Raw genomic sequence first — 243,793 nt, forward strand, 5'->3', positions numbered from 1 at the left:
CTGAATGTCGGACCTCCAGGACTGAAGGTATAAAGCTCTGTGGGTTTAAGCCACAGGTTTCAGGTAATTTCTACAGCAGCCACAGGAAGCCATTAGAGGGGTCCAGATGCATTTCCCCACAGTATTCTATCCAGCTGACCCAGCGCCATTTCCTGAAAAGATCGTCCCTCAGCCTGTTTGTCTGCTCTCGTACCAAGGCCACACTGTTCAACTTCCTGTTCCTACAATAGTTCTTGATGTCTGGTACAGTAAGTTCTGTGGTTTTGTTCTTTATTCTTTCTTTTTGTATCAGTGGCTTTTCCTTTGCATCGCCATACACATTTTAGAATCAATTTGTTAACTTCAGGGGAAAAACTTCTGGGATTTTTGAATTGGGCTTGTGTTAAATCTGGCAGTTAATTTGAGAAGAATTGAAATGTTTATAATATTGAGGCTTCTAGTCCATGAAAATGAGATAGCTCTCGGTTTATTTAGATTGTATTTAATTCCAAATAATGATGTTAATAAAAAATAAAAAATTGAGATATAATTCACATACCAAAAAATTCATTCATTTAAAATAGGGTGGGACTTCCCTGGTGGTCCAGTGGTTACAAGTCTGCCTTCTGTTGCAAGGGACATGGGTTCAATCCCTGGTCAGGGAATTAAGATCCCACATGCAATGAAGAGCCCACATGTTGCAACAAAGACCTAGTGTGGCCAAAAAAAAAAGTTGTACAAGGCATTCCCTGTTGGTCCTGTGGTTGGGATCCTGCACTGTACCTGCTGAGGGCTTGGATTCAAGTCCCTGGTTGGAGAACTAGAATCCCATGAGCCATGTAGCGTGGCAAGTGAAAACGTGTACAACTCAGTGGGTGTTTTTTAAAGTATATTTACAAAATTGTGCAATCATCACCACTGTCTAATTCCAGAATATTTTTTATCACTCCCCAAAGAAACTCCATCCCCACTGGCAGCCATTCTCTACATGCCCCTTTCTTCAACTCGGCAACTGCTAATTTCTTTTTGTCTCTATGCTGCTGCTAAGTCGCTTCAGTCGTGTCCGACTCTGTGCAACCCCATAGACGGCAGCCCACCAGGCTCCCCCGTCCTTGGGACTCTCCAGGCAAGAACACTGGAGTGGGTTGCCATTTCCTTCTCCAATGCATGAAAGTGAAAAGTGAAAGTGAAGTCGCTCAGTCATGTCCTACTCTAGCGACGCCATGGACTGCAGCCTACCAGGCTCCCCCGTCCATGGGATTTTCCAGGCAAGAGCACTGGAGTGGGGTGTCATCGCCTTCTCCTGGATGTGCCTATTCTGGACTTTAAATATATAGAACTGGAATCATGAAACATATGACCTTTTGTGTATAGCTTCTTTCACTTCACATCATGTTTTCCAGGTTCATCCATGTTGAAGCATGTATCAGCACTTTCTCTCTTTCATGGCTGAATAATATTCCATTATTCAGGCAATACCAAAGACAATGCCAAAGAATATTCAATCTACTGCACAATTGCATTCATTTCACATGCTAGCAAAGTAATACTCAAAATTCTCCAAGCCAGGCTTCAACAGTATGTGAACCATAAACTTCCAGATGTTCAAGCTGGATTTAGAAAAGGCAGGGGAACCAGAGACCATGTTGCCAACATCCGTTGAATCGTTAAAAAAGCAGAGTTCCAGAAAAACATCTACTCCTTTACTGACTATGCCAAAGCCTTTGACTGTGTGGATCACAACAAACTGTGGAAAATTCTTAAAGAGATGGGATCCAGACCACCTGATCTGCCTCCTGAGAAATCTGTATGCAGGTCAAGAAGCAACAGTTAGAACCGGACATGGAACAACAGACCGGTTCCAAATCGGGAAAGGAGTACGTCAAGGCTGTATATTGTCACCCTGCTTATTTAACTTATATGCAGAGTACATCATTCGAAGTGCCGGACTAGATGAAGCACAAGCTGGAATCAAGATTGCTGGGAGAAATATCAATAACCTAAGATATGCAGATGACATCACCCTTATGGCAGAAAGAGAAGAAGAACTAAAGAGCCTCTTGATGAAAGCGAAAGAGGAGAGAGAAAAAGTTGGCTTAAAACTCAACATTCAAAAAACTAAGATCATGGCATCCGGTCCCATCACTTCATGGCAAATAAACGGGGAAACAATGGAAACAGTGAGAGACTTTATTTTGGGGGCTCCAAAATCACTGCAGATGGTGACTGTAGCCATGAAATTAAAAGATGCTTGCTCTTTGGAAGAAAAGCTACAACAGACCTAGACAGCATATTAAAAAGCAGAGACATTACTTTGCTGACAAAGGTCCATCTAGTCAAACCTATGATTTTTCCAGTGGTCATGTATGGATGTGAGAGTTGGACTATAAAGAAAGCTGAGCACCAAAGAATTGATGCTTTTGAACTTTGTTGTTGGAGAAGACTCCTGAGAGTCCCCTGGACTGTAAGGAGATCAAACCAGTCAATTCTAAAGGAAATCAGTCCTGAATATTAATTGGAAGGACTGATGCTGAAGCTGAAACTCCAGTACTTTGGCCACCTGATGCGAAGAACTGACTCATTGAAAAAGACTCTGATGGTCAGAAAGATTGAAGGCAGGAGAAGGGGATGACAGAGGATGAGATGGGTGGATGGCATCACCGACTCGATGGACATGAGTTTGGGTAAACTCCGGGAGTTGGTGATGGACGGAGAGGCCTGGCATGCTGCAGTCCATGGGGTCACAAAGAGTCAGACATGACTGAGCGACTGAATTGAATATTCCATTGTCTAGATATACAGTTTATTTATCCATCCATCAGTTGATGGATACTTGGGTTATTTCCACTTTGGGGCTATTATCAATATGAGTAATGCTGCTGTGAATATCATATATACATTTTTGTGTAGGCATATATTTTCAATTCTCTTGGGTATTGTGTATCTAGGAGTGAAATTGCTGGGTCGTAGGGCACCTCTATTTAACTTTTTGAGGAGCTGCTAAACTGTTTTCCAAAACAGCTGCACCGTTTCATAGTCCCGCCAGGATTGTGACAGGGCTCTAGTCGCCCACATCCTGGCCAATACTTGCCACTGTTTGCCATTTTGATTATAGTCATCCTGCTGGGTGTGAAATAGGGCCTCACGGTGGTCTCTATTTTGTTTTCCTAATGACTCACACACAGTGATACTTTGTCATTTTCCGTGTAGCAGTCTTGCACACCTTTTGTTTGATTTCTTCCTAGGAAGTTGACATTTTTGATGCTCTTATAGATGGCTTTGTTTTCTAAAAGTAGAGTTTTATTATTTTCCAGCAGTTTTAGGTTCACAGCAAAATTGAGAGGAAAGTACTGAGAATTCTCACCTATTCCTTGCCTTCACATGTATAGCTTCCCCACTATCAACATCTCATTGCTTTAATTAGTGAAACTATGATACATCATCACCCCAAATCTGTATTTTACATAAGGGTTCACTCTTGACGTTGTATGTTCTATGGGTTTTGACAAATGAATAATGACATCCATCCATTATTACAGTGCCATGTGGAACAATCTCACTGCCCTAGAAATCCTCTGTGCTCCACCCACCATGCTTCCTTCCCCTGAACCACTAATCATTTTGCTATCTCCGTAGTCCTGCCTTTTCTAGAATGTCATATAGTTGGAATCACACAGTATGTAGCCTTTCCAGATTGGTTTCTTTCACTTAGTAATACGCTTTTAACTTTCCTCCATATCTTTTCATGGCTTGAGAGCTCGTTTCTTGTTGGCACTGAATAAGGTACCCTCGTCTGGATGCATGGCAGTGTATCTAAGTGTTCGCCTACTGAAGGACTTCTTGGTTGCTTCCAAATTTTGGCAGCTATGAATAAAGCTGCCATAAACATCCAGGTGCGAGTGTTTGTTGGCACTTAAATTTTCAACACTTTTGGGTAAATATTAAGAAGTAAAGGATTGCTGAATCACATGGTATAAGAGTATGTTTAATTTATAAGAAACTGTTTTATAAAAAACCATCTCCCAAAGTGACCGTGCCCTTTGGCATCCTCACCAACCATGAACAAGAATTCTTGTTACTCCGCATCCTCTCCAGCGTTTGATGTTTTCAGCGTTTTGGATTTTGGCCGTTTTAATAGATGGATAGTAGCATTTCATTGTTGTTTCAATTCGTAATTCCCTACTGACACATGGTGTTGAGCATCTTTATATATACTTGTTTGCCATCTGTGCATCTTTCCTGGAGGTGTCTGTTCAGATGGTTTGCTTCGTCTTTTTTTTTTAGTTAGGTTGTTCATCTTATTTTTTGTGTTTTAAGAGTTTTGTATATTTTGGGTAACAGTCCTTTATCAAATATGTCTTTTAGCATATTTTCTCCCAGTCCATGGCTTGTCTTCTCATTCTCTTAACAGTGTTTTTTTACAAGTTTTCAATTTTAATGAAGTCCAGCTTATCAATGATTTCATCATTCACGTCTTTGATGTTGTATCAAAAAATTCATCACCTAACTCAAGGTCATCTAAATTTTCTCTTACATTATCTTTTAGGACTTCAATAGTTTCAGTTTTTAAATGTTTTATAATTGTGGCCAGTGGAGAGAAATATAGTTGATTTTGACCCTATTTCTAGTTTTGCTAAATTCACACAAATTGTTGAGATGTGTGTTACAGTCTCCTACCATGATTACAGACGTGTCTCTTCCTCCTATTAGTTCCATTAAGTTTTGCTTGTATTTTTTTTAACCACATACTCTTTTTTAAAAAAAATTAACTATTTGGCTGTACTGGGTCTTTGTTGCAGCATGCGGGATCTTTAGTTGTGGCATACAAACTTTTAGTTGCAATACGTGGGATCTGGTTCCCTGACCAGGGATCGAACCCCTGGTGCCCTGAATTGGGAGCACAGAGTCTTAGCCCCGGGACCACCAGGCAAATCCCAAGCTCCTTTGTTCAGCGTTGCCTCTTAGCTACTTGCCCGCCAGCAGCAAGGGCTTCATAGATTTTTTGCAAGGGCACATAAATGCTTTAAGTTTAAATTTAACAATACGTAATCACCTCTAAAAGTATAAAAAAGCAAAACCAAGTAAAACAATAGCAAGATATCCCAGTAGACTCCCCCTTGTACATAGCATTGGCTCCCACTGTGTCTTGCCTTTGATCTGTCTTAGAAACGATGGCTTGTACTGAGATTTCATTCAGAAAACTGGCTTCCACTTCACCTCCGATAGGCTGAGTAAAATGAAACTGCCTACATCAAGTGTGGGGCAGCACGTGGGCCTCTCACATGCCACCAGTGGGAGTGGAAAACGGTCAAGCACGTGGCAGGGCTGCTTGGCAGATCTACTGAGGCTGTACATATGCCAACCCCATGACCAAGCAAGCCGACTCTTGGCTACAAATCCAACAGACATGCATAAACATGCTTATTAGAAGGGCGCATGAATATTCATAGCAGCAGTATCTGTAATAGCTCCCAAACAGGAACTACCCAGATGCCCATTACACAGTATATTTACAAAAGAGAACGCTATTTAATGACGAGACTGGATAATCTACAAATACACGACACTCTACAAATATACGTACCTACTACAAATATGGTGTTGTACCTATCACCTACTACAACTATATGTACCTACTATAGTTGGGTAGGTACTCCAATTGTGGTGGAGTACTCCAACTGTGGTGTTGGAGAAGACTTTTGAGAGTCCCTTGGACTGCAAGGAGATCAAGCCAGTCCATCCTAAAGGAAATCAGTCCTGAATATTCATTGGAAGTACTGATGCTGAAGCTGAACCTCCAATACTTTGACCACCTGATGTGAAGAGCCGACTTATTAGAAAAGACCCTGATGCTGGGGAAGACTGAAGGCAAAAGGAGAAGAGGGCAGAGGATGAGATGGTTAGATAGTGTCACCAACTCAACGCACATGAATTTGAGCAAACTGGGAGATAGTGAAAGACAGGGAAGCCTGGCATGCTGCCGTCCATGGGCTCACAAAGAGTTGGACACAACTTAGGAAACTTCCTTCTCTGTGCCACTTTGTCTCTGCTAGCTCATTGTAAGGCACTCTGTGAGTCAGAAATTCTGTGCCCCATTTTACAGATAGGTAAACTGAGGCCAGAGGCACTTCCCCTCTTTCTAAGCCTCCCTCCAGATAGAAGTACTTCTCTATGTAGGCTGCGTTCCTGTTCCTGGCTCCAGTCCGGATATAAGGATCCAAACCAGTTTTTCAGATTCTCCAGGCAAGAATACTGAAGTGGGTTACCATTTCCTCCTCCAGGGGATCTTCTTAACCCAGCGGTCTCTTGCATCTCCTGCACTGACAGGCGGATTCTTTACCACTAGTGCCACCTGGGAAGCCCTATGTGCAGAGTTCAGTTCAGTTCAGTCGTTCAGTCATATCTGACTCTTTGTGACCCCATGGACTGCAGCACGCCAGGCTTCCCTGTCCATCACCAACTCCTAGAGCTTGCTCAAACTCATGTCCATCGTGTCAGTGATGCCATCCAACCATCTCATCCTCTGTTGTCCCCTTCTCTTCCTGCCTTCAATCCTTCCCAGCAGCAGGGTCTTGTGCAGAGTAATTTATTAATTCATAAAGACTCTGACACCATCCTCATGGGTAAGTAAAGGATCTCACAGGTGAGGAAATTGGCCCAGAGAGGTGAAGTGACCTACTTGAGGTCCCACAGCACCTTTCTGCAGGGTAATTGATCAATTGATTCTCACCAGGCCATTTCCCCTGCCAGGCCTGCAGGGGTTAACAGGGCTGGAGCGCAGCAGGAGGGAGGGTCTCCCGGACAGTGAGGGGTGGGAGTGGGCCGCCCCCTCCAGGACCCTGACTCCACCTCGGTGGGCAGCTTGAGCCCCTGCCAGCCTCTTGTTGACTCAGCCGGCCTCTCTCCTGCCAAGGCCTGCTGACCAGAGCTCCCACGGGGAGGGTCAGGCTGCATTCTTCTTGGGCTAGAGCCTGGGTAGGGGGGTGGCTGGCACCTCCTGGTGGAGGCTGTGTGCTGGTCTGTGGGTGCTGGGCCAGATGCTGGGGTGAGGCCGGAGTATGGACCAGCCCGAGAACCAGCTCCTTGAGCGTGTGTGTGGTTTAGCTCACCGTGCCTGAGGGGGGTGACCTCAGCAAGCCACTGCCACCATCCCGTGTGCATCCCTGCCCCAGTTTCCCTGTCCACCGAATGGACGCAACGACGATAAGCCTGGCCAGCCTACCACACGGCTACTGGGAGGGTCAAAGAAACAAACGAGTCTGGCCGGAGTGAACACCCTTTGCGGCCCAAGGACCTGGGCATGTTGGCTGGCCAGCCGGCCAGGCATTCTTGAGGTGGAGTGCATGAACAGGAAGCGATGCAGGGCAGCTCTCAGCTGGGGCCTGTCTGCCTGACATCCCTGTCTCCTCCCCAGCCCTGACATAATGACAGTCACAGGAGTGACCCCTCCTCCCAAGCGCACAGCCCTTCAGAGTGTACCAAGTTCTTCCATCCCCTTCCCTCAGGTCCCCACCCTCCCGCCTCAGGGCCTTTGCACTGCTGTGCCTTCTGCCCGGAACACTCTTCCCAGATGAGTGAAAGGCTGCCTCCCTCTCAGCTGCAATGTCACCTCTGCAGGAGTCAATCAAACACTCATTTAAATTAACTTCTCCCTGACCCACTTGGGCTTCCCAGGTGGCACTCAGTTCAGTTCAGTTCAGTTCAGTCGCTCAGTCGTGTCCGACTCTTTGTGACCCCATGGACTGCAGCTCTCCAGGCCTCCCAGTCCATCACCAACTCCTGGAGTTTACCCAAACTCAAGTCCATTGAGTTGGTGATGCCATCCAGCCATCTCATCCTCTGTCGCCCCCTTCTCCTCCTGTCCTCAATCTTTCCCAGCATCAGGGTCTTTTCAAATGACCAGGTGGCACTAGTGGTAAAGAACACGCCTGCCAATGCAGGAGACATGGGTTCCAGCCCTGGGTCGGGAAGATCCCTTGGGGAAGGAAATGGCAACCCACTCCAGTATTCTTGCCTGGAAAATCCCATGGGTAGAGGAGACTGGTGGGCTACAGTCCACAGGGTCGCACAGTTAAACACGACTGAAGCGACTTAGCACGTACCGACCCCTCACCCCACCAGCACCCTCCCTTCCCCTCTGTCTTTCACAACCGCCCCTAAATGCTGGCCTTGGGGATCTCTTCCTGTCTCCCTGATTAGGTCACAGTCACACACATGAGGTTCATCTGAAACTCATGGGTAGGTCCCTCCCCTCCATCAGTAGAAAACGCCTTCCTGAGATGGGCCATTGCTCCTGACCTGGGTCTCTGCAGCCCCCCAGGAACTGACGCGGGATGACCTCAGGCAAGGGGGTCTGGACGCAAGCAGACCTGGCCTCCTCAGCCCACGGCCTCCGTCACAGAGGAGCACCGCCACGGTGGTCTCTCTGAAACAGTCCTCGATGAGTGGGGAGCCTGATCTTCCTTTCCTTGGGACATTTCATTCTATTTTTCTTGGGGCTTCCAAGGGATACAGAATAGAGACAAGCAAGAAAAGTGCGCAGTCACTGAGCTGTACGTTTCATGCATCAGGACCTGCTGTGGGCCCGACCCTGGGGGTCTCATCACGAGTTTAATCAGGGCGGCTTATGATTTTCCCCCCAATCCTACTGGAGCTGCCAGCTTTAGGGAAAGACGCATTAACTTGTCCTCTCTTTTGTAATAAGTGGACTTTGCTTCTCCCCACCCTTCATCTCATGAGGCGGCTATTGGAACAGGACACGAATCCCAAGGGTGGAGACGGGTGGAGCACCCAGAGAAGACAGTGGTCGCACCTCCGGCTCCGCTCTCCCACCTCCAGCACATACACTCTCTGCACCTCAGTGTCTTCATGCATAAAACAAGAGGAGGAGCCCTTGAGACTGCTGGGGGTGAGAGATAAGGGATGTGTGCACAGGAGACATTCTGCATAAAGCCTTCCAAATGCTGCTCAGTTAGAGGAAACTGACCTCCTCACCTCCTCTCTAGGAGCGGCCCAAATGGCCCCTGACCTGGCGTCACATCCTCCCCTCGATCCTCTGGGTGCCCTGGCCTCTCTCCTGCTCTTCACACATCCTACCGGTGTCCTCTGACCCCAGAACCTCAGTGTGGCTACGGGCTGCACCTGGGTCTCCACGAGGTCATTTCTGACTCCCCACCCAAACTGCACAGTTCGGTCATAGCACCGAACTGCCTGCGGTGACCCCGCTGCTGTTCTGTGTGTTACAGGGGCAGAAACGCACTCCTGCTTCTCCTCAAGCCCTGACCACAGAGCCACTCCTTTTCCAGAGCCCTCCCAAAGCCCAGGTCTCAACTGCCTGCTTCCCAGCCAGGAGGCTGTGTCTGCGGTGGGGCCAGCAGCATCTAGAATCTTAAATCCTGCCTCGGCCTCCCACCCTGACCCAGAGACAGTGACTCTGGTCTCCTCTGGGGACACAAAGCCGCCATCCCCTTATGAGGGTCTGGCAGAGCTCAGCGTCTGTGTGGGCTCATCACCCACGGGCCCTGGTGTCAGGATCCAGGCTGGGTTAACGTGCTTGGAGGGGTAGCAGGAATAAAGAGACACAGGCAGGAGGAACATCTGTATTTAAAATTCCTCCCCTTCATTCTCTTCTTCAAATGAATCAGTCCCCACTTCCTCATAATCCTTCTCCAGGGCAGCCAGGTCCTCCCGGGCCTCGGAAAACTCGCCTTCTTCCATCCCCTCGCCGACGTACCAGTGCACGAAGGCGCGCTTGGCGTACATGAGGTCGAACTTGTGGTCCAGGCGGGCCCAGGCCTCGGCGATGGCCGTGGTGTTGCTCAGCATGCACACGGCCCGCTGCACCTTGGCCAGGTCTCCTCCGGGGACCACCGTGGGGGGCTGGTAGTTGATGCCCACCTGGGAACAGAGGACCGAAACGCGGTGGTCAGCGGATAACTCAAGCTGGGGCACCCTGGTCATGTAGTGGGGAGGGTACGGGGCAGCAGGCCTGGATGTGATGAGACAGGATCACATCCCCTCTCTGCCCCCACATCACATCACATGTGAAGGTGGGGGGCAGGCAGGTAGAAGTGCATGTGGAAGAGAAAGCAGAAGTAAGGGGACTGGGTGGGGAAATTCGAGGGGGAAGAGCTGACAGAAATGCTCCTAGTGAGAGGGTAACAGGCAGGAAGGCCAGGGGTCTCCAAACAGAGGAAATAGCCTGCAAGTGTCAGACATTTTCGGAGAAGGCAATGGCACCCCACTCCAGTACTCTTGCCTGGAAAATCCCATGGACAGAGGAGCCTGGTGGGCTGCAGTCCATGGGGTCGCGAAGAGTCGGATACGACTGAGTGACTTCACTTTCACTTTTCATTTTCATGGATTGGAGAAGGAAATGGCAACCCACTCCAGTGTTCTTGCCTGGAGAATCCCAGGGACGGGGGAGCCTGGTGGGCTGCCATCTATGGGGTCGCATAGAGTCGGACACGACTGAAGCGACTTAGCAGCAGCAGCAGCAGCAGTCAGACATTTTTATCTCTCAAGCGGCAGGAGGAAACAAACTAGCGATATTTTTTCCCTCTCTATACAAATTTATTAAAAGGAGGTTTCTCTTAAAATACTGTGTTGCCATAATGACACCTGGTTTCGCCTGAAGTTAACTATTCTGAAACCTAGAGATAACCAATGCCTTTTTCTCATGGAAATGTTTGTCTTAAGCTATGCTAATGTGCTATACATTTACCCCAGACTCTGTCTTCAAGTCGGTTCCGCCTCTTGGCTCAGAACCTACTTGACAAACCAGTATGTTATACTCAGATATTGTTCCCCTAATCTATGTAAATGAAACTATTTGTATGGTGGTCTGCCCTTCTTCAAGATTCAAGTTAATCATTTTATGGCCCAGGATAAACCATTTGGTGCCAAGATTATCCCAAAATGCATCTTATGGGTGAGGGGCCTGGTGGCATTCTGAATTTTAAGACATTCGTTTCTTTCATTAACAGACTGCTAGTGACTATATAACATCCAGCTGAAGACTAGCAGGGGGGTACTCTTTCTGCTCCCTTCTGATGCCTATGTCAGAAGCTTTCTCTATCTCCTTTATACTTTAGTAAAACTTTATTACACAAAAGCTCTGAGTGATCAAGCCTCGTCTCTGGCCCCGGATTGAATTCTTCTCCTCCAGGGGCCAAGAATCCCGGCGTCTTTGCGCGATTCAACAACGACCTTCCACTAGGAGACATAAGCAGACAAGTGAGGGTCCGGAATGGGGTCAGGCAGGGGATTGCGCAGTGCCCGGAGATGGAAGTTATTGTGAATTCACTCCTTCCAGGGGAATTTCAGGTTTTCTCTTAGTTATGCTGTCAATAGATTTAGGGCAATTTCTCTGCCAAGGGTGAATTTTGCGTGCGTGAGTGCAGCTCAGTCCTGTTAACTCTTTGTGATACCACGGACTGTAGCCTGGCAGGCTCCTCTGTCCATGGGATTCTCCAGGCAAGAATATTAGAGTGGGTAGCCATTTCCTCCTCCAGGGGATCTCCCTAACCCAGATATCGAATCTGGGTCTCCTGCATTGGTAGGCGGATTCTTTATCACTGAGCCCCTTGGGAAGCCCCACCAAGGGTGAAGGGTGGTGTTTAAAAGATCACAGAGACATCCTCAAGCAATAAATAAGGAGGTGCAAAAGCTTCTGGGGATGGTGTCTGCATCTACCAGGCCCTCTGCCTCTGGGGTGTGAGGCTTCTTGAAGGAAAAGCATGGAAATCTAAGATCTCCCTGGTGGTCCAGGGGTGAAGAATCCACCTGCCAATGCAGAGGACACGGGACGACTCCACATGCCTCGGGGCAACCGACCCGGTGCGCCACGACTGCTGAGGCTGCGCTACAGGCCCCATGCTCTGCAGCAGGAGAAGGCGCTGCAATGAGAAGCCCAGGCACCACAGCTGGAGAGCAGCCCTGGGCCCTCCAAGCTGGTCTGGCCCAGCTGAAGGGGGGCTACCATCCTGGAAATCTCCCTTCTCCCACACACACTCCAAACCAAGAACTCTGGGGACCTGGGAGGGGCCTCAGGTGACCACTGTGACGACACCCACGGGACACTGAGAACCGGGAGCTGCTCCCCAAATGCCTCTCCTGCCTAGGCCACTGGATCTGCACTGCCAATCTCTTAAACTCACAGCTTTAAAATACAAGTCCTCTTGAGAGGCAGAGGTGGGAGTGGCACCAGGCTACAGAGCCAAGGCGGGTGACCCAGAATGGTCTACGGTTCCTCTTAGACGAAAGCGGCATGGTGGGGGTGGAAGTGATGCTACAAGGCGGGTGACCCAGAATGGTCTACCGTTCCTCTTAGACGAAAGCGGCATCGTGGGGGTGGAAGTGACACTGAGACGGGGGCAGAGGATCAAAGTGAGGGGGGAAGGCAGTGCCACATCACGTGCCCGCTGGACCAGCCAGCTGTGCTCCCTCTTCAACAGCAGCAGCCCTGGACCCCTGTCAGTGGGGACAGACATCCTGGGGAGTATGCTACCGCGTGAACTCCAACACCATCCACCCCCATGGCGTGTGCTTTTCTGAAAAGCAGCCAAAGGTTCCAGCACTGCCTTATCCTTCTGGTCATAACCCCGAACTTCAGCTAGAAGTGGAGGGCCGAGGGGACTTTCCTGGTCCAGTGGTTACGACTTCGCCTTCCAATGCAGGGGGTGCCAGTTCGACTCTTGGTTGGGGAGCTAAGATCACACATGGCTCGTGGTCAAAAAACCAGAAATGTAAAACGGAAGCAGTATTGTGACAAATTCAATAAAGACTTTAAAAAATAAATAAAAGGATGAGAGTATGGGGGCATCGCTTTTTTGTTAATTTCTCGACCACCCTTTTTTTGCCTATTTATTTTACTACCAGCTTGTTTTGCTGTTTCTGTTTGAAAGAGAAAATAACAACAACTCAGGGTAAGATCGTGAATGTTTTCACAAGAGTGACCAGAACTGCCACGTTAGGACAGGTGCAGTGCAGAGGAGAGGGTTCCGGCCGAGGGTGGGAGCAGAGCCATGCGGAGGCCACTCGCCCATCAGCGGCTCAGCCAAGAGCCTGGCACGCGGTGCCTCGTTTGCGAAAGTCCCACCAGGGAAAACTGAGACGATGAGCTCATCTCTGTCTCCAGCAACTGGCACAGCCTCCCCTGGTGTTCGGTAAACCCCTGAATTATTAAAGGCCTGCTGGAGGGGACTAGCTAACGTGAACAGTGGCAGTTGCTCTGATGGTGAACTCTGATGAGAGACCCTGGGCAGAGGCAGTTGCCTGTCCAGCCAGGGCAACTCAGAGGGGCAGCTCCCAAGAGCATCCTTGGTCCTGAGAGCTGGGGTCTTCTATCCCCCCAGTGACCCACAGAACGCAGACCTACAACCGGCTCCCAGCTCACTCCTGCTTAGTGGAAACGTCAGGGCTTCATAATGTAAGCGAATCACAGCCATATAATAACCATAAAATTTCTTATCCTTACTCTAAATTGATGAAAACATACAAGGTGAACAATTTTTCAAAACAAACTGGGGAGAAGGACACATGCTTTGTTAGAGGAGGGAACTGCACCTCTTCTCTGGCAACTTGAATAATCCGGTCACTGCATTCTCTGATCTGGGGTCAGATCAGGGCCACCCCCACCCGCTCGGCCCGGTTAGCCCACTTGCACACACTGGCCTCAGTTCTCTCCTGCCAGACCTCTGAGATGCTTACAGACCATCCTGTGGGAGCGGTGGGCCCTCCCCCTTTGCAATACTGCCCCTCCCCTCTTCCAGTAACCGCCCCCCTCCCAGGCTCTCCAGGCCTAAAACAAGCACCTGAACGAATGAATGAATGAATGAAATTAGCATTACACTGGCCTACGCCCCTCTCCCCGTGTTGTCCCAAAGCTCCCTGGAACGCGTGTCAGCCCAGGACCCCAGTCTCCACCCGTTCCTCCCCATCCTTGGTTTCCCTCTGCTTCTCTAGCTGTCTGTCTCCATCGTGTCCCCTGCTCTCACCTTGAAGCCCGTGGGACACCAGTCCACAAACTGGATAGTCCTCTTGGTCTTGATGGCGGCAATGGCGACGTTCACGTCCTTGGGCACCACGTCCCCCCGGTAGAGCATGCAGCAGGCCATGTACTTGCCGTGGCGAGGGTCGCACTTCACCATCTGGCTGTTGGGCTCAAAGCAGGAGCTGGTGATCTCGGCCACGGACAGCTGCTCGTGGTAGGCCTTCTCGGCTGAGATGATGGGCGCGTAGGTGACCAGTGGGAAGTGGATGCGGGGATAGGGCACCAGGTTGGTCTGGAACTCGGTCAGGTCCACGTTGAGGGCGCCGTCAAAGCGCAGGGAGGCCGTGATGGAGGACACGATCTGGCTGATGAGCCGGTTGAGGTTGGTGTACGTGGGCCGCTCGATGTCCAGGTTGCGCCGGCAGATGTCGTAGATGGCTTCGTTGTCCACCATGAAGGCGCAGTCCGAGTGCTCCAGGGTCGTGTGCGTGGTCAGGATGGAGTTGTAAGGCTCTACCACGGCTGTGGAGACCTGGGGGGCCGGGTAGATGGCAAACTCCAGCTTGGACTTCTTGCCGTAGTCCAGGGAAAGCCGCTCCATGAGCAGAGACGTGAAGCCCGAGCCGGTGCCGCCCCCGAAGCTGTGGAAGATGAGGAAGCCCTGCAGGCCCGAGCAGGCATCTGTCTGGGAGAGGAGGACATGGACAAAGCTCTGAGGACACCCTTGCGTGGGCACCGGCAGACGGCCTTCACTGTCCGCCTGCTCCATCCCACAACATTTGCAAGTGGGTGAAATCAAACCGTCCTTGCGGAAGTCAGAAAACACACAGGAGCTGCAGCACTCTTGGGAGGAACGGCTGAAATATGGGGCAGCAAACACGCTCTCGCCTCCAGGTCCACGAAGCTTCCAGCCCAGTGGCCTGTTTGCACCAGGAATGAGGTTCCGAAACCATGGTGGTTAAGGACTTTGCCCCGTGTGGACCCCAGCTCCTTGCCCCTTTCCCTGACCCTGTCCTTTGATTCTGTGGAAACTGCAGGCTTATACAGCCCAGCCCAACCATGCAAGGTGGCTCAGGGTACCAATTTCAGAGGGATAAATGGGTCAGAGACCCTGAGATTTAACATCACCTTTGCCATTTCCCAGCTGTAAATATTCGAGCAAGTTACTGAACCCTCCAGACTCACGTTTCTTCTTAAAGTGCGGACAATAAACACATTCCTCTCATAAATAAGGTTACTGTAATCGTTCAGTGAGAAGTCCTACTGTGATCAGCAAGGACAGTGAGCTCTCACTAGATCTAAGAGAGTTCGCAAGTCATGGAACTTCCCCGCTGGACGTGATCTATGACTGTGTTCAGTTGGATGTTCTGAACTTTGGGGATCGCAAATGACTTTGCGACTGATGACCCCCATGAACTCTGCTCTAAACAGGAAAGGTGAACACGCGAAAACTCGGCACCCTTAGCTCCCAAGTCAAGAGCCCCTGATCAAGCTTGCCTCTCCACTGTACAGATTAGGAATGAGGCTCAAGTAGACAAGTGACTCCCTGAGCTTCCCAGTCAAACCAACCCAGCTCAGATCTTGACTCAGCCACTTTCTAGCTGGGGGACCCAGACCAAGTCACTGAATCACTCAGGCTCTCTATTTCCCCAACTGTAGAGTCCAGGCACAAGATTGCCTTTGTATGGTTGTTTAGGGGATTAAACAAAGGAACGTATGTGACATTTGTAATAGCATCTGTAAAGTGCTGAAATAGATCAACAGTCTTCCTCTTCTCCTCCAAGTTAAATGCCTTGTTAAGTGAAATAAATTCACCTTTTCAACCTGCTCAAAATAAAACAAAAAAATGCTTTGAAACCTGTTGCTGCCATCCAGCAAAGAGTTCCACCTTCCTCACCCCTGGGATTTCTCCCCATCACCACCGCAGAGCATCCATACGTGCTACCAGGCACCAGCCTGGAGGGCAGCCCACATGGCCCAGGAGGAGGAAGGGGCGCCAACCCAGCACATGCCTCTTACAGAACACAAGCAGAAATTCCCAAGTCTCAGGTGTTTATCCTGCAGCCGGGGGCCACGTCCTCCCGCCGGCCTGTCGACCTTGGCGGGCTCTCCAGCTCCCCGCCCTTGCACACACGTACCAGCTTGCGGATGCGGTCCAGCACCAGGTCGATGCTCTCCTTGCCCACCGTGTAGTGGCCCCGGGCATAGTTGTTAGCTGCATCCTCTTTTCCCGTGATCAGCTGCTCCGGATGGAAGAGGTGGCGGTACGTTCCGGCCCGAACCTCATCTACAGAGAGAGGGCGACCATCAGTCTTACCCCTGGTTCCCAGAGGAGACACCCCCTCCCACGAGAACACACGACACCCCTATCTACTAAATTCCACTGAGGTGGAACAGATAACCCCAGAATACATTTGCGAGGCTAAGGGAATTCCAGGGTAACACAGGCTCCAATAGAGCAGTAGCCTGGGACTCAAGCAGCAGTGAGAAACCAGCTGCTCTGCTGGCAGGACCTTAGGGAGCCTTGGGTTTGTTTACAAAGCTGGGCAGATACCAAGTCTGACTGCCCGGACCCCCAAGGCTTCCCTCCAGTTTTTCCTTCATGCTGCAAAATTTACCCCAGAATATAACCACCTTCACTTGCCTCCAGATGCTTCAGGGACACAGGGAAAGATTCAGAATGACCTGCTCCCAGGCTTCCCTGGGATTGTCCCAGCCCTAACTTCCATCTCCAGAGGCAACAATACACATCAGGCATTAGAGATATTTCAGAACAACTTGGAAGCAAAGCTGTGTTCCAGGTTCCAGAAGAGCCAGAGCCCGAGAGTGGTTCCAGTGGCATGGGGGCTCTGCTCACCTCTTAGGCCCACCAAAGTGGACACCCAGCGGACCAGGGTGCCTTAGGCCCCACCGCCATCCCCTCTCCTCTACAGCACCCCTCTGCTCCTCCAGGGAAAGCACCCATCTGTGCAGTGGCCCAGGAAGGTCATCTGTCCTTTCTATATTGGTACAAGTGTCCAAAAGGTGGAGGGCCTGGTGTCTGTGGCTCCAGAAACAGTGCTCAGGCCCTAAAGGCAGTGCCCAGACATCCCTGGGGACTCATCCGTCTTTGCTGGTGAGCAGGCTTTGAAGCTGAGGAAATGCTGATGAAGAGTGTGGACTGAACCAGGGGCGCTGTGGGCTTGGCGGCAGGGAGAACAAGAATCCTGCCTTGACACAAGTCAGTACTCCTGTTTCCCTAAGATCCAGACGAGGTTCACTCTAACCTCCATCAACCTCGGGCTGTAAGAGAAAGTGCCTGCTGCTATTTCGTCTCGTGTGTGAGAGGCTGCAAAGTTACACCAGGCCCACCAGGACAGACTGCAATCAGTGCAGAATTGGAAACATACACTTTGGGAAACTGACTATGTGAGGGCTTCTTATAATTTCTGAAATTACTGGTATTTTTGATTCTTAGTATTTAGTGAACAATCTTGGCAATTTTGGTCTGCCTAAGCAGTTTTGGGGGGAGAGCACCAGGCTGGAGCTTTAATGGAGGAGCAGAGACCTCTGATCCCCACTTGAGACCCCGAGACTGGGGAGGGCTCCAGGAACCAAGAGTCACATAGGGAGGGTGGGGGTCTGGAGGGTCACCCTTCCATGGGGAGGTCAGCCTCCCAAGCCTCCCCAGACACCACGGTGGACCACAGCACCATGGTGGACCACGGCCTCTGCAGCCTGGTGCTGCTCCTGGGCAGGACCCTGGCCCACACTCACCCACCACTGTGGGCTCCAGGTCGACCATGACGGCCCGGGGCACGTGCTTCCCATTGCCGGTCTCGCTGAAGAACGTGGTGAAGGAGTCATCGTCATGGATCTTGCTGGCCTGCGCACCAAAGGTGCCATCGGCCTGGATGCCATGCTCCAGGCAGAAGAGCTCCCAGCAGGCATTGCCGATCTGGACCCCAGCCTGGCCCACGTGGACGGATATGCATTCCCGCTGCAGGCAGAGAGCAGGCCAGTCAGAGCCCCAGCCGGTCTCTGCCCAGGCCCCCAGGCCCAGCCTCTGAGGGCGTGTCCCTCCCTAGCACTTGGCAGGCAGGACACCCTGCCCCTGCCCAGCAGGTGGGCTCTGGGCCCCATGGCATGTGGATCAAGACTCGGTTCCAAGGAAGAACCCCAGCTCCATGGTTTGCTGTGAGGGTGGCTTTCCACGGTTAATCCTTTGTGTCAAGAAAAGGAAAGAGAGGGCCAGCCGCACAGATGAAACAGATGAAATTCCCAACCACAGGTGGACTCCTGCACCGGTGAAGCCGGTCCAAGAAGAACCAGTGAGAACAGCAGAATCCATCCTCGAATCCACCGCTGTGCCTGGTGCACTGATCATGTTCCTCCCTCAGCCAGAGTCTCCCAGACGCTATCTCTCACACACACACGCACACATGCACACGCACACACTTCACATCTCCCCATCACCGAGCAGAGAAACACTCACGGGAAGACTGTGTCTTGGAGTCTGTATCATGGGTGTCATTACTGTTTCATATACAAATGTAGGAATAAGAAAGGGTCAGTACAGGAGCTTCCCTGTGGGTCCCAGCAGTTAAGACTCTGCCCTCCCAATGCAGGGGGCCTGGATTCAATCCCTTGTCAGGGAATTAGATCCCACATGTTGCAACTCACAGCTGGTACAGCCAAATAAATAAATAAATATTTAAAATAAACATTTATTTTTTAAAAAACAGGATCAGCACATCAGCAGAGAAGGGCTGGGAGGGGACAGGCAAGCTAAGTCTCGTCTGTGGCCACCATAACCTATTCCCTCACCCATCAGGCCAAGAGCCAAATAAAGCTGACCTTCAGAGGGTCCTTCTCCGTGTTGTGGTGTGAAGCCACAATTACATGATTGGTTCTGGTACTAACAGCTTAGGATGGGGAGGGGTGCGTGTGTCTCAATGTGTGAAATGATAAATGTGTGGGTGTATGTTTGTAAGAGTGTGATTGTGAGTGTGTTCGAGAGTGGCAGTGTGTATGTGTGTGCAGACGTGAGTGTGTGTGAGTGTGTTATGGTTCTGCTGGGATGGTGTGCCCATCACCCCCCACGCCCCTCCAGGGAAGCTCTGGCCTCACAAGGAGCCTCTGTGCCTGGGACAGAGCTGGGCCGGGAACCATGTGCCTGGTGTGTGGCCTTCTATTCTTATCCATGACCCGAGCTGGCATTTTCCAGCTCCAGGGAAACCAAGCGTGGTGTACAGCCTCCAGAGACCAGGGCTGGGCAAGGGGTGTGGGACTCCTGGGACCCTGGGGCTCTCCCAGTGTGGGTGTGGGGTGGTCAGAGGCATCAGGACCCAGTGCCCTAACGCTGCTGTGCAATGTGCACGCCGGTCTCTGTGTTGTTTGGCCTCCGGGTGTCACAGAGGCCTGGCCAGGAATACAACCGGCCACGTTTCCGTGAGCCTGTTGGACAAGAAAGGGCTTTGCTCACGAATCTTGCCTCTCAAGTTACGAGCTGTGCTGTGTGGGCTGGGCTGAGGTACATAACCTCCCTGCGTGTGAAAAGCACAAGTCACCACAATCACTTCTGCTATGGTCAGCCTTGTCTTCAGCATCATCATCATGCATTTTCATCCCTGTAGCCTTACTCTCCCCCTGGAAGATGCACCCATGGGAAGCCGGAGACCTCAGGCTGCCCCTCCTCCTACAATGAAAGGGCTTCGTCCTAGGGCTCGATTCAGGCCTGAGGAAGCAGGATCCTTCCCCAAGAACCCCCGAATCCAGCAGCTACCAACTGGACCACACTTTCACAGGAAGCCATGGCCTCCTCGGGGGTGGGGCATGTGAGCGAGGGGACCTGGAGAGGCCTGAAAGGAGCTGGTCCCACATGCTGTCCTGTGGCTCCACCCCCAACCATCTCCAGGCGCCCCCCTCCCCTTCCTGGGTGCTCTGGGACTTTCTGGAAGGACGCGGGGGTATTTCAGGAAGATCAAAGGTGAGAGGAGAAGACAGAAGGATCTGAAGTCCTGAAGACCACCAACGTGGGGACGCAGATGTTCACACATCGCTTTAACCTCATGCGAGTCAATACGCCACTCTCTATAGCGGAAATCAGCCTCACACATGGGCACACAACATTCAGGAGGAGGGAGCTGGTTTCCTTGTCAAACTAATTCACAAGAGTAACTGGAGGCATGAGATAGACTCAGAAATAACTGATGGGCCCATAGATGCCTCCAGGGCGGCCTCTCAGCGCCAGTCTCCACCAGCAGAAAGCAGGACTCCCTGGGATGGGGGCGTCCAGGTCTGGGGCAAGGAACACACAAGACGATCCCCTGTGAGGACCTTCTGTAACACCATGGGGAGCCCAAGAGCACAGACCCAGAAAGGGCTCAGAAACCACAAGAGGCTCCCTAGGCCAAAGGTGAAACAACCCGAGGGTCAGAAAGAGGAACAGCAGTAGTCAACGGAAACGGGATGGACACACAAAAATCCACAAGCCCTTCATGTTGTTAAGAAAAAAAGCCCACAGGAGAGAAACGCATCTACCTATCCAAACAGCCCTGTTGATGAGGGAGAGCATTTCTTTTAACAGAAGACAGTGAGCTAGTCAGGGTGGAAGGAATAATACACTAAGAAATATTGCATACAATAGTTTCTAATTATATAGTTGATTTGGACAAGGACTGAAGGGGAACTAGATGTTCACAGAGTGCCAAAGAATCACTGTTACTTACAGGTCACAAGGGGAAGTTAACTTCAATGGTTACCGGCCTCTGACCCTGGGATGGATTGTAACCTCTGACCCTGGGACGGCAGCGAGAAAACCGATAATGCAGTAGGACACGCACACCTCCCAGGAAAGCTTCTTGTCAGCCTTAACAATACTGTATATTAACACATACATATGGAACATAGAAAAATGGTACAGAGGAACCTGTTTGCAGGGCAGGAATAGAGACCCAGATGTAGAGAATGGACGTGTAGACACAAAGGGGGATGGGAGGATGGGACAGATTGAGAGAGCAGCGTTGACACATACACCCTGCCGCGTGTAAAACAGGCAGCAACGGAAAGCTGTCGTACAACCCAGGGCGCTCAGCTAAGGGCCCTGTGATGACCTAGAGGCTGGAACGGGGGATGGGCTGGGAGGGAGGCTCAGGAAGGAGGGGACATATGTGCACATGTAGCTGATTCACTTTGCTGTACAGCAGAAACTAACACAACACGGTAAAGCAATTACACTCCAATAAAAAAATAAAATTTGTTAAAACTTAAATACTCAGCCTTAATGTATTAAACCCTTTATAAGTAGCTCCCACTTTATAGAAAACACAGGGATCCAGGGATAAGAGACACTACGAGCATGAATCCACAAGCTGGTAAGTTCCGCAGGGCAACTGACCCGATCTTCTCAACTCATGAAAATCAAAGGTGAGGGAGGAACGGACCCACATCAAGGGGAACTTAAGAAACATAACATACACACAGCGTGTGTGAATGTTAACTCAATTCTGGTTTGAACAAATCAAAATATTTGAGGGGATAAATAGAGAAACGGATTGATTTTGTTAAGCATGATAATGAAAGTGTAGTTAAGTATCGAAAAGCTCTTATTTTTAGAGTCACTTCTGAAGCATTTAGGGTAAAATGTCATGACATCTACATTTGACTTGACTTCAACAAGCACAGCAGATAAACATGGCAGAAAAATAGCAATGATTAAATCTGGACGACGGGTATGCAGGCGACACGCTGCCATGCTTCTCTGAAGGGTTGACAGCTCTCATGCTGACAACCCAACATTAAAGACAGGAGACAGCGAGGTCCAGGTGAGGCCCGATCGACAAGGGCCATCGACAAGGGTGCGTTGACATAGCAACCCATCGACAAGGGCCAGGCCTGTCCTGTCCCTTTCCACTTCGCCATTCATTCAGCTGGCAATTACCAAGAGCCCAGTTTGTCGGGCAAACAAGGGCTGTAAAGTTACACACGGGAGACTTCCTTGGCAGCCCAGTGGTTAGGACTCAGGTGCTGTCACTGCTGGGGACAAGGGTCCAATTACCGGTTGGGCAACTAAGATCCCGCAAACCACACAGCACAGCCAAAATAAATAAATAAATAAAATAAAGTTACACAAGGAAATCACCAGTGAAATGAAGTTAGGCGAGGCCCCCAGTGCTAACATCTGTGCCCCGTTTGCACCTGCCCTGAGGGGACAAGGATCCCACCCGCTTCTCCAGCGACTCTTACTTGTCACCACCTCCCATTCCTGCCTGGAGGTTCTACACAGAAAAGCCAGGAGCATGTCCAGTGCTGACAGCCTTGGGGGCGGCTCTCATGCCCAAGACAGGTAATCGGGGAGTTTTGTGAGCTCAGAGCCTTCAGAAGCTCGAGCCAGGCCAGCCTCACAGGTCATCTAATACGATTCCCACCCCTTGTTTTACAGATGAAGAGGCTGAGGCTCAGACAGGTAAAGGACAGACTGGGAATTTCACAGCTCTGTAAGGAAAGAGGCTGGGCTGAAATCCAGACCTTCTGACCTCTGCAGAGTCCTCTCCTGGACACCACCCTGGACCCTTGCCTCGTTCTCACTCTTGAGCCCCCAGGGCCCAGGGGCCACACCCCCACACCATCATCAGCCCCCCACGCCCTCATCAGCCCCCCACGCCTACATTGGCCCCCCATGCCCACAGCGGTCCACCATGCCCACAGCAGCCCCCACGCTCACTGCAGCCCAAGCCTGACAGCTGGAGCCCAGGAAAGCTTGTACAACAACACTCCAGACCAGAAAAAGCTCCACTGCAGAGAGAACAGAAGAGAACGGCTTGGTGTGGGCGCCTCAGAAAATAGGCCACCCTTCCTGGAAGGACCTAGCCTGTGCTCAGGGCCTGGTGTTGGGGGGTTGGGGAGAGGCTGGTGTGTGCTGAGGAGGGTGCTGGTGTGTGCTGGGGGGGATGGGGGCTGGTGTGTGTTGAGGCGTGGGGGCAGGCCTAGTGTGTACTGAAGGAGAGGGGGGTGGAGAGAGGTGGGGCAGGGCTGGTGTGCACTGAGAGGGAGAGGGGTGTGCTGACCCAGCAGACGGTATTTACATCAAGTGTTTGCTCCAAACTCATGGTTGGTTCAGATTCCCTCTCTGGCCGGCAGAGCTCAAGCTTTCTTTCTCACACTGTTCCTCCCCCAGTTCTATCCTGACTCTGGGCTCGTAGAGCTGACTCCAGCTCTCTGCTCTTGGGACCCTGTGAGAGGAATGGGGTCCCCTCTCGGCCCAGCAACCCAGGGGGTGAAGGTGAGGGAGATGGAGGGTCTTAACACAGGAGCTCCCTTCCCCAAGCAAAGTATGACACCCCTACCCAGACCTAGTGTTGGGTGACGACAGAAGTGCCCTGCTCTATCCACTCCTGCAGCAGATCTACAGCCAAGTGCACAAGAGGGCATCGAGAGGGGCTGGGCCAACTCCTGCTCACCCTTCAGCATGCTCACTCATCGCCCTCTCCTGTTGGAGGTCTGGAAGCCCCCACACCAGCATGGGCCACCTCCCCTTCAGCACTGTATCGCATGCTCCTAGCTAACGGTTCGCTGTTCGACTTTCCTGGTGGACAGCAAGGAGCCCCTGTTTTCTTGCCAGATTCCCAGCATCGAGTACAGGGCTTGAATGCAGCAGGTGCTCAATAAATTCAGGGGTGACTGGAATGAAAACCCTGCTTAACAAGGAGCGGGTGGCCAGGGCCTGCAAGGCAGTGGATGCTAAAGGAAGAAAAAACAGCTTCTGGCTTGGTTTCCTGGGGGGAGGACTATTTGCAGGCTGCGTGGAAAATTCAGACAGGCTGGTAGGATCTGGGTCATTTCAGCTGGATTTGGAGCAGGAGAATCTAGGGCAGCTCCCACGGACTGCTTAGGCTGTCCGAAGTCTAGGCTGGTGGAGGCCGTGTGCCCATGACCATCCTCCATGGAGAGGGTGCCCAGCTCTGCAGAACAGTAGGAAAAATGTGCTCCAGACTTGACAGTGCTGGTCTAACTCCACGGCCAGAAATCTCTCCTGGTGTCAACCTTACATGATTTCTATTTTAATATTAATTGTTTCCTTTTCATTTGTTCTCAGAGAACTCAGACACGTTAATTGCAGTCCTCTGCAGAAGGAGGCTCTGGAGCTTTAAAAATGGTTTTGAAGTATCACAAGCCAGCAAAACGGGCATATTATCTTGGAAGGGAACTGACAGGCCAGCAGTGAGGGCCAGTGAAAACCCGGGACCAGGCCACATACCCCGACCACCTGTGTGTCAACCCACACGGTTGCCCTCAGGAAGCTTACTCCTAGGCCCACGTACTTCCAGCTGTCAGGCTGGGATGATGAATCATGCCAGGATCCAGGTCAGAGACAACGAGTGAAAAGCAGAGCCAGGGTTCCCGAGGGATGATTAAAGCAAGAACAACATGATTCCTGGGAGGCTGCGTTATCTCTTCTCAAAATCCTTCAATTAGATCATATTTGGACTCAGAGAACAGATAGCAAGCTGGCGACAGCAGGAACAGAGTCGACCTCAGTTAACATCAGGTGAGGACTCAGATGGCCGGCGTCGCAGCCGGGCAGCAACAAGGTACCACAGGCGGCCTGGGGAGCGGCCGGGCCGGTCACAGACTCCCAGACTCTTTAGACACTATGAGGCCAAAGGCCCTTGAGCTTCAGCCGACACTCAGGTCAGGCACAGGAGAGAGCAAGCAAGCTTTAATCAGCCACACGTGGTGCCCACTGTCCTCCCGGTCTCTTCCACACGCAGCTCATCACAGAGAAATTCTAACAGGAAGACGCCAAAGGGGGACGTTGGCCTCAAAGACCACGGAGAGCACTGTGGGTCCCTGGTGGCCAAAGGCAAAAGCAGTGTCCACCCCATCCCAGAGCGCCACATCCTCCCACCCACCCCATCACTAGCCCTGTACATGCCAGCTCTTTCCTTCTCAAAACCTATTTTAACTTCCCCTCTTCCTTTCAAGGTCACTGAGACATCCCTCAGAGAGGACAGAGCGTCACCCCTGGGCTCTGCGTGGGCCCAACCGAAGCCTGGATGCTTCCTATGGACACACTGCCGACGTGCCTAGGGACCTCAGGGGACCCGTACTTAGTGATGGGAAGGGAGAACAGTGCAGTGGCCGCAGCCCCCGCAGGTGCCGAGCTGGAAGACACGCCTGGACTCTGCAGCGCTCAGCCACAACACCTGCACAAGGGAGCCCGCAGAGGCCTGCGGACGCAGAAGCAGTGTCCATCTCACCCCGAACACTCTGCCCTCTAGCCTCTCAGCTCTGCAGGAAGACAGGCTCTTTGTTGCCATCTGATGTCAGTTCCCCCCCAGAATGCACAGGCATGCTGCTAACCCAGGAGGAGAGCAGTGAGCAGGCTGTGCCCTCATCCCCTGTGAGCCACAGACACTTTCTCTGAGGCCTGGAGTCACTGACACCGAGACAGGTGTCACAGCCTTGGCTCCCAGGAGAACTGCTTGCCAGACGGACCCTGGGAGCAGACTGGGATGCTCAGTTACAGGGTTAGTTATAAAATCCTCACTTAGAACCTAAGAAATGCCGAGCCCATCCTCAACATGGGCAGCCTTCCCAGCCCTCCAGAGGGGAGTCCAGACACTGCGGAAGGAAAGTCCTTCTGCACGGGTGGGACTTTGGGGCCGGGTGTGCCCCAAAGTCATCCTAGGGTTTTAGGAACAAGTCAAGGGGTTTTTAAAAAGAGAGCCTGAAACTGGGTCATTTGTAGTGATGTGGATGAACCTAGAGTCTGTCATAGAGTGAAGTCAGTCAGAAAAACAAATATCATATATTAATGCATACATATGGAATCTAGAAAAATGGTACAGATGAACCTATTTGCAGGGCAAGGATAGAGATGCAGACATAGAGGACAGACATGTGGGCATGGGGGTGGAGGGAGGATGGGACAAACTGAGAGTGGAGTACTGACATACGTACACCGCCATACGCAAAACAGACAGCTAGCGGGAAGCTGTGTGCAGCACAGGGAGCTCAGCTCGGCGATGACCTAGAGGGTGGGATGGAAGACGATGGGGGCGGGGAGGCTCAAGAAGGGGGAGATGCATGTATGCATATAGCTGATTCATGTTGTTGTACAGCAGAAACTAACACAACACTGACAAGCAATTACACTCCAAAAAAAGGAAAAAAAGAGGTTCTGTAAGTGTGAAACAGTCAACCAAAAAAATGTCTTCCCATCAAGACAGTGCTGCCCATGTATATAAATGCTCCATATAGAACCTGTTACATAAAATTCAGTGTTTCAAAACAAAGAGTCTCTTTCCAAAACATTCAGCCATAGATTTTCAGTTAAATATCTTTCAGATTCTGTAGCACATTTAAAACAAGGTTTTTACTTTACATTTTTTTATTTGCTAGATATTTTCAGAAACCTGCCTATTGAGTGCACGTTGATGTCTGTTTAGAGAGCTGGATTTGGGTCCTGGGATCCCCTCACTGCAGCTTTTAGGTGAGAATTGGAACACGTAAGAGGCAGCACTCTGAAAATTACACAGCACTAGCTATGTGCTGGATATTATAAATATTAAATATCAGATCTTGAGTGAGCTGCCTGGGATGTGGTTCAGAATAACGGGGGAGGCGGGGGTGGCGGTGGAGTGAATGAAGTAAGACTCATCATTAAGTAGATAATTGTTGAAACTGGTTGAGGCATATACAGGGGTTCATTATAATGCTCTCATTTTGTATATGCTTGGATTTCTCTGCAATGAAAAGGTTAAAATAGTAAAGCTAGGTGGAGCTTTGAAAATTTGAACCATAACCCCTCTTCATTTTGGAGATGAGAAAAACTACTTCAGAGAGATTAAGTGACTTGAAGTCACATAGCTAGCTGCAAAGCCAGGAGCCCAAAACTCCAGAAACCCCTGGCTCTGGGCTCCCTCTATGACCCCTGGCCTCAGGCAGGGGTGGACTCCTCTGGCCACTGTCCCAGTATTCCCTAGGAGCCTGCTCTGGGGAGCAGGCCTGGAGCTCGGATGGGCAGAGCTGGGGCCAGAGCCAGGGGCCCTGGGCACTTTCCAGAATGAGGAGGAGGGAGGTTCTCACCTGTCCTGCTGGCCACTGACACTGGAGGAGGAGTGCCAGGACAGCCTGACCTTGGCCTGCCAGTCAAGCTGACGCCGCCCCCTCCCCCAGTCAATCTTGCCACCCTCCCTGAGCCCCAGACAGCGGGGCCTCCAGCCCACGAGATTTCTGGGTTCTTTGTGTTTTGAGGCATCAGGGTGAAGTGGACTGGCAGCAAATTTTACCCACCCCAGGACTCAGGGGGCGAGGGGAGGGCCTCGGGCTGGTGGGACCTCTCCAGCAAGTGAGATCCCAGTCCCAGAGGAGAGGGAGACAGACAGATGGTGGGGGCACCGCAGCCAGGGTAGGAAAGGAAAGAAGTGGTCTGAAACCCTGTGTGCCAAAGTCCTCTGGCTTTGACCCGCTTGAAAAACTGGGGAGCTGGAAGCAAGTGCCAGGGCCTGGGAAGCTGAGCTGTAGGTGGAAGTGTCCCAGACCCAAGCCAGATGGCCCCGGGGTGGGAAAGAAGGAAGCCCCCAGCGTGGGGCTCTGTCACACTTGGTTGGTGGGACCTGACCCAGTGCCTGGCCCAGCCCCCACCCCCAAGTCGGGAATCCCGGACTGCCTGCCCAACCCCACCCCGCCGGCCCGTCTCCCCCACCGGGCCCCTGAGTTGCCCCACGGTGATGTCTCCGAACCTAACCTCCCCTGGTCCCCTTCTCCTCACCTGCTTGCACAAATCTCCCTTTAGGCGCAACTCGCCCCAGACTCTACTTTCTCTCTAGGAAAAGGCCACTGGCACCAGGTGGGTGTCCCCCCCACCCCCACCCCGGGCGAGGGTATGAACCCCTCGACCTTGAACTGACACCCCTAGAAGACTTCGAGCTCCGCGGACCCAAAGCGCTAGCTGTCAGCCGCGGAGGAGAGCGGCTCTGGGGTGGGCGCCCCCACTCTCTTCCCTCCCCATCCCCGGCCCAGCGTCCCCCGCGCCCCGGCCCCGCAGGCTCACCATCGTGGCCGCTCCAGTAGCCCGTTCGCTCCCGCCTGGGCCTGCCCACCCCAACTGCTCCAGATACAGCCGCCTCCGCTGTTGTGACACCGGGAGGGAGGGTGCCGGGGACAGGCATACTGGGCCAGCAGCTGCCCCGCAGCATCACAGAGCCGGGAGGGAGGGACCGGACAGGTCACAATCGCTCCGCCCCACCGGCCCGCCGGCGGCTCCGACTCCGCCCGCGGAGCAGCGCGCAGGGGTAGGGTGGGGGGCCGGTTCCTGCACTGCGCTCGGCTCGATCATACTTTGTGACCCCAGCTGCCCAGGAAGGAAATGCAAAGTGCTGTTTGAGTTAAGTGTTCACGCTCCCAAACTTTAATCCTCTTCCTGCGGCAGGAAAGGCAGCTGGTTGGGGTTGGGTGCGCGCAGACACCCCCAACCCAGGAGGGGGCGGCAGGTTGGGAGCAGGGCTCTCGGTGGGAGGGACGGGCTCCAAGCTCAGCTCTGGAGCTGCTCATCACCTCGGCTCTGAAGCCCTTGCACCTGCCCCTAGGCTGGCCTGGCTGTTGGGGAATTCACTGAGATAAAGGTGAGACTCTCTCCGACCCACCGCCGCAGGAGGTAACTCTCAGTGCGTCTCTGTTCCCGCTTCTACTCCTCTGTCCCTGGACATCACCCCTCCACCATTATTTTCAAGTCTCTTTCTCCATCCGTTTATCATCTCTCGCTCTTCCTACTTTAAAGTCCAGAATGTGCAGAACAACCTCAGGATTTCAGCAGCCTCTTTTTTCTGCCTCTTTGCTAAGACCTTCTCTTGGGGGCAGCAAGTGATGTGGAAGGGCCAAGGGCCTTGCCCCACTCCCCTGGCTTGGGGGTGGTGGGGTGGGGACAATGGGTCTGGCCCTCTCTTCACACTTAAGATTTGGCCATGGGATTGATTACAGTTCCCTCACTTCCCCTCCTCCCCTCCCCAGTTTAGCTGTAAGCATTGCAAACTTCCCCACCAGTCCAAACTGAGCTGAGACAGTAAGGCACTCCAGTCTCTTCTCCCGCTCTCTTCAGGCCCCGCCCACCAAACCCTGAGAGACTCCAGGCAAATACACAGCTTTTCTGCAAGGTGCCACCACACACAGCTGCTCTGGCAGGATTCGATGACTCGCCAAGTGTCCCAGCACACAGATCCACCTTCCCTTCCTGGCTGTCTATCTCCGGCTGGTGGAGAATGAGAACATGATTTTGTAGCAATTTGTTCTGCTGAGCGTCCATTCCTGTGTTGTCTGATCTGTACTGTGAGTTTCTAGAGGACAGAGGACGGGACACGCGTCTTATTGAATATTTATTTATTTGGCTGAACTGGGTCTTAGTTGTGACATGTGGACCCAGTTCCCTGACTGGGGATCGAGCTTGGGCCCTGAGCATTGGGAGCTCGGAGTGTTAGCCACTGGACCACCAGGAAGTCCTCTGGGGCACATGTCTTAATCATCTTTGTACTTTAGAGCATCTCAGACACCATGCTTTACACACTGATACATACAGTGCTTAATAAATTATGAATTGAATTGTCTATAAAGATCCTAAAAATTGAGAAACATAATTAAACTAACTGCCAAGCACATGGTAAATGCTCAATAAAGGATGATGACTATCATTAACTATGTATTTATTTCTCTTTGAAACTCCCATAGCATACAGTGATCACTTTATCACTTCCATGACATCTACCATGCTTCACTTTGGAATCTTTTTTTCTTTTTAATATTATTTGGATCTTCATTGCAGCATGTGGGATCTAGTTCCTTGACTAGGGATCAAACCTGGGCCCCCTTGCATTGGTAGCATAGTGTTTTAGCCACTGGACCACCAGGGAGTCCCTACTTTGGAATCTTGGTATGTGTATATGTGCATGTGTTTATTTCTACAAAACTGGATGGAACACCTTGAAGTCTGGGGTGTTGGTGCTCTCTCTCAAAAGTAGCTAGTCAAGTGCATCGAAGATGCACAATAAACATTGCTGAGTAAATTGATTTTTTGAGTTCTCTTTGAAATTACCAAATAAATTCTTCATGTCATTAAGAACAGGTTCTTAATATCTTGGGGGTAAAAATGATAATGACAATACTGGTGATTATGATGGCATTCAGCAGCCTTCGTCATGATGATTCCTTGACCCTTATCATCTTTCACCTTTATGAGGTTAAGGGTTGGCAGGAGCCATGTCTATGCCATAAATGCTGAACATGGCATCTTTTGGTTCCAGGGAGATAAAAAGAAGGGTAGCTGGCATACACTGAATTGTGTCCCCTCTCCCACACAAATGATTTGTTGAAGCCTTAACCCTCAATGTGACTCTATTTGGAGATGGGTCCTTGGGGCCTTTAGGGAGGTAATTAAGGTTAAATGAAGTCATAAGAGTGGTGCCCTGATCCAGTAGGATTCATGTTCTTATAAGAGGAAGAGACACCAGAAGTGTATGCACAGAGGGAGGCCGACCAAGAAGGTGGCCATTGGCAAGCCAGGAGCAGAGGCCTCACCAGAAATGGACTATGAGTTTGGACTTCCAGTCTCCAGAGCTGTGCGATAATTCATTTCTGTTGTTTAAGCCCCTCTTGTGTGGCATCTTAGAAGACTAACATAGTAGTCTGAGTCTTAAAAGTAAAAAACAGTGACTTCTTTTTGGTTTTTAAGTCCTCTGTTTCACAATTATTTGGTCTGGGGCAACCTGGATCCCACCTCCATTCTATGTCGTTCTCCCTGAGTAGAAGTTTGGAATGAAAGCAGGCAGTCCCTGTGATGGTTAATTTTATGTGTCAACTTGACTGGGCCATGGGACACCCAGACATTCAGACATTATTCTGGGTGTGTTTGTGAAGGCGTTTCTGAATGAGATGAACATCTGAATCCGTAAGCTGAGTAAAGCAGATTGTCCTCCCCATTGGATGAGGTGGTGCCAGGAGGGAGCTCCGCCCATGACAAAGGTCATGAGGAAGGAGGCTCGGCATACGCAAAGGCAGGATCAAGCCTCAGGAGTCCCCCTGGAAATTCTCGAGCATCTACCCCCAAAACCAGAGTCTGCCTATTTTCTGCTTTGTGCTCTCACCTACACCTCTGACTTTACGGGGGGCTGTCCCCCACCACCTCTCGCTGAAAAGTTAATTTACAGCTCCAGTTAAAGTTCCTGGGCGTGACAAGAGTGTTTCAACCTACAAACTCCTTTGGAAGTCCTCTAGCCTGCCTGAATAGGTTCTTCCGGCCACATGTGATTGTTCAGAGCCTCCCAACTGTGAGAGGCATGAGATGTTCTAAACTAATTACAGATTCCTTTGAGCAGTTAAAAGATTGATTAGAAATTGTACTGGTGAAGGGTTTTTCACTTTTTGGGCCAATGTTTGCTGCTAAGTTTCCATATCCCTTACCTACTGTGTCCCTGGCAGTGTATTGATTAATATAATTGGTATATAGGAATGTAAATAGTAGCTTTAATGTTTGTAACCTTGGACCCTTGAGTTAATTCTTTTCTTGTTATAGCCCACCACACCTTTGCTCTATAGGAATGCAACCTTATCTAATGCTTTTGGAGGGTGGCGCCTGACTTTAGAATAATCACCTTTAGAGAAAAATAAGTTTTCTGAAGAAAGGATCTTAAAATGTTAACAGGCCTCCTGGCCAGAAGATGATGTAAATCACCTAAACTTTTGCATATGATAAGTTTGAAAGCCTGGCTTCGATTAGGATCAAGGACTGCTGTCCTTGGATGACTCTACCCCTTCCCCCATTATCCCCTATGCACAACTTAAGGTATAAAAACTACTTTGGAAAATAAAGTGCGGGCTTTGTTCACTGAAACTTGGTCTCCCCATGTCATTCTTTCTCTCACCTTCTGGCTGAATTCCCATCTGGGGTGGGAAGGCTCGTCAAGCCTACTAATTTTGCCTGGGCTTCTAAGATCTGACCGGGGAGGCCTTAGTGTCTCCTCTCCTTCGGGAGAATGGGAGGACGCCTGCGGCCTACGTAGGTGACGCAAATTCCTTATTTTGGAACTTTATTAGCTTTCCACATAAACCAAGTTATTCAGCCTCTTTTCTCCACTGAATTTCCTCACTGAGCTATCCTTATTTAACCACTCTTTATATCCTTAATTAACATTTAATTAAGCAATTGTTTCCTGATCCTCGCCGACGCCGTCCCCACTTTGAATTCCCTGGATCCACCAGGGCTGGACCCCGGCAAGTGGGCCTCATCCAGTAAGCTGAAGATTTGAATTAAATGAAAGGGCTGAGTAAGAGGGACCAGCTGCCTGCCTGGCTGCTGAGCTGAGACCCTGGTCTTCTCCTGCCTTGATCTGGAGCTTACACCAGCAGCTCTCCTGGATCCAACTTGAAGACTATGTCTTAGGCTCCATGATCATGCAAGCCAGCTCCTTATTTTCTCTCTCTCTGTGTATGTGTGTCTCCTATGGGTTCTGTTTCTCTGGAGAACCCTAATACAGTCCCCCTTTTTGCAGGTGGAAAAACTGAAGTCAGATACAGGCTGTTCACAGAGAAGAGCAATGTTGCTCTTGACAGTTCAGAACTTCCCTGCTTCCCATAGAGATTTTTAAAAATCAGCCTCAAAAGCAGGTGATTTGGACCCAACTAGGATACAGCGTTTCGTTCTTGTAAAAAGAGTGAAGTAGGGACTTCCCTGGTGGTCCAGGGATTAAGAATCTGCCTTGAGCTGCAGAGGATGTCGGTTTGACCCATGGTTGGGGAACTAAGATCCCACATGCCACGGGGCTTAGAACTAAACCCAGTACGCCACGACTAGAGAGACGTCTGCGTGCCACAGTGAAAGATTCCGCGTGTGGCAACTAGGACCGGGTGCAGCCAAGAATAGTGAATAGGAAAAAAGAAAAGATGGAGTTTACTTTGCCGAGGGGAGACTGGAGCCTGGAGGAAGACCTGGTACCTTCCAGGTACCCACACTGCTAGGGGAAGCTCGAGATTCCCGGAGGAAACTGTATTTGATAATAGAATTATCTAGATTTAGGCACTTGCCAAATGGATTTAACTCTGGTGATGGGTGATTGCCTGCCTTAAGACCGCTTGCATTTGAATGCTGGGCTCCCTGCTTGTATCCCAGCCCTGCAGGTGCTGAAAGGGAGGGGGCGCTGATGGCCACAGAATCGCAGGTGCACTGGTTCGCCTCTGAGGGCTGACCACTGCACGAAGGTGGAGGCACACAGCCCAGGAGGCCCTGCTCCCAGGCAAGTCCCCTCCTAAACCCACCATGGAGGAGGGTCTGGGTGGCCTTGTTTCAAGCAGGGGACAGCAGCGTTTTCCTGACGGTTCTGATTCCTCCTCTGCTCCCTGCCTGCCAGCTGGCTGACGTCAGAAGTGGGAGCTTTCAACGCATCCACTCCCATGGTGTTGCCTTTGATCCTGGCTAAGCTCAGCTTCCTGGGTGGGAGCCGGGGGTGGGGGCAGCCCTTTAGGCCCTCACCTGCCAGTCACAGAAAAATGAGATGGAGGGGACAGGAGGCAGTGGGCACTTAGAGCTGGGGGTCAAAGACTGACAGGTGACATGCAGAGAACACTGAGCTCAGGGAACGAAGAAAAACTCGCCTCCTTCACAAATGGGGGCAAGCTGGTCAGAGGCCAGTGGAAGCCCTGCCCTCACCCACACCTAAGGCTCTGTTACTGATCCTGTGACCACCTTCTGCAGCTGCCAGCCCTATTAAAGGCACCAAACAAGCAGCACCACAGGAAAGATAAGGCCGTCAGGTCAGTATCTCCCCTCAGGCCTTGGTGTTCTGCATACAGTTGACTCTTCACTTTCAGAAGGACTTCTGGGTTCTCTTGTTTTCCAGAAATTTCACAGAATGCTACGGGTATCACAGAGATCCAGGCTTTCTCCACCATACCCTGGCCGTGTGTTAAAAGAGTTGGAAAACAGCTTTCACCATCGACGTCATAAATCCACTTTAGAAAACTATCCCAGGAAAAATAACCGTGTCGTTTCATGGCCTTTGCACATACAGCCTGCTCAGAGCTGTTGTTTATACTAGCAAAAAGTCGGAAAGAACTAGAAGGCCCAGCACACCAGCAGGAAGGATTATGTGGCTGCTAAAAGGAGAGCTTGGAACCTCGACCGTCACCTCGTTTGGAATAAGGGTCTTTGTAGGTGTCACTAAGATCTCAAGAGGAGAGCACCTGGATTAGGGTGCTTCCTAAATCCAGCAACATTAAGCGAGAGAGAAAAGGACAAGACATAGAAACACACAATGTGGTAAGGCAGGGGTGGGAGATATTCGGCCACAAGCCCAGGGACACCTGGAAGATCCTCCGGGGCCTCTGGAGAGAGATGCCCTGACTGCGGACTTCCAGCCTCCAGAGCTATGAGAGAGTAAGCTTCTATGGTCTGAAGCCCCCCGGCTTCTGGTCATTTGCTTCAGCAACCCCAGGAGACAAATGTGTATAGTAGAGAAGCAGTAATGCTGAAAACTGAATAGATAATATTAAGAACATAGAAAGCACTAGATACATGTTTATGCAAACAATATGCACGTGTATGGAAGAGGTGAGATGATGTTGCTTTTATGCATTTTTTTTTAAAGTAAGGTTATTTGAATGAACATATTTCATGTCTTACAAATATAATGACTAATGTGGCCTGTTCACAACCCTGAAAATACAAGTCTGGCCACCCCATGTGGCAGGACAGCCACCCCAGGACCATGCTGTTTTTCACTCTGGTCAAGTGGACATTGGAGTCTTGACCCCAGCAGCACCACCTCACAGATCCACCATTAAAATCTGAGTGTCCACCCACACCTGCTTCCCTGTCTGAGACAGAGTAACTCCCTCTCAGGCCACAGTCCCCTGCCTCTATCTTTACCAAATACTCTCTCACAAACCCCATCACCTCCCCACTCTCCAGCCTCACCTTCCACAAGCCCGAAGAAAAAGGTGAGGCAAACAGCATGTCATTTCTTGACCTAGTCCTGATTAAACAGCCCCAAGAAAGTGTTAACTTGCATTTGCCTATGTAACAAGACACAGATCCCTCAGGGACCATTAATCTTATTTAATCCAACTAAATGTGCTATATGCAAAGTCCGTGTCTATTTAACCTATTTCATGCACCTATTTCAAATATTTTAAGTGGATTTTATCAAAAAGACTTAACCATCCTATTTTATAATAATAAATATTTTGTAGTATTTTAAATACTCCATTCCCTGTATCATTTAACACCTTCCAGTCTTTATAGTAGACGTTTGCTCACATGACACAAAAGTATCATAAAGAAAATAAGGCAGAAAAATTTTATCCCCATCTTTAAGGTACGAAAATAGAGACCTATTCCCCTTATATGTGGAACCTAAGAAGAAATGACACAAACTTACTTACAAAACAGGAAGAGACTTAGAAAACAAACTTATGGTTGCTGAGGGGGAAGGGACAGTTTGGAACTTTGGGGAGGTCATGTACACACTGTTGTATTTAAAATGGATAACCAATAAAGACTTACTGTATAGCACATGGAACTCTGCTCAATGTTACATGCCAGCCTGGATGGGAAGGGGGTTTGGGCAAGAATAGATACATGTATGCAGAAGGCAATGGCACCCCACTCCAGTACTCTTGCCTGGAAAATCCCATGGGTGGAGGAACCTGGTGGGCTGCAGTCCATGGGGTCGTTAAGAGTCAGACACGACTGAGCGACTTCCCTTTCACTTTTCACTTTCATGCATTGGAGAAGGAAATGGCAACCCACTCCAGTGTTCTTGCCTGGAGAGTCCCAGGGATGGGGGAGCCTGGTGGGCTGCTGTCTATGGGGTTGCACAGAGTCAGACACGACTGAAGCAACTTAGCAGATACATGTATATGTATGGCTGAATCCCTTCACTATTCACCTAAAACTTCCACAATATTGTTAATCAGCTATACCCCAATACAAAATGTTTTTGGCACTACAAAAATAAAAAGAAAGAAAGAAAGAAAATAGAGACCTAAAGATTAGACGACTTTTGCAAAGTTACAGAGCAATTCAGCAGCAGAGCCAGCATCTCTCTATAGGGAGAGATTTGCTTAGCTTTTCTGCCATCAATCAACGTTGATGCTACTGTTAATGTGACTTTTCTCTAAAAGGATTTCTGCAAAAATCCTTTGGTTTTTCAACCAAGTCTCCAAATATTACCTGATGCTTGTCAGTCCCCATCTCAGATGGTAGAAAAGGTGACAAGGGTATGTGAAAAGTTTCTGAGGTGCTTGAAAAAGAGGAGCTTGTCAACAGTGTGAAATGAGAGCTGGGGGTCAGTGTTAAAATTAGAAGTGGGTCATAAAACCCAGCCCTGCCAGGTCATCTGGGGAGGGACAGCGGCTCTGGTGGCCCCCACCCCTCTTCTACCTCAGCCTTTCTGCCAGCCTACCCACCCGCCCACTGGCTGCAAGGCCCTTCTGCCGGCCTGCAGTTCAGCCAGCTAACACTCTCCTGAACAAACCCCGTCTGCAGCCACTTTTTCACAGGTTCTCAAGTACTGGGGTTACCAAGAGGGCTGGATGTTTGAAAGATAAAACAGAAAAAAAAAAAAAAAAAACAAAAACAAAAACCCACCATTACAGTAGTTATCTCAGAGGCATGGGATCACAAGTCCCAAATTTGCTTTTATACAATTTTTTAAATTTCTAAAATATATCAGTCAGTCCAGTTCAGTTCAGTTGCTCAGTCGTGTCCAACTCTTTGCGACCCCATGAATTGCAGCATGCCAGGCCTCCCTGTCCATCACCAACTCCCGGAGTTCACCCAAACTCATGTGCATCGAGTCGGTGATGCCATCCAGCCATCTCATCCTCTGTCGTCCCCTTCTCCTCCTGCCCACAATCCCTCCCAGCATCAGTCTTTTCCAATGAGTCAACTCTTCGCATGAGGTGGCCAAAGTATTGGAGTTCAGCCTCAGCATCAGTCCTTCCAATGAACATCTAGGACTGGTCTCCTTTAGGATGGACTGGTTGGATCTCCTTGCAGTCCAAGGGACTCTCAAGAGTCTTCTCCAACACCACAGTTCAAAAGCATCAATTCTTCGGCGCTCAGCTTTCTTCACAGTCCAACTCTCACATCCATACATGACCATTGCTTAAAAAAATTTTTTTTTAATGTTTTTATCAAGTGGCCTGGAGGCTGGCCAAAAATATCTGGATCCCACTTTAACCCTGGAGGAATGGCACACATGGGGGTTTCAGTAGGGCCCTGTGTCCACTGCTTTTTTCTGAGTATAGTTGGTTTACCACGTTGTTAGTTTCAAGTACACAACAAAGTGAATCAGTTATACATACAGCCGGTTTTTAAGGTTTTTTCCCACATAGGCCATTACAGAGTACTGAGTAGACTTCCCTGTGCTGTACAGTAGGCCCTTACTATTTTTAAAAATGCGGAATGCTTCACGAATTCATGTCATCCTTGCACAGAGGTCATGCTATCTCTGTATTCCAATTTTAGCATACGTGCTTCTGAAGCGAGTACCATGTCCGTTGCTCTTAATTCAGCTCCTTGTCACCCAAGAACCAAGATCTCCAGGGGTAGAGAAGCAACCTCCTCATTAACAATTGCTATGTCAAGTTCCAAAGCACCGGGCTGGCAGGTGGTGAGGGAAGCCTAGGGAGGGGAGCTTGCCTGAGAGAGCACACGAGAGAATGACAACCCACAGCCCCTCCCAGGTGCAGACGCAGCAGCCCACCAGCCCGGGGCCGCTCCAGCCGGGGAGCAGAGGGGAGAGGCGGACAGACGCCCTCTCCACAGTTCACATCAGGCCTCTCTGCCATTTCCTGTGGCTGGCTTAGTGGTTGGCAGAGACAGTGCCACCCCAGACTTAGAAGTGGAGCGTCTGGGAGTGTGAAAGGCTGGCTCTCAGCTTTTCACCAGGTACCAGGCAGGCTGGACAGAGGGCTACATTTGCCAGGAAGTGGCAGCAGAGGTGTGATGCCCATCTGTTCCTCTCAGACTCGGGCTCAGAAGACGGTGGAGCGGCTCCATGGCATTACAGGGAAAGGTGTGGGGCTTATACTGCGAGGCCGTCACAGAAGGGAGCACGGGGCAGCTGAACAGAGTGAGGCAGCTCTGCAAGAGCGGATGCGGACAAACACCCAAGACTGGGTTTAAAAGCATGGCACACGTGTGCAGCATGCCATCATCTGTGGAGAAAGAGGAGCTTAGCATCAGAGGTTACGTGGAAGGATCCAGGTGGCAATGGTGGTGGGCAGGGGGCCAGGGGTGCGGAGCAGGAGGGAAAGACACCCTCTGTGCCTTCTCAGTTTTAGACACATAAAACATCGTTTTTAAAAGAGCATGAACACGTGAGCAAACACATCCATGGTGTCACCTGCCACGTGTCACAAAGCCACGAGATACGCCCTCAGCCCCTCTCTAGAGGCAGCACTGTGTCCTCCCCTCCACTGCCCACCCCACCCATGACGGCCCGTGCAGCCCAGCTGCCCCTTACCTCACCATCTCCCCAGCTGCCCCTCAGCCCCGAGAACCGTCATCTCAGAACCAGTGGAAGCGACCCACTCGCTGGGGCCGAGGTGGCACGTGTGAGGATGGTAAGCTCCAGTGGCTGGTTTTTGGGTACACGAGGGGCACCGTGAGCAGTGAGCGACGTGGATTGTGGAGGGGACTCCTGTCTTATGCAAGCTGAAGCCTGGGGGTCACTTCACCCTGGGATCTCCATTTCCTTAACACACAAAGCAGGGGTTGCAATGGGGGAGTCTGTCTAGATCACACGCCGGCAGCCCACCTCATGGCCACTTCTCCGGATCTGTTGTGTACTGGGTGCTTTGAGCACAGGCCCACAGAAACACGAAGCAAGCTCTCCGTGCACGCTGAAACATTCTGGGAGCCCCACAAAAAAATGGAACAAACAGGTAATAACAGATTTTATTTAGTCCAATATATGCAGATTATCATTTCAATATGCCATCAATATAAAAATTACCAAGTCTCTACTCTTTTTAGCTCTGTGTTTGCAATCAGTGTGTATATTTACACAGCATCTTGATTTACAATACGCGATCAATATAAAAATTACCGAGTTTCCACTCTTTTTAGCTCTGTGTTTGCAATCAGTGTATATTTTATATTTACACATCTTGATTTGGCCCAGCCACACCTCAAGGGTTGAAAGGCGGCTGAAGCTAGTGGGGACCTCCCTGGTCAGCACCGGTGCTGGAGTGACCAGGTGGCCTGCCCTTCGCTTCAGATGTCATCAGGCTTCGCGCTGAGGCCGGCCGGAGCAGCAGCTGCATCCCCAGACAAGGCCCAGCCACTCGAGCAGTGGGTCCAGCTCCTTGCCAGATGAGGGGAGCTGGGGCTGGATGCCAGACAAGACTGCAGAGCAACTGGCGAACAGGAAGCCAAGATGCCCAAGGCCTGGAGTAGGGTCACACGGGCTTCGGGGCGACAGAAGTCAGGGTTTCCACAACACAACCCCCCTCCCCCACACTGAAGCAGAGGCTGCTGTCAGTTACATCCACTCATTCTCCGACATGCCTCTGAACACCGTCTAACCCCTGGCCCTCAGCCGGGCAGTGAGGACACAGCCACCCCTCATGGGGCTCCTACCCGAAGCAGGAACCTGCTAACACTGCCCTGGAGGCTCATTTACTCACCCAACTCACCCAAAAATTCCTGTGAGAGGACAATCACCTTAGAGATGAGGTTAAATCACTTCCCAACAGCATCACACCAACAGGTGGGAGGGCAGCCTCCCACCACTTCAACATTGCAGTCACACACCCCAGCTTCAAAGAGGCCCCAGAATCCCACAGTTGCAAGGCATGGGGCCACCACTGCAGAAACCATATGAAACAGGGGCCAGGAGAAGATTCCCAGGGGCAACCCACCATACGAGAGGGGAGCTGGGCCTCCAGAGGATCAGCAGGCGCAGAAGGTAAGAGGTGTGAGGGGTGCAGGGCTCAGAAAACCGTGACTGCCAGCAGCTGGATCAGGCCCCATGTGAGGTGGGGGTGTCGGCCAAAACCAGTGCCCAAGGTCCCTACACTCCATAAGAACTGGGGTTTTACCCTCAGGCCAGGGGAAGCTACTCAAGAGTTCTATCCGTGGCACGAACAGGACCAGGTTTTAAAAATCACTGTAAAGGAGAAATCCCCGAGCCTGATCAGCTCCCTTTCTCTCAGCATGTTTTACGACACCCTAGGACTTAACCTCCCAGGGCCTGAAGCTTACTCACTCCATCATTTTATGAAAGCGATGCCGCTGACCTGGAGCTCCTGAGGGTCTTAATGCAAAGCTGATAAGTCCCTGGTTTTCCTGGCCTGCTAGGCGCCTCCATCCCCCAGCCCCACAGCAATGGCCTCCATGTCCCCGCAGAGACAGGGAGGATTCTTGCGGCCACTGACAGAAAGCACTGAAACATTTCAGCTGCACAACCGCAGGGCCCTACTGCCTCCCACCCCCAGACAAGGAGCAACATCGTTCACTGCCTCCCAAGCCTCCCCCCTGCCCAACCCCCTCCACACATCCTTCCAGCTCCCCTGATTATCTGCTCCATTTTCAGTGCATCAGCTTTTGAGGCTGGCCTACTTTCCAAGGATGCAGGAGCAGAAACACTTGTGTGTTATACGAACAGCAGAACATAACTGGAACAGGACACAGAAAGGGGGGAGCCAGCAACAGGGTGTGCCAAGGATGCAGCAGAAGCTAGTGAAAGAACGAGCAAGGCAGAGCGCAAACCATCACCTTGAGGGGGGTGGGGGGCAGCAGGAAGGAAGGGGCAACAGGAGGGAGAAGGCAGAGAGACCTCCTCACACAGCCCCGCTTGGCCACTGACAGCTGGAACAGAGCTTAGTCCAGGAGGCAGCTGCCCAGATCCCCTTACCCAGTTAGAAGAGGACTTGAGGCTCAGGAAGCCATGCTCAGTGTGAGCAGAGGGCAGCCCACGGCACATCTCCGGGCTTGGGGAGGAATGGGGAGTGATAAGCCAGACCAGACTATGGAGCCTGTCCCGGGGACAACCTTCAGAGGTAAGTGTTCCATGCAAGTGCAAGGCCAAGGTCCCCCAGCCAGGACCTTGCTCTGAATTTCCAGCTGCATGAACCTGTGGCCTGAAAGACCAACCCCTGCTTCTGCAGGAAGACGGATCGTGTCAAGGAATGTCAAGGAGGAAGCACTCCCTTCCCACAACCCCTCCTCTGCAGAGCTGTGCCTCTTGTCTCCATAAAACCTGCCAGGCCCGCCAGCACGGGGCGCAAAGGGGAGGATGCTGAGGCAGCCTGACACAGTGCCCCAGCCAGGTCAGCTTCCCCTGGAATTAGGCTGGCTGCGCTGGCAGGGCCCATCGGCTGCAGGAAGCAGGCTGCCAAGGATGAGTGACTCTGCTCCTCCGGCAGGCTTGGGGCACAGGGGGTTGAGGCGAGCAGGGACGACCACTCAATGCTGGATGGGAAGCTGGCAGAGAGGAGGAGACATGGCCTCGCGGATCCGCTGGAAGATCTGAGCCAGCTTGTAGAGGAAGGGCAGGGAGCGGGGAGATGCTGCAGGGAGAGGCCAGTCAGTACCCGCCCTACCCCTCCCGCCCCCCACTCGGCCACTCCTCCCCCAAAACTCTCCCACCTGGGGAGTGACCATGCCAGTGCCCCTCATCCCCTCCCAACGGGAGAGAATTTCCCTTTCTCCAGAATATAATCTCTGGGTTGTATTTTCTTTATGTGGATGAGAGAAAACTTCAGTTTGCTGAGAAAAAGATCCAAATTTATTATGTTTTAATCTAACTTTTTAATACTAAAAAGTTGGTAATGATGGCTGCCTCTGTGTAGATGAATTTGGGAAGAGACTTTTCACTACATTCCTCTTTGTGCCTTTAAGTTTGAAGCCAAGCCATAATACTACCTCTTTTTATCATGTTAATTATATTAACAATAAAAGTAAAATTAGCCTCTTTTGAATGAGAGCTGAGCTGGCTGCTTTGGTTTGTTTTTCCTTATTTGAATTACTGATTTTTTAATAGACTTTCTTCCTTCTTAAAAAAAATATGTTACTTTTAAGAAAGTGATTTCAGTCCACCCTCTTCATGTCCTCCTGGCCGGGTTCTAACTGCAGCCCAGCCCTGGGCTCTCACCAACCTGCACTGACTGTCCTGGGCGCTCCTGGAACAGCCCCTTGCCATCCCCACTCAGAAGTTCTGAGACGCCAGACCCCAGGGTTCTGAGACTGAAGGACTCCTAAGAACCACAAAATTCTTTCTAATTTTTACTTTTAAGTCTCTGGAATAAAGTAAAAGGTCAGAGGGTGGACAGGACTGAATACAAACTCCTAAGCTTTCCGAAGGGCTAACCAGTGACTCTCCTCAAGCAAACAGGGCTGTTCAGAGGGATCTCCTGCTCAGTACCAGCCATGGGGTCAAATGGACAAGCTGAACTGTGCAGAAGCAGCTCCCAGACAAGAAAGAGGCAAGTGGGGACACAGAAGGGTTTGGGGTTAAATGAAGAGCAGCAGAAAGAATGTCTGTGTGACCCTGGAGCAGTCACTTCTCTCTGGTTCTTAGGTTTCCCAACCGAAAAAGAAAATGAAAGTGAAGGGATTGAAATTAGGGGTTTCCAGTTTTCCTTTCAGTTTTGAAAGTTATACAACCCTAAGTCTAAATTCATGAGAAGAGGTTAGGTTGTAATTCACACAAAGTCACACACAGAAAAGTTCACGAGTGAGCTCCTAACCTCTGGCCCGGTGCTCACAAGGTGAATTCACCCTCGGGAAAGAGTACAGCAGAAAACAGCAAGAAATCATCAAAGTGTTCGGAGGTACCACCTCATACTGGTCAGAATGGCCACCATCAAAAGTGAAAGTGAAATCGCTCAGTTGTGTCCAACTCTTTACGACCCCATGGACTGTAGCCTGCCAGGCTCCTCTGTGCATGGGATTTTCCAGGCAATAATACTAGAGCGGGCTGCCATTTCCTTCTCCAGGGGATCTTTCCAACCCAGGGATTGAACCAGGGTCTCCAGTATTGTAGGCGGACGCTTTTACCGTCTGAGCCACCAGGGAAGTCCCCTGCCCCCGTCCCCCCCACCAAAAAAAAAAAAAAAAAAATGCTGGAGAGGGTGTGGAGAAAAGGGAACCCTCCCACACTGTGGGTGGGAATGTAAATTGGTGAAGCCATTATAGAGAACAGTATCAAGGTTCCTTAAAAACTAAATACAGCTTCCGTGTGACCCAGCAATCCCACTATTGGGCATATATCCAGAAATAAACATAATTCAAAATACACGTGCACCTCACTGTTCACAGCAGCACTATTTACAACAGCTAGGACATGGAAGCAACCTAAACATCCTTTAAGGGAGGAATGGACAAAGATGCAGTACACACACACAGTGGAATATTACTCAGTCATAAAAAGGGACAAACGAAATGTGTAGAGACATGGATGAACTGAGAGGGTGTCATAGAGTGAAGTTAAGTCAGAAAAACAAGTATCGTATATTAACACATATGTTGTGCAATCTAGAAAAATGGTATAGATGACCTTATCTGCAAAGCAGAAATAGAGACACAAACGCAGGAAACAAATGTATGGATACCAAGGTGGGAGGAAACTGGGAGAATGAGACTGACATACATATACATATGATTGATATACATATCAATACTATGTACAAGATCGAAGCTGATGGGAACATAGTGCACAGCACAGGGAGCTCTACTCAGCGCTCTGCAGTGACCTGAATGGGAAGGGAGTCCAAAAGGGAAGGGTATATATATACATACAGCTGACTCATTGTGCTGTACATTGGAAGCTAACACAGCACTGTAAAGCAACTATGCTATGATAAAAACTACACAAGTAAATAAAGAGGAATCACTGAAATGTTCAAAAACAGGGCACTGTAAAATCAATTATGGAAGTTACTGAAAACTGGAATATTATTTAGTTGTGTAAAGTTTTAAAGCCATTGTTTTTTTTTTTTTTTGGTGGGGAGGGCCACAACTCATGGCTTACAGAATCTTATTTCCTTGACCAGGAATCGAACCCAGGCCTTCAGCAGTGAAAGCATGGGGTCCTAACAACTAGATCGCCTGGGAATTCCCTAAAGCCATGTTTTAAAGAATACTTATAGGGGGATGAGGAACTGGAAGAAGGCTGTCAAAAAGTCCTTTTAGTTATAAGATAAATAAGTATCAGGAATGTAATGTACAACATGATGACTATAATTAACACTGCTGTATGTTACATACCAAAGTTAAGAAAGTCCTAAGAGTTTCTCATCACAAGGAAAAAAATTTTTTTTCTATTTTTAAAATTTTTTATCTATATGAGAGGATAAATGTTCACTGTACATACTGTGGGAATCATTTCATGATGTATGTAAGTCAAATCATTATGCTCTACACCTTAAACTTATACAGTGCTGAATGTCAATTACATATCAACAAAACTAGAAGAAAAAAAAAGAATACTTAACGACAAGCAAAACTGCATCCACATCCAGAAAGACTAATGATTACAGTAGCTGACTGCAGGCTGATTTGTTTTCTCCGTCATACTTTCCTGTTTTCCATATTCTCTAATATATATTTTTCCTATTGTAATTGTATTTCTACAACAAAACATGTTTTAATCTAATGTTATTTTTTTACACATTATGATGAAGGTTTTTCTTTTTCAATTCTGAGGGGACTTCTTGGTGGTCCAGTGGTTGAGAATCTGCCTGCTCGTGTTTGATCTCTTCTCTGGGAAGATCCCACATGCTACAGAGCAGCTAAGCCCATACACTGCACCTACTGGAGCCCAAACGCTCTACAGCCTGGGTGGCAACCACTAAGCCTAAGCCCCACAACTACTGAACAGCCCCTACTTGCCACAACTAGAGAAAGCCTGCGTGCAGCAACAAAGACCCAGCACAGCCAAAAGAAAATAAATAAGCCCTGAGGCTCTACTCAGAGTTCACCCCTGGACGTCCAGAGTTGACAAGGCAGAATGGACTCTCTCCAGGACTGGTCTCTCCTTCAAGGTGGGCTGGCTCCAGTTCAGGTCCACCAGCTCCTCCGTGCAGATGAGACCACAGAAAACCCCCAGGAGGGCTCCCAGGCCCAGCCCTGGTCAACCGCCCTATCCTGGGAGGGTGGGTGGGGAGGCAGGTGTCCTCACTCACCTGGATCAAACCTCAACACCAGGAGGCAGAGGAGCAAGGCGGCCAGCAGGCTCTTACTGAAGGGCAGAGAAAAGAAGTGGCTGACTGCAGAGTCCCAGAGATGGCGCAGCAACGTCAGTAGAGACAGGAACTTGTGGGAGGAGGAGCCTGGCGGGGTGACAGAGTAGAACTTCAGTAAAGAAGCAGCTTCCCGACTCCAAGCTTTGAGTCTAAGTCGAGCCAAGACTGGTTTCCTCATGCAGTCCACAAAATGGTTCAAAGGGAGCTCCCAGGCATCCAGAGATGCCTTCAGCACTGATTATATCAGAACACCAGCTCCATCCAAGAGGACTGTGACGACACCAGACACCAGCTCCACAGGAGAGGACTCTGGCATCACCAGCATCAGCTCCAGAGGAGAGGACTCTGATGCCACCAGATACCAGCTCCAGAGGAGCGGGCTCCGACATCACCAGACGCCAGCTCCACAGGAGAGGGCTCCGACGTCACCAGACGCCAGCTCCACAGGAGAGGGCTCTGACGTCACCAGACACCAGCTCCATCCGAGAGGACTGTGACATCACCAGACACAACCTCCGTAGGAGAGGATTCTGACATCACCGACACCAGCTCCAGAGGGGAGGGCTGTGACGTCACCAGACACCACCTCTGTAGAAGAGGACTCTGACCTCACCACATACCAGCTCCACAGGAGAGGGCTCTGACGTCACCAGACACTCGCTCCACAGGGGAGGACTCTGATGTCACCAGACACCAGCTCCACAGGAGAGGACTCTGACATCACCAGACACCACCTCTGTAGAAGAGAACTCTGACATCACCACACCAGCTCTGTAGGACAGGACTTCAACAGAAATGTCAACTTAGCTGGGGAACCTGGTACATCTGGTGTTTCTTTAACAGCTTCACAGTATTCTTCATATTCTGGCCTAAGACATATGCACAGTTACATAGCAATAATTCTTGATGATCAGTAAAGGCAGAAAACAAAGGGCACCTCACAGGCACAGTGAAGAATCCCGTCTTGGACTGAGCACAAACATGAACATCACCTTCAAGCCCTGAAGACACCCTGGACTCGCCATCCGAGCGCCTCCTCCCCAGGCACTGGACAGGCAGAGGGTTTGTGGAGTTACATGGAGTCCCTGAAGCCAACAACCTGCTGCAAAGAAGTGACCCTGCCTCAGCAGGTCCCTGCTCTTAGGTACACAAAGAAAACACCTCAGAGACAGGATTAGTCTCCTGAGGGCTGAAGGTCCTCCGTGTATGCCTATTCTATGTGTCACGAACAGAGAAAACAAAGATCAGGGGGTTAAAAACCACGAGGAGGAAAACTTCAACTCAGCATCAGGAAGAACTTCCCTGCACAGCCCTCCACAGCTGAAAGGCGCTGCTTCAGGAGATGGTGAAGTAACATCCTGGCCAGGCCAGCACAGAGGAGACAGATCTACTGACAAGGGCCCATGGAGGAGATGACTTTCAGGAGACAAAAGTAAGGCTCTGAGACCTGCACCACCTGCCTCCCAAAGCCAACCGCAGAGGGGCTGGGCTTTCGAAGCACCTCAACAGATTTCTTATCCTGCAATCTGGAAGTTACTCATACAAAGCATTGTTCCCAAGGCCCAGGAAGGTCATGATGGACCCCACGTCCAGGAGGAAGCCCTCAGCTTCTGCACAGAGGGCTGCAGAAGGATGATGTCCCACCTTCCTGGTTTAGTGTCCGCGTCTCCTCGGAGCCAGAGTGCCCATGTGTCTGCTGCTGCCTCGCTGCACTAACGGCCTGAAGTGCATCCAGCCGCTGTTTCTCGCTGAAGGCTGCAGAGCCCACCACCAGCTCTTCAGCCTCTGACAGGAGGCCCAGAGGAAGTAGCACTCGCTGCAGGTGAAGTTCTGCTAAGGATCTATACTCTGGAAGGCCCTGGTTGTCAGGGTCTTGAAGCCAAGCACGGACTCCATCCAGCACAGCTCCAGGCTCTTGCATTTTACTGTATAAAAGAACACTGCAGCCCCAAATAATCCAATCCCAGAAAAAGAGTGGTCAATGCTTCACGGTTTGTTAATTTCTCTTAACCACTAAACTCCTCCTACCCAGCCCCTCCTTTGTGCCCTCAAGTCCTTCCCTAAGGGACACTGACAAGTTAAGAATCAGGAGCTCTTAGAAGCAGCAAGCAACTCTCAGCTCTGGCACCCCCCCCCCCGTTCTGTCACCCCACTTCACGTCTCCCATCCCTTCCTCTTTTCCCTATCACACTCCTAAATTCCTTCTTCCTCATCTTTTCATGCATATGTTTTGAGTCTGGAGGGCGCCAGGGGGACAGGGGGCGGGGGACAGGGAAAGAATTAGATTTAAAGGGAAATGGTATAGAAAGAAAAAGATGAGATATGAGAACTGAAGGGGTGTGATGTGCTTAGTCGCTCAGCCATGTCAGATTCTGTGTGACCCCAGGGACTGTAGCCCGCCAGGCTCCTCTGTCCATGGGGGTTCTCCAGGCAAGAACACTGGAGTGGTTTGCCATGCCCTCCTCCAGGGGATCTTCCCAACTCAGGGATCAAACCCAGGTCTCGCACATTGCAGGCAGATTCTTTACTGTCTGAGCCACCAGGGGAGCCCAAGAATACTGGAGTGGGTAGCCTATCCCTTCTCCAGAGCATCTTCCCGACCCAGGGGAAAACCCTCTTGCTCCTGCGCTGACTCAGTGGGGAAGCAGTAAGGACCTAAGGACCTACCACAGTTCCAGGACTTTGGGGGGCAGCTTCTCAGGAGCCTGGTAATATTGAAGAACCCAGGACAGGACTTCCCGCCACCGATCCATTTCTGCCAGGGCCTGGATGCCCACAACACACAGAGAGCATTTCACCTCCAAGGAGCTGTCCGCAAAAAAGCCAATTTGGGAGTTCAGAAGTGGTTCCCCTGCACTGCCATGCCCACCTTCAGCTTGGGACTGTTCTTTACCAGCTCCCAAGTCAGTAGCAATTACCTCTCACCTCCCCCCATCCCCAGTATTCAAGAGGGCCTCACAATTATGACCCGTCTCATGAGCCCCAGCAAGAGAAAACTGCCCTTTGCCCAGGAGCTAAACGTTTTTATAAATCTAAAGGCCAATCAGCTGTTGACCAGCACACGTCTCTGTATCCAGGTAAAGTCAGGGTTAACCGACAGGAAGCGTTTATTTACTCCCAAGGGGAAAAGAACAGCTGCAGCACAGATGTGGGTGCAAAGAGGACCAGCCCTAAGAGTTTGCTTAGTGAAGAAAGGGCAGAAGCAGTCTCCGCCCGAGCGCAGCATCAGAATCACACCCTCAGCCTTTACAGCACCCAGTCTTCACCGACCCCCAAACACTCAGGAAAGCCCCCAGTTCATCCTTCTCTGGGGCCAGCTTTGACCAGTCTACCCACGCCCTCCCTAGTATGACCTAATCCAACGAGCAATGCAGGACCAAAATTTCAATTCTTTGATCCAATCTTACAAGAGGACCAGAACACGACTCCTGCTCTGAACCCCAACCCGAGGAGTGAGGGGGGCTTCTTCGGGGAGGGGTGGAAGGAGAGGACTTCCGGCACCAGCTTACTGCAGTAATTTAACAAATCAATTCTATCTTCCCATTAGACCATTCTACCCTGATATAGGGAGAAAGAATTGATTGTGGGGTCCCACTAAACCCCGTTTACGTCTCGACCGTTTCCTCCGCGGAAACCGACACAAGGTGAGTCCCTGCTTCGCGGAGAAGCACCGCGAGGAAAACAAAGAATAAGGGTCGCACAAGCAACCAGACTGCAAGAGTGCTGGCGTCTGGAGGCCTCCCACCGTCCCCGGAGGCGAACCGAGCCCCGGACGTACGCGCCCGCCGGCTCCTCCGCCAGGCCCTGCCAGGCGCGTTCGCAGGTGCGCAGCGCCGCGCCGAAGTCCAGGTTCACCACTAACAGGTCGGCCGCCTCCTCCAGCAGAAGCGCGGCCGCCGACGGGGCCGGGACGGCACGCACGGGCTCGCTGCTCCGCAGGGCTCCCCCGAGCGCCCTCAGCGGGGCTGCGAAGGTTGCGGGGTCACTCTTCATAAGTGCGCGCCAGGACGCAGCCCTCTAGGGGCGCGGGTGTGCGGTGCAGTCTGGGGAGGAGGAAGGGGTGGTCTTCACAGGCTCTGGCGCGGGACAGCCTGGCGCCCTCGGATTTGTGCAGCACTGAGTCCCTGGGCACCCGGTCCCACGACAAGGACTGGGACCCCGGCTGGTGTATGGCCGCCCGTGGTCTTTTCAGTTGCAGGGCCGCAGCCGCGGGCTCGGGAACACGGGGGCCGACATCTTGCCTGCGCGCGCAGACCCGGACGACGCTCTGCCCCCGGCGGCGCGGGGCATTCTGGGAGGTGTAGTTCCGCTCTTGGAGCGGTCGTCCTCCAAGGCAGGCGAGGGACTTCGGACTACAAGCCCCGGCAGCCCGCGCCCCGGAAGTTGTCGCGGCGAGAGGAAGCCTGCCGACGGAAGGCGCGGAAGGGGGTATGGGTGGAGGCGTGGGCCTCCGGCACCTGCGCCCCAGGTCTCCGGGATGCAGCCCCGGCAGCGGGCGGTAAAGGCAGTCCGTGTGCCGCCTCCGCCGGTCCCCCGTCAAGCTCACGGTCAGTCCACAGTGGGACTCCGAACCTCGTGCCAAATAGAGATCTCGTGAAAAACAGAGCCGTTCGGTGTGTGATGCAGTTTGCAATAAAGCCCTGAGACAGAGCACGTATTCCTTACGTTATGGCTGTAATAGTAATTATTAAGTGGTTGTACGCAGACACAAGTTACATTTATTACTGCGCTTCACTCAGGTTTTTCGGGGCCTCTCAAGTTTGTACTAAACCCTAGGTTTTCCAGTTCCTACCCTGAGGTCTCCTGAAGGGACTCCTCTTTGATTACATGAGACGGGCCAGGCCAGGAGCAAAGTCAGCACCTGATCGCGTCAGCGTCCCCTTCTCTGGTCACCAGCCTGGGCCCTCATCTCTACATAAAGTCCTCCCAGAAGGCTGAGGCAGAAGCATCAGATCCTTCAGACTCTGCGGATGAGGAGTATGGAGCCATAACCATATAAGGCCATAAAGCCGGGACTTCACTCACTCCGCATATACCTAGCACCCTCTAAGTGCCAGGCCTTCTTCTAAAGGCTGAAGACAGAACGTGAACACAGGAGACAAATATCTGCCTCTGTGGAGCTTCCATATAGTGAAAGGACGCAAAATTAAAAATAAGTAGTATGTCAGATGGTGATAAATGCTAAGGACAAATAAAATAGGAGAACTTGAGAGTGACAAGACTGATGACACCTAACCTTGTTTCTAATAGTAAATCCGGGGCAGGAGAAGAGCAGAGAGACAACCTGTGCTCAGACTGGCCCCTGTTGGTGGGGTCACTGCCCTTGGGACCAACATGTACTCAGTGTCTGCCCTAAATCCCTCTTCATCTCCAGGCAGTATTCATTCCCACGTGGTAAAATCCAGAGGCAAACAGGCCTCTGGGAAGTGTGGATCGGTTCAAGGCTGAAGTTACCAGGATGTGTTATCAGTTATGCCTGAGGTCTCACAGCAGATAATGAAGATCAGTAGAAATAACATAATTATTGGACTTCAAACAACCAAACAAAAAAACCTGTTTCTCAGAGCTGGTTTTAGACGTCGTCTTCAGGGAAGCAGTAGTAGCATCAAGAAACAGATGTGATCAGGCCTGGGCTAGTTGCGACTAGCACAATCAAACCTTGGCTTCAGGAGTGCCACCTGAAAAAGGCCCTTTTCTTAATCCCTAAGGAGAAGGCTCTTGCTATGCCCAGGCCTCTCCAGAAGACGGCAGCACAGCCTTAAAAGAAGCTGACCTGCCAGTAGGTAGGTCTGTGGCTGCCAGAATGAGGTCAACGTATTTAAGGAAGTGGAAGCTTGCAAAAAATAATTTAAAAATAGGATTGTGTTCTATTTCTGTGTTTCATCCAATCTCTGACTGTGCAGGGCCACACAGTGGTCTGTCATCACATACCTTTAGCACTGCTGTGCCCACCAACTGATCCCTGAACACCAGCTCTGTGATACTCCCTAGCTCCATCTGAATGTATCCAGAACTTCTCAAGCTAAGATACAGCAATCCTAATTTATTCCACCTGAAGTAGGGTGAACAGATGTCTTAACGACTTGGGGCTCATGAGTCAAGAGCTTTGAAACCACCTCGGGACTTCACTGGTGGCCCAGTGGTTAAGAATCCACCTGTCAGTGTAGGAGATGTGGGTTCAGTTCCCGGTCTGGGAAGATTCCATACACTGTGGAGCAGCTAAGCCCAGTGGCCCAGTCACAATTACTGAGCCCACGTGCTGCAGCTACTGAAGCCTATACACCCTAGGCCCAGTGCTCTGCAACAAACACCCAGGGCAGCCATAAAGAAGTAAGTAAATGTATTTAAAAATAAATAAACCACCTAGCCTCCCCTTGGGATAAATGAGTAGAAACAAGGCAGTTCTCTCAATCTGTAAGGCCTGAGCCGTGTCAGTGTTTGTATTGGTGGAATCCTTTTGGGAAAACTAGTAGAGTAAATGAGACAGAAAAACCCACACGATAGCCATCCCCCAGCCCACCCAAGCTCTGGGACCTGCTGCTCTCCCTTCTGCTTGTAGAGTGCTCAGTGTATCTTGCCTGAGCAGGGTCCTGAGGGTGTCGATTTGCTCTTTGCTCATCTGCTCTGAGCAGGTGATGAGTCCGTGTTTCTGTAGCAGAAAGGGCTCTGGTCTAGGAGTTGAGCTATGCCATCTAGAATCCTGGGGACCTCTGCAAAGTCAGATGAGTCCTCTGACCTTCAGTTTTCTCATTTGAGGACATTGACACCAACACCTGCCATGTGGGGTGGTTGTGAGGATCAGAAGAGGTCATATGACAGCCCCAGGAATGCTTTAAATCACTGGAATAGTTCAGGCCAAACAAGGTGAGATGATACACTGGGAGGTGGGTAAGGAGGAGAAAGAATCCAATTCCTTCTTAGAGTTCTGTAATCTTAACTTTCTGACACGGAATCTGACTCTTGACTCTTCCTTACAAAGGTCAGTTGCCAACCTCTGGAGCCAGCCCAGCCTGTCTGCCCTTTCCAAGCTGGCTCTTTTGTGACAAGAGACAGCATCCACACAGCTGCCCCTCTGGGCTTATCTCCTCCAGTCAGAGCCCCTCAGTACAGGGACGTCAGTGGTAAGGCTCTGCAAGCAGTAGAATCACGCCTGGTGTGGACTTTGGCCAGAAGCAAGCTGAAGAGATAAATATTGGCAGGGCGGAGGTGATGTTTTTCCAGGGTGGTCAAGGGCTCCAGACCTTCGTCAGTGAGATGGCATTTTTATGGCTCCTTTTTTAAAGCCTGGACTTGGAGTTCAGGGCAGAACTGAACTGGGCTGGCTCCTCCCCTCCATGTAGACGCAGCAGAGCCCTCACTCTGCCTCTGCGTCCAAGGCCTGCTCCTTGTCCTCCTCCTTGTCCTGTGCAGCACCTTACAACATAGTGACAATGGCTGCTACGAGTACTGTGCATCCACCTCCTCTTAATCACCAGCAACCCTGGGACCAGAGTCCTGCTGTCACCCCCACGTTGCAGATGAAGAGGCCAAGGCAACAGGTAGTCACACAGGAGTGCAGAGCGGGGCTGGGACTTCAACAGGGCAGTGTGGCTCAAGCCTTTCTTGTAAGCTGATACATGATTCTGGTTCTGCAAGGCGCTCTCACTCATCCTGTGCGAGCTTGACGGCAAAACTGTGAGCAAAACAACACAGATATATTAGTGTTCCTAATGCTACGTGGGAAAGTAAAGCTCAGAAACTGTCTGAGTTCAGAATTCATGGTTTCAGCGACAAAGCTGGGGTAGTCACTGGAGATTTATCACCAGAGCCTGTGCCAGGACATTCTCCAGATGGCCAGAAACTTCTCCTCCTCTGCTCTCAAGGGGACCGGTACTATCCCCAGCCTCTGCCCCGGGCAGACCTGCCATCCAATTTCCACATGTTCCCACCCACCCTAGGAGCCAGAGGGTACACCTGAGCAAATCCTCATGATGCCAGACCAGGTGTGATGTGAAGTGAGTAACGGATGCTCCCTGGGTACTGGTCAGCCCTGTTCTGTCATGAAGGCGGAAAGACACTGGGCCCTTCGGAATTTGTCCTGCTTCCATGCAATTCAAGCTGATCGCTCCTCTCTTAAAACTCCCCACTGTGCTTTGCTCTTTTCATGCCTCTCTTGTGGGTCCTTCCCAACATCCATGTTTTCTTGTAGTTATTTGTGTCATTCCCCTACTCAACCATGCCCTTCCTGAGGACAGGACAGGGCCCCCCATCTCAGGATCCCTGGGCATCCGGCGTGGTGCAAAGTGCTAGGTGTGGGCTGCTCCAAGGGACCCATCTGCCCTGAGCTGTTCTGCATCATTTGGTCTTGATTTCCAGGTATGCCCGCTGGTGAACACTGTGAAAGATTGGAAGCTGAGGAGATCGTGTGCCAATGCAGCCCCCCAGAAAGGAGAGACGCATAGTATTTCCAGATCCTGGGGCCCCCACCTGCCTTCTTGTCTGTGCTTTCTTCCTTGTTTCCTAGGAAATAATCTAATAAACTCAGTCACCCCAAGTGATAGAATTTCAGGATTGAACAGGGCCTTGTACTGGAGCTGAACTGAGGCTGGGGAGGGGAGGCGACAGCCACTGTCCCCCACCTGAAGGCCACAGAACCCCTGCCCCATTCCATGCCAGAGAGGAAGGACCTCGCCCTGCCTTAAAACGTTTCCTCACCAGCCCAGCTATTCCCAAGCTTTGGGGTAGGTCGCAGCATCCAGAGCTGCTATTCATGCCCAGATCCTGGCTAAGAAGAGCCACCCCTGTCCCAGGGCTCCCTTCCTCCCCTCCCGGAACAGCTCTGGTTCCCAAAAACCTATGGTTTCCTGTACCGGGCCGACCCTGGGAGGGGAAAACTGATGCAAGGGCTCTCAACATAGTTTAATATTCTAGGAAGTTGTGTATTTATCTGAGATAATGATACAATTGTTACCGATCAATAGATTTTATTTACTAGAGAAATATTCCAAAACAGGATTGATGCAGGGGCAATTAAAGTAGTCTTTGGGGACTTCCCAGGCGGTGCAGTGGATAAGAATCTGCCTGCCAACACAGAGCATACAGGTTCAATCCTGGGTCTGGGAAGATCCCACATGCCACAGAGCAGTTAAGCCCATGAGCCGCAACTACTGAAGCCCACTCGCCCAGAGCCTGTGCTTTCAACAACAGAAACCATTGCACGGCAAACCCACAACAAAGAGCAGCCCTTGCTCTCCACAACTTGAGAAAGCCCTTGCAAAGCAATAAAGACCCAGAAAGTGGTGTCTTGTATTTAAAAGCCTAGGAACCACTGACAGAATCTGTATGTCCCAAGTTATTTCGGGAAGTTATTTCCCTAAATGAAACTTGATGTCAGCAAGTCCTGATTCAGGTATATGGGTAGTGGGGGAGGATGTCCAGAAATCATCATTTCACACCTGGCCCAGGTGAGGGCAGTAGAACCGAGAGGGAAGTTGAGAAGCTCGAAGAAGCAGAGAACAGCCCTCTGAGCCCTGGCAACCTCAGTCAGTCCTAAAATTGGGTTTCTTACTCAGCCAACCACAGCAAGTAAAACAAACATTTGCCCATGGGTCTAGGGCCTAAAAGTAATAACTAGAAAATAAACAAGGGGAACTACAGTTGCCCTTTGCATCGGCTTAATTATTCTATTTTTTTGGGCTCCAAAATCACTGCAGATGGTGACTGCAGCCATGAAATTAAAAGACGCTTGTTGCTTGGAAGAAAAGTTATGACCAACCTGCTGCTGCTGCTGCTAAGTCGCTTTAGTCGTATCCGACTGTGCGACCCCATAGACGGCAGCCCACCAGGCTCCCCCATCCCTGGGATTCTCCAGGCAAGAACACTGGAGTGGGTTGCCATTTCCTTCTCCAGTGCATGAAAGTGAAAAGTGAAAGTGAAGTCGCTCAGTCGTGTCTGACTCTTGAGACCCCATGGACTGCAACCTACCAGGCTCCTCCATCCATGGGATTTTCTAGGCAAGAGTACTGGAGTGGGGTGCCATCGCCTTCTCCGATGACCAAGCTACACAGCATATTAAAAAGAAGAGACATTACTTTGCCAACAAAGGTCTGTCTAGGCAAAGCTTTGGTTTTTCCAGTAGTCATGTATGGATGTGAGAGTTGGACTATAAAGCTGAGCTCTGAAGTACTGATGCTTTTGAACTGTGGTGTTGAGTAAGACTCTTGAGAGTCCCTTGGACAACAAGAAGATCAAACCAGTCAATCCTAAAGGAAATCAGTCCTGAATATTCATTGGAAGAACTGATGCTGAAGCTGAAACTCCAATACTTTGGCCATGTGATGGGAAGAGCTGACTCATTAGAAAAGACCCTGATGCTGAGAAAGATTGAAGGCAGGAGGAGAAGGGGACAACAGAGGATGAGATGATTGGATGGCATCACTGAATCAATGGACATGAGTTTGAGCAAGCTCTAGGAGTTGGTCGTGGACAGGGAAGCCTGGCATTCTGCCATGGGGTGGCAAAGAGCTGGATACAACTGAGCGATTGAACTGAACGGAACTCAAGCTGATTGTTCTATATCTGCTCTTTCAACTGCTTTTGTTAAAACGATGCACACACAGGGGGCTTCCCAGGTGGCCCAGTGGTAAAGACTCTACCTGCCAATGCAGGAGACATGGGTTCAGTCCCTGATCTGGGATGATCCAACAGGCTGCGGAGTCACCTGGGCATGTCCAACTCTTTGTAACCCCACGTGTTACTGAGTCCAAGCTCGCTGAGCTTGCTACATGACAGGCCATTGAATCTGAGAGACAAGGTGTTGAGGCAAGGAAAGGACTTTAGTTGGAAAGCCAGCTGACTGAGAAGACGGTAGGGTAGTGCCTCAAAATAGCCATCTTGTCAGGATCTGGTTGCCAAGTTCTTTTGTAGAGTCAGAGGGAAAGAAACAATGAGGAGCTAGAGTCAGAAGGCAGCATAGAGAGGGAGAGGCGGTGGGAGCGTAAAGAGAAAGGGTATTCAGTCTTGCAAAACATTTCCAAGGGAAGGGTCAGCCTTTGGAAAGGAGTGTTCATCCCTTCTGTTCACAGGTGGGCAGGGACAAACTCTCTCTTTTTGAGCTGAACAAAGGTACTTTAGTTTACAGTCAAGCAGAGAGGCATGGTCCTCTGAGGCAAGCTATTAAGTATGATTATAATAACAAAAACAACAAAAAGCAAGTCAAAGAGTTTCCAACATGGAGTCAGAGTTGGCTTCATCTCTGTAACATATGGACTGTAGCCCTCCAGGCTCCCCTGTCCAAGGGATTATCTTGGCAAGAATTCTGGAGTGGGTTGTCATTTCCTCCTCCAGGGGATCGTCCCCACCCAGGGAATGAACCCTCATCTCCTGCGGCTCCTGCATTCAGGCGGATTCTTTACCACTGAGCCATCTGGGAAGCCCAACTAAGCCCAGGTGGAGTAGCGTCCACTTGCCACAACTAGAGAAAAACCCATGCAGCAACAAAGACCCAGTACCACCCAAAACAAATAGTTATTTTTAAAAGTGATACATACACAGAGTAAAAATAATCCAAACAAGACTAAAAAGTATGAGAATCATCTGAAATCCCACCACCTGTAAGTGAAAACTTCCAACTCTTTGATGACCACCCTCCATAAACACACACATGTGTTCATGTATGGTTAGATGTGATCGTGCCGCCCCATGAGCTAGCGTGCTGTGTGTTACAGGAGTCCTTGTTACTCTTCGAGAGGACATTGTTACTACTCACATGTAAAACAAGAAATAAATAATCCTGCTGACAGTTTACACGCTTGCACTTCTTTGTACTAGAAAGCAATTGTACCTCCTTGATGCCACGGAAACTTGAGGCTGGGAGGAGACCTCCGAGGAGTCCAGAGCCCTTCTCTGGACTAATCACTCCTCGTCATTAAGCTGTAAAGTGTAGTACTATACAGCTTGGTAAGCACCTTTACGTTACTTTGTTATCACAAAATGAGGTGATGAGAAGTGAGACCGGTAATCACAGTGCGATGAGAGTGTGTTAAGAGTCAGGACTCTGTGTATGCAAGGCACTAACAACAGTCACAGCGGTGTTTACTGAGAAGCTCTGTGCCAGGCTCTGTGCAAGGTCCTCACATGGTCTCATTATCCCCATCTAGAGAGAATTCGCCTGAGGATCAGAGAAGTCACATGTCCACAGCAGACCCTGGCGGGATTCTAGTCCAGACGTGCCTGGCTCGAGCCTCCCCTTGGGCAGCGTTTGACAAAACTCTGACCTCGGTGTCATCTCCTCTTCACGAAGGAGGGAACCAAGGCTGGGGTGAGCCACTTGCCTCAAATCCCAGGGCCAGGATTCTAGCCATTTGCTCTAAGCTGCTGCCTCCCTGATGGGATCAGTCCCTTTCCTGGGCAGAAGAGGTCTTCTCTCAAGTCTCTGGAGAAGGGGTTCTTATCAAGATCTTTCGGGGACTTCCCTGGTGGTCCAGTGGTTAGGGCTCTGCAGTGGTCGGGGAACTAAGATTCTACAATCCAAGTGGTACAACCAAAAAAAACACAAAAAACCTTTAAAAACTCCTTACTGATGCATTGAAACCTCTGTCCCTTCTTCAGAGGGAGCAAAGGTCGGCCTCGTGCAGAGAGGCAGGGAGACTGGACTCGCCACCACGCTCAGGCAGCAGTCTTGATCAGAGAGCAGGCCCAACCCATCCCTCTGTGGTGACTTTCCTGTGCTTTCAGAGCAGGGCACAGCTGTCTATCTCCTCCGCTCCTTTCAGAGAGGAGAGAGAGCGAGAGCATTTATTCTCGGGGATATGAAACTACAAATGATGAGACAAAGTGTATTGAGATGCAGGGCTGGGCGGGTGGAAGGCTCATACAAGGAATTAAACTGCATCTTTTTGGCGTGTAGGCAAAGGGTTGGTTTGTGGAGGGAATTGGGCAATCAAAATTAGTGTTTTCGTCTTTAAAGACAACAATTTTTATTTATAAAGCATTCCTTGCTGGCATGAGCTCAAAGCACTTACTGAATGCTGGCTAATTACCCCTCCCAACAAACAATCTGGCAGTTAGGGAAAGAGATAATTATCTGAGTTTACAGGTGGGGAGATGGAACCACAACAGAAACCATCCCCAGAGACCTGAGACCAGAAGGTGAGCCTCCGCATGGCACCTTGCTGAGAAGGGACAGCCCACTCCCTGGCCAGCACTCGTGTGGAAACTACAGCTCCCGGCAGACACCGAGAGGGGACGGCCGTGCCCCTGGTGCCCGTTCCAGATCCCCAAATATGGAGAAGGACTGGGTTGGGGAGGAGGAACCAAATGTTCCCCTTTGAGAGAGGGAGAGAGGGGGAGGATGAGGTAACTTTGGAATATTTAACTCCATCACCTAATCGTCTGCCTGGGCTTGAAACACAGCAGGCAAAGCCATGGCCTCGGTAAATCCCTCCAGATCTCCCCATAGCTCAGCAGAGTCCTGTTTCCTCCTACGATTAGGTGCGCGCTGTTCTAGGAGGTCAGAACCCCTTCTCTGAGTCCAGTCAGCTTGGGAGGCGATGCTGGCAGCACTGGGAAAGGAATCTGAGTGGAGGAAGCTCTGTTGCCCCGGAGTGACATTCCAGGGACTGGGCTGACCGCCTGAGTCCAAGATGAGCCGGGAGGAGGAGGGTTACTCCTTTCCTGCCCCAGAGGCAGTCGAGCCTGCCTGGTGGGAAAGGCATGAAAGGACTCTTTCCCGTTCTGTCCACAAACATTTCTAAAAGCAAGCCCGCAGGAGGACTTGGGCTGGACACTGGGCAGGATGCTACGATGGGGGAGGGCAGCCACACGAGGGGATGGTGCCGTATTATTTACTGCTGGGTTACATCCAGTACTGTCACCCACCACCCGCCACGTGCCAGGCACTCGGAATCTGATGGGGAGGACCTCAAAAGCAAAGCCTCTGCTCTTGCAGATTTACGTTCTGGGAGCTCTGGTTGTCTGGGGGACAAGTCCTCTGAGCAGAGGGAACAGCAGGTGCAGGGTCTTGAGATGGACTTGGTGAGGCTGAAAGGGACCAGGTGAAGGCAAGAGCAGGAAGAAACAAGTCCAAGAACCAGGCCAGGTCGAGTCACGCCTGAAGAGCTAAGGATGAGAAGCATGCACTTCATTCCAGTCCTAACAGAGCTGTTGTTTTTGAGCAGTGGTTTGATGTCATGTGATGTAAAGAGCCAGATGAGGGAACAGACTTCCAAAAGAGTTTGGGGAGGCGAGGAGAGGTGTCCCTGAGTTGGGTGACAGGGAAGGATTCCGGGCAGAGGAGGGAGCTGAGTGTCAGTGGGCAAACGGGAGAACTCTCAGTTGCTGGCAAACTGATGTGCTTGGATCATCACCCTGTCACAGGTATGGTCGTGGTGAGGTTGTAGGGAAGGAGACTTCCGGTCTCCATGTCCCAAGGTTCTGGAGCTCAGTGATGTGGAGTCTATCCACAAGGTTTGAAACTGTGTAACCCACAGTTACGGGGGACTTGAACCCAGGATCTTTTAACTGAGGTTGCACCTGGTCTTGGGACTTAAGGAAGCTCAGGTTCTTGATGTCTTACCATGGAAAGAATTCAGTAAAAGACAAGCTGCTAGGTAAGAAGTGGATTATTTAGAGAGAAACACACTCCACAGAGTGTGGGCCATCTCAGAAAGCAAGAGCAGCGCCCGGGTACATAGGTTTCATAAAAGTGAAGTGAAGTGAAATCGCTTAGTCGTGTCCGACTCTTTGAGACCCCATGGACAGTAGCCTGCACCAGGCTCCTCCATCCATAGGATTTTCTAGGCAAGAGTACTGAAGTGGGTTGCCATTTCCTTCTCCACAGGTTTCATAGGGCTGGGTAATTTCATATGCTAATGGGTGGGAGGGGTATTCAGCTCTTTTGGGCAAGGGGAGGGGATTTCCAGGAATTGGGCCATGGGCCCACTTGCTGACGTTTTACGGTTGGTCTGGGAACTGTCATGGCGCCCCTTGCTGATATATTAAGATGAACTTACTCTGAGGCTCAAGGTCTAGTGGAATTCTCATCCAGCATCTTGGGCCTCATTGGTTCTGTCCATTTCCGTCATGTCCTGTGGCTGTGTCATTCTTCCAAAGCTTGTTCCCTGACCGTTTTCCTCCCGTGTCAGCTTCAGAGTCCAGTCCAGGACATGGTCTCCTCCAGGGACCAGCATCTTCCTCTAAAAGGCTCTTTGCTTTGAAGGCTTTTGAGTCCCACATTGAAACTGAGGTGACTCCCGAGAGCACTCTTTACACCTGAAAGGCACCCCCATTGAATGACACAAACCGCAGGGGGACGGTGCCCTCAGGGCCGTGCCCAGCAGAGGGGCTGGTCCAAGTTCCGGAGGAGAGAGCGTGGGAAAGTCAATACATGGTGCTTAGGGGCTTCTTGTACCTCTAACACCACAGCCTGTGAGCAGCTGCAGAGAAAGCAGAGGAAAGGGTGTGCAGGATGTGAGAGAGGTGGGGCGGAGGATGGAAGAGAGAGGGGCTGAAAGAGGAGGCCAGAGAGAAGCGTGAGAAGGGAGGAGAGCACGAGAGTGGGGAGCGGGGGTGGGGGTCTGCTGTGGTCCCAGGAGCTGGGACCGCCCTCCTCCTTATGGACCTGGTGCAGCATTGCAGGTCTATGGGCCTCAGGATGGCAGCTGGCTGTGAGCCACACTCTGCCCCAGGGGGCTCATGAAGACCCTGCCCCCAGGACAGTCAGTCGGCCCAACCACCAGTTTCTGGAAAGCAGGACAAGCTGTACACCTACAGTGAGCACCTCAGAGGAGACTCATCCCAACCGTTCCCTTTCTACTGGAGTCTGAGGGAACCCTGGTAGATCAGGATGTGCTCAAAGCACGTGGCAGTCCCAGCCAGCCCGTGGCAGCAGGCAGCAGGGCGCCTGTCCGATCAGGGGCAGCAGGATGTCCAGCAGCTTCCCTAGGGAGGAATGTCGGATCATTTTATTCAAAGATAGGATGAAGCGGTCACACAGAAGTTGCTCACCTGCTGGGATGTGGGAGACCCGGCAGGTCCATCGTGAGCCTGGATCCCAGCCACATCTCCTCCAGCCTGTCCCCTGCCTCCCAGCCACATGGTCATTGTGCGTGGATCAGGGCTGCCCCTTATTTCCTGCCCTGAGTGCAGCCTGCATCCAGGTTGAGCCAATCTGCAGGCCCTGCCCCGCCCAGCGGATGCCAACTGTCAAGAAGAGTGAAGAAATCCTGACTTCAGTGTGGTGGTCTCAGTATATGGTAAGAAGCCTTGACCTTCTCCAGGGGACCCCAACCTCTGGAATCTAATGCCTGACGATCTGAGGTGAAGCTTGTGTAATAATAGTAGAAATAAAGTGCACAATACATGTAATGCACTTAAACCTTCCCCCGTCCCCCCACCTCCACTCTGTTCAGGGAAAAATTGTCTTCCAGGAAACCAGTGCTTGGTGTCAGAAAGGTTGAGGACCTCTGCGTCCAAGCTGTCTGAGTGGAGAAGCTCTGCCCTCTGCCGCACGATGGCCCAGCTGCCTCTGAACTGGAGCTCTGGGACCAGGTGCAGCAATGTTGGGGCCTTCGGTCCCTGGACACACGGACCTCACTGGAGACTCCTGACTGCCAGGTGGGTTCATCCCCTCTGCCGGAAGCAGCCTGCCACCACCTGTGGGACCCTGCCCTGCCCACCTCCCCAGCCTCAGCTCTCACAGCCAGCTCCAAGACGGCTTCCTGAACAACCCTGCTCTCACCAACCTGGGCCTTGAGCAGCTATCCCCTCTTCTTGCGGGCCCTTTCTTTCTCCTGGACAGGCTCACCCCCGGGGTTCAGCACAGTTGTCACCTCCTCGGGGAAGAGTTCCCTGAATCCCTCTACCTCCCCAACCCCAGCCTCACGTAGATTCAGCAGACTTGCCTGTACTGTATTGGACTGACTTGCCTGTACTGTATCAGACTGACAAGCCATCTGTTCACTTCTGTGAGTCCCCCACAGAAACAATTAACTCCAGGGTAGAGAGCCAGGTTGGTTTTTTCCTTTCTGTATTTCCAACTCCAAAGCCAGTGAGGTGGTCGTGTTTGTTAAATGAATTAGTGGCCGTGGTCCATTGGCCTAATGAGTGAGGTCAAATAAAGAACTAAGGAAGAGGACTTCCGCGGTGGTCCAGTGGCTGGGATTCTGCTCCCAATGCGGGGCCCGGGTTCGATCTCTGGTCAGGGAACCGGAAAAGATACCACATGCCGCCATTAAGACCTGGCACAGCCAAATAAGTATTTTTTAAAAAAGAAGTAAGGCAGGATCTCCGTTTTCTAGGCCAACTAACACTTCACCTTCTGGAAACTTGACTTCACCCACACTCTCAGGGCTCCCTCTGCCTTCCCCGGCCCCACCCAGTCATCACCCCCACGTCTTGCCACTCTCTACCCTGAGGCTCCCCTTCCGGGCCTGTTTGGCTGAGAAAATACTAGTGACCTTCCAGATTACCAAAAAGAGGGCACCTGTGTCCATGGATGTTGGCCTTCCTTTTCCCTTCTCCTGGGTGAGGAGAGTGTTGACGGCTGGCACCACATGTTTGTTGGACATGGCAAATCATGTCCGTTGGGCCTTGTCCGTGTCCACCCCAGATCCCCCTGAACCAAGGAGGGGCTACAAAACCTCAGAGATGGTCTAGGGGTGAGAAATAAACCCTGTTTGAGAAATAAGATTTGTGCAAGCAAAGCACAGAGGTTGAGAAGATCAGCGTTTAGAGGGAGAGGGGGAACTCAGGCCAGTCCTGCCCTGAAGAGCTCTTGCAGGCAGGGTGGGGGGTGGTCAAAGAAGTTAGCTTCCACACAAGCGCCTCCTTGATGTGCTCAAGGTTTTCATAGACTTTCACAGCAGGAGTGTCTGTGTGGGGTCAGGGTTAGGGGTGAGTGCAAGACCCTGGGAAGCCCTTCCTGCCCTGGAATTCCACCCTCAGGGCTGGCTGTGGGCTTCCTGGGATCCAAGTTCCATTCATTGGAGCTATTTTTGGTCTGTGCGGTCAGTTGGCCAGTCTGAGGAGGCTGGGACAGCTCCCTCTGAAGGAGGTGAGTCACTGGGACAGGATGCCCTGAGGCATACTGCAAGCCCCTAGGATCCCAGAACAAGGGCCCCCAGTGTTCTGGCTGCCCTGGGTTCAGAGGTAACCTCTGCAGGGCCTTCAGCAGAGAGCGGGCAGGGAGGACCCACAGATGAAACGGCAGAGGCTATGAACTCCTTCTCCCCTTCCTGAGGCCAGACCATGACCCAAGCTTAACCGCGTCAGCCATCCTACTGATTGCTTATTGGTGTCCCATTTGACTGAGGCCCAGAAAGTTTAAGAAACTTGCCTGAGGTTGCCAGATAGCATGTGCCAGAGTCAAAATTCAAACTGTAAACATTGACACCAAAGCTTCTGCACCACACACTCCATGTCTGGGAGCCCCTCCCAGAGGGACGGAGCCAGTGACCCCGGGGAAGGCAGGGGACGGATGGGGGAGGACCGAGGTCTCAGTGCCCAGCAGTCACACTGTGTGGCATCCAGAGGCCTCTGAGCACCCTCACACAAAGCCCAGTTGTCCTTTCTTCCAACCCCATCCCAGGGTCGGGTCATCTATAGGTCATCCCACAGGGCCAGCACTCAGAAGCCTGGCAAGAGGAGAGTCTGGACTGGAGAGGTGACCCAAGGTGGTGGACAGAGCCCCAGTCTGGGTCAGGGTGTTCAGATTCTTCCTCTGGTTGATGTAGGACAAGTCACTCACCCTCTGATCTTCAGCTCCTTTATCAAGGAAAGGGACTGGGGTGGGAGAGAGGAATTAGGATAAGTGAATGCCCACTGGGCTGACCTCACTAAGTTACAAAGAGGAAACGGAATCACTGATGTAATAGAACCTTGAATAAATAAGGCACCATATATAGTCATGTTATAAAAGTCCCAAGTTCTTATCTAGTTGACTCTCCAGCTCAGAGTGTTTTGTAGCTATTTTTTGGTGCTCAACGGTTCAGCCCAAGTCCTGAGGCGTCCTGGTTTCTCTGTGACTCTCACTGGCCCAATCACCCAAGATCATCAAACCCTTGACTGGTTCTATACTGACATGGACAACCTCAGTTCCACTTCCTGAAAAGTGAAAGAGCCCAGCTTTTCCTCATCGCCAGACCTTTGCAGAGTCCATGTCCTCAACTTGGAGTCTTTGGTCTGGTCACACCGCCTCCCCACCCCGCCCCCGCCGCACATCCTCAGGGCACACTCAGAGGCAACTGCGTCTTGTTCACATGGCATCTTCATAGCTGATGGCACACAGTGGTGCTCAGTGAACCTCAGGGATACATGAACTTCCCTCTGATTTCTCTCCCATCCCATTGACGTTTTCATTGCTATGGAGACGGCGATCTTTCTGATCTCATCCTTTGGGAACTTAATAGAGATTAGCTAATTAATAAGGCGGGAGGGGTGAAGCTCTCCTGGCACTTAGTGTAGAACAGGAATGGCGGGGAGACTGGGGTGGAACCCGGGGGCCTTCTCTGAGCATCGCTATAGCCAGCTGCCGCAGCCCTACCCAAATATACCATGGAAGGCCTGACCTTTGATGTCCGTTGCTCTGGGACACTCCTCTCTTCTCTTGGCAGGCACTCCCCGGCATCCATCCTGGAGGCTGACCCCTGTCTCCCCTGGAGATGCTCCCTCAGGGGACCCTTCCTGCAGCTGTGCAACAGCTGCACCTCTGGAAGCCCTGCAGGGCCCAGAGGCCACAGTCACCTGCTGCCAAAGTCCCGCCTTCCCGATCCCAGATGAGATGGGCGGGGTGGGGTGTGAAGAGGGGCAGTTTACTCCACCAGCACCCTCTCCCAGGGGATAGAAAAGTGGAGTGGAATGGCCACTGGCTGTGAATAAACCAGAGCAAAAACCCATGCCAGCTGGCAACCATTGGAAGAAAAGCAGCAAATTCATGAATTACCCTATTTACACCAGAAATAAACTAATAGTTGGGACTTTTGCTGGATGGATTGTGCCGGAAATAAAGGCCAATCATGAAGACAAATGGGTGAAGCTGGTTTCCTCCTGGCCTCCGGCGTTGGCGGCTCTGGCACTGAGCTCCTAGTGCTCCCTCCACGGAGCCGTGCTGGCGTCAGCATCAGACAGACCAACTGTTCACAGACCCGGGATCACAGCCGGTTAGCGTGTCACGAGACTGACTTGGAGCATTGTGACTAGAATCTTTATATTTAAGAAACAGAATAGAAACAAAATATCAGTATTTCACATGTAGGAAGGGTAGTTTGGGGGTAAAATGTTTATTAGTCTGTGTATTATTATAAATGATATATGCTAAAAATATAACATTTCAGTAACATAATACACACGTGTTCTAGGTCATGACACCAAATAAACTTTTTATTATGGACCATGGGGACTTCCCTGGTGGCCCAGTGGTTAAGACTTTACCTTTCAGCGCAGATGGTATGGGTTCAACCCTTGGTCAGGAACTAAGATTCCACATGATACACAGTGAAAAAAAACCCAACAAAACAACCATAACATAAAACAGAAGCAATATTGCATTATGGATCATGATTGAAAATTTCCAAGAGATAAGAGTATATTCAAAGGAATGCTATTCAGCCTTAAAAGGAAAGGAAAGTGCGAGGCAGGCTACAGCGTGGATGGACTTTGAGGACATTGTGCTCAGTGAAATGAGCCAGTGACAAAGGGCAGACACCGTGCGACTCCACTTATGTGAGGAGCTGAAATGGTCACATTCAGACAGGCTGAATGCAGAGAGGTGGTCACCAGGGTCCCTGTGGGGGCGGGGGGTGGGGAGTCTGTGTTCAGTGGGGACACAGTTTCAGTTCTGAAGATGAGGCATCCCGTCGACAGCCACGGCCACGAGGGCAACAGCATACTCAGGGTTCTCAGTACACCTCCAATGACAACGCGGGTAGATATTAGGTTTTGTGTGTTTCGTCTTTTTTAAGATGCTGTAGGGGAAAAGCCCCTGATGCTGGGTAAGATTGCAGGCAGGAGGAAAAGGGAACGACGGAGGATGAGATGGTTGGATGGCATCACTGACTCAATGGAGATGAGTTTGAGTAAGCTCCATGAGTTGGTGATAGACAGGGAGGCTTGGCGTGCTGTGGTCCATGGGGTCGCGAAGAGTTGGACACGACCAAGCGACTGAACTGAACTGAATCAAGGGGAAGCCTCCTGGGTTGTCGCTGTTGGAGGCTGTCACCCCACTCTCTTTCAGCTCCCTTTCTCAAGGGCCATCCCCAGGAACTGGTCACCACTGTTGCGCCTCCGCCTCTGGCTTTCTGTTCTCTGATTCCTGCTGCGCCGACGCCCCCACCTCTTCGCATTGCCCCTGGCCCCCAGCTCTTTCCTTCTGCGCGGCTGCACCACCTCTGTCCTGGGAGCCCTGCCCCCTCCACACTCCCCTCGGCTGCACCTGGAGTGAAGTGTCCGCGTTTCTTTTGAAGCCCCCAGTGGCCTCTGTTCCTCTAGAGGGGAAGCCCTTAGCCAGGCAGACTAGCCCGCTGGACGTGGCTTGTGGCTACCTTCACCCCCTGCAACTGTCCTTTAAGTGTACTTGCAGTTCCCCAAATTCACCCAGCTTTCATCTGCTCTGAGTCTTGGCCTGGGTCTCCCCCTCCTCACTCTTGTATGTGGGCCTAACTCCTATTGCCCAAGCCTGGACTGGCACCCAGCCCCTCTGGGACGTGTCCCTCCCTCTGCCCTCTGGGGAGATCCTGGGCACCGCTGGCCTGATGAGAGCTCTCGCCATGCTGCACCCCCACTCCACCTCCTGCCTGTACCCTGTTGTGTCCCATCACTAACTGCCCCCCAGCAGGCACTCTTTGAGCTGAGGGGTGATGGGGTAGACAGATAGGAGGACGTTCGAATGGATGGATTTCACAGGTTTTGAGATTCAAACCTGGAAATCAGTATCAGTCAACACTGACAGCTGGAAATACCTTTGATCAAGGCCTGATGAACAGTTTATCCAAATTAATAACAGTTGCTATATTTGTGTAGCATTGAACATTCTTTAGAACACTGTCATTTTTTCTCTTGACACTCTTAACAACTTAAGTAAGAAGGAAGGCCTTTGTCATCACATGTGACCCTGTGAGGAGGCTGTGGGTTGTCTGAGGTCAGCAGGTCAGTAAACGACAGAGTCTAGGACAGGACTCACATTCCTCCCACTCATTCATCAGGATGCCTTAACCATCAGAAATGAAAATAGTCAGAGTAACTGGCCCTAAAATCAGGACATTTCAGAAAACAGGGAGGGTACATTTTCTGGCTTCCACAGGATCTTACTAAGGTCCTAATCCACATGTACTTAGTAATCACAGTCCAGCTCCACTCTCGAAACCATTCCTGCTGTGTCTTGCCTTTCCTACATTTACAGAAAAAGAAACAAAACCAAGCCCTCTAAGGACCAATGTCTAACGATGTACGTGGCTTTTCCCCTTGTATTCACTCTACATCTCTGCTTTGCGAAATCAAGCCTGGTTTCTTATATTTGATCCTCAGCAGTGAGAATGTTATTTATACCCCATCTATATCCAAAACCTTGTCCAAGGTAAGGAGCAATGGCTACGCTTTGCTGGAGCAGCCGTGAAGAGATACCCAAGGCCCAAGGTAAGAGAAACCCAAGTAAGACGGTAGGTGTTGCAAGAGAGCATCAGAGGGCAAACACACTGAAACCATACTCACAGAAAACTAGTCAATCTAATCACACTAGGACCACAGCCTTGTCTAACTCAATGAAACTAAGCCATGCCCGTGGGGCAACCCAAGACGGGCAGGTCATGGTGAAGAGATTTGACAGAATGTGGTCCACTGGAGAAGGGAATGGCAAACCACTTCAGTAGTCTTGCCTTGAGAACCCCATGAACAGTATGAACAGGCGAAATGATAGGATACTGAAAGAAAAACTCCCCAGGTCAGTAGGTGCCCAATATGCTACTGGAGATCAGTGGAGAAATAACTCCAGAAAGAATGAAGGGATGGAGCCAAAGCAAAAATAATACCCAGCTGTGGATGTGACTGGTGATAGAAGCAAGGTCCGATGCTGTAAAGAGCAATATTTCATAGGAACCTGGAATGTCAGGTCCATGAATCAAGGCAAATTGGAAGTGGTCAAACAAGAGATGGCAAGAGTGAATGTCGACATTCTAGGAATCAGCGAACTGAAATGGACTGGAATGGGTGAATTTAACTCAGATGACCATTATATCTACTACTGCGGGCAGGAATCCCTCAAAAGAAATGGAGTGGCCATCATGGTCAACAAAAGAGTCCGAAATGCAGTACTTGGATGCAATCTCAAAAACGACAGAATGATCTCTGTTCGTTTCCAAGGCAAACCATTCAATATCACAGTAATCCAAGTCTATGCCCCAACCAGTAACGCTGAAGAAGCTGAAGTTGAACTGTTCTATGAAGACCTACAAGACCTTTTCGAACTAACACCCAAAAAAGATGTCCTTTTCATTATAGGGGACTGGGATGCAAAAGTAGGAAGTCAAGAAACTCCTGGAGTAACAGGCAAATTTGGCCTCGGAATACAGAATGAAGCAGGGCAAAGACTAATAGAGTTTTGCCAAGAAAATGTACTGGTCATAACAAACACCCTCTTCCAACAACACAAGAGAAGACTCTATACATGGACATCACCAGATGGTCAACACCAAAATCAGATTGATTATATTCTTTGCAGCCAAAGATGGAGAAGCTCTATACAGTCAGCAAAAACAAGACCAGGAGCTGACTGTGGCTCAGACCATGAACTCCTTATTGCCAAATTCAGACTTAAATTGAAGAAAGTAGGGAAAACCACTAGACCATTCAGGTATGACCTAAATCAAACCCCTTATGATTATACAGTGGAAGTGAGAAATAGATTTAAGGGCCTAGATCTGATAGATAGAGTGCCTGATGAACTATGGAATGAGGTTTGAGACATTGTACAGGAGACAGGGATCAAGACCATTCCCATAGAAAAGAAATGCAAAAAAGCAAAATGGCTGTCTGGGGAGGGCTTACAAATAGCTGTGAAAAGAAGAGAAGCGAAAAGCAAAGGAGTAAAGGAAAGATACAAACATCTGAATGCAGAGTTCCAAAGAATAGCAAGAAGAGATAAGAAAGCCTTCTTCAGCAATCAATGCAAAGAAATAGAGGAAAACAACAGAATGGGAAAGACTAGGGATCTCTTCAAGAAAATCAGAGATACCAAAGGAACATTTCATGCAAAGATGAGCTTGATAAAGGACAGAAATGGTATGGACCTAACGGAAGCAGAAGATATTAAGAAGAGATGACAAGAATACACAGAAGAACTGTACAAAAAAGATCTTCATGACCCAGATAATCACGATGGTGTGACCACTGACCTAGAGCCAGACATCCTGGAATGTGAAGTCAAGTGGGCCTTAGGAAGCATCACTACGAACAAAGCTAGTGGAGGTGATGGAATTCCAGTTGAGCTATTCCAAATCCTGAAAGATGATGCTGTGAAAGTGCTGCACTCAATATGCCAGCAAATTTGGAAAACTCAGCAGTGGCCACAGGACTGGAAAAGGTCAGTTTTCATTCCAATCCCAAAGAAAGGCAATGCCAAAGAATGCTCAAACTACCACACAATTGCACTCATCTCACACGCTAGTAAAGTAATGCTCAAAATTCTCCAAGCCAGGTTTCAGCAATATGTGAACCGTGAACTTCCTGATGTTCAAGCTGGTTTTAGAAAAGGCAGAGGAACCAGAGATCAAATTGCCAACATCTGCTGGATCATTGAAAAAGCAAGAGAGTTCCAGAAAAACATCTATTTCTGCTTTATTGACTATGCCAAAGCCTTTGACTGTGTGGATCACAATAAACTGTGGAAAATTCTTCAAGAGATGGGAATACCAGACCACCTGATCTGCCTCTTGAGAAATTTGTATGCAGGTCAGGAAGCAACAGTTAGAAGTGGACATGGAACAACAGACTGGTTCCAAATAGGAAAAGGAGTTCGTCAAGGCTGTATATTGTCACCCTGTTTATTTAACTTCTATGCAGAGTACATCATGAGAAACGCTGGACTGGAAGAAACACAAGCTGGAATCAAGATTGCGGGGAAATATCAATAACCTCAGATATGCAGATGACACCACCCTTATGGCTGAAAGTGAAGAGGAACTAAAAAGCCTCTTGATGAAAGTGAAAGTGGAGAGTGAAAAAGTTGGCTTAAAGCTCAACATTCAGAAAACAAAGATCATGGCATCCGGTCCCACCACTTCATGGGAAATAGATGGGGAAACAGTGGAAACAGTGTCAGACTTTATTTTTCTGGGCTCCAAAATCACTACAGATGGTGACTGCAGCCATGAAATTAAAAGACACTTACTCCTTGGAAGGAAAGTTATGACCAACCTAGATAGCATATTGAAAAGCAGAGCCATTACTTTGCCAACAAAGGTTCGTCTAGTCAAGGCTATGGTTTTTCCTGTGGTCATGTATGGATGTGAGAGTTGGACTGTGAAGAAGGCTGAGCGCCGAAGAATTGATGCTTTTGAACTGTGGTGTTGGAGAAGACTCTTGAGAGTCCCTTGGACTGCAAGGAGATTCAACCAGTCCATTCTGAAGGAGATCAGCCCTGGGATTTCTTTGGAAGGAATGATGCTAAAGCTGAAACTCCAGTACTTTGGCCACCTCATGTGAAGAGTTGACTCATTGGAAAAGACTCTGATGCTGGGAGGGATTGGGGGCAGAGGAGAAGGGGACGACAGAGGATGAGATGGCTGGCTGGCATCACTGACTCGATGGATGTGAGTCTGAGTGAACTCCGGGAGTTGCTGATGGACAGGGAGGCCTGGCGTGCTGCGATTCATGGGGTCGCAAAGAGTCGGACACGACTGAGTGACTGATCTGATCTGATCTCCAAAAAGGTAGACAAAAGAGAAGAGTTAATTACTTGTCCCCACAAAATAACCTCTTTCTCTGCCCTTCCTAGTCCAAGGTTAACAGTTCTAACTGCATTCTGCAAAGGATCTGTTTTCCAGTCATTTTATTTGTTCTTATGCAGACCCTATCTAATTGTTCCCAGTCTCTTTCTTACTTTTAAAGCCAACACTTGACATAGGTCACTAGTAAGATTCTAGTTAAAGCCAAGAACTGCGGGAGGGTGACTTTGAGGAAGTCGGGCTAATTCAGGGAATCTCAGGGACATAAATCCAGCTATCGTGCACATGTGGCAAGGTCTGCACAGGGTGAAAGAAAGAGGCTGCGAAAAGCCCTGCCTCTTGCTGCACACGCACCGCCACCCTCCCCTTCCCACGCACACAAGCACCGCCGCTGCCCTCCCATCTAACCCGGTTAGTTAAGTCTTGCAAAATAAAAGTGACCAAATCCAGAAGCTCTGATTTTAGGGACACTGAGAAGGCCTCGATCTAGGTGATCACAAGCTCTGGAATTTTCAGAATTTTCTTGACTTCATAAAGACCATTAAAAGATCCTAGAAGTTGCACCATTTCTTTATTTCTTTTTTTTTTTTTTTTGAACTGGCTATATTTTATTTATTATTTTTTAATTGGCATGTAATCGCTTTACAATGTCGTGCTGTACAACTCGAATCAACTGTATGCGTACACATATCATATCCCTCTTGAGCCTCCCTCCTGGGCAACCCATCTGCCTGTAGGTCATCACAGAGCACCAGGCTGAGCTCCGTGTGCTCTACAGCAGCTTCCCCCCAGCTATGGTACACGTGGTTATGTACACACGCCAATGCTACTTTCTCAACTCGTCCCACCCCCTCCTTCCCCAGCTGTGTCCACAAGTCCATTCTCCACATCTGGTCTCTTCCTGCCCTGCAAACAGGTTCGTCAGTACCATTGTTCTAGATTTCATACATATGCATTAATATACACTCTATGTTTTTCTCTTTCTGACATTTCACTCCGTATGCCAGACTCTAGGTTCATCCCGTTCACTACAAATGACCCAGTTTTGTTCCTTTTTATGGCTGAAGCTATGTTTCTATTTCTAAAGCGTACCCAAGAAGAAGCTTCCTACATATAAAATTGATTATAAACAAGATCTTTTGGCAGGCAGTTTGTCCAAATTTTTTTTTAACTTAAAAAGCTAGTCAATAAATAAATCCAAGTTTCTCAGAAAGCAGCCTCCTCCTTCTTGGCCCAGGCTACAATTCCATGACTAGATCTTCATGGCTTTTTATCGGAAGTCATTGTTGGGGCTATTAGTAAGCAAATATCCCTATGAGCAGAGAAGGCAATGGCACCCCACTCCAGTACTCCTGCCTGGAAAATCCCATGGACAGAGGACCCTGGTAGGCTGCAGTCCGTGGGGTGGCTAAGAGTTGGACACGACTGAGCAACTTCACTTTCACTTTTCACTTTCATGCACTGGAGAAGGAAATGGCAACCCACTCCAGTGTTCTTGCCTGGAGAACCCCAGGGACGGGTGGGCTGCCGTCTCTGGGGTCGCACAGAGTCAGGCACGACTGAAGTGACTTAGCAGCAGCAGCAGCAGCAGCATCCCTATGAGAGATGCTGTTTTAAACTTTTATCAGACATAAATTAGAGAGAATGTGTTTTAGATTCTTTGCTGAAAGACAAGTTTTGATCATGAGAGGGGAAGGCAAGAGCTAAGAGTGAGATGATGTTGTTCAACCTCTGTGTCTTTAAACACTTAAAAGTGAAGTGAAGTAAGTCGCTCAGTCGTGTCCGACTCTTTGCGACCCCGTGGACTGTAGCCCACCAGGCTCCTCCGTCCATGGGATTCTCCAGGCAAGAATACTGGAGTGAGTTGCCATTTCCTTCTCCAGGGGATCTTCCTGACCCAGGGATTGAACTTAGGTCTCCTGCATTGCAGGCAGACGCTTTAACCTCTGAGCCACCAGGGAAGCAAAGAGTGTTTTTAAATACCTTTTTCCTGATCATCACTCCCCCGAAGAAAAGTGCCATAGATACACTGGATACCTGTTTGCATGCCGTATGATCATCAGGGTTCTATACGTAAAAATAGTGAGGTCTTGGGATTTCCCTGGTGGGCTAGCGGTTAAGAATTTGCCTTCCAGTGCAGGGGACACAGGTTCAATCCCTGATTGGGGAACTAAAAAATCCCACAAATCAGATCCTAACCGGAGAAGCAGTCCCACTTCTTAAAGGCAACATGGCCTGCGAGCGGGGACATGGGGAAGGCACCATTCCGCCCAACAGGACTAACACACCTTTAGCTAAGAAGTTGTGGAACCAGAGTTAAGCTCTGAGGGCAGATCTGTTGGCCGAACTGTCTGCCCTCTGCATCCCTGTCAGTAGGGCAGGCTCCAGGCTGCACAGGAGTCCCCTAACCCCCCACCCTCTCCGCTCCCAGGGTCTTGTCTCGTTCTCCTGGCCCTGACAGGACCCAGGGTAAATGGGCCCCTGAGCAAGCCAGAACGTTGCTGGCACGTAGATCTCCAAGCGGCAGAGGGTGCGTGTCCACAGGGCTGCAGGGGCGGGCTGCGCTTCCCACCCAGTGGGGCTGAAGGGAGGCCCGTCGCCAGGAAACATGTGACTGGCAGAACCGGGAAAGGAGAACCAAGTTTTCCTCCCGAAGGCACTGAGATAACTGCTAGGAGAAACCATCGCCAAGTGCTCATCCATAGCCAATGGTGTCTATTTTTTTTTTAAATTAATTCTAGTTACTGTCTTGGTAACTGGAAATTCCAAACTGTTTGATTTTAAAAGAGACCCACAGATGAAAGCTGAGAAGCAAAACAGAGGAATTAGAAATCCAAGGCAGCAAAGAGCAGCAGATAAAAAGCCGCCCCCCACAGATACAGATCTGGATGGAAAGAAAGCGAACAAGATAATGCCAGCTAGGGTTGTCCAAGGAAACAAGGAAAGGTTCTATAAATACAACCAGAAAAAAATATTTGTCTTAGCTGATGAGATCATCATCACACATGGCTCATGATAGAGATCTTTTGTTGCTCCCTTAATTGAAGCTTGGAGGAGAACAAAAATGAGGCAGAAATCAGACTACTGGCCACAGGGTCTGGGTTCCAGTGAGCCAGCCCACTTTTAATGAAACGCAGCTGGAGTCATGAAGCTGTGATGCTGTGGAGCTGGGCTGTGGCCTGTGTTTTCTCTGAAGTGCTAGCCCCTACTCTTGGCACCCACCCTCGTCCCCAGCCATAAGGGGGCTGGTGGCTTAACCACACCCAGCAAATGGGGTCCACACAGGAGGAAGCAGGAGGCCATGGAAGCAGGCCTAGCGGCGAGAAGGACTTCCCAGGGACCCCCTTCCTCTCTGGAGGGATCATCGTGGGGGCAGGAATGGGAAGGGGGCTGGAGTCCTCCCCCGATGTCTGCCCCTACTAGGGGCCAAGCCACATTCCAGGCTGGGGACCGCAGTGAACGGACAGGTCCCTTCCTGGAGGAACTTCTGTTTGGAGTGGTGGTGGGAGATGGGGCAGCTGGAGACAGACAAAGAACGAATATGCCAGAGGATTTCACGTGCTCATAAGTGCTCTGAGTCACACATAAAACCAGGCAGAGTGACTGGAGGGGCTGGTTGGCTCAGCACGTCTGAGGAGGTGTTGGAGGAGATGTTGCCACCCGGAGACTGAGGAGGCACAGAGCCCCGGGAGGAGCGTGTTCAGGAAGGGAAAGTACTGAGCACGTTGAGAGGAAGGCCAGTAGGTGGGCGGGACCCTGTGGACCACAGGAGAGTGGGAGATGCCCAGGGAGTAGACGGGCCAGTTAAGCAGGGCTTGGCAGGATGCAGACAGATATAGATCTGGAGTCTGGAGACATCTTTAAGGGGAAGAGCGACATGATGCAGTATCTGTTTTAGAAAGAGCACTCAGGCTTCCATGGAGGACGGAGCAGGCCAAAGGGGCCGAGGTTGGAGACAGGAAGAGAGGCAGGGGTTGTGGTCTGAGGCAGAGAGAGGATGGTGGTTTAGATCTGGTGGAGGCGGTGCACTAGTTAGCTGTGGTCCATTGTGAAATGCATTTTGAAGGTGAAATGGAGAATAGGATTCACAGAGAAAGCAGAATTAAGGATAACTCTTCGCTTTTGTCCTGAGTGACTTGGTAAATAGTGGTTTTCCTTCAGTGATTTGAATAAGACAAGGAAATCAATTGCTTTGGAGTGGGAAGCAATCCAGTGCATTAAGTCTGAGATGCCTGCTCTTTTTTTTTTTTTTTTTTTAATTTGTTTATTTTACCATGCCAGGTGTTAGTTGCCGCATGTGGGATCTAGTTCCCGGACCAGGGATCGAACCCAGGCTCCCTGCATTGGGAGTTTGGAGTTTTAGCCACTGGACGACCAGGGAAGTCCCCGGACTTCTGGATTTTTGTTAGGTTTTTTTTGGAGGGGGGTGGGGTGGAGTGAATGTGTCTTCTGAAACAAGAAGTTTCCTTCCATCTTAATTGGCTTCAGTCTTCCTAATACCATGTGGGATAGCACATTGAGAGAGATTCTGGTGGGAAGATAACCAGGAAGGTCACGCTGAAAGGCAGCCACAGCTTCCTCCCTAGCGGTGGGGCCACATTCTTCCTGCTCTTGTGCCAGGGAACAGTCTGTCTTGTTATCAATAATTGTTAGCCTTGTCCAACTCTGAGGCCAGACTTTCACCGAGGCCCTTGGGACCTTCCCCAGCTAAAGGGTTCCACGAGCCTCTGCTGTCTCCAGTAACCAGCAGACTAAGGAGGGGCCAGAGAGACTTGTGGCTGAACCCCAAAGACATGTTCCTCGTCGTAGTTCCAGGCAGAAGGAGCCAAGACTTGATCTGCGCTGGCAAAGTTATTTTTTAAACTGGAATTGCTGGTAAGGCTGCTTCCCTAAAAGGCAGCCCCAGTCCTGGCTCCTGCTGCCCTTCCTGGAGCCGTGGCTCTCTGCCATCGCGTGCTGTCATGGTTTCTCCAGACTCCCCTTCCGGTCCACTCCCCCGTCTCAGTCCCTTACCTCCCAACTCGGCTACCCGCAGCCCCTCCAGAAGAAAACGGAATGTTTGGGAGGTTTCCCCAGTGATGCTCAGCTACACACGGTACAGCCCACAACCCACATCTCCAGACCCCAGGCTGGTACAGGGTTTCCTGGACTCACTTCCCAAAAGGCCGCCTCAGTACCTGCCACCCTGCGGTCCAGCCTTATCTCGGCTCCTTGTCACTGCTCTGTCTGATCTGTTGAAAGTCAGACCAATGTGGCTGCCCTGTGCGTGTCCTCTTAGTGTTTGTGACCCACTCAAAGTACAGATGTTTGTCACAGCCTACAAGAAAGACAGGTTCACGGGGACCCAGGTCTCATTTGCCCAGATTTGTGAACTGGAAGGAGAGAGGCCCGTGAGGGTTCCGTAGGTCTGCATGTGGGGTCCCACCTGTGCAGCCATACCTGGCCACTGGCCTCACTCGAGACACCGCCTCCCTCGCGTTCTCTGTCGGCACCCTTGAGGTGATGGCCCAAGACAAGGGGTGGCAGTGAAAAAGAAGAGTGGATTTAAAAACCCTAGAAAACATGAAGCAATGAAATGCCTGGAATATGAAGGAGGATAGGAAGGGGTTCCATTAAAGGCGTAATAAGATGGACCCGGTGGGAAGGTTGAGAAAGCAGGTGAGTGGGAGGAGATGGGGGGATGTTGCGGGGGCGGGGGATGAGCAGGTGGGAGCAGCCTGATCTGAGACATATGGTGACCACCTGGCTCGTGAATGGAGGAGGGCCTAGAGCCCATCTGTTTGCCTTGGACAGAAGCAGCGAATCTCCTTAGGAAAAGAATGGGTTCTAGGAGGGTCAAGGGACATGACTAGAGACTAACAATTTATCACCTCCCTTTTGATCAGGAGGATTAAACATCAGGTTTGTGCTCTTATGCGTGTGTGTGGGCTCAGCTGTGTCCGATTCTTTGCAACCCCATGTGCTGTAGCCTGCCAGGCTCCTCCGTCCATGGGATTCTTCAGGCAAGAGTACTGGAGTGGGTTGCCATTTCCTTCTCCAGGGGATCTTTCTGACCCAGGGATTGAACCCACATCTCTTGAATCTCCTCCATTGGCAGGCGGGTTCTTTACCATGGAGCCACCTGGAAGCCCTGTGCTCTTTGTATTACTTAACGCTGAAATCAGTGTTCTCTGCTGGAAAGCACTGTCAGGGTTAATCAAGACATTTTGGGAAGACCGCGGGGTCTCCTGAGCACCTCTGTGAGGGCCCAGCAGAGTGACTAATCTCCTGAAAAAGAGTCTCCATCTTAAAAAAAAATCATTTTTAGTGTATTTGTTGGCTGTGCTAGTCTCTGTTCCTGTGCACAAGCTTTCTCTAGCTGCAGCAAGCAGGAATTACTCTTTGCTGCGCTGCACAAGCTTCTCTTGCTGGGGAGCACAGGCTCTAGGTGTTCAGGCTTCAGTAGCTGCAGCACTCGGGCTCAGTAGTTACGGCTCTCGGGCTCTAGAGCTCAGGCTAAGTAGTTATGGTGCACAGGCTTAGTTTCTCTGTGGCATGTGGAATCTTCCTGGACCAGGACCTGTGTTCCCTACCCTGGCAGGAGGATTCCTGTCCACTGCACCACCAGGGAAGTCCCCATTAGTTACTTTTTAAACCCCATTTTATCCTTGAGAGAGAGAGAAGGTAGGAGTTTTTTTTTGTTTTTTGTTTTTTTAAATCAAGGCTCAGGAAAGTTAAAACGTCTGTTTAAGGTAATATGTGAATTGTGTGTAGTGGGTCTGAAGTCATCGAAGCAGAGGTCTTGGTGTAGGACCTGAGGCAGAAAGGAGGGACAGGTGGAGGGCTGATCTGGAGAAGCGAGGAGAGGGAGGAGATGGGTCTACTTTCTCCTGGAGTCCTGCTGGCAGAACCCAGCCCACGGGCAGGAGTGGCATCGCACAGAGGAGGGGCACGAGCTGTGCTGGCAGCCTGGTCTGAGCTGTGCTGAGCTGGCCCTGCGCTCTGTCATCGGAGCTCCCTAAACATCCACCTCCCCACCCCAGCTCCCCAGGAATCCCCCCTGCCCAGCTAGAGCAGCCCTTGGACCTTCCAGGGAGAGACAGAGGAGCGGCCTGTTTCCCGGGACTGGCGCTTCAGTCCCGGGGTGGGGGCTGGGCGGTCCCCGGTGGAGAGTGACATTGGATGCAGTCTCACGACTGTTCATGTGTCGCCGTGGGGACTGGGGCTCCTGGCAGCTGGCGTGGCTGTGCCTGTGGCCTTTGTTTCCCTGCCCTCCTCCTGGTGCCGTCAGAAGCTGCAGTGCTGTGCTTGCAGGGTCACGTGCTGGTCTTTGCACAGCTGTTGGGAGGAGAGTGCGGGAGAGACTGAGAGAGGGCCTGTTCTGTTCCTGCGTCTGCAAGCTTAAGAGAGTCTACCCGCTCCGCTCACTCTTCTGAGCAATCTCTTTCTGACCCTTCCCCTGGTTAAGCAGCTAAACCCTTCTCACTCCAATTCTGGACTCTTCACACTCAAGCCAGCCTCTGCCCTTTGCACAGGGGCTTCCAACCACATCCTTGAGCATGCACACACACACACACACACACACACACGTGTACGTGTACACGCGCACGCACACACACACACACACACGCACGCACACACACTCACCCCTGGCCTTTTCTGCACCATTGTAAAGTTTCAGCGCCATTGTGCATACTGCCCTTTCTTCAGTGTGAGTTCATGCGCTCCGTTCTCCTCTTATTCACTAAGGCTGCACTTTCTCCTCTGCAGAGTTACCTGCTGCCATCAGACGTAACACAATTTTTTTCTTTTTTTTAAAGATTTATTTATTTATTTGGCTGTACTGGTCTTAGTTGTGGCATGGGTGATCTATGGAGCCCGGCTCCTTGCATGGGGAGCATGGAGTCTTAGCGACTGAACCACCAGCGGAGTCCCCTTATAACAAGCTGTTTTTCTTTTGCTGCTTTTAAAATTCTCTCCTTTTAATTTTGATAACCTAGCAATGCATGCATTCCTTGTTCTATTGTGCTCCACTTAATTGTACTTCACAGATACTGTGGTTTTTACAGATTGATGATGTGTGTGGCAACTCTGCCCTGAGCAAGTCCGTTGGCAGTTTTCCCAACAGCACTTTCTCACTTGGTGTCTCTGTTACATTTTGGCAATTCTCACAATAATTTAAACTTTTTAATTATATTTGTTATGGTGACCTAGGGTACTATTGTAACTGTTTGGGGCACCCGTGTAAGACTACGAACTTGATCAATAAATGCTGTGGGTGTTCTGACTGCTCCACTAACTGCTCCTCTCCCTTCCTCTCCTCGGTCTTCCTGTTCCCTGAACAGAACAGTATTGAGTGTAGGCTAATTAATAACCCTATAAAGGCCTATGAGTGTTCAAGTGAAAGGAAAGGTCACTCGTCTCACTTTAACTCAAAAGTTAAAAATGATTAAGCTTAGTGAGGAAGGCATGCCGAAAGCTGAGATGGGGGTACTTGCCTGGTGGTCCAATAGTTAAGATTCCACACTTCCATTGCAGGGGGCGTGGGTTCAACCCCTGGTGGGGCACCACAATCCCACATGCCATGTAGCATGAACAAAACGAAAAAAAAAGAAAGCAAGAAAACTGAGACACGATACGCTGAGAGCTGGGCCCCTTGCACCAGGTAGCCAAGTTGTTTTCTTGTTTGCTTTGTTTGCTCTGGGTCTCTGTTGCTGTGTGCAAGCGTTCTCTAGTTGCAGCAAGCAGGGGCTACTCTTTCTCGTGGTGCTTGGGCTTCTCACTGTGGTGGCTTCTATGGTTTCACAGCACAGGCTCTAGGGTTTGGGCTTCAGTGGTTGCTGCATGCAGGCTCAGTAGTTGTGATTCGTGAGCTATAGAGCACAGGCTCAGTAGCTGGGGTGCACGGACTTAGTTGCTCCGAGGCACATGGAATCTTCCTGGACCAGGGATCCAACCTGTGTCCCCTGCATTGACAGCAAATTCTTATCCCCTGCACTACCAGGGAAGTCCTAGCCAAGTTGTGAATGCAAAGAAGTTCTTAGAGGAAATTGAAAGTGCAAGTCCAGTGAACACACAAATGATAAGTAAGGAAAACACTTGATATGATATCTGCTTATATGGAGAAAGTCTGAGTGGTCTGGATAGAAGATGAAAGCAGCCACAACATTCCCTTAATAAAACTCTAATCCACAGAAAAGCTTTAACACTCTGAATGGTGAGAGAGATGAGGAAGCTGCGGAAGAAAAGTTTGAAGCTGGCAGAGGTTGGTCCGTGAGGCTTAAGGAAAGAAGCCATTTCCATAACATAAAAGTGCAGCGTGAAGCAGCAAGTGCTAATGTAGAAGCTGCAGCAACTTAGCCAGAAGATCCAGCTTAGATCATTCATGAAAGTGGTTACACTAAACAGCAGATTTTCAGTGTAGATGAGATAGCCTCTACTGGGAGAAAATGCCATCTGGGACTTTCATAGCAAGCAAGAAGTCAGTGCCTGGCTTCAAAGCCTCAAGGACAGGCTGATTCTCTCTCTCTCTTTTTTTTCAGACTGATTCTCTTCTTGGGGCTGTCGTGGCTGGTGACTTGAAGCCAACGCTCATTTACAATCCAAAAATCCTAGGGCCCCTAAGAGCGCATACTCTGCCTGTGCTCTACAAATGAACAACTAAGCCTGGCTGACAGCACTTCTGTTTACTGCATGGTTCAACTAATACTTTAAATCCTCTGCGGAGACCTACTGCTCAGAAAAAGAGATTCCTTCCAAAAATATTACTGCTCAGTGACAAGGAACCTGGTCACCAGGAGCTCTGATGGAGATAGATGTACAATGAGGTGAATGCTGTTTTCCTGCCTGCTAACACAATATCCGTCCTACAGCCCATGGATCAAGGTGTAATCTTGACTTTCAAGTCTCATTATTTAAGAAATACATTTCAGCACTTTCCTGTAGTCCAGTGGCTAAGACTCCACACTCCCAATGCAGGGACAGGGAACTAGGTCCCACATGCCTCAACTAAAAGATCCTGCATGCCACAATGAAAATTGAAGACCCTGCATGCCATAACTAAGATCTGGAGCAGCCAAATACATATAAATAAATACTTAAAAAAGAAAACCCAAAACCTTCCCCCCCAAAATCATAGAGAAGTTCGGTGTTTTTGAACATAAGCCATCTGTTCTCCATGTTGGGCTCTGCAATAAACATCCCTCTGCTTCAAACTCCGATCTTTCTATTTGCCCTCACTGTGCACATGAACTTTGTTTGGTAACAGCAACAGCAGCATCCTTACTGCTGGAACTCTTGTCCCGGACACAAAGGCACTGGGATGCATAAAGGATGAAGTTTCTGATACCTAAAATGTAGGCTTCTTTTCTGTGAGCCAGTGTTGCCTGCTTGGGAGTCTGAATGGAAACACGGGGGCTGTGGATACTGAAGAGATCCCAAGTCCACCAGTGAGCTGCTTCCAAGGTCCTTGCAGTCAAGGTCCAGAGTAGAGGTGACCAGGGTTTTCTGAGCAGCCCAGGGCAGGAGCCCAGTGGGTAGGGAGGCTTGTCAGCGGGTCAGCATCCACTGTGCTTCTCGCTGGGTGATGGTCAGCTCTGTGGGGGGCTGGCCCCCTCCAGCCCACCCTAAAGTCTGTCAGGATCCAGCCCCTGACCACGACGAGTACACAGGTACGTGTTTCTTTCCTACCTGTTGTGTGCCCTGCAGGTCTGCGCTGTGCCACCCGCCCCCCCACCCCGACCCTCAGTGCCTGCTGCTCCTGCCTGCCTGGGGCAGAACGTGGACTAGAAAGTGAGAGAAAATCAAAGCTCACCGTTGTTTACTGTTCACACTGTTCTGGTCAAAACTTGAGTAGAGGAACAAACTACTTAAACTATCATTTTTAACTGCAATAAACAGCATTTTATATGACCCTTGACAGTTCCAGAGATTACAGTTTACAAAATGTTTTCATGTGTGCTGTTACTTGATCCTCACGTGCTCCTGTGTGAAGGAAATATGTTTCCATTCCCATTCGACAGATAACGAAATTTGTGCTTTGGAGAAACTCATTGATTTGCTCAGGGCCATGCAGTTAATAGGTAATCTGGCTGGAACTCAAATCCAGACCTTCTCAGTTTAGGTCTAAAGACATTTTTGAAGTAACCTGGGTGAAGTAACCTGTTCAATGCGGCTTCTCTGGTAAAGAGAAGTTTAGATGGTAAAGAATCTTCCCGCAATGCAGGAGACCCAGGTTCAATCCCTGGGCCGGGAAAATTCCCCTGGAGAAAAGGAATGGCTACCCACTCCAGTACTCTTGCCTGGAGAATCCCATGGACAGAGGAAGCCATGGGTCCTTGCACTTCCTGCCACCCTGTAACAGAGCAGATGCTCTCTGCGTGACCCCTGAAGTCCAGCCTCCATCTGGCCTTTGTCTCAGCAGATTTGACAGAGTCCACGGGGGAGCCTGGCTGCTCCCAGGCCCGCAGGCCCATGGTGTCCAGGTGGGAAGAGTATTGACTTGCTTGCTTGTTGCTTCAAGCCTGGGAGCCTCCTACAGAGAACATTCACGGGCATGAGATTCATATGACTCCAGACAGTGTGCTTGGTGCCAGTGACTCGGCTGGGCTGAGTGGAAGAAAGGGCTGACTCTTGGCTGTGTGGGAAACTTCACAGGAGGGCGTGCCTCCTGTGGGCACGCCCTCGGTGTCTTCTTGCCCTTGGGCTTAGCTGAGTCTACCAGGAGCAGAAGCAGGAGATGCCCAGCACAGACCTGCTCCTGCCGACCCAGGCCTGGAAGCCACACCCAGGGCTTGATCTGGCCCTGTTCCACTGGACCTGAGACAGTCTGAGACAGTGGGATCAGGAGGTTCCTATTAAGTGTCTACCTACAGGTCACAGGTGGAGAGCGACCCAGGCCTTCAGGGTCTGCAGTACCTGCCCAGGTGGTTGTAATGATCCCAGGACAGTGGGAGAGATGGAGGTGAAGGGACGAGTTGTGCTGACAATCACCCAAAGAAAAGTCTATGAAAAAGTCTATTTACTCTTTCTTTTTTTTTTTTTCTTTTAGCTTCACTGGGTCTTCATTGCTGTGTCTGGGGGATTCTCTAGTTGTGGTACATGGGCTTAGCTACCCTGCGGCATGTAGGATGTAGGATCAAACCCACATCTCCTGCATTGGAAGGCAGATTCTCAACCACTGGACCACCAGGGAAGTCCCCCTGCTGATTTTAAAATAAAATATAGACCATCTGGCATTTTTAGGAAAAATGGAGAAGGAATGGCTAAGTGGCATGAAAGCCCTCCAAGCAGAGGTGAGTAATCCCTCCAAGCAGAGGTGAGTCACTCCTAGGAGCTCAGTCTTGTGTCTTTCATTCCAAAGCCCTGAGCCAAGCAGAGCTGGGGGCAGGCTGGAGAGCAGCCCTCCCAGGAAGCTGGGTGGGGAGGGAAACACAGGGCCACCTCAGCGCCTGTCTCCAGGGAAGAGAGGAGCCTGGAAAGAGGAGGGCAGAGAACACAGCACCAGCAGTCTTTTCACCAAGAAAACCTCACTTTGGATCTTGGTCCCAGGGTGACTTGATTAAGGACATACAGATACCTGCCGAGGGGCAGGGGGTATGTGGTTGGGAGCACAGACCTAGAGCCAGAATGCTAAGGTCGCCGTGGGGCTTATGACCTTGAGCAGGTCCCTGAGCCTGTGTGCCTCCATTTCCTCACCTGGAAAAAGAGCTGAGAAGTAAGTAACTGCTTAACAGCAGTGGCAGGATGAGCACCTAACAGGGTACTTGTGTTCTAAGCAGGAGAAATAGCGGTGTTGGTTCTTGTTACTACTGGGCATGACCACAGCTCCAGAGGGAAGCAGGCCTGTGTGTGGAGCAGCTGTGCTCTGCAGCACAGACACACTGAGGATGGAAACCTGCTCAGAAGACATGAGCAGGGACCAGTGGGCGCCACCACGGCAGCCTGGGGCCCACTATAGCCAGGTCCAGCCTCCCTTCCACCCTCCCCGGAGAAGTATCATGTGAGTTCAGAGCCACGGCTGAGAGCCTGACCAGGACACTGCTTCTACCAGGCCCCAGGGAGAAAGCATCATAGTCCATCTTTAAGAAAAGTGAAAAACAGGGGCTTCCCCAATGGCTCAGTGGTAAAGAATCCACCTACTAATGTAGGAGACATGGGTTTGATCCTTGGTCTGGGAAGATCGCACGCGCCATAGAGCAACTAGGCCCGAGCGCCCTAGAGCCCATGTAGCACATCAACAAGAGAAGCCACCGAAATGAGAAGCCTGAGAACTGCAAGGACAGAGCAGCCTCAGGTTGCCGCGACTACAGAAAAACCCCTTGCAGCATTGAAGACCCATCACAGCCAATAAATAAATAATTTTGAAAAAAAGAAAATAAAACAAACAAACAAAAAAAGGGATTTCCCTGGTGGCCTAGTGGTTAGGATTCTGGGCTTTCACTGCTGTGACCCAGGTTCAATCCCTGGCTAGGGAACTGAAATTTCACAAGCCTCACGGTGTGGTGAAAAAAAGTAAGTCAAGTCAATTAGAACACACTAAGCACCAACTCTGTATAAAATGTTCCCATGCATGTTATTGAAGGGGAGGGCATAAAGGCAGGGAGGGGCCTTCCCTGGGGGTGGCTAAGACTACGAGCTCCCAATGCAGGGGCCCAGGGTTCAATCCTGGGTCAGGGGACTAGATCCCACGTCACAAGTATGAGATCCTGCATGCTACAACGAAGACCCAGTGCAGCTGAATAAATAAAAGTAAATGTTAAAAAGTTTTAATAAAAGTTAAATAAAATGAAGGGAAGAACTTGTTCCTGTCGTTCAGGGCTTCTTAGTCCCAGTGGGAAGTTGAGGCCAGTGGAGTGTGGGCATCCCCTTCCTGAACAGTGAGAACCAATAACATCACACTTGCCTCTATTTGCCCAGACTAGGAGCAAACATGGGCTTTCCCGGTAGCTCAGCTGGTAAAGAATCTGCCTGCGATGCAGGAGACTTGGGTTTGAACCCTGTGTTGGGAAGATCCCCTAGAGAAGGGAACGGCTACCTACACCAGTATTCTGGCCTGGAGAATTTCATGGACTGTATAGTCCAGGGGTTGCAAAGAGTCTGACATGACTGAGCAACTTTCACTGGAACAAATTTTGCTTTTCATTTAGTGCCTGAATTCTGTAGCAACTCACTTTTTCCTAGAGATCCTCCTGGATTCAATTTTTTCATTAAAATTTTTGTTTTTTTAAAAAAATATGCATTCTAATAGTACAAACCATTCTGAATTGTTTTGGGAGTCAAAGAGTCAAAAGCACTAAAAACATTATCTACTGGAGTGAAATAGCAGTACAAGAAAAACAGACACTGACAGGTCACAGAATCTTTGATTTGAAAGGGAACTGGAAGTCACAGAGTCAACGTTTCCCAAAGCAGGTGTCTGGTGCCACCCACATCAATTTGGGCCATACATGTGGAGGATGGCCTTGGAGAATGAAGGGTATCCTCCTCCAAGCTCTTGGCTGCACGGACCCTGCATTTTCCTGAGCTCACTTGCGGATCACCCTGTTGTGAGCCAGCAGTGATGGGAAATCCTCAGACTGAGCAGAGAGCTGGCTCCACTGACCTGCGTCTCTAGTGGCCCTGCTCCTGCCCTATGGAGGGCCACATACCTCTCCTTCCTGGGACAGTCCATCAGAGATTTGACAGCAGAGGTCTCCAAGCTAAACTGGCACAGCTGCTGGGCCCCTCATCCCTGGGAGCAGAGCTCAGGCCCTCTCCATCTTCCGGTGGATGGACTCCAGTGTCCACGGTGTACCACATGGATGGCCCCAGTTGTGTGGGCAGCACCAGGAACCGCAGATGGGTCCCTATCTCTCTGCTCCTGTGGCTCCTGAGGCTGCAGAGCTGTTGGAGCAGCTGTTGCCTAGCCGGGGGCCTTTACTTTCATAAATAAGTGAATGAAAGGTGGGATTCTAGATATTCTAGGAAGTTTTCCCCAACTTGGGCCAACCCCAGATGGCCTCCTGCCTTCAACTGTGTGTCAGTTGTGTGTGTCAGAGAGGACTGGGTGGGAATTCCAGCTTTACCTTGATCTGCCTGTGTAGGTTACACAAGTAAGTAAATTCTTTGTGTTCTTATGTTCTTAGCTCATAAAACAGTGATGTAAAATCTCACAGGCTGACCCAAGGATTAAACGAAATAACCCACGAATAGCCTAGGCACAATGTCAGAGCTCCATAAAAGTGTGTTTCCTTCCCTTATTTTGGAACTGGAGCAAAACACCTGCAGATTGAGGTAGAGCAGACACGGAGGCAGAGTGCTGAGACGAAGAAAGGACTCTGGGTGCTAAGTTGGAACACCTCTGAGCCACACAGGGATCCTGGAGCTCAGGCAACTCACATTAATGGTTGTGGACAACAGAAGAGCCAAGGTGGCAGGGAGGGAGACTGCACCCACGGTCCAGTGGTCGAGAATCCGCCCTCCAAAGCAGGTGACACAGGTTCCATCCCTGGTTGGGGAACAAAGATCCCACAGGCTGAGGGGCAACTAAGCCAGGGCTGGCAGTTCCGAAGACCCAGTGAAGCCAAAAGATAAAATAAATATTAAATAGGACACTTGTGCCCCAGAATACTATGCAGACCTTAAAAGGCCTGAGGTGTTAACATAATCTGATAGAAGGTGGTATTACCAAAAAAAAAGGAAAAAGAGGTAGGGACGGCGAGATTATCAGGCAGCAACAGAGACACTCAGGAGCCGCGGGGCTCTTGGAGGCACCAGCCCTGTCCTGAGGGTGCTGCTGGAGTCGCTCTGCTCTCCGCCACTCAGCTTGATGTATGTCTTACTGAAGCCAACGATCCTTGAAGACGCGATCATCGCTAAGGCTTCTTTCTGCTCCGATTATAATAGGCAAATGCTGAGGAATTTATTCCGAGCTCTCCAGCCTTCCATCTGCCTTCCTTAGGGCTTGGCAGATTGCTTTCCAGTCCGCGGGCCGCTGCAGTCCAGTGCTCGTGCAGAGTGAGGCCGGGTCCGGACCCCAGCAGAGGCGCAGGTCGCTGAGCAGCCCAGCGTCCGGGGTCTCCGACTGGAAGAGCCGGAGAAGAGCCAGCATTTCCACGGAACCGAGAGGACTGAGGTGGGGCTGGGGAGGGGGCGAGGGAGGAGGCCAGGAGGACGGGGAAGGGAGGGTCTGTTTGCGGGTGGAGGGGACGTTCTGAGGGTGCGGCCCGGGAAGCCCCACCACCGCAGACCTGGCCCGGCCCCGCAGAGGCCGGGAGGGCCCGGGGCGCCTCTCTGTGTCACCTTTCGGGCTGCGCCTGGTTTCCATAGCGACCGCGGAGCCGGGCGCAGAGGAGGCTGCGGCAGGACCGGGCCTCCTCCTCGCGCCGCGCGAGTCGCGCTCTCCGGCCGCCGGAGCCGGGCGTGGACTGGGCCTGGGGCCGGCGGGGCGCGCTCAGCACGCGAGCGGCCGGAGCACCTGCGCGCGCCGAGGACCGCCGGCCCGAGGGCCCGCGGGTGAGTGCCGCCTCGTCCTCTCCTGGGCGGGTCTCCGCACCACACGGTCAAGCGCTGTTTGGACTGCTGCTGCGTTCAAAAGTCACACCTTTAAATCGCTTGTGGCTGGGAAGGCTTTTCGTTTCTGACATCTTGGTATTATTATTTCGTCTCCTAAACGCGCCCTTAGCGCAGCTGCGCCGTCTCGGAGCCTCCATTACCGATAGCGCCCCACCGCGCGGGTCCCCGCAAACGCCCCCCCACCGCAACCTACACGAGAGCCGGCGGGGCTAGGGCTCCCAGCCGCCTCCGCGCAAACAGCGGCTGCCGGATGCCCTTGCCGGCGCTGGGGGTAGCGCGTCCATCACCTCCGCAGCGAGGCCGTGCCCCCTCCCCAGACCGCGGAGTCTCCTTCGGGCCAGCGGAGGCCGCGCGCTCAAGCCCGGAGCCCCGGGCTGGACCCGGCGCGCGTGACCGCACCGGGGGCCGCGGTGGCTGCCGCGCAGGTGTTTCTCTCGGATAGCTCTGACAAAGGGTGTGAAGTTCAGCTGCTCCGGAAGCGAGGCAGGGGCCGAATGCCTTCCTGGAGACTGGCTTTGTTTAGAATCCAAGGATTGTGATTCCATGGTAAAATACCCTCTGGATGTAAAGCCCTCTCCTTGTCTGCTCATCCAGCTCCATCATCCCATCCCCCCACCCCCAAAGTTCTTCTAATTGGTCTGTTACTGTGATCAACGGTTTAGAGGTTTCGCTGTTATAAAGGTTCCTTTCGAGAGAAGGGTGAAGTCTTGCTAAATGAGAGATCAACAGAAGGCTGCACCGTTGGGAGCGGTTCTCAACCCGGCCTGCATGTTGGAACACCTGGGGAGCTTTAAAAGGTACTGATGCCTGGCTGTGGTCATTTTGTAATATATAGAGATACCGAATCACTATGTGGTGCACCAGGAGCTAAGATAGTGCTGTAGGTCAATTATACTTCAATTTGTTTTTTTTAAAATATATATATATTTTCAATTTTATGTGTTTATTTTTAGCTGTGCTGGGTCTTCGTTGCTGCATGGGCTTTTTTCTAGTTGGGAAGAGCCGGGTACTCTCTAGCCGTGGGGCGCAGGCTTCTCATTGCAGTGGCTTCTCTTGTTGCAGAGCTCAGGCCCTAGGGCGTATGGGCTTCAGTAGTTGCAGATCCCCTGTTCTAGAGCACAGGCTCAATAGCTGTGGCACACGGCCTTAGTTAATCTTTTGCATGTGGGATCTTCCTGGGTCAAGGATCCAAACGCTGTCTCCTGCATTGACAGGCGGGTTCTCTACCACTGAGCCACCAGGGAAGCCCAGGAATATTTTTTATATATTGATTTATTGCTGAGTGGTGCAGCTGAGAGACATGGTGTTAGTTCCCCAACCAGAGATCGAATCTGTGCCCCCTGCGTTGGGAGCACAGCATCTAAACCACTGCACTGCCAGGGAATTCCCAGTAAAATAAAATAAAATACTGATGCCTGGGTCCCATCTCCAGAGATTTTGGCTTAATTGGTCTGAGACACAGCCAATTTTTGTAAGCTCCAGGGTGATTCTAACGAGCTAAGTTTGCAGCCCACCATTCTGCTCAATCGGGATGGTGTTTTCCCAGGTGAGCTTGGTTATGGCTTTCTCTCTCCTGTGAGCAGCTGTCTAGGGCAGGTGTGTGACTGCTGCGCCTGTCCACATGCTCAAGCCCCTCAGAGAGGCTCAGGGTGAAGGTGCTGTTTCAGAGGAAGGAGGAAGCATCTCTCTGAGAACAGGTCTCCTCACTAAATGAAATGCTCTGATTTGTATTCCAGGGAAAGCGGGGGAAGAGAAGCATGCTTTTGCAAGTCCGCAGGCTGAGAGCTGTGTCCTCTTGTAGGTGATGGACTTCCTGTTAGTAGTTGTCAGGGTCACGTGTAGATCTCCCCCCTGCTGCGAGGAGGCTGGACACTTAGAAGGATGGACACCACAATTAGGAATGTGGTAGCCACTCTGAAGAAGGGAGAAGCAACTTAAGAACACCTAAGAGTTAGAAATTCTTATCTTTCTCAGGCCTGAAACCCTTCAGCATAGCTTGAACTCCTCCTGAATTTGAGGGATTTCCCTGAATATCTAAGGGCCAGGGTCACCTCTTCTCTGCAGTTACTACTGCCCACAGGAGAGCCCACCTGTTGGAACAGGTTTTTCCAGTGCTTTCGGTCTAAGGACACCTCATGAATATTCATAAGTGCTATGAAGGGGGTGGAAGGCAAGTTTGAGTTTGCAATGCCTAAGGTGCTCAAGGAAATTAGGTAAGGCCGGAAGGTTCTGAACATGAGACATTAAAAATGTAGACACACTAGAAAGCATAATTTACTGACCTGGAGCCAGAACTCCACCAGTCAACAGCTTCTCAAGGTGCTTGCTGTAATTTTGGCTGATAGAGATTGGTTATGGTCTCCCTGATGGCTTGGCATAAAAGTACTATCTCTTCTGAGACCCCTGGCAAGGCTTGGTCATTCCCCTCATCCATAGGCAAGAGAATTAGGACCTGTCTAAAGGTCATACAGCCACCTGATGTGGATCACTGTGGGAGTGGCTCGGAGACGGGTGTCCCCAGGATGACCTCAGCTCTCCCACATTCCTGCCTGGACTCACCCTCCAGCATCCCTGGGTGCTGACCTGGAGGGGCCTCTTCCCAGTGCCTGCCTGGTCCACGAAGCACTCTCATGTCTCTTCCTGGAGTGATCTGACCTCCTGAGACAATGCCTTTGCTTACCCAGCCTGGGCCTCCTTCTGGTTCCCCCGTAATCACTTGGCACGGCCAGGGTGTGGGCATAATTCACCCGCTGCTCTAGCCTCTTGGTTGGACTGGAGATGCTCTGGGCTAGTCCACATGAAGGATGGCCCCCAGGGGCTTCTGTGACCTCAGGCCCAAATGCCCTTTCCCAACATGACACCACAGAGCTGCCACATCTCAGGGACAGGCCAGGCAAACCCTGGGAAGGCAGCTAGCCCCCGGATGGCCACTTGCGACAGCGACAGCACGTCTTAGTCCTCACAGCCACCTGCTTGTCCATGACCACCAATATCTAGTCTCTGAAAATGGGCGATTTATTTCACAGGCCGCTGGGGGCAGGTGTCCAGTTGATTTGGCTTAATCCATGTGTATCAGTTCATTGGAGGGGATAACAGAGACTGCAGTGTGAAATGAAACCCTGTTTTACATTTTTTTCAGACTGTGGATTATGACTCATTAGTGGGTCATGAAATCAGTTTGGTGGTTCGTGGCCAGCATTTTAGAAAGAAATAACGAGGGACTTCCCTGATGGTCTGGTAGCTAAGAGTCCACGCTCCCAGTGCAGGGGGCCTGGGTTTAATCCCTGGTCAGGGAGCTAGATCCCATATGCCACAACTAAGAGTTCTCACACTGCAACTAAAGATTCAGCATGCTGCAACTAAGACCTGGTGCAGCCAAGTAAATAAGTAAATAATGATTTTTTTAAAAGAAAGAAATAAGAAATGTATTCAGACGAGTAAATGAATAAGAAAAAATACACAGATAATGTTCCTCACTGACAGTAATCAAAAGTGAAGATCATAGCAACTCTGCTTTACTTCTTGCTGATAGAAGTAACAATTAAAAACATAGCCTCTAATGCTACTAAGGGTGCTGTAAAATTGTGCTTTTTACTGTGGGTTGCATGTAAATTGGTAAAATTTGGGAGGAATGCAACATGATACTAGGAAAAGCTATAAAAGTACTATACCCAGGAATTTTTCCCAAGGAAGTTATTTAATAAAGATTTTAAAAATTCTAAATACATTAAAGATATCCTTGACTGTGTTAGTTATAATAGAAAAAAAATAGAAATAACTAAAATGTTCCCACATTAGAGGAACAGTTTAAAAATTTTGTGGTGTATCCGTATAATGGAATATTTTGTGTTTCAGTGAACGCTTACATCCAGACACATACAGAGAGAAATAGGGAAAGACTTATAAAATGAAAAAGAATATAAACTAGCAAGCACACCATGTTTGTAACTTTAAATAATCTGTGTGTCTGTGGAAGACAAATGCCTATGTGCAAGTTGCTAAAGTGATGGGTCATAGTTTTAAAAATTCATTTGCTGTTGGGTATAAACCTTTCAAGACTGGAAGGAATCAATGTAAAGGAGAAGAAAAGAAATCCCAGAAATTATCTGGGTATTTGTTTTCTTGGCCCTAGAAACCAGAAAAATCACAAGAATCAAAATTACGTTGAATAACTTCATGCTGTGTGGATTTTTTTTACTCGTTGTAAGCTGGTGTCAATTTTGGTGAATTCCTTGCTTATGGCGGATAGTTTGTGAATAGCTGTTGACTGATCTTTACACATATGTGTGTGTGTATATATATATATTTATAATTTAATTATTTATTTGGCTGCGCTGGGTCTTCGTTGCTTCTTGGGGCTACTCTCTGGTTGCGGTGTACAGGCTTCTCCTTGCAGCGGCTTCTCTCGTTGTGGAGCACAGACTCTAGGGTGAGTGGGTTTCAATAGTTGTGGCTCCCACGCTCTGGAGCACTGGCTCAATAGCTGTGGCACGTGGGCTTAGTTGCTTTATGATCTTCCGAGATCAGGGATCGAACCCTTGTTTCCTGCATTGGCAGATGGATTCTTTACCACTGAGCCACCAGGGAAACTCTGGTTGATCTTTTAGTTATATGTGCTATTTATAATCACAGTCCTGGGAAAACTTTAATTTGTCTCTAAAGAAGCATCAGAAATCTTAGTGGAAATAGCACTCTGTCTTTAACTGTATTTTCTAAGGGAACTTTAATTTTTCCAGCGTAGGGAATACAACTTTGGGAACTTTCCCCCCATTCAAACAGTTGTAAGAACAGTTTAAGTAAGTCACAGCCCTGAAGGGAGAGGTAAGATGTGTGATGGACAGAGGTCTGGGGAAACTTTGTTAGAAATCTGCCCAACGTGGACGTGTAAACGATTTATTTGAATTGGGACAGAGAGTAGGGAAAGAGGGGAAGCAGGGATCAGGCGGGTTCCAAACCAGAAACTTGGGACACCTGTTCTGTGGAATTTTCAGACCAGCTGGCCTGGGGTCACCTTGCCTCGGAGTTTGCGGTGTAACCTCAATGTAAACATTTAGTGTCTCTGTGTTTCCATCATCCTCAAGAGGAATGAAAACTCTTGCTCTCTTCTTTCCAAAGGCATATTCGGTGGAAGGTTTAGGTTTTATGCATATTTATGTGCCCCTTGCACTCCTTCCTGGAGGGTGTCTGCGTTTTCTTTTCTTTTTCCTGCATTCTCTGATAGGCCTTTCAGGAACAGAACACCAGGACATGGGAGGGGGATAGAGATGTAGGGGAGAGCCCCAAAGGGCAAGAGAAGAGAGAGACACAGAGAACATTGTACTTGGGTAGACTCAGAAGGCCAATATCAACTCTCAATAACTCTGTGAAGTATTACTTTCTCCATTTTTCTGATTTGGAGAGGATTCCTGCTATTCAGAGACACTGATGTGATCAGAATTTTTCTGCAGAGACCAGGGAAGTGGGCTCGTTTTAGTCTCATGATGAAACCCGCACTCCTGTCGTGCCTCTGAGTCAGATCACTTGGGTTCACGTTCGAGTGCGGCACTCGTGAGCTCTGGGTCCCTGGGCAAGTCTTTTAACTTCTGTGAAGCTCAACTACCTTACATTAAAATAGGGATAATAATGACAAATGAGGTTGTTATGAGGGTTAGAACTTATACCTTTTGGGGGTTTTTGGTTTCCAGTAATGAAAGTAGGCTTTAGGGCTAACTTTGGGGAAGGGTGAGGACATTTACTGGAAGAGTAGGAATTAGTTCACACAATGGAATGAAAAGTAAACAGGCAGGCCTCGGGAAGGATGAGAACCCAGGCAGCTAAGGGGCCCGAGAAAGCAGACAGACACTGGTTTCCTTCTTTAGTGACTCGCGACTGGATGAATCAGCTTCGGTTATTTTCAGTGTGTGTGTCTCTGCTCAACACTCAAATTCCAGGGGGAGAAGTCAGCCTGCCTGGCCTGGGCTGCCTCCAGAGCAGGGCACCTGATCACATGGCCACCCACAAAAGAGGTTGTAGGTGCCGTTACCCCACAAGAGGGCCTGGACGCTGGGCTGGCAAGAGCCACAGACGTCCACCCGGAGCCCTCCTGTGGGACGGCAGGCCCGGACCTGCGCACCATGGGGCCTCAGTGCTTTCCACGCACATTAGGCTGGGACACCCTGGAAGGCGGTATCGAACAGCACCCTGGGTGGACCCTCAAGTGCTCTTGCAGGAGGTTGGCCCACCACCCGGTAGAGCTGAGGCATTAACCCCCGGGGCAGCTCTGCCCCGCCCGGTCCCAGCTCAAGGTCCAGGCAGGTGGGCAGGGGAGTGGTCAGGTGTCAGCTGTCCCTACTCTTTCCTCAGGGCTTTCATGGTCAGGAAGTAAACATCTCCAGGAAATCAGGGTAACTTCTCCTCTAAATAAGGTTAGGGGTGTCTGGCCCAAGTGGCCCAAACTATTTACAGGCTTCTCCTCGGCAGTTCTGCTGTAACAATCTCCGAGGGCACCATGCTGACATGTCTAGGCTGGGCTTCAGAGCAGGTGAGCTTTGGCTAAAGACCTGTGCTTGTGGGGGGATCAGGACCCAGAGACCATAAGTCTAGAGGAAATATGGGGCGATATGGATGCTTTCAGAGAAGGCAATGGCACCCCACTCCAGGACTCTTGCCTGGAAAATCCCATGGACGGAGGAGCCTGGTAGGCTGCAGTCCATGGGGTGGCTAAGAGTCGGACACGATTAAAGCGACTTAGCAGCAGCATGGATGCTTTTCTCATTAACTTTCCCTTTTTTGGGGGAGACTATTATGTTAAAATACAAAAGGAGGTTCCATAGTCTATTTTCTCCCAAAATGAAAGAGCACAAATAAGCCAAAGAAGGTAATTTCAAAGACTCCCCATCCCATCCCTCTCTTCACTGAGATGTTAGCATGTTCGTCTTTTCCCTCTTGAATTCCCTTTCTTCCTAACCCACCAACCTGCCTCCCCCTGGGGCAGTGAGATGGTCCTTGGGGAGGAACTCTGCGTGTTCTTTGCACGTGGGAACCAAGACAAGTTAAAAAGTTTCAACTCTTAAAACACTTCTCTCTCTCTCTCTCTCTCTCTGAGGGGCCACTCAGCCCCTTCTCCACAAAACCTCCCCTGACGTCTTGAATGGGCCCCTTCTCAGTCTCACAAGATAATACTTCCTACCTGGCAATGATCCTTTCCTATCTGAACCCAATTGTCAGCTCCTTGAGGGCAGATCCTATGTCCTGTTTTTTTTTTTTTTAAACATTTATTTATTTATTCGGTTGTGCTGGGTCTTGGTTGAAGTGTGTGGGATCTAGTTACCTGACCAGGGGTTGAACCCAGGCCTTCTGCATTGGGAGCACAGAGTCTTAGCCCCTGGACCGCCAAGGAAGTCCTAAGACTGGCTTGTTTTCAAATCAGTCTTCAGTGTAGAAGAGAAGCAGGACATCAAGCTTTTCAGACCCTCTTGTCTTCAGTAGGTCCACATGACAGCGGAGGTTGCCCAGGAATCAAATTGTACCACACCCTCCTGTTCTTCCCCCTTGACTCTCATCCTACAGGTAGATGGCGGGCTTCTGAGTCCATCCAAGGCAACCTGGAATCCTCAGGCTCCACGTAGCTTGGTTTTTCCTTGATGGTCCTTGCATTAGAACACTCTTGGGGTCATGATGAACTGAACTAGTGGCAGTGACGTTGAGAACAATTGAATCGAATGGACTGAGTTCCTACGGCACCACAGAATCCATCCACAGGCAGTGTTTCGGTCAGCATTCTTGGCTCGTGACAGAAAGCTGGCCAAAACTGGTTTAAGTTTTGTAAAGAAAGAGGGAAGGTATTGTTTTATACACAGGCTTCCCAAGAGACTTGAATCAGGGCTCACAGATTTGACCTGACGTAGCTCCCCACTCCGGAGAAGGCAATGGCACCCCACTCCAGTGTTCTTGCCTGGAGAATCCCAGGGATGGAGGAGCCGTCTATGGGGTCGCTCAGAGTCGGACACGACTGAAGCGACTTAGCAGCAGCAGCTCCCCTCTCACTTTTTCAACTACTCTCCTTCTGGTGCAGGTTCAACCTCATGGCTCAGGATGGCTGCTAGCAGCTCCCAGAGCTTCTTGCATCCCACATCAAGTCCAGAGCGGGGTTGGACTCAATCCTGACCAAACACAGCTGGGAGTTGGGGAGGGATAAGTTCTTCAGTGGGAAATTAGGATACTGACAGCTGGAGGGGAGAAGAGGCTGTGGAGAAAGCCACAAGACAAAAACAAAGCCAAGGGACCAGAAAGTTAGGCAGGAATTGAGAGTCATATTGGGTGGCTTGGCCACTCGATATGGAGGATGGCTCGTTGTGGACTCGCCCCATCACAGAACTGGGTGTTGTTGAAGAAATGCAAATGATTTTCGTATTAGCCAGTACTAAATATAACTCAGAGGACTCATCTCCTTTTATAGCTAAAAAAGTTTCTATGTAAGGACTTGTTACCCTTTTCAAAATTGTAATTTAGGGCATATGTGCTCTATTGAGCCATCTGTTCCACTACCTTCTTTACTGGTTCAGGTGCCATGGCCCTGAGCTTGTCTCATCATTTGAACAGATTTTACTCTTGATTTCTCTATCTGTTCTCAGGGATTCTGGCGAAGAGTGGTTGAATGGAGAGAAAAGGAATCACTCATTTCACTATTCAATTCAGGGGACTTGGAAGGAAGGATACATATTTATTACCTTGATGGGTTAAACATACACCATAATAATCAAAACAACAAGATATTGTTTTTCATCTGTCAAATGGCAAGGATTACAAAAGAGATGTCCAGGATTGGCGAGGGTTCAGAGAAATAGCCACATCTTAGATGGCTGGTGAGGATAGAACTGCTGTAAACTTTCTGAAAGGCCACTGGCAATATGTGTGAGACATTTAAAAAATGTACATACGTTTTGACCAAGCAATTCCATTTCTAGAAATATATGCAGGACAGTGAGGGAGACACAGATGTAAGGAACAGACGTTTGGACTCCGTGGGAGAGGACGAGGGTGGGATGATTTGGGAGAGTGCCATTGAAACATGTATATTACCATAAAATGGATGACCAGTGCAGGTTGCATGCATGAGGTGGGACACGCAAAGTGGGGGATCTGGGGTAGCCCAGGGGATGGGGTGGGGAGTGAGGTGGGAGTGGGGTTCAGGACGGGGGAGACGTGTGCACCTGTGGCTGATTTGTGTTGATGTGTGGCAGGGACTATTGCAATATTGTAAAGTGATTAGCCTCTATTTAAAATAAATTAAAAAAGAAAGAAAAAAAAAGTGCATAAATTTTGACCAAACAATTCTATTTCTAGAAATATTAGGAAATAATCGTAAAAATATATAAACATTTACATATATGGATAATCCTTGAAGTTACATATAATAATGAAGAATTGAAAATAATCTTAATGCCTAAAAATAGAATTAAATAACTTACGGTATAGCCATATGATGCAACCATTTAAAATCATCTTTTAGAATAATCTACATGGCATGGGAAAATTCCTGGTCTTGTTAAGGAGAAAGTATTAATAGATTACAAAGCAGTTTGATCAATTTTTATTTAAAAAAAGATATACGCAGGGGGCCTTCCCTGGCAGTCCAGTGGTTAAGACTGCAGGGGGCATGGGTTGGATCCCTGGTTGGGGGCAGGGGAGATATATACAAAAAAGAAAATACACATGTACACACAAAAAAAGTATAGGAAAAAACATATATCAAAATTGTAACACTGATATGCTGGTAAGAGGAATGGCTAGATTTTATTATTTTTGTAATTTTCCCTATTAAACATTTTAAAATGATGGACATGTATTACTTTGGAAATTAGGAATTTTCCTTTTCTTAAAAGTGAGACAGACCACACACAATTCTTTCAATGGCCACAGTATGGATGGACATCATCCTGCCTTCTGTTTGGTTCACGTACAGGTATTCCTGGGTGCCTTCAATCTCTCCACCTTCCTCCCCAACACAGGCCCTGTCCCCAAACCCCACCCCATGCTCCTCCTGCCCTGGGGCAGGAGCCATCTAATGCCAGCTTGTATGTTTAGCTGGGGATAGAGTCCTGGCACCTGCTGATCTGATCCATTCCTCACCAAGGGGGTCTGATGTTTTTCACACTCATCTAATCAGTAGGTGCAGGCTTCCTGGACGATCCATCAGGATTACCTCAAACAGGTGCCCAAGAAATACCTGGATGCATAAATAAAACACCCAGATAAGCAGAGACGTTTTAGAGCTCTCTGGGGATGGGACAAGACAGAGGCACTATGGGAGTGAAAATTAACTGGATGGGTAAGGGCTGGATCAGGCAGACAGCAACTTGGAAATACTGACTCCAGGGTGGCCATGCTCAGCCTTCTCAATTGATATCTAAAGTTTACTGGTTTCCATGCCATTTTGCTGGCCTGCCCATCCCTGTGACGGTTTCAGCAGTTTAAAAAGAATGAAATCATTAGCCCAGCTTATTTTTTCAAGCTGTGGCACCACTGTCAGTGGAGCAGGATAGTTCACTCAATGGCAAATCAGGAAGTTCCCCGAATTAGAGTCAGCAACCCCACACAGGGAAGCCCCTTTGTCACGGGCATGGGTTGATTCTGTCTCCAGGCACCATAGGGAGTGGGGCGCAGTTTTTGTTGCCCTTTTCTGTGGAATTTGCCAGATGTGTCAAAGACATAATCTCATTGACAACATATGAACAATAAGCCAGTAAAGTGAAGTAGAAGGTGTTTCTCCCAGTTTACATAAGTCCACTGAGAGCACTTGCTGTACCAGGCTTCTCTGTTCCATGGTGTGGGTTTTTTGTTGTTGTTGTTGTTGCTATTTTGTATTTCTTCCCCTATTGCTTATAAGGTTCTCTACTTGCTACATATGAAAAGTCTGTGTTCACTTAGGGAGCAGGGGTTGCAGGGGCCAGTCCACAACTTGGAAAACTAAATGCCTTATTCAACAGCGTTGTTACAGGAGGCAAGTGCATCAGTTCGCTTGCAGCTTTGCCTGTAACAAACTGCTCCTAACCTTCCTGACGTGACTGAGGCTGAAATATTACAGGTCCAGGGATCAATGTAAAACACGATACAGGTGCATCACATTCTCTTTCGTATGGAATGCAGTTGGTTCTGAAGAAACAGGAGATAGCCTTGCGTTGTGGGGGATGCGAAGGTAGGCACCGTAGTTAGACCTCCACTGTGTGTGCCTTGCGCAAGTCAACTTCTCTAAGCCTGTCTGAGGCTGAAATGAGGTGATACATGCAAAGCACTTCCAAACAGTACCCAGCGTATTGGAAGCATTTATTAATGCTAAATGTAAGCAGAAGGAGCTGCTGCTGTAAATGAAGGAGAGAGGTAAATATGTCAATAAAAATTGCATAGTATAGGGCAGAAAATCAGGGTTTGCGGAACACAGAGTAGAAGTAGGAACTCTATAAGCCAGAATCTTCTGTTCATCAGACTGGGAAGGCTTCATGGAGGAACTGGACTTTCTTGAACTCTGCCTAATAGTTGGAAGATGAGTTGTCTGGGTGGGGAGTGGAGCTACTAAGGGTACCCCAGACACCTGATACAACTTGGAAGAGGGTTGAGGGGTGTAGGGAGGTTGAAAAGTTTTGGGACTTCCCTGGTGGTCCAGTGGTTAAGGCTTCAGGCTCCCAATGCAAGGGGCCTGGGTTCTATCCTAGCCAGGGAGCTAGACTCCATGTGCAGCAACTTAAGAAAGATCCCTGGTGCTGCAGCTAAGACCTGGCACAGTCAAATTAAAGAGTTCTGAAAAAAGAAAGTGGACTTGTCAGGAGGGTTGTTACCAAAGTGCAGGCCTGCTGCCCGTGTAAACCTCTAAAACAGAGTAGGTGGGACCCTTTCAGGATGCTTTCAAGTCTTGAATTTGACAGGCAGGGAGACTGAGAGCTCACTGTCCTTGTAGAGTTAAATGGCTGCCACAGACTTGAGGTAGTGACCAGCATTTTGGCAATTCTGATGAGGCCTGACCAGCAAGACCTGTTGCTGAAGCCAGGGGCTCTGGACAGTTCAACACGCAAATGAATTATTAACTGAGGTGTTGTCTGATTATGTGGAGGAAGAGAGAAGATGAGGAGGTGACTCTCAGTAGAGTCAAATTAGAGTAGAAATTATTGGGCAAAGTGTGGCCCTCCACATATGAAAAGAACGCTCTGCTTTCAGAGAGGGAGTCAGAAAGGATATTGACTTTGTCTTCACAAAAGCTGGGGTTAATACTGTCTGAACAAAGGAACTGGTGTCAACTTTCAATCAAAGTTCTTTAGCTGATGTCCCAAATTGAAGAACATATGTAAATATTGCTAATCACAAGCCAAGGATTATAGACTTGCAAAGTTTGAGAAGGACTACGAGAGATCAATTCTACTCCAATATCCTTATTGGATTAGATGAGACAACTGACAACCGGACGGCGGAAAGGCACACGCAGATATCTTCTTCAGTTCTCTCCATATTTTCTTTTCGTTCTCTTAACTCCAAAATTTGAGAATCCCCAATCTCTTTGTTTCCTGTCTGGATTGGATCAGATAGAAAATTCCAGTTGTGTTGTGCGGCGGCTACAGAGCGCAACAAATAACGTGCCCTTTAATCGCATCCTCTGTCCTCCCTTTCTGGCCGGCTTTGATGTGCCCACCATGCTTTTCCATTGGTCATTTCGTGCGGTTCCTCGCCCCCGTCCAAGGTTCTCAACCAATCAGCTTCTCCCTGGTCCCTCGGGGCGGGCTTTGAGGAATATACCACTGAACCTGCGGGGGGAGTGGAGAGAAGGAAGGGTGTGGAGGCGGCCCTCTCTTTTACCTTCTGCATAGAACCATGAGCTTCTGGCAAAGTCTGAGCCAGCGGGTCGCGCCGGCGGCCCTGGGGACGGGCGGCAGAGCGGGTTCCGGAGGCGCGCTGAGGTCAGCGCCCCGAGGCCGGGGTCCGGTGGTCGCGCCCCAGGGGCCACAGCCCCGCCCTCCCATGTGCCCGCCCCACCCGGCGGCAGCGCCGCTACCACAGCAGCAGCCGCGGTGCTGCTCGCGCGGGACGCCGACTGCTGAGGGGGCGGCTGCGGGGCTGAGGCGCCGGCCCGAGTGGGAGTCGCCACGGGGCTAGGCCGCCGGACGCCACGGCCGAGGGTCTGGACTGTGGGCTGCGGCCGGGACGCTGGCGCAGCGCGGCATGAGGCGGAGGTGAGACGGGCTCCGGACCTGGCCCGGGACCCGCGCGGGCCGGGCGCCTCCCTCTGGCCGCCGCTGCAGCCCCGGAGCGGACGGCAGGCCCGGGTCTGGGGCCGCGGGCGGCGGGCGGGAGGCTGGACGTGCTTGCCAGGAGCGCCGCCGAGGCCGGGCACGAGGGGACCCGCGAGCGGACGCGCAGCTGAGGAGCCGCGCCGGAGAAGGAGGGCGCGGCGGGACCTCGACTCCCTCATTCCTGCGGTGGCCCTCCGTCCCCTCAGGTCCCCATGTGTCTCCCCTTCCCCCGTGTCCCGCATCTCCCCTCTCCCCCCATGTTCTTTGTCCCCTTGTCTCCTTGTGCTCCCATTCCCCCGTGTCCCCCCCCCCCAACTCCCCCGTGTCCCCCAACCCCCGGGTGCCCCCATCCCCCATGTGCCCCCTGTCCCCGTGTCCCCCGTCCCCTGAGGCTCACGGACCGCCCTAGTCTTCCGACTCCCCGCAGACTCACTTGAAGGAAGGCGTCTGCAGCCCCGCACACAGCCTGTGAGCTCTAAGGTGGCGGCTGTTTACCGCAGGCATCGGTTACGGTGACATCAGTGCTTAGTGCTGAGAAATGCAAGCCAGTTGTGAGCAGTGTTTTCCTCGAGGCTTACACCTTCTCATTTTCTGGGACGTGGATGGGGAGATGGCGTTTAAACTTGGCGAGTCCCATCTGACAGTCTGCCTGGGAGACAGACGTTTGGATCGTACCCCGGGGGTGCGGGTGAGGTGCGATGGGTTTTGCAGTGAGCACAACCTTCCGCGTCTGCGCTGGGCTGGCGGGGAGGCCCTGCCCTCCTTACCTGGCCACGCAGATGGCAGCTCCTGGTGCTGGCTCTCCTCCGAGCACCTCTGTAAAGGGCCCTCCAGAGGCTTGTATACATGTCTTACTTCATTGTCAAGTGGACTTGGTCAGAAACTTGGCTCAGGTTGTTGTGGCCCTAGAGTGAATTCTCCTTGTGTTCTAGGATTTTAAATTGTTTTTACTTTTTGGATAGGATACTAAACACCATGGCTTAATTCCAGAATTATAGGGAAAACAGGGTTTAGATGGTCCTCTTGCAAAGAATCTTCGGGAACTTAGACCTGGTTCCTAGCTAAGTTGCCTTTTTGTGTTCACGATGCTAGCCTTTGAAATGTCTAGAACTTGACTGCTAGATTTCGAGGTTCCCCCACCCCATACCTTATGGTTCAGGTGATCATGGTGTTTCTAGGTGTGGGGCAGAAAATGGGCTCTAGAGTAATGTGTACCAAATATTCTGTGCAAGTATACCTAGCACATAGTAAGTGTTTAATAACCATAAGTAATTTTTTTTTCTTTCCTGTTTGAGTTTGGGAGACCTGTGGATGATGAAATTGGATACAGCTTTGTTTGCATGCTCCCTTTTTAAGTTAAGACTAACCCTCCAATCCCCCGATTCTTCTTCCCATCCCAACCTCTAGCTCTCACACCAAAATTTTTATGGTCCGTTAAAAATGAAACTCAGACCTCTGAACCTTGAAGTAAATATCAAACAAGAAACAATTGAGCTCTTCCTTCCAGCTCACATGTGCTTTTTTTTTTTTTTCAGAAAGGATGGTACGTACCATAGATGAGATCTTACTCACTCAGCACAGGAGAATAAAGGGTCAGAGTGGACCCTTTCTTGGGTCTGTTGAAAATTCCTGTGGGTAAGGATTTTGGTTGCTGTTGGTTTAACCTGTCCAGGTGGAACCATAAGCCTTTCCTAATTTCTGCTGGCACTGGCATCTAAGAAATGGCCTGGGTGGATGACACCTGACCAGCAAACAGGGCACACTCCTAGATTTGATGGGCTGTACCTCTGAACTGGGCTTTGCAGGGAGCAGCCATGTACCCCCCTCCTACTGTACCAGGCTCATTATGACCAGATTAAAAGGCTATCAGAACTAGTGTTCTTGAAAGCCTGAGTAACATCAGTGGTTTATGTATGTCCTGTTATACTGGATGTGACGTTTCAGTAATAATCATACTCTGGATTTCCTTACTGCTTTTCTTTGAGGAAGTGAAAGCTTTTTTATCGCCTGTTATCTCACTGATTCTTTTTTGTCTGAGGTCATCAGGTTTAGTGCAGTATATTATTTCCCACTTTATGGATAAAGAAATGGGGGGGACATTATTTGTTCTAAGTTGTGAGTTGATGGCTAAGTTGGACTTCGATTTTTCCTTCCTATAGAATTTCACTAATACTTTCATAAGGGAAAAAACCCTCTTTTTTTGAAACATGGAAGACTTAAAGATACCAAACCATTATGCTTTTCAGATTACTAGACAGCTGAGAATAGTTGACATTTGTTGGGTGCTTATGTGTGCCAGGCGCTTCACGTACATCACCTCATTTGTTTCCCATGACAGTCTGTAAGGTAGGACATGTTATTTTCCCTGGTTTTACAGTTGATGAACTAGGGTTTGGTGAGATGGAGGTCAAGGCAGTGACAAGGCAGGTCAGGCCTCAAAGCTGGGCTGATTCTGAAGTGTGTGCTTCTAACCTCCCTGGGTGTTAGTGGAGACGGGGAGCAGACAGCAGAGCCCCTGACACCTGTTGTCGCTGCTTGCCTGGCTCTGATGGGCTGTGCTTGTACAGGGGTTTCATTTTTCATTGAAGTAGAATAGTGGAAAAGATTCTGGACTATTCCTGGGCCAGAAGCATTCTTTAGCCAGGTCATTACTTAAGAAAAAAATAAGAGTTGAAAAAATATCTGTATTTGGAGAGTGTGAAATGTTTTATGAGGCCAGATGGGGAACATAGAGAGGGAGACAATTGAAATGGTTTGTGGACGAAAGAAATGTGTGATATTCTAACCCAGGTAACTCCTTTAGTACCCAGGCTTTTAAACTTAAGCTGCAGGTTGAAATTGTAAACCTGGAGGCCTGGCACTTGGGCTAAAATCTGTGCAGTAAATAGACTCTCAGTTTCTACTTTAGGTGGCAGAGCTGAAAATCTGACTCCTTTTTGGTTTCTAACTTCTACAAATAATGTGGTACACTGGGAGTGTGGGGATATCGTTCAGAAATTTACCCAAACTCTCTCTGGGCTTTCCCTTGCCTCCACGCACTCTTCTGTCACCTTTGGTTCCACTCTTCAGAATTCAGCTCTGATTCTGTGGGGTGGCTGGTGGAGGGGACAGAACAACATCTCTTCCCTCTGGGGCTCAGCTGCACATGACTTGCTGTTTTCTTGGTGTGGGCTTTAACTGTCTTCTGGTGTTAAGGCTTATTATGATAATCAAGAAACTGGGGAGGGAGGACAGGGAAACTGTTGCCCTAAAAACTCTGCAGTTCATTCACTTTTTGTCAATGTCAGTCTTCACAGAGAAGAAAAAAATCACCACAATTAAAAAAAAAAAGGAATAAAGTGGTAATAATCAGATTAAAGAAGGGAGAAGTAGGATTGTTGGTTTGAACACTGGAGGAAGGTGGAAGAGGAAAGGCAGGCGTGTCTGCTAAGTGGTCAGTCCTCAGAGGTGCCTCCTCACTGTGGAGAGGAGGAAAGAGCAGGCGTGTGTGTGTGTGTGTGTGTGTTTGGCTGAAGGCCAGGAGGGGGTCTTCTTGTGTTAGGCCGGTCTACAGAGGTCTGTTTAACCGTGTATCTAGGGATGGATCTGGTCTGGTGGACTCTGGAAGGAGGGGAGCAGCATTCTGTCAGGCGGTTGACTAGTAGCTTTTATTGATTTTTCCTTACTATCTTGAAACAGCTAACTACACAAAAGGCAGCGTGGAACTTTGGTTGGTCTGGCTTCGTCCTGTCTCTTCCCCTGCCTCTTTTCTGTTGCTACACGTCAGCATTGGAGCTTGAAGACGGGCAGAGCAGCCCAGAGGTAGGACCAGGGTGGACGATACTTCTCTAACCTGTCACCCCCTGGGTTATGACAACACACCGCCGCAGGCTGTCCCGGCCTACAAAATGCCCACTTATGAAGGCCCCAGCGACACCCCTCCCTGCCTTCCCTCACTTTACCCCCTCCAGCTGCCTTGTGATTGAGTCGTTGGGGTTTGTGAGTGGGAGAGGAGAAGTGGGTAAGCAGTGTCTCGATGGTGGTCTCTGCAGGAGCGCATGGAGGAGGGTGGCTGTCTGCTGGGCCTGTTCTGAGCGGCTGCTCGGTGGGGGCGGCACACTCAGTCCTCATGGCACCCCTGTCTCCTGCACGAGGGCCCTGAGGCGGACAGCTCAGTGATGGCCCCGTTGGGAACAGTGGGCTCAGCTTCAAACTCAGGCGTTCAGGTCCAGAGCTGTGCTGTCACTGACCAGTCAAAGGCGACTGACTGGGGTGGACTCACCTCCGTTCTGGTGGCCACCCTTTCTCTCTTCCAACCATCCCTGCACTGTTTCACATTGTCCTTCTCTTCACTTTTGCATTATCTGCTTGAAGTGGTCTATGAGAGGTGCATTTAGATTAAACTGACGTATTCCATCAAAACGGGCAGAGTTGGAGGAGATAACTTTGAAGCATCCAGAGGGGAACACCTGTGGGTGCCCCAGAAGGTGCACTTAGCACAGTGTAGGGTCTTCAGGCACCTCGGGCTGGGCCATGGGATCTGGAAAGAGTGTTGATTACAAGTCTGCTCCCTGAAAAGCTCAGGAAACCTGTCCCCTTCCCTCCTGTACTTTTTTGCCTAGCGTGGGTTTCTGATTCCTAAAACCAAGAACTCACGCAAACCCTATCATTGTCCCAGCTCAACTACTTTATGGATGATTTTTATTTTATTCTGTTTTTAAATGAACTAGTGTGGGATCCTAACCACTGTTTGGAACAGAACCTTTTACCCAGTTTGGTCATGCCTGGTCAGAGTCATTTGTTTCCCTATGAAAAACGAATAGGAAGTATTTGAACTCGTGACATGGACCTGTTTCAGTTTGTTTCCAAAGCAGAGAGGCTCGTCTCAAAACCAGACTTGCATAGGTAGGGGAAAAAACAACCTTCTGCCTTTGGCATTTTAAGCACCTTTCAGTTCAGTTCAGTTCAGTCGCTCAGTCGTGTCCGACTCTTTGCGACCCCACGAATTGCAGCACGCCAGGCTTCCCTGTCCATCACCAACTCCCAGAGTTCACTCAGACTCACGTCCATCGAGTCAGTGATGCCATCCATACCATAGGCAATTATATAGGATCAGCTATCACTCAGTGAGTCTTACTGTGGGCCAGACACTGCCGAGCACCTGTGAGCACACACCACTTCTAGTCTCCTGCTTCCCATTCGGGAAACTTCCAGAGAGGCTGAGGTCCAGAACCATAGATACTCTGCGGAGGCTGGATGACTGCAGATCCTGTGCATTTAATCACCTTGCTGTGAGGTGATGTGTGAGGGAGCAAAAAGAAGAGGAAGCAAGGAAGAAAAGGACAGTAAAGGGCAGGGGAGAGAGATTGGTGAGATGGCAGCATGTCTGGGCCTCCAGGGCTCACTGGACTCTGTGTGCCTCAGTGGGCTGAGCATACCCAGAGATGCTGCTGCCTGGACCACCCTCAGGGAGCCTGGGGACAGACGACCCAGAATCTGAGAGCTTTGAATTCATGCTGGGGCTTCTTCTTAGCATGTGATTATGGAGCAACTACTATATGTAAGGTGAGTGCTGGACAATAAGATGCTGTTTGCCTGCAAGCAGCCTGGGGCGGGGGTGGGGGTGAGGGTGGAGGTGGGGGTGGGGAGAGTAGGCACAGATGCAGAAAACTATAACGTGTTGTGATTCGCAACTCCACTGGCCAGAGAGCCCTGAACATGGAGTGGTAAGAAAATTTATATTATCAGGCAAAGTATTTTTTTCTCCATTTGGTTTTGTTAATTTTGTGCAGGTAAGATTGAGAATTTCTAGAATTTACCCCCATGGCTATTGTTTCAGTAATGTTTGTATATTTGCAAACAGAGGATCTCTTTGCTGCTGCTCTCTGAGGTCCAACTAGGCAGCTTGGTTGCAGGAAAGGCCGGGCCCACCTCCTCTTCCTGCCAGCTGCCCTTCAGCTCAATGCCACTGCCATTTGTGGCCTGTGCTGCTTGCCTTGGAGGTACCAGGCTCCAGGCTGCCATTTCCCTGGTGCTCTGATGGGTGGGAGCAAACCTGAGCAGGAGGCGCTTAACCAATGCTTTGGGAATTAGATCAGGCCACGTTATCGAACCTCGGAACTCCGTGATTACCTTGTGCTGGTACCCGCCAGCTCTCCCACTCCTTTCTTGAGTATCTCTGTCATATGCTGTATTTGGAAGCTGATCTATCATGGAAAAGGCCTGTTAGGACTTCTTGCTGGATATGCTCAGTGAGATAGGGTTTTTGCTTATGTTTAATCTTTTATTTAATAAGACCTTTGGATCATGTATCAGAAATGTATCAGATAGAAATTGCTACCTCTCCTGGAAATGGTTAAGCATCTTCCCCTTTGCTCCCTGCTATGTTACTTGAGTTGGCTCCATTTGGTAATAACATTTAGGACTCTTTCACATGTTGCTAACGAAACTCCCTGTGTCCAGGACCAGTGACCTCAGAGAAGGGTCCATTAGCTTAAAAATATCCTTGCTTCAAGCAAAGTTGGTGTATGAAAATGTGGAGTGACCTCCAAAGTATAATTGTGTGTGTCTGTATTTCTTGAATTCTCCATAGGATAGGAGTTCTGCAACCGAATCCCTTCTTGGGGAACTCAGAACTTTGCTTTTCTGTATCAGCTTCTCCTGTGAGTCTCGTCTTCCACTCTTGGTGGGAGTGGCTCCCCGTCATCTTTACCTGCCTTGCCCTCTCCATGCCCCACATAGGTGCAGCCTTAGAGCTGTACTCGGTCCTGGGCCCTGCCTCTGCGGGCCTCCAGGCGCTGTCCTGGCTGTGGTCAGGGCGTGTCCTGGCGGCGCCTGGCCAGCCAGCCTCTCCCCGTGCAGTATTCATTGGCACCCCGGGGCCATGGACCGTCTGCCCCTGTGCTACCTCCCTTGCTCTGGATGCAGTTGCTCTCCTGTGCTTGTTTCCAGGCTGCTTCTGCAGGCTTTTATGAAGCCCAGATGCGTGGGCATAGGTACCAGCCAGGCAGGAAAACCCAGGGTAGGGTAGAGGTTATTCCCTGGTAGGACATAAAGGAGGGTAAGGGGTTTGGCTTAAAACCTTGCTTGTGTTGAGCTATGGAAAAGGTGGGAAGGGAACTAATTTATCAGGAGCGTGCTTTACCAGTACACTGTATGATAAGACGTCCTTTAGGCCTTACAAGAGTCTTTCATATATGATGCCCACCCAACTAACTGGTTAGGAGCCATGAGGCTCAGTGAGGTTAGTTGGCTTGCCTGAGATCTCTTAGCTGGTGAAGGGTGGTGCCAGATTAGATTAAAACTCAGAATGTGGGATTGAGTCTCTCTTTTTTTGGTTCGTGCCTGTGCTTCATGATCTTCTAGCTCCGCTTCATTACACCTAGGTTTCAGGGATTGCCTGAATAATCTTACCTGAGAAAGAAATCCAAAGGAAGAGGAAAAGAAAGGAGTGACATTTTCCTGGATTCCATGTCTCTGTAAAGGAAAAAATGTTGCCACCATTCCAGTTCTACAAGGATCAAGGCATTAGTCACTGCAGTTGCCCCCTGACAGTGCAGCCTGAGAGGAATTCACAGTGGAGAAAAACCAGCATTCTGTGCTTCGGGCATGCTGGGCCCTGGATAGAGAAGATAGCTTGGATACTGAGGGAGAATTTCAGTGAGCCCAGATTCCTGCATCCTCTTGTACGTAGAAAAGCACTAAAATCATTAACTTGAGATGTCTGTTCTTTGTGAGTAGTAGTAATCTTTTTATGCTTGACTACATGTTTTTCTCAGCAAAAACGTTCATACATATCCTGGCTCCTTCCTTTCTCCTTTGGAGCAGTCCCTCTGAGCTATCTGAGAGGCTGTCCCCCGGGCTACAGTCCTCAGAAAGGTTCCCAGGTGACTGTGACACACACCCTCTCTCTCACAAACACACTCTCTCTCACACACATGCCTTCTCTCTCCACATACACTCTCTTGCACACATACTTGCACACACATATCTTCTCTCTCACACACACAGATACACATTCTCTCTCATACACACACACACACACACACACCCTTTTCTGTCACATACACCCTCTCTCTCTCTCACATACTCTCACACACACTATACCTCACACACATACCTTCTCTTTCCATACACACATATACACTCTCATACACACACCCCTTTTTCTCTCATATACACCCTTTCTCACACACACTCTCACACACATACCTTCTCTCTCACACACACTTGTACACATACCCTCTCTCACATATATCTTCTCTCTCACACACACACACCTTTCTCTTACACACACACTCCCTTTCTGTCTCATTACATCCTTTCACGCACATACTATCACACACATACCTTCTCTTTCACACAAACTCTCGTGCACACACACAACCCTTTCTCTTACATACTCTCTCTCACACACACACACACACCCTTTCTGTCTCATTACACCCTCTCACACACTGTCTCTCACACACATACCTTATCTCTCACACAAACTCGCACACATACTCTCTCTCGCACACACACACACCTCTTTCTTCCTTATATACACCTTGTCTCTCACGCACAATCTGTCATACTCATACCTACTCTCTCTCTCACACACATACACCCTCTCTCACACATCCCCTCTCTCTGCCACACACTATCTCTCTCATTCACACTCACACACACCCTCTCAGAGACACACCCCCCAAATCACACACACACCCTCTTTCTCTCTCTGTCTCTCACACACACACCCCCCAAAATGTATAGCAGTAAGGAACTTGAACTCTGGAACTCCTTGTGCATCATGTACTAGGGTATGTGACCTTGTATGTGTATTTTAACCCCCGTGGGCCTCAGTGTCTCCGTCTGTGCGATGACATGACAGTCGTCTGTGCTTGGTGCGGCTGTGAGCACTGAGAATCCTGCCGACACTTGGTAAGCCACCGTGAACGCCACGCGTGGAGCTGGTGCTGCGGCTGACTGAAGGGGCTGTCTCGGGTGAAGTTGGCTGGCCCCACGCTTACCTGTGTGAAGCGCCCGATGCAGCCCAGCCGTACTCTCAGTCTCAGTGTCCCCTGCTGCATCCTTGGCTCTGCCTTGCTTTTCCTGTTAGCACCTCTTTGGACTTCCTGGTAATTTGTTCATGACTTTGTCATCTGCTGGGCCCCTTCTCTGCATGTTGTCCTGCACTGGGTACCAGGCAGGGCCCAAGTTCCAGGGGCATTCGACGTCCCTGCTTCAGAAGAGACGGCTGGGTGAAGGGAGAAGAACAGCAGTGAGGTGCCAGTTGGCACAGGCAGATTCCTCCAGCCTTTGGGGAGGACGAGCGCAGGCACTTGCCATTGAGCTCTTATGCGCGCAGCGCTGGTGTAGATGCTTCGCATGCCTCCTCAGCCGTTCACTCCAGATGCTGCTCTCGCCCCTGCTCCTCAGATGAAAACAGACACCCAGGTATCTTGGCCAAGGGCACACAAGTGAGAGGAGGCTGGCATTTGGACCCTCGTCTGCTGACGCGTGGGCCTGTGTGGGCTGCGTCTCAGGCCCCGTGCGGTGCAGGGGTGCCTGGAGAGAGAGAGAATGCAGTGCGCCAGGTGCTCGGCAGCGAGGAGGCCCGCCTGGCAGAGTCGGAGCTGAGCTGAATGTGTATGGGCCTTGGGGCCCCGTTTGGTTTGGGTGTTGGGAGATGAGTGAGACGTGTTCCTCGGCCTCTGGAATCTTCTGTAGCTGTGGAGACAGACACACAAATAGATGCTTGCAGTGTAGTGTGGTGGGAACTGTGATGAGGGTAAGTATAGGGTGCTGGGGAGCAGAGGAGAGGAAACTGGGAGACGCTCTTTCCCAGGGTCTTAAGAGGCAAGTTAACGGTGAGTGTGCCATTGAAGGCAATAAGAATTTTCTTTTGTTTGTTCCTTTTTTAAAAAATTTTTGTTGGCATATAGTTGACTTACGATGTTGTGTTAGTTTCTGCTGTACAGCAAAGTGAGTCAGTTACACACATATCTATATCCACTTTTTTATTTTAGATTGTTTTCCCATTAGGCCATTACAGAGTACTGAGTAGAGTTTCCTGTGCTATACATAGTAAGTCCTTATTTAGTTATCTATTTTATATATATTAGCGTGTGTATGTCAATCCTGATCTCCCATTTATCCCTCCATACCTTCCCCCTGGTAACCATAAGATTGTTTTCTACATCTTTAACTCTGTTTCTTTTTTGTGAATAAGTTCATTTGTACCTGGATTTTTAGATTCCACGTATAAGCAATATCAGATGATATTTGTCTTCCTGCATCTGACTTTACTCAGTATGACAAAGAGGAGTTTTCTGAAAGGCAGAGGACAGTGTGAGCAAAAAGGCATGGCACTGTGGGCTCTTCTTATTCAAAGCAGGTTTGTTCACCTGGTCTGATGAACGCCAGGAAGCGCTGGTGTTTATGATCAGTTAGTTCATCAGAGGCTTGTGGACACAGAGAAGCAGCACAGAAGCTGTGTTTTGTGTTGATTAACCTGATGGAGTGGGGCAAGGTGAAAGTTGGCCAAGACCAGCTACTGGAGAAGTTGGCAGGTTTTTCTCTGTAAGGGCCAGAAAGTAAATATTTTCTGTGTCACTGGGCCATAGGATAGCTGATGCACCATGCGGCTGCTGTTATAGGTAGGAAAGCAGATAATTGGTAAATGAATGGGTGTGGCTGTGTGCCAGTAAAGCTTTTATGCCCCACCCCCCAAGTTTGAGTTCACATGTCACAAAATAGTTATCTGTCGATTTTTTTCTCCAACCATTAAAAAAATGTAAAAGTCCTTCACTTGTAGGTTGGATTTGGCCCACAGGTCATGGTAATAATTCAGGTGTGAATGACCAACTAGAACAGGATGTTGGCGATGGAGATAGGCAGGGACTTGATGTCAGAGACATTTTGGGAAGGAGACCCTGATTAGAGGGAGGAGATGAGGAGAGGGGAGACACCCAGGTAGCACGGTAGTGTCAGGTTTCATGTCTTCCCAGCCCCTCTTCTGGTGAAGCTGGTCTTACTTTCCACGCACCCTGGTGGCTTCCCTGGTGGCTCAGATGGTAAAGCATCTGCCTGTAATGCAGGTTCCATCCCTGGGTCGGGAAGATCCCCTGGAGAAGAAAATGGCAACCCACTCCAGCATTCTTGCCTGGAGAATCCCATGGTCGGAGGAGCCTGACAGGTTACAATCCACGGGGTCGCAAAGAGTCAGACGCAACTAAGCGACTTCACTTTTTCCATGCGCCAAAAGTACGGCTTGATTCTGGAGAAAAACCCCAGAGACAGCGAGCCCTCGTGCTGTCAGCACCGAGTTGCTCTAACGCCTCCACGTGAAGTCACTGTGCCGCACAGCTGTGCTGCCTGGGCCTCCAGGGGCCTCACTGGGTCAGTGTGCCCACCTGTTTGTCGGGGCACAGGAAAAGTTTAGCTTTTGGATAACGTGATGTAATTTCAGACTTACAGAGAAATGGTAAGAGCAGTACTGGCAGCTGCTTTGTATCTGTTCCCTAATCTGTTTGTTAATGAGATTTTATTACTTAGCCTTTGTCCCGTTTGCTGTGTCATTCTCCCTCTGCTGACCCGGGTTCCCATCCCACTCTGCCGTTAGTGGCTGTGGCGTCCTGGGCCTGTGTCTTCGTCCTCTAGGCCTCAGACTGTCCTCCCTAGCAGAGCCCTCAGTAGGACTGGGTGAATAATACACACTGAGTGCCAAACGCGCTGTCGCCCGGCTGGCAGCAGATGGTCGGGAGTGTTAGTTCCTTTCCTTCCTCAGTCCCCCTGGAAGCAGTGAGTCAGTGAAGGAAGCAGTCGGCAGGGAGGAGCAGGGGAAATCCTGAGTCCAGGTGTAGAGAGGGACAAAAACAAGACATCAGAGATGTGACCGTGAGAAGGAGCTCTTATTATCAAACTTTGACACTAAGATGAGGGTTTAGGGTTTTTTTTTTTTTTTGTAATCTTATGTTGATATAATTTCAGAAAAGGCAAGAATGGTACAAGGAGCTCTTGTTCCAGAAGTACCCATTGTCTTTTGTCCCATTTACTTTTTCATATTTTTTCCTTCTCTTTTTATAAACTAGGGACATCAAGCCCTAAATACTTGAGTGTTTGTTTCGTAGGAACAGAGATACTCTCTCAAATTGTGATAGGGAGCCTGAGGTTCTGAAATAGGGATGTGGCATGGTGTGAAGATACTTGGGGAGGATGGGCTGAAGGCCAGGGCCCTGTGGGTATGCAGTTTGGAATAATTTTCGCTGCAGGGTGATGAGAGCAAACTGACCAGAAATGGGAGGGATGCAGACCCAGGAGACTTAGGACAAGGGAGAGGGTGGGGGGAACCGTGCTGCTTTCTGGGGAGGAGAGCAGCACGCATAGCTGAAAAAGTACATTTAGCTTTAGTTTATACTTGGGAAAATGAAATGGCTCTCTCCCCTTTTATTCACAGTACAGTCTGTGGAAGGCAGAGGCCCACCAGCTGCTGGCCAGTGGGGCTGGAGTCTGTCTGCTGCATCTTTGGAGCAACAGTTCTTCAGGCTTTGTCACGAAGCTGGTCGGTAGAGAGGAGGGTTCAGGTTAGGGTGTGGGTGAGGTCTGATGGAGACCAAGGAGTCCTTAGTGACAGGCAGATGGTGGTAAGCGGGGAGGATGGGGGGCCAAAACCACTCTTGGGAAGGCAGCTGGGCAGGACCCACAGGGAACCGGGCAGAGACATGCAGACCAGAGACAGTTGAGAGGGAGGGAGAGGACCAAACTGAGCTCCAGGAACCTGGATCAGTGAGTGCTTGTTTGGCTCAGTTTTTTCCAGTGTGAGAGCCAGAACTTTAAGAGAGCTTTAAGGAATGCCCTGTGAACAGTGCCACCCAGGATGCTAAACCAGGTCAGACTGAGGGGTTTAAAATTAGCCTCCCACTGCTGAGTGTGTTCTGAAAGAAATACCTCAGGGAGAATAAATGTATCGAAAAAGGTGTCATAGATTTGAGCTTATGTGAAAAAGTGTACTCATTCAGTCACGTCTGACCTTTTGCGACTCCACGGACTGCAGCCCACGAGTCTCCTCTGTCCATGGAGTTCTCCAGCAAGAATATTGGAGTGGGTAGCCATTCCCTTCTCCAGGGGATCTTTCTGACTCAGGGATCGAACCCTTATAATAAGGATTAAAAGATCCGCCCCCTGCCCTTTGTGAAAGTGTGTTAGAGGGAAGATTGTGCTGGTCTCTCTGGCTTTCAAAATTCCCAGCTCTGGGAAAACCTTGTCATAGGAAAGTCTTGATTCTCTCTGGAGTCTTAGGGGTGAAGTCACCGCAGGATTATACTTTGTTTCCACAGACATGCATGAGCATCTTTTGTGTACTAAACACCGGGAGTGTAGGAGTGAACCATGGCCTGCCAGAGCTTGCTCATACCTTGTGGTTAAATTTTCAGAAATTTTGCAAGTTGGTTGTTAAATACAGCTGTTGTTAAAAATTAATTTTATAAGCTTAAAGTTAAATAAATTGTATTGGAAACAAGGGTAATATATTCTCAAGGTTCATTCCTTCCTCATTATTTTAGCGTCAACTATGCTCTCAGGACTCTTGCCCACATATGGTGGAAATACTGTATAATTACAAACTATGGTACATCTCCTCCCAGCTCTGTATTCAGAGATGTCAAGTCCAGAGCTTGAACTTGGCCATGGTGGGTGTATTTATACCATAGAAACCAACAGACTCTACACATTGGGGCTTGATTTGTTGTTTTGTTCATTGTCTAAGAAAGTGATGGAAAAATGTTAATATTTTGCATTTTTAAACTTAAAACTGTTTTGTGTCCATATCCAGTATATTGTGAATAGCACAAAAAAATTGAGGAAATAATTCTTTTAGTATTTGAAAAGCTAGGGTCCAGTTCAGAGAGAAGTTGCTTATGTCATGTTTGATACAGCTTTTTTTTTGCTATTAAGTGCAGCACATAGGAGCCTAGTTCCCCAACCAGGGCGAAATTGCCCTCCCGCAGAGGAAGCATGAAGTCTTCACCACTGGACTGCCAGGGGAGTCCTGATATATATCTTTCTTGTCCCGTTTTGTTTTACTCCTTAAGGTAAATGATGATAACCAACAATGACTTATCTATCAGTTGAATCTATGGATTGGCTGTCAGTTCACTTCAGTTCAGTTCAGTCACTCAGTTGCGTCTGACTCTTTGCAACCCCATGGGCTGCAGCATGCCAGGCTTCCCTGTCTATCACCAACTCCTGGAGCCTGCTCAAACTCTTGGCCTTTGAGTCGGTGATGCCTTCCAACCATCTTATCTCTATTGTCCCCTTCTCCTGCCTTCAATCTTGGCAGCATCAGGGTCTTTTCCAATGAGTCAGTTCTTTGCATCAGGTGGCCAAAGTACTGGAGCTTCAGCGTCAGTTCTTCCAATGAATATTCAGGATTGACTTTAGGATTGACTGGTTTGATCTCCTTGCAGTCCAAGGGACTCTCAAGAGTCTTTTCCAACACCATAGTTCAAAAGCATCAGTTCTTCAGTGCTCAGCTTTCTTTATGGTCCAACTCTCACATCCATACATGATTATTGGAAAAACCATAGCTTTGACTAGATGGACCTTTGTTGGTAAACTAATGTTTCTGCTTTTTAATATGCTGTGTAGGTTGGTCATAGCTTTTCTTCCAAGGAGCAAGTGTCCTTTAATTTCATGGCTGCAATCACCATATGCAGTGATTTTGGAGCCCAATAAAATAAAGTCTGTCACTGTTTCCCTTGTTTCCCCATCTATTTTCCATGAATTGATGGGACTGGATGCCATGATCTTTGTTTTTTGAATGTTGCGTTTTAAGCCAGCTTTTTCACTCTCCTCTTTCACTTTCATCAAGAGGCTGTTTAGTTCCTTTTCACTTTCTGCCATAAGGACCTTTCTGTGGATTGGCCATAGATATGAATTAAACAAACAAACAAAAACTTTGAGAATCAGTTGACTATATGGACTAAAGAGCATTATGTATTTTATACTTTATTACTTATTACTATGGGCTTCCCCGTGGCTCCGTCAGTAAAGAGTCTGCCTGCAATGTGGGAGACCCGGGTTCAACCCCTGGGTCAGGAAGTTCCCCTGGAGAAGGAAATGGCAACCCACTCCAGTATTCTTGCCTGGAGAATCCCATGGACAGAGGAGTCTGGCAGGCTACAGTCCATGGGGTCACAAGAGTGGGACACGACTTAGTGACTAAACCACCACCACCACTTCTTACTATATATATATTACTATTATATATTTTGTACTTTATTGCTTATTACCATATATTTATTAATATTATGTATTTTATTGCTATTATACGTTATACAACTTTATATCAGTAAATTTTAGAATAAATGTACGTGCATATAAATAACACAAAAATGGTTTAGAGAATGGGTTGTTAGGCATTTACCTGCACAACACCATAGTGAGTTAAACACTGCTTTCACGGAGTTCACAGTTTCGTACAGACAAGCCATAAATCACAGACATGCTTAAATGTGCAAAGGGCCTGGAGGAAGGCCCAGGGCAGGGCCTGGGAAACTGTGACGAGGTGCTCAGTCTGGCCAGAGCTGTAGGCTGGGGAGTGGAGGGGCCTGACCAGAGGGGCCAGCTGCTGTGGAGCCAGGGAGGACTGTGAGGGCTTAGAGGGTGCTCAATGATGGGAAGGAAGCAGGCGGGGCTTTTGGAAAGAAAGGTGGGCGTGGACCAGGTGCCGCCTGCTGCAGGTCATGTGAAGGTCGTGTTAGCAGTCAAGGATCCTGCTTTTAGGCCGATTGGCCGCTTAGCTGCTACAGGCATGTAAACGTGACTCCCTGTTTGGCTTTAGAAAATAGGTATTAATAATGTTTTTGTGAAGTTGATACTTAAATTTAACATGTACAAATTATCTATTTCCTGTGTGCAAGACTTTGTGCTAACGGTTTTCAAGGAGACATAAATTGTTAACGTTGTCCTTGTCCATTAGGAATGTGTTCTATGGGAATGTGTTATATGGTAGGAGAGCCAGATATATGTACAGTGAACTGTAACATAAGGTGACTTTGAACAAGTGCTGTGCAGAAAGCAGTTCATTCTTGTTGTGGAGCAGGAATGCCATATAGACAAAGCTGGGAAGTTGTTTTCAGTAATCTGGGGAACCCTGGAAGAGTGTCCCTGCCTTTGACCAAAAGCCCTTACTGTCTTTATTTCCTGATTTATCCCCATTGTCTAGGGATAAATGCCCTGAAGTCTTTGATTATTTCATGAATGCTGATTCTGCTTGTATAACCAGACTGCTGGAGGGGTGGGGATGGGGGTGGGGGCTCTTCCTCGTGGTACCTGACCAATAGCTCATGTGCTTTCAAATATATATATATATATATTCTATATTCACCAGTAAGGCATCCTAGATTTAGGGGTTTAGAAGAGACTTTAGACAGAAACTATCAGCCTGATGTTTAGGGGTGTGCTGGGCTGGGAGAAGGAGCTGGAGCAGACTCGCTGTCTCCCCTAGGCTGAGGCCGGCTCACAGAGGTCCCTCAGTGTGGTGGCGGAATTCCTCTAATGAAATCTTCGGTGAAAAGACTCAGCGCTCCTGTTCTCTTTATTTTAACATTTGCTTAGTACCTACTGTGTGCCAGAGCCTGTGTTACTTGTGAGAATACAAGGACACAAAAGACACGGTACTGCTCCAAGCCGTTTTATTATGTAAGTCACGCACCACAGAGTTCATTCATTTAAAGTGTGAGTTCACTGGTTTTAAGTATATCCTCAGAGTTGTACAACCATCACTACAGTTAATTTTGGAACATGTCTATCATCCCGTAAAGAAACTCTGTACCCATGGCAGTAACTCTCTTCTCTCCAGTCTCTCTCCTCTGAGCCATAGGCAATCACTAGGCTACTTTCTGTCTCTCTAGATTTGTTACTGTGGACATTTCATATAAATGAAGTCATACAATATGTGGTTTTCTGTGACTAGATTTTTTTCACTCAGCATCATGTTTCAGAGTTCATCCATGTTGTAGCCTGTATCAGAATTTCATTTCCTCTTATGGCCAAATAATATTCCATTTTATGGATCTACTGCATTTTCCTTGGAGAAGGCAATGGCACCCCATTCCAGTACTCTTGCCTGGAAAATCCCATTGACAGAGGAGCCTGGTGGGCTGCAGTCCGTGAGGTTGCGAAGAGTCGGACACGACTGAGTGACTTCACTTTCACTTTTCACTTTCATGCACTGGAGAAGGAAATGGCAACCCACTCCAGTGTTCTTGCCTGGAGAATCCCAGGGACGGGGGAGCCTGGTGGGCTGCCGTCTATGGGGTCGCACAGAGTCGGACACGACTAAAGTGACTTAGCCGCAGCAGCATTTTCCTTATCCATTCAACAGTTGGTAGACATTTGGCTTCTGGCTGTTTTGAATAATGTCATGATGAACGTTCATGTACAAGTTTCTGAGCGGGTGTGTGTCTTCACTTCTCTTGTATGTATACGTACCTCGGAGTGGAATTGCTGGGTCACGTGATAACTGTGTCTAACATTTTGAGGAGCTGCAGAACTTTTCCAGCGTGGCTGCACTGTTTTCCACTCCCAGCCTCATTGTCCGAGGATTCAAGCTCCTTCACATCCTTGCTACCTCTTGCAGTTATCTTTTGGTTCCAGCCATCCTAGTGGGTGTGAAGGAGTAGCTCAATGTGGTTTTGATGGGCATTTTTGAAATAGTTAATGACGTTGAGCAGCTTTTTGTGTGCTTATCGACCATTTGTGTATCTTTGGAGAAATATCTCTTAAAATCCTTTGCCCATTAGAAAATTTGGGTTACTTTTTTATTTATCAGGTTGTAAGACTTCTTTATATATTCTGGATATGAGTTTCTAATGAGATAGATGGTTTGCAAACATTTTATCCTACTCTGTGGGTTGTCCTTTCTTGATAGTTTTGAAGTATAAAAGTTGTTAATTGATGAGTCAAATTTGCAGTCAGGTCTTGAGTAAACTCAGATTTACATGACAAATTTCTATGCGTTTAGGTGTTCCTGTTTTATTTGACAGGTTTCTACAGCTGAGTAGTCTATAACCAGTTTCATAGCCGTTACTAATCAGACTTTCTTCCCATGGACAGAGGAGCCTGGCGTGCTGCAGTCCGTGGGGTCGCAAAGAGTTGGACATGACTGAGGGGCTAAGCATAGCACTTCTTATGTTGGTGACTTTGTTTTAGTTTTTAGAAACTTAAAATCTTATGAAAGCAAAGACTAAAGCATACAGGCTCTTCATAGCATTTTACTAATCACGTTGCTGATAAAAACAGCCATAAGCTGATGGCTCTTAAACACAGAGTGGGGACCAGGCTTCTGGGAGTAGCTTAAGGTTGAACACAGTATACTGAAGTTGTATTTAAGCACAAGGCAGGAAAGTAGAGCAGTGTCCCTTCCCATTGTAACCTTAACTCTCTTGTGCTATCTAATGAGATTTTCAGCTCTATTTACTCTAGTGTAAGACATAGAATTTAATAACTAGAGGTGTATCTGGGTTATGTAGGTAAGTTACCGTAATGAAAAATGTGAACTGTCTCCTACCCTGATCCTGCAAGATATTTTAGCAGTCCTTCTCCCAGTGTTGCTCAGACAAGACCGAAAAGAAGTAGGCGTCTGACTTCCGTGTCAGTGTTGTGTTGGCTGAACCACGTACCCCCTACGGCCTGCAGCAGTAAGGAGTATGTCCCCTGTGAGCCAGCCAGCTCAGGAGATGGGCTGTTCCTCGTCCAAGATCACATTCCCAGTTGGTGGGAATGCTGGGGTCTCTTTGGGGAGATATACTTGGGATTACTTGCATATGTGGTATTCCAGTGCCTCATTTGTTCTGTATCCCTTTCTTAATTGGATATTTCCATTTCTAAGTTGGGCTAAATGAATGTGGCTTTTTTTTTCCTTTGCATATAATCTGAACAAGTAGGTATAAACCATGTAGCTGGGGTCTGGAGGGAGTATGGAGCATAGGAACAGGCCTGTGATGGGGAGGAGACCTGGGTAAAGACAGTGGAGAAGGTAGAAGTCCTGTCTGTCCAAATGCAGGACAGTTGTGGGGTTTATGAAATAGGGTGGGAATCAAGTAGCTTGTGATGAATCACAAGCTGGAATCGATTTTGCTGGGAGAAATATCAGTAACCTCTGATATGCAGATGATACCACTCTAATGGCAGAAAGTGAAGAGGAACTAAGGAGCGTCTTGATGAGGGTGAAAGAGGAGAGTGAAAAAGCTGGCTGGAAACTCAACATTAAAAAAACTAAGATCATGACATCTGGTCCCATCACTTCATGGCAAATAGAAGGGGGAAAGTGGAAGCTGTGACAGATTTTATTTTCTTGGGCTCCAAAATCACTGCAGACAGTGATTGCAGCCATGAAATTAAGAGATGCTTGCTTCTTGGAAGAAAGCTATGACAAACCTAGGCAGCATACTAAGAAGCAGAGACATCACCTGTTGACAAAGGTCTATATAGTCAAAGTGATGATTTTTCCAGTAGTGTATGAATGTGAGAGTTGGATCATAAAGAAGCTGAGCACTGAAGAATTGATGCTTTGGTACTGTGGTACTGGAGAATATCTTGAGAGTCTCTTGGACTGCAACAAGATCAAACTAGTCAATCCTAAAAGAAGTCAACCCTGAATATTCATTGGAAGGATGGATGCTAAAGCTCTAATACTTTGGCAACCTGATGCAAAGAGCTGAGTCATTGGAAAAGACCCTGATGCTAGGAAGGATTGAGGGCAGGAGAAGAGGGCGACAGAGGATGAGATAGTTGGATGGCATCACCAACTCAATGGACATGAGTTTGAGCAAACTCCAGAAGACAGCAGAGGGCAGAGGAGCCTGGCATCCTGCAGTCCATGGAGTCTCATAGAGTTGGACGCCACTTAGTGACTGAAAAACAGCAGTAACAAGTAATGTGTGAGGCAGTTTGAAATTCCCAGGCTCGTTTGCTGGTGTCACCTGTGAGGCATTCTAGTGCCTGGATGCCTTAATAGCAAGTGTACTTGTGAATGAAGCCTAGTCCCGCATTCCCACTTTCAGCAGAGCTACCTATGATCAGTAGGTGATGGTTGTATCTTGGATTGTTTCTGGCCTTTCTCTTCTGTAGAAGAGAACCCTCCACATGGTTCTGCGATCACTGGATCGACCTGAGACTGGCAGTTCTTTCACTGAAGTCACCCTTGGGTTGTTTTTGGAAGGTCTTTGCCTGCTTTGTTCTTGATGAGGCAGGTGCTTGAAGATGGCTGTGGTGTGGTCACATGTCGGGCTGCGGAGTCAAGTGGCTTGGGTTTACTTCCATCTTTACCAGTTAGCACTGTGTGACCTCAAGTACATTACTGTCCTATTTCTTCACCCAAAGCCTGAATGATAACATCTGTGTCATAGGGTGATTGTAAGGATCAGTGAAATCTCGTGTGGAGTTCTTCACAGAGTCAGCACATGCTAGAGTCAGCCACAGTTATTGCTGCTGTTCTGGTTGCTGAAGCAACCACATCATTAGTTTAGACCCAGCTCTTGTAAGTGAAGTGGGTCATCAGGTTGGGTGTGAGAAGAAATAGCAACACTTCAGTGATTCGCACGTGCTGAGCTCCTGTGTGTTAGGGCCTCAGCGTGGCTTTTACCTGCCTTAGTCCGGTCATCTCTCATGACATCATGGAGGGCTGTGCTCGGGTCAGACAGCCGCTGGGAGCAGAGCCCTAATGCTTTTCTTGTCTGTGGCCGCCTTGGCAGCCACAGGAACAGGCCAGTCATCCTTTGCCCGGAGCCTGTAGTTTCAGCTGCTCACATATGACGTCACCTGAAGAGAGGAACAATTTCCAGGATGTCAGCTTTCTAGGGGTGTGTCTTTTCTGTCATGATGATTGAATGGTGAGAAGAACCTCAGGAACCCTGTCCTTTGAAAAGGCCCCTGATCACCAGGTGCCTGTTGGTCTTCTGTCCACCCACAGGCAGGTACCCGCAGCCTGTACTGACCCCAGGCTGCGGGGTGAGGGTAGAAGGGGAACTCGGGCACTTCCTCCACTGTCATGATACAGGCTGCTTCAGAATGCCAGCAGGGCATTGGGTGGCCTACTGGTGGCCGTGCCTCTCTGAGGAAGGAACATGTGCTCAGTTACATTTTCTCTAGAGATGAGGCCCTTGTCAGGGGAATAGCATGCAGGAATCTTCTCCCATTCTGTGGGTTATCTTCGCACCGTTTTGATGGTGTCCTTTGAAGCTGACATTCCCTTGCTGCCCTGGTCCCACCCTGTCTCCCAGTTGGTTAGGTTTTGCAGGTGTGGGATGCGCAGGCCTAGGAGGGAAGGGGCGCAACCCCTCCCCTGAGCACCCTCTCCCCCGTCCCTCTCAAGGTCACCCAACCCAGAGAAGAGCTGAGTGGGCACAGGGTCACGGTAGAGCTCCGCCTCAAAGAATCTGGAGAATCTGGGCCTGCAGCCTGGTGTGGCCTTGCAGGTGACCTCGGAGCAGCGGCCCAGGACCGCGGCAGGTACCGCTGGTGGCCTGTGGCCGCAGGCTGAGCACTGAACACGGTCGGGCGGGCGCTTCACATTTGGCCTGGCTTGCCAAAGACTCCACGGCCGGCGGCTCAGGTTACAGTTGCTGTGGGAACTGTGACCTTTGAATTTCCTGGCTTATGCATGGAATTTCAGTTGCATAATTCTACAACAATTTGGATTTTTTCCTCTTCTCACTCTCCTTCTTGGCATTTGATTTTTTTTTTATCCCAGTGAATGAGATCCATCGCTCTCTGCCTTCCTGTCTCCTCCTGAGGCAGACAGTCTCACTCACATTCCTGTCCCTGCAGCTCGCCCGGAGTGTGCCAGGCAGGAGACCGGCTGGTGCAAGGCTGTGGGAACCTTCCTGTTGTTCCCTGCAAGGCCCCCGAGGGTGGGCTGGCTGGGCTGGCTGGACTGCTGTCCAGGTGTCCAGGGTGTCCAGCTGTGCCCTGGAGGTTACCCCGTCTGTGTGCCCGGAACGTCCTCCCAGCTGGCGCCGCTGAATTCTCCCAAGCTTCAGTTTCCACTTGGAGTCCTGCCTTCTCTGGGAGACCTGTTGTTACTACTGAGGCCTAAAATTGCTCCCTTCCAGGGACCGACATGCGACCTGAATGTTTCACTGGGCATTTAATCAGATGCTGTGGTCTGGTTTTTTTTTCTTTTCTAGAAGATTCTTGAGGGCCAAGATTTTAAGTGATTGCATTGCCTGTTAAACGGTCAGTGGTTTATAAAGAAGTGTGTGCGCTTTTAGTGTCTGCCATGAGGAAGGCATTGGGCCAAGAACTCGGAGGGACACAGGAAGAAGCAAGGTCCTTCCTTAAATCCACTTTCCTCAAGAGGCCAAGCCTGGCTGTCCGTGACGTGGTCTTGCCTGTCCTGCCATCCTGCTCGTCCTCTCTGGGGAGCTCCAAACCCGGGGTTCCTGGGGGGCCGCGCACCTGCGCCTCTCGGCCCCTGCAGAGAGCTCCTACCCTCCCTCAGCTCCCTCCTCTAGTCTCAGGCGACATGGCGCCCCACCACCTGACCCCCAGCCCAGGGGGCCTTCTGGTATTTCCTCTTCCCTTCTCTGTTCTCTCCCCCCACAGGCCTCCTTACACTGTGTAAGTACGAACTCGTTCGTGTGCTGACATTTTATCCTGACAGTTGTGTCCACCACCGCATTCCCTTCTCTGGGGCGTGGGAGACGTTTTGTTCACTTCTGTGCTCAGACCCAGCACGATGCCTGGTGTTTGTAGACTCACAGTCAACGCTGAACAATTGCGTATTCGTATAGAAAGAGTGTGAAGTGACTGGCCGGTGATCCCGCAGCTTTTACTGCTCTGGTTGGCTTGCAGTAGACAGGCTTGTGGAAGCACCCGGTGCCCTCTTTTGAGATAAAAATGGATCTCAGGATATCTGCTGTGACCTCAGCACAATGCATGAGCTTTTTTCTTCCTTTCCTTTTCCTTCTGTTTCCCCCTCTCCTGTATTCCTTCTTTGGTTTGTTTTAGAGATAATTCAAGGCCCCTTGGGCTCTTGATTTGTGCTGTGGGTGAGGCAGGACTGTGACTCTGTTCTTTGTCATTCTAGATGCCTGTTTTGGCACCTGTGGGATACTCAGTTTTCCCTAAAATCTCAGAATCCTTTTTGAGAAGCAACCTGTGTTCCTGGCCAGGACAGCAAGGAGCAGGGGTGCTTTGAGTCTTGGTGCTCTGCTGATTCCCCTCCAGCAAACTGGTATGGGTGTGTGGGCCCTTCGTAATCTTTTAGAGTGGACACGGCTTTCTTGGGTGCTCGAGATGTCTGTGACTTGCTGGGAAAATGTTTAAATAAAGAACCTGAAGAGCCTGGTCAAGTAGTGTCTCCAAAGTACTTGATGGAAGAAAGAGGCGCCGTGTAAACTCAGAGTGTAGTTGCTAATCGGACTTTGGTTTGATCCTCTTTTCTGCCCTGGGTTTCCTTCTGTTGGCGCTCAGGCTCCCAGGATCCACAGCGGAAAGTCCCTGGGTTGGTTCTCCCACCCCCCTGGCACAGTGGCCTGGGTGGCACAGAACCGCTGCTCTGAGGGCCTGGCGTTGGTGTGCTGGGCAGCTGTGTGACAGGGCGCTGGTCCCGTGGCACCTCCAGCTGCTTTTCATGGGGAGGGGCGGCTCTCCTGCTCATTGTCTGGTGGACTAGGGCCTAGTTCTGTGTCCTTGAGGGGTAGTTCACCGGCGTGGAGCCCACCTGGGGGGGTCTCCATCCCCCACCTCAGGCCACACTGGTCGGAGCCCCCTTTTGGGGGACAGATAGAGAAGCTTCTGCAATCAGAACTGTGTTCTTCACTACAGTGGCATGTTGTCTTGTTTTTAAGTTTTAGTTTTCACTTCTGAAAAAGCATCTGATTTCTACAGTAATATCATGTATACATTTTTTTTAAATCCAAATTTTAAAAACAGGCCAAATTCAGAACAGAATTTGATAATTTTCCCGTCCCTGCCTTGTCCTGTGTCCCATCCTCTCTCCCGAGATGTCCTGTCCCCTAATGCCTGTCGTATTCCTGGTGCACCATAGATGTTTTCATAGTCCTTACACTGGGGGTGGTGGGAAGAGGCTCCCAGTGCTGTCCTGTAAACCGTGTAATTTATCAGTGTTCACACAAACATAGAACACTACTTGTGTGTCTTATCATTCCTGTTTTATCTTGTCCTCTATTTCAGCTCCACACCCGACTCTGAAGCAGCACACGGACTGTTATGAAATGATCTGGAAGAAAGTAAAACATATTCTTAAGATGATTGAATTTAACTCAGTTTTTTGGTAGGGAGAGATTTTATTTATAAAGCTTTTAAAAACTAGTCATTTTCGCAAAAATTTTGTAGCATGAGACCTTTTGATTTGTGATTAATAAAATACACAATTAATGGATAAAGTAGTTTAAGAATTTACCCAAAACGTTGAATTCATAGTTTGATCCTTAGGTGTTTTCTGCTTTGCCGTCCCATGCTAGTCTGCATGCCTCGTGCCTTTTGAGCTCCTTTACTCTTCCTTCCGTAAATTCCTGCTTGAGGGACACTGGGCTCGGTCTTACCTTCGCACTGGTGTGGTCGTGAGAGCGTGGTGTTATCTGCTTCTGGGACACTGGGCTCACTTCATGATGATTACTTATTTTAGCCTCACTTCAAAACCCTTCTTTCCCTGTGAGGCAGGCAGTGCTGGTCTCTGTTTTACAGCAGAGACTGGGCTTAGGAGCCTGCCCTCACTAACCAGACCCAGTGAGGGGTGGGTCCCAGGTTCAAGTCCAGACCCATGGACTCTGGAGCCCGTGCTCTTTGCACGGGAGCTCCTGGCATCTGCCCTGCTTGTGTCTTGAGCAGATGTGTCCCTTCCGGATGGCAGGTTGACTCTGTGCCCAGGTTATGACCACCTCCTCCCTCCCCTCAGTGGGCCGCTGAGAAGGCTTCAGGCTGGGCCACTGCTCACATTCCCATCCCTCCGCCCAGCTTCATCCCATCCATCCTCCACTATCTCTTATTCATTATAATATTTAAATGTTTGTTGTAATTAAGTTAGCTAAATTTTCATTGATTTGAATCTGTTAGAAGTTTGTCATCTAGTCTCTACCAGCTTCTGAACTGTTATCAGTAAATTTCTTTGAGTGATTCCCCATGTGTTGGGCAGAGATTGTGTGTGTGTGTGTTTACTGTCCATCGGCCAGGCTTGTGAATCTGTTGAGTAGATTCATCACACATCAGAGCTTGAGTTAATGATGTATATATGTTCTGCTTTTTTGCAGCGCACATAGATGCTGTAGTGATTAACAAAATACAAATTCATTGAAAAATGTTAAGAGTAGATTGTTTTTATTGTTAGGCATTTTTTTCAATCAACAAGGTGTTGTAAGGAATACCTTATATCACATAATGATCAGAAATAATAGTTGATGGTAAAAGGAGTCATCATAACTGAAAAAAGCTGGGAACCCCAGCCGTACCATTTGTTTAGCAGTTATGTACTTACTTGTGTTTTTAGTTATTTTATGCGTTAACTGCTTAGCTAGATTGTAAGCCCTGTGAGTGGGGGCCTTTGCTTACGCTCCCGTGTCCCCCTTGGAGTGCTTACACAGTCAGTACCCAGGAGGTGTTTACCAACTTGATTTCATCCTTGGATCCTATTTTTCCTGTTCCACTCTACTATTTTACTTCCTTGAGCTCCCTCTTCCTCTTGTCTAGTTCTAACAAGTAACCCCTAACCTTCACTAATCGTCCGTCAGTGGATTGACGCTGCTTGTCACACTCCAGCTGCACTCTCAGCAGGTCTTAGGCCAGGCTCTGGCCTGATGTGTTATCGTTGAAGCAATTATTTATGGAGCATTTTTGCCAGCATTGTGGAAAACAGTGTCAAGATGCAGTCTCTCATTTACTTCTTAGAAGTACTCTGAAGGAGGTTCTGTTCGCACCTGCATTTTATAGGCGCCTGACTGGGGATTGGACAGCTGGGCAGGGGCAGTCAGGATCCAGTCTCAGCCTGACTCCCAAGCCTGTGCCTTCTGGTGGCTGTGCCTCCTGAGGCCCTGCACGGTTGGCTGTTCCCCTAAGGAATTTTCCATTGGAGAGACAGAAACAATGGCAAACAGTGCTGCTTGGATGTGAATAAGTGTGAAATTGTTTGAAACTGCGAAGGCGCTCAGAGGCGGAGGAGCTCAGGCAGGACTCAAGGAGGCGAGGGGGTCTGAGATATGGAAGAGAGAAGGGCACTGGCGAGTTCAGGTGCCAGGAACCACCGAACCACATCCGAGTGAGAGGGCGGTGCTGCGGGGAAGGGCCGGGGTGGCCAAACTGGAGGGCTGGGCTTCTCGGGGAGAGTGGGAGATGAGATTGGGTAAGTCTTGCCACACTGGAGATACCATGGGAAATAATAAGCACATCTGTGGGTCGTGAGCAGGATATGACAGAGTAGGTTCTGTTTAAGAGCCATGGGGTGGACAGCAGACAGCAGATTGCCTATGGCTCGATGGTTCGTCATTCTTCCCTGCTGGTATGCCCTCAGGACCAGTGTTACCTCTCTGGTCCTAGGAACTGCTGTCTCTACAGACGTCCTGTGTTGGTTGGTCAGACTGCCCTGGACTGTGGGGAAGTGGAGAATGTAGACCTTGGGGGTTCAGAGACCCAGAGTGGACTCCTGACCCTGTAGCTTACAAGCTGGACAGATTATTTGATGGCCCTTCTTCATTCTTTTTCCCCATCTGTAATTTGCAGATGATAGTGATGACTCAAAGGGCTGTTTCGGGATGAAGATGCTAGCAGATATAAGGACAGAGGCTGTTCAGCTGGAGGTTCCAGACTTCCTGGGGTTAAGCGCCAGCTGTATCACTTACTGTTTGACTTTGGGCAAGTTACTTAACCTCTCTGTGTTTCCTTTTTCTCATCTGTAAAATCAGCCTGATACTTGTACCTACCTCACAAGGAGAATTAAATGAGGAAAGATAGATAATTGGCTCTGAGATGTGCCTGGGCATGTGGTAATGTGATTAATAAATTGCAGCTGCTATTTTCAGTAGTATCATTACCACTGTCATCACAGTATTAATACTTGGTTTGGAGTGGTACTTTCTTTGAGGCAGGGGACCAAAACATAAAGCCTCCCTAATATATGGTAAGAAACTGGCTCTGATCACTGGGTAAAAGTGATGTCACTTCAGAGCTTCCCTTAAACACTGAAATTATAACCATCTGGTGCCAGTTTAAGGATCTTTTAGAGATCCCAGGTATTACTGAAATCCTTTAAAAAAGTTAGTCATCGTTTTCTTTTTCTTCTGAGAGAAGGAAGGATTTATGATTACTTTCAGCGGGTAAGTGATAATCCTGGAAATTTTGCCAGAGCAATGTCTCAGTTGCTGTTTTCTGATACAGGACTCTTGCAATCACATTTCTTAGGCACAGAAATACTGCCCTTCTTTTTTAAATAAAAAGGAGGAGGGAGGGAAAGGAGAGATGAGGATGCCTGGGTTTCCTCTGGCCGCGGTTTCCTCCGACATTGGAAGACTAGCTGCCACAGGGTGGGAGACGCTCGCCTGTGCGGGTGAGGTCAGCTGTGCTGGGTTTGGTGTGCCTTGGTGGCGCAGAGGCCCCACCGCGAGCCCCGCATCTGCTCTGTGCTGCTGCAGTCCAGGGCTTCTGCTTAGGGCCATTCCCTCCACTCCACCCAGACCTCGACTAGCCGTGTTTAGTATTAGCAGAGCAGGTAAAACTGCCTGCCTTCTGGCCGCTTTGAAAACCCCCAAGCCCTGTTCTTGAACCAGCGATTGTGTCCGAGTCTTTATCTGTGTGGAGCAATTCTTTCTTATCCTTTAATTTTTTTTTTTAAACAAAACTCAAATTGTTGGACTTTGTTCTTTATGGATGAAGTGAGAGTTGCTTTCTGAGGACTGGTTCATACCAGAAACCAGCTGCTTTTAGGTTGCTGAGGATCTTTAAAGGCGCAGTTTATTTGTGGATCCACGTTCCCTGCCCATGGAACCTGGTGTCTGCAGGATTCCGGTGTAGGCTGCGATAGCACTGAGGTGGGTGATGGCTGGCAGAGGTGTGTGAGTCTGGTTTTAAGACTTTAATCTCAGTAGGGTCAGAGTCTTGTGGAGCTAATCCCTTCGACTCCCCCGCCCACCTTCCCCCCCCCGACCCCCGCAGCCCATTACAGTCCGTAATAAGTATGGACATGTGCCATGTGCAGAGCTGGTGAACACAACCCAGATGCATGCATGAGCCACACGGGCAGATGATCAAATAGAAGGCGCCTCATTTGGGGACAGCGATGTCTTCCGTGGAGCCGTACCCTCCATTAGCAGTCACATTGTGCGTCGCCAGAAGACTGGGCTTGTGCTTGTTTCGCTGCAGTTGTGCAAGAGGGACTTGGCAGAAGGATGTGGCGGGAGGACAGCCTGTCAGAGGAGGGCTAGGTGCTGTCAACCAGAGTGAAGGCCACAGACTGTTCTTCCTCCATCCTTGCCCTCCTTGAGTCTCTCTGGGGCTGCGGAGGAGGCTGGTGTTTCGGCTTCTTCGTTCTTGTTAGGGCACAGGGTTGCAGCTCCAGCGGTCATACCATTTTGAATGTACTCCACGTATAGTGTCCTGTGGTTGGGGCTAGGAAATATGCCTCCACCTGCCTGGGGACGTGTAGAAGGAGTCTCTGCTAGCGTCTTAGTCGTCCTTGTTGTTGTGCTGAAGAGTCTCTGAGGGGCTCAGAATTGCAATTGCCCTGTGTTGTAAATGCAGCAAGAGAGGGGCCACGTCCTTGCAATACACCCCGAGGTATCTGACCCCCAGCTGGGTGCTCAATTGTCTGAAGCTGGAGCATCTGACCTTGAAGGCTTATGTTCAGCCTGTGGCGTTTTTGGGGTTTGGGTTAGGATGAGAGATGACAGAAGACATTATCAGGCCCCTAGTGCGTGTGGCTGTGTCTTCAACGAGGCCCAAAGTGCCAGCTTTGTCATGACCCTTGAGGCTTTGGGGGTGCTTTGAGGGTGAAAGGGGGCTCAGATGAGCAAACGCCTCCCTCAGCACCAGGTGTCAGAGGTCTTCCGGCCCCACCTCCTCAGACTCTTGCAGAGGGAAGGTGAGCTTGGCAGTGGCAGGGTGAGGAACAGTGATGGAGGCCCATCGCGTGGTAACAACAACCTTGCTTTACTGCTTGGAAGATGGGGATTTTCAGATCTTTTCATCCAAACTTATGCAAAACACAGGGGAGCAAAAATACTGATAATTCCATGAAGGATTAAAGATGGCTGTCCTTTCATCTCATGCGTGTGTGTCCCTAACCAAGGCATCTTAAACGTTCTGTTTTTAGGGAAGTTGTAGATAAAGTTAAGCCACTGACTGGGGTATAAAGTATTTGTCAGCCTTCCCACCCTTGAACAGGTTGCAGGTAATGAAGTCAGCAGTTGGTTTGTATACCTGCTATAGCTAATCTGCTTTGTTATTTCTTTGTTCAAATTGTCTTTGGAAATTGCTCATGTCCAGCGTCTAAAACTATACCTGCACAGTTGGCACTCAGTATTGTAAGAACGTTTCCTTTTAAAATTGCGCTTCCCATTGCTGTCATTCTAGTCTATTCTCCCTTCATTTCATGCTCAAGTGCTTGTTCAGGCCTCCTGGACATTACCTGGCTGCAGTTCCATCCTCCGTGGTACCACTCTCCTGTCTGTGGCCAGCCCGTTCAAGGGCTGGGCTGCCCTGCAAGGCCCCAGTCAGCTCTTCTACCTGGCTGTGAATGTCCACAGGCGGTTGTCACCTTGCTCCCAGCCCCCTGCACGTGCTGGGCAGAATCCTGCCTCCAGTCTTGTCTGTGCCTCCTCTGTGTCTTCTCACCCAAACCCCAGTCATCCTCGCCCCGGTTGCCTGGCCCCCAGTACAGGAAGACAGTATTCGCTTGTTTGCTGTAGTGCCTGTGGTTATTTCTTCCATAATTGGATTGTAAGCTTCTGGAGGGTAAGAATACTATCTTTCTGCATGTCTCTCCCAGGGATTGTTGTCTGTTGGCCACTTCGTGAGCAGTCAGCAAACACTTCATTGACACATTTAGCACGACTTACAGTCATTGACCTAGAAAATAATCAGTAAGAAGCACTTTCCTACTTTTGCCCCATTTTGAATTCTTTTTTTCTGTAGGTCTTACTGTCTCAGGCTGAATGTTCAGGACATAGCTTATATGGGTTTGGCTAGGAAAAGAAACCCCAAACAGTATACTTCTAAACCTGAATCTCATGGAAATGCCAAATACTCTTTTGCTCTTTGGAAAGTTGGGTGGAAGAGGAGAGGGCTAGGTCTTGGTGGGTGGTTTGGTGATGGTGGTGGTGGCAAGTGTGTGTGGGGACGGGAGGCCTTCCCTTGAACAAGAGATGCTTTTGAATGGCTGAGGGCAGGCACAGCTCTAGGGTAGGTTTGGGGTACAGACCTTCCAGCCTCTCTTGTTTTCCCTTTCTTATCTCCTGTTCTTCCACCTCCACCCCCAAGTCTGGGCCACCTCCTGCCATGTTGGAGATGATGTTGCCTCCTTAGGTGGCACAAAGTATGGGGAAGAAACTCTAGCAGTTGGTGAACGTGCTAAGAATGTAGACCTTTTTTTATCAAGAGCTGCACTGAGCTGTTCTGGACCTGTTCAGCATTGATAAGGGAGCAGATTCTTTGGCTGTGAGACTGTGTGCCCATCCACTTAGCGAAGGGTCATGGGGCCTAGAGTGTTGGAAGTGAAGTAGGGGTCAGGGTGAGAGGCTGGATCTGAAGGTACATACCCCTGACCCTGGTCAGATCTGGAGTGTGGGAGAGAACCCGCTTCCCTGGGGCAGACACAGCTGCACAGTGCGAATGGCCCAGGGATTACTCCATCTGCCATCAGTGGGACCCAACAGGAAGAAAGTTTGTGTTTGTTCTTCATTTATCTTTTTACCTCCTCAGGCAAAAGCTCTTTGGGTCACCGTCTCTTGCTCTCATCCCTCACACTTTATCCATTAGCATATTCTGTCTACTCCACTTGTGTATTTTGATCCAGAATCTTCCTGCGGTCTGCAGTGATAGTTCTTTAGCCAAGTCACGGTCATGCATTCCCTCGGTTTTTGTAGTTAGCCTCCTTTCCCTCCTCCAAACTGCTTTCCCTGCTTCCTCCCGTGTGCCCCAGGTGTCTGTCACAGCCAGAGTGGTCCTGGTCCCGGACCAGCCGGGTGACAGCAGCAGCTGCCGCAGCCAGCATGGCCCACTCCCGCACTGCATTTTCCTCCGTGGCGCGTGCTTCCCTCTGATACGTGGGGTTTGCCTGCATGCTCCCTCCCCAGGATGAAAGCTACTTGAGGACAGGGGTATCTCTTTTGTTCGCTCTGGTCCCGGTGCCACGCACACGGGGCGCGAACAGCAAGTACGGGTTGGCTTCATTCATGTCTATTTGTTCTGCACGCATCGTGTTCAAGGAACTAGGCTCTGGGGCCCACAGTGTGTGCACACGGGTTCAATCCCAGGGTCCGGAAGTTCCCCTCGAGGAGGAAATGGCAACCCACTCCAGTACTCTTGCCTGGGAAATCCCATGGACAGGAGCCTGGCAGTCTGCAGTCCATGGGGTTGCAGAGTCGAACAGGATGAGCGCCCACTAACGCACAACAAACGGTGAATGCCCTTTTGCATGCAGAGTACTCTTCTAGGCATTGGGACACTAGTTGCTCTTGAAGGCAGGGAAGGTGTCCTGAGTTTTTTCATCTGCATGTCAAATGACTCTATTTCCTGTAACCTTTCCTTATAAGGTCTGTCTTACATAAAGTTCGTCTTTTTTTTTTTCTTTCTGTACCCTTTCCAGTTTTTTTTCCTCCCTTAATTGTTTGTTTTTCTGCCCTAGAAGGATTTTGTCCCTACTCGGGGGAATTTATTTCCTTAACCTACTTAATGTTTGACATGAAAAAATCCTCCTGCCTTCTCCTCCCCTCTGCAAAGGGTAGGCAGTCACTGTAAATCACACGTTCTGCAAAACAGGCCCCAAGGCCACCCACCACCTCCTGAGCCCCATTCTCTGGCCTGTTCTGGCCCTGCCGATTGCAGTGTGGCCGTAGTACGGTCTTTCTCACTCTTGGACAGTTCAACTTGATCTTGGCTCTGGGGCAGAGAAGTGCGTCTGCTCCTGCTTTAGCAGAAGAGGGTGAGGTTGGGCCAACAGGGGCGACACTTTGCGGGGAGGACAGTTCCGTTTCCTTCTTCCATAACTGCCTCCAGCCCTGTTGTCCCTGTCAGCCGTTTGCATTTTGGGGTCAGAGCAGCACATGAACTGAGCATCACCCCGAGGAAGGCTGTGTGCTAGTTGGTGAGTTAACGAAAGGGTTCGAGGTTTGCTGGCTCTGTGATGGTGAGGCTTTTCTGCAGAAGATGGTAGGAGATAAGCTGGCCTGAAAGCATTAGAAGTTGGTGGTCATGGGGTTTGCAATATTTTAATTGCTGAGGAATATCTATAGGTTAATATCACCCAAGAGATCAAATCCATGCCCCCTCACTGGGTCAGTTTCTTCTGAGAGTTCAGTTATGGGTGATGTGGAATATTTGGTTTCTTGAGGATGAAGCTTCCTTCCTCTTAACTCCAAGAAAAGCTCTGCTCCTTTTTTAGTAGCAGGGCTTCCACTTAGGAACGTCCAGCCAAGGTTGCTCTGTGTAAGCAGACCCCAGTCAGAGTCTGTCCTGTCTCCATGCAGGACCGTGCACCATTCTGTCTCCTTCAGAGCTTCCCTTAGTATATAAAGGTCAGTGCAGAATAGGGCCTGAACGTGTAAGAAGGTTTTCTCCATTACGTAGAGAAGCTCGGAGGTGGGAGGCTCAGCCAGTAGCCATTTCCATGGTCATCAGGATGGCTCCTTCTGTCTGAAAAGAGAGAAGTTCTGGCCCGCTTAGCTGCAGCATGTGGTCCACCCCGTGGATTGCCAGGTGAGAGTGTAACGGACTTAACTCCACTGCCCTGACACGTGATCGCCTTCCTCTAGGTTACCATGTCTGGTCAGACATGGCTGCCAGAGCTCCAGCCATCATCTTTCTGTTTCTAGGAAAAACACAAAAGGGAGGAAATGGAGAGAAAGACAAAAAGGTGCTCTTCTTTGAGATGGAGAAGCTCCAGGTGAGAAGCTCCCCAAAAGCAGTCTTTCTGGAAGGCTCACATACTTCTGCCCACGTCTTGTTGGCCAGCACGTGGAACACACGGTCACAGCCAGCTTCGAGGAGGGCTGGGAAGCGGGGTTTTGTAACGTTGCTGGCCCTGGTGGAGCTGGGGGTCTGTTGCTCAGCAAGAAGTCCTGCTGTGGTGAGCGCGTGTGTCTGACCTCTTTGCTGGAGCTGGTGTGTCTGACGAGTGTGCCCTGCTCCCTGCGGGTCCACCCCCTCCTGCCCTGCCTTCCACGTGCGTAGAGACGGTCACGGATTCTTTCTCTGGGTACTAACTGCCGTCCTTGCGTCTCTCCTTCCAGTTGAATGATAATCCAGGTGCGGGAGTCAGTGGGCAGCGCGGTGGGTGGAGGGGTGTGTTGTTTCTGAGGTGACGTCTTCGTTGGCAGCAGGGGCAGGGAAGGCAGGCCTGAGCACACCTGGGGCTGCTCCTCTCACGTCTTGTGCTCTCCTCCCCTCCCTAAGCCCTGTTTGTTCAGAAGCTGTGATCCTGATGTGTGCCCCCCCCGGCTTTGCTGCTTCACTCACTGCTATAGGACCTTGGTCCTATAGTGGTTTGGGGACCTCGGAAGAGAGAGTGCAGTGTCTGTCAGGGTGCAGTGTTGGGACCTTGGACGAGTGGGTGTGATTTCGGGACCTCGGATGAGAGGGTGCAGTGTCACTAGGGTGAGAAGCTGACGTGTGTCCCTCTGCAGCTGTGTCTCCTGGGAGGTCAGCAGTGCAGAGGACACACGCAGGAGTCAGTTTCCTGCTCGTTCCTTCCCCTTTTGCACGTACCCATTCACAAACACCACTTAATGGTCCAGGATTTTGGCTTAGGACTATATGTCTGAAATTCCTAGGTTCTCTGCACGTATGTCCTTAGGAAACCTGGATCCTGTGCTCAGCTCAGTGAGTTAATTGGGGCTCTCTCAGATCTTTTTCCAGTTTGAATTTTCAGCAGCTCTGAGATGCCAGCTGGGGGCCCTTCGGGCAGGAGCTGTTTCTCCCTCCCACCCCAGCTGAAGTTGTCCGGCAAGTTGTCCTGATTCCTTGAGCTGTGGCGCGAGTTTCCGTGGAGCTGTCCGGAGAATTGTGCGGCTCAGCTTAGGAAATGGTGGTCTTAGCAGCCTGATAAAGTGCTAATTTGTAAAAACCCTGTGAGTATGTTAGGGCCGCTGGTGGGGGATCCGTGTGGGAGTGGTGGGAGGCAGTCCTGGCTCTTGGCTGCAGCGGGCTGTCGGCTGGGAGCCTTTTCAGACGACGTCTATCTCTCGCGCTGCACTGGCTTCTCCCAGGGGTCGGGGTGGGGGGTGCCTGCTGTCTGGCTGTGCTGATGTCCACCTCCTCGGGACAGAAGGCGCTCCCTGTGGAGAAGGGACGTGTGGGCACTGGTCTCATGGGAACAGGAGGGCAGAGAGGCTGTTGGGGGCGGAGCAGACACACATGATGCGGGTTAGGCTGGAGCAGGTCCCAGGCCAGCGCTCTGATACTCTGCCTCTCTTTTCTCCCTCCGACCAGGGAGTTTGAAGAGTGGGGCAGGAGAGAGGAGATGATTATATTAATAGCTGAGCCACCATTTACCGAGAGCTTCCTGTGTGCTAGGCATTCTGAGTGGCTAAACACATTGTCATTTAATCCTTAACAAAAATCCTGTGATGGGGGTTTTGAATTTCCGAGAGGTTGAGACTTAAGTAACAGAACCAGGCAGGATTGGAATCTAACTCTGTTTGACTCATAGTCTGTGCCCTTAATCATGTCGTATAGATGCCACTTCTTCCTGTTGTTCACTCGACAAGTGTCTGAGTGCCTCTAGGTTCCAAGCATGGTTCTAGGTGCTGCAAGCCAAACAGATAAAACTCCTTCCCCTTGTGGAGCTTGTATTACAGCAGGAGGTGAGTTCCCACCTCCTTTCACAGTCAGTTTCCTGACACAGCATTTTGTCTAAACACTGTACTTCTTTGGTACTGCTGCTGCTGCTGCTGCTGCTAAGTCGATTCAGTCGTGTCTGACTCTATGCGACCTCATAGACGACAGCCCACCAGGCTCCCCTGTCCCTGGGATTCTCCAGGCAAGAACACTGGAGTGGATTGCCATTTCCTTCTCCAGTGCATAAAAGTGAAAAGTGAAAGTGAAGTCACTCAGTCGTGTCCAACTCTTAGCGACCCCATGGATTACAGCCTACCAGGCTCCTCCGTCCGTAGGATTTTCCAGGCAAGAGTACTGGAGTGGGGTGCCATTACCACTCTCTGCTGCTGCTGCTGCTAAGTCGCTTCAGTCATGTCTGACTCTGTGCGACCCCGCAGACGGCAGCCCACCAGGCTCCTCTGTCCATAGGATTTTCCAGGCAAGAATACTGGAGTAGGGTGCCATCGCCTTCCCCGCTTCTTTGGCACAGTGTTCTTTAAATGACTCTTCTTTTTCTCAACACTGAAACTAGGGGTTTCTTGTTTGTTGGATATTGGAATATTGATCCCTACCACCCCCTGCTCCTGCGTCATAGTAATTACAGGGACGGCTAAGATATAGTGCCTCATCAGAGGCCTGGTGGCTCCTCGGGAGGTCACGCATCCCTGGGGTCTGGCCTGTCATGTCCCTTCTTTCCTGGGGAGGGGTATTCTTGGCTTGTGTAGAGTTGCTTTATGTCCCCTCCTTCTCTACTTGTCCTTGAGAGTTAGCTTCAGAGAGGCTCTTGTGTTCGGTTTATTTTAGCTAGCTAAGTTCCTGTTTTCTTCTGCTGGAGTCTGAGTCAGGCCTTGTGGATGTATGAGAAATTTAACTGGATGTATTTGTCTGCCTTCAGACCTGATGCCCAGGAAAGAGCAGGGAAGATGTCAGAAGACTGCTTTCCACTGAGAACGGTGCACTCACGAGGTCTCTTGAATGGAAGTGTTTGAATTTGACGTTGCCGTCAACTTCCTGATGTAAGGCTGGCAGGCAGAGTCCCCACCAGCACTGCTGTCTTCTGAGGCCTTTATCGAGTATTTGCTGTGTGTCTGGCCCTGTAAGAGGCACTTTATGTATGTCCCAGCCTTAAGGAAACAGAGGCTAAGAAGCTCCCCCAGGGTCACATGGATGGGGTGGGACAGAGTTGGGTTGAATGAGGCTTCTTGGTCTTGTGCAGGCCCGAAGGGCAGTACCTTCTGCTTGCTGGGGGCTCTGCCGGGACCCTGGGTGTGGCCCTGCTTTGCAGGATGTGCCAGCTCATGTGCAGGCTCCTCTCTTCACAGCAAATCATGGAAGCTCAGGGGGTTTTGGTAGACTGACTGACTGGTGGTTTGATTTTTTTTTTTCCTCTATTTCCACTCCTCCCTCTGTTTCCCCCACATGGATCCAGGGTAGATTAATTCTGCCTTCTCCGTTCTAGAGCTGGGCAGACTTTAAAGGCTAGGAGAGCGGAGAGTGGCGGGGGATTGGAGGAGGCTGCTGGGCAGGTGGAGCTGCCCACCTGCTCCAGAGCTTTCTCATCTAGACGCTGGGGCTCGGTGATACTTTAAGGAAATGAGGATGCACGATTGTCTGAAGGGTCTGCAAGGAGGGGTGCTGGCCTAAGCTTCCACCGCTCTGGATGTGGGGACTGGCTGCCGCCAGGAGGTCTAATCACGAAGCTAGTCTGGGCCTGTCTACAGAAAAGGAAGCTGCCTCCTGTGTGCATGGCTGGGGTGACCCATGTAGCCATCGGATCAGCTCCGCAGTGCTTGGCACTGAGGCTGTTGGGTGGCCACGCCAGTGCCGTCCCGGGGCGTGACTGCAGGGCACCTTTAGGAGGGCCCAGAACATTGAACCTCTAGCGGCGAATTAGGAGATGGCTCTCTCATTCTCCCACAACGAAAGATGTTTGACTTCATGACAACCTTGAGCCGTGGCTTTCATTCGTCCAAAGTCATGTATTTGGTGTTTGACCTTGACCAATAAGTCTGTGGTTTCTTCTTTGTGCTTTGAGTTTTTCCTTTGGTGAAAAGGATATTAAATACCAGATAGGGATGGTGGGGTGCTGACAAGAGAGGAGGAGTGTCGTAAAGGGCCTCTGATTTCTCAGACGCTCTAAGAGAAGAATTGTGTTCAGCTTACAAAGCATTTCCCAGACATTGCTGAAATTGATGAGCACTGTAGGGTGGGTAGGGCTCGGGTTGTGGCTTCCACTTTGAAATTGTCCAGGTGGGTTGAGAGCGGCTGTGTTACTTATTAAACGAGCCCTGTGTCACAGCCCTGTTCCCGAAGGGGAGCGCAGCTCTCACTGGGCCACCCTGCCTCTCCAGAGTGTGCATGCTGTCAGGACGCCCGGTGACCTCTCCTGCATCTGGGCACTCACGTCTGTTTGCTGAGGACCTTAGTGGGCACGCAGAGCCACTCGGTCTGAGACGGCAGAGGAAGTGACCCAGCCGGGAAGTGGGGCCACGTCAGCAGATGGCACAGTTGGAGCCCACTATCCTGGCTCTTCTTCTGGGAAGCCCTTCTTTTAGGAGGCTGACACAGGGTGGAGCTGACAGTGGGATTTCCTTTCCTGTTCATTATGGGATGAAAGTGTTTAAAAATGTCTCATGAACATTCTTTGGCTGGTGGCTGGGTGTGTGCCCAAGTTCGTGGCCGTAAACCTCAGTCACCAAGTAGCTGAGTGGCTGGGCCCATCTTCTGTAGATGTGGTCACGGGTGTTGCCCTTGACTGGACCAGCACACTGAAGTCACTCCCTGCCGCGAACTTACTCTCAGGCCACTCAGGGCTCTTCCAGAGAGTTGTCTCAATCCCTGTCACCTCAGTGGTCAGGCAGTTTAGGAATAGTTTTATCTTTTTTACACAGACAGCTGTCCTCTGAATGACCTGTGTTTCACAATTCTCCTTTGCCTGAATTTTTTTTTGCTGCATTTAAAATGCTATTTTCTCTCATCCCAACACTGTATTGCGAACTTCTCCAATTCTCCTCATTCCTCTGAGTCTAAAGGCTGTTTCTGCTTCACCTCTTTACCTTTCCAGAGCACTGCAGCCCAACTCACCCTTCAGAATTCTTTGGCCCCTTGCTGATAGGGAGCTTGTTCAGAGCTGTGGCGTCTGAACCTGTGTTGACGGTTCCTGGGTGGTGGGCGTGTGCAGAGGAGCGCCTGCTCGCAGGCCTCTGGTCGTGTTCGTCACCGTGTGTTAATAGTAACCATCTCGCTCTTTCTTCCTCCCCTTTACAAATTTATCTTGTTTTCTCTTGGCAGTATCTGATGCGATCGTAGCACAGAGCGGGCACTACTCAATGCCTGTGGGTGGACTGGTTAGTTGCTCTTCATTTAAGAGATTTGTCAGCATGTAGGAGATTGTATGAGGGGGTGACATGCATGCTCATAAAAATGTGCTGCTATAGGAGCAAGAGGACCAAGAGGGTTCACGGTAAATCTGCATGCGTCACGTGGGTGACACCTGTGGAAGGGGCACAGGCACTGGAGCCACCCGGCCTTCCGGAGACAGGCTCCCAGCCTCACCTGTGTGACCTTGGTAATCCTCTCAAACCCGAGTTTAATGGTCTGATCTCTAAAGTGAGGGCGGAGTCACGCTTTTAGTGCTATTCTGAAGATAAGAGGAGATAATGTAGGTGAAGCATGCCCCAGCGTCTGGCACATATGCTCAGTATGTGGAGCCAGAAGGTCCAGAGTAAATTGCTGATGGACTTGCCAGTCACTGTAAGTTCTGAAGCTGCTTGCCAACCTCTGAGTGGTCTCCTGTTCTGCAAAAGGACTGGAATGGCCATGTTCCATCTGCCCCCTTGTTGTCTTGTGGTTTCCAGGATGTGCCCTAACCTCTGGGGACACGGTTCCTGTCTTGTGTATTCAGTGTCCCCCAAAACACCACTCTCAGGGAGGTGCCTGGCTGAGGTGTGAGGTTTGGGGGGAGCAGCTGCCTTGGAGCACCGTGTTCCCATGGCCCCCACCACCCAGGGTTTACACTGCTGCAGACGCATGGGCAGAACTCCTGAATGGTGCAACCTGACCTAAAGGGCTGCCCTGGGAACTCTCAGAAATGCAGTGAGACAGTCAGCACAGTTGTGACTCACAGTGGACTGTCCTTCCCCAAGCTCTTACACTTTCTCTGGTCAGGGACGGGCAGGGGGACTTGGCAGGTTACAGAAGATTTCTAATTCTAGGGCAGGTGGTGGGAGGGGAGAGGAGTGGCACAGGCCTCGGGGGCTCGGCTTTGGGACCTGCTGTGATGCAGTGCATATGGTACTCAGAGTCGGAGCAGGGGCTAAAGGACCTGGAGACCCGGGTCTGTCTGCTGGTGGCCGCGGGCTGTCTGCACCTCGCGAGGCAGGGTGTAAGTACATGTGTGGGTGAATTCACAGATGTCAGTCTCTCTGAAGATGGAAATCACTGAGTTTATCAGCTAGACTGTCATTTCTAGGCTCTTTTTTAAAAAAGTGATCTCATTTCTTCTTCCTCCACTTTTAAATTGAAGTATAGTTAATTTACAGTGTTGTGTTACTTGTGCTCAGCGAAGTGACTCAGCCAAACCCACACATACACACACTTTTTTTCAGATTCTTTTCCTCATTTTCTTTACTCTTGCTTTAAAATAAAATAGAGGATTTACCTTGTCTTATGCATTGGATCTATTTCACCTGCTTCGTTTGAACCTTGTTCCGAGTCATGTTAAAAAATTTAACTTTTGAGGGATTGAGACTTCTTCCTATACTTGTAATTTACAATGACAGGTCAGTGGAAAACCAGAATTAGCAGAATTCACTCTTCAGTAGAGGTTGGCAGTTCTGTGACAGTTACAGGGATGAGATAGCACGAGGTCTCGTGAAAAGAGGCATGTCCTGGAGTTTAGAGGGAGGCAGGTGTCCGCCTCTTTCCTGTGTTCCCCACGTGGTGAAGCTAGAAGGCTGACCGTCTCAGGGGAGCTGTGGTCATGCCCAGGGGCAGGCATGGTCACTGCAGGGTGAGGAGCTGTCTTGTCTGGTTCAGCCCGCCAAGAGGGCTTGTGGGCTTCAGGATTACTATGCCTGAGAGACAGAGAAGACAGGCGTCCAGGCCCGCTGCGTGGCCCAGAGCAGTGCTCCGGTCCTAGACGGGCGAGGACAACCTTTCGTATAGTGTGTCTGTTCTCAAGAGACAAGATTGTCTTGGTTTATTCAGGTGGTTCTGATGTAATCACAAGGGTCCTCATAAAAAAGCAGAAAGGTCAGTCAAAAGATATGACAATGCAGATGAATCTGTCTATCAAACAGAAATAGAATCAGGGACATAGAGAACAGACTGATGGCTGCCAAGGGGGAAGGGGGTGGGAGAGGTTTGGGTTGAGAATTTGGGAGTAGCAGATGCAAACTGGTATATGTAGAATCAATAAAACAATAAAGTCCTACTGTACAGCATGGGGAACTGTATTCAATATCCAGTGATAAACCATAATGGAAAATAATATGAAAAGGAATGTACGTATATGTTGTATAGATGTACAGTCAGTTTGCTGTGCAGTACTAATTAACACCACACTGTAATTCAACTATTTTTCTTTAGTTGCTAAAGACTCTTTGTGACCCCGTGGACTGTAGCCTGCCAGGCACCTCTGTCCATGGGATTTCCCAGGCAAGAACACTGGAGTAGGTTGCCACCCACTTTTCTTTGTGATTTAAAAAAACGTCTTCCCTCCTGCTCCTCCACCAGGCTCCTCTGTCCACCTCTTTGCTGTCTGACGTGTGTGGGGGCAGCTCCAGGGCTCCCACACCATCCCGCTTGGTGTGAGTGCCCTTTGCCCTGGCAGAGCTGTTCGCAGGAGGGCAGAGGGAGGAGCGCTCCCTTGGGAAGAGGGCAGGAAGGACCAGAGGTTAAAAATAGGCGGCTTCTAAGAACCAGTTTACTGCTGCCTCAGCTCAGATGTGGTCCTCTTGTGATAACTGGGCTCGAAGCAGAGTGTTGCTTTTGGAACAAAGGAGAGAAAGTAAATCAACCCTCATAAAAAGGAAGAAAGAAACAGACATCACCACAAAATGTAGGCTTTTAGTCTGTGTCCCAGATAAGAGGAACGCTCCCAAATTGCCTGGGGGTTTTAGATGCTGTCCCCTGGTGATTCTGGGTGTGTGCGTGTGAATGTATGTGCGTGTGTCCACGAGTGTGACACTCAGATGGTTCCTTGTGTCAGGTGCTGAGATGTTCCGGGACTGTGGGTAGGTGTCCCACAGAAGCTCTTCCCGAGAGATTCTTGACATGTGTGTCCCATTTACAAGGAGCTCTTGTGGCCCTAAGTGGAAGGATTTACAAGGAGCTCTTGTGGCCCTAAGTGGAAGGATTTCCCTTAGTCTTGTCTGTGCAATAAGTACCCAGCCTGGACCCTCGCTCACACGGGAGGCGTACCAGCTGCAGAGCCAGGGTCAAAGCCAGTGGTGCCAGCTCTTGTAATACGATAGATAAGCTGCCTCATTCCCCTTTTTGTTCAAAGAGCTCCCCCCCACCAAACTACAGAAAACCGAATCTTCCGTGCCTGCAGGCGCTAGAGCAGATGGAAGTGGCGCTGCTGTGTGAGAGCCGGTGAGGGTCCCACTTCCTGTCCACACTCCCAGGGTGGCCAGAGGAGCTTCCAAGGCAGACCTGTGGCCTGAGATGCCACTTGCCCCCGTTCCTCTACACCTGCGGCTGCTTCTTCCTTCTCGCCGGCAGCACCTTCTTTAATGGGAAGGACTTTCTGTCTTGTCTAGATCCTGACAACTTCATAAGGGTATTGCTGTGTGTCCCTCTGACCTGAGAAAGTCGTGCTGTCTCCAAAGTTGCCCCTGGCCGTGACCCTGCCCTGGCATGGCTCGTGGCCAGACCTTCCCCTGTCCCGAGGGGCAGCGAGGAACTTGCTGGGTGCTTGGCTTTTATGACTTACGTCATCCCTTTATCTTGGTCAGCCAGTTAAGTGTGGCCTCTTCTTTTGTCTCTGTGGTCTCTGATGTGGGTGGGCGGGGCTGGAACGGTATTCTTGGTTGGGTGGGGAAGCATGTGGTGGGCTTGTTGGGAGGGGGGCCACTGCTCTCTGAGCCCCTCTTCCCCTTGAGCAGAGGGGGGGGTCCACATTACCCTCGACATCCAAGCCTCAAGTTGTAGCTTGTCGGGTAGAAGGGAACAGTTTCTTCTGCTGATCTTCTTTGCTTTCTTGGGGAGTTGTGGGGTATAAATGACAGAGGACAGGTGACTGTCCTGCCTGGGGGCTCACTGCGTGCTGCAGGGTGTGCCTCTGGGTGGGCTGGGGCCAGGGAGTCCTCTGAATGTCCGTTTCGTGTCCCTCAGTGGGTGAGGGACAGGGAAACACAGCATGGTTCTCAGACCTAGGCTGTCAGCTCCACTCCACAGCTCCTGGCTGTTGGCCCCAGGGAAGCCTCTCGGGGAGAGGAGAGGGCAGGGCATCCTGGGGAGGGGAGCAGGGGAGTTCTGGCCCGACTAATGTCAGAGCACATACTGATGAAAGTGAAAGTCGCTCAGTCGTGTCCGACCCTTTGCGACCCCATGGACTATACAGTCCAGGGAATTCTCCAGCCCAGCATACTGGAGTTGGGTAGCTTTTCCCTTCTCCAGGGGATCTTCCCAACCCAGGGATCGAACCCAGGTGTCCCGCATTGCAGGTGGATTCTTTACCAGCTAAGCCACAAGGGAAGCCCATGTGCTGATGGGCTTACCCTTTAGTCTGAATTTTTCATCTAGTCATGCTGTTTAAAAAGAAAGGAGAGTCCCAGTGCTCTGAGATGTTTATGTTTCCTGGCCTCTGGTGTGTGTATCGTTTACATCGACGTGTAGCGGCTCGGAGGGAGCAGTGACACTGTCAGCAGTGAGCCGTGCGAGATCCAGCAGCCTGTTTCCCCTGACGTGTGCGGCCGCCCTGTTTCATTGAAAAATGTGTCTTGAAACACCTGCCTCGCGCCTTCTCACAAATCGGTACGTGTATGGGTGCAGTATCCGCTTCTGGAAACCCGGTCGCTTCGGCCTTTAATCCGGGTGAGGGCTTGTCTGGCTGTACCCAGCACTCCCATGGTGGGTGCCCAGGAGAGCTGTTGGCACGGACCATCGCTGGGGCGGACTTGCATGGAATGTGGCCCTGGTGCCACCCGCAAAGCAGAGGCTGGGTCGGCCGCTCTCCCTGCCTCGATGTCATTGTTTGGGACTTAATGTAATAATTTGCTCAAATAGGCGGAGAGGGCACATTCGCCGGGCTGCGCGGCTGTAGACAATGTTTGCTCTGTTAGTTTGCTCCTTATCCCCACTCTCGGAGCCCTGTGTCCTCTGCCACCCCCGTCTCCTCGCATATTCTAACCTTGGCTAAACGGCTTCATTCATGAGCTGGACAGTATTTTCTGGGACGAAAATGGACTGAAAATAACCAAGTATCAAGAACCAGCCGTGATGCGCAGGTCAAAACTGTTTAGTCTCTGGATAGAGATTTTTTAATTAATGTCTGGACAACCAAAGTATTTTCTTTTTTATTCCACGTTCCCTTCACTACTTTGGAACCCTATTTGAAAACATGCACACGCGTGTGCACTCAGGTTAAAAGGGGGGGCTAAAAAAGCAGACACTTTTCTAACCCTCTGGCTGTGTTCCTGGCAGCGGCCCTGGGAAGATTGCATCCAGCGCCTCACAGACAAAGGCGTCCACTTTCCATCCTGGCCCAGGTACAGGGTCCTATGTGGGCTGTGCTAGTACCTAGGGAAGTGGGGGGGTTCTTTGTTTTTTCCATAAAAAAGGTTTCCCCCGTTCTTCTCACTTTCTGTGTAACGAACACAGGGTAAAAGAAAGCCATCTCTCACACCTGCACTGCCTTCTGCGGTTTGACAGTCTTCTGCAGTTCGCAGTGGTTGGTTCCGTAGACAGAACCTGACCTTCTCGCCATTGATGGGTGGCTGATGTCATGGCACAAAGCTCGGACTGCCTGTTCTCGCGGTGGGACGGGCCCCCAGAAGGCAGACTGTGGAGCTCTGGCTCTTCTGTCGCTTCTAGTTCATGCTCTCAGAGGGAAGAGAAAGAGGTCGGGGCCGAACCGAGGCTGCAGACAGCTCTGATTTACTCCGAAGGCTCAGCCCAGGCCCGGAGTAGGGAGCCTCCTCGTGCCTGGAAAGAGCCTTTGTTTTTCGTGAGCGCACAAGAGTACTTTCTGCACTGAAGGGGTTTTGTTCTTTCTGCCTTAATCTTCTCTGATAAAAGAAGGATAGAGGCATTTTCAAGGAACCTATTCTAGTGGCCCAAGAAAGCGTAGGAAGAAGAGTTAATTTCAGGAGAATACACAAGAATTGGAAAAATTTCACTTGGTTCCTCATAGAGATTAGGGACTCTTGCTGTCAACATGCTTTCGTCATAGAGGTAAAACTTAGCTAGATTGCCAGCTCTGCAGTGTGCATTAAGGGGATGGTGCAGCCCCAGAGTGTCACCTCTGGTTTAAAGAGCCTGGGGAGCAAAGGTTACTTGTGACTTTACTCTTAGGGGCCTGATGGGGCGGGCCTTCCCTTGGACCTTCTGGCCTGCTGTGGTGCAGGCGGGCTGCTGGGCTTCCAGCAGAGTGGGCCCAGCTGGTCAGGACTGCTTTAGTGAACACTGGGCTAGGCTCGCCTCATACTGGCCAGAAGGGAGGATTGATGGAACTACAGGGCACTCGCCACGTCCAGCTGCTCCAGGTGTCTGGGTGCAGAGGCCAGGCTCCCTCAGGGTTCTCTGCAGCCAATGGCTCCGGTGAACGGAGCCTCTGAGTGAAGCTCTCCTTTTCGTCAGGGGTCCGTTGCTGCCTGTCCCTGAGCATCGGAAAGCCTGTCTTAAGAGATTTTTCATATGATCACAGCCAAAGAACCCAAAAAGTTACTTCAGGACACATTTTTTTCCAATCCATTTTTTTCCCTTCAGACTCACGGTCAGACATGAATTAACACCGACCTTAATGACTGTTTTCACGAAGCTTGACCGGAAAGGGCTCACCGCTCTGATAAGAGGCACAGGACTGGACTGGAGTCTCTGCCAAGCCACAGAGCAGGAGTGCTGGTTGGGATGCCCGGCCTCGTCAGGCCACGTGGAGGAGTGTTAGTCCTTCAGGAAATTGCAGCACGTACCCCTGGGTCTGCCTCACGGGGCTCAGACCATGAGTGTGTGCGGTGGGGTCCGAGGCTCCCAGTGTCTTTCCAGTGGGTGTCTCTTGTTTCCACGTTGCCTTGAGGGACGTGCCTGTCCACAGGCAGTAGTGATGGGACTGTTTGCATTAGAGGAGCACGGCTGCTCTAATGTAATATGAAGATGGGATCCTGGCATCCCGAGTCCCTCTCCAGCCGGGAAGGGCCTCCGTTTCTAAGTGTGGAAATGACTGTCCAATGCCACCTTTCAGAGCTGCATAGACAGGAGGCTGGGTCTGTTCTTTAGTTTTTGTTTGGTTCTTCACAAGGTGTACAGAGTGAGTCAGAGCCCTTCCCCTGGCTGAGCCCACTGTCCACGATCCAGACAGCGCTCGTGGGCCTCGGTTGGCAGGGATGCATGGCCGTCCTTCTCCCTGCTACCCCTCTGTGTACCCCCCTTTCGTGTGGACGCTGCTCCTCGCCAGGTGTGTGGGCTTCAGCCAGTGCAGCCCTCCCCTGCTCTGGGAGCCACACTGCCGTACGCGGTGGCCAGGGCCAGGGCAGGAGGCGCCTCCGTTCAGAGTCATGGGCTCCAGTGCCTGTGTGGGTGTGTCTTTGTCCTGTGTTACTGGTTGCCCATCCAAAGCCGGGGCACTGGTGGGGAGAACAGTCCACTTACCTTACAGGTGAGAAGTAGCCCCACCCTCTGCTCGGCTTCGACTCAGGTCTTTCAGATTCTGGTCATCAGAGCACTGTCTTAGACCAAGGAACTCAAACCTCTCGACACCCAGATCTTCTGTGCAAAATTGTACTTGGCACCAGAGTTCAGCACAGTTATCTGCCGGATGTAATGTTGGCAAGGGCAGCGTCGTAAAGGAGCCCTGCTCGGTCCCAGGTCTGTTCCTTAGAAGTGCGCGGAGCTGCTGGTGTAGAGCTGAGTCTGCTGATCTCGGCGGTGTGTTAGTGATAAGTCAGATACGGAGCATCCGAGGCTCAGAATGCTGGCCTTTCCCATCGGGTGTTTGGTCTCCTGTGGACACGTTAGAGTCCTTTGGGAAGAGGTGGGGTAACGTGGGCTTTAGAGTGAGGCACTCCTGTGTTTAGATGTTGTCATTTTCAGCTTCCGAGCTGGCAAGCTCCTGACTGTCTGAGGCTGAGTTTTCTCGTGTACACAGTGAGATCATAAGAGTTCTTTGTGGGACCGTGTGAGGACCATGTGTAAAGATTGTTGTGACGTGCCAGTGCCATGGCTGGCACATGGGGAAGTTCAGTGAATGGTGATAGTTATTACAGTCAGTAAGAGATGGCCAAAAAGTCTCTCGAACCTTCTCCTTCCAAAACAGGGAGTGATTGTAGAGTCTTGCATTTAGTTTAAAATGTAGTTGCTATAAGTGTTTACAAGAGGGGAAAGAGAACAGTGCTGGTTTTTTTTAAGTGGCTTGTTGGGTTCCTTGATGTCTTGACCACTTACGGTCCTGGGAATGAGATCTGGCGTGGTCCTTGCCCCTAGGGACTCACAGATCTGGGGATGGTCATGTAAACCGGCTCCTGGAGTGTAATTAAACCTGCGGGCACCATGTAGACGTCCCTGTGGTGCATCTTTACCTCTTAACCATAGTCATCCTTTTTTTTTCCCTCCCTGTTTTGGACTGAACTTGTCTTTTTACAATAAGTGTGGGACTGAAGTAGATGTGGGAAAGCTAGGCTTTGGCGTTTTCCCACTTAAAATAATATCCTTAGCGGATTGATGGGTCCTTGGAAGAAGTAGTCAAAGAGTCCCTAACTTAAAAGTGATGGTGAAAGGAAGTGGAAGGGAGGCGGTGGAGGGAAATTAATCACGGCGCCGCTGATAGCTCATGTGTGACTAGGGACAGGTGGTGACATGCGCTCAGGCTTGTGTGAGGAAGTAGACGACTTGTGTGGAAATGCCTTGTGAAATGTGAAGTGGAGAGAGTCTGGAATGGACATTGTCCACTCTGGAGGAAGGCTGTGTTAAGAACTCCAGAGGGGAGCTTGTAGTGGTGGGGGCGGGGGGCTCCAAGCTGTTCTCTCCTGTCCTGTCGACTCTGCTGTGACTCACTTGCTCAGAGACGCTCCCATGACCAGCCTGTCTCAGGTCTCTTCCTGTTAGTCACCATAACCTGTGCCTTTCCTTCCTGGCAGTCATATTTTGTAATTATCGTTGACCCTTGAACGATGCGGGGGTTAACCTGCGTATAATTTGTATTTGGCTCTCCGATCTGTGACTCCTCTGCATCTCCAGGTTCTTACTGTTTTGTTTTGTTTTTCTCTTGCCGTGCCATGCAGCATATGGATGGGGCTTCCCAGGTGCACAGGTGGTAAAGAACCCGCCTGCCAGTGCGGGAGATGTAAGAGATGTGGGTTCGATCTCTGAGTGGGGAAGATCCCCTGGAGGAGGGCATGGCAACCCACTCCAGTATTCTGGCCTGGAGAATACCATGGACAGAGGAGCCTGGCGGGCTACAGTCCGTAGGGTTGCAAAGAGTTGGACACAACTGAAGCGACTTAGCATACATGCATGCAGCGTATGAGGTCTTTAGTTCCCCAACCAGGGCTCAAACCCCCGCCCCCTGGAGTGGACGCACAGTGTCTTACTCACTGAACTGCTAGGAACTCCTAGCATCTGTGGGTTTGCCCGTCCCAGTTTGCCCACTGTGTAGCTCTGCAGTATTTACTGTTCTCAAGCATTACGTGTAAGTGGGCCCATGCAGTTCAGACCTGCACTATGAAGGTGTCAGCTGTATGTGCTTGTTTTCTTACTTGTTTATTGTCTGTATCCTCCAGCAGACAAGGGCAGGCTTGCATTAATTCAGTTCACTTCAGTCACTCATGTCCGACTCTTTGCGACCCCAGGGACTGTAGCATGCCAGGCTTCCCTGTCCATCACCAACTCCCAGAGCTTGCTCAAACTCAGTGTCCATCGAGTCGGTGATGCCATCTAACCATCTCATCCTCCATCATCCCCTTCTCCTCCTGCTCTCAATCTTTGCCAGCATCAGGGTCTTTTCCAGTGAGTCAGCTCTTCATATCAGGTGGCCAAAGTATTGGAGTTTCAGCTTCAACATCAGTCCTTCCATTGAACACCCAGGGCTGATCTCCTTTAGGGTGGACTGGTTGGATGTCCTTGCTGTCTAAGGGACTCTCAAGAGTCTTCTGCAACACCACAGTTCAAAAACATAAGTTCTTCAGTGCTCAGCTTTTTTTTTATGGTCCAACTCTCAAATCCATACATGACTACTGGAAAAACTGTAGCTTTGACTAAACAGACCTTTGTTGGCAAAGTAATGTTTCTGCTTTTTAATATGCTATCTAGGTTGGTCATAACTTTTCTTCCAAGGAGCAAGTGTCTTTTAATTTCATGGCGGTAGTCACCATCTGCAGTGATTTTGGAGTCCCCCAAAATAAAGTCTGTCACAGTTTCCAGTGTTTCCCTATCTATTTGCCATGAAGTGATGGGACCGGATGCCATGATCTTAGTTTTCTGAATGTTGAGTTTTAAGCCACCTTTTTCACTCTCCTCTTTCATGTTCATCAAGAGGCTCTTTAGTTCTTCGCTTTCTGCCATTTAGCTGGTGTCATCTGCATATCTGAGGTTATTGATAGTTCTCCTGGCAATCTTGATTCCAGCTTGTGCTTCATCCAGCCTGGCAGGCATGCATGTGTATGCACTAAGTTGCTTCAGTCATGTCCTACTCTTTATGACCCTATGGACTGTAGCCCACCAAGCTCTTCTGTCCCTGGGATCCTCCAGACAAGAACACTGGGGTGGGTTGCCATATCCTCCTCCAGGGGATCTTCCCCACCCAGGGATCAAAGCCGCATCTCTTATGTCTTCTGCATTGTCAGGCGGGTTCTTTACCACGAGAGCCACCTGGGAAGCCCACAGGGACAGTCACCGTATTTTTATTCACCTTCGTAATTTCAAAGCCAAGTATCAGACCTGATATATACCACTCATTCAATAAACGATTTGCTGAATGGAGTTGGTTGGTTGGTTTAGTCGCTAAGTTATGTCCGCCTCTTGCGATCCCATGGACTGTAGCCCGCCAGGCTCCTCTGTCCATTGGATTTTCCAGGCAAGAATACTAGAGTGGATTGCCATTTCCTTCTCCAGGGGATCTTCCTGACAGAGAAACTGAACCTGGGTCTCCTGCATTGCAGGCAGATTCTTTACTGACTGAGCTATGAGGGAGTAAAAGTCAGCAAAACGTGTGGGTCTTCTAGAAAACAGTGAGTCTGGGGACTGACTCTTGTGTGGTACCCCAGGCCGCTGTAGCAGCACCGCGTGTGGTTCTGGACAGGCTGGACTGCTGCCTTGTCTCTGCACCCCCTGTCCCCATGCCTTCCCGCCCATTTGAGACCCCGGGTGCGCAGGGACTGTGGTGAGTCTCCCCTTCGAAAGGGAAGCCCCCTCTGGACCTTGGAACTTGGTGCTAGGGAGTCGGCAGCTGCCAGGCAGGAGCACATGTTCTGTTGGTGTCCAGAAACACACCCCTAGGCTCTGGCCGCACCCGGCGGGCTGCCCTGGGTCTTGGCCAGCAATGCTGCGTCAGGTCCTTCACTGTTGTGAGGGGTGCAGTGCAGATTCCAGTGGCGTGTGCTGCCCAGAGTCTGTTCTCTCAGGACATGGGCAAAAAGGTCCTGGTTTTGTTTGTTTCTAGACTTTTTTTTTTAATGGTGGTATGACGGGGGAGAAGGCTAAGTGCCGAAGAATTGATGCTTTTGAACTGTGGTGTTGGAGAAGACTCTTGAGAGTCCCTTGGACTGCAAGGAGATCCAACCAGTCCATTCTGAAGGAGATCAGCCCTGGGATTTCTAGGGAAGGAATGATGCTAAAGCTGAAACTCCAGTAGTTTGGCCACCTCATGAGAAGAGTTGACTCATTGGAAAAGACTCTGATGCTGGGAGGGATTAGGGGCAGGAGGAGAAGAGGACGACAGAGGATGAGATGGCTAGATGGCATCACTGACTCAATGGACGTGAGTCTGAATGAACTCTGGGAGTTGGTGATGGACAGGGAGGCCTGGTGTGCTGTGATTCATGGGGTCACGAAGAGTCGGACGTGACTGAGTGACTGAACTGAACCGAACTGAATGACGGGGGAGCCTGGTGGGCTGCCGTCTATGGGGTCGCACAGAGTCGGACACAACTGAAGCGACTTAGCAGCGGCAGCAGCAGCAACGTATGTTCTTAAAGTGCACAAATCTTAAGTATTACAAGTCCTGTGTACACACACACACACACACACACAGATGTGTATGTATATATACACCTCTGCATGTGTCCGTCGCTCAGCTGGGAGCCGATCAGTATAAAATCTGGGAGACAGGGATTTCTTACAGAAGTCGGACCTTCCCCACCATGGGAAGTGTTGGGGCAGTGATGGTCCAGATGAGGGGTTGGAGGTCACAGGGGAGTCCCTCTTCAGTCTGCCCAAGTCATCAGTCTGGGTGGACAGGTCAGAGCTCCTGGAGACCTGCTGTCCAGTGGGGCTCACCGGGGTCTGGTGCTGGTGGGGCCTGCTGTTGGGCAGCAGGGTCAGCGGCGAGAAGGGAGAGCTGGGTGGAATGGAGGGAGAGCGAGGATGAGCTGGAACCCCGGCGCCTCTGTCTCTGTTCATCTGCACATCTGACTGTTGAGACCTTCGGAAAGGTGTGGCCTCCAAACCTTGTACGAGTTGCATTTCTGACCAGTTCTAACTCAGAGCTCTGGGGGTTCTGGGAAACATAGTTCCCAGCTGAACCAAACTGACACAGTGCTGCCTGGCCACCCATGTGACACCATCCAGATCAGGGTCCCACTGGCGCCCCTTGCCCCTTCCCTGACAGTGACTCCACCCCACCAGCCCCAGCCATTATTCTTGATGGACTTCTTCAACTCCATAGATTTGGGGGCTTTTGTTTTTGATTTTTTGGCTGTGGCTTGTGGCTCTTAGTTCCCTGACCAGGGATTGAACCTGGGCCCTTGGCAGGGAAGCACAGGGTCCTAACCAGTGGACTGCCAGGGAGCTGCCTCGCCCGTAGATGTGACTTGTGTTTGTCCTTGGTCTCTACAGAGAGGAGCCTGGTACTGTGTTCGCTCCTGTGCCCGTCTGCCTTCTCGTGCTCTCCGTTGGTCTGTGCTCGGCGTCCGCGTTGCTGCGTGAGGCGGTAGTTCATAGTAGTATTCCGTTGCTGCTGCTTATTTCTCATTTTGTATTTGGGTGACTTGCGTTTTAGAGTATTGTGAACTATAATGCTATATACAATAAATGCGTGTGTCTGTGTAATGCCATAAGCATTGTTGTACTTGTCTTTGGGTTAATATAGACATAGATTTCTTTCAGAAGTATTCCCAGGAATAGAATGTCTGAGTTTTATGGTAGAGTTTCTTCAACTTCTGAAACTACTACTGAGCAGTTTTCCAAAGTGGTTGTAGGTTGACACGCTGGTTGTTGAGCTTATATTCTGAGTGTCTAGTTGTTGGTCATTCTAATGAGTGGGCAGCGGTTTCTCACTGTGGTTCTGACTGAATTTTATTGATGACTAATAATATTGGGTACCTGTTCAGATGCTTTTTGGCAATTTGGATGTCCTTTGTGAAGTACCTAGTCAGGTATTTTGGTTGTTTTTCATTGAGTATCTGCTGGTTTCTTATGGGTTTGTATAAATCCTTTAAATATTCTGAATATGAGGCTTTTCTTCATTACAAGTAACCCTTTGGCTTTAAGGAAGTGTGTTCCTTCTTAAACTGGAAACAGATCAGGGTCCAGGCATGTTTGAGAAAGGAAGCCTTTGGGAAAAATGTGGTTATTTGTTGCTCCTTTCTTGGGGAACTAATATGTTGTAGGTTTGGATGTTAGCAGCTCACGTCACTTGTGGTTTTAAAAATAAAATATTGGACGCACAAGTATTTCTACGGCTTTTTAAAAATGGAACTTATCTTGAACACTCAAAATATGTACTCATAAACCAAAAATCCATTCCATAGGGATCTGCATACTTGTCGTGGCTCTGACACTCTGCTAAATTCTGGTGGTAGAAACCTGAGAGGAACTTGCTACCTCCAGGAGCGCCGGGTGGGAGCAGGGGAAAGGGGTGTGCCCAGAGAAGTGAGGAGCGAAGGTGTCCAGAGGGCCTCAGACGGGACGTGGAGCCGAAGCCGTCATGGGTGGTGAGTGGCCTCACGGCTGTGGTGGGCCTTGTGCAGAGACGACCCGAGGGGGTTGGCTGTGTGTGTGCGATGGGGAAGCATGTCCTTGACCATGAACCACGCTGCACAGGGAGGAGTGAGGCGGCTTCCTGAAGCAGCAGATAGATAGATAGAGATAGGTGTGTGTTGGCAGTGGAGAGTAGGCTGCTACTAGCAGCTAAGGAGTTCAGTGTGTCAGTGAAATGATGAGCTTTGCTTAGAAAGACCACTTTGGAAGAAACACGACATGCAAATTGGATTACAGAGTTGTGGTGGGGTCTACAAACTCATACACCCATGTCCATAGCAACATTATTGACAATCAGAAAGTGGACACGACCCAGGTGTCCCATTCGTGGATGAGCACACACATGCAATGTGTAATTAGTGGAACAGTTTTCAGGCGTGTTAAACAGCGCCAATCAGCATTGGAAACATTGTGCTCAGTGAGACAAGCCAGGCATAGGAGGACAGATGCTGCATAACTCTGCTTTTCTGAGTCGCCTAGAGCGGGCAAACTGGCAGCAACGGCAGTGGGCACTGCCTCCCATTCAGCAGCCCAGCACCTGTTGGAACAGGTTCATCTTCAGACTGGGAAGTTATTAAAACACCGCGAGATTGATGGAAATGTTCTTCTAAAACTGCTGTGGCAATGGTTGCATAGTTTGGTGAATTTACTAAAAAACCATTGAATCATACACTTAAAACAGATGACTCTTATGGTGTGTAAGTTATACGTCAGAGTTGTCTAGAGAACCACTCCCTCCGGCCCTGAGCGCTGCACCACGCCTGCCTGGGTGTGCTCTCGTGGGCAGTGGGGGCCCGCACAGAGCTCTTACGGCTCTCTGCCAAGCCCCGCAGGTTGTGAGTGAGGAACTGGCACAGCCTGGGCTCTGCCTTGGCTCCTCTGATCTGGCTGTGCCAGGGCGTCCAGCCCCTGACCTGGCTGGAGCATCCAGCCAGGGAGCAAGCCCCACCCGTCTGTTTCTTGCGCGGGGCTGAAGGGGAGGCGCCTAGAGGCCTGTGACCCAGTTAGTCCTTTATGTGGATCCCATTACTTTTCCCCCTCTAGCTGTTTGGCCATTTTATTGCTCTGTTATCACTTGATTTCAGGGTGAACAGGAATTTTAGTGAAACTCAAATCTTACAGTATGACTGTTTCTCAGCGGTTCCATTTGAAGGGTCATCGGGAGAGGTGGCTATCTATATTCTCTCACTGCTTATCATCTCCTGCCTTCTTTTCCAAATTCCCCAGCTGATTGAAAAGGAGGTAAACAGATTTCCCTGCCTTCAGCGTAGTGTCACTCTGTGCATTTGGACTGCAGCACACGAAGCGGGCGTGGTTCACCACCTGATTGTTACTAACTTCCTCTTCAGGAGCCGGACACTTCTGGACGACAGAGACCTGGCCCACCTGTTGTATTGTCAGCGCCTGTTGTTAAAAAATACACTTGCTGTTAGACGGGATCGTGGCCTCAGTGTGAACAGGCGGGTTGAATCGCCCCACAGGAAGTAGGCAGTGAGCACAAAGAGAGGCTGCCCTTGGCCGGGGGTGGGGTGGTCATCCTCGTGTAACAGTTACTGCATCCTGCTTTGCTCATGCTGTGATACGAGAAGACTCTGGGGCTTCTGGTCAGATGTCTGAGACAGAAGGCTGCTTAGTTAAGGCCCTTTACAAGGTCTTTGTGTCTGATGTCCAGTCTCTGCCTCAGATGTGTAATTAGTGGAACAGATACAGTCCCTTTTCCCTGCCCACAGGGAGTGTTATTTCTGAAGGTGAAATACGCAGTTGGTACCCAAAAGGGGGAACCTCAGAGTGAGATGCTCCCAGATGACCTGGTCATGCTCGGCATCGAGTGGTCCTGTCTCAGCTGAGGTACTGAGGTCCCCCAGCTTGCAAGAGGGCTTCCTGGAGGCAGGCCCGCCTCAGCCACAGGGGGTGAGAGGGTTGGGCAGTAGATCATGCCTACTGCCACCCCTAGGGAACACTTGGTACAACACGTCAGGTCCCAGTGACTCAGCCAGTGAGAGCTTGGGCACGGGTCTCAGAAAATCTAGCTGTGGTCAGGGAACAGCATGTCACCCGAAGCTTGCCGCTGCTGGACCAGAGCAGGATGCTGAAGGCGGCCGTCCCCCCACGGCCGTGGGGTGCTGCTGGTGTTTAGGACGTGGGCAGATGTGGAGCAGAGCCTTCAGGCCCTAGGGGGGCCTCGTTGCCTAATGTTGTTGGTGCTGAACTAAGTGAAGATTAATTAGTCCTCTGTGGAGAAACCTTGGTTAAGTGTTGGCCTTGAGCCCAGAGTAGTTGGAATTTTGGAGCCCGAAGGTCTCATGGCAGTTGATTTTTGGCAATTTGTCTTTGGGAGAAAAGAAACTCAAGTCTTGGCTATACTTCAGCATCCACCGCCCCCCCCCGCCACTAGACAGGAAGGGGGTCATCCCTAGGGCAGGGGTGGCGTAAGTAAGGAGGAGTTGTGGGCTGTGCCCTTTCAGGAGCCTGCCAGAGTACAGCTTGAGTTCACAATATTCCTTAAGTGTAAGGAAATGAAGTTTGTTGTTACCTCCCCCCGACCTTTTCTGTTTTTTTTTCTAACCAGATGGACTCTTTCTCTCCTGAAGGGGTTGGGCTGTAGCTGCAGGAGTGATTGTCGATGGTCAGAGCTCAGTGGAGTCAGTAGGATGAGAGGGCTGCTTTGAGGAGTGTCCGATCCAGAGAAGATTGTGTTTTGCTGGGGAATTATGCCTTAGCCCCATGCCCCACCCCACCCCCACGTTTTTAAAGATTTTTTTTTTTTTTTATTGTGGGACCAGTTTTAAAGTCTTTATTGAATTTCTTACAATATTGCTTCTGTTTTCTGTTTTGGTTTTTTGCCCACGAGACATGTGGGATATGGGATCTTTGCTCCCTGATCAGGGATTGAACCTGTACCCACCCCCTGCATTGGAAGGTGCAGTCTTAACCACTGGGCCACCAGGAACATCCCAGTCCCATGCCCTCTTAAGCTAATTGGGAAGGGAAAGTATATTCTGTAGAACTGGTTTATGATTAGCCCTCATGGTTAATTTCTGCTTTGGAAACAGCTGAGAGGAGTGGCTAGTCGCACTCTCTCCCGAGGCCCGGAGCTGAGGCAGATCAGGTCATTTTGCCTGGTGTGTGGGTGGAGGTGAAGAGGTTGTCATCGACATGTGAGAGATCTTTTTCCTCCTTTACCTGCTGGCCTCTTGAAACAGCTCTGTCATCGCACTCCTGTTTTACAACCAGTCTTAACACCTGCTTTATCGCCTCCTTCCTTCCGTGTTTCCATCTCCAAGAACCATGTGGGTAGCCGGTGAGTCTTCTCCTTTAGACTGTCTAGCCCCCAGGGAGCTTAGACATCACTGTGTTGGTGACTAGGGACACTGTAGTATCTGAAGAAGCTGTAAATGAGGTCCTGAAACGTCGACTGAAAACAAAAGTCCTTTTCTTCATTGAGAACTGTCCAGAGCTGCCTCAGGTACTCCCTTTGGCCACTTCCGAGTCCTGCTCTCCGCCCCTTAAGTCAATAACAAGTTAGTAACAGACGGATCGTCACGTGTCCTTTTTCTCCTTTCTGGATTCTGTGACAGTAGACTCTGTGGCCCACATGAGCCTCTCATTCTCTCTCTCCTCCTTCCCATTGACACATGTGCTGAGTGCAAAACAGAAATGAACGCCTCTTCCTGCCAGCTAGCACCCCTGAGCTGCCGGGAGGCAGACCTGGGCTTTACCCCAGAGCAGTGGGGAGTGTGGAGGGGAGGAGGGGCGGCCCAGGTGAGCAGGAGCACGGGGGTGGAGGGCAGGGTGTGACGGCCGTGCTGCGTGGGGGAAACACACGACTGCACGTGGGGCTCTGCGCATGTGCATCCAGGGCGGCTGAGGACGGCGGTCTGTGTGTGGGTGGGAGGACGCGAGGTGGCTGCTAGACCTCTGGGGCCTTGGGAACCTTGCTGAAGCTTTGGATTACTTCCTGGAAACAGTGGGCTAGTGGGGGATGTAGCAGATCACATTTAAGGGAAGAGATCACATTTTTTCTTTGAAAAGTGCGCTCAGCACTCCTGTAGGGAGTTTAAGATTGAGAGGCAGTTGTAATGGTCCAAGCTGGAGACCACAGGTGTTCCACCAGAATACAGATAGGGAGGTCCTAGAGAGTTCGAATCAACAGGTCTTTGCTCTGAGGTGATTGGATTAAGGGGTGGACACAGAGCAGGGTCTGAAATGACCCCCAGTCTTCGTTGGCGGGTGGACAGTGGTGGCATCTGAGCGCGTAGTGGGAGAGAGCCGGGGAAGATTGGCGGGTGGACGGTGGTGGCATCTGAGCGCATAGGGGGAGAGAGCCGGGGAAGAGAGCAGTGTCCCGTGTGCACTGCTTAGTCGGGGACCCCATGGAGTGTCTGCATGAAGATGTCCAGTAGCGTTTGGCTGTCAGGAGCAAGGTCAGCAAAGATAGAAGTGTTGTGGGGGGGTCGTCCAGTTTATGAAGAGAGGGGGGCAGCCGGAACAGCTGTAGCCGTGTGAGGGAGCTGAGCAGTGTGAGACCAGTTAGTGGCTGAGAGCAGGAGGCCGAGCCAGGGAGAGGAGGGTTTCCAGGAAGAGTTCCAGAAAGCAAATGAGTGAGATAAGGACTGAAGTGTCAGCCTTTCACGCCGCCCTTGGTGGAGTGATGGAGACAGAAGCCAGACTGAGAGGCAGGGGAAGGTGACAGGGCTCTCCAGGGGGTCCAGCGGTGGGGACAGGCGTGTAGAGGGGAGTTAGGAGGACAGGGAGGCAGCAGAAGGGAGGGGCCGCAGCTGGAGATGTGCACGGGGAGGAGGTGTGGGAAGGCGGGAGTGGGGAGTACGGGCGGGCGCACAGAACGTGAATGACCTGACGCCCTGAGCTGTACACGTAAGGATGCCCCAGACGTTCGATCGTAGATGGGGCCAGCTTCAGAAGAGAACGCGAGGCCCCTGACTGGCGGGACATCCCGAGGGGCGCGAGGACAGCGAGTGCAGGTGGAGAGGCAAAGGCGCTGCCTCTGCCCCTGCAGGCGGGGTGCCGAGAGTGGGCAGGTGGGCGCGGATGGGGGCCTGAATCCAGCCAGCCTTGCCCCCACCCAGACTGGGTCCCGGCTCAGTGTGGGCCGCGTCAGTGTGCGCTGCCGGCTTGTCTTCCTCCTGCAGCTCAGAGGAGCCGCCTCCCCACCCCACTCCTGAAGCTGTGGTGTCAGGTGTCTAGCTGTCTGTTGGTGCCCCCCACCTTCTCCACTCATCCCTGGGCACCTTGTCACAAGCTGGTGGGCGGTGCTGCTCCCCCTTGTCGTCAGCCCCAAGTGAGGGCTGCAGACACCCTGGCTTATGACAGCAGCATGGATTTCTGAGGCAGATTTCACACACACACACACACACACACACACAACTTGGATCTGGAAAGCTTGTAGGTCCTTCACTTTATCTTTTGGGGCAGGTGGGCTGGAGCTGCCATGTAGCGTTTCCTGACACTGATAAATTCTTCTCTGGAACCAGATTCTTTGATGGGGGCGGGGGGACAGTTACTCTGAAACTGTTTGGCTGTGAAAACAAAGCTGCCTCCAGGTCTTGGCTCCTCTCCTGCTGGGTGGGGCCCGTGTGAGCAGGTGTGGCCTTGGAGAAGGCCTGGGTCCCCTAGTAGGACCCCTCATAGGACTCCAGGTGTGCATGTTCCTGCTCTCAACCTGGTGGCTCTGAGCGCATTTTCATTTGATTCCTCTTCATCTCATGTCCCAGCAGAGTTCTGCCTGAACCCCAATGCCACCCGTCCGTGCACTAATCTGAGAGGTACTTGTGTGCTGCTCTGAGTCAGAAATGGGTTCTGGGTGCGACGGTGCAGCAGGGAGCAAAGGGCAAAAGTCCTTGTTCTCACAGAGTTCACATTCTAGAGAGGAGGACCGGCAGTAAATAGCATTTACAGTATGTCGGATTGCGGTGAGTGCTTCAGGGGGAAGCAAAGATGAGCCGGTGCGGGTCAGGGAGGGCCACACCGAGGAGGCAACACCCGAATAGCAGCCTGGGGTGGTGAAGGTGCGGCACACACGTGCCAGCCTTTCAGAGAACGGGCGCCCCGTGTGGAGTGAGGTTTTCCTCTGTTCCCACGATGTTTCTAGGACCTGACACAGTGCTCGGCACGCAGCGGCTGCTCAGTAGTGTGTTCTGCATGTACGACTGGACCTGGGGGACAGTATTTCAGATGAGGGGACAGTGAGGGCTTGCAGGCAGCAAGGAGGCCCGTGTGGCTGAGGGGCCGAGCGTGGGGGCCACAGGAGGAGAAGCGAGAGGGTGAGGTCAGGGGTGTGGGCTCCCGGGACCTTCTCGGGGGATCCGTGAGCTGAGAACTCTCACGGTAACACTAGGCTGGAGGGGCTTGTCTGCTCACTAGCTTATGGTGGGGTTTTCTAGAGCTGCGTGATATACGCAGCAGATGGAGGGTGCAGGAAGCAGGTGTGAGAGCCCAGTTGTCTTAAGTCGATGTTGTCACTCTAATCGCTAAATTTTTGTTTTGGAAAATATTTTATGAAAGAGAATCTTAATTGTGTTACTGTGTTTTAGTTCAGTCTCTCAGTCGTGTCTGGCTCTTTGCGACCCCATGGACTGCAGCACACCAGGCTTCCCTGTCTGTCACCAACTCTCAGAGCTTGCTCAAACTCACGACCATTTAGTCGGTGGTGCCATCCAACCATCTCATCCTCTGTCATCCCCTTCTCCTCCTGCCTTCAATCTTTCCCAGCATTGGTCTTTTCCAATGAGTCAGTTCTTCGCATCAGGTGGGCAAAGTATTGGAGCTTCCGCTTCAGCATCAGTCCTTCCAATAAATATTCAGCACTGATTTCCTTTAGGATGGACTGGTTGGATCTTCTTGCAGTCCAAGGGACTCTAAAGTATTCTCTAACACCACAGTTCAAAAGCATCACTTTTTCGGCACTCAGCTTTCTGTATAGTCTAACTCTCACATCCATACATGACTACTGGAAAAACCATAGCTTTGCCTAGACGGACCTTCATTGGTAAAGTAATGTCTCTGCTTTTTACGTGCTGTCTAGGTTGGTCATAACTTTTCTTACAAGGAGCAAGAGTCTTTTAATTTCATGGTTGCAATCACACTGCAATTTGCAGTGATTTTGGAGCCCCCCAAAATAAAGTCTGTCAGTTTCCATTGTTTCCCCATCTATTTGCCATCAAGTGATGGGACTAGATGCCATGTGGGCCACTGTAAAAATGTTGGCTTTAATGCTGCTTTGGGAGCTTTGTCCATCTAGGGGGAGGGGTCCTGGAGGGGTCTCCGGGCAGCCCCGCTGCCATCCTTGTGGGGTTGTCATGTCCCTTTGGGCTGCCACAGGGCCTCGAATCAGCAGAGCCTCTTGAGCAGCTGCCCTGCGCCTGGAGCCTGGTGCATGGGGCTGAGCTCCAAGGAGCGGGGCCAGCCCGTGTACAGGTAGACAGCTTCTGGCTGTGCTTTTCCACAGCCTCAGTGAGCGTCTCTCTCCGTCTCTTTCCTCACCTGCCCACCTGGATCCTCATGGCCCTCAGACTCTTGGTCTCTGTCCCACAGCTCTGGACTCTTGGTAGTGACTAGGCTGAGGTTCCCCTCCTGTCCTGCCGTGAGTCCCTACGCCAGCCCGAGTAGTGCTGGATGACTCACAGGTGCTGTGTGGTCCATCGCTCCCTGCGAGGTGCCGCTGCAGGATGCAGGCTGGGGAGCAGAAACTCGGAGTCCCTGTGACACCAGAGCACCCTGGCCTTTATTGACTGAAGGGCTCCGTCTCAAAGAGGCAATACGGTGATACATTGTAAGAAGAATCCTGGTTGTGTATCCTTGCTCACGTCACCTGAAGATGCCTTTCTGGAGGCTCTATGCCTGGCGGCCGTGCATTGTTCTGACGGCACTGTTTCTCTAGCTGTGCCTGAGTGGTTCTTCCTTCATGGCAGCTCGGGCCTTGGGCTCTAGGGCCGGAACCTGGCCGCACCGCTCTCCTGCTGTGTGACTCTTAAGTGTCTTTAAGCAGCACTTTCCTGTCTGCAAAACGCAGGTGGTAGATTGCAGTGGAGGCTGAGATGCCGTCTGGATCTGACCTCTAGCAACTCCTCAGCGTTGGCCGCTTTCACGACAGTCCTTGTATCTTCCATGTGAACGTCGGAGTTTGGCAGGAACTTGCTGGCAGGCCTTCTCCTCCAGCCCCTCCTGCCCAGTGCCCTGGTCACACCCTCTGGGACAGGCAGGGGTGGGCGGCGGGCACAAAGGAGGCTTCACCACATTCTTCTTTCTTTCAAAAGACAGAGCGGTCTTGAGTTCTCTCATTCTGTTATGTGAGTAGCCACTTACTTAGCTTAATGTAACCTTTTGTGAATGGGATTATCAACTACTAGTTAATAGTAACACTTCTGTCATTTACTGGGTCTGGCTGTGCACCCAGCAGTGCTAACAGTTTGCATTCATTACCTCAATTCCTGCAAAAAACCCTTTGATTCATTGAACATTGCCTTCATTTTGCAGGTGAAGATAACTTCTTGAGATCCCGGGCCTGGGGCTAGTGTTCTTTTTGATTCTTTGTTTTTCTGGGTTGTCTGGGGGCAGGCATCTGCATTGCATTGGCATCAGCTGTTATGTTTACTGGTGTTTGGTTCTGACTTGGACTTTCTTTCTAGTATTTGCTTGGGGTGACAAAGGGCAGGGGTCATTTCTTTTTAAAGTTCAGTTTTATATATATTTTATTTTTTGATCCTTCAATATTTTATTTTTGTGATCTCTCTCTATATGTACTTACAGAAATGTTTGATTGACATGTGGCTGACCTGTGCTGTAGAGCGCAGTGACTCAGTTGTACACATAGATACTCTTCCTGTGTTTTCTCTTCCCTCGTGGTCTATCACAAGGTACTGAGTGTGTTCCCTGTGCCATACAGTAGGACCTTATTGTTTGTCTGCTCTGAGTATAATGGTTTGCATTTACCAGCCCCAAATTCCTTGCCTATCCCTCTCCCTCCCCGCTTCCCCCTGTCAACCACGGGTCTGTTCTCTACGAGCAGAAGTCCTTTCTGACTCATTGGTCAACTGTGTAGGTGTTTTTCCTGAAGAAATAGATTGCTATTGAAGAAAGTAAAATAAAAGGTTTTGAGAAAACACAGTATTGGGGATGAGTGTTGTTCAGAATTGGAGACTTGGAGGAGAACCCAGAGGTCATGGTCCAGGCTCTTCCTGGCCCGCTCTAGAGAGGGCTGTTTCATAGCCAGAATAAAGTGGTCTGAGGGCCCATAGCAGAGTGCTGCATTCATAGTTGCTCTTCCGGCCCAGCCGTCTGCTCTTGCATAGCCCTCACGTTAGATAGAAGTTTTCTCTGTCACCTCCATCCACTTCTCCGCCTCTTGTCCCCAGCCACGCAGGGACCCCAGACAGATGCACTTGTCAACTCCATAGACACTAGAGTGTTTCTGCTGGAGCTGCAGAGACTCAGTCCCTGCCCTGAGCCTGTGGGGTGGGGGTGGGGATGCTCAGTCACGTGCTTGCGGAATTAGGACTGGTGGGCAGGACTAAAGAGCAGAACCAGGGAATGGGGAGGGCCACCTGGAGGCTTCTGTGTCCTCAGCATCCTGCCAAGTGTTCATCTGATGCTAAATAGGATGGAAAGTCAGAGAACAGGGAATGGAGCGAAGTCAGGAACAAGGATCATGAAAAGGTCTGCTTTCCTTCTTGTGTTGTGAGCTGCTTCCTGGGAACCAGAGAACCTTATCCCAGGGCCGTGAGGGATGAGACGGCTTTGGGACCAGAGCTGGGAAGCAGTTGGGGTGACAAAGAGCTTCATTTCCAGATGGTCTGATTTAGTTAGCCGCCCCAGGCAAGGGACTCAGTGTCCCCATCCACAGATGATGGTGATGGCCTGGGCGGTCCTTTTTAGAGAGACTGATCAAGAACGCAAGGCGTTTGGCCACCTTGGTCCTTGTTTCCGCAAACACGAAGAAATCTCTGTAAGTTTCCTCCTAATGACATTCTAAAACAAGCCTTCCTGTTTGCCTGCCTTCTAAGGTCTGTTCAGACAAGCAGCGCCTCTGAGTGCACTAGGAAGGGAGCATTTCATAGATTCCTTCGTACGAGTCAGCTTTGCACACATGCTGGTATATTAGTGGTGGAGAAGCTCAGGAGAAATTTAACCAAACTTGGCTCTGATTTTTTATCCTTGAAGTATAACTGTCATTTTGTTGTTTTGATTCTCTTTCCTTTTTCTATCTTTAAAAATAAATCTCCTCCACCCCTCAAGTAACCACCCATCTATTCTAAGAGCCAGAGATTGAGTGTTCTCAAACCAGCCATGAGTCAGTGACAGCCTCTTGCTCTTATAAATAGAAACATAGACTCTGTTCCCGCGTGTTCTTCATAGGCTGTCTCTCCAGCACTTTCCTTTCCACAGCCAAGGAATGTGCTTCTGAGTCAGCAGTCAGCTGCCGAGGTTGGAGCACTCAAGGCAACGCCAGCGGCAGAAACCACACCGCCGCGGGAGACTGGGCCTCCCTTACTCCTCCAACCTCCCTCCTCAGACTCCTCACTTTCCTTGTTCCTTCCTTCCACACCTTGGCTTTTCAACCCCCCGGATTTCTGGCACCTTCCGGCTAGGTTTCCAGGTCTGTAGGTTCCTGCGATCACGACTGTTGGTTTTCCCAGGCTGCTGGGACGTACACAGCCATGGGTGGTTCAGGAGAGGCTGGGGGAGCACGACCTGGGTTTGACCTTAAGGAATGAGGGCATGGGGGCGATGGTGGAGGGCCTTCTGTCTGCCCAGCGGCCGTCAGCGTGGACCAGCGCTGGGCAGTGCCCAGGCCGCACGCGACGTCCCGCCAGCAGAGCTGCAGAACAGGCACTGGAGTGTCTCTGCTGTGGCCTCTTGGCTTGTTGAGGAGGAAAGCTGAGGCAGCCCGAGGGAATTGATCTTGTGTAGTCTTACCTCGGGCGGCTGTCACACTGTCCCAGGAGCCACCTTTCCTCCACTTATCTGCTGTCATTAGTGACCTGGGGTGAACTCCCGTGGATGGGCACTTCTCCGCGTGTGCCTCCGACTGGAGCCTGTTCATTTGAAAGCGCTTTGCATCAGCAGAGGGGGTGGGGCGGCAGGTGTTAATGAAGGAGTTTGTGTGTGGTGAGGTTTGAGGAAATGGGCAGCTCTTTGGAGGTATTTATTTCAAACATACAGCCAGCCAGGGAGTGTTGGCCCATTCTTCAGAGTTCTTTGAAAGTAGATGCCGAGACTTCGGGAGAGGGAGAGGCTTTTAGAAATGCATGTTGCAGGATCTTGAGTGTGTTGAGGTCAGCTGAAACACAGAGGTCCCTCGGGCTCCTTGCTCATCCTGGCAGGGAGTGGAAGGCGGCTCCTGCTCTTTAGGAACAAAGAAAAATCATCCTCTTTCTTGACGAGAGGTGGGACGAGAGGTGGGGCGATTGGAGTTGGTGCGGTCAGTGCTTTCCAGACACTGTGGCTGGAGGAGTGCCAGTCACCTGTGAACACAGGTAGGCAGGCAGGGGCCGGATCACGGGAGCCCTCTGATGCCTCAGGAATGAAGCAGATACAGCTGCAGAGGTCCCGCCCCGCCCGGGGCAGGAGGCAAGGAGGGCGCCCACGGAGCACACACCCTGCCACCTTGGTTTCTAGTCGCTGGCTGGCTGTTCCCCTTTCCTCCACCTCTGGACAAACACATCTGGTTTTTTCTGCCACTTAAAAACTTTGACCACCTGACATTTCTAAGATGACCACTGGCTTGTAAGAAAAATAATGGATTCTTGAGAAATTTTAACGTATTTCTCTTGCTGCGTTCTGCTATCTAGAATAAGCTTGCTTTGGGGAGACTGAAGGTTAGTTCCAGTTCCATTTCTCGCTGAACTCTTGGCCCTGGGGGTGCTGGGAAAGGCTGTGTTTTTAGCAGTGTGTATAGGAGGTTGTTGAGTTAGTGATGTATTTGAGATGAGAAGCAGATCAGCGTGTGTCAGGTAAAGAATTACCACCTTTGGCCTCCACAGAACAGGTCACGGCATCTGGGCCCATCGCTTAATGGCACGTAGATGGGGAAACAGTGGAAGCAGTGATGAACTTTATTTTGTTGGGCTCCAAAATCACTGCAGACGGTGACTGCAGCCACGAAATTAAAAGACACTTGCTCCTTGAAAGAAAAGCTATGTCAAACCTAGATAATGTATTAAAAAGCAGAGACATTACTTTGCTGACAAATGTCTGTATAGTCAAAGCTGTGGCTTTTTCAGTAGTCATGTACGGATGTAAGAGTTGGACCAAAAAGAAGGCTTAGCATGAAAGAATTGATGCTTTTGAACTGTGGTGTTGGAGAAGACTCTTGAGAGTCCTTGGACAGCAAGGAGATCCAACCAATCCATCCTAAAGGAAATCAACCTTGAATATTCATCGGAAGGACTGAAGCTGAAGTTCCAATACTTTGGCCACTTGATGTGAAGAACTGACTCATTGGAATAGACCCTGATGCTGGGAAAGATTGAACGCAGGAGGAGAAGGGGATGACAGAGGTTAAGATGGTTGGATGGCATCACCGACTCAATGGACATGAGTTTGAGCAAGCTCCGGGAGATGGCGATGGACAGGGAGGCCTGGCGTGCTGCAGTCCATGGGGTCACAAAGAGTCAGACACGACTGAGCAACTGAGCAGCAGCAACAACGAGAACATGAGGACTGTTGTGTTTGGTGACGAGGGAAACCCTGGAAATGGCAGTTCCTTGTATCTAGAGTAAACCGCCCACACCCTCAGTTGATCTGGTTTAACTTTGTAATACATGGCAAGGTGTGGGGAGAAGCAAAGTGTTACTAATCCTTTCCAAGGGGCTTCTCACCTCCTGAGAGCTTTAGGACGGAAGGCGGGTCTCTTCTGCTTCTGGACGGAGCTGGGAGGCAGGCAGGTGGCATCCTCAGCAGACAGTTGGTGGCTCCCTTCGCCCTCGGCTGCCTTGCTGGGTAGTGGGTCACTCCCGCTTCTACAGAGCTGAGCTCTGGTGAGGCCCTGTGTCTCGCTCAGTGGGAGGCGGGGACGCACCGGGTGGCCGCTCACCTGGAGCCCCAGCAGTGAGCCCTGTGGCGGGAGGGCTCCTCTCACCTCCTCACTCGCTCAGGGGAGAGTGGGGCTGAGGGAGGCAGCAGTGTCCTTGGGGTGTCCGCACGTGGACCCCGGGCCACGCCGCTGCTCGTCCTGTTGGCCTGCCCTGCTCCTCTGCTGCCCCACTACCCTGGCCCTTGGCCCCTTGCCTCCCAGCTCTCACAGTACTTCTAGGTGGTGATGGTGCGTTAACGTGGTCCTCTGAGACCTCCCCACACCCTCCCTTGCGTCTGTACCGTGTCCACTTACCCGCCCCCAACCCACCCCGTGCCTCTGTATCTCTCCAGACAGCCGTCTGTGCTGCCGCCCCTTCCGTCCGCGAGTCTCAGATCTCAGGGGTGGAAGGGGCGGCAGCACAGACGGGTGGCCGGAGCCCTGGGCCGTCCTCTTGCCAGGACTCTCTGTGCAATCTGGCCAGCCTCGAGTGGGCGGCTCCCACCTGGACACCGGGCCCCCTGGGCCTCAGCCTTGGCCGACTGGCCAGTGTGCCCCTCCACCAAGGCAGGTCAGATGTACCAGGGTCAGAGGGGAGCTCGCCGCGCCCCCCGCCCCAGATGAGTGTTTCTCTTTGTCACGCCTTGGCCTGGTGTCAGCATTCACTGAGTCCTTTCCTCTGTAAGTCTCCCTTGCAGGCCTTCCACTTTCCTTCCTCTCCATGTCCTGCACTTCTCCCCTGCTGGCTGACACTTGCTCCTCCTGGAAAGCTCAGCTGTTGTCCCTCAGAGGCCCATCTTGGGTGAGGACCCTTTCCCTGTGACGGGGCCTCTGCCCGTGTCCCCAGCCCCGTGCCTCTCTCTCTGATGCTCAGTGGAGCGCAAGCCTGTCTCACCTGCTCAGCTGTGATGTCCCTGACAGCAGCGGTCTTGCTCCTCTCCATTCCCTGGGCCTCAGATGGTTCCTGGTGTGTGGAGGGCAGGCCGCGTGTTACATTGTCGAACAAATGACTGCTGCACTTGGAAACTGTCTCCTAGAAGATGTTTCTAGATACTGACCGGGATGTGCTAACCAGCCCTTTTTCTTTATTAGGTTAACGTGACGGCATCAGGCGGGTCCACAGCCCTCCCCCTGCCCCACCTGTCCAGGGCGCTGAGAGTGGGGACATGGAGGAGAGTAAGAACGAGGCCACGAATCGGGCCCACGTCCTCTTTGACCGCTTCGTGCAGGCCACCACCTGCAAGGGGACCCTCAAGGCCTTCCAAGAGCTCTGTGACCACCTGGAACTGAAGCCTAAGGACCATCGCTCCTTTTATCACAAGCTCAAGTCCAAGCTTAACTACTGGAAAGCCAAGGCCCTCTGGGCAAAGCTGGACAAGCGGGGCAGCCACAAAGACTACAAGAAGGGAAAGGTGTGCACGAACACCAAGGTAGGGCCTGGGACTCGCTGGAGAGGGAGAGGGCATTGGGTGGAGGTAGCCTGTGAGGCCAGGTGGGGTCATCTACTGCCTGGGGGGGTATCGGGCTGAGCCCGCGTGCGGGTCCTCTGCCTGTGTTCATTCGACCGTTCCTCCTGCCCCGCTCTTACCCCTGAACTGACACAGGAACATGGGCATCTCAGCTGCTGAGAACTACCCTGCAGTCAAATGATATGGGGGCTGTTTGATTTTGCTGCCGCTCTGGCTGACTCTCACGCTGTTAGAGGACGCAGGCCACTGAGCACAGAGGTAGCCAGGCCCTGTTGGGGTCCTGTCTGCCTGGGTGGCCTGGTGCTTGGCAGAGCAGCCTCTGGACTCAGTGTCTGGTAAGGTGTGCAGAGTATTGGCCAACTTGGGGATTTCCCACAGGCTTCAGACATCCTTTCATCCATTTTCCAGAGGCCTGTGTTGATAAGCAAAGGCTTTATAAACCAAAGAATTTCTTTTGCTTGCTTCACAGTCTAGAGAAATCTTAGGCAAAGACCAAAGATGTCCACTCAAGTGTGCTGTAGGAGGCGTGGGGAGTGGAGAAGGATAACACATTCTGTGTTTTCCTCATTATGTAAGAGCCCTTTCTGTGAGAAGCTAGAAAAGCTAGCTTTTGCAGAAGTTGGAGATGACGTTAGGACTGCTGTTACTATTTCATGAGCCTTAACTTGCCCTGTGTGGGTTTGTATTTGGGTAGGTATTCATACACAGAATTCAAGTAATTCAAAGGCATACTTTTATGAGTGTGCTCTAGAGTTTTATTAAGAATGAGGAGAACCTGAAGCCAGAGGCAGTGCCTGTCTCTCCTCTGGACATGCATGTGAACTAGTTCAGTGTCAGCCAGAGTCCTTCTCTAGAACATGGATCTTCAAGAACTCTCTTCAGCACAGGAAGCTCTGACTCCTGAGGATTACCTCCTGGGAGTCTTTCAAGCGGTAGGTCCATCCAGGACCCAGGCTTGCTTGGCTGTGTGTTTAGTGATCTGTGTCTCCTCAAGCAGGCAGAGATCTGCTTGACTTACAAGCCTTCCAAAAGGTTTTCTCCTGTTGATGAGAGATGACATGTGAGTTTCATCCTGTGTTGATGTCATGGCCCAGGTAAAGATCTGCAGGTGCCCTGTCTGAGTTTCTGTCCAGCAGTGAAAGTCAAGTCTTCCTCCATCCAGAGCGCTCACAGGTTCTCTCTGAAGCCATTGTGGGCGCTCCACTCTGACCCAGATGGGAGTGAAGGTTTCTTGGTAATGGGGAGAATAGCCCTGTGGGAGTTTTAGGGAATGGTAGTCATGAGATCAAGAGTGCTGCCTTTGCCCTGAAAGCAGCCATGTCTTTCAGTGTCTCATCATTGGAGCCGGCCCCTGCGGTCTCCGCACAGCCATCGATTTGTCCTTGCTGGGAGCTAAGGTGGTCGTCATTGAGAAGCGAGACGCCTTCTCCCGCAACAACGTCTTGCACCTCTGGCCGTTCACCATACATGACCTGCGAGGTCTGGGTGCCAAGAAGTTCTACGGCAAGTTCTGTGCTGGGGCCATCGACCACATCAGTAAGTAAGATCAGCACTCCTGTGGAATCCTGCCTCTGCCCACTTCTCAGGGGACAATGGCAGGCAGATTCTAGAAGCTGGTGGGCCCTATCATCGTTCGTGTCTGTTGTGTAGAGAGCACACTCAACTTGGAGTTGGAGTACCTGCCTTCCAGAGGTTCTGTAACCTGAGATTCTTAAGTGCCAATGTGTCTCCTGCAAAATGAGTTTAGCTTAAGGACCTCTAAGATCCTGGGCTCTTACTGAGCACTGGCAGTGGGCGGGATGGGCGCTGGGGCAAGTCCAGGAAACAGACCTCCAGTGTGGGCTTTGACCCTCTGGTGGTTCATAGTCCAGAGGGAGAGGCCCGAGGTGTGGGCTCGCTGTGACGCACTGCTGTGGGTGCCTCCTGATGAGAGGGCACATGCTCTGGGGGTGGCCCTGGGTATCAGAAGGACGAACTCCTGGTCTGGCTGTGAGTGGCCAGTCGATAGTGGGATTCCTTCGTTGGGTGGTTCTCGTGAGGTCTGCAGCATGCAGGGCTCCTGCTGGACTCTGGTCCCCTCCAGGCTCGGCCTGGGCCCGTGCTTGAGTCAGTAGACATTAATGCAGACAGTGCTTTTGTTTTCATGCTGATCTGAAAAGTGGTTCAGAACAGACTGTCTACTTTATGAGGCTGAAGTCTTGTCTGTTGATCGTCACTGGTGGTTTCAGGGGGGCCTTATCAAGGAGCTGCTGTTCGGAGCTCTTCAGGTGTGTCCTGTAAACATCGGCTTCAAAGCAATTGTGCCAGTTTATCACCTGCTGGCCGACAGAGGCCACATTCCACTAGTAGCAGAAGCGCTCTGTCTGTTGGGCTGTACGGTATAAAGCATCTTGGAACTCAGCTGTGTACAGCTATAGTGTGTGCCAGCAGAGGATTTAAGGAGCCTGGGAGTGTGACTCGGAAGGGTGGGCGGGGAGGGAAGTAACTGAGATGACCTCAAGGAGGGTTGGCAAGTTTCCTAGCACGTTGTCACAGCCTGCCGGCATCTTGGTCTTAGCAGAGGGCAGGGTCGTAACATCAGTGGACTTGTCTGCCTTGTGCGTGGCAGGGTTTGTTGTAGAGCCCAGACCCGCTCTCAGTCCCGGGCTGCTGCCGTGCCTGGCACCTGGGAGGCACCCACTGGACGCTGAACAGATGCGTAACTCACTGTGACCAGGAGCACGATTCCTATCATTCTGAGCCTTGGTTCCTACACCTGTGGACCAGCGGTGGGAGGGGGACAGTAAGAGACTGAGGTTGGATGGAGGGTACCCTTTTCAGCGTGTATGGATGTGTGGCCATCAGTGAGGTATGAGGTGAGAAAAGCCGTGGGCAGTTCAGGAGGCAGTGCAGCCCTTTGTGTCCAGTGGGAGGTGCCCCTGGCGCCCATCTTTCACCTTCTGTGGTGAATCCTGTCAGCGTCACAGGTTCTGCTCAGTCACTGTGACTCTGAACCCATCAGGGAGGATGTGGGGCTCTGAGCACATCAGGGAGGATGAGGGGCTCTGAGCCCATCAGGGAGGATTGGGGGACTCTGAGCCCATCAGGGAGGATGGGGAGCTCTGAGCACATCAGGGAGGATGGGGAAGGGCTCTGAGTACATCAGGGAGGATGGAGGGGCTCTGAGCACACCAGGGAGGATGGGGAGGGCTCTGAGCCCATCAGGGAGGATGGGGAGGGGCTCTGAGCCCATCAGGGAGGATGGGGAGGGGCTCTGAGCACATCAGGGAGGATGGGGAGCTCTGAGCCCATCAGGGAGGATGGGGAGGGGCTCTGAGCACATCAGGGAGGATGGGGAGGGGCTCTGAGCACATCAGGGAGGATGGGGAGCTCTGAGCACATCAGGGAGGATGGGGAAGGGCTCTGAGCACATCAGGGAGGATGAGGAGGAGCTCTGAGCACATCAGGGAGGATTGGGGAGGGAGCGGGTCTCCTGCTGTCTCAGTGCTCTCGTGTGCTGGGAATACCTAACCCAAGAGGTGGGCATGGCCCCATGTGTGTCTCTGGAACATCTGCACTGAGTTGTATTTGCCCTGGGAAAGGAAAGACGCTACAGGCATGGCTGGGAAAAGCCTGCTGCCGGTGACTTTAAGCAGCCGAGTAAACTCTGCGTGCATGGGTGGGTGGGGGAACTGGGGTAGTGATGCTGACTGTCTGCCCCGCTGAGGACCCTCACTTGTGCAATCTTCTGCCCACTCAGGTATCCGTCAGCTTCAGCTAATACTTTTGAAAGTAGCCTTGATCCTAGGCATTGAGATCCACGTCAATGTGGAATTCCGAGGACTTGTGGAGCCTCCCGAGGATCAAGAAAATGAACGTGAGTGTACAAATAAGGAGGGAAAGGGGCTGGAAGGAGTGAGAAAGATTCGATCTATGGGGGAGACGACAGGCGTCTCGGGTAGTTTTCAGAGCTGGTTAAAGGGCTTCTCCGTTTGTACAGCCTGTGGAGGAACTTTGACTTAATGAGGAGGCCCTGACATAGTATGAGACATGCCGGGTGCTTGGATCCGTTACAGAAGGTCATGTGCTGGGGGACGTTCCTTTGTGAGCCTTCCTCAAAGCTTCTTTCTTTCTTTGGTTTGTGCCCCATGCTTTTATGCCTGCTATGTTTGACATGGGATTTTGTGCCATCTGCACACCTGGATATCTAGAGATCTGGGTGTATGAATATCTCAGGTGTATGAATGGGTCTGGTGACGACCTTCATTCTGACTTTGGTCCACAGGAATAGGTTGGCGGGCCCTGGTGCACCCCAAAACACACCCTGTGTCAGAATATGAGTTTGAAGTGATCATCGGCGGGGATGGCCGCAGGAATACCTTGGAAGGTACTGGGCAGTCTCCTCCTCCTGCTGGTTCACAGCCAGGGAAGGGTTGCCCTCTCCAAGCCCCGTAAGAGCTTGTGTCCTCAGAGTCCCCACTCCTGAGACCTCTCCTCTGGTCCGTGCCTGTGCTGGTGGATGGCAGGCCCCACCAGCTGGCTCTCAGGCACTTCTCTGGGTGCAGGGAGACAGGCTCTCATGAGCCGGGTGCACTGCAGATCTAGACCTGACTTATTCAAGCAGATGGAGCCTCACACTGAGTGCTTCTCTGGCCCGTCGGATTTTGAGGCGTGTGTTAGCTGTGGGTGACTTTGACATCTTGCTGGATTGGGAAGGCTTTGGGAGGTAGACACCTTACTTCCAGACAGAGGAGAGCTGCCCTCAATTTCCCGTGATTCCCACCCCCAACACTCCTCCATGTCCCCATCAGAACCCCTCCTATTTCTCCTGTTAGACGTGAACTTCCTGCTTCTCTGGCCAGCTTTTGTCACCTCTGAAAATTTCTTCCCCACTTCCCAGGATTTCGTCGGAAAGAATTCCGTGGCAAATTGGCCATTGCCATTACAGCAAATTTTATTAACCGAAATACAACAGCAGAAGCCAAAGTGGAAGAAATCAGTGGTGTGGCTTTTATATTCAACCAAAAATTTTTCCAGGAACTGAGGGAAGCCACAGGTTGGTGTTAATACTTCCACGGCGGAAGGAAAGACTCTGAACACCGCTCTGGTCCTCGTCTCGGGGGCTGGCGGGGCGGGGGTCGTTGCTGCTGCTGCTGTGCTGTGGCCTCTGCCCTTCCTGCACTGCTGTGCTTCGCTCTGAGCGTTGTGCCGTTCATGCCTCTGTCTCCTGCTCTGCTGTCTTTTGTGCTCATCGCTGTGGCTGGGCTGCTCCTCCTGCTTGAACCCCTTCCCCTGCCTGGCACTCAGTCGCTGTGGGTGGGGAGCCCTGGTTTGTTGAGAAGCAGACTGTAGGTGTTGAGTGTGTTTTCTTTTTCCTGAGTTCATTTGCTTCTGAAGTAAACCACGTGCCAGATAAAAACGAGGCTGTTGTATGGTAGCTTGTGAATAGATTCACTTGGACATTCACTGCAACAAAAATGTGTGACAAATTGCAGTTAGCTGTTTTCTAGAACACAGTTTCTTACCATTGCATCTAATTTTTTAGGTTAATAGAGTTAAAGAGCCAGTAGTGCACTCTCTGCTTCCAGCATCTGGTTGTCTATCTTGCTCGTGAGCGTCTAGGAGATTCCCCCGTTGCTTTGATGAGTATCAAAGAGGCTTAACCTGAGAACTGACTCAGACCCTCTTCCTCAGGGTTAACCTCTCCCTTCTTCCCATCCTCACGTTTCTGCTTCCTGTTGATGGCTGTTGTTGGGATAACAGGGTGTCAGGTAAATGCAGAGCAGTGTGAGGATGGCCAGGCTTCCCCCTCTTTTTGTGAACAAACGGGCAGGGTGTGAAGATCGGGCTCAGACACCTGTTTTCTCTTTCCTGCCTGGGGTTCCAGGACCCCGGTCTCTGTGGACTGATAACAGTCATCCCCCCACTTCTCAGCAGACCCTCACGTGTGAGTCTGTCCTCTGTCGCAGGAATCGACCTGGAGAACATTGTCTACTACAAAGATGACACACACTACTTCGTTATGACTGCCAAGAAGCAGAGCTTACTGGACAAAGGGGTGATACTGCATGTGAGTCACGGATTTCTTTTAGACCTCTTTTTATGTATCAGGTCATGTGATTACCAAGATAAAGAATTTTATTGTCTGATCAGTTTTTCTTGCAAAGTCATTAAAACGAGTACCTCACTCATCTTCTGCTGATGTTTTGTATTTTGTAATCCTCTGATGTTTTTTAGTTTAACACTTTAAAAAATCTCATTTTGGAAAATATCAAGTGTGAACAAAAGTGGAGAGACTTGGGTAATGAACCCCCGTGTGCCTCTTATCCAGCTTCACAGGGATCAGCACGCGGCCAGCACTGCCTACTCCCCACTCCTGCGTGGGGCTGTGCAGAGCAATCTCAGGTAGCATTTTGTGCATAAATATTCAGTGTAATTTTAGTGCTTAGGTTTGTGGCTTATGGTACATTCCCATGTGGCTGATTATTGGTTGGTTAATAGGTCGTCCTTTGGGAGAGGGTTGTAGAGTGAAGGGGCTTATAGAGGGAAGGGAATTTGGTGTTTCTGGGATCTGGTTACAGAGGCCCAGGGAACAGAGCCTCAGTCAGGCTTTATTTGGACCTCTTTGTGGCCTGACAGTGAGGACTCTTGTTCACCTGGAGTCAGGGCCAGCTAAGCCTTTTTTCCAGATGACTAATTGTGTGACATTCCCTGAGACGATGACCTGGAAATGGAATCAGAGAGCCACAGGTGGATGGTTCCTCCAGAGATGGTTCCTCAGGAGAGTTTCTTAAGTCTTGCTTGGTCTGGCTGGTCTGGGTTCGAGAATTACTATTGCTGTGCTGACGTGCTGACCCAGGCCCCTGCGGTCCCAGCACAGACTTGCGGCTGAGTGTCAGGGCGTCCCAGGTCTGCAGGGTGGTGATGCGTGACACTGCCGCTTTGCCTTGGGCAGCGCTGGGGAGCAGGGAGCTTGCCCGCAGCAGTCTCCTCCTCGGGGGCCTCCTGTCTGTGTCTCAGCCCCGTGGCCTTTGTGTGAGTCAGGAGAAGGGAGCAGAGCAGTGGATGCAGCCCGTGCCACCGGAGTATATCCAGGGTGGGATATACTCAGTTGAATGTTTCATCGGGAAGAGATACTCATGAGCCTGCTGGTGTGCCTTGGGGCCAAGCTAAGACTTGACATCTACCGTCCTCGTCAGGACTGGTAATCAGTTGACATTATGTTGGAACAATCTAGATTGGCGCAACCTGATGTACTTTTCCTATTTGTTTTTTTTTGTTTTTTTTTTAGCACACAGGGTGTGTGCCACTGAATCCTGAGCCCATGGTGGCTACTCACTAAGTATTGAACAAACCAACTTGAGTGTGCATGTTTGCCCTTTCCATCTTGTCTGGGCAGCTGGAGGTGCCCTCAGAGACACTTGGGGAGCTCTGGTCGCCCTTGAGGAGGAGGCCTGGTCGCTGTGCAGGAACCTCCAAAGCAGAGGAGTTTCTCAGTCCTCTCTGTGGAGAGCCCTTTTTCTCTCATCATTTTTCTTTGTTGGTGGATTACTGTGGGGCCTTCCAGAATCCTGTGTATTGTTTGGAAAGCTTCTGTTCCATCCTCAGTGTATCTCTTGCCGGTTCCCTGGGCTGCTGGTGCCCCCACCTCCTTATCCATCAGGCATGGGAGCTTTTGGGTTCTTCCTTTGGGGTCAATGGGAGACTCAGGTTGAGTGTCCTGTGTCGTCCAGTTGCTGTCAGAAGAGGATGCTTGCTGATAGCAGCCTTAACTGGGGATGCTTTTCAGTTTACAAGGCACCATCCCATGAGTCATTGTATTTGGTGTTCAGAGCAGCTCCGTGAGGTGGAGTGGATTAGACTGCACAAGTAGTGACTTGTTCCAAGAACGATGGAAAAGCAGGGACTCTGTTTCTAGGTGGCAAAACCTGTGTTCCTTTAGAAACAAGCCCCCCTCCCTTCCCGGATTTGTGTGGAGGACTTACTTATTGGAACAGGAAGCCACTCTCGGGCCGGGGAAGGTGGTGTGGCCGTGGCCTTCCCTTGAGCCTCCCCCCGTCTCTGGAGACAGGACTACGCCGACACGGAGCTCTTGCTCTCCCGGGAGAATGTGGACCAGGAGGCCCTGCTGAGCTACGCCCGGGAGGCAGCCGACTTCTCCACCCAGCAGCAGCTGCCGTCGCTGGACTTCGCCATCAACCACTACGGGCAGCCTGACGTGGCCATGTTCGACTTCACGTGCATGTATGCCTCCGAGAATGCGGCCCTGGTGCGGGAGCACAACGGGCACCAGCTGCTGGTGGCTCTGGTGGGGGACAGCCTCCTGGAGGTGAGAGTGGGTGTTGGGGGCGGCATGACTAGGAACATGGGGTCCCAGGCCGGGAGCGTCTGTGTCATCCTGCCGTGTAGAGTCCAACCTAGGGGCTCAGAGCCTGCTGAGTTAGGTTTAGGACCTGCCAGGTTGTTGGGGGGAAGGGCAATATGTCCTGCTAGAACGTCCTCTCAGGTCCAAAGGCTTTCTTTGCTCAGGAGTTTAGTTTCCCTCTATTAAAAGGTAATTAATTCTCTGTTTTCTATCTCCTTCTAGCCTTTTTGGCCAATGGGAACAGGAATAGCCCGGGGCTTTCTGGCTGCTATGGACTCAGCCTGGATGGTGCGTAGCTGGTCTCTGGGGACAAGCCCCTTGGAAGTCCTGGCAGAGAGGTAACCGCAGGGGCCCTCCGTGATGAGATGGAGCGTCAGTTGTAGGCTGGGCTCAGGTTTCTCCTCCTTAATTGTTGATATATTCTTATTTAGGAGAAGAAAGGTAAGATAGGTATTCATAAAATCATAGACACCTACCGCTTATCTCAGGGATGTTCTCCTGTCACTCTCCAAAGCAAACTCTTCCAAGCGGTGTCTGAATCTTTGTGTAACACTGCCGGGTGTTCTCTGATTCCTCTGTGACAGTTATGTAAACAGGGGTATGAAAATCCTGTGTCAAGTCCTTCTTGTCTTTGAACTAGAGAGACTTATACTAATGAAATCAGTGTGGTAGCTGGGGATGTCCTAACTTAGAACTAATTAAAGATGCCTTTGAGTTCAAAGGGAAACACCAAACTACTTGTAAACATTTCTCAAATGTCAGATGTTTTGAAGCAGATAATTGCAAATGAGCTAAGACCTGGGATTTGCATGCTGATAAAGAACAGGTGCCTTGACCAGAACTAGAGGAAGAGGATATGCTGGGTGAAATTCGGGGTTCATATCATTTTAAGTCTGCTACATAAGGTCCTCTGGGGTCACAGTTACCTAAGGGGTCACAGCCAGGAAATGGCAGTCCTTCGAGGGTGGGACACCTGGTCTCAGGGGTCACGAGGGTGTGGAGAGAAGCTGGACACGTGGGCGGGGTGTGTGGGAGGGGGCCTTTGCAAGTGGCAAGTTTTTTTCATCAGTGACTTTCTTAAAAATTTGGTGAACTTGCCAAAACAGAGCACAGTAGTAAATTAGATTCAGGCTTTGCTCCCGCCCACAGCAGTGTGCTTGCCCTTCTTTCTGGGGCGTAGCAGGCTGGGGCCTGTGGGATCCTGGAGGTGGAGGGGATGGGAAGCAGGGCTGATGTGGAGGTGGGGGAACGCCATCCAGGAGGAAGGCTGGCCCTGCCCTGGGCTCTCAGAACATAGAAATATCATCAGAGGTGTTTCTGTTGCTGTCACTGCTCTGAGTGTATTGTTCGTTGTTGCAGGGAAAGCATTTATAGGTTGCTGCCTCAGACCACCCCTGAGAACGTGAGCAAGAACTTCAGCCAGTACAGCATCGACCCGGTCACCAGATACCCCAACGTGAATGTCAACTTTCTCCGGCCGAGCCAGGTGAGAGTCCCTGGCCAGTCGGGCATGACCTGGCCACTGTCAGGCCCGGTCAGACCCTGTGGATACGAGCATACACAGCCTTCCTTAAGAACCAAGTGACGTCTCCCTGAGTTGGCTGAGGAGGCGTTTTCCATCAGCAGATGGAGCCCCCAGGGAGGCGGGTGTGCAGTGACGAGCAGGGCACAGCCCTGGCGCCCTGGGCAGGGCGTGTGGTGCACACCTGCCTCACTGCCACCAGTCACTGTGCCTGGGCCCTCCCCTCCCCTGCCCTTGTCTCCTTGTCTGCGCCATGGAGACCACCACCCCAGCTCCCCGGGTCTTTGTGCTGCAGACCGACTGGTCCCTTGAGAGGACTTGGGAAGATAAGACTCTGCAAGTGAAAAATACTGTCGTCCAGTTCAGAATGTCTGAAGCCTTGTTATTGCACCAAGAGTGACATTTCACAAAACACAGTAATTCCAAAGAGTCCAACAACGTTGGGAAAGCAGCTCATTCAAGATATCTGTGTCCTAGACTGTACACTGGGCCTCTGTGTTTAGGGGTGAAACCTGCTGTTACTGGGCAGGAGTCATGGCCCAGCAGAGACTAAGCAAGCCCCTCCCGCCATGGCCAGGTGTCTGTCTGTCACAGGTCCTCACAGCGCGCGTGTTTGTGTGTGTGACCCGCTGCGTCCCTGAAGGGGTGAAGGCTGGCGTTACCCCTTCTGACCACACATTTCCCAGGTTTTCACTGTGGGCATTCTGTTCTCAGGTGGGCCTTGGTTCCTTGGTGTGTGATTTCCCTTCTTCACGACTTATAACCTTCCTGCCAGGTGCGCCATCTGTATGATACTGGAGACACAAAAGACGTTCATTTGGAGATGGAGAACCTTGTGAATTCCCGAACCACCCCAAAGCTGGCCCGCAACGGTGAGTCCCGGTTCAGCCTTTCAGCCAACTCGGCGTGTTCTGTGTGAAGGCTGGGCTGTGGTGTGCACAGTGCTCGTCAGCACTGGACGGGACGTGACTGCTCTGCCCCGTGATACACAAGTCAGCCCGACAGCCAGGAAATAGCAGTGCTTCAGGGCTGGGAAACCTGGTCTCAGAGGTCACGAGGGAGTGGAGAGAAACTGGATACATGCTGTTGAGAGGGCGGGGTGTGTGTGCGGGGGCCTTTGAGTGCACATGCCAGCCCAGGTTTGCGGGGAAGGTCTTATCGGAGAAGCCATGGCCTCGAAGCTGAGGACCACGAGCCTGCGGGACACGATGGTCGAGGCAGAGCCCGTGCTGTACTTTGTGTCTGGTGAGGCCTCTGAAGAGTTCCTCGGGAGGAGAGTGACTGGTCACTGCAGGTGAGCCAGGCGGAGGAGGGCACCGGGCCGAGTGGGTAGTTAGGGCTGCATCCATGTCCGGCTCACTGGCCTGGCGTTGAGGCCGTGGATGAGAAGGGAGACTGTGTCCCGTCTAGCCGTGCCCGTCAGCGAAGGATGTGCCTTGCCATCTGAACTTGGGTTTCTGTGTCTGAAATGGGGGTGCCTATCGTGCCTCACTCCGGCTATGAGGACCTGGGGGCGCGGTGAGGTGTTCACTGCAACACTTGGTGTACAGCGGGGTGTCAACAGTGGTAGCTGGGAGTATTAAGGAGCCAGAAGCACTGAAGAGCCTGAATAAGGAAGTGGGGCTGAAGGTTCTGTTCTGAGGTTTGAGTTCTGTTGTGGGCATCTTGAAGTTGACGTGCTGTTGGAATATCAAGATCATCTTCCTTGAAAGCAGAGAATGTGTCTTGTTTGGCTGCCCCATATGGCTTGTGGGACCTTAATTCCCCAACCAGGGATTGAACCTGTGCCCTTGTCAGTGAAAGCAAGGCATCCTAACCTCTGGACGCCAGGGATTCCCTGGAGGATGTGTCTTTGTTCACTGCCGTTCTGGAGCCTGAACTACTGAGGTTGTCCAGTACACACTGGGCCGACGGACATAGACTTGGGAAACGCCTGAATGAAGTTAGTCCAGGAGCCAGGAGATCAGACGAGGACGCCAGCAGCGCTTCTCTGTGTCGTTTCAGGATTTGTTTCCCCGAAAGACTTAAAATAGGGTTTTCAGAAATGCGGTTTTTATCTTATGTTCACAAAGCACTTAGTGATCAGTACAAGGTTGAATATTTTCAGCTGCCTAAGGTAAGGAACAGACTTTCTTGGACACGAATAGGAGTTACCAGATTCTTCTAAATGCTCTACGTCAGGGCTCTTCTGATGCAGTTATGAAAAACGGATTTTTATAATGGCTTTTCATATTTTAGGAGACACATCAGTGACTGGAAAATGTCCCCGGATGTGCGTTGTCTCTGTGTCGAGTGTTTCAGGGCATGTCGGCTTGTCTTGCTGAGGGCTCAGCCTGCCGCTCTGGGGTCCTTGGCTCCGCCTGTGTGATCCTGCGGAGTTGCTTTCACCTGGAAAGTGCAGGACCGAACCTTTCTTCTTGGGTCCTCCAAGTGTTGCTTTGGAGGGAAGGCGTTTCCTCCCCCAGCTGCTGCCAGCTCTCCAGGGAGATCCCAGGGCCGCTGGTGTGAGGGTGTCAGCAGGTGGTCATTCCCTCCGCAACCCTGTCCTGGAGAGCCGGCGGGACCCTGGGCTTCAGTGTGCTTGGGTCCAGGTCACCCACGGGTAGTCTGCCATCTGTCTGGGGCATGGATGTTGACCTCAGAGTCTGTATAAATTGGGAGTTTCTTGCGTACCTAAAACTTCACAGGAATTCCCTGGGGGTTCCGTGGTTAGGACTCTGCGTTCTCACTGCTATGGGCCCAGGTTCAGTCAGCCCCTGTTGAGGAACTAAGATCCCATAAGCCACACTGTGTAGCCAAAAAAAAAAAAAAAAAATTATATAATACCAGTTAAATAGCTTCTTACTTTTGAAAACCAGTGACAGCTATTTTGTCCCTGCCTTCAGTATGTTTTCATACTGGTTATGTGATTCTCTGTCAAGGCTCCCAGGTGACCACACCTCCAATAATAACGTTGTTGTTGTTCTAGAGTCTGTGGCTCGTTCCAGCAAGCTGCTGGGTTGGTGCCAGCGGCAGACCGATGGCTATGCTGGGGTGAATGTGACGGACCTCACCATGTCGTGGAAGAGTGGCCTGGCCCTGTGTGCCATCATACACAGATACCGCCCTGACCTGATGTGAGTCCAGGCTCGGCCTCATCCGTACTCCCCGCGCTCAGGTGGCCTTTTCCTAGAACGGGACACGTAGCGCAGTGCTTCCTCTGCAGCTTGTGACTGGTCTTGATGTAGCCGTGTTTAAAGCTCTGTCTCTCGGGCGCTCTGTGGCTCGGCCCAGTAGTAGCCAACTAAGTGTATAAGTCTCCATACTTGCGAAGTGGACCCCCTGAGCCTGCTAACATCCCATGAAGGGAAGCCCTGTTTCCTGGCCCCAGCTGAGCTCTGCATGCAGCCAGCTCTCTGTCCAGTGCTGCTGGTCACGAGGAGAGTCTGGCTGGGTGGGACCCGAAGCACGTGTGTCCCTCCTGGCAGAGCACCTGCTCCGTTCACGGGGCTTGCCCGCATTGTCTCTGTCTCCTGCACTTTATGCGAGTGTCAAGCTCGTGACACTCAGGTGGCCTTACCTCCCTGTGTGGTGCCATTTCCTCTCTTGGGCGTCCTGTGCTCATCAAACGCAGACTAGCGCAGCAGGACGACCCAGGTCAGCTGGTGCCTGGTGCACCCAGCTGCCCCTGCAGGCGGTCCTTACCATGGAAGCCAAGCAGGAAGATTCAGAAGCAAGCAGAGCACGTGGGATTATCTTGACTGTCTGTGTCCTTTCATCATTAGGTCCACTTATGGGCCCATTTTTGTGTCTGTTTTATTTTAATGATTACCGAAGGAATCCTGAAAGACCTAGTTCCCATTTATGCTAATAAAGCAGCCTCACCTGGTATTTAGAAATGGGGATTTCTGATTTGCTTGGATAAAGTAAGTGACCTCTGGTGCCCGGTCCCTGGCTCATGTAGAGGCGGATATAAAGCGAGTGGAAGTCACCTAGTCACCCTCTCTGGGGGGCAGCTTGGGGACAACCGTGGTAATGGCACGGGAGTGCTGCAACGAGGGCCAGGCGAGTCACTTCTGCTCCAGAGCGAGAGCAGGACAGAGGGCCGAGGTCACAAGCGCCGGAGGGAGCCTGGCCGGTGCATGGGGCCACACTTCTGATGGACGGACCGAAGGGGCTCCAGGGGCCTGGGGATTTCCTCCTGATGCACACAAAGCCCGGAGTCGTTAACTTGGCACTGTTCAGGCTGTAGTGACTTCACTCAGGATGAGGCCTCCACAGTTTAATAGGCTTAATATACAGAGTAAAGGAATTTAGCAAGTGAAAAAGTTACACAAGTGAGTAGGTTAACATAAAATAAGGCCTTCTCGGTTAGTCTGAAGTCACCTAATGAAGGAAGCTATCAGTCTTTACTTGACTGAATAGCAGGAAGCCTGAAACCCAGTGGGAAATGTTCGTTAATCTAAGTACTTAGGGAAACTCAGGGACTTAGCAATGAAATAACCTTTTGAGGAAAGTTTTGGAATTTCCCTGTGAGCAGAAGGCCGAGTATGATTCACTAGAGCCGACCTAGTCTATCAACAGCTTGTCAGCTCCATGGATGCAGGGGGTGATGGCGCCAGGCTTTTTAAACACAGCCTCATCCAAACAGGACCTGTTCCCTGCTGAGCCCGAGGTTACTACACGCAGACCACGTGCAGGTGCAGGGGAAACATAAGAAAAACAGCTCCTCTCCTTGAGCCTACATTTTAGTAAGAAGTTTACCTTACTGGAGAAATGTTTTGTTTTCCAACTTTTCCCTCTTGTCTTTTGTGGGTACATCTTTAATCTGGAGTTCTTCCTGAGGATGATTTGATTTTATTAGTAAGAGGAAGCAAGCTGAGAAGTGAGATAGGTTTGCTGTCCAGTTTCAGTGAGGTCCTAAACTTGGGCTTTTTAATGACTACTCCATGATACACTGTTTTCTGGTCTGGGGCTCTGTCAAGCATGGTCTTGACATGTCTTCATCTTATTCCTCAGAGATTTTGACTCTTTGGATGAGCAGAATGTGGAGAAGAATAACCAGCTGGCCTTCGACATTGCTGAGAAAGAGCTGGGCATTTCTCCCATCATGACAGGCAGAGAGATGGCCTCAGTAGGGGAGCCGGACAAGCTGTCCATGGTTATGTACCTGACCCAGTTCTACGAGATGTTCAAGGACTCGCTCCCCTCCCGAGGTAAGGGTCCCCGGGGCTGCTGGGTGGGTCCCTGTGCCCCCTCTTCCATCAGACCCGCTTCTCTACGGGTGTTGGCAGGCCCTCCTTCTGACCCACCTTTTGCTCAGCACACCTGTGAATGTTGAATCTGTGAGCATTCCTGTCCAGAGTCTTGTCCCTTTCTCTCCAAACCAGCCTCTTTGAAAAGTGCTTTTGCTGTTACCTGGACTTCCTCACTACCCAGTCTCTGTGACACTTTGCAACCCAGTCTCTGCTCTGGCCAAACTGTTCTCCGTGGTCAGGGAGAATCACCAAACTCATGTCCTTCCCCCTTCTCCCCTCTCAGGCACTTGGCTGTTCCGCGTTGTTCAGTGCTTGGAACGACGTCTGTTCCCTTGAAACTCTGTCTTGCTCTTGGCTTCTGTGATCCTGGACCACACTTGCCTTGTTCTCGTTCCTCTGTGACTGTTCTTTCTCTGGCTGCTCTTCCTTCTCCTGCTTTTTAGTGTTTCCAGAAGTCTTCCCTTGGCCCTCAGGCTGCCGGGAGGCAGATGAAGTAAGCGTCGTAGTGCTTACGCATGCTGACCGCGGTGCCTGGCCTGGTTTGCACCCCGTTGCCTCCCCTGTTCAACTGGAGGCAAGTCGCTAAACCTCCCTGTGCCTCAGTTTCCCCTTCTATAAAATGGGGGCAACGTGTAGATAATTAGATTGTGAAATGCTGAGAAGAATGTTTGGCGAACGGAAGCACTTACATAAATGTTAGTTATTTCAATTATTATCTCAGCGTTACTGTTGTCACTAATAAAACGTTGGAATCCAGAGATTTGAGGTGCCATTCTCCAGCGTCTTCTAGCCATGTACTTGTAGACCTCTGAGGCTTTTTCTTGTTAGAGATACAGTTCTTGCGACAGAAATCCACAAGTCTAACATCAGTATGCCCGTCAGGGAGAGCCCCCCTCCGTGTGAAGCTAAGTACAGCTGTCTGCACACCCCAGAACGATGGCTTGGCTTGCACCTTGTCTTCCCCACATCTCTCCCATTCTATCTCTGCTTGAACTTTTTATCCTCAAAGTGAGGCTTTGGCACTCTGCTGTGACCCACACACACAGGCAGATTGCAGTTTTTGAAAAGCAGAAGCGGAGGGTTTTGTGACTGAAATTGATCGGGGCAAGTGTTGGTCCTGTTTGTGCGCATGGAGAAGAGAAGGTCTCGCGTGCAGGCCTCTGTGTGCGTTTTCTCGGGCGTTCTTGCTACGTTCAGAGCGCCCTGGCCCTCCTGCGGGGAGGCGCCCTCGGGGCTGTCCTTGAACACTGCTATTTCTGCCCTCAGACGCCTCAGACCTGAATGCGGAGGAGAGGGCTGTCCTAATAGCCAGCACCAAGTCCCCCATCTCCTTCCTGAGCAAACTCGGGCAGACTATTTCTCGGAAGCGCTCCCCCAAGGTAAGCGGATGGGATTTCCTCCAGCTGCAGAGCTGGAGGTGAGGCGCAGAGAGTGAAGGAACGTGGCTTCCCTCTGTTCTTGGTGCAGGACAAGAAGGAAAAAGACTTGGATGGTGCTGGGAAGAGGAGAAAGACCAGCCAGTCAGAGGAGGTGAGAGAAACGCCTGGGATTTGCTGGAGCAACTGTAGTATGCCTCTTCCTGGCTTAATCCCCCAATGTCCGAGTTGGTATTGCTGGATCTTTCCAGTTCATCCACGTGAGGAGGGTGGGCATGGATGTTTCCTGTGGCCTTGTGCCTCTGTTCTCTGGAGAGTATTCCCGGAGCACACTCGTGTGCATGTAGCCTTCCTTTCTCTGTGGGGTCACACACATGGTGAAGGGCAAGGGGCCTTCCCGGGATGTGGCCACACCAGCAAAAGCTGGAGCGCCTCTTCATTGCTGCCCCCTCCCTGAGTCCATCTTGAGATGAGAACCACAAGGAGCACTCTAACCTTGAGACCAGCCATCGCGCCGGGCCCGGGGGGGCAGGGGGGCTGCTCTGACACAGGCGGCTCTCGGGGCCCATGTTCCTCAGGAGGACACGCCCCGGGGCCACAGAGGAGCAAGGCCCACCCTGGTAAGCACGCTGACCGACCGGAGGATGGACGTGGCCCTCGGCAACCAGAACAAAGTGAAGTACATGGCAACCCAGCTGCTGGCCAAGTTTGAGGAGAACGCGCCTCCACAGTCTGTGGGTGTGAGGAGACAGGTAGGCCCCACTCACCCGCCAGGAACTGGTCTGACCTCAGAGGAGGGGGCTGGTGAGATGGGGAATGTCCCAGACCCCCCGAGGGCTCTGGGCTCGAGGCGGCGTCTGTGTGGGGAGGGACAAGGGTTACTGCGTCACCAGGCAGGTCTCAGGTGTCTGTGACAGATGCCCACCCGGGCCCTTTGCAGCGTGGTGGGGTCTCAGTCTCTGCACGTAGGTGTGTGTGCACACGCATACATATATGAGTAATAAACCAGCGCTTGCCCTGATCAACCTCAGTCACAGAAACCTCTGCTTCTGCTTATTGAGGAAAATGCTGAAAAGAATAACGTTGGTAATTAAGGCTCCTATAGTGTTACTGATGTTTTGCCGTGTCTCTTTCGGGTCTTTCCTCAGTGCGTCTTCGTTTCCATAGTTGAGGTCGTTGTTGTACACCTTTCTGTTCTGCTTTCTTCCTGTAACTTTGGGCAATATTTCCATGTTCTGAACTCCTTACGAGTCTCTTCCAAAGTGTGCACTCTACACCTTTCTAAACCCTTCTTCTGGTGCTGAGTGTTGACTTGTTTCTCATCACTGATGATAAGCACGGAGGTGAACACTCTGCTGACAGAGCTGCCTTATTAGACTGTCCTTGGCGAGGTCAAGAGTGGGCGTGTTGTCAAGACGCTCTGTGGACTGACCTCACTCCCCCGAGTCCTGCTGAGGGCTGGCCAGCAATGTCTGTCCCGTCTCGTCTCTCCTCTTGCTCGTCCAGAAGTCACTCTGGCTTCTCATGAGAGGAGGTGCTGGCATAGTGCGGTCCACACCGAAAGCTGCTTCCCAGACCCCTGGTGCTTAAGCGCGCGTCTCCTCTTCACCTCCTCCACGTCATCAGCCCCTGTTCCTGTGGACCAGGGCGGGCCCACCACCTGAACATCTTCTCACGCCTGGTGCTCGCTCAGATCCTCACGCCTCAGGCGTCCATGCCGAGGAGCCTGCAGCCCAGGCCCCGTCCCACCTCGGGAACATGGGATGCTGTCCTCCAGAGGAAGTTTGTCCTCGAGATGCACGCCTCATTTTCCAAGTGGCAGTTAGTGGTTTAGGCTCAGAGCAGTGAGCTTGGGAAAAGGATACTCAGAATTACTGCTCTGTCTGTCTACTCCTTTGCATTTGTTTTTGACCTAGTTGAGGGTTTTTTTTTTTTCACAAGTGTAACCTATATATTTTTCTTTATAAGTGTAACTTTGTAGAATTAATTCTCTGAGCCCTTCTTCAGTTCTTAGATGTGTGTCTGTCTGCTGTGAGGGTTATCTTTGTGTCTTCTACCTTAATGTGTGTTTTTTTTTGTTTTTTTGTCTCCATGTGCTGTCCCTCCCCACACTGGCCTGTGTGTCACAGCCGACACAGGAGCGTGGGGTCAGCCAGCCGTCCAGCTGCCTGCCCGAGCAGGGTCGCTCTGCTCCCACCCCCCAGTGGAAACAGGTAAAGGAACTGCCCGGGCCCAGGCCTTCCCACCCGCTCCTCCTCTGAGCCAGCTGGGTGGAGGCCTCACTGGAGCCCCGGGTAGGGATCTGTGCGCATTTGAGTAGACTCCAGGAAGATCTAACAGAGAGTACGGACAGTATCAGGCGTCCCTAATAGCTCAGTTGGTAAAGAATCTGCCTGCAATGCAGGAGACCCTGGTTTGATCCCTGGGTCGGGAAGATCTGCTGGAGAAGGGATAGGTGACCCACTCCAGTATTATTTGGCTTCCCTTTTGGCTCAGCTAGTAAAGAATCCACCTGCAATTTGAGAGAACTGGGTTCGATCCCTGGGTTGGGGAGATCCCCTGGAGAAGGGAAAGGCTACCCACTCCAGTATTCTGGCCTGGAGAATTCCATGGACTGTATAGTCCATGGGGTCACAAAGAGTCAGACACAACTGAGCAGCTTTCACTTTCACTAAGAGTATCACATGACCTCTATAACCCCTTCGGTTTTGGGAATCCAGTGAGCAGGCTGGGCTGTTTGTTTAGTGTTGAAACCAGCTGGGACTGTGTGGTGAGGTTCCAGAGTCTTTGGGGTTTTGCTCTTATAACCTTTAAACCCAAATTGACCTTTAGCTGACTCGTGTCTGCATGACCCCTGGAGGACCATCCTGAGTTTGGGGCTCGGGGCAGTGGGCCTTTCCTGTTAAACAGGAAAATGTTATCCAGGTAATAGTTTCAAACTGTGGTTTGTTTTCCTTGTTTCAAACCATGGACATGGATCTGTAGGCTTTATTGGTGTTTTTGCTACATTTAAAATATCCTTTTTAGAAAATTTCACTGAAGTCTCTGCAGAATCTCCTGTAGAGCGACTTCTACATGGTAGAGTGGAGCAGAGAGAGAGGAGGTGGCGCCTAGCAGTCACAGGAAGCCCGCCGGCCACGGGAGGCCTCTGCTCCGTCCCTCCTGCGTCAGGAGCACGGCCTGGGTGTGCTGACTCGTGGTTCGGAATCACTGAGGACTGGGGTTCTGAGCGGTGGTCGCGGTGTGGCCATGGTGCCCTCCTGTGTTGGGAAGTGCTGGGGGGTGGTGAGTTAGGTTTAGTTTAATGACTTTTAGGGCAGATTGTTTCTTTGTTAACCTTTCTTTTAAGAATATGCACAAAAGGCAGGCCTGTGAGGCTGAAATGGAAGCTTCTGAGCAGAGTCCAGACTCACCACAAAGCCAAGCTGCCTCTTCATGTGCCTGGGGAAGGGTGGTCTTCTGAGAAAAACTCGTTAGCAATTGATTTCTGTTTTACTGACTTACCCTTCGCCTTGAGTAGACCCTCTGATTTAAAGATCAGTCTTTAACGGAGGATCTCTGAAAGGGAAGATGAGCTACTTTGCCAGGTTCTTACACTCGTCACAGAGGTGGCCTGAGACAGGAGTCTCTGGGTAAAGAGATGGCCTTGAGTGGCACATCCTGGAGCGATCCAGGGCAGGGACCCCGCCAGGCTGCAGGGGCGCCTGGAGCCTCAGCCCGTGCGGGTGCTGCCTGCACACATCCGGGTGGTCTGCGGTCGCGGTCAGTGGAGTTGAGTACGTACTGCCAGCTTCTCCAGGCAGAACAGAACCCTTACAGTGAAGTCTGGTCTGGGAAGGGGCAGCGGAGATGCGGGTTAGAAGGTGCAGCCGGGTCTCTGCAGCGTCAGACCTGTGCTGTGTGTTGTGTGGAGCAGAATTGTCAGCCTCCCCGCTGTGGGGGCCGGGACCCCAGTTCACGCCCTCATGGATGCATCGCGTCCCGGATGACACATCCCCAGCACTGACTTGGGGGTGTCACGAGCCTTGCACCTAGTCCCTGAGGGAGAGAACACTGCCAGGCGCCACACAAATGGGGACACGGGAGGACTCCTTTGGGGGGTTGGGGGTGCAGACAGGAGTGGTGTCCCTGCCTCCCCGCTCCCAGGCTTTGCAAGCAGCACCCCACACGTCGGTCTGGGCGAGAGGAAGCTGAGGCCCCTCTGACCTAGGAAGCTGGTGGTTTGTTAAGCACCAAAGGGTCCTACGCTAGAGACAGCCCCCCAGGAAGTGGACGCCGTGGAAAGGGGCATCTGGGGAAGTGGTCTGCGGACACTGCAGTGTCAGTTGGCAGAGGTGCTCTTTTTGTCTCCTGTCTCCTGCTCTTTCCTGTGTTTCCTTGGTCATCTCCCAGAACCTTTCGAGTGTGAGTGAGGGTATGTCCTGGGCCCCTCTCTTCTGCCCCCAACTTTCTTGATAAACCAACAAAGAAGAATGTGGTCCAGGTCTGTGGGATTTAGAAAGTGCTGCACTGTAGGTCCTGAGCCCACAGCGGCTGCACGAGACTCGGATCTGCAGACAGTGCGCCTCCAACCAGAGGCTGACGGCAGGCGGGGAGGGCGCTCCCTGAAGACACGGGTTTGTGCTGACGGAGGCACCGGGTTGGGGAGGGGTCTCAGGATGCCTTTGGCAGGAGCCTCTCGTCCTTCCAGAACCAGCCTCAGTGTGGCTGTCTTTTCACCTGTGTTCTCTCTGTTTGTGTCTGTTGGTGTAAAAGCGACGGGACAAGGAGCGTTCTCGGACCTGCCCCAAAAAAGTGATCACCCTCTCTCCTCCCCCTACTCCGCCTCCCTGTCGGGCACGTGGCGGCCAGCAGGTGACCCCCTCTGCATGCTCTGCCTCCTGTGTGCCTGCCTGCCTGTGTGGGTGGCTAGGGTGGAGACCAAGTCAGAGTCCCCCTGTTTCCGTGGTGACCGGTACTGGTGCACCTCAGGGTAGCAATTGTATGGTCAAACCCTGGGTGGTTTAATCCAGTCCTGTATCATAAGAAGATGACTGTGCAGCTGTAAACTAAACTTTAAACTACACTGACCCAGACACAAGGTCTGACGGCCTGCGCACACTTTCATGCAGCCCTGCTGGAGTCAGCCATGTTGGTCTTGCTGCCCAGGGAGACGCAGTTCAGGTGGACTTTGGAAGCTTTTTCTAAGGCTTCACTTTATGAGTTTGGTTCCTTTGGATTTTGCGAGCCTACCTCCTGTTTACCTGGCTTTTGCCAACAAATGGCTGCCCTTCCGTCCACCCCTCTTGCTCTCCAGGCAGACACTGGAGAACTGCTTCATGGCAAGTGGGCCACACATGTGTTTGTGGCCAGCACGCCCACTGAAAGTGCGTTACAGAACAGTGTTTTTGACTTGTGTTGCACGTCCCTGTAAAATAAAACAGTGATTTTAAAGAAAGGCAGGATCTATGGAAAGACATTTCCTTAGCTATGGTAGCCTGTTCAGGAGGTGACCCTCTGCTGTGTCTGATGAGCAGGCCCAGCCGATGTCCCTGGGTCTGGACCCTGAGCCCTTGTGGGGCTGTGACTGCCCTGGGCCCTGTCCGTGTCAGAGAACAACCACAGGCGTTTCCTGTGAGCCAGGCAGAGTTCTGAGCACTTTCCTGTGTCATCTCAGTCTCTTCTCACGATAAACCTATAAGGCAGGTCCTGTTAGCGTCAACCTCTTATAGCTGAGGAGACAAAGGCGGAGGGTCAGGAGGCCAGGTCACGCAGTGAACAGTGATCTAAGAGCTGAGCCCGAGTGTGTGACTCTGGAGCTTGAGTCCTGGCCTCATCCAGCCCTCAGGGACCCACTTGCTCATGGGCTCCAGAGAAACTTGGAAGCTTTGGGTCAGTTTTGCACAGGCGCAGGGCCATACAGTGAATCCTGGGTTATCCAGAGTGACCAGAGGCCTCCACAGCCCCATGAGTGCTCCTCAGGACAGCAGGGGCCTGTGTACCGGGCCTGTCCTTCCGTGCACAGCTCTTTGTTCTCCTCGCCCTGTCCTGTGATCCTGTTCAGGGACCATGCCCCACCCTGGAGTTTCCTGTGGACTGTTGTCATGGTCATTTACTCCAGCCGATTTCCACCTCCCCACCTTTCCTTCCTAATGTCTTGTTGTGGAAAGCTTCGCCCCTCTAACCTGCCTCTCCTGTTAACCTCCCATTGAACGCCTGGCCGTGTGCTGCTGTGTGGAAGAAACGTGTCTGCTCCACCTTTGTACTAACCGTAGCCCTTTATCCATGTGGCTGGCTTGTAGGAGGACAGCTGTGCTGGGAGTTGTCCTTGGGTGATGGGGGTTTGAAGTGGATGGGGTTGTGGTTGCTGGGGGCAGCAGGCTGCAGGATGTGTGTTGAAATGAACTCTGACTCTGTCGCACTGTCACTCAGTAGGTCCAGATAGAGAGTTTGGATGGAGCTTAAGTTTCTGCTTTGTTGCCAACAGACACACAGGGATTTTGATGCCGACAGCCGTGGCAAGCAGAGCCCCCAGCACGAAAGGGTAAAAGCATGCCCATGGCATGGGACGCTGGCAGCCACACAGATGCGGCACGCTAGGGCGGGGGGCAGGGGGGAGGTGGGCGTGGCCCCTGGCCCTTGCTTTTTGCACTCTGGTCACCCAGCCAAGAGCCAGAACTCTTTGCTAGCAGTGATGACCCATGGGAATAGCATTCCTGGAGAGCATCTGTCCACTCCAGAAAAGAACCCTCAGATGTGTGCTTCTATGAAAGGCCTCTTCCTCCTGCCCTCAGCCCCCTTTCCCACCCATAAATACGTGCCTTTGACTCCAGGGCAAGGGTCAGGTTCCAGAAGCAGGAGGAATTTGCTTGGCTCTTCCGCGAGTCTGGGATCTCGAGGTAGAAATCCCGAGGAAGCCAGAGCTCTTACCAGCGTGGGGAATTTTCAAGGATGAAGAGGACAGGGCAGGGAAGGAAGGTGACAGCGGAGTCTGTGATGTGGAGCTGTCGATCCTCTGTCTGAGAAACTAGGGGGCAGACCGCCAGTCACACCTGGCCATCGAATAATCTGAGGAGTAGCAGAGATGCCCGTGTAAAAAGCCTGCTGACTTTATGGAACGGTCTTGGTTGTCATTACCCTTTAATTGATCCCTGAGTGGATGCCTCTCTGCAGCCAGAGCGAGAACCAGCTCTCGCTGTTCATTTCATGTGGGCCTTCTCCTCTTTTTTTGGCTTCCCTCTGCCTTTGGTCTCTGAGAAGTGTGCTCGTGACTGAGCAGTAGTTCCGGCTCCCCCAGGCCCATCGGGAAAGTAGCAGTAGCCCTGTGTCTCGTACTGTCAGCAGGGCAACGGGAGCAGGTCCCTGGGGCAGGAGGCGGGGCTGGGTGGCCTTTCCACGTCACCTGTGTGACCATGGCCTCTCTGCATGTGCCCAGCCTCTTTCATCCTTCTTCCCAGGCTGGTTCCTCTCAAGAAGAAGTCTCAGCCTTTTCACTGAACAGGGCCAAACCCTCTGCTTTGGGGAATGCATATTTGAGGGGGGGTCACAATGATTTTGATTGAAGCAGAGCCTTAGCAGGTACAGAGGGAAGAGTGGTGAATGAGAGGAGAGACTGGACAGAGCAGCAGCTAGAAGCTTGGGGCTGCGGGGCGCAGGGGAGAACGGTCAGGTTGGCAGGAAGCTCCTTTTATCATCCCGGGGCCAGTTTCCAGGTTCCTCAGTGCAGGGTTCCCGTCCAGATGCTCTCGAGGGTCACTGCTTATGTCCCTGCCAGACTGTTCCTCCACCACCCCCATCCAGCTGTGCATTCGCCTGCTTCTCTACTGTCCAGGGAGTTTGGTCTTTTCTATCTGAGCCTCTAAAGCAGAGGCTGATGACACTCTCCATCACCCCATCACACCTGAAGCTTTGCAGTTAGTGTGAGCTGAAGTAGGGGAGCTCAGAGCCGAGGGGTGCCTCTTCCCTGCACCCCGCAGGTATCTCAGCCCAAACCTACAGGAAACGAAGCAGTTACTGCTTGCTGAGTTCTCAGCCCCTTCTCGCTGGGGCCCGGAGAATCTGGCTGCTGGGTCCACTAGCTCCACGTGCTGCATGGGGACTGCAGAGGGTTGGGGGCTGGCTCCAGGGTCAGCTTGGCTTCTCTCAGCCCCACCAGAAGAAGGAGGAGCCACTTGCCTGGCTTTTATGTACAAAGAGCGAGCATCAGTGCAGATCTGCTGTCCCTGTGGTCCCCTCCACATCAGGCTTGCAGAGTGATGTGCTGGTGGAATCCCCTCTGCCCAAGAGAGATTCCAGCTCAGGCCATGAAGGGCTCGGCAGATTGCACAGGACGTGTGGGCTGGACACCGCCTGGAATGAGCCATTGCTGTTTCTGGAACTGAGTGTTTTTGTTTTTGTTTTTGTTTTACTGCATTTGTAATCCAGATGGGTCTGAAACTGCCAAGTTGCTTGTGTTCAGGACAGTGTGTGACTTTTCATTTCACATTTCCTTTGGTTTTTTCTCCATCTTGTATCTTATAGCCAGAGCCTGAGCCTTCTCGTCGATTTTTGGTCGATCAGTGGGAGCTTTCTCTAAGCCTCCGCTCTGCCAGCCGCCCCGCTTCCCCCTCTTCCGACTCCCTCCGACAGGTAGCTCGGCCCAGTCGGGCAAAGCTGCTTCCTCTCCAGCCTCCACTCTCTTCTCCCACACAAACGTCCTTCCTGTCTCCTTAGGGACCCAGCTGTGTGTGTTGGTCATGCATGTGAAGGTGGTAGGCGTCCAGCTGAGCTCAGGCGGCTGCTCGCTTCACTGCAGCAAGTTCTGTCCACTTTGGCCCACATGCGCCATGTTCCAACCACACCAGTTAGTGATAGAGCGTTTTTAGCTCCACGTGCCTTCCTATTAATGCGTTGTAAAATAAGAACTGTAGTGTAATTAAATCTCCTAAAGGGAGTGGTGGCTACCCAGTATTCCAGGTGCCTCTTGAACTGTAATCATGTGAGGAATGAGCCCTGCTGGGTCTTGCGATGGAGCTGACCCAGACGTGCAGGGTTTGCAGACAGGTGGCAGGGCCTTCGGCCTGTTCTATCTGTCCCTGTTCCTGAGCTGCTGGCAGACTGTGCAGAATGGAGTGCATGTGTGGTGGCCACAGCGTCAGTCCAGAGATAGCTACATTGCAACAGTTTCTTGAGAGTCGGGAGAGGAAAACCGTCTGCTGTTCATGCTAAAAAACAAAGAGAACTGAAGGTGGCAGGTGCTTTTGTGCCAGGCAGCCCTGGGCTGCGCTTGCTGAGGGTGCTGGTTTCTGATGGGAGCACAGGGTCCCGGCTGAGCCGGGATGACTCGAACTTGCTCCATGTCACAGCCTTCAGCGTGGTGTCTGGTCTGTGCGCTCACTCGTCTGCTGCAGGGGATGTGCTGTTTTCTGCCCCTGGGGTTAGCTTGGCTGCACCTGAGTGTCTGTCTGTTCCAGGCTTGCGCTTCCCTCACGTCTCTATCTAAAGAGGGCTTCGGTCCAAGAAGCACTTGTGTTTCTCGACCATCGATGGGTATGAGCTGTGAGTTAATGAGCAAATGGCACTAATCTTTGGAAATCTCCTTATTTTAAATTGAAAATATAATTGAGCCCTCAGCTCCAGCTGAACCTTGGGAACTGTTTGATGCGCCACTGCTGTCCTCGTAGTCCATGGAGCGTTTCCCCGGAGCGTTCCTCTGGTCTTCACCCCAGCCGGGATGTGCTGGTGGTTCCCTCCCATATGGCCGCCTGCCAGGGTTGCTGGCATCCCCAGCCCTCCTGCATGTTGTGGGTGCAGAATGAGAGAGAGGGCTCCTCAGGCCTGCAGACACATGGCTGCTGAGAGTGTCACACACAGGCTGCAGGCGAGGCTTGGGCCTCACTCCCTGCAGATGAGCTCAAAGCAGGGTTTCCACAAGAAGGCTTGCCATTGAAATGCGTAGTTTTCTCCTGTGACTTCTTCAGCTTTGTTGGAAAAAGGATTGAGGTGGTTGGATTTTTTTCTTTTATCTTGTTTCAACTTAATGAAGGACCCCTCCTGGATGGAAGCACATCTGGCTTCCACAGCAGCCCTGCAGACTCCTGCAGCGGCTTCAGCAGTGGCCTGGCCGGCCTGGACAGCTTTGGCCTCAGGGCCCAAGGGAGCACAGAACTCTCCATGGGACAACGGGCAGAGGAAGGTCCTTCCTGGTAAAGCCAGGGCCTCTGATGCCCAGCACAGAGGCTCTGAGTGCAGCAGTTACCAGTGAGGAGGGACGTCATCCCCGGGGACACACGTTACCCAGGCGGAGAGTTGGCCTTGCTGTCTTTCTGTCAGGAAATGAGGAAGCAGCACCCCAAGCCCTCTCCCAGGCCAGGGATGTGCCCGCTGTCTGGTGCCTGCTGTCTACGAGGTTGGGCGGGCGGGGGTCCCCTCGAGTTCTTCGTATGCAATTTGAGCCACTGGGCCGTAGGCCCTTCCCACTGCTGTCTGCTCACATCCACCGTCCTCCCGCCTGCGCGTCGCCTTCACTTCATCCAGAGACGTGAGAGAGGCCAGGTTCTCCCTCCTGAATTTCGCTGTCCCTGCAGCCACTGCCCCCGCCTGTGCTGGCGCCAGCGTGTGGACACTGACACCTTGTCCCCTGCTCGTGGGCACTGTGTTGGCATGTTTGTTGCTGCACCTTGTGTTCATTTTATGCCTTTCAAACATCCCCCCCCTCCCCCGCCGTCTTCTTAATTTATTTATTTATTTCCTTCTCATTTTCCTTCTTTCTGGTCATTTTACAATCTCCAACCAATAGAAGTATATAAAGATGTACACGGGCGGAGTGAGCTCATTGGCTGAGCAGATAGCCAATCAGCTTCAAAGGAAAGAACAACCCAAAACCCTTCTAGACAAGAAGGAACTGGTAAGATACGCTAAGGGCACTGTCTGTCTGGATAAGGCAGCTCTGGAGAGCACGCCTGCTTCGCTCTAAGTAGCTCTAGTGACATACGCAGCCACTATGTGCCATGTGGTGTGGTTTTTTTTTTTTTCTGAGGTGTCTGTATTTTGCAACTGACCTTCCAGGACTGAAATTGTTGTTTAGAATGTTGTGTGAACGGCATACACAGAATCTCCTAGTGAGTGCTCTAGGGTCCAGGAGCCTGTGTCCATGGAGAACCACAGGAGCACCTTCAGATCAGAGTCTGTTGAAAGCACTTGGTTTGATCGCTAATAAATGGCAGAGAACAGACTCCGTGCCGAGTGCTGGGTGGGCACGAGGCTCTGGTCCCCAGGCTGAGCCGCTTAGTGAGGGTCGTGCACCCGGGGAGTGCTAGGAGACCTCTCCCTGACCTGTGCCTCTGTCCCCCAGGGCTCCATAAAGAAGGAGTTCCCGCAGAACTTGGGAGGCAGCGACACCTGCTATTTCTGCCAGAAGCGGGTCTACGTGATGGAGCGGCTGAGCGCTGAGGGCAAGTTCTTCCACCGGAGCTGCTTCAAGTGCGAGCACTGCGCCACCACCCTGCGCCTGTCGGCCTATGCCTACGCCCTCGAGGACGGTGAGCTCCCTGCGCGGAGGTGCACCCGGACACGGCCCCCACTGCTCGCTCACACAGATGCTTTTCTTTCTGCCTCTCGTGAGCATTCCCACCCCGTCCACAGAGTCACCAGGCAGTGTCACAGATGACTTGGTGACCATGGAGAAGAGAAGGGCATGTGTTTACCTAAACGCCTGCCCTGGCTTCACAGATAACGTGCTCTCCTACCTCACGGCAGGATCTTAAGATGAAAAGGGCCCAAGGAGAATAAGTCTTTTTATCTTTGCTTTAGAGAAGAAGAATCACAGTCTCAAAAAGCCACGTTTCTTGCCTGAGGTCAGTGGCAGCACATTGAAACTGCGTCCTTGGCTGCTGTTCTCGGACTTTGGTTCCCGAAGGTGCCCGAGTTGTGCGCATGGTCACCCGTTCTCTCTTGCATCCGCATCTCTGTGGAACTGAGAACACGTGGCACAGGCCTTCATCTGGTTTACTGTGCTGGTCAAGCCCTGGCCTTTTGCGGTGTTTGTTGATTTCATAGTGGGATGACCTTGACGAGGCAGAAGGTGGAGGATTATGCGAACTGGTAACAAAGCCTAATGGAGAGGCATGTCTGCCACCTGAAAAACCTTGGGGTTAACTGCAAACAGTCACCCAAGACATTGATGATTTCTACACCCGTTCCTACAGGACCCCAGAGGGACTTTGTGAGAGGCCGTCTTACTGATCCAACAGTGATGAAAAGACACAGGTGAACAGGAGGGGGAGTGAATCCTTGTGGGGTGGCCCTCACACAGGAGGGGGCCGCCCTGCAGTGAGGAGATAGTCCCTCATCCAGGCTCTTTGAATAGTGAGTGAGAGGAGCTGAGGAAAGCTGGCCCCTGTTGTGGCCCCTGGTCCTCTGGTTACACGAATGGAAAGCGAGGGCAGGGATGCAGCTCTCCGTACCGCACACACCGGGTCTTCAGAGAACACCTTTGATCTCCCTGATGGGCTTGGTGAATGAAGCCCACCCCGTGTTTCTGTCTGTGAGGTTTGCCTGGAAGGATCTCTCCAGGTCCAGAGAATTGATCCACAAGTATTTTTGCCCCTAGATTCTGTGCCACACCTGGAGACACATTCTCTTGTGGGGTGGATGGAGTGTAAGCAGGCTGGGTCCTGCGTGGGGTGCCCTGGCAGCATTCAGTGTGAGAACGGCTGTGGGCTCCAGGGCATAGTGCAGACTCTGACTTTGGACAGTGCAGAGGAGGAGGGAGCCGTGACGCTCAGGGTGTCAGGAAGCACCTCACCTGTCCTGGGTGGACTCTGGAGAGCGGTGGGTGAGGCTTCCTTGCCTTCCTGGAATAAATCCCACTTGATAATGGTATCTGATCCTTTCAAAGTGCTGTTCAATTTGGTTTGCTAATATTTTGTGGATAATTTTTGCACCAGTGTTCATCAGGGATATTGGTCCATAGTTTTCTCCCAGTCTCCTTATCTGGCTTTTGGTATGAGGTTGATGGTGGTCTCATGAATGAGTTGGGAGTAAGTCGTCTGGATGCATTTGAGAAGGCTTGTTGTTAGTTCTTTAAATGTTTGATAGAATTCACCAGTGAAACCATCCAGTCTGGGGCTTTTCTGTTTTGCGAGAATTTTAATCCCTGATTCAATCTCCTTACTCAGTACTGGTCAGTTCAGGTTTTCTGTTTCTTTATGACTAAGATTTGATAAATTATGTTTCTAGGAATTTATTCATTTATTCTAGGTTATCTAGATTGACAAATAGTTGTTTTTAGGAGCGTCTTAGGATCCTTTGTATTTCTGTGGTGTCACTTGTAATGTCTCCTTTTATTTCTGATTTTATGTATTTGAGTCTTCTCTTTGTTTTTCTGAATTAGTCTGATGTCAGTTTTATCTTTAGAACAATCAGTTTCATTGATCTTTCCTATCATATTCTTGTTAGGTCCTCTTATTTTTAACTTCAAGAATAGGAAAGTTAATTTGTTAAAGGAGCTGCTCTCTCCAAATGAGAAAGATGAGTGGGATTACTCCAGTTTCAACAGTTTCTCTAACAGGGTCTGTCCTTTAATTTTCAAAACCTTGACTATAAGTGGGAGTAAAGAAAGGGTTGAGGAAAAAACGCCCCTCTGTGACTGAATTCCACTACGAGTGTCATGGGAAAAGCCAGGGTTGGCATCAGTCAAGCTTGTGATCCCACACGCAGCAGGACACACGCGTTACGCAGCAGGACACACGCGTTACGCAGCAGGACACGCGTTACGCAGCAGGACACGCGTTACGCAGCAGGACACACGCGTTACGCAGCAGGACACACGCGTTACGCAGCAGGACACGCGTTATGCAGCAGGACACGCGTTACGCAGCAGGACACGTGTTACGCAGCAGGATACACGTTACGCAGCAGGACATGTGTTATGCAGCAGGACACACGCGTTACGCAGCAGGACACGCGTGTTACGCAGCAGGACACACGCGTTACACAGCAGGACACACGCGTTACGCAGCAGAACACGCGTTACGCGGCAGGACACACGCGTTACGCAGCAGGACATGTGTTATGCAGCAGGACACACGCGTTACGCAGCAGGACACACGTGTTATGCAGTAGGACACGTTATGCAATAGGATACACATGTTACACAGAAGGACACGTGTTATGCAGCAGGACACACATGTTATGCAGCAGGACACGCATTATGCAGTAGGACACACATGTTATGCAGCAGGACACGCATTATGCAGCAGGACACGTGTTATGAAGCAGGACACACGTGTTACGCAGTAGGACACGTTATGCAACAGGACACACGTGTTACGCAGCAGGACACGTGTTATGCAGCAGGACACACATGTTATGCAGCGGGACACAAGGTTACACCAGGACCCAGGCAGCCCAGGTGGGCACAGCTGAGCACTGGGAAACACTACTGGACCCTGAGGATGCCGTGTGCATGCTGATGCTCTTTATTAGGCTTAATTCTGTTTTGTTCTAGTCACAGTCGATTGTAGGGTTTTTTGGTTTGTTTTGCGTTGTCTTTAATGCTGATCTGACCCACTAAGGATCTGAGCTGCAATCTGACCAGCGCCAAGTCGCACATGTTGCCAGAGGGCCGCGGCAGAGCTAATGTTCGGTGCTGCCCCGCCCGTGGCAGCCTTCATGCCTCCAGCACTTGTGTTCACTCTCGGTTCCCCCAGAAATGCTCCTCCAGCCCTTCATGTGACCACATCTTTGTTCTGCACACACAGCCACTTTGTTTGCTGGCCCCGCTGTACAGGCTGCAGTCTCTGCTCTGGGCCCTGATTGGGTGATGGCTCCGTGGCCTCCACACATCCGGGCACAGGGAAGAGGAGGGCCTGGCCTCCCTGGACGAGAACCCTGGCTTGGGCAAGGTCGGGCTGGGGCGATGGGGACGCATGTGCCAAGACCAGCGGTCAAGTCCGGCATTTCAGAGACTTGCTCACTACCTCTTCCCCTGCTCCCTGATGCCTGCAGGTAAATTCTACTGCAAGCCACACTACTGTTACCGGCTGTCTGGCCCTGCACAGAGGAAGAGACCGGCAGGGGTGCCTCTGTCTGGAAAGGTAACAGGGCTGGGCTGCAGGGGTGGGGGCACCAGGTGACCGTCCAGTGTGGTGGCAGCTCAGGCATGGCCAACAGGCCCTGAGTGACCACTGAGCAGCCCTTCCTGTGAGTGGGAGGGTCTGAGAAGTGGTCTTGGTCTGATTTGGGGAGGGGCAGCATGTCAGGACTCATCGAATGTTGGGTTTCACTATGGAAGTGTTCTTGCCAGCACCTGAGCTACATTGGGAAGAGCGTGTCCACCCCTCCCTTCTGTTTGTTCTGTATAAAAAAGCCTTTTGCCTTGAAAGTTGCACCTTTCCTGAGAGGAGGACGTTGGAAAAGGACTTGGCTTGAAATAAATGTTCTGCAGCCAACTCCTTTAACTTTGTTTATTCTAGGGACCACTCATCTAAGAACTTCATTTTAAAAAACTGAGCGTAGTCAGCTCCCTGCTTGTCTTTTCAAGTGAGCTTGGTATCCTCTCAGATGGGGTGTCCCTGTGTGTGTCGGCAGCTGACCATTGCTTCCTAGAGGGCCTCTGGGATGGCAGAGAGCCCACGGGAAGGGCCAGGCACCTCTGGACCGTGACTCCTGCGATCCCCATGATATGTATCCTGGCACGTCTCTGGGTTGCCTGGTGACAACAGCCAGCCAACCACAGCCAGGTGTCACCGTCTCTTGAGACGTGGTGCCTCACTCAGTCATCTTCCTCTCCTAGGAGGCCCGGGGACCCCTGCAGGACAGCCCCGCCGCAGACGCCAGTGGACGGCCCAGCACCAGTGCCAGCCCTGCCGAGAGAAGCCCAGGTAGCCTCACTTCCTTGTTTGGCTGGGTGGTGCGTCACTCGCTCGGCCTCTGCGACAAGGCCAAGGGGATGAGCCAGCACCTCCAGTGCAGCATTTCATCGATTGGGCATCAGGCGGCCCAGAACCCTCCGGACTCCTTTTTCATGTGCCAGCTGCTTGCATTCGGAGTCCCCTTCCTCTATGGGCTGTCGGAGGTGCTGGTGCAGATCCGAGGGGAGTTTCACTGGCCCACTGTGAGTCAGTAGGGCACCATCAGGTCAGCGGCATCGCCCACACTTCGTGCCGTCTGTTCCAAGTCTCAGAGTTTTATTGCCGGGCCCTGGGACCTGCCCACATCCATCAGACACCTGGGGGCCAAGCCCAGGCCTGTCCAGAGAAGAGGAGTTCAGAACTGGCTACTTTTAGCACTGACCCACATGACGAGCCAGGGCGGCAGGGCCTTCCCGTAGTCCCTCGTGGTGGGCTCCTCAGGCCCAGCGTGGAACTGTGAGAAGGTCCCAGGGTTTGCACACAGGCCCACCTGCACTGGATCTCTTCTGTCCCCTTCGCTGCCCTGGTGTCTGGGGCAGCTGCTGCTGCTCTCCCCACATCTGTGACCGCTGAAGGACAGGCCCTGGCTGGTTCCACTTTAACATCTTCCTGCATCAGGAGGCGAGTGCCACCACCCCCACTTCTGAAAACACTTTTATTCTGATCTTGGGATGCAGGAAGAGAAGGGCTCACGGAACCAGCTTTGTTGTGAAAAATAGTGTTTTTTTCCTTAAAGCCACTTCTCCCTACTCTCTGCCAAAGCAGCCTGTGTGGTGTGTCCACAGTCCCACAGATGCGGGTGGTCCTGGGGACCTGTGCAGCCCCGCCTGGTCACAGGCCAGCTCATTGCAGCCGGCAGGAGAGGAAGTCATCAGGGCCCTGCTCTCACCTGTCACAGGTGTCCTCCCGTCCACAGAAATCACCCTGTGGAAAGGACAGGTTATTGGCTAGATGGAGAGGAGCTGGGCGTAGGATTCCCAAAGGGAGGAGGAACAGGGTGGTTCTCTCGGTCCTCAGATGGGAGTGCTGCTCCTCTGACCGCGCTTCAGAACTGCCTGAGCCCCGGGGGTGGGACGTAGGCGAGCTCAGCTCTGCTGCTGCGTGTGGCTCTCTCTGATCTGGGCAAGTCTGCAGGTGCCCTGCAGGTTGGACCAACATTTTAAGCCATGTTTAAGCCACGAAGGACTTGCTACCCCTTAAACCCCTTATAATCCATCTTTCTCATAAGGTGCTGAGGGCCCGAGTCGGGGAGGGGCTGGCAGAGACGGGGACGTGTGCCTTTGAGCAGGTGAGCACCACCTGGGGCTCAGCACATAGCCAGGGCGCTCAGCTTCTCGCGAACATCTGCAGAGGAGTGAAGCCAGCAGAGGTCAGGCCGTTCCTGGTCACGCACTTGATCTGGTTCAGTTTGCTGTCCGACTGTCTGCTTTGGAAGCGTGGTGGGCTTTAGGATTTTAGGAGCTGTGGAGAGAAAAGGGTTCCGTAGAGAAGAGGAACCTTCTTTGAAGCAGGGATAGAAGATGAGAGCTGGGCGTGTGACTAAATCAAAGGCTTGTGGGCCCTCTTGATTTTGAGGGAGATGCACCTCTCCCAGCACGCGGGTTCAGGATGTGAGCCTTGGTTGGCGGTACCCTGTGGGCAGCAGTGAGCCAATGCCCAGAGCACTGGGGTCCAGTGGGTAGCTGTCTTTGGAGACCTGGGCTTTCAGAAAGACAGCTCTGAGTGTGGACACGCCCCAAGACACCAGCACTTCCCCTCCACAGGAGAGGAGCAGTACATGGGTCCCCGTTACACATGGCATGACATTGATTTCTTCTGCTCCTTTAATAGAAAAAATCCCAAACTAAAGTTTTGGTTAACTGGAACCTTGATTTGAAAAGATTCAGAAAAATTCAGGTGTTGGAGGGCTTCAGAATGTGTGCTGTGGACGGCAGTTGTCAGGCCAGGTCCTGGCACGTGCCCTGGGCTGCACTCTGAGCAGGAGTGAGTAGTGCGTGGAGCATGGCTCACACCCGGGTCCCCATTCCCCGGGAGGTGGGGCCAGGGGAGCCGTGACTGGTCGGCTGTTGTGCATCTGCCCCCTTTAGTCTGGGGCATTTCCCTCCTTTCCCTTGTGTTCGCCTCTTCCACCACAATTACTGCTGTTGCCAAAAATACAAACACAGCCCGTGAGTTAGAACCTAGTCCACCGTCCTCTGTCTCTGGCAGCCTGGCCTGCGGCTGCTACCTGCTTTAGCATCTTCGTATGTGATGTGCTTTTGATGTAGAAACCCTCTTTTCTATTCTCAGTCTGTAACTAGTTTGTCTCAAGCTTCTTAAACTGGCTGCTGCAGGTTCGTGGGCCTGGCACAGGTTTCCTTACCCTGACCTCAGAGCACCTGCCCATAGGAAACATTTGGAGAACAGGTAGAGAAAGAAAGAAAACCCCAGATGGTACGTTTTCCCCTTGAATACAAGACCCTCAGTTGCGGGTTTTGAGGCCCTTTCTTCATCCAGAGGACTCCCCTTTACACCTCGTATGGTGGGGAACCAGAACTGAAGTGTACAGGTGGGGGTCATGGGGATCAGAAACGCTGTCCTTCCAGTCCCTGCGACAGACATGGGACGGGAGGAAGGCTTCGTTGTCTGTCATGTTACGGAAGGATGATCTTAACACACAAGGCTGTCTGGCTGGGCGCTGCCTGCCCCCATCCCTAGACAGGCCCGCGTGGCACTCGGGTTCCGTGGTGGGCCTGCCGAGTGAGCACTGGGAGACCAGGTGTTACTGCACCAGCCGGGACGGTTGCACGGCAGGACGCCTCTGACCCATCCTGGGTTCCTGCCATCAGGAGGGGGTTATTACCAGATCTCCCACTGCTTCCCAAGTCTGCTTCCATTTCTGGAAAACCTGTTAGTGAGGCAGAGACTTCTGCATCCAGCTTCCCTGCCCAGTCCCGAGAGTCGTAGCAAATGTGATGTATGCACGTTTACATATATACACATACGTGCTTATACTGCTCTAGCTTCGTGTGTATAAGTACACGTTTACATATTGTGCCCTGAGTAATAATCACAATCCTAGTGGAGCTGTTTCTAAAGCTTCTCTTTCCTTAGTTCTGGTTTACCTGGGGACCTAGCCTATCTTAGTGTTCGGTCGGGGTTTGGAGGGAGCAGAGAAGCCAGGCTCCTGGTGGAGGTGGAGACTGCAGGGTGAGTGTCTCAGAAAGCAAGCAGAGCATACTTCCAGCACCAGAGACCAGGGGCACAGGGCTCTCTTTCAGGGGCCCTGAGGACCGCTTCGCTTCCAAGGCATGTCTGACTCCCTGGGCCTGTTACTGCAGCTTCCTGCTGTCTCTTGGTGTTTAGTGTGTCTGTAGACAGTGGAATCCCGTAGTCTCTCCTGACAGTGGCCTCAGCGTGGCCTTGAAGGCCTGACCAGTGAGTTAAGGGGTTCCACACCCCACTTTTCCTGAGCCGTTAAGCAGCAGTGGGTCTCCAGGCATGGTACGGAGGCCAGAGCTGTGTCAGGGATGCCCGCATTTCTACCTCCGGCCTGCCTTCTGTGAAGCTTCATGCTTGCCTTTAATCTGTGCTGTTGTGAGTTTTGGTGTGTTTCTTTGTGAGCTGTTTTTATTTAATTGTGTAACTTTGTTTTTTCCGTGAAACTTTGTTTTCTGTGAAACTAAGGTGTTGTGCTTCTAATTTTTTTTTTTAACAAATGTTACCGTTCTTATTTAAGAGAATAAATTCCAAACAATCTTCAGGTTTCTGAGTATTTCTTTTCCTCCCCTTTCTCCTGATTGGAGGGTGGGAAGGGCCCACTCAGGCAGGTCTCAGGAGTAGGCTTGACAACGCTGTGCCTCAGGACGCTCGCTCCGGGGCCAGGTCGGGGGAGAGTGTAGGTGTATTAAAAGGGCGTTTATACCTGAAGTAAAAGGTCCCTGTCAATGGAAAGGCCCCTGTTCTGGGGGTGGGGGAGCGTGGTGGAAGACGTTTGCTTGCTTCATGGAGGAAGATGCCACCTGTGCCCCCCATCCAGTCAGCCTGCATGAAGGCCCTGGGGGGCAGGCAGGTGAGGAACAGAAACTCCCCCTGAGCCAGCGTCTGCTGGGGCCCCAGGCCGCTGTCCTCCTGACGAGCCGGTGCCAGGCCCAGGAGCACGTAGGCACCTCTCCTCTGCTGGAGGCTCTCAGGCGACAGGGGTGGTCCAGGTCTGTCCTCCCGACTCTGTTTCTTTCTGTGACGTGGACCCTGAGCCGGGGGACCGGTTCTGCCTGACCGCTGGAGCCTGGAGGGCTGAGCCTCCAAGACCCTGTCACATTTGCTGTGACCTTGGCGGTGCAGCCCGTGGAGCCGGGCTCAGCCAGTGTGGGTGCTGAATCGGGCCCCGAGAGGGCACCGCAGTGGGGCGAGGGGCACTGAGCACCCCGTCTGCACAGCTGTGCTCTAGGAGACGGGGTCTGGTACGAAGGGCCTCTCCCCTCCACCCTTGGGTGCCTGCACGGCTGCAGCACCTTGCTGGGTCCAGAATTCTTCTTGCTCTTTCTCAGAAATCAGTCAGTCGGGTCTGTCCTGGCCTCTGCAAAATACTGGGAGAGAAAGAGTGGGTGAAGACCCTGGAGAATTCCCTTTGGGTCTCAGTTTCTTCCCGAAACTTCTTGAAACCCAGCCTCCCCTGACTGGTCCATTCTCCGGGAGGGCTCTTGTGTGCAGACGGGGGGACACGGGATAGACCCTGGGTTTCATCCTGCCCTTGAGGGACACACTGGAGACAAGCCCACACACAGCCTTTCTGGGGTGTAGTGACTTGCACAGGGCTTTGGGAAAACTCGTGCCTAGACCCTAGGCCCTTTCGTAGAGCTCTGCAACTTCCCCGAGACTCCCGAACCAGGGCTCACCTTGCACCTCAAGGTCCAGCCCTGCACCCAGTGAGTGCGGGCCTGGAGACCATCCCAAGGACCTGCAGGGATGAAGGCATGGCACTGGGTCGTGCCTCCTGCTCCACAGGTCCCCTGGGGGCAAGGCTTTGCTCCAACCCCGAAGGCGTGGCACTCGGCCGTGCCTCCTGCTCCACAGGTCCTCTGGGGTAAGGGTGCGGGCAAGGCTTTGCTCCAAAAAGACAGTGATTGAGAGGGCAAGTCTCCCCCTCTCCCACCCACCCACCCCCTAACGCAAGCCGAACAAACTTGATCTCGCCCTTGATGATGTCCACAGGTGAGGTCAGAGTGCCCCCATCACTCACAGACACCTGTTGTTGGTGCAGAGGGCAGTTTGGGGATGCCTTCCGGGGCTGCTGGGCTGTGCAGGTGATGAGCAGGATCTCTGTTACCTCTCGCGTGTCCACCTCTCTCTCTGTCCTCGCCAGCTCACTGTGGACTGTACGTTGACCGCATGAGCCTGTCCCTGGTGTGTGCCTTGCGTTGCTCTTCTGTGCTTGTGTAAGGTGTCAGGGTTATTTCCACCGTGCCACTGCTGTTTCACACTGTCCTGGCCTGGAACTCTGGCTCTTTGGTAGTTGTTTTGTGTTAAGGGGCCCCGGTCTCCAGAAGAGCTCAGGCCCTCCGCTCAGGGACCTGCTTCTCTTGAGTTCCTGCACCTGCGGTCCCGGTGTGCCTGGGCCTCCATCACAGCCAACTCCCTGAGAAAACTTGGCCCCACCAGGGGCCCTGTAGACCCAGGCTGCCAGGCGAGGCCCGGAGCGCCGGGAGGACCTGGGCCTCAGACACGTGACAGCATCGGGGCTGTTTCCATGCAGAGGCCCAAATAAGCGTGTGTCATTCAGCTCTCGTGTTCTTCCACGGTGGTGAACCCGCACATCCTTGGAGGTGAGTTCCCGAGAGGGCGACCCTCCTGGGATTAGGTGGCTTCTCCTGTAAGTGTGAGTCGGGGGACCTGAGGGCAAAGAGCCTGAGACCCCGAAGGGGAGCAGTACGGCTGAGGTGGTCCCAGCACGGCTACAGCAGCCTGTTTACTCTTGTGTCCCTGTTTTCTAGAACCGAGTCAGGATCTAGAAGAATCTCCAGGTAGGAGAGACCCGTTGTGAAATTTCCCTCCCAGCATTTGCCATCAACAGACTTCTCTGGGTCAGTAGATTCTTCCTTTAAAAGAGAAGGTTTTACCCTTGGTTCGGTCTCCCATGGGTCACTCTGCACCAGCTCCCTGCCTGTCTTCAGTGAGGCAGAGCTTTCTTGGGGACCTCAGTACTGCTGGAGGCCCAGCCCCAGGGGGAGCGGGTGCAGGTGTGGGCAGCTGGCCCCAGCGTAGGCTGGAGCCCTGGAGCTGCAGGGCTCGGTGGCTGCCACGAGCTGATGGCTGTGCTCCCTGCGGCTGCAGACACCATGCCAAGGGCTGTGATGTTTACAGCCAGGATGGCCCACGTCTGCCCTGGAGTCCCCGTCAGATAAAAACAGAGTGAAGCTTGGCGCGTCAGGCTTCCCCAGTGACTGTACCGGTCAACCTGCTGTTGGAGCTGGTGTCACAGAAACTCAGAGCACAGTTCAGGAGGACTTGTAATGTTGATGCAGCAGGCATGCAGCACTTCCATGTGCCAGGCGCTGTCCAGACGCAGCACTCCCCTGTTGCTGTGAGGAAGGCAGCATTTTGCAGACTGGATCGAGGCCACGTAACCAACCCGGGCAGAGCCGGTGGAGTCTGCACCCAGGACACAGTGCCACCTCGGCACTGCCTGGCCTCCAGCCTCAGCTCGTCTGCTGGGGAGAAGGAAGAGCTGCGTGTCGGCTCCGCAGAGATGACTCGTTAAAAGACATTCCTGAGCGCCCTCTGTCATCCGTGAGCGTGTGTTTGGTTATTCCCAGGAAATACATGTTTAGCTTTTTAGCAGTGACCCCCACCCCCTGGCTGGGGATGTGCCTTTGCAAAGAGAGTGGATTCGAGAGCCAAGGGTATTCATCCCGGGCGTGTGCAGGGGGTGGCCAGAAGAGACTAGGCAGGAAAGCAGTGGCGTTGAGCCAGCTTCTGTTTTCTCCGTATCAGCTCTCTTTGATGAATTCTAATGAAACCAAGCCTGAAGTCGTGTCAGTGAGAATAGACCCGGACAGCCTCTCCCCGTGGCCCTCCGTGGAGACTCTCCTGCCTGTCAGTCCCAAAGAGACGGGCTTGTATTCAGGGGGATGATCAATGCTGCTCCCTGAGCCCCGGTTTCTTCTCAAGGGTGGTGGAGCTGATATACTGCTTTACAGTTCTCAGCAGTGGCCCGGCCTGGCCCTGGGTGGGGTTGGCTGAAGGAGAGGGAGAGACGGGGTCTGCCTGATTCTGTACTGACAGTTGGAGCAGAATCATCAGGACAGGAAACACTGACCTCCTTACCTGTCTTGAGTTTGGGCCCCTCCGGACTCCACTCACATCAAATGACCCTGAAACCTGGCTGAGCAGGGAGCGTGCATCATTGCCATCTGGGCTTTGCCGTGTCGCGTCAGCTCGGGTTGGCACACGAGCACTCAGAGGCCCGAGCATATTAGGCCCAGCTGCAGGCAGGCGTGCTGCGACGGGCCTTGCAAGCCCGCAGAGGATGTTTTGGGAAATGGAAAAATGAAGAGAGCTGGGCACACAGTAAATGAAGCAGTGTTTTTCCACATCGTGTCTCCAAGTCTGGTTTTCTCCCTGGGCTAGTGAGCGGACCTCCTGATGTACCTGTGGGCTTCTGTTCCCCAGGCCCCACGCTGGAGGGCCAGGTGGGTCTGTGGGCAGCCCTTGTGTAGACGGTAGGGATGGACAGTTCCTGTGAGCCGGGCCATACCGGAGAACTGGGAAGGGTGGGGTGCTGTGCCCAGCGCGTGGGCTTGTGCACCTGGTGTGGCCCTTCCCAGGGGTGGGAGGGCTCCACGCACTGCCCTCTGGGGTCAGGATGCCTCACCTGAGCAGCAGAGGGGAATGTCTGAGCTCACCGCTCCGTCCTAACAACCTTGCCTGTCGGGCTGCGGTCCAGCGTCTGGTCGGCGGCTGGCCCCTCGAGCACGAGGTTGGAGACAGTCCCTTGTGACTTCCAGGCAGCGCTCCGGGCTCGGTGCTGTTGATGTTTGGGTAGATACTTCTGTGCTGCGTGTTGTCGGCTGTTTGTAGAATCCATGGATGTCAGGACCCCTTCCCAGGTTGTGATGTTGCCAGACGACCCCAAAAGAGAAGGTCATCTGGTTGACAACCACCGTTGTAGCCTAGAGTCAGAAGTGAGCACAGGGTGCATGCGTGAAATCAGCTTCCACAAGGTCGTTCCCTGTGGGAGACCAGGCGGAGGGCGTGTGAGAACCAAGGCAGTGATGCGGGGTCTCCACCCGGGCAGGCTGTCAGCCCACCACCCCGTGTGCGAGCAGGCGCTGCAGACACTGTCAGATGTTGAGGACACCTTCTGGAACAGAGGTCCAGAGGTCTTTCATGACCAGTAGTGGACCGCCCTGCACCCTGGAACACGGTCATCAAAGAACAGAGCCGGGCTAGGGGACACGTGCAGAGAAGACACTGACTTGGGCTCCAGCCCTGCGGCCTGTCACCCTACCATCTCTGGTCGATGGTCTGTCTGAGGTTCAGCTTTTCCATCTAATGAAGTTAGAAAACGTGGACAAAAGGTTCCCTGCTCCCCTTACCTCACAAGGCTGTTGTCAGGAGCAAATAAGCTAGAACACATGGAAGCTGGTTGATCTGACAGGATTTGGGGACAATCAGCCATGATTGTTCGCAGGGCTTCCAGAAAATGCTGGGGTCATCAGAGTAAGCGTGAGTTCAGGTTGTTTCTGCTGACTGGGCGATGCATCCTGCAGGGTGAGGACCGCACGGCGCACTGGGCTGTGTTCCCAGACGGCAGAGGTTTGGAGCAACAGAACAGTGAGAAGGGCCTGCTTGTCTGGGCCTGGGAGCTGGCCGGCATAGCACGTTAAGTCCCTGCAGGGCTTGGCTAAATTTGGCCTTGCGTTTTTCTCAGCCTGCATGGATAGGCTGTGAGGTCACCTGCTGACTCTGTGACCACCAGAGGCTCTTCACTATAGCAACAAAAGGAAAGCAGTCACAGATGGAGTTTAGTGAAGCTGAATTTCAGCACCCACGTGAGAGTCAGAGGAACAGCAGAGTCACAGCTTCTCAGGAATGGGGCTTGGGCTGCACTCACGGGGACTGGGGTGGTCTGGCTCCACCCACAGCCTGTGCCCCAGGGCCTTCTGTGCCGCCTCCCGGCCCCTGCAGAATGGAGTCCGCACTGGACGGTGCCTCATGGTGCCCAGCTGGCCGCTGGGAAGGGCTTTGTGCTCGCTCCCGTCAGCCTCACAGGGCCCCTGACCAGTCTCCAGGCTGGTCGGCAGACGAGAGCCTGTGTTTCCGACGGTGGTGGTGGGTCTGCTGCTGGAACTTGGCTCATTTCCAGAAACAAATCTTGGGCTACCTGGGGGGAGGGAGATGTTGTCTTCAACAGGAGCCTGCTGCAGAGCAGAGGGCCTTTCGTGGAAGGTGGGGGTGGGGGTGGGCAGGTTTGTCCCTGTGATGGCTGGATTACGGGCAGTTTCTTAAAAAATGTGCCCAGGGGCACAGACGACTGGAAGTGCTCCACATCAGAGGGTGCTCCCCTTCCCAAGTCCCCATCCCCATTTGAGGTGTTCTCAGGGGGTAGTTGGCGTGATAAAGATGCACTTGAGCCCTGGGGGCCTGCAGAGGGTGCCCAAGGCAGGGGGAGGAGAGAGGTCTGGGCCGGGCTGACCTGTGGGGCCATCCTTCTCTTTACCTGCTGCGTATGTGATTAGCTGCACGAGTGGCTTGGTGGACAGATCGCTTCCCTTGGAGAGATTGCTTCCCTTGGACAGATCACAGGGGCTTTCCTGTTTTGTGGGTGGCCCCTGTGACACCCGCGTGTGCACAGGTGTGTGGAGGTGGGTGGCCAGGTGGGGAGGCAAGAGTTTCAGCTAGAGCTCGGCTGTCAGGGACTAAAGAGCACCAGCCAGCCCCAGTGTGCTCATCACAGCTGCAGCTTCCCACAGGCTGATGCAGCAGGTGGTTGGGCCAGGCCAAGGTTCACCTGTGAGGTGTTCCAGCACAGGAAAGACGTGTTAGCTAGAGAGCTACACGGAGCCCTGGGACGGTCTTTTAGTGGACACCAGGGTATGTGCCTTAGAGAGAGTGACATGTGCCAGGATTCCCACGTGCCTGAAAAGCACCCATGGGAGATGCTGCAATAATAGCAGCAAAAGGAATTTAACTAGAAAACTAACATGAAAGCAAAAGTTCCCTGGGATCCTGCAGCCAGGGCGCATAGGGCAGGCTGTCCCCTCCCACCGGGTGGGTCTCCTGGGACCACTCTGATTCATCCCTGTCGCGTTTCCCCTGCTCGGTCCCTCTGTTGCCTCTGACTCCTGGCAGTTCAGTGTCTCCCCCTTGCAGCCACACATTCTTTTCTCTGTGCCTCACGTAAGCATACGGTCACCCCGGACGGACAGGTAGACAGTTGGTCTGTGAGGAGCGGTTATCAGTCCTGTCCTTCAATCTTTCCTCAAGTTCTGAGCTTCTCTGGAAGACCACCTGTCCCCCGAGACTGGCAGTGTGCCTTCACCAGCCAAACCCAGTGTCATTCTGTAGAGCCTGGGGTGTCGCAGAAGCTGGGCGCCTGCCCTGGCAGGGTGTGAGCCCCATGGCCTGCCTGCCTCCACCCGGGGTCCCTTTGCTGTGCTCTCCCTTGGCTTTCTGTGTGCAGTAACTGCTATTTGCAGTCCAGGGCAAATGGATACAGGAGACCCGTACAACTCAGCAGTGAAAAGGTTGCTGGACCTCAAGACGTATCCCCTAGCTCCCGTGCAGAGTGCTGCCGTGTGCATGGCGAATGTAGTAGAGGAGGGCAGTGTACACGGGCATGGGGAATGCCCCTGTGCGCGTGCACGCGCGTGTATGTGTGTGTGAATATAATCCCCTTCACATGCACAGTAACCCTGGGCACGGGGCTGTCCTCATTGAGGATCAGGAAATGCACTCCCTGTGTCGTGTGTTTTTCCTAAGATCTTTCAGCCAGTCGCTGGCAGGGTCCAGTGTCTCGGTGGGTCTGTGTGACTGCATCCACACGCAGCGTCTTGTCACAGTGGGCACAGGCAAGAGTGGTCGGGGGCCTCTTTTGCCCGAGCATGGGGTCACAAGGTGTGTCAGGGCATGTGAGGACGGGGGTGGGGTGGAGGGGGCGTGGCGGCGACTTCGGACATCTGAGCCCTTCAGAGTCCACATGCCCAGCGCAGTCCTCAGAGTTCTTCACAAAGGAATGCTACAATCTAGAAAGCACTGCCGTGGGCCTCCCAGAGCAGCAGCCGACCCAGGCAAGGTCGTTAGTGATCTTCAGACCATGGACGCAGGGGTGCTGGGAACAGGCAGTCCAGAGTGTCCACACATAACTGCACAAATCTGCTTATTAATTCCAAAGGGGAAAGGTCCTTCTACAACACAGAGCTGACAAGCACCAGCTCAAGCAAGCTGTCTAGCTGGCATTACCAGGAATGAGGGGGCCTGACTGTTCTGTGTGGGTGCAGTCGCCCATGCAGGGGGGCCCCACAGAACAAAGAGCCTTTACCATGAATCTCAACATGAGACAGACAAATGCGCGGTCACACCGCAGCACAGCTTCCCTGGACCCCCCATAGACCAGCCAGATGCAGCGCTCGAACCTCAGCGGGATCCTGGACCGAGGGGTGGGGGCAGTGGGAGGACTCTCCCCTCAACAGGCTGCTTTCCCTAAGGTCTGGCCTGGCCTCTCCCCGCAGCCAGTGTCCACTGCTCCCCAGGCTTTCCTGCAGGGAAGATGGGGGCTCTTCTGCACGTCCCCATGCACACCAGCCTCCTCTGGGCTCTGCGGGCCCCAGCCTTGGTGACCAGTGTGGTGTCCGGCTCCCCAGCTTCGCAGGACGGCTGCCCCTCCTTCCAGGGGAAGGCTCCTTCTGTCGTCCCCATCGCTGACCCTAGCACTTTGCTTCTTGCTTGTTGTGCAGGCCCAAGCGTGAATGGCCTGGAAGAGCCGAGCGTCGCCAAGAGACTGCGGGGCACCCCAGAGAGGATTGAGCTGGAGAACTACCGGCTGTCGGTGCGGCAGGCGGAGGGGCTGGAGGAGGTGCCCGAGGAGACGCAGGCCGAGCACAACCTGAGCAGCGTGCTGGACACGGGCACGGAGGAAGACGCGGCCAGCAGGTCAGCCTCTGGGGACCGCTGCCTGCGGGGGGCGCTGCGGAGCCCTGGGTCTGCGTGCTGGCTGTGACCCTTGACAAGCAGGTCGTGTGGCCTCCCTGTCTGTCTCCTTGTCCGATGTGCTGTGAGGAGCCTGGCCAGACTTGAAGGGCTGCTCCAAGGGCCCATGGACCGTGAGGCCTGGGAGGAACTGTCTGTCTCCCCTCTGGCCTTCACAGAGGCAGGGGATGGGCTTGCCTGCTTCTCGTCTCTGGAAGCACGTGGCGAGACCACTCAGAAAGGGACTGAGAGCCTGTAGCTTGTGGCGAAAGGTGAGGCTTGACCTTTCTGCCCAGTTATTTATGCCGTGTGCGTCCCTTGCTCTTCTTCACGGTCCTTGAGCTGCTGCAGCTTTGAGTAGAACCTCATCATGCTGGCCACCCTCGTGACATGGCCCAGGGATGTGCTGCCCTGAGCTCCCCCCGACCCCTACAGAGAACTGCAGCCCACGACTGGGGTCCCAGAGCGCTCGGCTCGAAGGAAGGGCAGCCTGGCCTCCGCTCTCCCACCTGAAGTTGTATAAATTGACCTGAGGTTAGGGATGAGCACAGGGGGCATTCTTACCCTGATTTCCTGTTTTGGAAGATGTTAAATGACAAGCACGGGGTTGCTCAGTGTTGTTAGTTAATAAGAAAGTAAACAAATGAAGTCACGGTGATGAGGCAGAAACCGTAGCTCAGTCAACACTGAAAGCTAATCAAACTCCAGAGGGCACGCGTTCTGTGGTCCACAGTCTTAGTTGTCTGTTGTTAACTGCCTCGCACCGACCCTCACCCACTTCAGTTATCGCCACCCTGTCTAGTCCTGGTGTTTGTGTCTTGTCTCCCTCGAGACTTAGGATCTTTTCTGTGGCAGTTTAGTGTTAGTGCCCTAGGAAGGGCATTGTGAGCAGAAGACACTTGGTTAGTTTTAGTGGCACGAATGAATGAACGCATGAATGGAGGAGGATTCACCTGATTGAGCTGAGCAGTGAGGACCTGCTTTTTTCTTCCTGATCTACTAACTAAACTTCAGTAGGTGCTCAGAAGCATTTGCTGAATGACAGAATGGCTGTAAATGGGTAAAACAAGCTAGTGGATGGCTGGAGGACCCACGAGTAGCACAGGCGTGGTGAAGTCAAGTACATCTCCCACTCCACAGCTCACCCGACAACCAAGTGTTCACACCCCCTTCCTAGCGTGGACAGGGCTGTCGTGGCAGAGCCATTTGCCCCGTGAGGGCTTAGGGGAACACAGCCCAGGAGACCACCCTCGCTTCTGACCCAGCGGAAGTGACAGCCTTCCCCCATCACCCTTGGGTGGGGTGTAATTTTCTATAAAGATGATGATACAGAACCCTCTGAGGGGCTGTGCTCACAGCTGTGCTCAGGCAGAGCCACTCTCCTGGTGCTGACACGCGGCGATACCCTCAGAGCCTCCGGGTTCACGTTCCCTCTCGGGGGTAGTTGTGGTTGAGCCCAGGCTCCAGGTCAGCTGACGCTGTGTGACTCAAAGCCTTTGCCCCAAACTGCATTCTAGACTCTCCACCCTGACTGGAGGCCGCAGGAAGTCAGACTTCCCCCGTCAGGCGGGGCACTGAGGGCTTAGGGTCTCCCTCCCAGACACAGGCAGCTGGGCTGGGCCCTCGGAGTGAGGTGGGGCATGCTTATCCCTGGGAGCGGGCACCCGGGCCCGGCCCTTGGAGCGAGGTGGGGCATGCTTATCCCTGGGAGCGGGCGCCTGGGCCCTCGAGCAGTGACTGTCTCTTGCAGGGCGGGGAGGCTTGCACAGGCAGCCCGAGCGCCCTTCTTGCCCTCTGCTTCCCCTTCTGTCCCCTGTGCGCTGGCCCCTGAGGCATCCTCTGTCCCATCCTGCCCTGCAGTGGGTGGCTGCCTTTCCGGCTCCTCTGCCTGTGCCCCTGGCCTCCAGACGTCTCCTCACTGGATTCTCTGGTCGTTCCCACAGCAGTTCGGAGTCGGAGATGGAGGAAGAGGAGCCTCCGCTGCCCACCTCGGACCTGGGCGGCGTACCCTGGAAGGAGGCTGTGAGGATCCATGCGCTCCTGAGAGGGAAGAGTGAAGAGGAGCTGGAGGCCTCCAGGAGCTTCGGGGCCGGGGAGGAGGAGGAGGAAGACGAGGAGGACGAGGAGGAGGAGGAGGAGGAAGACGAGGAGGACGAGGAGGAGGACGAGGACGAGTCTAGTGAAGGTCAGTGGATGCCCTCTCCTCCTGACCCTGACGTCAGACCACAGTGTGGGGGTGGGTTTCTGTGGCCGGGGACCCATGACGGATGCCTCTCTCACAGGCCTTGGGGGACCCATGACGGGCCGTCAGGTAAAGCTGGACATGGAGGTGGGCAAGAGCATCCTGAAGCTCAAGTCACTGGTCTTCCTTTCCTCTTCCAGCCGAGGGAACTTAGCTTTCTGGGGTTCCCTGGTCCTGGGTGTCGGGGGCTTCAGAGCATCGAGGAGAGGGCCCCCAGGCAGGCTCACTCATGGAGTGTGGGGACGTTCTGGGAGTCGTGTCCTGGCGGGTCGGTCGGGCTGGCTCTGAGATGCCTCGTGGGGCACTCGAGGTATTGGTCCCGTCCCGTCGGCTGTGTGTGTGAGCCCGAGTGGTGACAAGGAGCTCAGAGGACCGTTCCCCCATGCCGGCTTGCCCTGGGTCTGGAGTGGTGAGCAGGGGCCAGGCAGGCAGAGACCAGAGCCCCTGGGGACTCGTGTCTGTTAGGGTTGTGCTCTCTCTCCAGGCATGTGGACAAGGCACGAGGGTGTGACTCCTTGGCCTGGAGCCTGGCCCCCAGGGCTGGCCCTCTATGGCTTTGGGACCTCTGCCCCGCGCGGAGGTCCCTGTGCTCGGCGGCCAGTCCCAGCCCGGGGACTGCAACTCAGTGAGGGCCGGGCGCTGGCCAGGCACAGTGCGAGTTACTGGGGGTCCTTGGAGCGCTGTGTGTCCCCTAGCCGGCGACCCATGATAGATGAGGCAGGGCTTCCGTGGGCATGTGGGCACCCCTTGGGCCCAGGTCCTCCTGCAGGCCTCCCTCCCTCCCACCCGGAGGCCAGGGTGGGGCTCCAGGGTGTCCTTTGGGGCCTGAACACCCGTCATGTGAGAAGTTGGGGGAAGCAGCGTCCGGGGTTCCTTCAGCTGCCGGCCTGCCTGCAGAGCTGATGGCCTGGGGTCAATCCAACGGGACTGCGAGGGCACAGCCTCCCTGGAAGGTCCCTTGGTGGCTTGTAGCCCAGACACAGCTGAGGGTCAGGGTGTGTCCCCTCTTCCCTCCTGAGACCTGACTTCCTGGATGTGGAAGTAGGGCTGGGCTTTAGCTGGAGGAACCGGGGGTGACGCTTCTCTCTGTCCTCCTCCTGTCTGCCCCCATGGTGCTCCCGCAGAAGGAGAGTACTGGCCCTGGGACAAAGAATGCTTGCAAGGCCAGCTCCTACAGGGGGATGAGGACCTGAGTGCAGGTGAAGGTACCCCTGCTGCCTCCGCCCTGCCCCCAGGAGCAGGTCCCACGTGAGAAGGGGGCTTTCCTAGAGTGCAGTGGTAGGAGAGGCAGCCGCCCCAGGCCCGCCCTACTGACCCCTCTTGCCCCTTGTACGCCTGCTGCCTGTCCTCCATCCAGTTAAGACTCTGCTCCTGCTTTGATGTGAGCCACTCACCTCACATCACAGAGTGCCAGAACCCCTCCCCATGCCCAGGCAGTGTGTCTCCAGGCCCCCCGGCTTGGTGGGACCCGGGCAGCTCCAGGGAGAAGCCTTACTGTCTTTCTCTGCTTGCCTGGAAGCTGGAGGAGGGGCCTGCATCTCCTCTTGGACTTGTCCTGGTCTGGAGATGCAGCCCATCCAGCTCCGCCAGGGACCCTCAACCCCTGAGAAAGCCCTTAGCAGCCAGCAGCTCCCAGGAGAGACCATGCCAGCCCGGCCCAGCGCCCCTGCCCACATCTGGTGGCCTTGTCGGTGGCCTCTGCCCCAAGCACTCTTCCTGTTGCTTGAAAGTTAGGAGGTTGTGGTTCTTGTGGTGAAGCCAGATTGCCCTGGTAGACTGCGGAGAGGCCTTCAGATCAGATGCTGCTGAAAAGCCACCCTCCCTCTTGTGGTCCCTCTCCCCAACGTTGCTGGCTGTCCCCTGTTTTGACCCCAGCGTATGGTGTGGTCCTAGTACTGACAATGCAGAGCCCGCAGGGTGGGCATGCACGCGTGTTCCTTGGACGCCAGCAGCAGGGTTCTCACCTGGCTGAAGAGCTGGGTCTGGTGTCCAGGGGGGACCAGTGGGCCCCTAGAGGAGAATCAAGGGAAAGGGCTTTGACTGCAGAAAAGGCACAGAGGGATTGGACTCTTGCTCCTGTGAGCCCCTGAGCTGTGGTGGTCTGCGGGACGAGCCCCGCCTGCCTTCTCCCTGGCTGCAGCCCCTCTGAGCCCACCCCTGCCGCAGCCCAGCGTAGAAGGGGCAGAAGGCGACTGAGAGCCCCGCGGAGTCATGTTGCGCCTGTGTGAGCCGCTGGTCCCTGCAGGACGGCCCGGCCGTCCACATCTGTGTCCACGCGGCAAGTGGCAGTGGGCACGGGCTTGGTGGCCTTGGAGCCACATGTGTGAGAGGCTGGCCTTGCAAAGGCCAGTCGTGACCTGCGCTTGGGTCCCTTAGAGGCAGTTGAGGTGGTAAGAGCGGCAGAGAGGAAGGGGCTCTGCACTGGACAGGGAGTAACACTCTTCATGGACGACAGTTAGGCTCCAAGGGGTGGGGTCTCAGTGAACGAGTAAGAGTCAGGGGTGTGTGTGTGTGTGCGCGCGTGTGCATGTGCGTGCACTGTGGCTCCAAGGGACAGAGTCACACTGAACGAGAAGTCGGGTATGTGTGTGTGTGTGTGTGCACTGAGGCTGCAAGGGGCGGGATCTCACTAAACCAGGGGCGGGTGACACTGACAGGTAGGAGGTGTGTGTGTGTGTGTGTGCGCGCTCACTGGTTCTGATTTTGCCTGCCTCTGCTTCACACTGATCCTGGCAAATATGGTGACTTTTCCTCTGTTTCCTGTCCTGTGGTGTCTGTTCCCTCCATCCCTGGACTGTTGACATTCCCCTGGCTTCCTTCCTTCCTTCCTCCCTCCTGTCCTCTCTCCCTCCCTCGCCTTCTCCTCCCCTGGAACCTGGTCCCCTAGTCGGGAGCCCAAGGAGGCTGCAGCAGCTGCTGAACCCGGCCGACCCCCTGGAGATCCAGGCCGACGTGCACTGGACGCATATCCGTGAGAGCCAGGAGGAGCGAGCGGCACTGGCGCCCAAGTCCCCTCTTCCCGGAGGTAACTGCTCGGGGTGCAGGGCCCCGGGCACCTCCACCCGCTTCCCCTCGGGCTGCAGAGCACTCTCCTGTAGGGCAGGGCTGCCCGGCTCCACGCAAGTAAGAGCCAGCGAGGCGTGTCTGCTTCCTGGGCTCTCGTCAGTGGGGGGAGAGGGGGTTCTCCTCTGACTGGAAACAGTGGGGTGAACTTGACCTTGGAAGAACTGAGAATCTGCTGCCTTTGCCCTGTGTCACTAGGTAGGGCTCCTCTTTGTCCACTTGCGGGAACGTCCTCGCTCTTCTTCATGCTGTGTGTCTGGGTGTGAGTGTGCGTGGACAGAATGGGGTCAAGGGACCATATCTCGGAATAAAATGAAGTCTTAAGAAGACATTTGTGTCAGGGAGGCCTCTGAAGCAGCGTCATTTCCAGCTCTGGGTTTTAGGGGAGGCACTCTGCACCCCACAAGAGGATGACGATGACCCTTGTTCTGGCTTCTTCTAAGGAACAAAAGGGAAACCTAGGGAGCGCTGGGGGCACCCTTCTCCATGCCCCAGCCTCGGCGTGCCCACCTCGTGTCTTCCCCTCTGTCTCTTGCCCTTTTGTTTCCGTCTTTGCGTTCAGTGCCCACAGGGACCAATGTCTTTAACCATTTTTGCAGCCACGTAAACACCCAGGAGCTCTTTGAGAGCCGAGAGAGAGCCTGCTGCCTGGGGATGCCACTTGGACTCAAGCTGCATCATCCCCCAACCCCCAACCCCTGTTCTCTCCTCGCCCAGCACACGGGGCACCGCGGGCCTTGAGCTGTTAGCGTCGTCTGTCTCTCCTTCATTGTAGACTCCAGGAGGAGCTCACTGTCCTCACCAGGAACACTTACTCCCGTGTAACTGTGTATTTGTTGTCTGTTTCAAATTCAGTGCCCGGCCTCCCCTCCGTCCGCCGCGCAGCAGTACAGGCCTGGCTGGAGTCGGTCTCCGGAGGTAGTCTGGTGATGTTTGTTCTCTGCCCACTCACCGTAACCCTCTCTCGGCAGCCCTGCTGGTACCTTAACACGGGACTCCAGTCCTGCCGCTGGTGCATGCGCGGCAGAGGGTGGGGGCACATGCATGCCTCACTCAGGCCGCCCGCCCTTGCATGGACCAGACACACACCCCGCGCCCTCCTGGGAAGACCCAAGGGGAGAGAGCAGGAATGCAGGCGGCAGGGAAGACAGACACCAGTGTTAGTAGAGATCGGCGAAGGCTGAAGCCGAAGGACCGTGTGTAGCACTCAGGTTTCACGTCTGTGAAAGTGAGGGCTGGGCGGAGGCTGGAGGAACCACGAACAGGAGCATCGTGGCAGGAGGCAGTCAGTACTGGTGGGGGGATTCAGCTGGAGGTGCGGGACAGGCCGGGTCTGCAGGCTGAGGTGCGGGGCTCTCTGAGCACTTGGGCCACAAGGGAGCCGCAAGGCTTCACTTGTCCTCAGTGAACTGCTCTGGGGGCGTTTCTCAGCCAGGGGCTCTGGTATCCAGGAAGGTCATGGCACTCCATCGTCTGAAGGTCCTGGCCTCAGCTGTGAAGTGCAGAAGGACCAGGGCACCGCTGTTGGGTGGGCAGGACAGGAGCCCTAGCCTGCCCCACCAGCCTCTCTCACCAGCCGCCCGGTGTCCTCAGCTCATGTGTCAGGAGGCACGAAGCCGTAGGGAGGGCTGCTGGTCCCCCCCCAGTTAGTTTTGTCCCCAGGATGGTTGGACAAGTCTGAAGTGTCGGGACGTCCCAGCAGCAGCGGATTAGACCAGAGCCAAGTGTGTCGGCGACGCCTGCTTCCGCGTGTGGCTGCTTCTATCCCGCTCCGTCCTGCCCTGGACTAACCCTCAGTTCCTCCCTCAGAATGTCTCTCTTTCAGCGCTGCTGCGGCCACATTGAAGCTCTCGCTGTGTTTTGATACATGTGATACTCCTTCCTTTCAGGGTACCACTGAGGACTGTAGATGACTGCCCATCCCGTGTCTAGGGCACAGGCGTGTGTCTGAGTAGGAGAAGCCTGGGGGCTGTGGGGCCAGGACTGGGATGGGCAGCTCTAGTGCACTGTGCCCGGAACCCCGGCTGGCTAGGGTCCGCGTCACGCTTGCTTCCAGCAAACATGTGAACTTAACCTCTTGATGCCCGGCCGCTCACAGACGGATTCGAGCACACATGTGGGCTTGGGGGCGGGGGGCGCCCTCTGTGGGGCAGGCCTAGGTTCTGTCCCCGTCAGATCCTCTCTGAAAGGAGCCCTGCAGCGGCCAGCTCGCTGTCCCACAGGCAGCGAGGGGTGGGAGGGTTGCTTGCCTTGGGAGGCCCTCCCCTCGTGTTGGGTGAGTGCCCAGCTGCACTGTGAGCACATGGACGTCGCAGTCAGCGGGAGTAACTGAGAGGCCTCGCCAGGGTTTTCCCAGCAATGCCATCATCACAGGACAGTGTTCAGGCCCCACCAGCTCTGTGGCTGCTCAGAAGGAGCGGTGTGGGGCTCCCAGCTCCCACAGCCGTCCCCACCTCACCCACTCCAGATGGATTTTTCTAGCACTCTGTGGAGTGGGTGTATGTCATCACCTTGTTCTAATAAGCTGAGTGCATGGAAGAGGTGGTGAAAACAACTCACGGCTGAATGAAGTGTTTAAAACACCAGGGCCCCCGGGTCAGGAGCTGCAGGCCCAGCTCCTAGAGGTGCCCACCTCCAGTGGCCGTCACGGCTGTCTCTTGTCCTTGGCTTCCTTTTGCTCTGACCCCATGGCTGCTCTTGGTCACTGCTGGTCACTGTACATCCTGGCCATGGGGGATGCAGCTTCGAGAGGCTGGGCTGCTGGTCCCTGCGGGTCGTGGCCCCGTGGCCTGGCCTCGGGTTTCTGCAGGGCTGGACCCTCGGGCCCAGGTACGTGCAGGTCAAAGGGCAGCCACTCTCCTGAAAGGAGACCCTGAAAAGAGCCTCCAGGCACCTCGGCAAGAGGGAAGTAGGTCCTGGCAGTGTAGGCACTCCCAGCCTGGCATCCCGGGCGGCTTCCTGCTGGCCATCTCTTGCTCAGCAGCTGGCCGTCTCTTGCCCAGACGCTGGTCTGAATGCTTTGTGTGCAGGGGTGGGGACCAGTGTGAGTGTGTGAGTGTGGGCTGCTTCCTTGGGAGAAATCACACTTTGTCTCATCCTGTGGCACAGAGGGGCTGGTCTTGGGTCCAGAAAGGACCTTTACATGTCCCTCCCCACTCTCCCGTGTGCTGAAAGAGACGTGTCTGAATTCTCCCAGCGAGGCTACAGCCCTGCCCAGCCGTCAGAGCCCTGCACACAGCCCTGATCCAGGCTGAGTGGTGCAGCTGCGAACAGAACCCCCCGCTGCCTGGACTTGGTCCCCTCCCTGAGAGGCAGGGCTGGCCACAGCCCCTCATCCTGTTCCTCGAGGGTCTAGTGGTCGGTGCAGGTCCTAGCTGCCATGTGTGCTGGGCACCTGCTGACCTGGGCCTGAGAAGCAGCGTTCTCCCCCTGCCTCCCCCTATTCTTCTCAGACAGGCTCTCCCAGCAGCTGCTGGAGGAAGAGGAAAAATGGCCAGCCCAGGCCGCTCCTCCCCTCCTGCTTGGCCGAGTCCTGTGCTCAGGAGGCCCAGCCCGGCTCCCGGCCTGCTCTCAGCTCCCAGCCCTCTGACTCCTGCCCCAGCCAGCCCTCTCCCTTCTCCCCGTGGTCTGCCCATGGACAGCCCCGAGAACCCAGTGCCACTGTCCATCCCCACTGCCAGTGTGTCTGTCTGTCTCTCTGTTTGTCCTTCCTTTGACGTTTCTGCCTTGCAGTCCCATTTGATGAGGATGACCTGGAGCGAGACGTGGACTCGGAACCAGCAGAGATCGAAGGGGAGGCAGCGGAGAATGGGGACGCAGGGGACACTGGTGCCGAGCTGGACGACGGTATGGGGCCGCAGAGCTCTGAGCTCGGGGAAGGCGGGACAGCACATTAAAGTGAAAGCGAGGTGCTCGGAGGAGTGGCTCTTAGGGCTCGTGGTTCCTTCCTTGCTCTGCACTGACCTGAATGCCTGTCGTTTCACCCCCCCCCCCCGGTGGACAGGGGCTGTGTTCATTCAGTTATGGGGAGAAACCGAGCAGATGTGGGACTTCCTACAGGGCCTCTAAGGCAGCCGCTGCCTCTGGAGGCTGGAACAATGAGATGATATGGGCAGTCTGGGGAGCAGGGGACCAGCGGGCAGGGCCAGGCCGGGACGGGATGCACGCTGCCACTGATGTCCTGGCAGCTGGCCTCCAAGGGGGGCGGCGCCTAGAGGGGAGCACAGCCTCACTGGAGGACTGTGCTGCTGCTTCCCTCGGCCAGATCAGCACTGGTCGGACGACGTCCCGTCCGAGGCCAACACGGAGCTGCACCTGCCGGCAGTGGGAGCAGAGCTGGAGCTGAGGGTGTCGGATGGCGAGGAGGAGCCACCGCCGGCCTCAGTAGGGCACCCAGAGAGAGGTCTGTGTGCAGCCCCTTCCCCTGGGCTCTCCATCCAGCCAGAGGGGGTGGTTCTTCGTGCAAATCCTGCCTCTTGTTTTTTCAGGTCCCTCCCGAGTCTCCAGCCCCATCCGGTCCCCTGAGGAGCCCACGGGCCTGTCCTCCCCAGCCCGCAGCCCCGGGGCACAGGTAAGGGTTGACCTCACTGCCTCCGGTGCTGACGGGGCTGTTGGAAGCAGGAGTGGCTGGGGCTCCGGCCCGGTCTGGCTCACTGTGTCCCGGTCCCACAGCAAGCTGAAACAGCAGGATTTGTGGAATCACTGGTTTGAGTAACAGACTTGTTTCTTCTCAGTGTTACTTTCAAATGACTATGCTTTTCTGAATAAAAAATACGTGTCTGGGTTACCAGGGGTGTTCATACCACACAGTGCAAGATGCTCCCTAAATAGAGAGTAACACTGTTTCCCGCGGAGCACGTTTTAGGGGAGTCGTCTGCAGGGAGGCCAGAGCTGGAGGCCGGGAGCTACTTGACTTGGTCTTTGGGTCCTGAGGAGCCCGGTGACTTGGGTGATTTCCCCTGAGATGAGCCCAGGCGTGGTTGGAACGAGTGCCTGGAGGCAGAGTGTAACTGACGCTGTTTCCCACCTCACATCAGAGACCCTGGCAGGCTGGGGTGGGTCGTGGCATCCTTTGGCTGGTGTCATTTCAGGGCTCGAAGAGCAAGGTACACTTGGGATGAACCCAACCTGAAAGCTGCCTGTGTGCACTGGGTGAGGGGCTCAGGAGCTGGACAGGGCAGAAGAGGGGGCGTCCTGCTGGCCCTCGACTGTGGCCCCGAGGGTGGAGAGGCCATTTCAGGAAGCTCAGGCCCTCGGTGGGAGAGAATGCCTGTCACAGCCTTGCCTTCTGAGTGGCTCGTGTCACCTTGCTTTCCCACAGAGCGCCCATCCCCCACTTGCCGCTGTGGCCACTGGGGTAAGGTCACCCGCTGAGAGCCCTCTGCCGGAGCCCTCGACCCCGCCAGCGGAGCCCGAAGCTCACCCTCCCATCCGATCGCAGCCTGAAGCCAGGACGCCACCCTCGCCTGCCAGCCCCCAGCGCCCATCCCCGCCCACCCAACTGCCCATCTGCTCCCAGCCTCAGCCGTCCCCTGAGGCCACCGTGCCGTCCCCCACCCTGTCCCCCATCCGCTCCCAGCCCGTGCCGGCCAGAACCTCCACTCCTCTGGCCCCCCTCCCCGTGAAGAACCAAGGGGTCACGAAGGACACACTGGGCAGCCCCCTCCCTGGGGACGAGGCCCTGAAACGCAGCGACCTGGTGGCAGAGTTCTGGATGAAGAGTGCCGAGATCCGCCGCAGCCTGGGGCTCACGCCTGTGCACCGGAGCCCGGGGTCTGAGCTCGCCTTCCAGTCCCCGCCCCTGAAGGCCTGTCCAGCAGAGAAGGCCCCCCAGAGTGAGGGGCTCCGGCTCCTAAAACCCCCACCTGTCCCCAGGAAGCTGGGGCTGCCAGCAGCCGAGGGGGCCCAGCCCTGCCCACCCACCCCTGTGTCCCCGCCCGACAGGGAGCCAAAGGGCCCCCGGGAGGAGCACAGAGACCTGTCCAGCAGCTCGGGGCTGGGCCTGCAGGGCAGCTCCTCCCGCACCAGGACACCGGGCAGCCAGAGCTTCAACACCTCTGACTCCACCATGCTCACGCCCCCTTCCAGCCCGCCGCCCCCGCCGCCTGACGAGGAGCCCGCTACCCTTCACAGGAAGCCAGCCCTGGCAGGGCAGCTTGTGGCCTCAGCACCCCCACCCCCGGCTGTATGTGTGAGGCCCCCGCGGGAGCCCACCCAGCCCCCCCAGGAGGAGGCGCGGAAGTCTTTCGTGGAGAGCGTGGATGAGATTCCCTTTGCGGATGATGTGGAGGACACGTATGATGACAACACATGTGACGACCGCACGGAGGACTCGAGTCTGCAGGAGACCTTCTTCACACCCCCCTCCCACTGGCCCCACCCCAAGCAGCCCTTGGCTCCGGAGAACGGCCGGGGGCCAGAGAGTGCGGTCCCACTGCAGAAGCGGGGGCTGCCGCTGGTCTCGGCCGAGGCCAAGGAGCTGGCGGCCGAGCGCATGCGGGCCCGGGAGAAGTCGGTGCGGAGCCAGGCACTGAGGGATGCCATGGCCCGGCAGCTGAGCAGGATGAAGGAGATGGACATAGCAGCTGCAGCCCCCAGGACCCCCAGGACCCCTGCACCCCGCAGAGCCACTGCCGTGCCCCCCAAGGGCCCCGAGGAACCTGCCCCGAGGCACGAAGCCACGAGTGAGGAGCTGCTGTCCCCTCCCTCGGACTCAGGGGGCCCGGACGGCTCGGTCACCTCGTCAGAGGGCTCCAGTGGGAAGAGCAAGAAGAGGTCGTCCCTCTTCTCTCCTCGGAGAAGCAAGAAAGAGAAGAAGCCCAAAGGCGAGGGCCGGCCCCTGGAGAGGCCCAGCCCCGGCACTCTGGAGGAAGCGGCCGCCAAGCCCAGGTCTCTGTGGAAGTCTGTCTTCTCGGGGTACAGGAAGGACAAGAAGAAGAGTGATGGCCGGTCTTGCCCCAGCACCCCGTCCAGCGGGACCACAGTGGACGCCGGCAAGCCCAGGGCATCTCCCGTCTCAAGAGCAGGTTCGGCGGTGCAGCCCTACCCCCGCCCTGGGCACAGCTTGGGGTACAGGCTCTCCCGTCCCCACGGTTCCCTCCGAAGACCCCCTGCCTGTGCCGCCCTGCCTCCCCTGGGGTTTTCTAGGGAGGAGGCAGCTAAACTTAGGAGGTTCCAAAACAAGCGAATGGCTGGGCAGGGGCCGCAGGTGGATGTGCTTTCTAGGGAAGGCGCTGCAGCTGGACACGGCCTGTTGGTGCATGTGGGCTCCTGCCTGGGTGCGTGTCAGCATTCAGGCCTGTGGCTCTGGGTGCGGGGACAGAACCAAACTGGGGAGGACCACACCTTACTCCCGACCCGGGCCGCCAGGGGGTGGGCCCCCTGGTCATGATCTGCTCGGCCCCGCCCCCAGAGCTGCGGACGCGGCGCCAGCTGAGCTGCTCGGAGGACTCGGACCTCTCCAGTGACGACGTCCTCGAGCGGACCTCCCAGAAGTCCAGAAAAGAGGTGGGCGGGCCGCGGGCGTGACTCTGTCCCTTGTTCAGCCCCCACCCCCACCCCTGGACCCCAGCCAGCCCAGTGGTCACCCCCTGCACCCGCACTCACTGTGTCCGCGAGGCACACCTGTGCAGGAGCAGCTGTTGCCCTGCCAGAGCACGTCCCCCTTGCTCTTGGCGCGTAGACCCCCGAGTCCATCCAGTTCACCTGTGCCCTTCCTCCAGCCGCGTCAGTTAGTGTGGCTTCATTCAGAATAGAAGCACCTGTTTACTTCAGGCAAGACTTCCTCCAGGAGCCTCGGAAGTGGTGCTCATCCGAAGAAAGGGGCTTTTGATTCCAAACAGAAAAGTAAAAGGACCCTGGCTTTTCTTTTTCCTTATTTGTGTTTCCCCTACAAGCCAGAGGCTTGGAGAGAACATGTGACCACGTTTACCCCCAGAGTCTTAGGAAAGCAGACGTCCTTACATGGGAAACTGTAGGATGGTGGTCTCCGCAGTAAAGGCTGCCCCACGTCCTAACTGCCCAGCAGTCAGTGTGCAGCTGGCCTCCATCCCTGCCCCGTGGGGCGCGTCTCCTGTGGGGCTCCTGCAGGGATGAGGGCTGGGCGTCTCTGCACACCAGCCCAGCCAGCCACTGACCGAAGAAACCCTCTTGTCCCCTCCAGCCGAGAACTTACACGGAGGAGGAGCTGAACGCCAAGCTGACCCGGCGTGTGCAGAAGGCAGCTCGGAGGCAGGCCAAGCAGGAGGAGCTGAAACGGTTGCACCGCGCCCAGGTAAGGGCAGCAGAGCCTCCCAGCCTCCCAGCCTGCTGTCCACATCCACACAAGGGCAAGAGAGGAGGCGGGGTGGAGCCACTGTCCCCTGGACTGTGCCTCTGGCTCGATGCAGCTGCAGAAGCCTCGCCTGGGGGCAGCTGTTGGTGGAAAGGGAGACGTCCAGCTTGGAGTCTTCCAGGTTCCCAGCTCTGGAGTAACCACTACAAACCAGCCAGTCCAATCTCTGTGACCGGCTGGCCTCTGACGCAGCTGGGTTTACAGGTTGGTGCTGTCCTCAGGCCCAGGCCTTTTGATGTTTGTTTTTTCCTTTTAACAAAAAATAACTTTTTAATGTAAATTATTCCCTGGTGGCTCAGTGGTAAAGAATCTGCCTGCCCATGCACGAGACGCGAGTTCGAGTCCTAGGTCCGGAAGATCCCCTGGAGAAGGAAATGGCAGCCCACTCCAGAATTGCCTGGAAAATCCTATGGACAGAGGAGTCTGGCTAGTACAGTCCATAGGGTCACAAAGATTCAGACACGACTTAGCAACTAAATAACAGCAGACTGTGGCTTCCAGGTGCAAGGTCCTCCCAGGGGTCCATTATCCCCCAGAAACCTTGTTCCTTGCAGAGTGTGGCTGGTCCAGCCACGTGGTTGCTGGTGTTTTTTCTTTAATTGAAGTATGCTTGTGTGCTAAGTTGCTTCAGTCTTGTCTCACTGTTTTTGACCCTATGGCCTGTAGCCCAGCAGATTCTTCTGTCCATGGGATTCTCCAGGCAAGAGTACTGGAGTGGATTGCCATGCCCTCCTTCAGGGGGTCTTCCCGACCCAGGGGTCAAACCTGTGTCTCCTCACGCCTCTTGCTGGCGAGCGGGTTCTTCACCAGTAGTGCCACCTTGGCAGCCCAAGTGAAGCGTAGCTGACTTACAGTGTCGGCCAATTTCTGCCGCACAGCAAAGTGACTCAGTTATATGCACATAGACATTCTTTTTTTTTTAATCTTTTTCATGAGGGTTTATCCCAGAAGATTGGCTACAGTCCCTGTCTGTGCAGTAGGCTCTTGTTATATCCATCCTATATGTAATAGTTTGCACCTCTTACTCCAAATTCCCAGTTATTCCCTCTTTACTCCCCACCCCCTTGGCAACTGCAAGTCTGTGCTGGGTGTTTTTTAATCTTGTGGAAGCAGGGTTTCCAGACTGTTAGGAAGCCCTGCTGAAGCATTCTCAGCCTCTCTGTGTGCCCTGGACACCCAGCGTCCTGGCTGCCTGAGGGTTCACCCGCCTACTTCCTCCCCTACCCTCCCCTGCCCTCCCCCCTCACTCTCCTCCCTCCCCTCACACTGTGTCCACCCCTCCCCCTCACTGTGTGTCCTCCCCTCCCCTCCCCCCTCAGTGTCCACCCCTCCCCCTTACTGTGTGTCCTCCCCTCCCCCTCACACTGTGTGTCCTCTCCTCGCCCCTCACACTCACCGTGTGTCGCCCGCAGATCATCCAGCGGCAGCTGGAGCAGGTGGAGGAGAAGCAGCGGCAGCTGGAGGAGAGGGGGGTCGCCGTGGAGAAGGCGCTGCGCGGGGAAGCAGGTACCACTGGGCCTAGAGGACAGGGTCCTCGGGAAAGCCCCGTCCCACCCACCACGGGAGGCTAGCTCCCGCCCCACGCGCGGAGTCAGTGGGTCTCAGCAGGATTCTCTGGTCCCCTCGTCACTGGGACCTGGGGCTTCCTGTGAAGCAAAGGAGGAGAAAGGCCTATGCATCTGGGGCTGGCCCCCACCCCCCGTCTCAGGGCTCCCCCTCATCCCCCGTGTCTGCTGGTGATGCCCTGGGTCTCTCCCTCTCTCCTCCCCATCGTCTCCCCAAGAAGACAGTGGCTGGGAGCAGGGCAGGCTGTGCACAAGGGGCCATCACAGAACTGCACACGCAGCCCCCCACCCCCCACAGGCCCTGCTGAGGGTGGCGTCACAGACGCCCCAGGGTGGACCAGGCTCTGTCCTAGAGGCGGTCACTTGGGGCAGAGCCTGAGCAGGGCAGAGCAGAGCCTGGAAGGAGGCTATGAGGGCCGTGTGCTGGGGCAGACCATGGGACCCGTGCGGTCAAACCACTCTCCCCAGAGCCTGCAGAGAAAGCAAGGAGGCACCCAGTGCTCAGGGTGGCCTCTTGGTTCAGGACCTTGAACCCTCGGACCGGCCCCATTGCAACCCCACCCCGACTCGAGGGACTCTCCCCTGCATTCCCCAGCGTCCCCGAGGCTGGAGCCTCCACCCTTTTGTGGAGAGCACTGCAGCCAGGGTCAGAATGGGCTCATGCAGCCTGCAGTGAAGACAGGTGCTATGGTGGTTGTGCTCCTGGGCAGGGTGGAGTGAGTCTCCAGGCAGGTGGGCTGAGGATAAACCAAAGAAGCAGCAGGAAGAGGTGGCTACCTGTACAGCCATCGCTGCCTCTGATCTTGTTGGAAGACTGACTGACGGCTGGCCTCCGAGTGAGCATCTGGTGTCAGGACGCGTCTCTGGGGTTCTGGCGGCTGGCGCTCGGTATGGAGCCAGGCAGGCACAAAGAAAGTCTCCTGTTCAGGGTCTTCCTGCACGGAATACAGCCAGCAGTCAACACAGGGTGACCTTCAGGTGACGAGGGGATGAGGCAGAAAGATGAGCTGTGATGTCTTGGTCTTGCACTATCTGGACTCTCTGCCACCAGAGTGAAAACTGGACCTTGTGTCCAGGAGTGGGGGCTCAGGTGCACAGGCAGTGCCCCCAACGCTGCATGCCCTGACCCAGCCTCCTCAGTCAAGCCTTGACCGCCTGCAGGGAGCTGTCCTGTACCTGGTGTGAATGGGCACCCGCAGCCCTGCCCTTGCTGCTGTCTCTGCTGGCTGAAGGTGCCAGGAGGGCCCGGGGCCCTCGGATCCCGCCTGCCATGGCGGAAAGTGGTCCCTCACAGGGACCTCGTCCTAGCATATGTTCCTCACGGCGCTCATGGCCCTGCTGGTCGCCCATGGTGTGTCCTTGACAGCCCCTCGGCATTTCCTTATCGGGCTGCTGCCTGCCAAGGAGCCAGAGGAAAGGGCCCACGGAGACTGGTCTGGGATTTTGCTGAAATTCCTCTTTCTAGTTGTTTAGATAATTACCTCTTTGCAAACATGTACAACCAGAGTTTAATCTCTGTCAGTGGTTTTCAAGCTGTTTTATCAGCAGCAGAACCCCTTTTTACATGATAAATTATGGTTTCAAGTTTAAAGTGAAAAAGAAAAAAAGTTACTCTTAAATGTGAATGAACACAGGTGGAAAATGTAGGTTGTGGTAGAGATCCACAAGGCTAAGAACCTCAGTGTCCAGTCCAGCCCTGGTTGCAGGGTGGGCACCCTGGTGTGCAGAGGTGGTGGTTGTAAGTGAAGCAGGTCATGTACAGCCATGGGAATTCAGCATGTGCACAGTGAGAACGGTCTAGGGGTCTGAAGCTTAAAGTCGGAGCTGCTATCGCAGCAGAATCGCTGTGGATCCAACTGCAATTTAGATTCCTGGTGAAGAACGGACCTCAGATATATGCTCCCAAACGCGCGGTGAGCCAAGAGCCAGCTGTACAGTGTGTGGAGTCACCCGGCCCTCCGGGTGTGCCTGCAGGGTCAGCCTGAGCCTGGAGGGTCACACTGCGCCCGGAGGGTCGGCCTGCGCCTGGAGGGTCACCCTGCGCCAGGAGGGTCAGCCTGCGCCTGGAGGGTCAGCCTGCGCCTGGAGTGTCACCCTGCGCCAGGAGGGTCAGCCTGCACCTGAAGGATCACCCTGTGCCTGGAGGGTCACCCTGCGCCAGGAGCGTCAGCCTGCGCCAGGAGGGTCAGCCTGTGCCTGGAGCGTCAGCCTGCGCCAGGAGGGTCAGCCTGTGCCTGGAGGGTCACTCTGCGCCAGGAGGGTCAGCCTGCGCCAGGAGGGTCACCCTGCGCCTGGAGCGTCAGCCTGCGCCAGGAGGGTCAGCCTGCGCCTGGAGGGTCACCCTGCGCCTGGAGCGCCAGCCTGCGCCAGGATGGTCAGCCTGCGCCTGGAGGGTCACTCTGCGCCAGGAGGGTCAGCCTGCGCCTGGAGGGTCAGCCTGTGCCTGGAGGGTCAGCCTGCACCTGGAGGGTCAGCCTGCGCCTGGAGTGTTACCCTGCGCCAGGAGGGTCAGCCTGCGCCTGGAGTGTCACCCTGCGCCAGGAGGGTCAGCCTGCACCTGAAGGATCACCCTGTGCCTGGAGGGTCACCCTGCGCCAGGAGGGTCAGCCTGCGCCAGGAGGGTCAGCCTGTGCCTGGAGCGTCAGCCTGCGCCAGGAGGGTCAGCCTGTGCCTGGAGGGTCACTCTGCGCCAGGAGGGTCAGCCTGCGCCAGGAGGGTCACCCTGCGCCTGGAGCGTCAGCCTGTGCCAGGAGGGTCAGCCTGCGCCTGGAGGGTCACCCTGCGCCTGGAGCGCCAGCCTGCGCCAGGATGGTCAGCCTGCGCCTGGAGGGTCACTCTGCGCCAGGAGGGTCACTCTGCGCCTGGAGGGTCACCCTGTGCCTGGAGGGTCAGCCTACGCCTGGAGGGTCAGCCTGCGCCAGGAGGGTCAGCCTGCGCCAGGAGGGTCAGCCTGCGCCTGGAGGGTCAGTCCGTGCCTGGAGGGTCAGTCCGTGCCTGGAGGGTCAGCTGGTAGGATGCTTTGAGAGGTGGGTTCCCTGAGTGAGACTGCTCACAGGCTAGGACTTGAGTCGATGAATGAAGTGTCCTGACAGGCTGGACGGACACTCACACCCACAGGGCAGAGGAAGCCTGGTGGTCCTGGGGCCACATAGAAACAAGCTGACCTGACAGCACAGGTCAACGTGGTGATGGGCTTCCATGGGTCACAAACTGGTGGATCACAGATTCGAACGTGGTGTGTCCTATTGAAATTTATTGCTGAATTAGAAGTAGTTGTGAGTCAGGTATTGGGAGAGCCCAGAACACCACCTGTAGAGCCCGGGCATTCCAGAGAGCAGGGTGAAAACCAGAGTTCTGATCCAGAGTCCACTAAGCAAGACTTTCCAGCACTTTTGTGCAAATGTGCATCTCCGGTTCATATACAGGCAGTGGTCCCTCTGTTGGGAAATTCCCACAGTGGACACAGGAACTCGGAGCTTTGCTTTCTTCATTTCAAGCACCTCACTTCCTGGGTTGTGTTCCCACCTGGCGATATCATCTTCTCTTGGGCTTCGTGTCTCTTTCCTCTTGCTGGTGTGCTTGCTGGTGGCCAAGCCCTTGAGGAGGTCTTGTGGGCTGAGCAGCACTGGTCAGCTCCTTTCCTGAACCGGCCATTCGGTCTCAGTCCATGGGTTCTCTGAGGTGCCACTGGTGGCCGAGCTGCCCTCCAGAGAAGGCTCACGTGCATCTAGACGGCAGGTCTGGGGTCAGAGCCTCAGAGAAGACCGAGATTCCTGAGGTGTGTGGTCTGGAGCAGCTGGGAAGCCCTCTTTATTTTCGGAACCTACTGGGACAGCCTCGTTCAGCGTTGTGGTGTCTGTGTCCCCCAAGGGGAGCCCTCGTGTGGAACTGGAGGCTGCTGGGTTGTGAGATGAGGAGGAAAGGGTGGTGAGCTGCAGCTGACTGCGCTTGCATTTGTCATGGTCCTGGGGTCACCCTCACCGCGCTGTGATGGACAGGAGTGCTGGTGGGCAGCTGTGGAGCGAGGTGCCACTGTTTTCTGCTCTCTGGGGACCTGGTGACCTTGAGGGCCACAGGGCCTCCTTCACTCAGACCCGTTTAGCAGATGTGGTTCTGCTCCACTTGGGGTAAGTGTGGACAGGCGAGCTGAAGGCTAACATATCCTCTTTAGGCATTCGCATCTGGCCTTCAGCCTTAGTCTGGGGCGTCTGATATGCGAAACTAGGGAAGTTCATAGCCTTTGACCTGCCCCTCACATTTTCTAAGTCTGAATTAGATGAGGTTGAATCCCAGCAGGATCTCCAGCAGAGCCAAGGCCCTGTCCCAGCTGCTGGTTGGCTACACGCTGCCCCCTTCCATCCCCCAACCCCCCACCACCACCTTGGTTTTCGGGACCACCCCTGGCACCAGGAGGCCTGTGGCTGAAGCATGTTTGTGGGGGTGCCTGGGGGAAACGCATGCTTTCTGCTGCCTCCCTGGGTGTTTCTTATGCTTCATGCCCTTGACTGCCAGGGACTGGGGGGCCAGAGGGTTACCTGATCCAATAACGCTTCCCCGATTCCTTGTTGTAGACTATTGGGGAGAGTCTTATTACACTGACCTCATCGACTTGCATCTGGGTGGTATGTATGCAGACCTGTTACAGAACTAACCCTGCTGACTCCCCCACCCCCCGCGCCCCGCTCACAAACAGCAAGAAGTCAGCCTGATAACCATAACCGGATGGTAAAGCACAGGCCCTTTTCCAGCTCAAACAGAGCAGTGTGCTGACTCGGCCTCACCCATATGTGTGTGCCGGGGGAGACCTGAGACAATCCTTGCTGCTGGGGTATTTTAATTCTCTATAAATTTAGAGGTTCACCAGCCACAGCATCAGCCTCTGATTCGATCTGCATCCCAGTCCCACTGACAGCGTTTGGTCGTTTGATGGTAGCAGCACATGTGCGTGCACATACACACTCAGGCAACATGCACATGCTCCACCACAACCTTCCCAAGCCCCCTCCCTCACACCTCCCCCAGGATGCCCATAGCCTCCGTCAGCGCATGTTCATGCTGACCTGAAAGGTCCAGGTGCCCGGGGGAGGCGTCTGAGAATGCCGCCCCCCCTACTCTGTCCTGGGACTACTGCGTCCTCTTTTCACCAAACTCAGGAGAAGTCGAGGCTGGTCCTGTGTGTGTGGTCCCTGCAGCCTCTGAGCCTCCAGACTGGGCCTGTTAGAACTGCAGAGTCTCACTCCCTCCTCCCACCCTCACCCCCGACCTTCTGAGTCAGGGACCCTGGAGGTGAGGCCTGGTCACCTGCGTTAGCAAGTGTCCCAGGCCACTTCTACAGTGGAAGCGCTGCGTCAGAGGAGTCCAGTCTGTGGGTGTCTTGCCGAACAAGGCTCACCGCTCCTTATGGCCAGAGAAGCACCAGGCAGCCGTGTCGCCTCTAGGCCTGGTGGTGACTCTCTTGGACAGCCGCCCCCGCACCAGGTGCTGAGCCAGTAGCTACTCCCGGGGCTCCCAGGCCCAGCGCTTTCTTGGAGTCCTTCATCCTGGTCGGGCGGTCAGACTTCTGTCTCCCAGGCAGGCTCCGTGCCTGAAAGTGGTCTCAGAACGGAAGAGCGGGCAAGATCTTTCTCTCTCATTTTTTTTTACTGTAATTCCATTCTTCTAAGAGAGTCTCTTCCTGGCCCATTCATTTAAAAACCAAGCATGATTGTAATTGCAACTCAAGATAAAGCCCTGGTCTTAGAGAGGCTACACCAGTAAGGAGGCTTCCGGCCTCCTTGGGGTGGGTGTCCTGGCCTCCCCTCTGCTTTCTGACCCCGGGTGTCCGGGTCCACCCTCTACACGGCCCTCCAGGGCTTGAGCTTCCAGTGTCCAGGTGCTGCCACCCCATAGCCATTGGTGCTGTAAAAGGGCTCATGCTTACACCCCAACTAACAGATCCCACCCTGACTAATGTCCTGGGCTCACTTTCTGCCTCCTCCTGACACCTCTGGGAACGTCTGTGTCGATTCCAAATGAATCTCAATTGTTTTGTTTAATTCAGAGTCTCCTGGGAAGGACTGTCAAACCTATTTCTTTGACATTGCATTCAGCCTCCCCTCCCAGCTTGCAAACAGCAGCCACACGGATGACCCCGTGTGGCCAGTTCTGTTCCCTTCACTCCTGATGCTTGAGTGATAGGATGCTGGCCATTTCCATTTCTGTGTCCCTGGATTCCAGCTTCCAGCCTTCGGGATAGAATTCCAACAAGTTCCAGGGGAGAGTGCAATATGTAGAAAGAGGAGCTCAGTGTATCTCTGAATTATAAACCCCTGCTGCCTGATATGGGTCCTCGCACATCAGCCCGCTGTGGCTCTAGGGGCTCTGCCCTCCCGTGGCGGCTGCCGCTACCCACAAGTCTGGAAGGAGAAGGTAGATGTCAGAAGCAGCTCCCGTTTCAGTTCCTGCTGATGTCTCCTCCGCAGAGCACTTGGCAATCTCGTTATTTGGTGGAATTTTACCCTCTTGAAATCTGGAGCCTGAGATGTAGAGCCTGATTACTTGTCTACTGCGTGTGCTCAGTTGTAGCCAACTCTTTGTGGCCGCATGGACTATAGCCCACCAGGTTGCATCCCCAAAGGGCCACAGGAACTCAGCACCGATTGTGCTTCCTGTGAGGTGAGAGGGAGAAGTCCAGGCTGAAGTCCCTGCCCAGCCCCTTCCTGTCTCACTGTCATGCCCCCCTGGGGTCTTAGAGTGGCTCTCAGCTGACTTTTAAGGGCTCCAGACCTGTTGAAAGTCTCCTTTTGAGCCAGAGAGTATCAAGACTCCTCTTCCCAGAGCTGCACCTTGTGATTGCAGAGGACCCATTAAAGAACAGAGACAGGGTCCTGCTGCCCAGCCACTGGTCTTGTTGCTCTAGACCAGGGAGGAGACTTGGACGTGTTCAGGAGAAGACTGCATCTCTTCTGGAGAACTTTGAATGAGAAATATTTACACCCAATTTCTGGTTTCCAGACTTCACCTCTTGATTTGTACATCTCCAGGGGAAATGGAAAGAGCATGAATGGTTTAGAAACAGCATAAGGGACTGGGGAGGGGGTCTTCATTTTTTGCCATGGCTTGTGATGGGAGGTGGGGAAGCCCCCCACCTACCCACCCCGCTCTGAGCCTTCCTGTGTGGTCCGCTCCCCTGAGTTGATGCTGGCAGATTGTTGGCTGATCTGTTCCGTCTGAGCATGAGCCTGGCTCGGTTCTGCTTTTAGGATATTTCAGTCCTCAAAATTCCCCAGCATTCCTGTGTGTGCGTGTGCGTGTCCCAGCCTGTGTGTGTACGTGTACACGTGGGTGTCTCAGTCTGTGTGCGTGTGTGCACGTGTGTGTGCGCGAGCATGTCCCAGCCTCTGTGTGTAAGTGTGTCCCAGCCTGTGTGTGTGTGTTAGAGCTCAGTTTTCACGTGCTTTTCCCTCGTTTCCCCCTAGTCCAGAGGTTTGTCTCATACTGAACTTCCCAATAAGACATCTCCCCAGCTCTGTGCTTATAAGCACAGACAGGCCAGGCCTGTCAGGGAGAACCTTTTATCCTGTCAGAGGCAGCACACCGCCATGCAGCTTGCAAACCAGCCACAGTGTTCTAGCTACCCTGAGGGTCCCTGTAGTGAGGCGACGGGGCGGGAGGGAGGGTGCAGTGCTTCGGACAACGCCTGTATGAGAAAATGGGAGGTGTGGAAGCATAGAAAGAAGGAGCGGAGACGAGGAATTGCCACCAGACTGGCCGTGACTGCCCACTGTCCACAGCCCGTGGGGTCCTGCCAGCCCCAGGCCACGAAAGAGGCAAGGTGGTGTCAGCGACCCTGAGCAGGGAGATGAGACTGGCTTCAGGCCGCTCTGTGTCCTCAGCCCTGCCACTCACCCTCTCTGGGCCTCTCCATTCGGCGGGGAGGGGCAGTGCGGTGACCCTTCCAGGCCTGGCGCCCGCCCCGTCCTCGGGCTGCCTCCCTTTGTCGGGTTTGCTTCCCGAAGGAAGGCCCTCTGCACTGGGTGGAGGGCGAGGCAGATCCTGGCCAGGGTGTGCACGGTTGACCCCGAGCCTCGGGGCCCTCCTTGGATGGCAGACCTGCCGATACTGTCCAGGCAGCCGCTGGGGCCAGTGCTGGGGCTCGATGAGGCCGCCCATGTGCCCGTGTTTTGATCTCTGACACACTCTCACGCTCAGTGCACACAGCCCTCTGGAATCCATGGGATGTGCCTGGCTGCACAATGATAAGTTGCAGCTTTTCAAACTCTTTACTGGTGGCCTGCCCGGGTGTCGGGGTGGGGGGGTGCTGGCGACTGTCACGCCCTGCGGGCCGTGGGCCGTGGGCGCTCGGGGTGGTGACTGGGGTCTGCGAGTGATGCGCAAACAGGAGCACGTCCCCGACGAGACTAACGTAAGCGACTTGTTTGCTGTGAGAGGGGCGACCACTCTGCCTCCCGCGGTGAACCACATCTGTGTCTCACATCTCCAGACGAGGCGAGGTTAGCTCCAAACTGCACCTCTGTGCCTCCCTTGCAGTCTCACGTCAGCTTCAGGTCTGGGGTGGAAACTCACCTTGTTTGGTTGGTTTTTCTTCTTAAAACAGTATTTATTGGTTGGTTTTCTGATTGTAAAGTATACACTGTGCAAATACCAGAGCACTCAGGAAGGTTAAGGAAGAGCGTCACAACCCACCCTTCGGGGCTCTGGCCCTTTCGTGTCTGCACTGCCTGTTGTCACTGGGGAGCCCCTGCAGATTTCTGTCCTGAGTCCTGTTCTGTGGTTTCACGCTGGCTTCTGTACGGAAGGGCGTCTGGGACGCGCTCTGCATAAAAGGGTCCAAAGCTGTGTTCCGTGATGTCTGGAAGGGGAAGCACGATCTCACTGCACCTGCAGGCAGACTTCCTTGTTTGGATGCGTGTGACTGTGTTAAGCCCCTGACCTTGCTGATGAGCACGGATGCTGCTCCCCTGTCTCCACAGCCTGTTTGTGTATAACGTCTGTCCCAGGGGGCAGCAGAGGTGGGGACCCTATCGCTTGAGGGTGTGTACAGGTGTCTGAGCACCAATCTTGAGACAGAGAAGGCTGGATGTAGACGAGTATAAGCCGAGGGTGTTTGTAAGAAAGGAGCTTCTTGCTTGCCTCAGTGACCAGCTGGTCATGGCCCCATCTGTCCGGAACACTGGATCACTGTGATTGTTGCACACGCACCACACATACAGCCTTTGCACACACCCACCACACACACACACAGCCTCTGACACACCCACCACACACACACAGCGTCTGACACACCCACCACACACATATGGCCTCTGCACATACCCTACACACACACACACACAGCCTCTGCACATATCCACCACACAAACACAGCCTCTCCACACACACCCACCACACACATGGCCTCTGTGCACACACACAAACACACACACGCACAGAGCCTCTGCACCCACCCATCACACACACACAGCCTCTGACATACCCACCACACACGTGGCCTCTGCACATGCACACACAGACACATACACACACACACAGCCTCTGCACACATCCACCACATACACACAGCCTCTGCACACTCACCACACACACACACATGGCCTCTGCCCACACCCACCACACACACACAGCCTCTGCACACCCACCACACCCACACACGGCCTCTGTCCACACCCACCATACACACACATGGCCTCTGTCCACACCCACCACACACACACAGCCTCTGCCCACACCCACCACACACAAATGACCTCTGCACACCACCACACACACACAGCTCTGCACACCCACCACACACGGCCTCTGTCCACACCCACCATACACACACATGGCCTCTGTCCACACCCACCACACACACACAGAGCCTCTGTCCACACCCACCACACACACACACGGCCTCTGTCCACACCCACCACACACACACACAGCCTCTGCCCACACCCACCATACACACACACGGCCTCTGTCCACACCCACCACACACACACGGCCTCTGTCCACACCCACCACACACACACAGAGCCTCTGTCCACACCCACCACACACACACGGCCTCTGTCCACACCCACCACACACACACACATGGCCTCTGTCTGCTTTAGTTCTGAAGTTGCGCCTGATACCAGGCTTACGCACGAAAGCCTATAGAGACCACACGGCACCTGCACACACCCCGCTGCAAGGAGAAGGGCCTCTCGGTCAGCACGGTCTGCTTGGCCCTCGTGTTCACCTAAACAGGGCTGTCTCTAACGGCCCAGCCCCTGCTCCCCGCCCCCGGGGCCGTGGCTCCTGCGTGTGCCTGTGGTTCTGTGATGGTCCCTTGCTGAGCAGTCGCCCTCCCTTGAGAGCCCCAGGCCCCGAGTCTAGCCACGTCCCCTGCACGCTGTCTGCTCTCAGTCACCCCGTCCATGACGCCCCAGCTTTGTTTCTGTGAGTTTTGGACTTGTCCACAGTGTAGCAGTGTGCCCGCTGTGGTGTCGACCCTTGGAGGAGAAGGGGCAGAAGAGGGGTGGTCAGCGCTCTCCGTGGCCGGAGGCAGGCTGGTGATTCATACAGACGGGGGCCGCCTCTGGGGAGCTCATTGGGCCGACAAGTCCTTGCTCAGGGTCAGAGCAGAGCGGGTGTCGGCCCTAGGGGCCCATCAGAGACTGGGCGCTGCCTCCGTGGGTTCAACACCAGGAGAATCCCAGCACTTAGATTTACCCACACGGTGATCTTGAGAACTCTCACTCAGGCAGGCCTGCTGGCACATTGGCTGTTCACAGGGAGGGTCCCCAAGCCTCAGAGGTGCCCTGTGGTCATTCCTAGCTTCCCACCCGCCCCCCCAGCAAGGACTTGAGGAGGACAGAGTGCCCGCCCGCCCGGGCCCAGGGCTGCTCCCGACCAGTTTCTGTGCCGGATGAAGGAAGGACTGAACTCATTTGTAGATTGTGTTTCCCTTGCTTCTGCTTTTCCATTTCTTGTATTTTTTTCTTTTCCTCCTGTTGTTCCTTTCTCACTTTTATGCTTTTTGTCCACTTCACCTTCTCCCTGTCCCTCCCCACTTCCGAATGCCTCCTCCTCTCTGTCCGTCTCGTCTCCTCCTCTTCCTTGTTTGGCCCTTTTTGAAGTTGAGCCCAGTGGCGGGACTCCACGGCGTAGACCTCTCTCCTTCTGCCCTTGCTGTGTCCAGGAAGGTAACGTAACCCCCGCCTCCTCCCTGCGGCCTCTCAGGGGTGTAGCGACACTAGTCAAGCAGGGACCCGAAGCCCAGCTCTTTCTCTTCTTCCTCTGACACCTGGTAGCCCTGTTACAAACCCCTGATATGTGGCAGTCCCTCACAAGGTACAGTATCCCTTCGACTGTCTCGGGGGGACTGGGGAGTGGGGTGAAGCCAGGGAGCAGGTCCAGCCCTCGGGCCGCTCAGGCTGCGGTGACCGCAGTTCCAGGCCACCGCTCGTGGTCGGGCCCTTCCGCCTCACATCCCGGGACGCGGGGGAGCCCCCACCCTGCGGGCAGTGATTTGTGCTGGTGGAGTCGAGGAATACTGTCCTTACAAGACTGGTCTACGCAGATGCCCCGTTCTTTCCAGACAAGCACTGAAAGCAGACTTCTTTCCCTGTGTCTTGCCGAGTGTGTGTGTTAACTCTGTCTGGTTTGCAGTCCGTTGTGGTGGTGATTGTCGTTGACCGCATGCGGGCGGGGCCGGGGAGTGTGGCTCCTGCTAACCCGCTAACCTTCCTCTTCCCTCCCTGGCGCTCGCTCCCTGCTGACCGCCACCAGCCACGTCCATCTCGGCCATCCTCTGGAGCTGGCTCGAGCAGTGAGGGAGGTGTCCTGGCGCCCCAAGACCGCCCTCCACGCCCCATGGGTGCCCCGTGCAGAGCCGCTCAGGAAGGAACGGGCACAGCTGGACGGGGCTGCTTTCAAAGCCAAAGAGTTGCTGGGAGGGCAGGGAGAGCTGACCCAGCACTCAGCTCGTGCTGCACAGCAGCCAGGGCCCAGGATAGCGCATTGCAAACGTGTCCCGCCCTTGCATGGGGTGGGAGGCCGGGTCCCTGGGTTTGATCTTCCTGGGAGAGGACTTCCGACCCATGCCCCCAAAGCTCAGAGAGACCTCTTAGCTCAGCTGTGAGCAGACTTCAGGGCCCGTGAGCACATGGTGTCCGTGGCAGAGGTACCGGCTGTGCTCACGCAGTTCCCTAGGAAGACGGCCCCCAGCTTCCCTGAGACTGCGGGCGGCTTGTAATCCGAAAACAGCCAAGAGCCACCACAGTCTGGTTTCTGCACCGGGGCAGGACTCACCATGGCCGTGGGCTTCCTGGTGTCCCCTCCGTGGTGTGGCTCCTTGGAAGGCTCTTCCTTCCCTCCCCCTGCCGCAGCTGAACCCGAAGTGGGTCAGGCCACTGCTGGAGGAGACGGGTGTCGGCCGAGGGGGTGCAGGCAGCTGAATGTGAGCAGCTGCGGCCCCAGAAGCTGTGGCTGGGCTTGGATCAGAGTGGGGAACCTGTAGTCGCCCTGCCCTGGGAGAGACCCCCACCCCCATGCCTCCTGGGACCGTGCTGCCATTGCAGTGGGTGTGGGGAGCACTTGTCAGGAGCCTGAGGGGCCACAAGGTTGAGAGAGGCACCTCCCTGGTCAGGATGTCAGAAATGAGGTGGCCTCGGGTCAGTGGCCACAGCGAAATGCTGGCCCCTCACTCAGTGTGCAGAAAGCAAGTCTGAGTGTGCTTCCGGTCTGCCATCTGCCTCTTCATTAGACTGGTCTCCTCAAAGCAGACCTAGGACCCAGCAAGTCCCAAATGCATGTGAAATGAATGGAAAAGAGAAAAAGAGGGCAGAGCACTGACAACCTCCCCCGGAGAAAGCAAGCGGTCCAGCAGGAGGCTCCAGGCGAGCCGCTGGGGGGTGAGGGCTGGCCGAGGGGGACAGAGGAAGGCGCAGGCTGCCCTGGGGGGAGCGTGGCGCCCTTGTGGCCCCAAGCACCCTGGGCCTGGCCTGGGCGCGGCAGGCAGCCCTCCGCATTTGTCCCCGTGTGACAGTCCTTGGCGGGAGACAGCAGCTCTGTGGCCTGACACGCCCTCTCTCGGCAGGCATGGGCAAGAAGGATGACCCCAAGCTGATGCAGGAGTGGTTCAAGCTGGTGCAGGAGAAGAACGCCATGGTGCGCTACGAGTCAGAGCTGATGATCTTGTGAGTTCCCCGGGCAGGGGTGGAGGAGGGCGTGGGCCCAGGGCCTGTTGCAGCAGGAGCACAGCCCCTCCTAGTGTGGGGGACGAGGGCTGTGCCACCCCCACCAGTCAGCTCCTTGTTTCCCTTCCCCCCCAAACCCCAGTGCTCGGGAGCTGGAGCTGGAGGACCGGCAGAGCCGGCTGCAGCAGGAGCTCCGCGAGCGGATGGCGGTGGAAGGTAGGCGGCACGGGGCGGGCGTAGGGGCAGTTGGGGCAGGCCCCCTGCCTCTGCCCTGTGGAGGACTCACCTGTGTGGTTCTGCCCAGACCACCTGAAGACGGAGGAGGAGCTGGCGGAGGAGAAGAGGATCCTGAACGAGATGCTGGAGGTGGTGGAGCAGAGAGACGCCCTGGTGGCCCTGCTGGAGGAGCAGCGGTTGCGGGAGAAGGAGGAGGACAAGGACCTGGAGGCCGCCATGCTGTCCAAGGGCTTCAGCCTGCACTGGTCCTGAGCCCAGCCCAGCCCTGGCCGGTCTGCGCACTGCCCAGATTCCCCTCCCAGACCCCCGGTCTGAGAGGGCCTGGGCCTCCGGGGAGTTTGCATTCAGGTCCACGTGGCTCTGAGAAGGGTTCAGGCATCCGAGCTGTGGGGAGCCCTGGGTGAAGCTGGTTGTCCAGCGGTTCAGCCTCCTTGGAGGAAGCCCCCTGCCCGCCCACTCCAGAGCGTGAGAGTGTGGGGGCGTGCCCAGGGAAGGTGCCTGGGAGGACGCAGTGACCACGCTCCCCTGGCACCACGCAGAAGTGGACGAGAAGCCCAGCCCACACCCCAGGCCTCCTGGCTGTGCCCTGCGGCTGCTGCATTTGCTTTTAATTCTCAACACTGGAAAATACTGACTTTGGGGTTGGGCGGGGCCCCAAGTTCTGGCCCCGCCAGCAGGCTGGCCTTGTCATGGACGCCTCGCGGCGGGTGGGAGGCCGTCCTCCACGCCTGGTTCCTGTGCTTGCACCAAACGAGGCTGACAGCCTGGGAGATGCAGCCTCTGGGGACCCTCTTTGTCAATTAACTTATTTTTTTATACTTGAAGCAGCTTCACTTTTGTATCTTTACTGGGACCCTGATGCCCCGGCACCCGGGTCGGGGCATGGAGCTGGGTCCCAGCTGACCGCGCTGCCCTCCATTCATCACCCCCTTCTTCCTGGGGCTGACCGGAGCCCTCCTGTCAGAGAGAACCCGTGTGGGCCCCAGTGCGCTGCTCCCATCCCCTGTGCCTGGCCCCAGGTGTCCGTGTCTGCACCGCTCACTCATCAAGGATGTACTTGAGCTGCTAGAGGCCAGGCTGCTGGCCAGGTACTGCTCAGAATCCTCCCTGTTGAAATCCCGGGTCCACAGGACCCGTGTTTCTCTCCGTTTTGGAGCCAAGGTCTCATCTCCCACATTGACTGAAGACGGTTTAGGCCACGGCACCAGCATGAGGGACCCTGCTTGGTGAGGCCTGGACCCACCAACCGGAGCTGTGGTGACAGCACGCAGACGGGACTGTGGTCGGGGAGTCACACACACACACACACACACGCGCGCGCGCGGCAGCTTCTGCTCAGCCCCCTGCTCACACCTCTTTGTGGGGAGGCACGGAATGAGAAGCACCATGGAGCCAGCTCGAGCTGTGGTTCGGCCAGGGGCTGACCGTGTCCAGCTCCCAGAGCCGTCAGAATCTGCAGCAGCCGTGCCCGTCTGCAGGGGAGCTCGGCCTGTCCTGAGGCCCTCCAGCCCACCTGGTGGAGCAGGACCACACGCTGGAAAGGGAAGCTGCAAAGGCAGGATGAGGGGCATCCACACCAGCCTCGGAACGTCCTTGGGGAACCACATCGTGCCTCAACTTGAACACATTCATTCTCACTGCAAAGAAGCGGAGAACTGTCTTCTTCTTGAGTCTGTCCCAAAGCGGTCATCCGTCACCCCCTGGAATCCAGGGGGCTTGTGGCTTGGACCCTCACTTCCTGCTTGTTGAAGCAGAGCCTCTATTTCTGTTTTCCTTTCTTAACAGGGGAGCAGAGGGTGTTCTAGATTCCATCTTTAAACCCCAGCCTTCCGATAAAGCTGGGCTTGGGACAGGATTCATCGCCTGTGTGGCCTTTGCCAGCCCTTCCCACCCACCACCCGGTGCACCATGACTGCCAGGCCTGTCCCGCAAGCCCCTGCCCACCCGGGACAAGGACGGGTTTATGAAGTAGCCAGAAGGGACGCGGCACCGCCCCGCGGAAGCGCACTGTGCCTGCCAACATGGGGAAGGCCCAGAGCTGCAGAGAAGCTCGGAAACGCTCCCCAGCTCCCTTGCGCGGTGCTGCGCCTTCAGGCTCCAGTAGAGCACTTTTCCTGAACGCTCCATTTCATAACCACTAGTGTGCAGGTTGTCACAGTGCCTGCTGACAGGCTGCTGTGGTTTCCAGCTCTGGGAACGCATGGCTCCTGTCGCGTCCCCACGTGGGCAGGGCCGCAGGAAGTCTCCCTCTGCAGCGCTGGGTGTGAGTGAGCCCATGCCAAGGCCAAGGGCCCAGCCTGCTCAGATGGCATCTTCCAGCCTTTGCCCCAGGAGCCATCCTCCAGCTGCCCTGACCAGCAATGAGAGGCTATTCCCGATCTTTCCAAAGAGCAGGATTTTTTTCAGTAGGGCAGAAAGTGGAGTTTACAGAAAACAACTGACCTACAAAGGGGAATGGGCCATTTTATGCGCAATAAAAGTTTCTAAAAGAAATGCAGAGTGTATTTCTTAAGTCGCTCTCCTGAAGTTGGTAGGACCCCAGGCACCACCCTTCAGGGATGGTGTCCACACGGCTGCAGCGTGCCTGTGGGTTTGAAGAGTGCACCCTGTGTGCTTTTTCAGCCAGCTTTATTTTTGTTCATATTATCCTGTCTTGGTCACCCACTGAAATCCCTTGAGCGGGTGTGTGGAGCGACCAGAGGGTACAAGGCTGCCCTTCAGAGCGGGGCCAGCAGAGTGTCCTCCTTGTCAGGGTGACCCTGAGGCCCACAGCCCAGTGCCAGGAGGGTCTGCAGCCCCCAGGCCTAAGTCGTTGAGATGTGTTGACCTCCCCAAGTGCATGTGGGGCACAGGGCCTGGGAGAGGCCTGACATCCTGGCCCCTGTGCACTGCTTGGTGTGCTGACCGCAGGGTTGTGGCGCC

General features: G+C 52.4%; 3 protein-coding genes, 1 long non-coding RNA gene and 1 pseudogene across 24 annotated transcripts; 1 reads left to right on the plus strand and 4 right to left on the minus strand.

The window, feature by feature from the left end:
* Positions 1–9,564: 9,564 nt before the first annotated feature.
* On the minus strand, positions 9,565–28,164 carry TUBA8 (tubulin alpha 8). The gene is made up of 5 exons (XM_070371623.1): positions 28,011–28,164; positions 17,729–17,951; positions 16,111–16,259; positions 13,977–14,657; positions 9,565–9,876 (listed from the first exon to the last, which is right to left on the minus strand). Exons 1-5 carry the CDS (start codon positions 28,011–28,013, stop codon positions 9,583–9,585), a joined length of 1,350 nt encoding a protein of 449 aa, XP_070227724.1. The 5' UTR covers positions 28,014–28,164; the 3' UTR covers positions 9,565–9,582.
* Positions 28,165–34,653: 6,489 nt separating this feature from the next.
* PEX26 (peroxisomal biogenesis factor 26) lies at positions 34,654–49,456 on the minus strand. 3 transcript variants are annotated; one of them, XM_070371624.1, is made up of 5 exons: positions 48,972–49,456; positions 47,861–48,001; positions 46,838–47,133; positions 45,134–45,280; positions 34,654–37,106 (listed from the first exon to the last, which is right to left on the minus strand). In XM_070371624.1, exons 1-5 carry the CDS (start codon positions 49,184–49,186, stop codon positions 36,688–36,690), a joined length of 1,218 nt encoding a protein of 405 aa, XP_070227725.1. In that variant the 5' UTR covers positions 49,187–49,456; the 3' UTR covers positions 34,654–36,687. The 3 variants fall into 3 exon arrangements, with proteins under 3 accessions (XP_070227725.1, XP_070227726.1, XP_005895270.2); XM_070371625.1 differs by lacking the exon at positions 34,654–37,106 and adding an exon at positions 37,116–38,161; XM_005895208.3 differs by lacking the exon at positions 34,654–37,106 and adding an exon at positions 38,879–41,518.
* On the minus strand, positions 37,396–37,493 carry LOC138988025 (U6 spliceosomal RNA; annotated as a pseudogene).
* Positions 49,457–88,412: 38,956 nt separating the features above from the next.
* MICAL3 (microtubule associated monooxygenase, calponin and LIM domain containing 3) lies at positions 88,413–243,364 on the plus strand. Of its 19 annotated transcripts, XM_070371627.1 has the most exons (40): positions 100,604–100,832; positions 125,055–125,154; positions 167,371–167,708; positions 169,076–169,283; positions 171,487–171,603; positions 172,012–172,113; positions 172,627–172,782; positions 173,696–173,796; positions 175,798–176,055; positions 176,314–176,429; positions 177,451–177,577; positions 178,389–178,485; positions 180,582–180,729; positions 182,612–182,808; positions 184,117–184,229; positions 184,318–184,380; positions 184,805–184,978; positions 186,356–186,439; positions 188,982–189,080; positions 190,693–190,749; positions 192,726–192,833; positions 194,983–195,090; positions 195,538–195,724; positions 199,194–199,282; positions 199,981–200,068; positions 212,035–212,230; positions 214,210–214,451; positions 217,396–217,533; positions 218,427–218,489; positions 221,304–221,417; positions 221,836–221,973; positions 222,059–222,141; positions 222,892–224,596; positions 224,983–225,077; positions 225,733–225,843; positions 227,316–227,409; positions 238,574–238,639; positions 240,535–240,634; positions 240,777–240,850; positions 240,939–243,364. In XM_070371627.1, the coding sequence occupies exons 3-40, from the start codon at positions 167,445–167,447 to the stop codon at positions 241,121–241,123; spliced, it is 6,465 nt and encodes a 2,154-aa protein (XP_070227728.1). In that variant the 5' UTR covers positions 100,604–100,832; positions 125,055–125,154; positions 167,371–167,444; the 3' UTR covers positions 241,124–243,364. The 19 variants fall into 19 exon arrangements, with proteins under 19 accessions (XP_070227731.1, XP_070227746.1, XP_070227732.1 ...); XM_070371630.1 differs by lacking the exons at positions 100,604–100,832; positions 125,055–125,154 and adding an exon at positions 88,413–88,433; XM_070371645.1 differs by lacking the exons at positions 125,055–125,154; positions 238,574–238,639 and adding an exon at positions 232,040–232,090 and having other exon boundaries at positions 100,597–100,832; positions 214,213–214,451.
* Positions 98,923–101,446, minus strand: LOC138987988 (uncharacterized). The gene is made up of 2 exons (XR_011464336.1): positions 101,326–101,446; positions 98,923–100,406 (listed from the first exon to the last, which is right to left on the minus strand). It is a non-coding gene; the product is annotated as an uncharacterized lncRNA (long non-coding RNA).
* Positions 243,365–243,793: the final 429 nt, after the last annotated feature.

The sequence above is a fragment of the Bos mutus genome, chromosome 5, assembly GCF_027580195.1.
Source record: "Bos mutus isolate GX-2022 chromosome 5, NWIPB_WYAK_1.1, whole genome shotgun sequence".
NCBI lineage: Eukaryota > Metazoa > Chordata > Mammalia > Artiodactyla > Bovidae > Bos > Bos mutus.

Excerpts from the sequence above, each read along its gene's own strand:
- TUBA8 (XM_070371623.1), bottom strand. Across the intron at positions 14,658-16,110 it reads TGGACCGCATCCGCAAGCTG|ACAGATGCCTGCTCGGGCCT; the intron begins GTACGTGTGTGC and ends CTCCTCTCCCAG. Across the intron at positions 9,877-13,976 it reads GGTGTCCCACGGGCTTCAAG|GTGGGCATCAACTACCAGCC; the intron begins GTGAGAGCAGGG and ends CTCTGTTCCCAG.
- PEX26 (XM_070371624.1), bottom strand. The coding sequence starts at position 49,186 with ATGAAGAGTGACCCCGCAACCTTCGCAGCCCCGCTGAGGGCGCTCGGG. Across the intron at positions 48,002-48,971 it reads GCGGAGGAGCCGGCGGGCGC|CTCCTTGGAGGTGAAATGCT; the intron begins GTACGTCCGGGG and ends TTTTGCGGACAG. Across the intron at positions 45,281-46,837 it reads GCGGACACTAAACCAGGAAG|GCTCCTCCTCCCACAAGTTC; the intron begins GTGGGACATCAT and ends TCACCCCGCCAG.
- MICAL3 (XM_070371630.1), top strand. The coding sequence starts at position 167,445 with ATGGAGGAGAGTAAGAACGAGGCCACGAATCGGGCCCACGTCCTCTTT. Across the intron at positions 176,056-176,313 it reads TGGGGGACAGCCTCCTGGAG|CCTTTTTGGCCAATGGGAAC; the intron begins GTGAGAGTGGGT and ends ATCTCCTTCTAG. Across the intron at positions 195,725-199,193 it reads TGCCTACGCCCTCGAGGACG|GTAAATTCTACTGCAAGCCA; the intron begins GTGAGCTCCCTG and ends TGATGCCTGCAG.